Source organism: Xenopus tropicalis, chromosome 1 (assembly GCF_000004195.4).
Source record: "Xenopus tropicalis strain Nigerian chromosome 1, UCB_Xtro_10.0, whole genome shotgun sequence".
Lineage (NCBI taxonomy): Eukaryota > Metazoa > Chordata > Amphibia > Anura > Pipidae > Xenopus > Xenopus tropicalis.
Genome location: NC_030677.2, coordinates 110,286,682 through 110,575,039, shown reverse-complemented (window position 1 = coordinate 110,575,039; position 288,358 = coordinate 110,286,682). Strand labels below are relative to the sequence as shown.

At 37.3% G+C, this 288,358-nt stretch overlaps 1 protein-coding gene across 2 annotated transcripts; it reads right to left on the bottom strand.

Annotated features, from left to right (window-relative positions):
* Positions 1–106,456: 106,456 nt before the first annotated feature.
* Positions 106,457–230,396, bottom strand: cplx1 (complexin 1). 2 transcript variants are annotated; one of them, NM_001102793.1, is given in 5 exon segments: positions 106,457–107,960; positions 108,003–109,556; positions 143,055–143,230; positions 228,264–228,374; positions 230,012–230,057. In NM_001102793.1, coding segments are annotated over 3 exon segments (402 nt in total). In that variant the 5' UTR covers positions 228,295–228,374; positions 230,012–230,057; the 3' UTR covers positions 106,457–107,960; positions 108,003–109,361.
* Between the last annotated feature and the right edge of the window lie 57,962 nt (positions 230,397–288,358).

The following is a 288,358-nucleotide window of genomic DNA, read 5'->3' as shown; positions in this document are numbered from 1 at the left end:
GGGCTGATTTTTTTCAGCAAGTGGAAAAACGCTTGCCGAAAATTCAGCCCTACGCCTGCTACTTGTGCCTGCACCCGAATGAATGGAATACGCTCGGGTGCAGGCACATGTAGCCGATATACGCATGAAAACGCGAGACTTTGCATTCTCACGCGTTTTCATGCGTATATCGGCTACATGTGCCTGCACCCGAGCGTATTCCATTCATTCGGGTGCAGGCAAAAAAAAAGGGGTGCATAGAGTGCAGCCCCAATATTATGCATTTTCAGGTTTGGCGGCCATGTACTTATGTGCAACCAGACATAGGTATCGTTTTATTCAGGGGAACTTGCAGATTGATGTTTAGTAAGTTTTTGGTAGTTGCCATGGAAATTTTGGGGAGAAATCTAGGTTTGTATCTGGTTCTTCCTTGATTTCTGACCAAAATCTAGGTTTGTATCTGGTTTTTCCTTGATTTCTGACCAAAGCGCTGACTTCTGCAATGGACTGCAGCCACAATTTTCCATGTAGAAAGAGAAGAGTGGCGTCTCTGAATAGCTGAAGGTGTGCACTTTTCGTAAATATATTGATTGTGGGGTTATCTCACAGGTAGGGGGGGTTAACACTGAAAAGCTGCAGGTAGTGCACATAGAGCGTAGCCCCCAAAATTTCAACTGAAATTGCCCTTATACATTGCCCCTGTTTTGGGGCATTTGGTGGCCACGTCTTTATGTGCACCCATACATATGGGGTATCGTTTTATTCAGGGGAACTTGCAGATTGATGGTTAGTAAGTTTTTGGTAGTTGCCATGGAGATTTTGGGGAGAAATCTAGGTTTGTATCTGGTTTTTCCTTGATTTCTGACCAAAGCGCTGACTTCTGCAAGGGACTGCAGCCACAATTTTCCATGTAGAAAGAGAAGAGTGGTGTCTCTGAATAGCTGAAGGTGTGCACTTTTCGTAAATATATAGATTGTGGGGGTTATTCCACAGGTAGGGGGGGTTAACACTGAAAAACTGCAGGTAGTGCACATAGAGCGCAGCCCCCAAAATTTCAACTGAAATTGCCCTTATGCATTGCCCCTGTTTTGGGGCATTTGGTGGCCACGTCTTTATGTGCACCCATACATATGGGGTATCGTTTTATTCAGGGGAACTTGCAGATTGATGGTTAGTAAGTTTTTGGTAGTTGCCATGGAGATTTTGGGGAGAAATCTAGGTTTGTATCTGGTTTTTCCTTGATTTCTGACCAAAGCGCTGACTTCTGCAAGGGACTGCGGCCACAATTTTTCATGTAGAAAGAGAAGAGTGGTGTCTCTGAATAGCTGAAGGTGTGCACTTTTTGGAAATATATAGTTTGCGGGGGTTATTTCACAGGTATGGGGGTGTTTAGACTATATAACTGCAGGTAGAGCACATAGAGCACAGCCCCCCCTTATGTATTGCCCCTGTTTTGGGGCATTTGGTGGCCACGTCATTATGTGCACCCATACATATGGGGTATCGTTTTATTCAGGGGAACTTGCAGATTGATGTTTAGTAAGTTTTTGGTAGTTGCCATGGAGATTTTGGGGAGAAATCTAGGTTTTTTATCTGGTTTTTCCTTGATTTCTGACCAAAATCTAGGTTTGTATCTGGTTTTTCCTTGATTTCTGACCAAAGCGCTGACTTCTGCAAGGGACTGCGGCCACAATTTTTCATGTAGAAAGAGAAGAGTGGTGTCTCTGAATAGCTGAAGGTGTGCACTTTTTGTAAATATATAGTTTGCAGGGGTTATTTCACAGGTATGGGGGTGTTTAGACTATATAACTGCAGGTAGAGCACATAGAGCACAGCCCCCCCTTATGCATTGCCCCTGTTTGGTGGCCACGTCTTTATGTGCACCCATACATATGGGGTATCGTTTTATTCAGGGGAACTTGCAGATTGATGTTTAGTAAGTTTTTGGTAGTTGCCATGGAGATTTTGGGGAGAAATCTAGGTTTGTATCTGGTTTTTCCTTGATTTCTGACCAAAGCGCTGACTTCTGCAAGGGACTGGGGCCACAATTTTTCATGTAGAAAGAGAAGAGTGGTGTCTCTGAATAGCTGAAGGTGTGCACTTTTTGGAAATATATAGTTTGCGGGGGTTATTTCACAGGTATGGGGGTGTTTAGACTATATAACTGCAGGTAGAGCACATAGAGCACAGCCCCCCCTTATGCATTGCCCCTGTTTGGTGGCCACGTCTTTATGTGCACCCATACATATGGGGTATCGTTTTATTCAGGGGAACTTGCAGATTGATGTTTAGTAAGTTTTTGGTAGTTGCCATGGAGATTTTGGGGAGAAATCTAGGTTTGTATCTGGTTTTTCCTTGATTTCTGACCAAAGCGCTGACTTCTGCAAGGGACTGCGGCCACAATTTTCCATGTAGAAAGAGAAGAGTGGTGTCTCTGAATAGCTGAAGGTGTGCACTTTTCGTAAATATATAGATTGTGGGGGTTATTTCACAGGTAGGGGGGGTTAACACTGAAAAACTGCAGGTAGTGCACATAGAGCGTAGCCCCCAAAATTTCAACTGAAATTGCCCTTATGCATTGCCCCTGTTTTGGGGCATTTGGTGGCCACGTCTTTATGTGCTCCCATACATATGGGGTATCGTTTTATTCAGGGGAACTTGCAGATTGATTGTTAGTAAGATTTTGGTAGTTGCCATGGAGATTTTGGGGAGAAATCTAGGTTTGTATCTGGTTTTTCCTTGATTTCTGACCAAAGCGCTGACTTCTGCAAGGGACTGCGGCCACAATTTTCCATGTAGAAAGAGAAGAGTAGCGTCTCTGAATAGCTGAAGGTGTGCACTTTTTGTAAATATATAGATTGTGGGGGTTATCTCACAGGTAGGGGGGGTTAACACTGAAAAACTGCAGGTAGTGCACATAGAGCGCAGCCCCCAAAATTTCAACTGAAATTGCCCTTATGCATTGCCCCTGTTTGGGGGCATTTGGTGGCCACGTCTTTATGTGCACCCATACATATGGGGTATCGTTTTATTCAGGGGAACTTGCAAATTGAGGTTTAGTAAGTTTTTGGTAGTTGCCATGGAGATTTTGGGGAGAAATCTAGGTTTGTATCTGGTTTTTCCTTGATTTCTGACCAAAGCGCTGACTTCTGCAAGGGACTGCAGCCACAATTTTCCATGTAGAAAGAGAAGAGTGGTGTCTCTGAATAGCTCAAGGTGTGCACTTTTCGTAAATATATAGATTTTGGGGGTTATTTCACAGGTAGGGGGGGTTAACACTGAAAAACTGCAGGTAGTGCACATAGAGCGCAACCCCCAAAATTTCAACTGAAATTGCCCTTATGCATTGCCCCTGTTTTGGGGCATTTGGTGGCCACGTCTTTATGTGCACCCATACATATGGGGTATCGTTTTATTCAGGGGAACTTGCAGATTGATTGTTAGTAAGATTTCGGTAGTTGCCATGGGGATTTTGGGGAGAAATCTAGGTTTGTATCTGGTTTTTCCTTGATTTCTGACCAAAGCGCTGACTTCTGCAAGGGACTGCGGCCACAATTTTTCATGTAGAAAGAGAAGAGTGGTGTCTCTGAATAGCTGAAGGTGTGCACTTTTCGTAAATATATTGATTGTGGGGGTTATCTCACAGGTAGGGGGGGTTAACACTGAAAAACTGCAGGTAGTGCACATAGAGCGCAGCCCCCAAAATTTCAACTGAAATTGCCCTTATGCATTGCCCCTGTTTGGGGGCATTTGGTGGCCACGTCTTTATGTGCACCCATACATATGGGGTGTCGTTTTATTCAGGGGAACTTGCAGATTGATGTTTAGTAAGTTTTTGGTAGTTGCCATGGAGATTTTGGGGAGAAATCTAGGTTTGTATCTGTTTTTTTCCTTGATTTCTGACCAAAGCGCTGACTTCTGCAAGGGACTGCATCCACAATTTTCCATGTAGAAAGAGAAGAGTGGTGTCTCTGAATAGCTGAAGGTGTGCACTTTTCAGAAATATATAGTTTGTGGGGGTTATTTCACAGGTAGGGGGGGTTAACACTGAAAAACTGCAGGTAGTGCACATAGAGCGCAGCCCCCAAATTTTTAGCTGTAATTGCCTTTATGCATTGCCCCTGCTTTGGAGTGTTTGGTGCCCATGTCTTTATGTGCACCCATACATATGGGGCATCATTTTATTCAGGAGAAGTTTGTCTTTCAAATTTGCCTTTGTTAGAAAATTTTTATGAGATTTTTTTTTGTCAAATCCACATTTGATCATGCGTCCAAGTTTACGTTTTAGAAAAAAAAAAAAAATGTCAAAAAAAGCTCCAAATTGCACAATGCACTGACAAAAAGTATTTGGCTTTTGAGAGAAAACTACATTGCACCTAGAAACCTGAAGGTCTGTAGTTACCGAACATGAGGGGATATTTTAGATTTACATATAAGTTATGCTGCATCAACTGTTACAAGCGCTTTTCCGCTTTGTTCTGGTGTGATATTGTACTAAGTATTGCTTTAGTTTGGGGGTTACTTCTGGACAGGAACTGTGGGGTACCACCACATATTTGGTATCGTTGGACTTGGGAGTATCAGGGCTTTTACAAACGACAAAAAAAAGTGTGTAAAATTAACTTTTCTATGGAAAAAAACCTCAAAATATACAGAAATGTTTCATAATTTTTTTTTTTTTTACATATTTCACCCAAAATACACATCATATCTCCAGAAAAGTTATAAAATTTGATATGTATGTCGAAGCCCAATTAGTGACGAAAAAAACGATATATAATTTCCCTAGTTTCATGGAGGTTTTCCTACCAAAAAACATTGTTAAAGTGAATGAGTACAAAATGCTTAAAAAACGTCTGGCACTGGGGGGAACCGAAATGACGAATTCGGCTGGCACTTAAAGGGTTAATACTTGGGACATTGGGATGCAACCCTGTTGTTTGTTTTGAAATTTGCTAAAAACACAATTTTGTAAATATGACATTTTTGCAGTAATAACAATGTATTAGATAGGTATGTGCTAATATGACAAACATTATTGTTTATTAATATCATGTATTTGTTTAAATATGTGGCACCCCAGAATATATTTATATAAATGAATACATGTATAAGTATGCTGATAAGTTAATGTTTTGTTAGGCCAATATACAGGTATAGGACCCATTATCCAGAATGCTAGGGACCAAGGGTATTCCAGATAAGGGGTCTTTCTGCAATTTGGGTCTCCATACCTTAAGTCTACTGAAAAATCAATAAAACATTAATTAAACCTAATAGGATTGTTTTGCATCCAGTAAGGATCATTTATATCTTAGTTGGGATCAATTACAAGGCACTGTTTTATTATTACAGAGAAAAAGGAAATCAGTTTTAAAATTCTGAATTATTTTAATAAAATTAAGTCTATGGGAGACAGGTTTTCATAATTCTGAGTTTCTGGATAAAGGGTTTTCCGGATAAGGGATCCCATACCTGTATATATATATTTGGTTTCTTTACATTCTTGATTTTTAGTAGACAAAGTATGGTGATCCATATTACTGAAAGATCCCTTTCCTGGAAACCTCCAGGTCTTTAACATTCAGGATAACAGGTTCCATACCTGTATTTATGTTTCAGGATATGGTTTCTAAATATGTTTGGAGTAAGTGATTCTACTTTTGGAGCAAGATATAGAATAAATAAATATAAATACATTTTTTTTGCATTTACATTTTTACTGGCAATTCTTCAAATCCTAGGGTTGCTGTCCTTGTTCCTGTGTATATATACAGGCCCAGATTTGTGGCAAGGCCACAAAGACCCAGGTCTAGAGCAGCAGAACTCTAAATTGAGTCCAAAGCACTGAGGAAGTGCAGGAGACCTGATAGTTTTTAACTCCCCCGCACAGCAATCCAACAATGGAAATGTGCCCAAGCGCGAACTGTTTGTACGCAGTGTGATGCACAGAGACAGGGGCCTAGGGGTGCCCAGTATGTAAATCTGGACCTGTATATATAACTATATATTGGGCCAGATTACATTTTCTGAGGAAGACTTATTTAATTCCAGATTTTCCCATTGAACAAGATGGAATTCCATGAGGAAAACATACCACACTGTTTATCACATGAAAACTCTATTGAATACTGGAACTGAATTAGGAGAAAAGCTGAATCTTGCCTATAGGTTTTCAAGTGATAAATGGTAAAATAACATTTTATTATTGATTTGAATCTGGCCTATTATTTAGTATTATTTTACTGTATGTTTTTTTAGTATGAAAACACAACTGATTTGAATTTCTAAACCTAAATGAGGCATACAACTTTTTATGACTTACTTTAGCCCCTGCAAACAAAACACTTAGGGGCTGATTTACTAAGACACGAATTCGAATCCGAATTGGAAAAATTCCGATTGGAATACTAACATTTTGCGACTTTTTCGTATTTTTGCAATTTTTTCGGCGCCTTTACGAGTTTTCGGAAATTGTCGCAACTTTTTCGTTACCAATACGATTTTCGCGAAAAAATGCAAGTTTTTCGTAGCCATTACGATTCGCTCGTATCTTGTTGCGACTTTTTCATATTGAGCGCTCATAAGCGGTGGGCGAAACTTTCAGACTTAGCATGATTTTGGAAGCCTCCCATAGGACTCAATGGCACCCTGCAGCTCCAACCTGTCCCAAGGAAAGTCTCCCATAGGGCTCAATGGCACCCTGCAGCTCCAACCTTGCCCAAGGAAAGTCTCCCAAAGGGCTCAATGGCACTCTGCAGCTCCAACCTGGCCCAAGGAAAGTCTCCCATAGGGCTCAATGGCACTCTGCAGCTCCAACCCGGCCCAAGGAAAGTCTCCCATAGGGCTCAATGGCACTCTGCAGCTCCAACCCGGCCCAAGGAAAGTCTCCCATAGGGCTCAATGGCACTCTGCAGCTCCAACCTGGCCCAAGGAAAGTCTCCCATAGGACTCAATGGCACCCTGCAGCTCCAACCTGGCCCAAGAAAAGTCACCATACTGAAGCTTGAATGAATCCGAACGCTACGAAAAAATCGCAACATTTTGCGCAACTTTCGGAATGGCTACGAAAAAGGCGCGACTTTTCGCGCAAGTTTTAACGCTATGAAAAAATTCGCCAGATTTTGCGCAACATTCGGAATGGCAACAAAAAAGTCGCGATAATTTTCCGAAAAATCGCCAAATACCGATCATTACGAAAAAACGCAATCTAACGCATTCGGCCCATTCGTGGGTAAGTAAATGTGCCCCTTAGCATAATATACCAACACTGGGAAAATCTGAACCTGGGCAGTAGGCCATAGTAAACAATCGTCCAAATTCAATTTGACGAGTAAGATTTTTTTTTTCCCATACACTTCAATAGAGTTTTCATGTGATAAACCATAAAACAATATTTTTATCAATTTGAATCTGAACCAGTTGGCCATTAGCTTTGTTCTGGCAGCTGCAGGAAGAACAATAGAAGCATTCATTGAATTGGTTAACATGGTTTATTATACTAGAACATATTTTCTCCCTGTTATTACATGAGCTATTGAGTTTTGTGTGTAGTAAAAGCCTAAAAGCAAAGAAAGCCCAGATATTGGGCCAGACTCAAATTAATCATAAAATGTACCATTTATTTTATGGTTTACCATGTACAAAAATCTTATGGGTGAGATTCAATTTGACAAGAAAAACTTTTCTCCTAATTCAGTTTCAGTTTTTCCTATAGACTTCAATTGAGTTTTTATGTCATAAACAATTTCCATTAAATTGCATTTAGGTTTATGGAAAAATCTGGAATTGACTTAAGAGATAAGATTTCCTTGTCAAGTTTACTGTAATCTGGGTATCGGGACCTGGGGCTTTCTGGATAAGGGGTCTTTCCGTAATTTGGATCTTTATACTTTAAGGGGCACATTTACTTACTCACGAACGGGCCGAATGCGTCCGATTGCGTTTTTTTTCATAATGATCGGTATTTGGCGATTTTTTGGAAAATTGTCGCGACTTTTTCGTAGCCATTCCGAATGTTGCGCAAAATATTGCGATTTTTTCGTAGCGTTACTACTTGCGCGAAAAGTCTCGAATTTTCCGCAGCTTTCGTGCCGAGTACGAAAGATTCGGATTCATTCAAGCTTCAGTATGGTGACTTTTCTTGGGCCAGGTTGGAGCTGCCATTGAGTCCTATGGGAGGCTTCCAAAATCATGCTAAGTCTGAAAGTTTCACCCGCCGCTTACGAGCACTCAATACGAAAAAGTCGCGACAAGATACAAGCGAATCACGTTTTTTCGCGCAAATCGTATTGGTAATGAAAAAGTCGCGACAGTTTCCGAAAAGTCGTAAAGGCAACGAAAAAATCGCAAAAAATACGAAAAAGTCGCAAAATGTTCGTTTTCCAATCGGAATTTTTCCAATTTGGATTCGGATTCGTGGGTTAGTAAATGCGCCCCTAAGTCTGCTGAATAATAATTTAAACATTAAATTAATTATATCTTGGTTGAGATCAAGTACAAAGTACTGTTTTATTATTACAGAGAAAAAGAACATTTTTAAAAATCTCAATGATTTGATTAAAATGGAGTCTATAGGAGATGGCCTTTCTGTAATTCAGAGTTTTCTGGATAATGGGTTTTCTACTCCAAGCTATTAAAATTGTACTTAACTTTGTAGTTTCTATACAGTTTCTATACAGTTGCCAAAAGTTGACGTTAGTATCACATGAGTATGATTACTCAAACTGTGGGTAACCGCAAAGTGTTTTCCGGGTGGCTATGTAATGTAATGACCACCTAATACAAAATCATTTTATTAGAATTATCTAACTGCCAAATTTGAATGAACCAATGAACCAAGAGCCCTTTTTCTTTATACTTATCCTCTGACTGCTGGGAAGCAATTTTTATAGTCATTGTAAGTACCATTGTTCATACTGTAAGCACATGCATACTTACTAAGTTCTCTTGGCAAAATCAGGCTAACCCAATCATTTGGCCACTAGTCCAGATATCAGATTAGGGGCCCGAGTGAATCCATTGTGAGAGGACTGTATTCATGGCTGCACAAGGTCACCGTCTGAAAAATGTTTCCAACCTTCTTAAATGATAAGATGGTGGCCTTATCCATGTCCCAATAAACAACTGATTAACTCAAGAGTTCTTTGCGTTGGCAAACAGTATTCTGTAACTTTAATGTCAGTGACAGATTCTACTGAACTTGTAGATAAAGGGTAAAATGTAATTCTTAATATCTATGCACACAGAATGACAAGAACCACTCACCACTGTAATGTTGGGCATCTGCAGAAAGGAGATAACAATTACTGTGTTTAACTGGTAAACTGGAAACAACAAATGCCAATATCTGAAGCAAAGTTGGTTGTCTGTTGTTCTTCATAGTACTACTAGTGAGCAGATGGCTAATACATTTATAATAGTTATGTTCAAAGCTTTCTACATCAGCATATCTGTCTTTATACACATGTATGGTGTAAAGCTTTTACATGAGTGAATGCAGTCAGAAGCTGCCTGCAAAATAAAGATTTGAATTATGTTATTCCACAAGTAAGGATAAGCTTTCTTGGACTATAGACTTAAAAAAAAAAACATTTTAGCTTATCCATAGGCTTCAGGCATCAAAAATACTTGGCCTCTCTTAGAAAGTATTGTCTGTTTTTCTTTTCTCATAACATTTGGGCTTCTCTGTACTATCAAGTAATTGCTGTACCATTTCCAACATGTAGACACCCTTATTTTATGCCTACTCCTTGATATAATTTACTCTTCCCCTTACCTGGATTGTCACCAGGGCGAGCATGGAGTATATTAGCCTGATGAGCCAGATCCAGAAACAAGCCACAATTTAACTTCACATAGAACTGTTCACCATAGGTGCAATCTAGCAGCTTTATGGATTCATTTTATACTTAAAGGAGAAGGAAAGGTAAAAACTAAGTAATCAGAAATACAGCTATAAGCACTCACTGAAAAGGTGCACTGAGTCCTCTATCAAAAGAAACACAGTATTTTGTGTCTCCTTTTTTGTAAACATGTTCTTCAGGTATCTGACTTCCTTTCTTAGAAAAATCCTTCATTCCCGGGGCCAGAGTCTGCTCCTCTCTCCCCTCTCCTGCTCCGCCCTTCCATAAGAATTCATAAAACTCACTATCCCCACTCTTGTGATCTGAGCTATAACAGCTAGAGCTACAGCAGGAAGCTATGAAGACCAAGCTAAAATGGCAGCTGCAATCTTAAGCAAACAGAGAAAGCATCTAGGGCTCTTTACTCAGGTATGACAATGCTTTCTGCAGAATAAATATAGTGTTCTAGGTGGCACTAATGTGGCGAATCTATTGGCAGTAAAATGCCAAAATTACTTTCCATGTTTTTTTTTATCCATAATGCAGTCATTTTCCCATAATAAAGTGTAATAACAGTTGTGAGGCGGTAATGTGCCTGATGCAATTGTGGCCAATGCATTAAAAAGCACAAAACTGTAAGCGCAATGGAAACACAGTAGCTCCAGGGTTTCCCTGTGTCCATCAGTGTGCTGCACTCAGTTAACAAAAGTGGACAACAATGACCAAGCGGCATTGAGTACAACTATGTGAAAGGAGCTCCTTTTGACAAAAGTAGCTTTAATGAATGGGATTTTTTTTTGCCACTGACTGTGGCAAACTTACGTGACCGCATCCTCACTTAGCTCTTGTAAATGAGCCCCATGGTCTTTTTTCAATATCTAATAGGGGGCAATACTATATGTCCTGATACAATAATGATTTTTTGGCATCAATTCAGACATCTTCTTTTTGATTATAATTTCTGTTTATTTCATACCAGTAAAGGACCTAATATAATTAGACCACTTAGTGGGTAGGATAAGAAAGCTTAATAAAAGTTGCTATTTTATTGTGGACTCCCTGCATAGATCCATCCCTGGCACTACCATATCAAGCTGTAGGCTCTCTGTTGATAGGTAATGAATTCTGTTGTTGGGCTTTCAAATGATAATTGTGTAATTTCCCCTGCCAATAGCTCCTACAGTACCCTGTAGTACAAAAATCGATTAGATGTCATAGAACAGCTATCAACAGAAACGAGTGGCTTGTATATTATTTGTGATTCATGTCCTTGTAATCGTCTGTCTTGACCAAAACTAGCACAAATTTGGAGCTAGTTTTCTTGACAATGAACTGTTTTATATGAGATGGAGCTCTCATTAAACAGGCACATACTTTGGGAAATAATAAATGTGGAACTCTTTCAACATTCCAGGCAGTTATCAATGGCTTCTGCTTACTATCCAAAACTTCTCTTAATCTTTGATCCAAAAGAATAGAAAAGAGCAAAAATATGGTTTAAACTAGATAGAAAGGTTCATATAGCATTTTTAGCAGTATCTATCGCTGTGAGTATATCATATATATAGTGTTATATCCTGTTGCAATATTAACAAGAGATTTGGTAATTTCATACTGACTTATATGTGTATGTTCCAAGCATTTTGAAATCTAGGGCAAAAGAATGATTGTGAATGTTGAGCATAACTATGCATACAAATAGGGGTATTTGAGCAAATTATTTCCATAGAAAACATTTTTTCCCAAAATAAAAAACATACCATTTTACTGAATCCCCCTCCCACCACCCTCTGTTTTAACCATGAAGCATTTATCTTCACAGCAAGAAGCTGCAGTATTAATATTTATACTGATTACATTTGTACATTGCAAATCCAAGCTCAAGAGAAACATTCCTTTTATGTGAGATTAGCAGTAAATTTCAGATGGGCAAATCTGTTATTCAGATGAGCGCTGAACCTTATAAATTTGCAAAACATTCAGTAATTATTTTTTTTGAGTATAATTTTTAATGTTAGGAAGAACAAACTACCTTACTGTATTATATAATATTGTGAACTGGCAAATGTGTACATTTGAATAAGGGTGTTCCCTGAGAAAAAAATGTAGACCCCTTACTGATTTTAAAGATCATCATTTATTTTGGGTTCTTACTTTTGCTGAGAAAAAATTCTTTAGGGAAGTTATTTTGTTTTATGGGCTCAATTTTTTTGTTCATTGATGCATGTTGAGGCTAATAAAGTTCCTTCATTATAATATATGGGTATTTTAAATGCTGTTAATGTTATTTTATCATGGCAGGATAGTAAATTTTGCCTTCGTTGAATGCTTGGGCTCACCATTTCAAAATGACAAAGGGACTTTTGCTTCACACTCATACATTTTTGGCAGAAGAGATAAATCAGGAGATCTTTAGAGATTCAATAGGTTGTACAACCATTTTTTGTTTTAGAGGTCACTAAGTTGCATAACTACTGGGGTTAGACTTCTCTAGGGTCCACCCCGAGCCCCAGTAGCATGGGATACAGGTAAGGGGATGAAGGGTGGTGTGCTCTTGGTGGGCGGTACATTGTAGAGCAGGGATCCCCAACCTTTTTTACCCGTGAGCCACATTTAAGTGTAAAAATACTTGGGGAGCAACACGAGCATGAAACATGTACCTGGGGGTGCCAAATAAGAACTGTTATTGGCTATTTGGCAGCCCCTATATGGCCTGCCAGCCTATAGGAGACTCTGTTTGGCAGTACACCTGGTTTTTATGCCTCCAAAACTTGCCACCAAGCCAAGAATTCAAAAATAAGCACTTTATTTGAGGCCACTGGGAGCAACATCCAAAGGGTTGGGGAGCAACATGTTGCTCACGAGCCACTGGTTGGGGACCACTGTTGTAGAGGGAAGCTCAGTTGCAAATATGCACCCAGACCTGAGTGTTACATTCCTAGTTCTGTTTTTTGACATCACTTTACTAGTTTCTACATCAGTGATATATCTACAGAAGAAATATTTGATTTTGGTGCTATTGAAGCCCTATAGAAAAAAAAATGTTCCTGCTTTTTGCTACAAACTAATATATCTCAACAGGATATCTGTGATAACAATAACAAATAGTAATGAGTACATTTTTTTGCCAGGTAAGGATTCAAGGGAAAATTCTGCATTGGTTAATGAGTGTAAAGAGCTATGCAGTATATCTACTCTGAGGGAAAATAAGATATTCTTAACAAAAGCAAGTTCAAGTTTTTAAAGGATACTGTCATAGGAAAACAATTTTTTTTCAAAACACATCAGTTAAAAGAGCTTGTCCAGCAGAATCCTGCACTGAAATATGTTTTTTAAAAGCACAAAGTTGGAGTGATATCACCCCCTCCCTTTCCCTCCCCCCAGCAGCTGATCAGCAGGTACCAAGATAGCAGCTCCCAGTAGATATCAGAATAACACTTGATAGTAAGAAATCCATGTCAGGCTTGGGACTCCTCCAGTTACATGGGAGTAGGAGAAACAATAGGTTACCTGAAAGCAGTTCTAATGTGTAGCGCTGGCTCTTTATGAAAGCTCAGACTTAGGCACAATGCGCTGAGATGGACCCTACACACCAATATTGCAAAAAAAATTATTAAAAAAAAATACACTTGTTGTTCAAGAATACAATTGTAAATAGTAGAGTGAATTATTTGCCATGTAAACATTGTAATTTAGAAATAAAGAGTACCCCATAAAATTTATTGAAGACAGAATCCCTTTTAGGGACTTCTAAACAACTAATATGTTTTTTAATTTCATCACAAATGTGTCCTTGTCCATGTAGAATGTGTATTCTGTTCTATAGCGGGTCAAGCTGTGAGCTTTGATGGTTTGGAAGAAGTACCTATCAGAGGTGAGCAATGATCATAGCCTGTGCAACAGAAAATTCCCATACCCCTAACACAGTGCAGAACAGAAAGCATATTCTTGACCTCTCTAGTGAGCTTTAAGGAAGTAACTGTACAGCCTGGACTTATTTTATGTCAGCATGCCATTAGTTTAATGGTATCTGTGTCACTTTATAGATGAACTGCTACCTTATTTGATTTAATTGTTGCTTTAATTTGCATATAGCGGCATCCCCTTCCAGCCTGGGATGCTCTACTTCTCTGTTATACCAGTTGCCCTATACCCTATCAAGTTAAGGCTGACAGATTTTTCTCTCTATACTATAAGTTCCATGCAGGATTCTGCCACTTTGCAGAGCAATTTGACAAAATTGGAATATCTACACCAGGTTGTTGTAACCTTAGTCTTGAATAGTTAGAGTGGAAGCAAAAGACTACCCAATAGTACCACGGGGTGCACTACCCAATGCCATTTATATCCTCTGCATACTACAATCTAAGTAGTTCTTGATCATATTAATGAATAGAAGAGGAGAAATTTCAGTACATGGGATCAGGGCAGCTGGGCTTCTAAAACGTCAGTGGCTTAGCAATACTGCTGCCTCAATTTGGTGAAATATCAGTTCATAGTAAATGTACTGCATGTGAATCACGTAATTCGCATCATGGTTGCAAAAGTACTTTTTTGTACTAAAGAGATATATTTGGAGTTGTAATAGTTAACCTTTAAGCTAGTAATTTAAAAATACATAGCGTTCAGTAGAACTAGAGATGGACCTTGAAAGGTCATTTAGTAAAACTGCAGACAATGCAAAGGGACACAAATCAACAATCATTCATTATGAGATGACATCGCTACTGGAAACAGGAGCTGTGATGCTAATTGTGTATTGGGGTATATTAATAGTTGGGTGGTTTGCATAAGGCGACAATTACAGCATTGCCTTATCTTGGCAGAACTTAGGGAATTCCATTTTAAGCAAGGTGCAGTTGCTTGTGCTTTTAATTTTTTTTATAGTTAGAATCATTAAGTTGTCCTAACTATTCCCTGTAAAACCAGCAAATGGATTTGGATGTGGCAGGTCCCCTTTAATATATTATTATCCTCTGATGAGGACACAAGCTATATGGTAGACATCATAATTCATATTGATAACTGTCTCTGTTGGAACCAGATTTTGTTATATTAGTGGATATTAAAATATAAATATGTAGAGGTAATGTCATAGATCCAAATCTAGGTATGTCAATCCACACCTAGCAGATATTTGCTTTCAAACAGCAGACCAATAAAAACTACCTGCTGCATTATTTAACATGAAGTGAGTGAGTGAGGAAATCTGCTGTGATGATAGACAAATCATTGTCACTCCCTCTTATACATACAAAAATATTAAAATGTAATACCAATTCAGCATAAAAGATTGACAAGGGCAATGAAAACATATAATATTGTTACTTTTGGCCCTGTTTGCTGTTTCCATTTTAAAAACAAAATCTCCGATATTTGTGTATGCTACATATTCTGGTACTTTTTTAGTATTTGCCTGTTTTGTCTATATTCCATGAAGTTGCCAGCTGTTTTTAAATTAAACCCATTCACTAAAAACAAAGCCAAATCAGAGTACTTCAGTGCAAGCTCATTTAGCTGCCACCCTTGGTAATAACTGTATTCAGTTTCCTAGAGATACACTTGCTATTTAGGATGATTAGCGGAAATTCCATATTTTTTTGTGTAAAAGAAAACCTAATTGGAGCCATATAGCAAAAGGAAAGAATTTCAGAAAATAATTTCATGGCTTTGCTCCAACATGCAGCAAGAACAGCATAAGTAACACAATGCTAAAACAAGTTCTCTCTACTGCCCTTGCACAAAGGAACAACAGCAGTTGAAATACCCCCTCTCTGCCTGTCACTGCTCCTAATACTGTTGAATGCAATGCAACCTTTCTGAACCACATGACTCAGTGGCAGGCAGATATTGTGACCAAAACACTCGCTTGAACATCTCTGTGCTTAGGTCCCCCTCTCACTGCTCCATGTGCGTCCAGCAGGGCTTCAATTATTCATTTGTTCATTTATTCATTCATTAATTTAACAGTATTAAGAGTTGTAACAGGCAGAGAGGGTAATTTGACTACCTCTGTTATCTGCTAGAGGACAGTGGCGGTTAATACCCTTATTGTTGCATAGACAGTATTACAATTAGATTTCTGTGCCCCATCATGCAGTTACTGAGGTTCTATCACATCAATGCTTATATCACATCAATTATATTTTAATGAAACAACATTCTCAGTTTAGTGATCATGTCATTTCTGTGTGTGTTTTACTTTATGTATGTTTATTAGATATGTTTCCTCCATTATATGGGTGCTTGGAGCTATAAGGAAGGAGAAGCTAGTGTAAGAAAAGATCTATAATAGTTCAGGGTAGTTAGTCAAGTAAATACACAAAAAGAGGTTGTGGGAGCACTCCAAGGCTAAATAAAGTATACAAATACAATGGAAGTGCAACTGATCTGGCCAAATTAACTACAAACATACAGAAAGACAAAAGGGATTGATCAATGCACATTCCCTGGTCCCCTGTTTCATAAGTAAATTGTCTATTAGTTTCATGCTAGTGCATACAGTATATTGACAAGAAACAGGGGTTTTTAGTTACAAAATTATGATCATAAGATTGGTAAGCCACCATACCACGTCAAGGTAAACCCCGTATGGTGGTCCTATCTATTTACCTCTGGTCATATTTTTCAAAGGCTGGCACTCCCGTGCACTATTGCCATTCTTGACCTGGGGGCTGGTTTGAATCAGAGGGCTTAGTCACTCCCATGCCTTTTGCTTATATAGAGAGAGATTGCCTGGTTCCCCAGACCAAATCCTCCCCCGCTTGCGGCTTGTAGAGGAATAGACAATTTACTTATGAAACAGGGGACCAGGGAATGTGCATTGATCAATCCCTTTTGTCTTTCTAGTTAGTCAAGTAGCCTGAGACTCCAATGAGAAGATGTCACTCACCAGCATAAAGACTCCAGCAAGATGGCTCAGGAATAGGAGATTTCTGGAGTAATGCACCACTGTGAGCATTCTTCTAGTTTCGGGAAGTATTTTACCTGTAGGTAAATACTAACTATGGGTGCAGCAAATACTATGCCTGTGTTACATAGTTAAGTAGATGATGAAGTGTCTGTAATTAATTATTGTAATTAATTATTGTACCATTTCTTTGCTTTTCTGAATGTTCACTGCGCATGTGCACATCTTACTTGGACATCAGAGAGAGAGAGATACAGGGGATGCTGGTAACAGCTGGGTACTCAGGGGCTGTTGACAGGTATGGGACACCCACATTCTTCTGTGCTATGACTTCTAGATCTATGGGAAGCTCCAATAAACAGTGCTGGACCAAAAGCAAACTGTGCCCAATGCTAATTGCTAGTACATATTCCCTGGTAATCTAACCACTCCCCCCCCTCATTGCCAACTACACAATAAAAGGACCAGTAACACAAAAAATAAAAACTGTTTTATATGCATTGAAATACAGTATTATGTACAGTTTCAAAAACATGACTTCAGTTTAAATAAAAAAGCTGCTGTGTAGCCATTCAAGTTGAGTATGGAAAAAAGGCTCATGTTCACACAGCAACAAATAAACTGTATTGAAATACAGTAGGAAGTGAAGTTTGCTGAAGTTTCGCAAAACAATTTGCCAATGCTAAAATGCGGAATTTTGCTGCAAATCTATGCCTGGTGAAAAAATTCACTCCTCAATAACAGTAGGTCTATGTATTATACATGAAGATAAAAAGTGGTCAAATGCTTTTCATGACTTTGTACAGTACTATAGAATGTAAAATAGGACACATGTCCATTATTTACAATAAGTAAGGCAGTGTGCAATTTGCAATTTTTTTTTTTTGCACTTTGCACATTGCCTTTCTGAGGTCCTGAATTGCAGGTGCCTCAACGAATGGAGTAATGCCTGCCTTCAGTAACAATATATTTATAAGGGGCATATGGGGGAGGCGAGTACGCAGCCCCATTCCTGCCTTATACCCATAACCTACCTGTCTTTTAACATGCATGTGACTGAGACACATAGATTACAGAACAGATGATTAAGGCCAAAACAGGTCCCTATCCTTACTATATGCCACCCCCTTATGCTGGTCTGTGCACATAACGCCGCTTAAAAACTACATTTCACAAAGAAGCACGATCCCATACATATGCCTTCCACCCTCTAGTGAGCATGAATGTGCCAGTTCTATCTGCCCTGAACTGTGTACCAAATGGGGAACCAATTTGCACCTGCATTGGTAAACCAAATGCTAGATGGGCTGCACACTTTTTTGCAAGTAACATCAATAAATCTGCATTGTGGGTAAAACATGGCAATTTGCATTTGTTTGGATTAAATTCTGATTCTCTAGCACATGCCATTCATATATATACTGTATATATATATACCTCACATGGACATTGCCAAATGAGCTCAGGTTAAATTTCATTATTTGACTCCTGAAACACAGATGACTTTGCATAGCATCAGATATTGTTAAATTGCAGTGTCACTCAAAATAATATAATCACATAGAAGATAATATTTCTATCTGATACCTTGTCAGTCAGTTTCCTATGTCTTGTCAGAATATACCAGGGATGAGCTTATTGTTCCTAAAGAATGGCAGTGTAATTTCTGCCTCCACATCAGTGGAAATTGGACAAAGAATGACATTTTCTAACTGTCATTACTACAAAGAAAATTGTATTCTTCATGGCTTTAATTGGCAGACTTTCCCCTTTCTTACTCCGTCCTTATTTTTTTGCCTTGTCAGTCCCTCGAGATTGTTTTTAGCTTGCAGCTCGGTCTACCCTCTAACTTTCTTTTTTTTGCCTGGAAATATTTAGTGGTGATTTGGAGCCAACTGTCTGTATTACCTTTTCATATACATTATTAGCTCAGAGTGGGTCAGAAATAAATAGAATAAAGGAATTATACCCCCAGTGTTGGTTTCTGCCTTTTGCTTGACAAAAATGTCTTTCTACAAGGGACCTTATATAGTCTAGTACACAGGCACAGCATGTATATGTAACACTTGTTTGGCTTAGATATGGCAAAACCCAGGCTAGTAATTGGTATAGACCATGTGTTACATGCGACCTTAATACACAGGAGTAGGCCTCTGCTACTAGGGAGGTATAAATGGAGCTGAGGGTGTAGTTGAACTACAACTAGATAGAGCTTGTGTGGTGCAGATAGAATAATGGACGCCAGAAAGGTTCTTGCTGATGAACTATAGTACAGTTTTATTTAACAAGGCACAACTTAAATAGTGCAACAGGGTATATACTCACAGACACAGCAGTATAGGAATTGGTCACAATGGAGAGTAACAGATGTGACACTTAAGGAACAGTATAACCCACTTGAAGGATGTGCAGAGTATTAGCTGGATACCTGAGATGAAGACCTTTACAGTAGGGAGTGTTTCCAGTCGACTATGGTCCAGGGGCACAGCACCTGCCTGAATCCTGCGTCTAAACCGGTCCCTTCAGAAAGACAACAGAGCCGGGGTAGGCTAAACCCTTTAACAAACTCCTTGATGGGGCTAATGACTGCCCTTGCTAAATAAGCTGACTATGCTCACCACTCCTAGAGGGTGCTATTAAGTATTTCTGACTGTGCTGGCTTAACCTCGTTCATGGGGCCCTGTCCCCGACTTAAGATGGTGGATTACTGGGGCTGATGCCTCCAGGCTCAATGGTGTGACGCCTGAGACAACAGCAGCCAGAGAGGAAGACACTCCTCTTTGCAAGACACTATATAGTCTCCAAGGGGAGGGGTCAACCTGGGCTAAACCTATCAGGGGTAGCCTAAGAACAGTAACCTGAGTGTAGAGGGCTCTGCCCTATAACAGTACAGATAAGGAAAAGATAAGGGATAACACCATAGGGAGCTTAACCCTATGGGTCCCTATATATACATACACATTTTAGCACAGGAACACATGCATGCACCCAACCATACAAACACACATGCTACCAAACTGTATAACAAAGTTTTAAATGGGATTAGTATAATAAAAAAAGCATGAATAAGATTATAAAATGTTTAATAAGAAAGGAACAGTAACATTAGTAGTTGGTTAGGCAGTTAATTGTACAGCAAAAAAAATTCCAACTTGCTAGTATTTAGAGTGAAAGTAAATCTTTACTAACTAGCACGTACAGTTCCCAATTATCACCTAATAACGCGGTTCAGAATTTGAGCCCTAATGGCAATCAGTGACTGATAAACTAGCATTAATGATAATTGCGAAAAAGTGTTTCTATATTTAGCAAAGATGGTTATAATTAAAATGGTGTGTATTTTAAGAAGTCTATTACCCAGGATCATTAAGGGAAAGCACAAATTAAAGAAAGGTGAATTATTTGTATTCCGTCTAATTTTTTTTTTTTATGAATGCCGCACACTAGCAGAACAGAAATCTAAAGTAAAGTTAGTTAAAGTAATCAGAGAAATTACAGTGGACATATTACTTTTATACTGGTCCATCTAAAATATAATTTTAGGTGTGGTAATTTATGATCAAGGTGCTAAGCTCCCTGACTGTATTTGTTGAGTTTTGAGCTCATAAGTGGGGCATCTCTCCTTTTCTCTAATTGCCTATGTGGTGTGCAGAAAAGGTACCGGTAATACTACTCTCACAATTATTGATCAATCAGTACAGCCAAATGCTTTCCAAAATGGTGATATAGAGCTAATACAACATAAGCATTAAAGGAGAAGGAAAGTAATTTTGGCATTTTACTGCCAATAGATTTGCCCCATTAGTGCCACCTAGAACACTGTATATATTCTGCAGAAAGCTTGACCATATCTGAGTAATCAGCCCTAGAAGTTCCCTCCATTTGTTTCAGATAGCAGCTGCCATTTTAGCAGGAATTTTCTGAGAGGAAGTCTGATACCAAAGAACATGTTTCCTGAAAGGAAGACAAGAAATCTTGTGTTTCTTTTGACTAGTCAGTGCAGTGTTTCTGTGAGTGCTTATGGCTAAATTTACATAGTCCTTTCTCATAAAGCTTACTTAGTTTTTACCTGGCCTCATTCTTTAAGTTTCACTGGTGCAGATACTATAGCAATAATTGCATACTTGTGATATTGGCAGTTGTGTAGTGCTCCCTCAGCTTTGCTGCTCTGTTGCGATATTGCAGACAGCCATATTATTGCAGATCTCAAAGGAATGTCTGTCTATGTGTGAAGAAAACGGCAATGATAGATACATAAGGGCAGCAATATCAAATCAAGGGACCATTACTTGTGAAACTTAAGGGATGGTTTTATGATTTACTCTGGCCTGCAAAAAATGATATATTGGAAAACAGGAAAGCATCTATAGAGAAAATTACAAGAGTTCTGTAGTAATTCATGCTTTAGTATTATATTGGGAAGAGACATATGATCTAGGTATTATGTGGTGGTACCAAAGAACATGGCATTCTCCAACATGAGTTGAGGTATAAATATTAACAGTAATGTACACAGCTGCATAGAATTTGGTGCTTGGACATTCAGTATTTTATGGTGCTGCTAGCATTTATACCTACTTGGGGGAAGATATTTCTGTATATAAAGATAAAATAAATCTTACAGGGGAGGGGTGAACCATGGGGCAAGCATATTCTGTATGTTATGTATGCACATTTTCTGTACACTTATTTATTAATGGATTTACCAAGGTTTATGAAGAAATCAATCAATAATAGTACAATAAACGTCTAGAAATGTAAAGGTATTTTAATGGCATTTGCTATCATTTATTAACAATAAGAGGTATGAGCATAATGGTGCAGCAGGAGCACATGCCTGTCAGAACAGGTCAGATCTATATTGATAAATTATTTACTAATGGCCAAACATGCTATATATTCAATATTCCTGGAAATACTCTAAATCCATTGTATTAGCATATGATATGCTGTATAGGTAGGCTTACTTTCAACTGAACCTACTAATTTATCTGAATTCTTGCTCTTATTCATAATGGCTCTAAGCCATTATTGCTATGATGAGATAACCTCCAACACAAACTCCTCTTTAGCCCCCTGATGAACTGAGAAATGGTGGAATGTGTGCTTGGCTATACCATAATCTTCCTGCTCTACATCTGCTTAGTAGTGATTTAGTAGTTGTTTTCTTTTCTAGACAGGTAGGTAAGTATCAAAGAATCTATAGTATGATAGTATCTAGCATTGATGTTAGATTACAACTCCAAACTCCATTGTCTATTTGACGTTACTGAACTACAGTTTCCACCATTCTCCAACACTAGATGCATGCTTATAAATGCTTTGAATATTCATAATCTACAATAATGTAATCAAACAAATGAATCTGCACATTGTTCCAGCCCAGAAGATGAAATGCAAAGGAGACATGTGGCTCAGGGATTGTAAAAAAAAACAACATTTCTCTTTAGGTAGGCATAACTGAATCTGAGAAAACCTATTGGCCTACTGGTAAAAACTGCAAAGGGGACTCCTTGGTTTGTTCTAATTTCTAGTTTGTAACTGTTGTGGCTTCTTCTTTTCAAGATGTTCGGCATGATGGCTAAGCAGCAGAAAGATTTCACATGGTAAAGGAATATGCTGTTTGCATGTACAATACTTCATTTTAATTTGATAATAGAAAATGTGTAGGTCAGAACTGTAATACTGGCACATGGGGTTGGACATGACTGGAGTCATGGAGCCCTTAGTGAGTAGTTTTAAGCACACAGATATACAAATATTTGCCTTTGTTGCATATTAATGCTTATCGATATGTGTTTCTCCGACAAGAACAAATACTCACAGGCATAGGATAACCTTTGTGGAAATAAATGCACTAGAAATTCACTTTCAATCGATGCCTTCATTAAAGTAGCAGTCTGAAAACTAATCTTTTGCAAGCTTTTGTGGCTTCTTCTTTTCAAGATGTTCGGCATGATGGCTAAGCAGCAGAAAGCTTTCACATGGTTATGACCTATAGCTGCCACAGTCCCATCGTGGCAGAACTCTGAGCAGAGGGAATTCAATTAAAAGGAATATGCTGTTTACATTTACAATACTTCATTTTAATTTGATAATAGAAAATTTGTAGGTCAGAACTGTAATACTGGCACATGGGGTTGGACATGACTGGAGTCATGGAGCCCTTAGTGAGTAGTTTTAAGCACACACATATATATATTCTTTCATTTTCTGCTTTACTGCTTATGGGACAAACATACAGGTGTGGAATCTGTTATTCAGAAACCTGTTATCCAGAAAGCTCCGAATTACATGATGTTTTAGTAGACTTAAAGAATATTAAGAATAATAAAACAAGGCACGAATAAGATTCTAAAATGTTTATTAGGAAAGGAACAAAAACCCCAGCAAACAAATATTTGCCTTTGTTGCATATTAATGCTTATCCATATGTGTTTCTCCGACAAGAACAAATACTCACAGGCATAGGATAACCTTTGTGGAAATAAATGCACTAGGAATTCACTTTCAATCGATGCCTTCATTAATGTAGCAGTCTGAAAACTAATCTTTTGCAAGCTTTGCAAGGTGCCAAATGAGAAAGTAGAAGTGATCATTAGATGTATGCTAATCTGTTTCACTGCTTGACATATTAGAAATCTATATTTTGAGCATTTTGGTCATATTTTCTACATGCTAATTTAAAATCTCACACATTTTATTAAATCTATCTCGTATTCTCAAATAAGTTATCCTCGGAGAACAGCTATCATATTAAGAAAACAGGTGAAGCACGGCTACTTATCTTGCTCACATGGAGTACCAGATATGCCACTCTGTAGGAAATGTGCATAGCACTGTATTTTGTGCATTATGCCCAGAGCTATCTACACAAGTCAATGGCATTTTGGCCCCAAATATTGTCCTTATGTATCACTTTTTCTAAGCATTTATTATTTGTGCATTATACAGCACCTCATATTCAGACCTCTCTTATTTTTTTATTTTAAACTTCAGCATCATTCTCTCATCAATCTAATGCCAATGTATAAAAGCCCTGGGCACCAATATGATGAAAATCAGAATGCATTTACAGTTTCCCATCAATTATTGGTGTGCTCCTGGTGTTCACATCATACAGAATTTATTATAATATCTTAAAACATAGAGATTCCCCTATGCTCTGATTCCAAAAAATCCAAATTATGTTTTACAGTAGCATTTTAATGTGGCTTTCCTTCTATAGTATAATGGGGAGTATTGCATATTTAATATATTCTTTCCAAGTCTTTCAACATTAGAAAGGCAACCTTAGGGATATAGGCAAGGAAGTATCCTGCAATTCTCCACCCAGATAAGAGGGATTTTCTTTCAAGAAGACATGCTTATAAATTTTATACATTCTAGGGACTTTGTGGGCCCATCAAATGTAATGATCATTAAACATATTTTTAACATCTACTGGGACATTGTACCAGTAAATAGGTCAAAAAGTTGAACATGTGTTGCCTCATTTGTTATGCTGCTCATACATTGTTTTTAGGCAGTGAGGGATCACAGTAGTGCTTTAGTTATTATTCACAATCCTTTGTTTTGTTCCTGTAGGAAGCAAAGAAGCAAAATATTGCTTTGATCAGTTTTACATTATGCTAGACTAAAAATTAAAAATGAATATAAAGGGGGGAGGTAAATGGAAAATGCTTATAGATGTTACCTTTAAAGGAGAAGGAAAGCCTAGTAAAGAGTTAATTTCAAGCTGCAGGCATACCTTCAGTTGTCCCTATAGTGCCCTTAAGTCTCCCCATATTTCACCTGTTCAGAAGATCTGAAGCCAGACAGGAAGAAAAAACGCTGAGCTGTGTAAAGAAAGTTCCCATAATACCTCACTCCTGCACAAACATGCAGACCCAAGTGAACATACTCAGTTAGTAAGACTACTGGGGACATTTATTAATCCACGGACGCTCCGAGTGTATTTTGCCCGACAATTTCATAGCTTGCGCAAAATTTTGTACCTTGCAACAAAATTTGTGTGACAAAATTGTATTGTCACACCGAGTACGAATGTTTCGGATTTATTCAAGCTTCGTGCCCCTGTCTTTATGTTTCTGTATAGCAGAAGAGAGGTGTAGTTGCCCAACACCCGCAACTTCCTTTTCCACTTAGGAAAGGCCCATTCTGGGTGAGAGAGTCCAGTAAAACTCATGTTCTCCTGGTACTAGTCTGGGAAGGCAGTTAGTGAGCCAAAAAAAAGGTTGCACTTGTTAAAGGTATGTCCAAACCCAAGTGCTTGTTTTAGAGTGGATAACCTGCAGACCAGCAACAGAAAATTTTTATACTGTATTGCCATGATCTGAACATTCTCTCAGCAGTCCCAAATTGCAAATCCTTTATCAGTGGGCATACAGGAAGTTCTTGTTATAGGCCATAGGTAGGCAGTAAGTACATGGCTCTGCAGCACCTTTTGACTTCATAGCTTCACAATTCTTTGTGTTCTAGTTACACTTGGCACTCTGTTCCTAATTTATGATCATTGCTAAAGGCATTAAACAAATAGCTTCTAGCTCTGAAAATGTAACCTGTATTATACACCCATATATTGTGTAGGTGGTGGAGAATGATGAGAAATATAGTTCAGTACATCACTGTAAAAATAAATATTAACAAATATTATATTGAGTATATGTAGAAGCACATTCATTTTCATCAAATTAAATAAAAAGAAATGCAATTTTAATTAATGGATGCATAGCTGCTGCTGAATGTTACCAGTATGGTTGCGTGAATAATGGACAGGTAAATAAGAGGCATCAAATGTATTTTTGGTATTTGGTTTATGGAAACGTATTCTTGTTTAACTTATTGGAAAACCATTGTGCAGTCCACTTGTATTAAGTTTTTTGTATCTTTTTTTAATCCATTTCCTATATCAGCCAACTTGTATTTATGTAGAGCTTTATAGTCTTGCCCTCATAGAAAAGCCACACAGACACAGAGCTTCATGGTGGCAACTGTTTGTAGGAAATGATTTGTGAAGAAAGTTTTACATGTTCAGGAAATCTTATATACATTGTCAGCAAAAGTTTACCATTTTGTAAAAAGAATTATTGCTCATATTTTGCCATTTTATTCTGGCAAAAACATATGTTAGAGTTACCTTCTTTTTACCAAAAGTCACACATATTCCATGTGCAGTAGTAATTGCATATCAAATAACTTGGCAGCAAGCTACTGCACAATACAAATGTGAGTTAACCGACCCATCAAACCAACCATTTCACTGTACCACTGTGTCCTTTTTTCACTGTAATGAATGGATGCTGGGTTACTCATGCAATTGTCATGACCGTTTGATAGTTTTGTATATGTGGTATGATACCCAGAAAATTTTTGACACACTGTGCCGTGTACAGCTTACAACCAGGTGGGTGACACAGTAGTTAACATGGAAACTGAAGCCATGTCTTCTACAATTAGTTTTAACATCAGCTTTCTATTCTTCAGTTTGAAATAGAAAAACAATATCAACTTATAGGATAACCAGCCTGTAAGCAATGCTAAGCTGAATAACAACTCTATACAGGTAGGGGATCTGTTATTTGGAAACCATTTACCAAGAAAATGCTAAATTACTGGAAGACCATCTTCCATAGACTCTAGTTTAAGTAAATAATTCCAATTTATAAAAATAATTGCTTTATTTCTTTTTTAGTGTTTAAATTTTTTTAGTAGGCTGAACGTATGGAGATCCAAATTACAGAAAGACCCCTTATCTGGAAAGCCCCAAGGTCCCATGCATTCTAGATAAAACGTATTGTATTATTTACCTGTGTTAAATTGCCCACTAATGTACGGCAATTCTGCGAGCAACCTGAATATCCAAATTTATGTTACCTTTCTGCACACATATTGTTACCAGACTGAAAGAATGTCACACAGCTTCAGGCTTCAGCCTCTTTGAGACAATGCATTAATGCACAGCTTTGTGTTTCCATCATACAGTATATGAAATGGAACACTGAAGGGAAGATTTTATTTTTAGCCCGAATGAAATGGCACACTGTGAGCAATAATTTCTGTTCCCAGCCTGTATAAAGTGGTATACTGATACACTTAGCTATCACTTATGAAACACAGTAACACACAGTGCCTTGAGGTCTTTACTGGCCTTTATAACAATGGAACACAGATAAGCACAGTATAGCAAAACAGTCAATAAGTGATAAAGGGGATGAAAAGGTGGTTCCAAGAAAATGTGTACTTAATAGCAGAACATTTGGTAGTGATGTACACTTATATAGTATTTACTATATAAAAAACAACCAGTATTAGATTTGTACAGTCTCTAAGAAAAGCACTGAGCATCTTTAGTGGGCTAAAAGCAGTGTATAGTGAAAATACATTGGGCCCTAGAAACACTTTAATTGCTGAGAGGGCATTTCTTGAAGAACAACACACAGCACTTTTCAGTGGTGCTTATAGATAACTCTTCATTACACACGTGACAGTTACAGTTGCCTATTAGTCTTATGGACGCCTTATGTCCTTGCTAGTATTGATTATAACTCATGTACAGGGGCCTTCTCCTCCCTTTTTTTGGTCAGGCTGAAGAAGGGAACTCTGGGTAATGTAATGTAGTTTCTCCTCCTTCTAGATGCACCTTGGCTGTGAAAAGGGCTGTGGGAGCAATAATATAGTTGGTGAAACGCTTTTTTCCTGCTGACGCTTTTTAAGACTGATATATTTTTAAAGCATTTTAGAGCTTTCATCTCTCCCTCAACCACTCCAACCTGCTTGAAAGTATGATAAATTGCATTAGAAGGTGTACTGTTTATATCAGTAAGATTATACCAGATCAATGAAAGGGGATACATACTGCAGCACAATGCATTTATCATAAAGGTAATTTTTAAATATTTAGAAAGATCCTTAGATATACCAACCTATTTGTAATAGCAAAAAATAGAACTGTTTGGGCTATGGTATTCGCTTTGACTAGGGCAGCGTAAGTATCAGTGTCTTAAGGGCTCTGGTACACGGGGAGATTAGTCGCCCGCGGCAAAACTCCCTGCTCGCGGGCGACTAATCTCCCCGAGATTTCGGGAAATCGCCGAAAAAGACTCGCGAGTCTTTTTCGGCGATTTGCGCGAAATCGCGCCGCCGCGTCTGCCATCCCGCCGGCGACTTACATGTTCGCCGGTGGGATGGCAGAGGGAAGGCAACTCGGGGAGATTAGTCGCCCGCGAGCAGGGAGTTTTGCCGCGGGCGACTAATCTCCCCGTGTACCAGAGCCCTTAAACTTTGGAATTGACAAAAACTTCTAAGAATAACATAGACAGCAAGGAAAGCAAACAAGAAGGCTTTTAGCCTCATCTTTCACTTGAGACACAAAGGATCAGATTAAAGTTACCTTATTTTGGAGATATAAAACAGTGTATTGTTAAATAGGTAAGACGACAATCACCAGCAAGGTGGAAGGATCAAAATACAACTAGCAAGAACATGCCATTAAGAAGCCTGAAAATGTAAACAGAATCCAGCACATGAGGTCAAAAATTTGCAATATGGCTGTTAGGTATGGAAATCAATGTAATGTAATATAAATAATAAGGTCTTGAATTGGTAACTGGGTAACCAGACATATTAAACGTAAGCTTCAAAACTGTTACCTATATTTAAGCTAACTCTGTCCATCAGACCTGCAGGCAACCAAGCTGATAAGCAGGTGTCCAATCAGAACAGGTTTTTGAATTTTCTTTTTGTGTGAAACTAAGCACTATAAAGCATTCAACGTATGCATGATAGCATGAAAAAATATTGTTAAATATCTTGTTAATTAGCTTGAATGAAGGAATAAAGGTGGTGACAGTAATGTTAGGTAAGAGAAATACACGAAAAGCAATTTATGACAGATTAAGTGCAAATGAAAAATCCATTACATTTGCCAGCTGACTAAAATGTCTTACATTTCTCCATCATTTAACACACAAGTAAATTAATAAAGATTCTAAGTACAAAGAGATTGAACATTTTGTACCTTGCAGTGTTCCTTGATGTTTCATCAATATTTAAACACAGAACATTTTCCAGCCTTACAAAACATGTTAATGTTAAAAAAAGGTGAAGAAAACAGAACACTGTTTTTGGTGTCAATTATAAAATAAAATTTGCACTGAAGCCATTTATTATATACTGGTTTGTAGTAAACTATATTGTTGGTGTGAAACAGACAAAAGGAATCAGCAGATATATGGTACATGATTTTGCATACAGTACTCAGGGAAGAAATATACAAACCATACATACAGAGAATGCAAACCCTTGCATATAGTGTCCTGGCTATAATACAAACATAGACCCCAGTGCAAAATGTAATGCTGTTCCATCCATTCTTGTAAGAATGTTACATTTTTTTTTACTATGCATTACCCAGGAGGGGGGAGTAAAGGGGAGGAGCATAGTGTATGGAGAGAACAGCCAGAAGTAATGCTAGATTCTACCCTGGCTTCTCTGTGTGAATTCTACAGGGTCATCACAGAAGACAGCAGTGCCAACCATGGTGGCCCTTTAGCCTCTAACTTCTACTGGGGCAAGAAATTATGTGAATGATCTCTGTGTATAATCTATGTAAAAGAGCTGCAGAATATGTTGGTGCTGTATAAATAAAGTGTAATAATATTAACTTTCCCCTAATCCAGTAGCTTGCAAAGTGCAATTTCAGACACAAGTTGCCCCTTTTTTTCCACAGACAATGCAGCGTCTTCCCCACCTACCCTAAGCTAAATAAAGATAATTGCTTGTTGGATGCTAAGGGTTGCTGGAATGTGCTAATGCTTTTCACAAGGAATTGTGACTCCCATATAGTTTATTACTTTTTGCCAGACCATGCAACATGCGTGCAGTGATGGGTAGGCTGATGTCCCAGCATACCACGTTTGCAAAGTTCTAGTATATGAGCCCAATGTCTTTTAAACAATTTAAAAAAAAAAAAACCTAATTCATGTATTGTATATAGAGGCCTTCATATACAAGTCATTTCAAAGTGTTAAAGAATTAAAATACATGTATATTAACATCAGTTATATTACTTCTAAAGCCCTCTAAAGACACTAAGGGGCCCATTTACTTACTCACGAACGGGCCGAATGCGTCCGATTGCGTTTTTTTCGTAATGATCGGTATTTTGCGATTTTTTCGGAAAATTATCGCGACTTTTTCGTTACCAATACGATTTTTGCGGAAAAACGCAAGTTTTTCGTAGCCATTCCGAAAGTTGCGATTTTTTCGTAGCGTTAAAACTTGCGCAAAAAGTTGCGATTTTTTTCGTAGTGTTAAAACTTGCGCAAAACGTCGCGCCTTTTAAGTTTTAACGCTACGAAAAAGCGCAACTTTTCGCGCAAGTTTTAACGCTACGAAAAAATCGCAACTTTCGGAATGGCTACGAAAAACGTATTGGTAACGAAAAAGTCGCGATAATTTCCGAAAAGTCGTAAAGGCGCCGAAAAAATCGCAAAAAATACGAAAAAGTCGCAAAACGTTCGTTTCCAATCCGAATTTTTTCCATTCGGACTCGGATTCGACCCATAGTAAATGTGCCCCTAAGCTTTAGGTAGGGGATTAAAAGAATACAATTTTAACATACTAATTGAAAAATATTCTTGGCAAGATCACCCATTTGTTTTTTACTACAGTAAAGGGGGACAATGGCATGAGAAGGTTGCTATAGTGCTCATGTATGATGGAAGTGTGCTATTATGGTTGTGCAAAGTTTGTGCTAGTTGTTGCGCAATTATACACCATATACACCATTTCTACTTAGCACTATTACTTTTATTACACAGGCAGTGCACCCATTGGCACCCATTGACACAGGGGAACCATTAGGCTAATGCAACCCTTGAAGGTGGTGGTAGCTCCATGGTTCCCACAGCAGCCTGCATAAATGCAGCAAATTTGTGCAGAAAGAATTGGATGTAAATGTTGGATATTACAACATCCAAATCTAAATGGATGTGTCCAGTTTAGCACCAAGCAGTCATACATAAGCCCACTCATTTGATGCAGCAAATTTGTGCAGAAAGAATTGGATGTAAATGTTGGATATTACAACATCCAAATCTAAATGGATGTGTCCAGTTTAGCACCAAGCAGTCATACATAAGCCCACTCATTTGATTCAGAATTCTAGGAAATGTTTACTGTTATGTTTTTGAAAAAAAAGTAATACAATACATGTACTGTATTTGTCCTTGTACCTATGGTTTTTATTCTGTTGCCTCTGGTTGAATATATACAGAAAATCACAAAATTCGTAACAAAATGTACTAGCAACACACATTAACACAAGTAATTTTATGCATAGATACTCTGGATCTGTCATGTACTTTTTAAAAAAAATATATTAGTAGTATTAAATATTTCAGAAAAAAATGAAATATTTAGCTATTTTTTCACTTTTCTCATGAACTAAATACAAAATGCATCCTTGTTAAAGAAATTTCATCTTGATTTTACAGCTGCAGAATCGATGTAGCCAAATGTCACAATGTTTTTGTAAGTATACTAGCTATTATTTATGTTTACCTTTGTTACTTATATCTGAAATACTATCCCTTCCCCTTAAGAACTGGTCATATATTTTATGATGAGATACAAATCTTTGAATAATATTAACTCTTTCCTATAATGCATTATTCTTCAAAGGAGTTGTATTTTAAGAGGAGCTCCAGTGGGAATTTGATAACACAAACGCATGATAATATGTTTTACTCAACATTTATAGGTAGCTAAACCCTAAAGGATTCAGGTTTTTTCCCCATGATAGTTGAAAAAAAAATTAAAGATCTTACTCACAGTTTCTGATATTAGATCTGATCAACACTTACTATGTATGCCCCCCCATGTGTACAGGTATATGATCCATTACCTGGAAACACGTTATTCAGAAAGCTCCAAATTACAGGAAGGCCATCTCCCATAGAGTCCATTATAAGCAAATAATTCAGTCAACTGCAGCATATCACATTTCTCTGTTCCACAGCATGCAATTTTTTAGCTGGAGGAAATGTTGACCCTTATAGAAGTCATGTTCAAGTGCTTGAGACCCCTTCAAATACACACTGGGGAGTCTTCCTCAGCAAGAGTAGAAGCACATTATACATAAATTATTTCACATCATGTACAAATATACAGTAATTACCTATGACATAATTGTTTTATCATATCATAAACACAATACAGTACAATAAGCATGAATGGGTGACTCTCTGAAGAGACAGTTCACCAAGATATTATATTCTGACCTGAAGTTTCAGAACTTTCTGACAGTCATCTGACATTCTAGGACTGCTGCTACATTTTCCCAAAATATTTTTTTGTTTGTGCAAGAATCCCTACCTCATGCAGAGTTACAGAGGAAATAAGCCTTCCACATCATTGTTTCAATCAACTTTTGCTGGTCTACACTACACTTCACAGCAGAGGTAGAAATGGATTCATACTGAGTAAAAATTATATATAAAAAACACAACTACAAAAGTATTGTAGAAATGATCTGGATCAAATGTGATCCCAAAAGATTTGGCTAAATATCACAATTTACATATTAAAATGTGATATAAAATAAAAGAATTCTTATTACATTATTATTGTTATTACATTGGTCTGTTTACTCTGCTTTTTACACTGGATTAACTTTAAAGCACAAAGTGCATAGGATAATGGGTCAGATTAAAATTAGTGAGAAAAAGTTTATCATGTGAAAACTCATGGATGAGAGTCAATTCAGAAAAACATATCTCATGGTTTATCAAGTGAAAACTCTTTTACATGACTTATAAAGCCTACATTTTACTACAATGTATATATGTTGGGTACATCACCCACACCCAAATGGCTGTTTACTGATTACATTTTTGTGTATGAGGTTTAAAGTATATGAGAAAAAACTGCAACTGTATTAGGAGAAAGGTTTTTTCTCCATGAATTGAATCTCTATAAATGCATCCATTTCACGTGATAAGCCGTGAGATAAGTATTTCTTATATCTTTTTCATCAGCTTTCATGCAATAAACCTTTTTGAAACTAAATTAAATCCAACCCAATGTCTGAGAGCCCTTTATTTACTGCCTGCCATAGGCTGAGAATAACTACAAAGTTCCCAAGAGCCTGTTATTCCCTAGCTTGAGCATCAAAATGGCAAGCAATCTAGGGTGCATTCAAGGGGAAGCCCATATGCTTATCCCAAAAATAAATAACAAAGCATACTGTTTATAAATGATAAATGTCACTGAACTAACAGCAATATACTTTGGTACTTATCTTTGTATAATTAAGTAACACAATAACTGCTATAAATATTTTATAAATACCATTTTGCTGAACCTAGATGCAGAAAACAAATAATTGAGCGCATGTAAATTATTTTGTGTGATAACTGTTACTAAATTAATCAGTCATTTCGGCAAAAAAATAATAAAGTGGGGCGAATAGGGGTGAGTAGGTGATAACAGTTTTGAAATGCCTTGGGAACAGAATGTGCATCAAGCTTGCAAAATTAAAACAATCTGGAGATACTTCATGTGGGATTAGCTATAATTAGTTTCCAAACCATCTGTGACTGAAGTCAATGTGAGTATGTCTATTATTTAAAGGAAAATAATAAAGTTTAATTTTAAGAAAGAAAACACATTTCTGTTTTTTAAGGACATACCTTTCCATTGTAAAAGTCATTGTATACTAGATCATTTGGTTACAGACATAGGGGTATATTTATCATGCTGTGTAAAAAGTGGAGTGAAGCATTATCGGTGATGTTGCCCAGGGCAACCAATCAGCAATTAGATTTCAACAGTTAGAAAATCAAAGCAAATGCATCGGATTGGCTGCTATGAGCAACATCACTGGTGATGTTTTACTCCACTTTTTACACAGCATGATAAATATACCACATACAGTTTCATACAGTATCCGTTAATGTAGTATGGAGGACAGATGTTGCTCTACTTTTCCCAAATGATTTTTCAAGATATCCCTGATAATTACATTTCTTGATTTCTTTTGGATTTTATAAGTGAATCAACTGGAAATCATGTGACTTTGCTTAATACTCTTAAAGGAGGAGGAACGGCTACATCATTGGGGGAAGGGGGGGGTGCCAAAATGTTAGGCACCACCCAGTGACATTAACTGCTTACTTTTACCCCGGGCTGGTGCCCCTGTTAGGAGAAAACCGCACCAGCCCGGGGTAGCTGCAGTGAGTGTCTCCTCTTCCTTCTTCTGCCTTTGTCCGCTTGCACATGAGCAGTAGAGTGAACTTTAAGAAGGTTGTCTCTCTCATTCTACTGTGCATGCAATGACCCCAGAATTCAGAAGAAAGAAGGAAGAAGAATCGCTCGCAGCTACCCCGGGCTGGTGTGGCTTTCTCCTAACAGGGGCACCAGCCTGGGGGTAAAAGGTAAGTGACTAACATTTGGCACCCTCCAAGGATTTTTACCTTTCCTTTTCCTTTAAAAACTTCATATATGTTAAACCATATTAATTATGAATAATATGGCATACGCTATATTGAGAAATCAATTGGGAGCATTAGCGCTCTACCTGTAAGTTCAGTATTTAAAAAAAATGCCATTTATTATTAGCATTGTACATTTTACATCTGTAGCGAGAGCAATTGGAGAAATGCTGCCCAAACACTTTAGCCATACCAATCAGCTTTTCTAACAGGAATTTCCAGCCTTTCTGGTTAATAACCATTGTTGATAGGGGAGGCCTTTGTTTTGTCCTCATACATGTCCAGTTTAAGCGGCACATCTAATTTATTAATGTGTTTTGATAACTCTTTGGAAGTGAGTGAATATGTGAACTGTTTTATCAGCCTTCACAATTACTTTACTCTGCTGCTTGACAAAATGCATTGCGAAAGCTTCAGGGTAGACTTTTTCATACATTTTTGAAAGCACTGAAGTTGCCTCTGGAGGCTTCTTAGATGTGCATGCAATACAGAACAAGTTATAGAGTTTTCAGCCTACCTGACGTGCTTTTTTTAATGCACATATCCTAGCTGTAAAGCTGTAAACCTCACTTTTTTCCTCTAAAAACAGCCGTTCCAAAGAAACAGTGTAGTGGACTGGAAGTGCTGTTGATGTAGGCACCAATGTCATGCATGCTTTTATAGCTCATTTGGTACACATATGTCTGTAAATAATTATGTATATATAAATTTATATAATTACTTAATCTACAGTCATTTTCCTTTTGACCAAACTGTAAATTATATTCTAAACAGTGTCTTCTCATACATTAATACACCATTTATAACTTAAAAGGGAAGAGCACACATTTGTGTGTGTCACTTTGCAACATTCCAAACCCTTTTCTGACCTTCGACCACTAACTCCACCATTACTTCACTATCTTTCCTTGGGTGGCAGTCAAACAAGACCAAATATCTGGGTCACCCTAGGCAAAACCTCATCACCCTCAAGCACAGTTAGCTGTGGAGCAAGGGGGGTTACGAGCAATGTTATGGCTACACATTGCACCGGTACCTTAGGGATATACAGGCAGATAAGCCAAACTTGGGGTAGGCAAGTAGTTGAGGTACTCACCTAGTGCCCCGAAAATTGAATATATAAACGCTCAGCCTTACTGCTCACACGGCACGATGCGTCAATCCCCAATAGCCCACCGCTTGGCTTTTTTGGAATATCACAAGAAAAGAGGAGAGCACCTTCACGCAGATGAACTGCTTCAGCCTTTATTCAAACCTAGTGCCCCATTTCTGTTGCTTCGTAGGCATATGCCTCTTTTGCCAACCCCTAGTTCCAGACCTGAAGAGATGAGAGGCCATAGAGGCTAAATAGACAGTTTGTAAGCAACAGGGGTGTAAGGGGATGGCAGCAGCATAGGGAGAACTTACAGAAGATTAGAAGAGGCCCAGTGTTAACAGATGATCAGGAGAGAGCAAAGGTTGAAGAGATAGGTAGAAAGCAGCAGAGGTGAATGAACAGCCAAAAGGAAGGGAATTTAAATGGAAAAAGGAAACAGAGCTGAAAGTGACAGGTAAAAGCCAGCAGTGGGAAATAGATGCTTAGAAGAAAGCAGAGGTAAAAAGGACAGACTGCAGGGACTGAAGCAGAGGAGGAACAGAGGGAAGATGTAGGAGTGAAGAGGGCAGGTTTTTGTTGTGAACCAGGAGCAAACACTGTAAACATTAATAGTTTTAGCTGTAGATTATAATGAATAATATATCCCCTTCTAAAATTATAAATATAATATAAAGGCATATGTGGTTTAATATGGTCATCAGCGCCTTGGTAAATTCTAATATCTTTATAAATTATTACAGAGGCTATATTATCCCCTGTATATACAGTATCTATTTTCCTCTAGGAGTTTGTATGTTATCCCTGTGTTTACTGGCGCCTGATAAAAACTGATCCTACAGTGTGTAAATGGTATAGGGACCTTAGATTGTAAGCTCACTGGAGTGGGGAATAATGTATACTCTCTCTAAAGCACTACATAGATACAAGGAAATGTATAAATAACTGCAAATGTTAAGTAGTAGCAATAGCTGATGGTCCATACATCCTTTGAACCTTTGTATTAAGGTGAGTTTGTTTCTAAAAATGTTGTCTGAGTGACTACAGTGAACCCTTGACTTCTTCAAGCTATGGTTTGCTTGCCAATAATGTTTTCTAAATTAGAGATGACTTAAGAGATAACTTAAGTTAAAGAAGTAGAGAATGGATCCAAAAATCTGATATTCACAGCTTTATTTACTTCATAAACATCTATACACATTTTCCTTTCTTTTTACAGGAATTCATACCATTTATGCCATATTTTTTCATTTATTTAAAGGAGAAGGAAAGTTAAAAACCAAGTAAGCTTTATCAAAAAGGTCTATATAAATACAGCCTTAAGCACTCACAAAAAAGTCCATCAAAAGAAAAACAGTATTTCTTTTCTTTTTTTTGTGTACACATGTTCTTTGGTATCAGACTTCCTGCTCTCAGAAAAATCCTTCAGGTCACCAGCACGAGTCTGCTCAGTTTGCTCCTCTCTCCCTCTCCCCTTTTCCTCCTCCCCCTCCAATCATAATTTGCTCCTTTTCCCAACTTTGTGTAATTTTAGGTACCAGCAGCCAGAGCTGCAGCATGGAAGCTCCTGAGATAAAGCTAAAATGGCAGCTGCTATAATAAGCAAACACAGGGAGCTTGTAGGGCTGTTTACTCAGGTATCGTAAAGGTTTCTGCAGAGTAAATATAGCGTTTTTGTCCCAGTGGACTGATATTTTTTTGAATGTGCTCGTACTACCAGGAAGTAGAATGTGATTTTAATTTCAGTTTTGGGTTTTGCTGTGTTTACTGCAAGAAATAACAAAAGTCATATGTATTTCTTAACTGAAACAACAGGAAAAAATATAAGTTCTGTTTGCTGAACTCATGTGAAAAACAGGGTATACTGCCCATGTAAGAAGAAGTACAGCAACACAGTTCTGTGTTTCAACAAGTATAGCAGAACAGCATAGTATTTTTTGCTTGAATCATACATTTTTTTTTACACCAGAGAACCACAGCAGGCAAATGTGTTTTCACACTCTTCATTTATATCACTGAAAAGCAGGAAACTTTATATTGCTTTTTCTGCCATCCTCCATCCTGAAATATGTTTCTGAAATATTAGGCTCAAATGTATATTAAAACAAGACTCTTTTATTCAATATAAAACAATTCTCCATTGTCAGATAGCACACCGTTTATAGCGTAAAGTATACTGGACAACTAAGCTGAAAGATCATTGTGGGTTTTTTTTCCCACAGAGTTTTCACGCCATTTGATAAATGAAGACCCTTGTTGTTTTGATATATTCTTTGACAGTCTGCCTTATTCCGAAGCAAGTCAGAAGTTACCATGGTTCAGCAGACAATAAGAAAAGTGTAAAATTGTGTTTATAGCCAGCAAAATATAAAAAGAAAAATAAAAGAATCACGCTTCACGTGTTGTTAAGTTTACCCTTCGTTTCTGGAATAAATCAGATTTTATTAGCCTAGAAATTCTTTTTTACCTGACTTCAATTTCAATGGTATAGCACATCAACAAGTACACAGCAGATCTAGCGTGAATATTTTTCTATAAATATAAATCAAATGGTTGTTGCTGCATGAATAAATGTAGCAAAATCACTTACCTGTCGGAAGCTTACTTTTTGTAAGAACAGAGACATCTATATACATTTATTAATAATAAAATGCAAATTACATCTAGAATGCAACCTGCTGATCAAAATAATTTGTGATGTTATCAGTGGCAAATTATGTCACTTATAATGTCACATATAATGCAATGTTATGAGCATCATTAGAGAATCCTTACTATGGCTAGTTAACTTGTCTGCTCATGTTGGATATGATAAAGCATTTGAATAATTCATAACATATATAGAAATGCACATAAAACTTGAACAATGGTTCAGATTTTATTTGAAAACAACAATGCAATGTAAGGCAAGTTAACTACATGCAGACACATTAACTAGCCATAGTAAGGATTCTCTAATGATTCTCATAATATTACACTATAAGTGACATAATTTGCCACTAATAACAGCAGAGTTATTCGGCAGAAATTGTCATCTGCCATGTGCTTGTTTGTAGCACCCCTATAACCATCAAATAATGGTAGTTTTATGCCTTCAAAAATGGGGTTTGGTCTAGGAGATATCCCCCCTTAAAAAAGCTTCATCAAGGCAGGTTCAACCTGTGAGACTAAAGGTGGCCATACACGCACCGATATTATCGTACGAAACCTCGTTTCGTTCGATAATCGGTGCGTGTATGGTATGTCAGCGAGCCGACCGATGTCGCAGGAAGCTGCTGAAATCGGTCGGCTCGTCGATCGGCCAGGTTAGAAAATTTTGATCGGGCGCCATAGAAGGCGCCTGACCAAAATTCTCCCTTCAGAGCTGAATCGGCAGAAGGAGGTAGAAATCCTATTGTTTCTACCTCCTTACCTGCCGATTCAGCCCTGAATGGTGTGTGGCGGATCTGACGATGTTTCGTGCGACCGATGGTCGTACGAAACATCGTCGGATCGCCACGTGTATGGCCAGCTTTAGCTAGGAGGTGCCAACCAGATTTGCTGTAAATAGTTAGGGCACCCATATGGGTTCTACTTTAACTTGGTATGGTCGCTTGGTAATTTTAGGATTATAATCTTGTAAATAAAAACTCCAGGGAATATACATTGACCAATCCACTCTTTCTTCATATGTCATAAGTTATCCAGAGCCTGAGAGTGTGATTCTGATGGAAATGGGCAGCTAATACAATGACAGGCAACAATATTTAAGGTGGTAAATGTTAGTACAGGTATCGGACCCCTTATCCGGAAACCCATTATCCAGAAAGCTCCGAATTACGGAAAGCCCGTCTCCCATAGACTCCATTATAATCAAATAATTCAGAATTGTAAAACTGATTTCCTTTTTCTATGTAGAAATAAAACGGTACCTTGGAATTGATCCCAACTAAGATATAAATAATCCTTATTGGATGCAAAACAATCCTATTGGGTTTAATTAATGTTTTATTGGTTTTTTAGCAGACTTAAGGGGTTGAGATCCAAATTACGGAAAGACCCCTTATCCGGAATACCCTTGGTCCCGAGCATTCTGGATAATGGGTCCTATACCTGTACTACATAATTAGGAAGCTGAATTTTGCAAAATTGGTGTTTCATTGTAATGCACCATGTTCCCAATGCACTGCCATATTATACTAGAATAGGAAAACATTGACTGCATTTTTAGACTTAATTCTACTAGATACTGTATTGACTGCATTGTCATTAAAGTTAGCATCTGCTGATCAAGCTGCACATCCATACAGGTAGTGCAAAAGATAAGCTTATCTTTAGCCCTACCTGTATAGATGTGCAGCGTGATGCTGCAATATGCTTATAGAGTTTTATACATGTCTGCTTGAGGGCAGGTGAGGTCTCTGGATCATTGTTGTAAGATGACTGTGACATACATCACAGTGGGCAAACTTTATACGTGAGCCCAATGTGCAGTAAATCACTGGGCGGAAGAAATTCTAATTTAGAAAGTGATAGATGCATACCTTAAAAAGAAAAAAAAAAATGATTCAAATGTGAACTGCATAGTTTCTACATTACAGACAGGTGCATAAAGTAATGAAATGATACTATTAGTAATATATAATTTTAACATTTTTTTAAAGTGAAGCACCAAAATATGTAATTGTACATTCTATTTAACCTTTTATTAAAATTAAATTTGTTGGAAACTTTGTGTTTTTTATTCACCTTGGTTCTGTTTAGTAGACTTAGGGGCGTATTTATTATGCTGTGTAAAACTAATTCGCCAAAAAAATGTAGTAAAAAGCTGTGTAAAATAAATGGAAAAGATCGCCGTCTGAACGCCGGGATTTTACGTCGTTATTTCTTTCATAAATTCCGTTGGAAGAAAAAACATGTAAAAAAATTACGCCGTTTTTACATGGAGAAGCCTGGCAATGTGTGGCGAATTTTCTCGCATTTTTTTTACACAGCATAATAAATATGCCCCTCAATGTATACCTTAAAATATATTATTGTAAAGAAATATGTCTGTAATATACATTGACTTCACCTCTTCTTTCCTTAAGACACATTTAAACTGTGTGTGTTTATGTGATATGGGGAAATAAATATGTCAATGACAATTTGACACATGACAGTTTGACTTGTCAGAAAAGTCTCCAAACAGGTCAGGAGCGAAATAAGGTGATTGACTTTCTGCTATTCAATAACAATCACTGTTTTCAAACACTTAAATATTGCCTTGTTGCCGTTTTTAGCTGACATTTGTGTGTCCTTGATGTCCTATTCCTAGATTTCTGCCAGAAGCTAATCATTTCCTGGCAAACAGATCACTGCCATCAGCCTAAATCACAGATTTAAGATGCAAATGCTACACTGCATGTTACAAAATCAAAAGGAAACAAACACTTTCCTGTATGCCTGTGCCATTTGGACAGAGCTACTGCATATACAGAATGATCTGCTAAAAGGGCACATGTGCTCTGGGAAATAAAACAAGAATAAGAAGCAGTAAGCAAGTATATAAATACAAGAAAACATCCATGTATTTAATGTAAAGCATTGGGTAATTTGGAATTTAGTGTTAGTAATCAGTGCTGCTGCTGGGTTACTATAACACTTTACTAAAGGGCTGATATATCAACTTTTATATTTTTGCCACAATACAAACATTTTATATTATAACTCACAAAGTCGAAGGCCCCCATTTTCACCAATCAAATTTAAAGCATCAATGATCTATAGTTCATTTGTGATCAACCAAAGACTTATGATTATAATCCTCATTGCTATTCACATCTTTTATCTACTTTATCCTACAGTTATGTGTTCCAAAACACTTTTAGCTGTGTCATTTGCTATTTGCTCCATCCATTCATAAAAAAAACCCCTATTGCATTAATTCAGTAGTTTCTTCGTTTTTCTCTTGCAACACATTTTTCCTTGTGCAACCAGCAGAAATAACAGTAGTTACTAAAGGTTAAAAGTTAGAGTTTTTATCATGTGATAACATTCATGTCCTAGTGGGCACTCTTCACATGATCAAAAAACAAAAATGGTTTGGATAGCATTCAAATCAATTTAGCTGTTATTGGTTATGTTTTAACACAGCTTCTGACCAGTGATCCCCAACCAGTGGCTAAGGGGCAACATGTTGCTCCCCAACCCCTTGGATGTTGCTCTCAGTGCCCCCAAACCAGGTAGTTTTTTTTAATTCCTGACTTGGTGGCAAGTTTTGGTTGAATAAAACAAGATTTATTACCAAATAAAGCCTCCTGTACGATGATAGTGTGCATAGAGGCCCCTAATAGCCAATCTTAGCCCTTATTTGGCACCTCCATTAATGATGCTTGTGTTGCTTTCCAAGTCTTTTTACATTTGACTGTGGCTTACAGGTAAGAAAGGTTGGGGACCCCTGTGTTAGACCATTAGTGGTCGTCATGCTCAGTGTGCTCTGGGCTGCTGCAAGAGGTTAAAATCATCAAAACATTAGAAAATGTTATGTTTAGTGATATTTATGCCATTTTGCAAGTATCTATTAATGCGCTTAATCAGCAAAAAAAGAGGATGGGCAGATCTTTACTACTATAGGCTTGGGTTTATAAAGAAGCCTAAAATTTAAGCCAGAGTATTTCTATCCCAGTTCTTTATTTGAAGTGTAATCCTGTTAACCTAAGGGATTGCCTACAAGGGGGCCATGCATACGTATTACATATTCTGAATATCTTTTATCTATCAACATATAATACTGATTTTAGATGGACTTTTAAAAGTTCTTTATAAACAGGCTCCTTACACAGAATTCTGTTTAAATGTGTGACCTGATCAAATGAAGGGACAACTCACAGTGCTATGATACCTTATGCAAACTGCTAGTTTATTCCTTTGAAGGTCACAAAAAGGGCAGTTCAGCAAATATTAGCCACATCACAAGTGATGAGCGAATCTGTCCCATTTTGCTTCACCATAAAATTTGCGAAACGGCGAAAAATTAGTGAAACGCATTTGTCGCACAATTTTTTTGTCATCCGCGTCTTGTTTGTTCACGCCCAATTTGCCGTGAGCGCGCCCTTTTTTGACACAACCGCAACCAATTTGACACGCGCCGACATTTTTTGACGTGTGCCAAATTTTTCTGCAGCAAATTTTCACAGAAGTTTCGTGAAACTATTCACCAATGGTGAAATGCGGAAATTCACTGCAAATCCAAATTCGCTCAACACTACATACATCACTGTTATACAGTGGAGGAAATAATTATTTGACCCCTCACTGATTTTGTAAGTTTGTCCAATGACAAAGAAATGAAAAGTCTCAGAACAGTATCATTTCAATGGTAGGTTTATTTTAACAGTGGCAGATAGCACATCAAAAGGAAAATCGAAAAAATAACTTTAAATAAAAGATAGCAACTGATTTGCATTTCATTGAGTGAAATAAGTTTTTGAACCCCTACCAACCATTAAGAGTTCTGGCTCCCACAGAGTGGTTAGACACTTCTACTCAATTAGTCAACCTCATTAAGGACACCTGTCTTAACTAGTCACCTGTATAAAAGACACCTGTCCACAGAATCAATCAATCAAGCAGACTCCAAACTCTCCAACATGGGAAAGACCAAAGAGCTGTCCAAGGATGTCAGAGACAAAATTGTAGACCTGCACAAGGCTGGAATGGGCTACAAAACCATTAGCAAGAAGCTGGGAGAGAAGGTGACAACTGTTGGTGCGATTGTTCGAAAATGGAAGGAGCACAAAATGACCATCAATCGACCTCGCTCTGGGGCTCCACGCAAGATCTCACCTCGTGGGGTGTCAATGATTCTGAGAAAGGTGAAAAAGCATCCTAGAACTACACGGGAGGAGTTAGTTAATGACCTCAAATTAGCAGGGACCACAGTCACCAAGAAAACCATTGGAAACACATTACACCGCAATGAATTAAAATCCTGCAGGGCTCGCAAGGTCCCCCTGCTCAAGAAGGCACATGTGCAGGCCCGTCTGAAGTTTGCCAATGAACACCTGAATGATTCTGTGAGTGACTGGGAGAAGGTGCTGTGGTCTGATGAGACCAAAATAGAGCTCTTTGGCATTAACTCAACTCGCTGTGTTTGGAGGAAGAAAAATGCTGCCTATGACCCCCAAAACACCATCCCCACCGTCAAGCATGGGGGTGGAAACATTTTGCTTTGGGGGTGTTTTTCTGCTAAAGTGCACAGGACAACTTATTCGCATTAACGGGAAAATGGACGGAGCCATGTATCGTGAAATCCTGAACGATAACCTCCTTCCCTCTGCCAGGAAACTGAAAATGAGTCGTGGATGGGTGTTCCAGCACGACAATGACCCAAAACATACAGCAAAGGCAACAAAGGAGTGGCTCAAGAAGAAGCACATTAAGGTCATGGAGTGGCCTAGTCAGTCTCCGGACCTTAATCCAATAGAAAACCTATGGAGGGAGCTCAAGCTCAGAGTTGCACAGAGACAGCCTCGAAACCTTAGGGATTTAGAGATGATCTGCAAAGAGGAGTGGACCAACATTCCTCCTAAAATGTGCGCAAACTTGGTCATCAATTACAAGAAACGTTTGACCTCTGTGCTTGCAAACAAGGATTTTTCCACTAAGTATTAAGTCTTTTTTTGTTAGAGGGTTCAAAAACTTATTTCACTCAATGAAATGCAAATCAGTTGCTATCTTTTATTTAAAGTTATTTTTTCGATTTTCCTTTTGATGTGCTATCTGCCACTGTTAAAATAAACCTACCATTGAAATGATACTGTTCTGAGACTTTTCATTTCTTTGTCATTGGACAAACTTACAAAATCAGTGAGGGGTCAAATAATTATTTCCTCCACTGTATAAGATAATGGTAAAGCATTGAAACCAACTAGGCACAGAGCCTTTACAGCCAGATTCATGAACAACAAGGTCATTCCTACTGAATTCAACAGCCACAGGAAAAGTACCAGGGCAAGATCAAATAAGTTAGAGCTTTATGCCAGGTGTGCCCAAAGCAAAAAAAAAACACAAAATCACACTTTGTAAATAGTGATGGGCGAAATGTTTCGCCAGGCATGGATTCGCGGTGAACTTCCATGTTTCGCCATTGGCGGACTGTTTCGCGAAACGGATGAAAAAATTCGCTGTGCGTTCAAAAATTGTCGCGGGCGACAAAATAATAGCCACAGGCGATGAAATAATAGCCGCGCGACAAAATAATAGCCGCGGACGACAAAATAATAGCCGCACGCCGAAATAATAGCCTCGGGCGACAAAATAATAGCCGCGCGACGAAATAATAGCTGCGGGCGACGAAATAATAGCCGCGTGACAAAATAATAGCCGCGGGCGACAAAAGAATAGCCATGGGCGACAATTTTTTTTGACGCGCAACGTTTTCGCCGTTTCACGCATTTTTCGCTGTTTTGCGAATCTTTTGAAAGATTCGCTAATTTTTCGGCGAAACAGGACAGATTCGCTCATCACTATTTGTAAATATAAAGCTAACTAAAACTCAGCTTGTTAGATAAGTGCCAGGTAAACAGTGTACTTATTGGGAAAATACCAGATGCAACATCAAATAATTGCAAACAATCTTCAGTTTTATGCTAGTCAGATCTATGCAGTTATATCAATAGATCAATGAGAACAGCTAATTTGAATCTAGCCTTCGCACAAAGGGGTAAAAGCAAATGCCATATTTGTGTAATTTCATTGTCATTGCCTTCAATCATAGACTATAAATAGGGCTTTACAATTACATTTTTAAGTACTCTCAGCAATGAAATATTATTGTTATATAATTATTGGTCCTACACCAAAAGTCACTAGAATTACCAAGCATTTAATCATTTTTTAAAAGGTTTTTATGAATTGCAAAAAATTGAGATGACAGTACCCTGATGAAATGACCAGCACCACTTAATGTTTGTGGCTTCCTTATAAGAAATTAAAAATACCAATCTCCTGACAAATGATGATGTGTAACTTATAGAATTAGATTTCATTGGAATTGTATATTGAAATGAAATGTTGTGCTAATTCCTATTACTATAAAGTACAAAGATGAATTGCTATATAGAAATATCAGTTTAGCAACATATTGCCATGGTAAAGCTCATTATCATCGATTAATTCTAAAAAAACAGTCCTTGGTAAAGAGTTATATTGATGTCAACAATACTTGATGGATGGATCATGAATAACCCGTTAATATTTCTTTCATTGATGATGTTAATGTGGTAAAAACTGTAACTAAATTAAACATTTTAACATCTTTTGTTGACTAGTATTTTATTTTCTTCTACTTGACTACTGTTTTTTTACTATTAATGAATGAAAACATCCTAATGAAGTAAGGGAAAAAATAAGTAAATAAAACACGGCATACAAAAGTTGATATTACATTATTTTGTATTATGAATTGAAATGACCTAAACCTAAAAATTGGTGCAGGTAATAGTATGCTGTATATTGAGTAGAGACAAAAAAGGAATAGCACTCATTTCAATACAATACAATTGTAGACTAAACAAAAAATATCAACCATTGTAAGTCACATATACATTATATACAAAAAAATGCAGCAAAGGACAAATCATTGCGGCTGCTAAAATCATATAAATATAGTTATAATATGACATTTTATTTCTATGTGATGTCTAGAATAAAAAGAAATAAATTGCCTTCTTGGGATAAATATTGAGTACTTTAGTAAATCACCATGATCTATTGCATTTTCTTCAAGGTCATATTGTAGATCCGCAGTTACATCAACTATAGGCTGTGTTCCTAAGCCTATTCCAACCCTATGCATGCACTTGTGAAAAATATAATATAAGGCTGGTGTACTGGTGCACTCAACAACTGTATAGATAGGTAAGTATAGGTTGTGTGTGCTGGGTTTACTTGGAAGGGTTGAACTTGATGGATTCTGGTCTTTTTTCAACCCTATGTAACTATGTAACTATACTATATTGTAATACATTTGGAGTGCACATTTTTCACTTCACGTCATGCAGAAATGAATGCTGTCCCACTTGGCATAAAATATGCATTTGGGCAAATCATGTAATTAGTGATGAGGAATAGTGATGAGCGAATCTGTTCCGTTTCGCTTCGCCGAAAAATTCGCGAATCTTTGAAAAGATCCGCGAAACTGCGAAAAATTCGCGAAACGGCGAAAATGTCGTGCGACAAAAAAAATTGTTGCCCGCGGCTATTATGTTGTCGCGCGGCTATTGTTTCGTCTCCCGCGGCTATTGTTTTGTCGCGCGGCTATTATTTCGTCGCCCGCGGCTCTTGTTTCGTCGCGCGGCTCTTGTTTCGTCGCGCGGCTCTTGTTTTGTCGCGCGGCTCTTGTTTTGTCGCGCGGCTATTGTTTCGTCGCCCGCGGCTATTATTTCGTCGCCCGCGGCTCTTGTTTTGTCGCGCGGCTATTATTTCGTCGCCCGCAGCTATTATTTTGTTGCACGGCTATTGTTTCATCGCGCGCGGCTCTTGTTTCGTCGTGCGGCTCTTTTTTTCGTCGCGCGGCTCTTGTTTCGTCGCGCGCTATTGTTTCGTCGCCCGCAGCTATTATTTTGTCGCCCGCGACTATTCTTTTTTGACGCCGGCGACAATTTTTGGACGTGCGGCGAATTTTTCCGCGGCGAATCCATGCCTGGCGAAACTTTTCGCCCATCACTAATGAGGAAATATGTTCTGTTTCGCTTTGGCAAAAAAGTCAGAAACGTTAGGAAAATTAAGGAAATGGTGAAAAAAACGCGAAACGCGTTTGTCGCACAAATTTTTTGTTGCAAGCATCTTTTTTTTTTCTGCGACCATGCCTATTTTGATGCGACAGCGCCCATTTTGACGCGACTTTTTTTGATGTGCGCCAAATTTTTTTGTGCCAGATTTTTGCTGAAGTTTGGCGAAATGCAGACATTCGCTGTGAATCCATGCCTGGTGGAAAAAAGCTCATCACTACATGTAATACATCTTTTTAGGTATATCATTCTGCCAGGTCTAAATACAAAGGTTATTCGACCCTGGCCTTTAGGAATTACTGTACATCACACCATGCTACAATTTATCCGGACTGGCTCAATACCATTTAATAATCTTACATTCAAGGAGTTCCCCTTTAAGGGAATAATTTGAATCAGTAATTTGCAATGTAATTTGTCTCATCTTGAAAATGAACATATTTTTGAACTCATGCAAAAAAGTTTTTACTCAGTTCTGTTGAATTTAACTAGCTTTTTTCTAAACCTAATTCTTGACTTTTTTTCTGAAAGTGTCAACAGTTTTGATGCAAAAGTTTTCTAAAGCTCCTTTATTTTTTGAAAGCTATGCTGTCTTAACCTGAACATGACAACAATACACCTTCCTGGTCTATGCTGAAAAACAGAGGTGTCTGACAGTTGTCTACTGCTCTCAATTTCCTCACAGAGCCAGAGTTCCCACTTTATAAAACAGAGCAGCATAATGAAGTAAAATATAAAGGCTGAGTCTCTACCGCAAAATCATTTATTACACATTTCTCTTAAACAGTGGTTAGAGAGACAATTCAGCAATAATAAAAAAAATGCCCTATAAAGAATTACATAACCAACCAAGCAGTTATTGCAGATATATATTTACCTGTTATTTAATGTGTCTGTATCAACACCTCTTGCCATTGCACAGGTTACCTAACCAATATAATAATTGTACTAATGGATAGTGCATTACTGAATACATGTATGTTATCCTTTATCCAGAAAGCTCCATATTACAGGAAGACCATCTCTCATAGACTCCATTTTAAGAAAATAATTTGAATTTTTAAAATTGATTTCCTTTGCTCTGTAATAATAAAACAGCACTTTGTACTTAATGGCAGCTAAGCTACATTAATCTAAATAAGATGGATAAATAGGTTTAATATTGGGTTTAATTAATGTATAAGTGTTTTAGCAGAGTTAAGGTATAGATTCAAAATACAGAAAACCCCAGGTCCTAAACATGACAAGGGGACTTCTCAATTGACCCTTCGCCTTGAGCCAACCCACTGAACCCCATTGTTACATACCTTAATGAAACACTGGGGCCAGAAATGGGTAAAATGGCCACAGCATTTAGTCACATTTTATCAAATAAATAGGACCTTGCCAGCCTAACCCAAGGCAATATTCTAAAGCCAGAACTCTAAGTGATCGCTACTATGCTCTGACGTTCCTTGCTGAAGACTTGAATTTTACTTCCATAGTTGCCATTTAAGATATAGCCACCACCAGTATTAGGCTGTCTCTACCTACAAAGAGGATGGCCCCAAACCCTACTACCATCAGGAGCTGCCACACCAACCATAAGAGAAGTTCAGCAGCCCTGCTGCTGGCCCTGAATCTGCAGGCTGTTCAAACAAAATCCAAACAGGATGTCACCTAGTACAAGTAGTAGTAGTGTCTGTATCTATCAATCCCTCCTTTCTCCTTCTGCTAAAATTACTCATTATGTAAGGCAAGGTCCTACTGCCATAGCAAGCTCCCTTGTAGCTCAGATGGCACAGCATAGAGGGTAATGTCAACAAACCACTTTGCCATGCTGCTTCCTTAGCAGTCCATCCACTCTGTAGAGACCTCTGTAGAGATCTTGCTACAAATTACCATTTACTCCCCATAAATTACCACATTACCATTTACTTACTATTTTACTGCCCATATGGTAAACTAGGATGTTTACACAGATTTTCAAAGGCAATTAAATTCTATTCTGGATACCAAACTTACCTTTCTTTTATTAATCACCTGCCCATCTGCTCTGGAGGCCCTCAGCTGAACACGCCCAGCTAGGAGTGTAAAGTCACTCAACCACTTTGCCATGCTGCTTCCTTAGCAGCCCTTCCACTCTGTAGAGACCTCCCTCCAACTGCAGGTGCCTAGCTCAGATGGCACAGCATAGAGGGTAAGGTCAACCAACCACTTTGCCATGCTGCTTCCTTAGCGGTCCATCTACTTTGTAAGGACCTCCCTCCAGCTGCATATGCCCAGTTCGGAGGGCCAAGCATAGAGGGTAAGGTCAACCAACCACTTTGCCATGCTGCTTTCTTAGCAGTGCATCCACCCTGTACACCAAAACCTCCGCTCAGAGGGTAAGTTCGCCCAATCTCTCTGACTACTGCTACCACCGTAGCTGTTAAGAAAACCCTGCTGCCACCCACCTTGGGAGTTAGACCACCACACTGCACCCACCTACCTTGGGCTTAAACCACCACACTGCAGCTACCCACCTTGGGGTGAGAACACAATACAGCAGCCTACCTGAGGTTAATTAAACACACTTCTGCTAAAATAATTGGTGTTAAGCTTTGATATTATGGTCAATGTAGTGAGAACTAGCCACAAAGAAATATTGTAACTGATTGTAACCTGGTCATGACTGTGATGGGGGCTATTCGTTTCTCGATTGCTTGCACCCTTACTCCTCGTTCGCCCCCCCCCCCCCCATGTGCCCCAAGCTTTCCAAGTAAACTAAAAACTAAAGACCTATCTAGGGATACAATAACTAGACAAACAGAAACCAAAAGTTCACAAGCATTTATGCACATTAAATGATAACTTTAACAACTGATCTCAATCTAGAGAGCTGCTCGGCAGTGTTGGCCACCTCCAGTATCACTTCTGTTCCCAACATTTATCTGAAGGACAGACTGTCAAACTACGCCACTCCACATGTTCTTAGTTGAAATCCATGATGGAAATGGAAGTCACATGGCCAAAGATGGCAGTGTGGCTCAAAAGTTCTGGCATTCTGGGTCATTTCTAAGTTGGTGCAACGTTAAAGGAGAACTAAAGCCTAACTAAAGAAGGCAACCACAGCCCTTTAGCAGGGAAGATCTTTGCCTCCAAAGATGCCCCAGTAGCTCCCCATCTTATTTTCTGCTGATTCACTGCACATGCTCTGTGCTGCTGTCACTTACTGAGCTTAGGGACCAACTCACAATGTACGGTATATGTAGAATATAAATACAGATAATTACTACATGGCAGTTCAGAAACCAGTGTAGTTAGCACCAAAATGTAAAAATCAGCCCCATAGCATCAGCTTATATGACAGAGCAATCTTATTTTCTGCTTGATAATTTGCTTCTGCTTGAGAGTTTTATTTCCCCTTTAACAGGAGACAACACCTACTGTCACGGTCTCCCTGTGGAGACGCTGTGGAGTACCAGGAAGGTGGGAGCCTGAAGACTGGGTAACCCGGAGTGTAACCATAAGTCACAGAACTGGTGCCAGAGGCCATGTTGAAGGTGAAGAACTTTAATAAACTAGTGATGTAACCGAACATACAATGAACATACAAACTGAATGTAGAACGGCAGGCAGAGGCAGAATCCAAAAGCAGGCAAAAGGTCAGGGCAAGCGGCAGTCAAACGTAGTCAGGGCAGGCCAAGGTCAAAACCGAGAAATCAAGGTAGAACTAGGAAGGGCTCAGGAACAAGGCAGAAGGCAGGATCAGGACACGGAACTGGAGCTTGGAACCAGCGAGAACAAGGACACGGACACAGGAACAGGAACAGGACGGCAGGGTCACAAAAGACAATTAATGACCAAGCAAGGGGCAATGGTCAGGGAAAGGCTTATAAAGGGTGAAGATTAGGAGATGGGAAACACATGAGGTTAATGAGGTGGGCGGAGGAAAGAGAGCAGACAGAAAGTAGGAGACAAGGGAAGAAACAGACAGAGCCCAAATGCCTCCAGTGGCTACAGAGGCTAATGCATGCCGCCAGGAACACCACAAGTGGTGTTCGAATCCCGCTGATCCTGACACCTACAGCATATAACTCATGCGGTGCTACTTTTACCAACTGAGAGGTGAGAAATTTTAGTTAAATATAGGCTATATTTTAACAAACTGGTAACAATATATTTGCTTAGGATTTAAAAAACATTTTTATACCCTTCCTGCACTGTTCTTATACTATCGTTTAACTGATGTTTAAAATAATAGCGCAAAGATACTGTTAATTGTCTTACTGCAGACATGTCAGACTGGTATTTTTGTGTCCCTCTTGCACTTTTTCAAGAGTTGGCCTAGCAAAATCACAAGATGGAGAGCTGCCATAGACAACTTGGCATGGTATCATTATTGTTATAGGGCTGCTGGACTTTTAAGCTACAATGCGTTAAGTATAACGCAAAATGAGGCTAGTGCTCTATATTTTCCAATTTCAATTTTCTGGTCTTATATAGTTTAGATCATTTCAAAATGAAGATGATGGTATCTGAGCAGTTTAGGCATGAACAGATAGTTGCATAGTTACATAAATATTTGCATTGGAAGAGACAAACTGCTGTCAAGCTCAATCCATCACAAAACCCATTTTGTAGCTACTGAGCTATATGCAAAGGAAAAAAAATGCAATGGGTTCAAATAACTGCCAATAGAGTCTCCACTGATACAGAATTCCATTATTTTTCTGTTCTCGGTAAATGTTAAACTGGCAATTCTTTGTTCTGGTATTTACCGTAAATATATTTATGACATGCCTGTCTTGCAAATGCTGAAAAAAGGCACTCCTAGTGCATTGAATGCAAGTAAATCCTTTTCTAATATACAAGTAGAACAAACTATTGGAACTTACTTGTTTAATTTAATTTGGTGTCATTTTGTCTTGTTAAAGGTTAATATGCAATGTTTTTTTTAATTCTATAGTTTATTTTTAAGGTAAGAAACTACTACAGGATGAAGGGGTCACTTACCCCAGCAACCAAAAACATGTTTCATGTTTATTTCTGGCATTAAAATGAATATCCAGTTACTAGGGTGATTAAAGCCTATCAACCATGTTTACATTCTAAAATAAAGAGTTGCAGAAAGAGTTGCAGAACACAATATGTAAATAATTAAAAAAAAATTAATATGACCAAGTGCACAAACAATTGGCACATTGGCATACAGCGATAACACTTGTTTATTTTACAATATTTGAGTATTAATATTATGTAAGGCACCAAGCAATATGTTGGATCATCACCAAGTAGAAATCTGTAACTTAGGGTTGAGGCAGACTTGAGAGGATATGGTAAAGAGCAATAGATATGATAATAAGTACAAAAGTCACGTAATATAATGCATGGTACAGAAACCATAATAAATGCAAAGTTACTGAAAAAATAAATGTGTAAAATGTATGAATGTATAAATGTATGAATTTGTTAGATGAATATATCTAAGCAAAGTTATTTATAGGGCTTATCATCAAGTTTAATAATAAAAAAATAATTCTGCACCAGGTTGATCACTAAATTGTCCTACTCCATGGGGTTAGATGATGAGGAGTGAACATGAAAGGAGGACTCCCTGCAGAATAGGGAGGGGGTTTTCATGACAGCTTAAAGGAGCAGTATATGCTGACATAAGCAAAATCAATCAGACTTGTGTTGAAAATGCATTATGCTTATTCTTTACACTACTTTATAAATAAGCCAAATGTATCAGTTCCATTGACTTACCACCGGAAGAACAGAAAACTTTGCAGAGTACTTTCTCTGAGATATAAAATTGCTTTTTAAATATGGTGTAGCAGTAGGCAATCCTTCTAATCATTATAGACACCTAAGCATACATTTGAAATACTGTATATACTCGAGTTTAAGCCTAGTTTTTCAGCACCCAAAATGTGCTCAAAAAGTCACCCTCGGCTTATACTCGAGACGGGTGCCATGGTTCCCTCCAAACTAGCACCCTCTGTCCTTTGTATGTAAATTAGGCCACCCGCAACCAGACCCTCCAATGCCCTGGCCCACTCCCAAATTTATCTTCATCTACCATCCTCACCTGTCCCATTCTGCACTAGATATTTCACTTTATTTTCTATATAAACTATATATAGTTTTGAAGGATTTTAACTCTTTGTGTTTTAGCTTGGTTGCTGAGTACTCTTAAGGTATCATTGTTGATAAAACAATTGTTTTTGTTGACCCTCCACTTACAGAGCAAGTTTACAGTTTTTACTTGAAATAAATATATAAAAACATATACCCCACTGATGCCTCATTTAATGTAATTTTATTGTTATTTATTTTGATGAAACTTAGCAGTAACTGCTGCATTTCCCACCCTAGGCTTATACTCGAGTCAATAAGTTTTTCCAGTTTTCTAAGGTAAAATTAGGTACCTCAGCTTATATTCAGATCGGCTTATACTCGAGTATATACGGTACTTAGGTATCAAAGATGAACAAAAATGCAAAGGTAGACCAGAATCTAAGAGCCCCAAACTAAAGGGCCAAATAACGAGAGCATTACATTTCTGACAAATACAAAATGTAATTACGTTTTAATGAAACAACAAACGTATGAAAGCCCTGATGCCTCTGTGCAACAGACATAACAAACATGTAGGGTGGTACTTGAACATGTAACCAAGAGAATCTAATAGGAGAAAATATTATTGCAACAGGAGACTAAAATGGATTAGGGAATTACTGTATACATTATCTGTCACGCTGACATGCTCTTTCATGGTCCATTCCTCAGCTGTGGATTTATAATAGCATATGGATATCCTGCTGTGTAAATCATTGGTTACAGGAGAAAGTATCTTTTCATATACTTGACAGTGCATTGCTCTATGTTTGGAGTATAAGCAATGGGCCAATTTCACTTTACGGTTTCAAGGCACATTATGCCATCTTACCACATTAAGACAAGCATATATGTGTATATATCAAAAGGAGCAGTAACTAGTAATTTTACATCAGTTATGACATGTCGGAGCCTTTTATAAAGTCTACAAGGACAGTTTCGCCCACCTGCAGTAGAACAATACTTAAAGTACTTAGGTGTAGGGCACTTTTTTTCAAAGCATTGCATATATTTATCCCACAACCTTTCTCATGTAAAAATTAGGACATTTTCACATCATATTTATAATCCATACCAACTGAACCATGCTCTATGAAAAATAAAACCCTTGTTCAGTATTAGAGCTGGTTTTACCATTATAACATACACTGAACAGGAAGAAAATGCCGTCCGTACATGCCCTTTGGGCATAAAGGAAATATGTAAAAAACTAATATCTTTCCTGGGATTTAGCCTGGGTGATTTTCTATTGAATACAATGCAAAATGTCATGAACAGCCCACAGTCAAAAAATGATCATTCGTATGCTCCTCGGCAGAACAATTTATGCATATTGAGAATAATTCATGCACAAAATGTATTAATTAGGACAGGAATTAGTACTTAAATGTGGTGAGCAGCTAATGATAAAACATTTGCAGCACTGCAGGAATAAAGTTAAAGGAGAAGGAAAGGTAAAAACTAAGTAAGCTTTATCAGAAAGTAAATACACCCATAAGCAATCACAGAAACGCTGCACTGAGTCCTCTATCAAAAGATTTGTTGCCTCTGTTTTCCTGTGCCAGAGATACGCCGCTCTCTCCCCTCTCCTGCTCCCCCCCTTCCTCAAGAATGCTACGAACTCACTCCCCCCCCCCCCCGAGCCAATCAGCAGGAAGCTTCCTCATAGAATTACAAACTGAGCATGTACACGGGTCTTGGTCTTGGTGCAGGAGCGAGGCATTATGGGAACTTTCTTTACAGAGCTCAGTGGGTTTTTTTTTCTATGCGGCTTCTGATCATCTGAACGGGAGAAATATGGGTAGACTTAAGGACACTATTGAAAGTACTGAAGGTATGCCTGCAGCTTGAGATTAACTCTTTATTAGCCTTTCCTTCTCCTTTAAACATACAATATGACCGTCTGCATAAAACATTGGTGATACCTGTATTATTGATTCTAGGAGATATGCATCAATGCTGCATTATAGAAAGGTGAGTCCCTAAATGTAAATGGTGACAACAACTTGATATTCAGCAAAAAACAAGAATTGATAGAAGGAAAAGAGTGTGAGAATCAAGCAGAAATATAGGGCTAAGACAAATAAAGGGATGATTGTTCTTTTTATGCTACTTTGTGACAGTTGGGGGTTCCCCCAGGGCTGTCTCCTCTGTACAATTGATATAGCTAAAATGCTGATTTAGAAACAGAAAGGTTAGTGTAGAGGGATCCACGTGCTTCTAATTATGATTTATAATACATGACAGCTGTCAGAAATTCAGTGTTTGAGGAAGCGTAAAATCCTCCACAAATGCAGAATTTCTTCTTTCAAAAGAGATCAGTGAGGAAAAGTGACACTAGAGTGAAGTGCTGTTTGAATCTAAATGTGCAAACTACAGACTGCTGGGCTTTGGTCTTATCAATCTCTCTATGAAACACAAGTCAAACGTTATAAAGATGTAGCCTCTTCAAGAAGGAAATAGAATGGAAAAGCAGGTCTCATGCATTACATTCTGTTTAAAATACATACCAGTGAGAAAACATAGGGGGACTGCTGAAAGTAAATGAGCACTACATGGACATGTTGTGGATTCATTATAACAAAGGTTATGCTAAATTTTATATATAATATCTTTATCTAAATCTATCTATCTATCTATCATCTATCTATCTATCATCTATCTATCTATCTATCATCTATCTATCTATCTATCTATCTATCTATCTATCTATCTATCTATCATCTATCTATCTATCTATCTATCTAACTATCATCTATCTATCTATCTATCTATCTATCATCTATCTATCTATCTATCTATCTATCTATCATCTATCTATCTATCTATCTATCATCTATCTATCTATCTATCTATCTATCTATCATCTATCTATCTATCATCTATCTATCTATCATCTATCTATCTATCTATCTATCTATCTATCATCTATCTATCATCTATCTATCTATCTATCTATCTATCATCTATCTATCTATCTATCTATCTATCTATCTATCTATCATCTATCTATCATCTATCTATCTATCTATCTATCTATCTATCTATCATCTATCATCTATCTATCTATCTATCTATCTATCTATCTATCTATCATCTATCTATCTATCTATCTATCTATCTATCATCTATCTATCATCTATCTATCTATCTATCTATCTATCATCTATCTATCTATCTATCTATCTATCTATCTATCTATCTATCATGTATCTATCATCTATCTATCATCTATCTATCTATCATCTATCTATCTATCTATCTATCTATCTATCTATCATCTATCTATCTATCTATCTATCTATCTATCTATCTATCATCTATCTATCTATCTATCTATCTATCTATCTATCTATCTATCTATCTATCATCTATCTATCTATCTATCTATCTATCTATCTATCATGTATCTATCATCTATCTATCATCTATCTATCTATCATCTATCTATTTTATACAATAACTGTTTCACCTTGTGGACAATCTGTTACAAGGAATTCACACCAAACGTGCCACCAAACATTCCCAGGGATATTATGTCAGTTTAAATTAGTTATTTATTTGCACTGCTGTGAATAAATTACATTCAAAAATAACTTGCCCATAAATATACAAATCAGGAACTTTTCATAACTGTTAAAAAAATACCAGTAGTAAAAAAAAAAGTTGTAACACAGTATGTATTTTTTGGTTTCATTTACGTTTGGTCTTCAATAAGAACAATATATATACACATAATCATTTACATCAGCACATCTTGTATAAATAACTCTATACCTTAAGGGTAGCATTTACTAACGCTTGATTTTTCTTTTTTTCACAATTTCTATTTTTTGTGGCAAAAGATGATTTTGTTGTGATTTAATATGTGACAAAATCAGGACAAATCTGAAAAAATACACCATCTTAAACATGCCAAGTGTTGTGTATTGACTGTTAATGTGTGATCACTAGATGGCGCTGTTACATGTAAAAAACTGATATGTGTCATCCGGTTCTGCTAATAATTGTTCTCCTAGCATTGCCTGTCTATCCTTCCCTTCCTCCCAACTTGTTCAGTTCAGCCATGTTTTGTTCTAAGTAAAGCTTGTTCCACTACCAGCTGCTGTGAACCTCTTTTATAATACTGTGTCCAGAATACAACACCAAGATCATGTAGAAGTCAATGGCAGATCTCCCTGTTACAGCTGGAAGATCTTTCTTTGCGTCATGGTTTTTGAGGTTTTTGGGTTCTTTTGACACTTGCATTTTTGCAACAATAAGAAAAAAATGTGGTTTTCTTGTTTTTTTCCACTTTTTGGTTTGTGCATTTTTGATAAAACGGGTTTAGTTGTTTCAAAAAACTCTAAAAGCACAAAAATCCAAATGTTGATAAATGCCCCCCTAGATATATATATACAGGTATGGCACATGTTATTCAGAATGTTTGGGATCTGCAGTTTTCCGGATATGGGGTCTTTCCGTAATCTAAGTCTAATAAAAAATAATTTAACCAATAGGATTATTTTGCCTCTCCTAAGGATTAATTATATTTTAGTTAAAATAAAATACAAGGTAATGTATTATTATTACAGAAAAAAAGGAAATCATATTTAACATTTTTAATTATTGGATTAAAATGTAGTCTATGGGAGATGGCCTTCCCGCAATTCGGAGCTTTCTGGATAACGGGTTTCTGAATAATAGATCCCATACTTGTAGTATAGTTTACTATTAGATGCTCTTCAAAATTTTCATTTAAAGCAGAAATTGCCTGTTTACAAAGCTTTAAAGTTGTCCCATAAAAGCTGGAGAAAGAAATGGCTCTTGATGTACAATAAAATATTTCATTAGAATTTTCATTTCAGAAGTAAAATGTTACAGAAAACCCTATTGTTTCAAGATTACTTCAGTCACTTTGACAAAATTATGGGAAGCTAATAAAATATTGATGAGTATTTTCTTACTTTGCCAAAAAGATGCTGTTCAACCTCCTATAGGAAATAATTGGATTTCATCCTATTTGAAAAATGTGATCTATAGTTTGTTACAGTGGGGGTCAAAGGTCTTTATAGGGGGGAAACTAAAAAACACTGACAGTAGAAATGACATTTTTCATGTCGATATGAATTGTATGAATAGAAAAGGTTTGAAAAAGTGGAGAAGATGGCATTATCCATAAACTCATATACTGAATTTTTGTATATAGTGTAACAAAATGACATCATTCCCTTTGAAGAACCAATCTTGTAATATATACCAGAGTAACATTTATTAATATAGGGTATATGCAGGGGTATCAGATATAGTACACTCCCATTAGCAAAGAAATGCATATAAAGACATAGATATAGCACATTACACATATACAGAATTTTCAAGAAACCAAAGGGGGACTTTTTGGAACTGGCTGCTGCATTACAGTGTAGTCATTTTCAAATGCCTCTATATTTTGGGTCAAAAATAAAAAATGGTCTGTGTTATGCATTTTGAAATTGTTTGCAAAGATTGAAGATTTTAGTGAGCTTCCTCCACATGAACAGGAAAGAGATCTGGCACAGGATGAATATGATCCACTTGTGCCTTTTATCAAAGTCAGCAACTATAAAACTTTCATTTATTTCCCACAGAAATGCAGTACAGTTCTTCAATTATTTTAAACACAGAGTGTTCTTTTTATTTATACATGGAAGAGTAGGCAGCTGCAGCCATCCTACACAAAATGCAAAATTAAATATTTTTTTTTCCTCTTAAATAGAAGGCTAATCAAATACAGCGTAACAGTATAAAGGTACTATATCACTTGAGAACTAAAATGTATTTACAGCATGGTATAATGATAATTACAAAAGATACAATTTTAGGATCTTGGGATTTTTTTTTTGAGTTGTCTTTACAACCTGAAGAATTCCAAAACTACTATTTCAAGCCCCCCCAAAAGATAATAAGGACAACCAGGTTGGGATAAAACAGGCCACAGCTTGAGAAGAGACCAAGGTGGGGAGCATTACATAAATAGTAGACAATACCTGGGGTGTCGGAGCTTAGATAGATAGTATAAAAGGCGTAAATGTTGGTATTCTTAGGGGCACATTCATGAAAACGGGAGTTTGAATCCCGAATGGGATAAATTCGGATTGGAAACGATAATTTCTCAAGATCGCAAATATCACAAATACGCTTACGGAAAAATCGTATTAGTTACGATAATATTGTATTGGCGATCCGAAAGTCACAAAATTTTTGTATCCGAACGATCGTAAAATGCAGGAAAAACTTTCCGACTTTGATCCTTCTGTGCATGATTTTGGAAGCTTCCCATAAGAATCAATGGCACTCTGCAGCTCCAACCCGGCCCAAGGAAAGTCACGATACCAAAGCTTGAATGAATTCGAAACTTTCGTACTCGGCGCGACAATACGATTTTGTCGCACAAATTTTGTCGCAAAGTATGAAACATACTAAAACGTCGCTGAAAATACGCAGATTGAATGCTCGGAGGGTTCATGGATTAATAAATGTGCACCTTAGGGTTTGAAAAAAAGGAAAAAATGCATTAATCAATGCAAAAGGTGAGGTTTATTTATAAACTTCACCTTTTGCACTGATTAATGCCTTTTTTTTCCCAAACCCTGAGAGTGCTAACATTTATGTCTTTATATTTATTTATATATATATATATATATATACATGTAGCAAGTGTTGAATGGAAAGTGAAAGTAATTCTTATTAAAAATTTGAGCTGTCAATCACATATATTGCATGCCCCACCTCTCTGACAGGGCAGGCAAGATATGATTGACAGCTGAGACTTTCAAATACCATTATTGCAGGTATGGATGATTTAATAAAAAAAATGAATTTGGGCTTCATGTTGAGTTTGCAAAGGACTTTTGTTATACAGCTTTTTATGTGTGGGTGACAGGTCCACTTTGAGCCCTATTACACAAATTCATGAAATCATCTTGTTTCATAATGCAGGAATAAATACACCCACTTCATAAAATACAAAAACAAAGCAAACGGGGACAGTGTAAACCATCCCAACTCCATACCGGTTTGCTGATTGAATCCTCAGCACCCTCAAGGTCTCATCATGATACATATATCATGCTTGCCACTCTGTAATTACAGTCCCTTGCACTGCCTTAGAGCTTGGTCCACATTTAAAAGAGAAGCATTGTACACAAGTTCAGGCCCAGACTGGCAATCTGTGGATTCTGGAAAATGCCAGAGATGTTGCTTTACGATGCCATAGACCAGTGATCCCTAATCTTCCTTACTAGTGAGCCACAGTCAAATGTAAAAAGACTTGGAGAGCAACACAAGCAGCATAAAAGTTCATGGAGGTGCCAAATAAGGGCTAAGATTGGCTATTAGGTAGCCTCTATGCATAGTATCATCTTAAAGGAGGCTTTATTTGGTAGTAAATCTTGTTTGTATTCAACCAAAACTTGCCACCAAGTCAGGAATTAAAAAATAACTACCTGGTTTGGGGGAACTGAGAGCAACATCCAAGGGGTTGTTGAGCAACATGTTGCCCCCGTGCGCACTGGTTGGGGATCGCTGCCATAGACAGTGCCTATATATTGGGCTGGTGGGGGGCTTTTGGGCCTCTCTGTACTTGAAGTGTAAATGGTGCTGGTGACCACATCACCCAAACATGTTAATAAATTCAAGTGATCATTAAATTAGCCTTATTGGGGCATTTTAGATTTTAGTGCACTGTACTGCAAAATATAACCCTGGGTCCATTTTTGGACCTACTAATGCAATGCTGGCTGAGTAAAAGTGATGTAAAGCAAACAGAGGTCTTATGCTTTATATAGAAATGCTAACAATTGCCATAAATGGCAATATAATGAACTTTATATGGAGAAACATTTATAACCCTGTCTCACCATACTTTTTGTCTTATTGGTGATGGATATATGTTCTAAAATGTTACAGTATGTTATAAAAAACCCCAAAAAACTATTGTTTTATTTTATTTATAAAGGAGAACTAAATAGTGATGAGCGAATCTGTCCCATTTTGCTTCGCCATAAAATTCTGCGAAATGACAAGAAAATGTGTGAAACGGCGAAATATCCGTAAAACGCATTTGACATGTGACTTTTTTGTCGCCTGCGTCTTATTTTTGTCGCCCGCGTCTTTTTTATGTGACTGCAGCCATGCAACAAATTTTTCCATGGCGAATTTTCACGGAAGTTTTGAGAAAAAAATTGCCAATGCGAAAAATCGCTGCTAATCCGTGCCTCGCTCATCACTAGAACTAAAGTCTTAAAATCAATATGGCTAGAAATACGGTATTTTATATAATGAACTAGCCCAAGGGTTTAAAAGAGCCAACCCTTAAAGTTGTCACGGGAGGTCCCCATCTTGGATTTTGTTAATAGTGTCAGTGGCACTCACATGCTCAGTGTGCTCTGGGCAGCTGTACAGAAGCTAAGCTTAGGGGTCGTAGCAAATTATCAAGCAGAAAATGTAGTTTGCTGATGCTACAGGGCTGATTATTAAATTTTGATGCTCGTTGCACTGGTTTCAGAGTTGCCATGTAGTAATTATCTGTATTGATTACTTATCAGCCTTATATTGTGATATTTCTTTTCTATATATACAATATAGAGTGAGTGAGTCCCTAAGCTCAGTAAGTGACAGCAGCACAGAAAAGGGAGCTGCTAAAGGTCCGTGGGTGCCTTGGGCCGGTACAGAAGTCCAAAACATAGTGTACAGCATTTCTAAACTACTTCTTTGTTAAGCTTTAGTTCTGCTCTCTACATAACTACATTTATACAGCTTTATAATATGAAACAGTACAGCTCAGCATGGAAAGAAATAGATGTGTTCCCACTATTTCAGCTACCTTTAAGTGGAATACTTACAAAGAGTGTCTTGACATTTACATCGCTAATAAATGCATGTAATGTACTGTACAAATGTTATACTTGTACTCGAGAGGTATAAGCCATTAGTAAGGTTATGCCTACTGCTCCATTCTCTTCTTCTTTGCATCTCTGCACTTAAGCACATTTCCTATTGATTTCGGAATCTTAGATACCATTACACCCTGTATAGCAGTGCATTTGTACATTGAGTTGTCAGTGACCTCATTGCTCTCAATTAAAGTGGCATTTTCGGGGTTTTTAATGTTAATATTCTCATGTTTATTCATTGAGTGAAAAAAATGCCTAGAAGCTGTATTTCAACTGTTGACTTCATTTAGCTCCATTTATGTCATGCATTTTATTTATAATGTGTTTGAGTTGACTTAATATCTTTGTCATTGTAAGTTCAAATGAACTGTGACTGCTGCTATCAAAGGTTTATATGTACATAATATGCATAAAATATAGAGAGCACAGCAATTGCAAATATGTAATTCATTCTCATAATATAAAAGCTGTAGGCCTAATGTGCAAAAGCACTACCTTAATGCACATGACAACATAAAAGTTACTAACATGCAAAATATAACACTATTATTCTCTCATTTGTGCACAGCATTTCAAAGCTTTCTCCCCACTACTGGAAATCCAGTATGGCAGATGTAATTGGCTAACACCGTTGAAAATAACTACAACTGTGCAGCTTCAAAATTAACAGTTTTTGGCATAGAAATGTAGCACTTTTGTTGGCACTTTTAAAACCGTATTCACACTATGTGCACAAAAGATGGGTGGGTCATAATAAAAACAGACCCATATTATGTGTTTGCACACTAAATAAATTTTGCTTACAGGGAACATTGATACTAGAAGCTGCAGGGAAGCCAGATAATTGCCCAAATTATTAAAAAGTACTTTCAGAGGCGGGCCAAGCCAGCCGGCTACCTTGGCCTCTGCACTCCCTCCCCATGCATCTGCTCACTGATGAGTGTGTGCATAAGCAATGATGGTCATGGGGGGAGTGCACAGTGACATGCAGCAGTAGGGGCAAGAGTCCGGGCTGGACTAGGGTTAAGTAGAAGGAATAAATAGCAAAGATTTTCAGTGGAATAAAAACAACAACATTTATTGGCTCAAATTAACAACAACATAAATTATATGAAAAGCATACTATACCAAACAATGACCAGGTGCATCCTAATCTCCTAACGCGTTTCGCACCATGTGGCGCTTCATCAGAGGAGGTGTGGTTTACTTGTGTCACTTCCCTTATATACCCTTAATTTATTAAATATACAGTGTGCAGGGCTACCTAAACACCCCATACCAAGCTAATAGCATATCAAATTTATAAGACATACATAGCCATGGGCTTTCAGGTCGCCCTGTATATAGCACATATTATATCATTATATTAGAAACACACCAATAAATTCAAAACACAAAAAAACCTCAAAACATAAACAAAATTGTAATCACATAATTAATTAAATAGATAAATCAATAAATCTACGGCTCAAAGAGCTTATAAAGACAAATATCTAAATTGATCCCACATATTAAAGTGCATAATTGTGCATAGTTGTGCATAGGATTCTATTCCAATAATACTTAAAAAACACTCAATGTTGTTGCATCCTGGAGATTCCCTAAATGCCAAAGGCTAGTATTATAGCCATATGGCCATAACAGTAATTAATCAATTTAACCTCATATCATATGCCTTTATTATAGATGTTAATATTAAACATAAAAACCCTGAGACCTCCAAGATGCATCAACATCCTAAGTGTACACTAGTACTCAATACAAATAATAAAACCAATAAATATATGCAATATAAAACTACATATTACAGACTCTTAATATGAATTTTTTCTAATTATGATTTTTTCATAACCATGATTTTTTCATGACTTTTTCATGACCGTGATGACCCAGACCAGTTGACTTAATACTATTTTTTCAATTTAACATAATAACAATTCATACAATGTATACAATTTCTTTACACAGTTTTTTCAGTTTTATTCGGTTCAACATTATAACAGCTTCTATTTATCTTAATTCCAAGGTGATATAAGGAAAGGTTTTAGCTCAAACTTTGTATTCATTCCTTTTGGTATCACAGTATCCAGCGTAAATATCCATTTAGATTCCAATCGTAAAAGTTTGGTTACCAAATTCCCTTCACTTTTTTCATCTATTTTATCTATGCCAAACATATTAAATTTCATTTGTTTTCCTTTATGCACATAATCAAAGTGTTTATATAGCGGATTGTCACTATCTTTATTCTTTAAACCTCTCAGATGTTCTCCTAATCTTGTTCTCAGCTGTCTTATAGTACGTCCTATATAGAGGGAACCACATTCACATTGTAGACAATAAATTACGTATTGTGTTTGACATGTGGTTCCCTCTATATAGGACGTACTATAAGACAGCTGAGAACAAGATTAGGAGAACATCTGAGAGGTTTAAAGAATAAAGATAGTGACAATCCGCTATATAAACACTTTGATTATGTGCATAAAGGAAAACAAATGAAATTTAATATGTTTGGCATAGATAAAATAGATGAAAAAAGTGAAGGGAATTTGGTAACCAAACTTTTACGATTGGAATCTAAATGGATATTTACGCTGGATACTGTGATACCAAAAGGAATGAATACAAAGTTTGAGCTAAAACCTTTCCTTATATCACCTTGGGATTAAGATAAATAGGAGCTGTTATAATGTTGAACCGAATAAAACTGAAAAAACTGTGTAAAGAAATTGTATACATTGTATGAATTGTTATTATGTTAAATTGAAGTGAAATCGATACCATATGCACAACTAGTGAGACTTCATAGGAATTGTTCCAGTTACGATGTGTTTAAAGAACAGGCAAGGCATGAATGTGAGAGGCTTGGGGAAAGAGGATATAAAAAATGTGATTTGCAAATGGCATTACAAAGAGTAGATGAGCTGAGAATTAAAAATAACAGCAAAAGTGACAAAAAAGGTGAAAAAGTTAAAATTACTAATGCTGAAAAGAGAGAAGAAATAAGGTGTATTCTAGATTTTGGTGTCCAATATAAAAAAATCGGAAAAGTAATTAAAAGAAATTGGAATATATTACAGGCAGATCCAATATTGAAACAGTTAAATATTCAACCGGGGGTAGTTAGTAGAAAAGCTAAATCCCTAGCAGGTATTGTAGCCCCTAATAAATTAAGGTCAAAAGGAAAATCGACCAAAGGAACAACATGGTTAGGTGATCCAAAAGGTTTCTTCCCCTGTAAGCATTGCAAGTCATGTAAATATAGCAGTAATAAAAAGACTTTTTCAAGTAAAAATACTGATAAAGAATATAAAATTGATGCTTATATCTCATGTCAAACACAATACATAATTTATTGTCTACAATGTGAATGTGGTTCCCTCTATATAGGACGTACTATAAGACAGCTGAGAACAAGATTAGGAGAACATCTGAGAGGTTTAAAGAATAAAGATAGTGACAATCCGCTATATAAACACTTTGATTATGTGCATAAAGGAAAACAAATGAAATTTAATATGTTTGGCATAGATAAAATAGATGAAAAAAGTGAAGAGAATTTGGTAACCAAACTTTTACGATTGGAATCTAAATGGATATTTACGCTGGATACTGTGATACCAAAAGGAATGAATACAAAGTTTGAGCTAAAACCTTTCCTTATATCACCTTGGAATTAAGATAAATAGGAGCTGTTATAATGTTGAACCGAATAAAACTGAAAAAACTGTGTAAAGAAATTGTATACATTGTATGAATTGTTATTATGTTAAATTGAAAAAATAGTATTAAGTCAACTGGTCTGGGTCATCACGGTCATGAAAAAGTCATGAAAAAATCATGGTTATGAAAAAATCATAATTAGAAAAAATTCATATTAAGAGTCTGTAATATGTAGTTTTATATTGCATATATTTATTGGTTTTATTATTTGTATTGAGTACTAGTGTACACTTAGGATGTTGATGCATCTTGGAGGTCTCAGGGTTTTTATGTTTAATATTAACATCTATAATAAAGGCATATGATATGAGGTTAAATTGATTAATTACTGTTATGGCCATATGGCTATAATACTAGCCTTTGGCATTTAGGTAATCTCCAGGATGCAACAACATTGAGTGTTTTTTAAGTATTATTGGAATAGAATCCTATGCACAACTATGCACAATTATGCACTTTAATATGTGGGATCAATTTAGATATTTGTCTTTATAAGCTCTTTGAGCCGTAGATTTATTGATTTATTTATTTAATTAATTATGTGATTACAATTTTGTTTATGTTTTGAGGTTTTTTTGTGTTTTGAATTTATTGGTGTGTTTCTAATATAATGATATAATATGTGCTATATACAGGGCGACCTGAAAGCCCATGGCTATGTATGTCTTATAAATTTGATATGCTATTAGCTTGGTATGGGGTGTTTAGGTAGCCCTGCACACTGTATATTTAATAAATTAAGGGTATATAAGGGAAGTGACACAAGTAAACCACACCTCCTCTGATGAAGCGCCACATGGTGCGAAACGCGTTAGGAGATTAGGATGCACCTGGTCATTGTTTGGTATAGTATGCTTTTCATATAATTTATGTTGTTGTTAATTTGAGCCAATAAATGTTGTTGTTTTTATTCCACTGAAAATCTTTGCTATTTATTCTTATACTGATTCAGGACTTATTCAGTGGGATATAACTAGTAGATTCTCTTTCTGAAACCTATTTATTAAGTAGAAGGAATACCTGCCCAGAGCCCCACCAACATTGCACCCTAGGCAGGTGCCTCTTCTGCCTAACCCTAGTTCCAACCCTGAGTACCTTCCTTTCTCCTGTAAGATATACAGGGGTATGTTTAAAATGTTTATAGCTACCATTGCCATATATTAAAAAAGTGGAAGCTTATCAAACTGTGCATTACAGTTTCTTTCACTCAGGCTGGTAAATTTTATGACTGCATCCTAGAGAGCTATCTTGGGGTAAACCTGAGGGAAATAAGCAGGGATAATTATGAAGGAATTAATTTCATGGGTTATCCAATTGTCAGTTTTGCATTCTTTTCATTAACAACTGATTCATTCTTTTTTATAGGTATAAATCCATTTATTTGTGTCATGGATTGAATCAGTTTAAGGTGGCCATACACGGGCCTATTTCAGCTGCCCATATCGTTCCTTTAGACTAATTCGCCAGCTTATCTGCCTGTATATGGGCACCAACGACAGGCTTCCTCGACATTTTTAATTCTGTCTTTTAATACATAAGGAGGAATACTGTATTAGGGACTCCATGCTACCTTCTGAAACATGCTTCCACACTTAGGGGGAGATTTACTAATCCACGAAAGCTCCAAGCGTATTTTCGGTGACTTTTTCCTCTTTTGCACAACTTTTTCATACTCTGCGACAAAATTTGTGCAACAAAATCGTATTGCCGCGACGAGTACGAAGGTTTCTGATTCATTCAAGCTTCGTTATCGTGACTTTCCTTGGGCCAGGTTGGAGCTGCACAGTGCCATTGATTCCTATGGGAGGCTTCCAAAATCATGCACAGAAGGATCAAAGTCAGAAAGGTTTTCCTGCATTTTATGTTCGTTCGGTACGAAAATTTCATGACTTTCAGATCGCCAATACGATATTATCGTGACTAATGCGATTTTTTCGTAAGCATATTCGTGATATTTGCGATCTTAAGAAATTATCGTATCCAATCTGAATTTATCCCATTCGGGATTCGAACTCGTGTTTTCATAAATGTGCCCCTTAATCACACTTTCACTTAAATTGTCTTCAAACTATGGGACATCCAAAGAAATCTTAAAGAAGGTAATATAATAAAAGGCACAAGGTTTTTCCAGGTGCAGTAACCTATGACAACCAATCAGCATTTAGCATTTATAGGTTGCTATGGTTTACTGTAAATGGGCAAACTTTGTGCCTTTTATTACATATGGGGGAAAGAGCTTGTTGTGCAACTGCTCAACCATAACCAGTGTTTTTACATTTATCTGAGAGTATTGGCTTATATCTTTTGAAATTATACAGAAAGTAGCTTATTTTCTTGGATCTTATTGTTTGTCAACAAAACATACTTGGCCATGCATTTTCTGAGCAATTGCTGTTAAATATATGATAGTGAAAACTGGATCCTACAAGTGTGTTTAACTCTATAAAGATAATATCATATGTCTTCATAAAGTAATTTTTCACAATATACAGTATGTAACCTACTGTCTAATGGTTGGGAATGAAATAGTCTTTAGGCTATGCATTTTTTCAATGTTTAATGTGGCGATAAAAATGAGCTTTTACATTAAAGAAACTGCACCTAAAATTTCCTTTTAGCACAATGAATGAATTATCAAACATTAATTTGCTGGCTGCTTCTACATGCTTTTAAACATTTATTAATACGATGTATCCTTGTAATGTATTGGAAGGCAGATGTAGGTATCTGGATCAAAATGCAATGAACGTACATGTAATCCGATGTTTCACTATAGCTTTGGGAGAAGTACTAAATGACAATATTACTAATTGCAACTCCATTGTCTTTTTTTTTCTTCATGAATTACTGCTGTATTCACCAACTAAAGCTTGTTGACCCCATTCATTCAAGCAAGTGCCTGCATTAAAAGAACTCTTCAAAAAAAGCAACTTTTACAAGATAAACACTGCATGTATTTTTCATAACAAAGCCATAATGGTCTAAATATTTAATGGTCAGAAAGAAGACTATTAGCATTGGGAAAGGTTTAAGAAATAATAAGCCTCCCTGGTTCAAGTGGCTCAAATAGTTTTTCTCTGACTATGCTATAGGTCATTTGTTATGGAATCACATTTTTTCCATTAAAATCTAGTTACCAGCAAAAGACACAAAATGGTTTTCTTGTGATTATGACCGCTGCAAATAACTTTACACTATCTTATTGAGTTTCATAAGTTTCAAGTTGTGCATTCATTATTTTTGAGTACCATACTTAAGCTTTAAGATGTAAAATGGAATGTACTAATGGAACATACAACTTGAACCAATCAGCAAATCTGTACGCATATGGAATCCCTCCAGAAACTCCATCACCCAAAAAGTAAATTTTAATCAAATAGTTCTTAGTCTGAAAAATTATTTCCTTCTTCTCTGTAATAATAAACAGCACCTTGTACAGAAATCCTAACACGACAATCCTATTGGGTTTATTTAATGTTTAAAGGGCACCTATCACCCCTATATTGTTTCCCCTACTAGAGGTGCGGGCTAATAGAGCCCACACTCCAGATAGGGGAAACAACAGATGGGAACGTCAGAGGGTGATTTACATTCACTGCTCCTATGCCAGGCGCACGTGCATAGTAAACAAGTGGGGAGGTTGTTAATTATGTGCATGGGCGTCAACCAACATGGCCGCTCTCACTGGGAGCCAGTGACAGACTAGGATGTCAGGGGCCCACCAGAAAACCTCAGACCATAGGCCCACTCTCCAAACTATTTTTCATCCACTTCTTACTTGGTCTCTGTATTTTCCTACTTTATATACTATAATCTATTCTTCTATATATTTAGTTGCTTTTTTACCATAGTAAAATAAGTAATGATGATGAATTAGGCCAAATGGGCCTACCGGGAATTTTCCTGGTATTCCTGTCGGCCAGTCCAACACTTCCGGGAGCTCTCTCCCAGTGCGGATAGCCCAGGGCTGGAGAGGGGAATTTTTTTTTTAAAAACGATTTTTTCCCCCAATTGGAGTGATATGATTTTTATAGTAGTCCAAGTATGAATATCCAAAATAAGCAAAGACCCCCTTATCCGGAAAACCCCTGGTCCAGAGGATTTTGGATTACAGGTTCCATACCACTGTTCCCTCTAAGCTGTGCGCGTGTGCGCGCGCACACGACTTTCCGAACCCGCGCACACAAATTAAAATAGCGCGCACAAAAATTAAATTTTTGTAACTTGATTTAGACAAACTGAAAGACCTGCGCAAAAATGCCCATAACTGAACTCCAACAAACATTGTGTAGCGCACAAAAATTTAATCTTGCTTTAAAATGCGCACGGATGATATTTTTTGCGCACACAGCCTATAAAAAATTAGAGGGAACGTTGTTCCATACCTGTATTTGTTTACCCATAAATTCTAAAGAAAATGTAGTTATGGCACAGAAAGTGCCCTCCTGCAGAACTGATGATACTAGGGCCAAAATAACAAAATAAGCACACTTTTTGCATTTCTTACTTGATGAATTGAGACTATTCTAAAAATGGTATTTTTGTATCCAAATTGTTCACAGCAAGAAAACAGAATCTTGAATTTTGATAAATTTGCGGGCAGATTTATCAAAATGTGAGATTAAAGCTAACCACAGAATAATCCACCCACTTTCTGTTAATTCCTATGGATTTTTATCAAATAGTGAACTCTAACTTTCACCCATTGATAAATACACTTTTTGAATAATCCCAAAGGAATGAATAGAACATGTATGAGTTTTTCTGTGGTGAATTAAAATGCAGAACAAAAACAAAAAGAACACGAAAACCATACATTTTTGTGGTTTTACATTTTTTCACGAATCTTTGTGGACTTGCAAATGAATAAAAACTCGAAAACCAAAAATTAAATAAAAATTGTTGCAATTTACCTAGGACAACTCCGTTGACTTCTCCATGACCTCAACAGCTTGTAGATGGCAAAAAACACAAATCACTAAAGTGTTTTTTTGGGGGTATGACGTGGCAGCCAGTGATTTGCTGAATTTCACATCAATCAGGGGACGGCTATCTAAAAACACAGCAGTCTGGTGCAAAACTTTATTTGCATTTAAAACACACTTCTTATGCTTTTGTATTGTTGCCCTGAGCTCCTCTTAGATTGTTCCAAGTCTATTGCCACATGGGGCTGCATCAATAGGTGCAACAGACTTACACCAAAGAATCACACTCAGAACACTGAAAGTGGCTTCTTCCCCATTACATAAATCTTAGCTGTAAAGTGCAACTAATTAACGAAAAAGGCTCATGTGATTGTGGTTGTTTGGCTGTATTGCAATTGCGGCAAATGCAACACTGTGCTAGGCCACAATGACACTGAAATTGTGGGGTAAATACAGCTGCATTCTGGTTCAAAACAATGGTAAATTACATCTGAAATTGCGCTTGGCACACTGCACTTGCGCTTGGCACACTGCACTTACATAGTTAAATGACCCTTGTAATGTTTTTAATGTAGATATCCAAAAATGTACATGTAATGTTATGCTACCCTTAAGATAATTTGATTACAGCTGTAAACACAGAAACATTTATATGATGAATAACCGTGGGACCCTAATATATTTATCTATGCTATAAGTATGCAGAACCTCTTCATGCATTTTGTCTGATTCTGTTGATCTTTTGTGATATACATATACGGAAGATCACAAAGCTGCACATTTTATAATTAAACTGTCAAGTTACTTGCAAAATGTAGGGCAATTTATTGGCATAATAACTACATTACCATAGTTGTGCCATAACAAAATGAGTTTCAAGCCAGTTAACAAATAGCCCAGGAACATATCTGTGACAGAGCTAGTAAATCACTGCCTTGCCTTCTATTATTATTAATTATTAAGTTGTTTCACTGACTGTAAAATGCGATCCACTTACGTCATTCTGGGGATACCCTTGACAATATATCGTAACTGTACAAACCCTTAGGCATTGCATAACCCATTGTAACCAAGCAAAAAGATACTTGAAAAAACAAAACAAAATAACTATACTAGATTCGTAGATATGTTATTTACTGCAAAACAGTAAGGGGATGATTTATCAAAAATTCAGTTTTTTTACTCTTCAAGAAAATACGAAGCAAAAAAATGTGAATGTGAATTTGCTCAAAAATTTTCTTAAGAACCACAAATAGTATTTATTGAAGAAAAAAATCTGTGAAAAGTTGCCAGAAACAACTTGCCAAGTAAAAGCTGCCAAGCTTCAATAGAAGATAAATAAATCTTGAACAAATGTATTTATTTATTTTCCAAGTTTATTAAAACATCCAAGTTTTTTAGCCTCATTGAATACAATGATGTGACTCTCACCAGCGTGCAACTTTTTTTCTGAGACAAAACTCACGTGGGAATATTCTGTTTTTATTAAGCGAGCATTTGAGAAAAAAAATTGTTGCATTTTTTTTGCCATGTACAGTTTTTTTTACCCAAAATTTGAATTTTGATAAATCTGCTCCTACAACATGAAGTATATAGCCTATATATATATAATATATAGTCTTACCTTTCACCCTTAGCATCAATTCTACAGATGTAGATTCATGGATATCATTTCTCCATGCATAATATGATAATTAGTTGAATGCCTTCAGTTGAGTCTTTGTTAGGTTTTATATATATTTTTTTAATTATTAAAAAAAAAGATCTAGTTCATTAATATAATAGTATCAAAAACTCTTATTAGGCAGCATAGTGGTTCAGCGGATAGTAGTGTTGTCTTGCGGCACTGGGGTCCTAGGTATGATTCCAGCCAGGGCACTATCAGTAAGGAGTGTGTATGTTCTTTTCATGCTGCATGGGTTTCCTTCAGGTACTCTGGTTTCCTTGCACGCTCCAAAAACATTATAGGAAGGTTAACTGGCTTCTGATAAAACTGACAACAGTGTGCATGAATGTGGTAGGGATTTAGGTGATAAAATCCAGTCTGGCAGGGATTGATGTATAATCTCTGTGAAACATGTTGGCACTATATAAAGAATAGTAATATTAGCATTAAGACTTTAAAACTTTAGTTTGGGCCATCCAACTGGAAACCTGGGGACCTCCAAAAGATTGTTATGACTTTTTAGTTTTCTCAAGGGCTCTACAGAACCCTCAGACATGCAGTATGAGAAATAATTGGACCGCTACATATAAAATGTTGCACAGCACTGCTGTTAGGGAAATCATATAGCTGCAATAAATATACCTCTGTTTGGGGTAAAGAAAACCACTCATAAGTGTTTGTCTTCTCAGGAACCCAAACAAAGTTAGTTGTTCTAAATTGGAGTGAATCATATTGCAAAGGATGTGGTGTATGTGGGCTTTTATAGTTGCAGTTTGATATTCTATATACAGAGATTTTCTATATTAGCCAAAATGGACTACTCTATTGGTAGACTGCAATTATTATTCCGTCACAATCCAATCTGGGGTTTATATATCTGAAACACAGGATGTCCATTGTCTTCTTCTAGTGGGACATAAATAACTTAGATGAATCACATACTTTTAAATAACTTTTTACTGTCTGTGTTATTGGTGTATTTAAAATGAATATATTTGTTAGGTATTTTTATTTGATGGGAGCAGCCAAAAAGTAAGACTACAATAATATGTTTTTATTTAATGTACCATAATAATTAGAATTTTAGTTTGCTTTAATTTCATTTGATTTATTATTCATTTAAATATATTTGTTGCCCACTAATACAACAAATGTAAAAATATCCCTAAAACCGATACCGCATCTAAATATGAGCAACTAGACTTGATAAAGTGCTATGAGTAAATGATGGCATAAGAAACTATTTTGTCTAGAAAACCATAATAGTATATACTATTTTAGGAAAATGCAAAAATTATGCCTGTCCTATATTAAATGAAGACTTGACATATTTTTACTAAACCACAGGATGCGAAGAGTAATTGGCAAAACTGGAAACCTAAACTATTCTGTAGAGAATAGGAATATTATTTTAAGAAAATATCTATAAAAAGAAAAAAAAAAGCTGATCTGCAGCCACAGTGGTATTAAGAGGTGAAATTCTATAGAGTATAGCAAAAAAAGAAAAATCTTTTACACTTAAAATTCTTTATGACTGGACATCCAGCTATTGTCAGTTAACAGGAAAGTGTAATAAGCGAAATAATTGAAAGGATTCTAACCGGTGAAACCTATAATTATTGGGCCTTTTATGGACCCTGATATATATATATATTAGCAAAGACCTTATGTAGGAGAGAACTGATGAAGCTTGATGTGTTTAATGGACAGCCAGACAGATAGAATTTGGCTTGAAAGGTAGAATTAAACTTGAAAGACAGGTATAGCAACTGCATACTATCTACAGTGATATAGACTAACTGAAATAACTAATCAGCCTGCTCCTAAGGTTGATTAGTTCTTTCAGTTAGTCCATTTCACTGTGGTTGGTATGCAGAGATGAAATTCAGCTCTATACCCAATAATATGAGTAAGGCTCAATAAATTGTTCTTTACCATCTGAAAAATGTGTGTACTTGGCTTCTGGCTATTGGCTTTTGTTGTGCTTTGGTTTTGGCAATTGACTTGCATAGTCTTAGGCTGATGCCACACGTGGCGTTTTTACGCTGCGTTTTTTCTCAGTCTCAAAACGCCGCACAAGCCACACAGCCCCTGACTATGGCGTTTTTCAGCCTAGTACTGGTGACGTAGCAAATCCCGTTTCCATGGTGCTAAAAGTGCAAAATAGTAAAAAACGCTGCGTATTTCAGCTAGGTCTGGCAGCTGTCTTTGTGTATACATAGGAATAGCTTGCTGTGCAAATACTGGCGTATTTCGGCCAACGCTTGACAAATCAGTGCTAAGGCATTTTCTAGAGTATTTACGCTTTGTGTGGTTTGCTTCGAGTCTTTTCAAGTTATTTCTATGGATGATGATATTGTGCGTTTTTCAGTCGCCGAGAGAATTAGAAAATACGCAGCGTAAAAACGCCTCGTGTGGCATCAGCCTTAGGTGTGTGTTAACTAAAATTGGAGATAAATATCACTGGTGATGCTGGCCATAGAAGCCAATCAGCAATTATACACTTTGGGGTATATCTATTATGTTGTGTAAAAAATGGAGTGAAGCATTACCAGTGACGTTGTCACCGGTAATGTTTTACTCCAGTTTTTACACAGCATGATAAATATACCCCTTTATGTTATTTGCTTCTGTTTATATCTGTAACAGTACCTGGTAGTCTTGTGTGGTGGTGGGGATGCCCGCCTCTTCGCCATGCGCACTGATGCACGCGTCGTCCTGTTTTGCCTGCGCATACTTTTGGCACCCAATTTCCGTTCTGCCTCCTAGTCCCTGATAGTGTCTATTCTGAAAACCCCTTTGTGTTTTTACCCTTGCCTGACCTTTACTTCGCTGTTTGCTGCCTGTACTGACCTTTTGCCTGTTTACGCCTTTTGGATCTCGATACCACGTTGCTTGCTCGGATTTGACCTCAGCCTGTTCCTCCTTTGTCTCCTCTCCCTAAGTTTACTTTAACGCTAGATTCCAAGTGAAGATTGTGTTGATGACAACAATCAGTAAAAGTATTTAAATAATTGTCTATGTTATGGCTTGTGTGTGACTGCAAAGAATAGTAACACAAAAGTAATCTGAAATGGTGCTAATTTATCAACACTGATCAAATATGCACCGGGGCAATACCCCATAGCAAGCAGCTGTAGGTAGAATAATGAAAACAAACATTTGATTGGTTGTCATGGGTACTGCTACAACTACCAGTGCTTAAATATTTGTGTTTTTGCATATCTGATTAATGCAAGAACAAACTGGTTACTATAGCAACTAATGTTCATGCTAAAATGCTGGAACTATGTGGCAGCTATTTTATTGACAACCCTGTCAAAACTTAAGCAGTATGTTTTTACTACACAATTCCCTTTAAACATTTTGTGAATGTAATTTTAGTGTTTCTGTTTAGAATTATGTTTTACATTTCTTATCTTGCCTGTTTAAAAAGCATATCTCTTAATTCAATATCTGATTACCTCAGATTAATTAATGGATATTTCATTAGATATGTAATCTAGCTGAGAATTGAGTTGGCCTGCAGGACAGATGTTAATGGTACACTGATGCAACAGTGCAATTACCAGTGGCATACACATAGTTGCGTTGACAAAAGACCAAAAAAAGACCAAAGTCCATCAAGTTCAAACCTTCCGAACCGTAGCGCACAAACATACACTATTGGCCACTCTTTACACTCACGTAAATAAACTATTATACAACCATCAATACTAATTGTAGATATTAATATCACAGTAGCTTTGGATATTATGCTTGTTCAAAAAATCATCAAAGTCAAAATAAAAAAAGAGCAAAATTATATTTTAATCCCTAGAGTCAATGCCCTTTTTATGCAAGACAGCACTTTATTTGCTTTAGTAGCCACAGAATGACACTGCCTGGAATTAGACAACTTAAAAAATCCCCAGATCCATCTCAACATCCCAACACACTACCATGTAGTGTATAACTCGCATTCATATTTTTATCATTAACCTTCTGTGCGGGACTGTTTCAAACGCTTTAGCAAAGTCCAAGTAGATGACATCCACTACCATTCCAGCATCAAGGGTCCTGCTCACCTCCTCATAAAAGGCGACTAAATTAGTCTGGCAAGATCTGTTACACATAAAACCATGCTGGCACAAACTCACAGTATTGTGATTTGCAGTTTATTCAATACCCTATCCCTTATTACCCCTTCCAAAAGCTTTCCTACTACCGATGTTAGACTAACAGCATATAGTTTTTGGGCTGCGAACCCTTTTTGAATAACAGGACCACATTAGCAATTCGACAGTCTCTCTGCACCATTTATATTATACGTGTAAAGCAACATTTGAGATGTTTTATTTTCCTTCTGCATGTTCCTTCAAGGTCAAGTTAACCCCATAATTGTTCTCTATTTCACCCAGTTTCAAGTAAAACCTAAACACATTATTGTTTTCCAAGAATGAGCGCCAATTCTCCCAAAATGGCTGCTAGAGCAATTCCTGTTTGGGAAAAATAAAGAGGATTCATGGAAACGAACGTCCATTTAAACTCAAATTTTTGAATTTTAAATAATACTTTCGGCTTGAAAAATGTGTGATTTTCAAACGTAAACTTGACATTTTTGTACAACCAATAACAGCATCATCATGACATTTTATTAATACATAAAGGATCAAGTTTAATTCAAATTTATACCATGTCGAGTTTATATGACATTGAAAAAAAGGCATTTTAGTAAATCAGCCCCATAGTGTTTTAGTTACTCCCTTATAGAGTTGTCTCAGCAACATAATCTCAGAGGAGACCATATTATGATAACTGTTCCCTAAATGCTCATCCACACATATGCTAGAAATAAGTTCAGCATTATTAGTTATTACCAAAAGAATAATTCTTAGTAGGTTCTTAAACTGCCTAAAATTAAAAAGTTGTCTTTTTCTGACATAGCAACCCCATTACTCCAGTCATTGTCTGAATAGCAACTAGTTAACAGCTCGTTTTAACCAAGTTAGCAAATAAGAGCAATATCTGATTGATTGCTATTCAGAACCACAGCTATTAAGAAAATCAGAATGTAGACTGTGCCATAACTGGGAATATCAAATAAGGGAGGAAAGCAAAAAATTGGAAAAAGCTTATGGTCAAAGTAATTCTAAATATTACCGAAGCACTAAACTAGTGCAATTTGTCTATGGAGAGAAATCATTGCCATTACTTAAAAGGAGATAAAAATAAAACATTACCCTGTCCATGTAAATTATTCAGTATATCCCACATTGACTGCCAGAAGCAAAGTGCTTCTTCAACAAAAACTAGAGATAAGGGAAAGCATTCCTCTACACTCAAAATACATTTTTACGGTTCATCACTGGCAAAGATTGCCCAAAAATGTTAGCATTGTAGTGTTAGCTGTAGGTGTCAAATGACCACAATGCAAACATTAGTTGCATAGTTCCTATATAATTCCCCCTACCTCATATGGCAAGGTACTACAAGAGTCAAGCAGAAGGATATTGTGAAATAAAGACACCAAGTAGGAGTTAGAACAAGGTACAGGGTTTAATTATCTATCTATCTATCTATCTATCTATCTATCTATCGGGAAAACCAACAAGTTGCATTAAAGGGGAAGGAAAGGCTAAGTCACTTGGGGGTGCCAAAATGTTAGGTCACTTACCTTGTACCCTGGGCTGGTGCCCCTGTTAGGAGAAAAAAGCACCAGCCCAGGGTACCTGTAGGAAGCGCTTCCTCCTTCCTTTTTCTTCTGCCGGCGAAATCCGTCGGCCAGCACATGCGCAGTAGAGTGAAAAGCTGACTTTCTTGTTTAAGAACAACACCTCTTGTATCGGTTATTGATTGCTTTATATGTTACTCTGTATGTCCAATGTATGTAACCCACTTATTGTACAGCGATGCGGAATATGTTGGCGCTTTATAAATAAATGTTAATGTAATGTACTACGCATGCGCGCGCAAGCGGAAAGGGATGGTGCTGTTCTTTCCTAACAGGGGCACCAGCCCGGGGTAAAAGGTAAGCGATCTAAGTCACTTGGGGGTGCCTAACATTTTGGCACCCCCAAGTGACTTAGCCTTTCCTTCTCCTTTAATGTGTTTTAAAAGAACGTTGCACAAATGGAAAAATATGGACAAGAGCCTGCCCTGAAGAGCAAGTATCAGGAGAACCCCCTCTTTCCAACCTATTCAACAAGAAAAACAGATATAAAATATGAGTAAATGCGGGGCAAACGTATGTCTTATATCTTCGTATGTCTATTATGAAAGCAAAATATCAAGCTACAATACTGGTATAACGGTATAAAGATATTACTTTATAGATATGCAACTGCAAGACAGTTGTGCCTGTGTGAGCCTGCATTCTTGATGAAATGTATGCTGAATAAGGGTCTGTGTGTGTATGCTGTTTGTATGTTTAAATGTATCCAATTATGTATCAGAGGAAAAATGGCCACCAGGTGAAAGCTGCTATTTGCTTTAGGAAAATGTGATGGTGCTGGCAAGCGGAGGGGATATATCCAGTACAAGTGATGCATTTGGGAGGGGAGATGCGCCCAACTGATATACATTGTAGGCAAATGTAGGCTTTACATGTCCTTTAAAGCTATGTTCAAGCCTCAGTTATAAACAACCAATGAGTTGCTTTAGTTATATCAGCTACATTGCTGGTTATAAGTCCTTAATTTGTTTTCTTCCTTTAGGTTATATTTAATTAAAACTCAGTTTGTCTTTCAATGTATTTAATGTTACAAATTCTTACCTTTTCTTTCTAGGATGTTTAATTGCTGTGCAGCAGATGGTATAACATATTTGAACTATTCAATGTTGTCCTTTCCTACACTGTTAGCCTTTAAAGTTACTGTTTGTCTGAGTCAGAGCGCCTCGCTAAAGGTCACTTGTCTAAAGCATTAAGTTTTCAGCAAATACTTGACTTTTCATAAATGCAGACATTCTTGTTTTTTCTTTAAAAGCCATACTCTGAGAACCTTAAAAATCTGCCGTAATATATTTTATTTTTATTTAATATATTGAATCGGGTGGCAAGGCCTGGATAGGGAGAAATAATAGTTAATCTATTGGAAAGATGTTTTTTTTTCTTTGTGAAACATTGGTATTCTGTTTAACATTGTGACATTTGTTCAAGCATATTCCACTTGCAGAGCAAAGGGACCATGTATTAGATTCACATCTTTATATTGTTACTGAAAAATCCCCTGACAAAAAAAGTTGTTCTGCCTCTGAAAACCCTGAAATTAGCTGTTGAAAGAGAATATATTGATTCTTCTTGATGAGACAGTTAAAGTAGTTACTGATGTAATTCACAGTTCTAGACATAGAACTTATATTGCATTTTCTATTGTGTACTTGTTGTATTGCTTTTTCAGCAATACATAGGTACCATATATTTGAAAAGAACATTTGTGGTGACATTACCTATTTATTTTTTGTTAGAAAAAGGTATTGGTAACAGTAGTATGATGGCACAGTGACTAATATTGCTGCCTTACTGCATTATGATCCTGGGGCTGATTCTCACAAGTGTACTTTCTTACTGCATGAATTTTGCATGCTCTTTAAGTTTCCTTTGGGTTGGTTAATTAGCTTCTAATTAAACCAATCTTGGTGTGTGTGTGACTTGTATAGTGTTGGTAATTTTGACTGACCAGAACCTTATTGCACAACATGACCCTGAGACAAGGTTCTCAGTATATCAAATTATTTATTTATTAATCAAACAAACACAGAGTCTTGTGAAAGCTTTCATCAACACAGAACAGCAACTGAAATGTGTCACTAACAGCTTCAAGTGAGAGCCTGAAAGTTTCATTCTTTTATAGAAGATGTCGTACCTTATCGCAAACGTATATGATATCCCTTTTACAACTTTCTGTGTGGTTACAGCTGTGCAAATAACAAAGTGCATGTGGGGTCTTAGTTAGTCAGCATTATCATGTCACGCCCTTGTAATTTTATTAGACTTATATTTTATACTTCACATATATAGTATATTTGTATACGTTAATCTCCTAACTCCCCTGCCTTGGGCTGCATTTATAGGGGACTCTGGGGGATTTTATGTGTCCCTTTATACAGAACTTACCTGTCCTAAGTGAGCGTCTCAACAATAGGAAAATAGGGAAGTGCTTTATATATTGTCTCTATATAATAGTAAAGGTAAGTAAAAAGTTTACCTGGCCAAAGAGTTCTTTCTAACCTCAACACATCACCTTATAAACTAAAATGGAAAGTGCCAAAAGTAACTTGTGTCCAGTTGCTCCCATTTTGGATGGTAATCTTACCAAACAGGCACTTCCCTGTCTAGCCATAGGTAAGGGCCCAACAATTGTTCCTGTGAGTCCCGGAGCAGCAGGGTCGGAGGAGGGGCTGCATGACCCAGCTCAGCATCACTAGCGTGGGGATAGGCCACTTAAGCTAAAAGGGGAGGGAGAAAAAGGTGGGAGGAGAAGGGTATATAGGAGAGGCAGTGAGGGCTGGCTATCCACCATTTTGGGAGATAACAGCAGAGGAAAGATCCTCACCCACCCTCCCTTAGCTGGGGGTTGGTTCCATTGGGTTACTCCATTGATTCTAGACGTCACACATGTGGCCTTAGAGGGTCAGGGGTACACGGGTTAGTTAGCTAGTGTAAGAGACAGGGGGAGTAGCAGGAAAATGACGCGGATGAGTGGCGTCATGGTAGCCGTCACAGCTTTGGCGGGTCCTTGTCAGTCTGCCGGGGAGGAAAGCTTGTTCTGGTATGCCAGATCAGGTAGAGTGGATGGTTTAACCCCTAAGGTGGGTGACCATTGGCGGATGGAATAAGAAAGGTACGCTAAAAAGTGCTGGGTGGGTACTGAACATGACTAATTGGAAAAGGGGACCAGTTAGGTCCCAGAGTGGCGGCGGTTATCCTCCGAGCTAGGGATTTGGCGGCTGGAGGATAGCACGGCTCAAGGTGGTTGTGGAAGGGCAGACTGGCAAGGGGCTCGGGGTCAGTATTTTCGGTTCGGTAATGTTTGCACTTGTTACATTGATGTATTGTTATATTTAAACATGTTATAAGTTTGTATTCAATTTTCTTGCACTGTTTGTATTTATAAATAAAGCTATGGCCATTATCATTTCCAACAATGATATCATCACACAGTTTTTATTGGTGAGTAAGGTGAGCAAGTGTAGGTGGATGCATGGGTCATGTCTTTTGATTAGGGTTGCTATTAACTTTACTTTTATTATCAGGTTATTTGTAGTAACACATTTATCAATCTGCTTTAGAAGATTATTTTTTATTTGCCTATTTAATGTTATGCTAAATTTTAATACTTGGAGCAAAAAGACCCTATAATTTTTTGCCATTGCATATAGAGTGCCCCTCTGTGACCAACAATCTCTATTCTCCTTGTGCAAACAACAAAACAGCTTGTGAATGCAGTGTTACCTCTATACAAGCTTACGTATGAGAACAGGTTGCCCATTTCAAAAGGTGTGGGGACTGCTGTTGGCATGAGAAGGAATAGTGTTAACTAACTTGATAGACAATTCTATTTCCTCTAATGCCTCCTTTTTGCATGGTGTGTTTAGGATAGTGATGCCACAACCCCCACCCCTCCCAATGTTGTCATTTGATGTCATGTTAAATTATATATGTACAAGTGTATTATATTATAATATTGAATAACAATAAAAAGAAGTTTATAAAAAGAACAACCCGGGGATCCCTGCCAAACAGTACTCAGCACAGTTAAACTGCAGACCTGAGTACTAAAACCTAATCATTGGCAATTACATGTTGGGAGAATGGTTTCAAAACAATTGTTTTCTATTCTAGAACGTATGTTCAGTCCTGAAAGTAAATTGCTAAATAAGAAAAGATTGGTATCTTTTTAGAAAGGGAACTGCTCATAAAAATTAATGATCAGTGATAAAATGGACCCCTTGGACATTAGAAACAAAACTGAATAGTGATTCTCTTATACATCCTATGTACTGCTGTAGAATTGAATTAAACACATAGGTATTTGGAGGGTTTAATATGATTCTAATTGTTTAGAGCATTACAACATTCTGGAAATATACTGTTATGTTTTAACGTGCAGTCTTGGGTCATTTGTAGAGCACTTCTCAATACTGTATACTGTAAGAGATGTTTTCTATATCCAGGTTTATAGGTTGTGGGTGCATGCAAACAGTGAAAAAAAGAAATCAAGGTTCAGTCTCAATTGAACTCAATTGAAAAAACTTAGTATAGTACAATATTTCACTGTTTTATATTCGTGTTGTCATTTACATCACTGCATTTACTGCATCTGTGCTAAAGTAAAGTAAAATGCTACAAGTCATCAAACAAGACATTTATTCATGTTCCACTGCCTTGATTAATTTGCCACTATATTATAATTTATTACTTGTTTCTTTTTTAACTTTGAATGAATACACATGAACCGCTCAAAAACCTGCAGCTGTTTGCCTGGTTAAGCTTTGGCTTCCACTGCACCAGAACACACACTGGTGGAACACTGTGATTAAATAAAGAACAATAGCTTGTCTAGAGTACAGAACAAATACAGTATAAATGGAAGCTGGTATCTGGAAGTTCCATTCTATAGATCATTCAACGACCAAACTCCAATATTGGTTTGTATGACAGCTTTGTTCTCTGGAGTTTTAAAAGGTCATCATGAGTATAACTGTCACAGTGAGAACTGTCAATTGGTGTCCATAAATCACAGGAAGCCCATGGACATAAGTCTTATTTTTTTGCTTCCTCTATAGCTGAAGTAATCAATAGGTTTTGATTTACATGAATATAAAGGAATTATTGTACAAAACACTAAGGGGCACATTTACTATGGGTCGAATCCGAGTCCGAATGGAAAAAATTCGGATTGGACACGAACGTTTACGACTTTTTCGTAATGATCGGTAATTTTGCGTAATTATCGTATAGACGTTCCGAAAGTCACGAAATATTCGGACGCTCGTACCGGCGGAAACAGCCTCCGAAAGTCACGATAAATTCGTATTGACGATCCGAAAGTCACGAAATATTCGTATCGGACGATCGTACACGGCGGACACAGCCTTCCGAAAGTCACGATAAATTCGTATTGACGTTCCGAAAGTCACGAAATATTCGTATCGGCCGATCGTACACGGCGGAAACAGCCTTCCGAAAGTCACGATAAATTCGTATTGACGTTCCGAAAGTCACGAAATATTCGTATCGGATGATCGTACACGGCGGAAACAGCCTTCCGAAAGTCACGATAAATTCGTATTGACGTTCCGAAAGTCACGAAATATTCGTACAGGAAGTTCTCCAGCGACCATTTTACAAGCATTTGGCGCCAATTTCTCTTGTGAGTTAACAGGAAGTGCTCCAGTGGCCATTTTCTTTCTTCACTGCGTTGTTGGAAAGCAAAGGGAGAGGAGGCATACTTGAGAGCTGCTGAACAAAAAAAAAAAAAATCCTTTTTTGGCTGCCATGGCCCACAGCAGGGGTAGGGAGGAGGAGGAGGAGTGGGAGGGAATGCTTGGGCTGAGTGAGGAGATAGTTGGGGAGGAGGAGGGTTTGGGTGGGGGGGCCCAGGACTTGCCTGAGTTAGGCCAAGAGGAGGTGGAGGAGGTGGCTGAAACTCAGGCAAGTCCTGAGCCCCATGGGGAGGGAAGTAGATGGGGGGTAAGGGTAAGGGTAAGGGCACAAGACCCTTGGGTGGGGGAGGGAGAGGAGGCCCAAGAGGCCTGGGCTAGTGCAGGGGGGGGGCAGTCAGAGGAAGGGGGGGTGCAGGGGGGGAGAGGGGGGGCAGTTAGTGTGGGGGGGGCAGGGAGAGGGGGGGCAGGTAGAGGGAGGGGGGAGGTAGGTAGGGAGGGGGGGGCAGGTAGAGGGAGAGGGGGGGCAGTTAGTGTGGGGGGTGCAGGGAGAGGGGGGGCAGTTAGTGTGGGGGGGGGCAGGTAGAGGGAGGGGGGAGGTAGGTAGGGAGGGGGGGGCAGGTAGAGGGAGAGGGGGGGCAGTTAGTGTGGGGGGGGCAGGGAGGGGGGAGGTAGGTAGGGAGGGGGGGGCAGCTAGAGGGCAGGGGGGGGGGAGTTTAGTTAGGGCTGGCCAGGGCAGGGGGGTGGGTATGGAGGAGGGCCAGCAACCCCCTGTGGGAAGGAGGAGCCGCCAGGTGGTGGTGGTGGAGGAGGAGGAGGGGGGGCAGCAACCCCCTGTGGGAAGGAGGAGCCGCCAGCCGGTGGTGGTGGTGGAGGAGGAGGAGGAAGAAGAGGAGGAGGCAGGGCCCAGCTCCAAAGGCCCCCGCTTTTCCAGTGAGGAAAATTCGGCGATGGTGGAGGAAGTTTTGAGACAATGGGACTATATTTTTGGTGCGCAATCCTGTCAGCTCACTGCTGCCAGAAGAAGGGACCTGTGGCAGCAGGTAGCGGATCGCGTGAGCGCTGTAAGCGGAGTGCACCGTGACCACAACACGGTGTACAAACGCTTCAGCGACCTGAAGAGATGCATGAAGAAGAGGTTCATGGCCCAGAGAGCACGGGCCCAGAAGGCGGGTGTAGGGCCTGTTCTTTCCAGCCAATTCAAGCCCTACGAACGCCGCCTTCTGGATCGAGCTGGTGTAGAGGTATTCGGAGGGCTGCCTGGCGAATACGTGGACACAGATAGGAGACGTAAGTGTTTTTTTTTTTATTTTAAAGCACTTATTTCACGCTGAAGGCACCTATTTAAAGGGGTGGTTCACCTTGAAGCTAACTTTGATTATGTTATAGAATGGCTAATTCTAAGCAACTTTTCAATTGGTCGTCATTATTATTTATTTTTTTTTTTAAATGATTTGCACTATTCTTCTAACTCCTTGTAGCTTTCAGGGGGGTCACTGAACCCAGCAAGCAGAAAACTATTGCTTTGTGAAGCTACAAGTCCTCTCCTGTTCATATTGCTGTCTCTCATTCAAACCACTCCCTGGTTGCTAAGGTAATTTGAACCCTAGCAACCAGTTGGCTGCTGAAACTCCAAACTGGAGAACTGTAGAGCAAAAACTGACATTGTTATACAATGGCTAATTCTAAGCAACTTTGCAATTGGTCGTCATTATTCAAAAACTACATTAAATAAATAATGAAGACCAATTGAAAAGTTGCTTAGAATTAGCCATTGTATAACATAATAAAAATTAACTTCAAGGTAAACCACAGCTGCACAGTTAGAAGAAACCAAATAATTCACAAACTACAAAATATAATTTGCTGCCCTCTAACTATGCAGCTTTTAAATGGGGGTCACTGACCCTTTAACATTGCTAGAGTCTGAGCGCAACAGTAATACAGAGCTGTAATATAATTATGTTCAGGGTTGGCAGTTTGTCCTCCAAACTGGGCTACTAATTTAAAGCCCTTGGGGTTTTCCAAAGTACAAAGCCGCTAAGGTACAGTTTTGCTGTATTTTTTGGAGCTTTGCCGGGTTTGTAGTTTGGAAAATAGTCACATTTTTTTCCCCTAGTGTGCCTGGCACGCTGCATGCTGGGTAATGTAGTTTTTAGCTTTCAGCCTGAACCTGTCTGTTCTACCCCCTGCTCTATAGGGTATGTGATTGTACTGTTACTTTCTACTGGGATGTGGGGCAGTTCTACCCCCTGCTCTATAGGGTATGTGATTGTACTGTTACTTTCTACTGGGATGTGGGGCAGTTCTACCCCCTGCTCTATAGGGTATGTGACTGTACTGTTACTTTCTACTGGGATGTGGGGCAGTTCTACCCCCTGCTCCCTGCTCTATAGGGTATGTGATTGTACTGTTACTTTCTACTGGGATGTGGGGCAGTTCTACCCCCTGCTCCCTGCTCTATAGGGTATGTGATTGTACTGTTACTTTCTACTGGGATGTGGGGCAGTTCTGCAGTTGATCCTTAGGCTATAACTCTGGATATATTGGGGCTGCTGAGAGTTGTAGTTCAACACACCCATATGTATATCATGTCTGGGGTCAATGCAACATTGTGAATCTATTTGTGTAGTGAGTTCCCAGCTGGACTGGGCACAGAGGGCAGGGAATTATCAGCCATCCCAGTAACTGGAAAGGGGGGGGGGGGGCGCAGGACATTGCTAGTGATTGTACGCTTTAAAAAGACATGTTTCCCGTATATCGACAGATATATCTAGAGATCTATAGATAGATATATATATGTGTGTGTGTGTATATAATGTTTTTTTGTTTTTTTTTCATTGTTTATATTGGCCTATTTTTGTGCTACTTTCAAAGTGGCTTTAGCCTAGTCTTTGGCTGGTTTTAGAACTGACTGGTTTTGCCAACAAAAAAAACTGCCAAACCGGACCCCAGTATAACCTGAGTGAGGCTTATTTTCAAGAAACCCTTTATTTCATGTTTACCAAATATTTGTTCATTTGCAGCTTGGGTTCCACATGACAGTCTTAATAGTACCCCAGTTTCCCCACATGCCCCTCAAATACATTCCATGAACTGCAGCTGTTAGGCCTCATTTTAATGATGACAAGTGATTTATCTGTAGTTTTTGAATGGTTTTTGTCTTGTTTTTGAATCTCTGCTAAATCCAGAATGTTTGTGTGGCTTTGTAGTTTGGGGTCAAAACTTGTTCAGCATTTTTTTTTTTTTGCTTTCTGTGAACTTGTAGCTCAAGCGCAGCGCCAAAGGCCCACAGTCCAGGAGAGGCAACAGACCCGGCAGCAGACGCCGCCAGAGGCAGAGGACCAGCCCCAGGATGTCAGCGGAGCAGATGAACGGGACCCTGGGACGCCAGGTAAATATTATTTGGCTAGTTGTTTCACCAAACTGGCAATTTTGCATTTTCTGCAATGTATTCTTATGTCTATGCACTATTTATATTTTTCAGAACACCAAGCTGGACCTTCCCGCCAGTCCTTGTCCCCGCCACCTGTGTCACCCCCCAGGCGTAAGTAACTTCTCTTGCACTTGCACCCTCTGGTGTTGGCAAAATATTACAAAAAGCTGAGTGCTTAGTGCCAGGGCTAGCAGTGGCAGCTTTGAGGGCTTCATAGACATAGCTGATTAAGTGAAGAGTTGCATTAACAGAGGTGGTAATGGGGTGTTATGGTTCTAACAAGGCCAGGGCCTTGGCTTGTGTTGCCCCCAGTTTGTGATTCTTAAAGGCGTCTATAACCCCTATATTGTTTCCCCCACTGAAGGTGTGGGTCAATAGAGCTAATAGAGCCCACACTGTGGTTGTGTCCCAAAAAAAATTTAAACCCAAAAATCCCCCCGCCAACACTGGCCTACCCTCCTGGTGCGGGTGGCCTTGCAGCTGGAGAAATAACTTCTTATGTTTCTGTTTATAGTATGTCTAGAAAATCGGCACTGTTTAAATGATTCCCTTTTAAATGTAATTATTAATAAAAGGTAATAATTTCATTATTAATAAAAGGTAATTTTTACTGGTGGGGTCAGTGACCCCCATTTAAAAACTGCAAAAGTATGTTAAAGGTGAGTCGCCCCTTTTACAGACATGCCAGTCTGACTTCTCTAACTCAGCATGGGGGGGGCAGCTGTGGGTATTCACATGACATAGTAGATAGTAAGGCACGCCCACTCTTCTCAATCCTGAATGCAGTTTGAAAAGAATATTTGATAACCATGCTTTTTTGGAGTACATGTAGGATAATGCTTTCTAATTATTGCGGCTATTGCAGTAGCCGTTGGTTTGGATTCACATATATTTCAACAATATAGGTGACTTTTTAATCATGAATTGACAATTGGACCCCTTTAAGGGGCAGATGTTTAAAAATGTGAGGCTACAACTTCATACATAAAAACTCAGTGATGTTCTATTCATTCCTATGGTCATTTTCTAAGCATAAGGGTGAGTTATTGCTAACTAAACTTTTTTTTTTTTTTTTTCTTTTTTTTTTCAATCTGTTTAGAATGAACAGAATGTGGGTGTTTTTTTCTGTAAAAAAAATGTCAAATTTTTATCAATCTGCACCATGTTATTGAAAATGCTCTTCTCTGAATAAACGTTTTTTTAAATTCAAATACATGATTTACTTATTTGTTTATACTCTTATCCTAGATGCTGCTGCGAATGTTGCTGCTGCCGGGGGGAGTGGCCAGGACCGAGGACAAGGACTGGAACATCCATCTGCGGAAGGTTCAGTGAGGAATCCACGGGCGTCCCAGGTCGTGGTAGCCGCTCTCAGGCCTGCTCTTGGCAACCAGCGCAGCCACTTTCTCTCTCAAAGGCGGCTGTTGGCTCGTATGATTGGCGAGCAGGCCGCCTTGAGGGTAGAAGTGGCTGGGGTGAGGGCCGAGCTACAGGCCCTCCGCCAAGAGCAGGCAGCTCAGCGCCAGGAGCTGGCAGCTCAGCACCGGGAGCGGCTATCCAGCGAAGAAAGGTTCCGGAATGCTCTGCTGGCAGTTCTGGGGCAGGTACTGCATGCGCCTGCCTCTGCCTCTGCCGGGTCTGCTGAAGGGTCACTGCCTGGGCCCTCTTTTGCACCTCAACCACCGCCTCCAAGTCCTCAGCCTAGGGCAAGGGGGCGTGGGAGAGGCCGCAGAAGAGGGTCTGACCCTGACTGTGGGCCTAGCAAAAGGCGCAAGTAGGTCTCCTATCTGAGTCCCTACTTTCGCCTTGCAGCCTTTTTGAGCCAGACCTCTACACCAACTTGCTCTCTGGCCATGAACTTTTTTATGCATCTCTTCAGGACTCACACGATCCGCTACATGAGCTGACAGGACTAAGCACCAAACAAGTAGTCCCATTGTTCTCAATATTCCTTCACCAAAGCCGAATTTTCCTCACTGAGGGGCACCATAAAAATATCTGGTGGTGCCCTCCCCAATACCATCTGGGAAGCACTTATAACATCAAAGTGCATTTTCTCTAACATCTATGTTTGCCCATTGAGAGTTTGTGCCACGATAACATCTTGTGGCACCCTCCTTAATACCATCTGGGAAGCACTTGGAACATCAAAGTGCATTTGCTCTAACATGAATATTGGGCATTTCCCCAAATACAATGTGGCCATGCCTGTGAATTGGCCTACTTAAACACACACTAATGCAATTCTAACATCCTTAAAAAAAAAAAAAAGACATTTGTGTTGTACCGACATACCAAAGAAACGTGCCTCCTTCTCCTATGTTGTATGACTGACTAAAAAGGGGTATCTCTTTAAAGTCTTCATTCTCTGCTGTGCAGTCTAATGTGCAAAAGAAACAACTATATGCTTTTCAGGTTGTGTATGTCGTTACTATGCAGTTTATTGAAAGTATGGTTTATATGCAGTCTCCTGCCGGTATATTGTTTACGGAAGGCAGCTTTCCAAGTCCTCCTTTCCCTTTGCTTTCCAAAATGCAAGTCACTAATGCCTACAAGGGTAATTGAATGTTGTACTACTATGCACTAATGCTGCGTGGCTGTCAAAAGCCAATGTCAAGAGAGCAGCCTGGTAAATGTTCTCCTCCTCCTCCTCCTCCTCCTCCGTAATATATTGTTTATAGAGGGCAGCTTTCCAAGTCCTCCTCTCCCTTTGCTTTCCAAAATGCAAGTCACTAATGCCTACAAGGGTAATTGAATGTTGTACTACTATGCACTAATGCTGCGTGGCTGTCAAAAGCCAATGTCAAGAGAGCAGCCTGGTAAATGTTCTCCTCCTCCTCCTCCGTAATATATTGTTTATAGAGGGCAGCTTTCCAAGTCCTCCTCTCCCTTTGCTTTCCAAAATGCAAGTCACTAATGCCTACAAGGGTAATTGAATGTTGTACTACTATGCACTAATGCTGCGTGGCTGTCAAAAGCCAATGTCAAGAGAGCAGCCTGGTAAATGTTCTCCTCCTCCTCCTCCGTAATATATTGTTTATAGAGGGCAGCTTTCCAAGTCCTCCTCTCCCTTTGCTTTCCAAAATGCAAGTCACTAATGCCTACAAGGGTAATTGAATGTTGTACTACTATGCACTAATGCTGCGTGGCTGTCAAAAGCCAATGTCAAGAGAGCAGCCTGGTAAATGTTCTCCTCCTCCTCCTCCTCCTCCTCCGTAATATATTGTTTATAGAGGGCAGCTTTCCAAGTCCTCCTCTCCCTTTGCTTTCCAAAATGCAAATCACTAATGCCTACAAGGGTAATTGAATGTTGTACTACTATGCAAGGGCCTAAGACAAGAGGCCAGCACTTACCTCATGTATCTGACTGCTTTTCCAAAGAAACAGATATGTTTACAAGTGATAAATGTTAAATATTGTTTATCATGTCTTTTATTTTTGTTAATGTTTCTTATTGCCTGGCTGTAGGGGCGCAACAAGTGTAATGCAATAAGTGCTTTGCACTTTTTCTTAGCCTTTGTCCTTTACGGTTCAAGCATTGCTGGGTTTCTAATGCCCCCTAGGCCTACAGTAACTTTATATTTCTTGTGGAAATGTTCACATGTTTTGTTTTTAAAAAAAAAAAAAAACATCTATACACTTTGTTGGATGTTTGTAAAGTATTGATTTCATATTTATTATGACTGTCATTAAAGAGACATTCAAAATGGCTTTTCTTTACTTTATTTTGAATCATCATTTTCTAGATCAATTTAGTTGTAAAAGGCAGGAAGGTGTAAAGGTGAAGTTATTGCTCCAGTCAGTAAGGGGCCATTGATTGGAGGGAACACAGGCAATGGGATTTCACACAGCTAGCCAAGAGTCGCATCCTTCTGAGTCTCAGCAGCAAACAGCAGTCTCAGCAGCGTGCAGTCTTCTCCCACTGTGAGCAAGTGAGGGAAATTTCCTAAAATAACAATGATTCAGTTAAGCCAAAAAAATTGCTTTTTTGAACCTTGAACACCATTTAATTTCTGTTTAAACAGTCCCTTACTCAGTATTTGTGGGTCCCTTTACAAGAGCGCTTAATCCAAGCATAAGAGGTGGTCAACTTGATAGGGATTAGGGCAGCATCTGGGGCAGTCCCATGGATCCTGGCAGGATGTCTAGTTGGTCTTATCATTCAGAATGCATTTTGTGTTTTGTTTTTTTTTGGCCTGAAAGTGAACATATTATTCTGTAACAAGCAGTAATATTGTTTCTTAAAGCAGAGTAAGTGGTAGTCACCTGAAAGTGTCACTTAGCAGCAAAGGGCACAATGCCTGGTACTTCTCCATAGCAGGTCCGTCTCCCAGATGGTTGGTAACAGCAGTGACAGGTCCAAGCAACAGAAATGAGGTTTTAGCATTTCACGAGCAACATTCAAAAGCACCAAAGGATTCCAGTAGGGGTAGGCACACAACACAGTAGATCCCACAAACCTGAAAGTAGAATTACTTAGTAATGCTAATAATTTAAGGACAAGTGAACCCCAAACTTCATTTAGCCCTAATGGAAAACACAATTAAATTGACTGGGGTTGACTTGTCCTTTAAATGGTTGACTATTTTAACATGACTGATTTTTGTTTGTAAGCGTGTTTACTTACACCAGAAGGTGTCCCGGGAAGGCCTATACTGCTAGGGGCACACCAGCACATCACAATCAGCGGGCTCTTTATAATTAAGAAAGGAAAAGATATGATTACATTTAAAGAGACATTGCACTGAAAATGTGAACAAACTCATCATAAGCATGATAATGGCCATTCATTGTGTGTGCTCTACCTCAACACTGTAATAAGATCCCTCTATATCAGTGATCCCCAACCAGTGGTTCGTGAACAACATGTTGCTCCCCAACCCCTTGAATGTTGCTCCCAGGGGCCTCAAAGTAGGTGCCCATTTTTGAATTTCTGGCTTGGAGGCAAGTTTTGGTTGAATAAAACCCAGTGTAAAGCCAAACAGAGCCTTCTGTAGGCTGCCAGTCCACATAGAGGCTACCAAATAGCCAATTATAGCTTCCATGCTTGTGTTGCTCCCCAATACTTTTTCCATTTGAATGTGGCTCACAGGTATAAAAGGTTGGGGACCCCTGCTCTATATCAAGGCCTAACACCAATCAATCACAGTTGTTTCTGCACTGGCCAAAGTCACTTATGTTCATACAGTGCCAGAATTTACTACAAAAACAAACCAGTAACTAAACATACACATTTTTGTTGTCATCATTCATTTTCTTCTGGTTAACACAGTTGCAAGGGCAAGTTAAACACATTTAATGAGGTATATTATCAAGTGAATGATATGCTCAGCTTACAACTAAAGTGTGAGGCAATCAGCTGATCACGCACTCTTCTCCCCTGTGGTTGGTTATCCATGCGCCTGCCAACATACCCCTCAATCTCAGGTTCCAGAGCATAATTGATGTGTGCGCGTAGGCCATGATCCATTGCAACATTGTGCAACATGGCGCAGACAACAATGATCCCTGAAACCTTAATGGGGGAATAAAGAAGAGCTCCACCAGTGACTGAGAGGCATCGGAAGCGCGACATGAGCACCCCAAACAGGTGCTCAATCACATTGCGCGTCTTCCGATGGGCACAGTTGTACCTACGTTGGGCAGGTGTGCGGGGAAAACGAACAGGGGTCATCAGCCAAGACAGAACCCCATATCCTGCGTCTCCTAGAACAAAGGAAAAAATATGAGTGGAAGCACATCCACCCCTTGATTGAAAAGTTACATACACATGCATGTGATAGATTCCAAGACTGCCTCCCATTTAGCAAATCCCAGCTATTACACATGCTCAGGTGTGAGGAGTTAATTAGTCCATCAGAAACACACAAGTTCAAAGAAATGCTTTCTAAAACTACCATTCCCAAGATGCTTAGTAAAACAAGGGCAAGTAAAGTGGTGTTAATTTGGAGATACATTTTGGTACTATCAAGAACTGACATGATTACATAGTGAAATTCTACTGCACATTATATTAGGCCAATTGTATGCACAGAGGACTAATGGGTGTGTGTCGGCATGACCAATTAATTAATAGTTGTGAAAGTTGAGGTAAAAAAATGGTAAAAAAGTACTTACCCACCAGCCAGCCCTGCGGCTGTGCAATCAATGGCTCCCAGGCAATTTGGAAAATGGCCAATGAGGTAAAAGTCTTGCTTTACCCTTGTCCACTCTGCCTCAGTTGAGGGAAAGGAAATGAGCCTTTGCGAGTGCGGTAGAAGTGCCCTCAGCACTTGCCTCAGTATCCTGCTGAAGGTGGGCTGGCTCATACCGACAAGGCGTGCGGAGACCTGCTGGAAACTGCCACTGCCCAGGAAATGCAAAACTGCAAGCAGTTTGCTTATCCCAGGCAGGGCCTGAGACCATGCCGTCACAGGATCTAGCTCCTGCCTAACCAAATCAAATACCTGCAAAATGGTGGCACGGCTCAGGCGGTACATCCGCCTGAAGGGAAGGGACACCTCTCCAAAATCGACAAGGCTGTCTGATCCTAGCAAGTGGCAAATGAACTGGGGGCTCCTGCTGATCAGCCCCTGCCCCCTCTAAAACCTCTAAAGCTGCCAGCAGTGCTGGAGCAATAACATCATGTTCCATGTTTAGGCAAACTGAAGTGAGTTCTAGGGGTTTTATACCTTTGGCAGCCTTTAACGAGCAAGCTGTGCAGTCTTTAACTCTTTCCTGTTTGTTTATCTGAAAAGGTTAGGGCAGCCTGTAAATGACTATATTTTGCTCTAAACACAAATCACACACAAACTACTCAACTTGAAACTTGAAACTACTCAATTTGAAAGCCATGTATGATTGAAAATCCCTATTTGTATGTATGTATAACTTTATTTATAAAGCGCCACAAGGGTACGCAGCGCTGTACAATCTTACAGAAAACAAAATTACACACAGGGAGGACAAGTGATATAATAAATAAATACAATAAATATATATATAAATAAGTGCCATGTGGTATGAGACACAGTTGCTTTAATTTCCCCTTGAAAGCCATGTATGATTGAAAATCCCTATTTGGTTTAATTTCCCCTTGAAAGTAGTAAAAGGACAGGCTGACAATGGTTATTCACTTTTTGGATTATTTTCGCCTTCAACACGAAAATTTCGGCTATTGAAGGCTTTGGTTACGATTTTTTCGGGTTACAGTCGGATGTAAAATCCGACTGTAGCCCGAAAAAATCGTAACCCAAAAGCGTTTATGAATTCCGTATTTTCGCATGTTTGCGAATTTATCGTGAAATGTTTTCGAAAAAGTCGTAAAAAATACGAAAAATTCGTAACAAATACGAAAAAGTCGTAACGAATACGAAAAAGTCGTAAAATACGATAAAGTCGTAACGGCTCCGCAAAACGATACGAAAGCGCCGAAAAAATCGCAAAATTACCGATGATTACGAAAAATACGGATTCGGACGCAATCCGACCATTCGAGCCATAGTAAATGTGCCCCTAACTGTGCACAAATGTTTTTTGTTTGCAATAATATGCCATCTAAAATCAGTTTCTTAAATTGTTTTAGTGAAATGAATAAAACTTGAGTGCTTTTTGGGGAATTTAAGAAACATCAAACAGTAGTAACATATTTACCATATAAATGTTAGTAATGTTATTTGGTAATATGTTTCTATAAATATATTAATATGAGATTATTCGATTTGCTAACATACACCAGGGATGCTCTATGATAGAGAACTGGCTGAAGGATAGATTACAAAGAGTGGTGGTAAATGGAACATTTTCTAATTGGACCAGTGTGGTTAGTGGAGTACCGCAGGGGTCAGTCCTTGGTCCTTTGCTTTTTAACTTGTTTATTAATGACCTGGAGGAGGGCATAGACAGTACTGTTTCTATTTTTGCTGATGACACAAAATTGTGCAAAACTATAAGTCCCATGCAGGATGCTGCCGCTTTGCAGAGCGATTTGACAAAATTGGAAAACTGGGCAGCAAACTGGAAAATGAGGTTCAATGTTGATAAGTGCAAAGTTATGCATTTTGGTAGAAATAATATAAACACGAACTATCTACTGAATGGTAGTGTGTTGGGGGTTTCCTTAATGGAGAAGGATCTAGGGGTTTTTGTAGATAACAAGTTGTCTAATTCCAGGCAGTGTCATTCTGTGGCTACTAAAGCAAATAAAGTGCTGTCTTGTATAAAAAAGGGCATTGACTCAAGGGATGAAAACATAATTTTGGCCCTTTATAGGTCCCTGGTAAGGCCTCACCTTGAGTATGCAGTGCAGTTTTGGGCTCCAGTCCTTAAGAAGGATATTAATGAGCTGGAGAGAGTGCAGAGACGTGCAACTAAACTGGTAAAGGGGATGGAAGATTTAAACTATGAGGTTAGACTGTCGAGGTTGAGGTTGTTTTCTCTGGAAAAGAGGCGCTTGCGAGGGGACATGATTACTCTGTACAAGTACATTAGAGGCGATTATAGGCAGATGGGGGATGTTCTTTTTTCCCATAAAAACAATCAACGCACCAGAGGTCACCCCTTTTGATCAGAGGAACGGAACTTTAATTTGAAGCAGCGTAGGTGGTTTTTCACGGTGAGGGCAGTGAGGTTATGGAATGCCCTTCCTAGTGATGTGGTAATGGCAGATTTTGTTAATGCCTTTAAGAGGGGCCTGGATGAGTGGTTGTATATATAGTTTATGTATGTGAGTGTATAGATTGCTAGGTGTGGGTTGTGTGTGCTGGGTTTACTTGGATGGGTTGAACTTGATGGACTCTGGTCTTTTTTCAACCCTATGTAACTATGTATGTAACTATGTAACTATGCATTGTTGCAAAAAGCTACCAGTTTGTATAGGCAATATTTTTTTCCCAACATGTACATCAGTATATAATGACCAGGTGCAAATGGCCTATGACCAGCTCAGTACCCAGAACTGAACTTCCTTTTACATACAGTCACTATTTACACAGTAATTGTAGATTTAGGCTGTTTAATGTGAAAACATTCCCTAAAGGTGCTTTGGTGATGCAAAATGGTTTGTTATAGAAATGGGGAAGATATTTACCTTAACAGGGAACTTGCTTGGCTGTTGAGCCAAACCATTTAACCAGGAATGCATTGAGGCTCTGATGTTTTTAAGATGAGCAAATAAAGATACAAATTTTATTGAAAGATTGGCTGCTGTCCATTTTTCTTTCAATAAACCAGGAAGCTGGAAAGTATTCCCTTTAGTGTAAGAAATAAAAGTGAAAAAAACTAACATTTTAAAAATAGGGCAGATTAATTTTCATGAACACTCTAGCAATAGAATTATTGTTCTTATTGTGTATTTTATTATTATTTAGTATTTATTATTTTACTGTTAATGTATTTATACAGTATATTTATAAATAATTTATAAAAATATAAATAATTTATATAAATATTAATACTTGTATTTATTATATTGATTATGTACTATTATCCAATTTCTCTGCCACCGGCACACAGACGCATACTGTGGTCACATTCTTTAGGATCCAGATAACCTACCAGCTGGTTTTTGGACTGATGGAAAAAACAGGAGCACCCAGAGGAGAGCCGTCTTTTTGTGGGTTACTGTAATTATTGTACATAGATAATGTCATGGTTGGGATTTAATGCAAGCCAAGACTATGGGGCACATTTACTAATGCACGAACGTCCGAAAAGCGTCCAAATGCGTTTTTTTCGTAATGATCGGTATTTTGCGATTTTTTCGTACATTTTTCGACTTTTTCGTAGCGTTACGACTTGCACAAATTGTCGCGACTTTTCCGTAGCCATTGCGCCGAGTACGAAAGTTTCGGATTCATTCAAGCTTCAGTATCGTGACTTTCCTTGGTCCAGGTTGGAGCTGCAGAGTGCCATTGAGTCCTATGGGAGACTTTCCTTGGGCCAGGTTGGAGCTGCAGAGTGCCATTGAGCCCTATGGGAGACTTTCCTTGGGTCAGGTTGGAGCTGCAGAGTGCCATTGAGTCCTATGGGAGACTTTCCTTGGGCCGGGTTGGAGCTGCAGAGTGCCATTGAGCCCTATGGGAGACTTTCCTTGGGCCGGGTTGGAGCTGCAGAGTGCCATTGAGCCCTATGGGAGACTTTCCTTGGGCCAGGTTGGAGCTGCAGAGTGCCATTGAGCCCTATGGGAGACTTTCCTTGGGCCGGGTTGGAGCTGCAGAGTGCCATTGAGCCCTATGGGAGACTTTCCTTGGGCCGGGTTGGAGCTGCAGAGTGCCATTGAGCCCTATGGGAGACTTTCCTTGGGCCAGGTTGGAGCTGCAGAGTGCCATTGAGCCCTATGGGAGACTTTCCTTGGGCCGGGTTGGAGCTGCAGAGTGCCATTGAGGGCTATGGGAGACTTTCCTTGGGCCGGGTTGGAGCTGCAGAGTGCCATTGAGCCCTATGGGAGACTTTCCTTGGGCCAGGTTGGAGCTGCAGAGTGCCATTGAGCCCTATGGGAGACTTTCCTTGGGCCAGGTTGGAGCTGCAGAGTGCCATTGAGTCCTATGGGAGGCTTCCAAAATCATGCAAAGTCTGAAAGTTTTGCCCGCCGTTTACGAGCGTTCAATACGAAAAAGTTGCGACAAGATACGAGCAAATTGTAACGGCTACGAAAAAGTCGCGACAATTCGCGCAAGTCGTAACGGCTACGAAAAAGTCGTAACGGCGACAAATTAAAAACCCGCGAAAAATACGAAAAAGTCGCAAAATGTTCGTTTCCAATCCGAATTTTTCCCATTTGGATTCGTGGATTAGTAAATCAGCCCCTATGAGGCAGCAATGCCACTAAATATAAAACAATAAATTCTTTTTAAACCTAACAAATAATATATGACCAGACAAGCTTCCTCTTTATCTTCTAGAGAGCACCATTTCTTACCAATCACCCCTTAAAATACAATATATACAATATAGGCAGAATATAAGTTTGCATTCACCCTGCATACACTTTAATCAATTCTGATTCTAATGTGTTGGTAAGACTGTTGCATCAACTAATTGTTAAACAAGAAGGTTCCCACTGGGATGATTGATGTCTGATTGAAATATATTTTTTACAATGTGAAGTATGAAATAATCTGTTTAAAAATGTTGTTTGATATGAAATGTCCTTACTGCAACTGAGCAAAACTAAAAGCATATAGGGTCATAAAACTGGTAAGGTATGCGGTTAGGTGAGGCGTTTTTTTGTTTTAAACACATGCAAGGAATGATATTACTACAACTCTGAACACTAATACCAGGTTATTGGTTATTCAGGTAAGGTACTATCCACCATTGTGGAGGAAACTAAGGAAGTCTGAACCCACCACTGATACAAAACCTTTTTGATCTTTTTGGTGAAAAGTGTACCATTTTCATGCAAACCAAGCATTCATTTTCCAATTAATTGCAGTGGGTGGACAGCTAGAATCAGTTAACATGTGCTTACACAGTGAAAATAGCTTCTTGTAGCCCTAGGTGCACGCTGTACCCACTGCAAATAAGTACAAAAATGATGAAAACAGCTGCACATTTGAAAAAATGTGAAACTTTACTCAAGTGCCAAAGTGGGTGGACAGCTGTAACCAATGAGATTTTTGCTGCTCATCAGTGTTAGGCTTATCGGATGAGCTGTTATTTTTGTCTAATCAATGGCAATACCCCCGTCACTAATACAGCAAGTAAACTGCTAACCCAATCTGTTTTCATTGTAAATAATAATCTGGGTATGCTTTCATGTGTATCTCTCTAAAACAACTCCATATAAGCAATGAGGGAAATTTCACAAAGGCTGATGGAGAGATTACAATGCCAGTTGTATATATCAGAAGACTTGTACAATGATAAACAGCAAAGGTTAAGTTGGTTGCAGTGCTCTACCCAATGGAGAATGAAATATCCATACTATGCTCTGGAAGACATGGCCTTAAAACAGGAACTATCATGGAAATAAAAAAAACTTCATAAAAATGATCAATCAACATGATGTATAGCTTCTAAAATAATTTAGTTACTCTTCATTGTCCCCCCCTAAGAAATCCGTCTCTCCACATTCAGGCTTTGTGTTGGAGTCATTTTTATTGATGGGCAGTAAACTTTATTACATGATTAGTTTGTGTTTCCTTTGTCTAATATGATATATGAGTTAACACCCTTAAAAAAAAATTAATCCAGCACAAAGCAAGCATGTAGAGAGTGCTGATAAGGAATAGTGAAGAGTATCTTAATTTCTTCACAAAGAGTACAGAATCTGTAAGGGCATATTATTTCTGTGAGATAAAGCTTGCATCATATATATGTTTTCATGGGATTTTCTCTTTAATACATGCCATTGACAGGTAGAAAGTAAAGGATTCATCTGTGCCTTGCTACCTCTTGTGCTCTCTAGTCTTTGCAACATGCAAAGTAATCAATCAGTTTGGCTGCAGCTTCTGGCATCTTGACTCGTTCTATAGTGGACACCCTCCTGAGACAATGATAATTAAAATGAAAGATAGACCCCCATATATAATAAAAGGCACAAAGATTGCCCAGGTACAGTAACCCACAGCAACCAAGGAGATGTTTGCTTTCGAACTAATAACTAGAAAACACTATAGGCATCTGCTATAGGTAATACAATCATATCAGCATATTGTCTTATTTTATCTTAGTTTGCGTATATATCTAAAACCCTCAAAAAGTCTTACTGGGCTCTCCAATTTTTTTCAGTTTCCCTTTTCTACCAGTTTATTTTTACAGTAGATGTTTGTTACTTTTTTCAGAGCTCTAACATTATAGGAATAACATTTTCTTCTTATTAATGGATCTATTCAGTCTTGGTACAATTCATGGTTTGCTTGTAATTAATTAGAAAATCTATCACAATTTTATTCTAATCATTTCATGCTATTAATTTTTTTTAACTGCATCAATAATTATATCAGTTTTTGTTTAGCAAAATCCATGTTTCAATTTTTTCAGCCATTTGTGCACTGTGAGTACATTAAACACTTCTCCTGTAAAGTTGATGCCATTGTACCCCTAGCACTGGTCCCTATGGCAACCTTCAACATATGTATAACAGGGTCCCATTTGCCCAAATAAACACTATTTTCAAGTAATGTGAACAAATGAATTTCATTATGAAAAAAACATGGAGTAAACTTAAAAGCTTCATTCTTTGAGAGTGTTTGAACCCATCTGTGCCTTTTTTGCAATTCCCTATACTGCATCTGTATGTAGTTTTTGTAATTAACTTTAGGATTACAGAAACAACATATGTTATGCTTATTATTGCTCCCAGGGGATTATTTCTTAAGAGTGCTTGAATAATGTATTCTGTTCCTAATATAAAGATCTGTAATTTTAGCAAAATCGTTTTTCCAAAACCAGTATTGTGTCTGAATAGGCAAACATCTTACTGAAGTAATTCACCAGCACAATAGACTCAATTTAAGTTGATTTTGTATTTAATCCTTCCCCAATTACATATAAAAAATAACCTCTTTGGTGTGTTAAATAGGAGCCAGTGCTGGATCCTTTAGGCAATTATAGCACTGCATTACAAGTATAGGGACAGAATGAAAGGTGCATAATGAAGGACAGAGGAAGGGCACGGCATTTTGGGAGTGGCAAAAAGCATTTTTTGGTTATGCCATTTATAGAATCCAGAAAAACTTTATTGGCACTATAATCTAATTTGTTGATAACAAGTTGTCTAATTCCAGGCAGTGTCATTCTGTGGCTACTAAAGCAAATAAAGTGCTGTCTTGTATAAAAAAGGGCATTGACTCAAGGGATGAAAACATAATTTTGCCCCTTTATAGGTCCCTGGTAAGGCCTCACCTTGAGTATGCAGTGCAGTTTTGGGCTCCAGTCCTTAAGAAGGATATTAATGAGCTGGAGAGAGTGCAGAGACATGCAACTAAACTGGTTAAGGGGATGGAAGATTTAAACTATGAGGTTAGACTGTCGAGGTTGAGGTTGTTTTCTCTGGAAAAGAGGCACTTGTGAGGGGACATGATTACTCTGTACAAGTACATTAGAGGGGATTATAGGCAGATGGGGGATGTTCTTTTTTCCCATAAAAACAATCACCAGAGGTCACCCCTTTAGATTAGAGGAACGGAGCTTCCATTTGAAGCAGCATAGGTGGTTTTTCACGGTGAGGGCAGTGAGGTTGTGGAATGCCCTTCCTAGAGATGTGGTAATGGCAGATTCTGTTAATGCCTTTAAGAGGGACCTGGATGAGTTCTTGAACAATCAGAATATCCAAGGCTATTGTGATACTAATATCTACAGTTAGTATTAGTGGTTGTATTTATAGTTTATGTATGTGAGTGTATAGATTGGTAGGTGTGGGTTAGGTGTGCTGGGTTTACTTGGATGGGTTGAACTTGATGGACACTGGTCTTTTTTCAACCCTATGTAACTATGTAACTATGTAATTGCTTTTAAATGCAAACCAGTACATATCCAGTAAAATGAATGACACGGCAGCTCTGTCTTGAAAATCATGTGTTATCTGTGGTTACATTTTGGAGAGCTGACTGGGCCCACTAGAAGCCTGTCGATATAATTACCCTATTGTTAAACCTCTGATATGCCCTCTTACCTATGAGATGCATTAACAAAACCCAAGAAAATGTCATATTTTTTTTTCTAGGGGACATTAAATAAAATGAAGATAAATTTAGCCATATTTTCACTAGTAAAGCCTGTAATATTGGAAGGTGGTAAGGAAAGGACTGCGTTTTGCCTACCACCATCCGGCATAGAGTGCAGCTAGACCCTAGACACAGCTTCCTTACGAATCAGTTCCAAGGGGCCTGATTTTGTGCCTGTTATTGCTTTAGCACTTGTGTCCAGCCAGGGTCACCATTAAAGACCTCTTTCTTCTCCTACAGCATAAAAGAGTTTTTGTGATTATTTATTCAAAATTCTTCACGTTAAGGTCTGTTCCTTCCCACAGTAGCTAAAGTCCTTACACCTTCTGAAATTTGGCTGTGGTAGAGGTAATCTGTCCCTTGTACGTCTAGTCACTGCCTGACAATTTTTTTTTAAAAAAATGTAGACATCACTTCCACATGTGCAGCCACTGGGCATGGTTAGTTGTAACATTGTTGTAATGTATAGCTTAAATCTGGATACATATTGTTCCCTAAATGCATTCATAATTGGTATTTATATATCTCACTCTACTAGTAAGCAAATGTTCGCTTGCTTCAGGTTGGCTTACCTCCTTGGCCCTCAATATTAGTTTGAAGTTTGCAACTATAAAGTAAGGATGTTCTGATCTAACTTTTCTGCATGTTTAAATATTCTTTGAGATTCATGGTCTGGTAGGGCCCTGGAAAGAAAAACCTATATTTTTTAACATATGGGAGTAAATTGTTTCTGCTGATCGCATGCTTTGTTTTGACAAGTGTATGGTATGTGGCTAACTTGCGAGAGAACATTTACTTCAGGGGATATTTCTACCTCCATTTGTCCACCACATGCATAGGACACCCATATGATGATGACACCCAGACACTGAGTACTGTTTGTGTAGTATTCCCTGGGGTGATCTTATCAACCTGTGGGTTTGTAATACAAGATTAAAATCACCAAAAACACACAATGGGAAGAGTTTTTGACATAACATGTAGTATTGTGAAAGAAAGAAGGAGAAAGAAAGGAAGAAAGAAAGAAAGAAAGAAGTGTTGCATTATCTGTGTTGCAGTGTACTATTTTATAAATAGCCCAAACTAATTTAACATTGATTCTCTTTTTTTACTATTTCACTTTTAGAAAATCTAGAGTGGTTCACTTAGGCCAGCGTTTTTCAACCACTGTTCCGCGGCACACTAGTGTGCCGCGAGATGTTGCCTGGTGTGCCGTAGGCAGGGCACCAATGTACTAGGGGGGCACTGCTGCTGGGCACCAATGTACTAGAGGGGCACTGCTGCTGGGCACCAGTGTACTAGGGGGGCACTGCTCTTGGCACCAATGTACTAGGGGGGCACTGCTGCTGGGCACCAATGTACTAGGGGGGCACTGCTGCTGGGCACCAGTGTACTAGGGGGGCACTGCTGCTGGGCACCAATGTACTAGGGGGGCACTGCTGCTGGGCACCAATGTACTAGGGGGGCACTGCTCTTGGCACCAATGTACTAGGGGGGCACTGCTGCTGGGCACCAATGTACTAGGGGGGCACTGCTGCTGGGCACCAATGTACTAGGGGGGCACTGCTCTTGGCACCAATGTACTAGGGGGGCACTGCTCTTGGCACCAATGTACTAGGGGGGCACTGCTGCTGGGCACCAATGTACTAGGGGGGCACTGCTGCTGGGCACAGAGTTAAATTTTTTAACATTTTCTAATGGTGGTGTGCCTCGTGATTTTTTTCATGAAACAAGTGTGCCTTTGCCCAAAAAAGGTTGAAAAACACTGACTTAGGCAACCAAAGTTTTCATTGTTGTCTGGGGTCTGGAGTATACCTTTAGAGAAAGTCAAATATTAAACCCCTTTTTATATTAAACTAAATTACACATTTTTGTTGATCAATATATTTATGCAAATAGACACTTTCCAGGACATTACTACATTATAAAAAGAACAATTACAGTAAATATTTTTGGAAGCTTTACTCTTTTTTATTTTTTTCCTACTGTTGAACTCATAGCTTTAATTATTTTTGGTGTGATGTTTAGGTTTTGCATTAATAAGGAAGAAGAGATTTAAAAAAAATCAAATATAGTTTTGTACACAGTTTTTTTTCTATATTACAATTTGATTAGATAATCTTAGAGCTGTTAAAGAGTTCCGATGGTGAGTGTTTGGTTTTACAAAACAATCCTGACTTCTTGTTATAGTTGAAAGCAGGTCTCCCATAGTTTGCTGCCAAGCCATTGTAGATAGCCATGTTCCACTTCTTTGTACTTGACTCCTGTACCTTTCCAGGCCTTGTTTATTCAATTTGTTCTTGCCATTCTTTTCTTCTTTACCTTGTCCATCTCTGCAATCTTTTCTCATGTTATTTATTTTCCTGATTCGATAGTTACAGACCCCAGATGTGCTGTCTGTTTGCTCTTGTCTGGCATTTAGCATTTTATATCTAGAGAACACAAACTTGTAGCCATTACTTCTATGGTAGTAACTTGCTTTTCCAACCTTAATGCTACCATTGCATTTCAGTAATAAATTAAATTGATCTGCTTAGTCTTGTGATAAAGTGTACTGGTCAGCCATAGAATCTTCATTTGCTATTCATTTTTTAATGTCTGAAAAAATCTCTAGTTCAGAACTAAATGGAAACTCTCCTTATCTGTTGTGTCCATTTGTCATTTCTGTGCTAACAAGAGGGTAATAAATCTTAGGTAATAACCTCTTAGTCATTGTCTTTGTAAAATATTTTGTTTTTATAGGATCATCTAGCCTACAACCATAATGCCATAATGTAATTTACTGCTAGTAATTGCTACTAATTAGACACACAATGGAAAGGGATGTAGAAGAAGATTAGAAAAACGGTTGTTTTATATCAAACATGTCACACCAATGAGAAGTGTAACCTTTTAATATGTATTTTACTGTCAGTATATTCCGTTATGTGCTTCTTAATGAAGCATTTTATAATAAATATAGTTGCATAAGTAATCTTGTTGGTACTTAATTATGTCGATATTGGACTATAACAGCATTCTAAAGGGTTTTTAAACACAACCAGCACCAAAGGTCTTGTGGTTCAAATAAATATTAGTGTATTATAATTGCATGTACAACTGACGTTTCGGTCCCTTTTGGAACCTTTTTCAAGGTCCCAAAAGGGACCGAACCGTCGGTTGTACATGCAATTATAATACACTAATATTTATTTGAACCACAAGACCCTTGGTGCTGGTTGTGTTTGATTCGGTATCTATATGGTATTCCGTGCACAGGGGCAGCTACATGGTAGCAATCTTTGGAGTGTGGTGCTGTCGTGTGGACTCTCTTATATATATATATATATATATATGTCCTAGCACTAAAAGGAGTTGGGCAAGAAAGAGTATAAAAAACAATTGCTAGATTTAGAGTTAAGATTTGTGTTATTATTTGAAGTGCATATTTTTGTTCAATGAATGATAAGAATATTCTTGATTACTTCTATGATTACAAATTAAATAACTGGTTCATACACATGGTTTATTAATTACTCCAATATATAGAAAAGAGAGCATTAGCTAGAAAAAAAGTAATGAAATTGTATGAAAAAAAGAAAGCCCAAAAAAACATTATTGCATGGAAAATAAGGGATCACTGGAGCAGAATGTGAAGCCCAAAGCTCCAAGTGTTTTGCACACAATTTCACCTACTCCCTTACAGCTACTGCTGTCATGTAAAACTTTTTTTTGTCTCAGGTATGGTATGCACATTTTTGTGCCAGCAAAAAAGAGAGATGTGTGTAGGCTGCAGATGGGTATTCACATGTTTGTCCTAATACAAGGCTGTCTTGTACTGAGGTGTGAACCTTGCTTCAAATATGACAACATAGGTGCTGCGAAACCACTGGGCACAAATGCTACAGGAAAGTTAACCGAAAAGGCTCATGTATTGACTATTAGCATACCATCAGTTGTCATAAATTACAAAAATAAATCCTGTGATCTACAGTGAAATCTGTAAGATAAGTTCCAAGTTTTAGATAAACTTCATAAATATGGTTTCTTTAAAAAACAAATTGCGCATTAGAGACAATAGAATTTATGTAGATATCTAATGCAAAGATTTTTTTACACACACACACCAGTCCAGTTCCTGATAATAATTAGATTTAAACTGAAAATTCATGTACTTATATACACATTTTTTTTTCAAATTTTACAGTATTGCTATAAGTTCTAAATATTCATTTAAAGCAATATAGACCTTCTACTGCAGTACACCTTTACACAAGTGTTGTTGAACTACATAGCAGCTGTAGTCCAGCAAGATCAGGGATGGAGTGTCAGAGCAAAAGAGCATGCTAAGACATTTTGTTCCCATCAGAGCCAGAGTCAACTTGAATCTTGACCATGACTTTTCACATGATACACCTTTTTCTCATTGAACTGAATCTGGCCCATAGTGCTGGAAGGGATTATTATAATATATATATAATAAGATTTAAAATGCCTTTTTTTTTTTAGCTCTAGAAGATACAAATGGGAATCCAGCTAAAATATATAACACATACCCAAAGGAGTTACACATTTATAAAAAGCATCATCATATATTTAGAAGTATTCCTCATGAAATAACTGAAAACACCACAGAAGAAAAAATCTGAAATCACTTTATTTTTTATTGGCTGTGATTCCATTCGAAAAGAACATATTTTGAATTGATTGATATCATGCAATGGAGGATAGCACAGAAATTACAATGAAATTTACATTCACAAAGCCTCTACATCTTTCTGCTCTTGGTTGGAAGTTCATAGCATGCATTCAGTATGAGCATTTAAATTTATAAAATGATTCTGTGGATCACAAAACTATGGCTGAGCAGGTTAACTTCCTTGTGTGAAAACATTTTGTAAAGACTGATACCCAAACATTTTACTTATGTTGTGCACAAATAACAGAGAAAGAGAGAGGTAACGCATACTAACATGGCGTACACAGAAGACATTACTTTTTGCTCACAACAACATATCGGTAACGTTACAACATCATACCAGTAAGCTGATTGAAGGGAACATATAGAGCAGCATTGGCGTGTGTTACTCTGACACAGAAGGGATAAAACACTAAACTAACATACAGTAAACGTAGACTGAGAAACTCCAGTGCAAATTAATACATGATCTAGTCTCTCTGACACATTTTAATCTTCCTAAATTAATATTGCAGTCTGATTTTATATGGCTTTCTCTAAAGGTAGATGAAAATGGATGATACTCAATGCAACAGTTATTGAATCGTCACCTTCTAAAAACCAGAAGATGATGATTTGTGTTTTCATGGAAACTAGGAAGGCTTGCAACTTAAGCACCCAGACCTGGATTTTCAGTCTGGTATAATATATCGCACCTCTTTCCTAGGTAAAGAAAATGATAATACAAAAGACTACCTCAATTACCTGAGATTAAACACATTAAACAACAAAAAACCACAATAGATGACAGAGATATTCAGATTTACAATGAAAGCAAATGAACCAGTTTTCTCTTTGGTTTTGCTATAAGCCTTGTGTTAAATTTGTTGTTCAAAAAGAATAAATCAGGTATCTCTGTGTATATAAATTTATGACTATATTTATGAAAATCAGTCAATATAAGATATAGCTTATGGTAACTGGCAATAGGGCAAGATTATACTAATTTTAACAGAGGTCTATATTTATTATTATGTTTTAAAATCATTTTAATTGTAATTAGACTTTAGATGGCCTGCTATTACAATGTTCTAATGACAGACAAGACAAAGAGAAAGAAACACACCTCCATATATTGTAAAATAAAGTCTACTTTATGTCAATTGAGAAAGTTGAAAATTAGTGAACTTAGGTGATTTCTTCTTCCCAAATATAATGCAAGAAAGTAAAAAAGAAAACATTTTATTTCAAATTTTTTGTAGAACAAAAGGTGAAATAAAGTGTTGTCACATAGCACATTTTATGGCTATAAAACCCCCTCCCCAGTACTACTAACTCGTGCTGATCATTGATATAGCTTCAGGCAAGGTAGAGGTTTATATAGACGGCTTCCTATTAAAACCTGAAACAGCTTTATAACCCACTGCAAAAATAAATACAAATTTGGCAAAATGTTATATATGTGTATATATATATATATATATATATATATATATATATATACATATATATATGTATATATAACTGTATGGATTAATAATTATGAAAACATTGTGTGAAATATTGGAATTTGAATCTTTTGTTTGCAACCGGACAGCAGTGGGTTAACAAGTCTCTTTAATGGAATGATCACATCAGTATAAGCTACTTTAGCCTTGCTTAATGGGAAAACGTGCACTTCAAGCCAAAAGCTCAGAATGCCAGTGCATCTCAACTCCTAAATTGTTGCTAAATTGGTTATCTAAACGTTTTGTGACCCATGAAAAATGTCAGCAGTATTCTTGTGTATCTAAGGCGTTTTGGTTCACTGGGAATTGATTACACTGGTTCAAACTTAAACTGTTTGCTCTGAGAGAAAATATTCTGTTATTTATATTTTAAAAGAAACTCTATTAGCTCAAGGTTACCACTCAAATAAACAGAATTTCCAAAATATACAAAATAAAGAGTTAACATTTCAGACAGCACTCTAATTATTGCTTTATACGTTCAATATATTTTGTGGAACAGGATTTAGCACTATTTATAATGTAAATTTAGACACTAATCTTAAATTTGTGTTTTTGCAATCATTTAAAATGTTCATCAACACTTAAGAATGTAGAGGCTTTTCATTTGATGATTTGCTGATGGCACAATTGTCTAGCACTGAATAGGTTCAATCATCCTGAAATAAAATACAATATTAAATAGTGTTTCTAAAAACTTTTCGCTTAAATATCTGCCTGCTTGTTTTATACTTACATTCCAGAAATAGCATATATGCCGTTCTAAAATTCATTTTTAAAAAAAAAATTGTTTTCAGTTTTGTAATTAGTTTAATGGAGGCTATTTTTTTTATTAAACTGATTAATGGAGGAGGCTATTTTTCCACCATAAAGTCTTGGATAAAGGTGTTTCACATGGTTCATTTTCTGAATTGTCTCTTTTTATGTATATGAATTCACAGATATATGTCAATTTACAGTGATATGTTGCTTTAATGTAAACTGCAAATAATTTCCTAATTGACCAATAAACGCTACCCTTTGTCTATAGCTAAACTACTGATATTAGTGTAAAAATTATGATTTATTTAAAGATATCTATGTATACAACTGCCAGATCTTAACATACATTATACTATGGCTTATAATAAAATTGCGTAGACTGCAGTTCATAACTTTGACATCCATTTAGAGGTGTCTACTGTATGTGACTATGTACAAAAGGAAAGGAAGAAAGAAAGAGAAGGGACTAGAGTAAGCAAAGTTTAAGAGACGGTAGGGGGGGTAGCATGTGGCAATACTAAAATTTCCCATGAGAGAGTGGGAAATCCATTGCTTCTCTGTTTATTGTTAAAACAGTCTGGCAGTCTACTGTGTCTTATTTCTTGAACATATCTTGAAGTGGACCCGGTAGATATTTAATAACTGTATCTAGAATGCTCTCTTCCTCTTCCTCTTCATCTCCGCAGCCAGCAGGTATTGCCTTCTTTGGACGTGTTAAACTCCCTTCAGATGTTGCTTCCATTGCTGCCTGTGCCTCTGCTTCCTTTTCTTCTTTCTTCTTTATTCCATACTAAGAAAAGAAGTACACATGTTAATTTTTACTGACATGTATTTTCTTTATTTTATAAAATTGCTGACGTGTGTACAGAGCTGTCCTTTTATTGAATTGAGCAGTGGAAAAATCACTATAAACGCATGGATCCCATGTCTGTCATTACATGAATAGTTTTGGCTATATGAATGCTCAGACAGCAACAAAGACAGCCACAAAATACCTTTTGATACTGATATAAATAAATGTTTTGATTTCTATGTTAAAGAACCACATTGGTCTATAGTTCATGCGGTATCATTTTAGGTTCATATGTTCACTTTTTTCATGCTTTTTTCAAGCATTGACTGATACTAGAGTTATACTCTTCGCCTCTAGTAATGTTATTAATTTTAAATATCCTTCTTTACTTCTATAAATGCATATCTATAGTAATACCAAGTTAACAATTATAATACTACATTCTCATTTTATATTATAGTACTACATTATTGTTACTAGTACTAGTGATTAGATATCTATTATGCAGTACAGGTATGGAACCTGTTATCCAGAATGCTTGGGACCCGGGGTTTTCCAGATAAGGGATTTTTCCATAATTTGGATCTCCATAACTTTAGGCTGCCAAAAATCATATGAGTATTGAATAAACCCAATAGGCTTGTTTTGCCTCCAGTAAGGATTAATTATATCTTAGTTGGGATCAAGTACAAGGTACTGTTTCATAATTTCAGAGAAAAAAAAATTTGAATTATTTGCTTATAATGGAGTCTATGGGAGATGGCCTTTACGTAATTCAGAACATTCTGGATTCTGTATAGTATTCTGAAGAACTGCTACCAAGTATTTTTATACATGCAATTGTCATAGAACTAAGCACGGTAATACAAGTATGGAATCTGTTATGTGGAAACCCATTATCCAGAAAGCTCTTAATTATGGGATGACCATCTCTCATAGACTCTATTTTAATCAAATAACCTAAATTTTTATAATAAATTTCCTTTTTCTCTGTAGTAATAAAACAGCACCTTGTATTTGATCCTAACTATGACATGGTTAATGCTTTTAAGATGCAAAGAAGTTCTATTGGCTGTATTTGATGTTAAAATTACTTTTTAGCAGACAATGTATGCAGATATCCCTTGGTTCTGAGCATTCTGGATATCAGGTCCCATACCTGTATATGCATCATTGCAGGCATGTTATGAATATACATTGCAGTTTGGAGCAGTGTTACAGAAGTAAAATCTGAAATGTACAAAAACTATTTCCAGACCTCCAGCACACAGCAGAGAGCTATCTTAACAGAAAAGTAATTAGCAATCTAATTTTGTCATTACAAGCAGTTAGATACTGCTGATAAAAATAGCTGAAGAACCACAAAAGAATTACAATTAGAAAGAGGATCTAAAATGTGAATGGATGTGGAAAAGGCTGGTGTCACTTTAGTTGGGTTAGTTAGAAGAGATGAAACAATATTTCCAAAGATAAAGCATTTGTGAGTGACTGTTTCTGCTAGTTTAAACACTTCTACCACATAAATACAGGAGAACAGGAGCCAAAGTGCATGCATGTTGGGTAATGCTCACAATTAATTATGCTGGTTACGGTGATATACTTATTTGGACCCACCATCTGCTCCTGCAAAAAGCACTAAACATCACTAACTACTGAAAACAAACTACTCCTTTCTATTCAATAGTAAGTAGGCAGCTACTGTATTTAGAAAAGCACAGAATCCACTTTTTTCAGGTTTGACTGAATATATACCACAAAGGGAATGCATATGCAATTAGCTAGATTCAAGGGGTGAGATGACACCATTTTCTGCAGTTATGTGGTTTAAAGCAACTTGAATTTGCCCAAATCTAAATCCTGTGCAAAAAAGCTCAGAATTGGTGCATCCCTAGTCCTATTGTTTATCAACAGTTCTATGTTAACTGCATACTAAGCGATCACAAAACAAAAATACTTTAAGGCACTCAAAAGGGCAGGTGATTACCATTCATTTCATTATAAACAGTAGCAGATGACCACACAGTATTTTGTTTTGTTCTGGTATCACACAATTTTATAAACCTTTGCAAGAAAGATACGTTTTGTGCCTACAAGAAATGGGAGTAAGTGTTGACTGAAGTATCTAGTAGAATTATGTCTAAAGCAACTGGACTTTCTTTTTTAAAAACCCTTCTCCTATCCATTCAATCCTGGTAACCTTTACATGCCATTCCACCCATGGATGACGTCTGTAGAAAGTTCTCTTTTTCTGTGCCTTCTTTCTCTTTACATAATATTAATTAAAGTTAGGTGAAGATATACCAAAATAAATCATATAAATTTACAGACATATAAAAACCTTGGCTTAGAGATCATACAGGTAAGCATGGCTGTAGAAATTAGATACTCTTTAACAGGGTTGGAACTAGGGTTAGGCAGACGAGGCACAACAGTAGTCGAGTGCCTGGCAGTACCCCTTTGGACTGCCAACTCCAAGTTCTATTCCTTCTGTAGGTTGTCACCACTCCCATTCCTCCTCTGGCCCCCAACCCCCCATTATATATGTAGCACAGATAGTGGGGGTAATCAGGAACATATTTTTGTGGGGGTAGTGGAAAGGAGTAGGAGGGAGGGTGATGAGCATTGGGCATGGCGTTCTGGGTCCAGCCTTGGCCAAAAAAAAGTTTAGTTCTTTTAAATTCTTTTAATAAAAGCTGCAACATTTGCACCAGGTCTAGTAACTCATAGAAACCATTCAGCAAGCAGGATTTACTAGTTTCCATTTTGAAAATGGTAACAAAATGGTTGCTCTATGGGTTAATAGATCGTGTCCAAATGTTGCATTTGCAATTTGTATATATGCATATATGTAGTCAACAAGAGAGCAAATTCTTACATTTTAAAGTACAGAAAGTTAACACTTCCTCAAGGTAACATTTATACAAGGAAGCTTGTGTGCAGTATATTAATATCACAACATACACATGGCAAAAGAGCAATGATTTTGCATGAAATACACTGCAAATGCATCACTGTGTTTTGTATTATTAATCTATCCAAGCACAACAAATGTATGTGGCTGACACTGAAAAAATAGAGAAATTACTGCACTTAAAGTTCAAAAGCTTATTGTAGCCTTAGCATAATTTTAACTGATGGCAGGTTTTGTTTCCAATTGTTTTCTAAACTCTCTTCCGGGCAATTTCCAGTTGTCAAGCATTAATATAAAAAAAACAAGAAAAATGCCAAAGGGTTTTTTGCAGCACAGGGTAATCCAAGTGAAATAATCATTAAGACAGCAAATCTTTGAAATAATATTTAAGTGGCAGCTGGTATTTTCCAAGAAAAACATGCACAGAATCTAGGAGGGGGGGTTTAACAGCTATTCTGACAAAAGACTTTTCTATTCCACATTTTTCCCATTTCTAAACATAATTTTCAATATAGTTTCACTAAACCATCTGCATTTTATTCTATGGACCACGAGTATCTTATTTTATATATGCCCAAGAAATTTTCAAGTGTACATATATGGGATTTTTCTTTTGTTGCAGATATTGCAAGGATCCAGAAAGCCACCTACACACATACCTGAGAGACTACATATTTAATTAAAAATCTTTCTCAACAAAAGGTTATTGCAGCAAAAAATGACATCATGCTTCCTTACATTTACCTTAATAAATAACATTTCATATTTTAATGCTATAGGGGTAATAAAGGCGATATGGGCAGTAAAACTACTGAAGTGGGACGGCAAATTTAATTATCATGCTCCAGTCAGTGTGTTAATGGTAGTACATCAGTAACCTGGAAACAATAAAATATTTTGAATTGTGAATTCACAGACCTATAGAACAAGCATGTAATTGTGCTTGCTTGGAATGAAACCCATCACTTTATACTGTTTTTTATTAAGGGGCTGTTCAACTTTAAATTCATTTTAAGTATGACATAGCAATATTCTGAGACAATTTGCAACTGGTCTTTCTTTGTTATTTTTTGTGGTTTTTCAGTTATGCATCTTTTTGTTCAGCAGCTTTCCAGTTTGCAATTTCAGCAGCTATCTGGTTGCTAGGGTCTTGCTTACTATAGCAACCAGGTAGTGGTTTGAATAAGAGACTTGAATATAAATAGGAGCGGGACTGAATCAAAAGATAAGTAATAAGTAACAATAACAACAGCGATGTAGCCTCGCAAAGCAATAGTTCTTTTGGCTGTTGGAGTCAGTGACCCCCACTTAAAAAATGGAAAGAAGCAGAAAAGAAAGAAAATAATTAAGAAAAAAAAAATGAACACCAATTGCAAAGTTGCTTGTAATAAGACATTCTATAATATACTAAAAGATAACTTAAAGGTAAACCACCCCTTTATAAAGTCATTCAACATGATGGCTGTAAGATTGTTGAACTCGTTCATAAACTTTTTTTTTTTGTTCCATCATTGCTATATGATCAAATGTCTTTTATAGAGTACACCGCAAAACTACCAGACTCTGGCTTCTGTACATCTCAGTGTCTACAGTCCTCCTGACAAGTTGTGATTTTAATTGCAGCTTGTCAGTGTCTTTTAACAACTTTCTCTTGGTTTGTAGTACCAATTACTGTCATTCACAAATCTGTCTTGTATGAGCATTAGCATTTGTAAATGAAAAGAAAATGATTTGCAGGTTTCTTATGCCAGACAAGTTGTCCCAAGTCAGTAACCAGACATACATACATACACACACACATAAATGATATTGGTCCCCACATAATAATATATTGTGTTATTGCGGAAGTGGTAGATCTTGACACTGGCTGCCCTGGTTGCAAAATATCTTTGAATTTCAACTGATACAGAATGTTAATTTAAAAAAAAACAAAACACAAATCTGCAGAAATGTAGCTTGTCCTTGTACATACAAAAAAATGTTTTATCTGGGTCTATTCAAACAGAACATCATTACATGTTGACTCAAATAGCTCCAACTGCTAATTGTCCAACAAATATGCTTTACTTTTGTCAGAAAATGGGTTATTACATCAAAGAATCTGTTAATAAAATAGAAAATGGTTGAAAGTAACTTTGCTATGTAAAAGCTGTTAAGGTCATTTAGAAGTCAATGGGAGCTGTCCTAGGCCAATCGTAACAATCTTTATTGGTTTAAAAGTTTTGTGATTTTAGTTTGTAAGCACACAAAAAATTCTTACAAAAAGGAGGATTACAAGCTTTTTTAGATTTGGATCCTTTACTAGTGATGAACAAAATTTTTCGGCAGGCATGGATTTGCGGGCAATTCCCACATTTCGCCATTGGCGTTAATTATTTCGTGAAAGGGGCGCAAAAATTTGCAGCGGAAAAAACTTGGCACATGAGAAAAAATGCAGCTTGTCAAAAAAAATTTTTGTGATTAGTGTTGTCTGTTTTTTCTGCTGTATTTGTTTAATTGACAAAATTAGTAATTCTGCATATTTTCAATGTGAAAATCAATTTATTAAACTATGTGATAAAAACTCTGTTGCAGTGGAGTATGACTGTATCTGCTAGTATTAAACTCAGGGCCTATTCATAAAGCATCTATCAATAAAATGGTTAAGGATTGAAAATAATGCAGATTTTCATACTTTACCTATTTTTTAAAGTTTGAATTTAGTCATAAATATTTTACTTCTTTATAACGTTAAGGCAATTTTAGCTCTTTTTAACCTTATTTGTAATGTAAAACATTACATGACATTCACTTCATCCTAAATAAAGCTTAAAATTGGTAAAAAAAAATCTATTACTTCCTGAGAAGGCAAAGGTAGAGGAGAATTAGCAAATATTCTACTATCCATTGATATAATTAAATGTTAATACTTGCTCTGATTTAATCAGAAGCTTCATAAATATGCAGTTCTAACAGTAACATATGATGTAGTAAACATGACTATTTCCATTCTTTAGGCTAATATCCGACGGAGAGATTAGTCGCTGTGATTTTTAAAAAGCAACAAGTTGCTCGCCAGTACCTAAACCGACGATACTACCTCACTACTACCTCACTATGAGACCCTTTTTTGAGTGATTTTACAAAGGAAGCTTTGCCATTCAAAACTACTGGAATCGCTGAAAGTAAAATCCACTGAGCGGGAAGTCGCTGCAATTTTCCCATTGCACTGAATGTAATTTTTAATTGTGGGCAGGGAATATGACACCTGGATTTGTGGGAAATAGAATCGCTCCATTGTTGAAATCTCTAGTAATCGATTGTTCTAACTAAATCTCCCCATGGGACAATAGCCTTAGGCCTTACATATTACGTATAATAATGTTGCACTAAAGGTCTATAACTAATGTAAATATTCTCAACCGTAATGATGAGTGAATTTATCTGGTTTCACTTCACTGGCAAATTTGCAAAACTTCTGAAAAATTCCTGAAACGCCAAAAATGCAGAATTTCGCAGCGAGTCCATGCCTGCTGAAAAAATTCACTCATCACTACTCAGCAGCAATGTTGAGTGTGAAAAGCTGAAACTGCTGAAACTGTGTTCAGATTCATGATGAATCATGTTACTGAATATGAAGTTGTTTGGTGCATATACTATATTTCACCTTTACCTCTTCTATCTGAGTTTGAGTGCAACATTTCTTGTTTTTCTAAGAAACTGTGAAAGAAACTAGTTGTTGGGAAAACAAAATGTGATACCTGGCATGTTTATGTATGTGAATCTTAAATAAACTCTATCCATTTGTCTCCAGGCAATAAAATTCTGCATTCACATCGAGGTGTGAGTTGCTATTTGTGTCAAAAGTGAATAAAATTGGGTACTTACAATGCATGTTTTGCTCAGTGTAAGGGGAGATTCTGGATTTATTGAACACAAGTTATGCATATTTTGGATCTCTATCCACTCATAAACAGGCGTACTGTTAGCTCTGCTTATATACTTATATATATGCTTATAGTATGTGTCTGTCGTATCTTGAACTGGCACAATCATTTTACCTGATTTTAAATGTAGAAACCACAAATAATAAAATGTCCTACATGTCTACATGTACCTAGTAGAAAACCACAAAAATTATAATGGGTTATGCAAAACAGGTCCAATAAGAAGAACAGTTAAGAGTAGTCTGTTTGAAAGCACGCATTTTCCATTGGTTCAACTGATGAAATAGAGCAAGTACACAAGAAAAAAACTGCAAAAATCATGCAAGAGAATTCAGTATTTAAATAAACTGACTTCATTGATTTAACTAATACAAATCTATGCCAAAGCAAAGTCAGATATAAGTAAAAGCCCTGCAGCATAATCTCCATGATTCTGATTACTCTCTTTTAGCATTTTGTAACTCAGGGAGGAAATAAACATTGCTATCTGCATGCATCATTGCTATCCCTGGGAGGGATATTAGTTCAAATTAATTTTACATTTTGGTTATTTGTATAAAATGTTGCTGCAAGGTTGCTGACCATTATGCTCATGATATAAAGATGATCATTGATCTAAAATACAAAAGCTTTGAAATGTTATTTCTGCAAACTAGTTGAAATAATTGAAACACAAGTTATCTAACCATATCAACCCATTATAATGCCAGAATTACTTGTTTGGGCAGTGACACACAAGGAAATTAGTCACCTGTGATAAATAGCCTCTACCTTGGCCGACTAATCTGCTTCAATTACTTTGCCACAGCTAGAATGCAAATTGATGGTGGGAAAACATACATAGCATGGCTACTCATTAAATAGCTGTGCCGTGTATGTTTCCTCACCAGCAATTTGCATTTTAGCATTTTAGCCAGTTGGAAGAAAACAAGGGACGCTTTGTTGCCCACAGTAGCCATGATTTATCATGAGGGCGACAAAATGCCTTGTGTGTCATAGCCTTTAAAGGAACAGAATGAACACAAATGTTCAAATAAGTCTTGTTGAGTAAATCAGTGCAGTTCTGTATAAAGGCATACATAATTCGTTGGGTTGGAGAAACATTTCTCAATAAGAGCCCAGCCACCCCCACCTTCCGTGTCTTTTTTTTTTTTTCTCAGAATATCACTATTTGCATCATACTAAAAGTAAATTGAAAGGAGAACTACCCCTAGAAGCAGTTTTTTAAATGTGCAATTTTATTAGAGGTGGAGTTGCTATATCTTTGTAAAGCAAATGGAATCAGTAATACATTATGGAGAAGCAGAGTCTAGATCCCAGAGATGTTGTTCAAAACCCTAGTGTGATCATTGAACAAGGTCAAGAGCGTAAGGCGCAAGTAAGCTCTTATGAGGGGCAGGCTGAGGGCAGCATGTGGTATCCCCTTGAACACCCCCTAGTTCAGCATCATGCAGGAGTGCAAGCTTGGGAGTTTAATTGAGCACAAGTCACTATTATGCCCAAGAGTACTGCACTCTGCTTCTTTATTTGCCTGATTATTAATCTGGTCAATGAGCCCTTAAACTGCTAAGCAGAAAACTTAAACTGCTAAGAAGAAAAATGGTTAGAGATGAAAAATGTCATGGGAACATATTACTCCGTTTTTCTAATTATGTAGAATTTTGCATGCCATTAATTCTATAACAATGTTTAGTAACATTGTACTGCTGATTTGTCATTTATTATAATCAAGTATCTTAATTACAGTATGTCCACCCACTAAGAAGTTCCTCTTCTATTGTAATGGATATCTTTGCCATGATAAGTAACAGTCTTTTGTCATTCTTACAAGCACTTGAATTAAGAAGATGTCCTGCTGTAGCTGCAGTTAATAAATCAATATTCTACTTTCTGAATCTCTCTTTTGTAAGATAAATATTTTTCTCTGGCAATACCATTATACAAGAATGGCGTTTTTCTTGTTCTATAGCCACGTTCCTAGTCCCCGGTGGGACAACTAGTGGGTGCACCAGAACCGAGTTTGCTCTCAAATAGTGATGGGTGCACATTGGCACACTCAGTTCTAACCTAATGTTTACAAATTGAATGTCCTCTAAACACTTTGGTATGTATAATCTATATTGTTTATTTACTGTCTTTTATCTTAAATTTATCTTTAAACCTTTAAAACATTCTCCCCAGCAAGTTGCTATTTAAAACACTGTATGAGATACAATAGATCCACATGTAGTTTTTTAGTAATCACTATTTTTGTAGTTGCCCTGTTGTTTTACCTTTTCTGACCATTGCTTGGTGTACACATAACGTAAACTGGCAACAACATATTAGATGATATGAGTGTGGTCCAAAATATCAAACGTACCAGAATCTGGTTTGGTTACAAGAATCATATAATGACTACATAAAAAAGCAAGGTGAAAAGGAAGATTTGAGTCTTATACAACTATTAGATATTCTTATATTATCCAGACTGCTTGAGACTTTTTCTGAATATGGGGTTGTGTGTGTAATTTGTAATGCCAAAACAAAAATCTATTAAAAGCAAGCATTTTAAAAAAAAAATCAATACAATTGTTTTGCCATCAACGTGGATTTATGCTGGGTTAGTCAACATGAATGACAAAGGGACTATCAAAGGAAGAAACAATCAGGCAAAAATAAAGGATCGTTATTTAACATTTTACTTGGATAAAACTCTGCTGGAAATGGCATTTGGCATTTTAAAGCTTTATCCATTCTTGTATTATCTAATATACAACGTAAATACTAATGGGCTAACATACAATTTCATAAATCTACATGGACTTGAACATATTGAAATTTACATTTCACAATTTTATACTGAGCATCCACACAAATAGATTATATATGTACACACTCTGTCATTAATTGGACAAAGTGGGACTCATTACTTACAGTACATAGATCCAAAAATGCACATGTGACATAATCCCTAGAGACCAATCACCAATTAGCTTTGATCAGTCTTGTTGCCATAATGAAAGCAAATGTACCATTAGTTGCTATGGGTTACTGTACTTAGCACGTTTTTTTTTTTTACCTGTTTTAGAAAATGAGCATTTGTGCTCTCTTATGTACTTTAGCTCAAATATCTACCAGCGCAGAGATACATTTGTTAACAAACTAAAATGTATTTCAGCATACAAACACCATTATTCAGTATGCAAGCAAGGTATGGTTAGCAAGAGTGGATTAGTGGATATCATGCTGATCTCTAGTTTTTCTTATAATATGAATACAGCACAAATCAAATATAAAATAATAAAATGTTATGGTTGTTTTATAAAATCTTCCATATTGTGCTTGGTACTCAATCAAAAATAAAGAGCAGAAAATCATGACACACCAGGGGGAACAGTTTATATAAAATGGACAGTGCTGGGTACAGGGAGTAATGCTTTGGAATAATACGGAATAGTTTGAGATTCCTCCAATAGTTAGATCATCTGACAGCTTGAAAGTGAGTCCTAAAACAAATTAGCCCTCTGAAAAATGAATGTTTCAAACCAATTTTGGATCTACTAAAAGCTTTGCTGCAGATGACTTCCAGTATCATAATCCCTCGGCACAACTTGGAATCAGACACAGGCTCATTTTTGGACATTCCGTCATTTCCCTTAATAAACTACTCATGTGTACTTTCTATAGGTGAGAATCTTCACTGAGTGAAAGCCATGGATATTTCAGAAAAACATATATATATATATATATATATATATACTTTTTCCTTTACAGATCCCCTTTAATTATTTATAGTAAATGGGCAATTTTAATACCTTAGAGAGAATATTTTCTTCGGTGCATCTCTGTCATGTTTGGTCTAAAGATGCACACTACAATAATCAGCAGCCTGAAACAGGCTGTTGCTCGAGCATCCAAAATGGCTGTGGACTAAATATATAGAACATCATTCCAAAAAGTCTGACATACAAATAAAAGAATATTGTCATGGTGCTCTGTGCAAGCTGAAACTCTGTTGTATATGTATTTCTGGTGAACGAGTGTCATTATCTTTCTCTTCAAAAACAGTGTCATTATCTTCAATTATCTTCCGCTAGCAGGAATAATCCCCTTGGCAGAGAATGCCATGGTAGCATTCCCTTTCCCCCCTGGTAACAAGAAGCATCAAACTAAGTACCATGGGTATAATAAACTAAAAAAAGATCACTCGCATGTAAAATTCTAGACACAATAACGCAAGGTTAGGAAAATTCTTGGAATATACAAAAAATGAATAGGACAAGCCTACAATGCCAATAAATAAATGATGTTGTGAATCAGAGCTCATCTAATTGGGATAATCTTTGCAGTAAATCCCCAGAATTAGCTTTGGAACCTTCTTCCCTCTTAATGCATTCCCACTCGTCTTTTATAAATTACATATTTTCTAGTTAAACAACTACAATCATTTATTAAAATCCAAAGACTGGTTTCGTTATTTGTATGGTTTAACCCTTCCTTTTGTTCTAAATAATGCAATATGTTATGCAGTAAGACTTCATTTTCTAACTAATTTTTAGTTTCAAACGAAGTTAAATTATTTTTTATTCAATATCAATCTCCCAAAGTGCCAATTAAAAAAACTGTACGTGTATAGGTATAATTTTTTTATTAGGTGGCACACATCTAATTTAGTTATTATTAATGACCTTTTGAATTAAACCGTGATATAGAAACATAGCAGACAGGGCAAAAAGAAATGTATCCATTAATTATAGAAAGCTAATTTGCCAACTTGATCCTTTTTAAAAAATAAAAAACAAAATACAAAAATATAAATACAAATTTTTGCTGTAATTATGAAACCTAAATTCCTTTTTTTAATTAACATATACATATGCATTTTAAAGGCATTTATAACTGCTTTTAGATTGTAAGCTCTTTTGGCCAGGGCCCTCTTCACCTCTTGTATTTGTTATTGGTTGCTTTTTATGTATTTCTGTATGCCCAATGTATAAACCCATTTATTGTACAGAGCTGCAGAATATGTTGGCGCTTTATAAATACATGTTAATAATAATAATAATAATAATATATATTTTTGTGAGCATTCGGTCTAACCCATCAGCTACTATTTTTAAAGTCCTCAGACGAACCTACATTCTGGAGTTGACAGCTGCTACAAATGCTACAGCCGTTATCTGCACACACAAAAAGTAAAAGAAAGATAAAGAAGATTATTTAATAATGTTTTCTTGAAAATTAAGTTGGAAATCTGACTTCAAAATTCATATCGATGTTTTCTTTGGATCCTTTAATGGATACGTTTTGAAACTGTGGGGCTGCCCCCCCAGGAAGCCTGGAAAGTGTTGGATGGGGCAGTCATGGTAAGGTTTGAGGTCAACATCTTACTGTACTATTTTCTAGCTGACCTGTTTAGTCCATAGTAGTGTGATAAAAACAAAGTTTTCATATATCAGTAACCTTGTTATAAGGTAAGTGGATTCTGACCAAGGGGCTGATTTACTAACCCACGAATCCGACCCGAATTGGAAAAGTTCCGACTTGAAAACGAATATTTTGCGACTTTTTCGTATGTTTTGCGATTTTTTCGGATTCTGTACGAATTTTTCGGATCCAATACGATTTTTGCGTAAAAACGCGAGTTTTTCGTATCCATTACGAAAGTTGCGTAAAAAGTTGCGCATTTTGCGTAGCGTTTAAACTTACGCGAAAAATGCGCAACTTTTCGCGTAAGTTTTACATACGAAAAAATCGCAAAGTACCGATCATTACGAAAAAAACGCAATCGGACTCCATTCGACCCGTTCGTGGGTAAGTAAATCAGCCCCCAAGTGTTGCTGCACTGTACCATACAGTAACCCTTCCCAGGCTACATATACTGTATGCTGTACTGCTTTTTTACCTTAAAGACTGTAGATTTTCCTTATAGTAAACATTTTCTAAGTTTTTTTTTAGCCTTTCCGTGCAAGTTATGTGTGGTCACATTTCTTTATTTTAAGAAATGCTTAACCTATGGAATTCTTATGCACTAAAATATACTGCCATTTAAGTAAATAATAAACTATACAGCCCTCTACATGGACCAAGCTTCTTATCTGTGCAACGGCAACAGCTAAGGAGTTTTAAGATTATAATCTTAAGAGGACTCTTCTGCATACATCTCAAAGCCACTCATGAAAGGCAACTACATGCAGAATAGCAGTGGGCTGCACATGTCCTATATATTATACCTGAGAGTGGTCTCAGAGATGAATTTCTTTATGTAGATTGTTTAATACAGTGTGTATTCTTGTTGTGGACATGCTGGCTCCCAACTGCACTAAACTTGTTATTTACAATATTAAAAATAACCTTTAAAATATTGAATAGCATAGCAATTTAAAAAAATATGCTCTATATTCTGAAAACATTGTATGATACTGACATGTTATTTGTTAGCTCCACATATAGCTTGCATCTGTGTCTGTAAACCTTATAGGGCAGAGGCCTTCCTCTTATTTCCCATGACATCTAGTATTTCATCTCTAGTTTAACTGTATAGATATTTTTAATCATTTGCACCTTTTTCCTGCCTGCTATTAAGGGATACCTGTTACAGTTCTAATGCTTATAATTCCGCTTACATAATTAACAATTGCCATGCTTATAAATGCATTTACATTTACTAGGTTAAACAAGGTTGGTTAATCTGGGAAAGAACACATTGCTTGTTTGTTTCCTTTTCAAAACAGCAGGTGGTTGTCATTCTACCATGTCACAAAGCAAAGTCTTTTCAGGTTACATCGGTACTGCTGATTAGTTACTTAGATTTTAGAAACACAAACAAAAGCACTGACATGTAGGTGACAAAATAAAAGAACAAAGTAAATCCTTTAGGATTTTGTGTTGTTTAAGAGATTGGCTTTTTGAAGCAGTTGGAAATCAATATTCAGATTTGATTTAATTTTGTGCAAAGAACACATGCAGAACACAGATGAAAACAACCTCTATAGACTAGTCTTTGAATGCATTCAGACTGCTATTTTTGCACAGGTACTTCTGATAAGGTACTATGATTTTGCACAGGTTTCACTAGTTTTCTAAAGCCAACAAATAAGGGTTTCTAGATAGTATGCCAAAACTGAGAGTCTAAATTATGGTACAACAGGCATCAGCTATACTCAAGAAAAACTTGTACCACCACTTTGGCACAATTGGAGCTAATATTGGGAACTGCAAACAGCATACTGTGGATTTGAATGAAACTTGAATTCTGCATTGTGGGTAGACTACATGTTGATTTAATTTGGTTTTAGAAAATTGCATTTGAATTTGTAGATGTGTCTTTATATTTCATCTCTTTGAACTATTTGCTTAAGAAAAGAAGGGTTATTAGCATGCAGAACGAGAGCCTGTTTTTCTATAATATGCATAAATGTCTTTTACGGTTGTAACAACCAGTGCTTCGCAATGACCCAGGTTTCTCTTCAGTCTGGTTATGAGCAACTGCATATTATGTGGCATTTAGAGTTTCTTCCTTTCCACAAAATGAATTGCTAATGCATTTTGTCTGGTAGCTTGTCAATAGTAGTCGTGGGCAGAGGGCAAAGAGTACCCACAACTTATTCTTTGCAACTCGAGGCACTTTATGGACACACAAGTGATATGCTGCTCATTCACAAGGGTGATTATACCGCTGTGTCTAAAGATTTAATTTTTACGTGTCCAGCCTTGCCCTCATCAAAGCAGGTCCTGTCTAGTAAAGAGTAAGCTGGCATTTCATACATTAATTCATTCACAATTTCCTACTCCTTTTTAAAAGGGAAGTTTTGCTTTTCCTTTTATGCAAGAGCAAGTGTTTCCATGCTGGCAAATCCACACAATTAGGGATATTTCTCCTACAACCTGCTGTTATGCCACTGCCTGTGTACATCTTGTAGAGAATTTGAATAAGCGGAAGTAGGCAAAAGGACATGCTGAAACTCAACTGTGTTTATTACATGCACAACATGTTTAGAGCACAGACTGTGCTTTATCAAGTGCCTAAAAGGAAGAGTGATGAACCATACACCCTGGTTTAGCATTACACAGGGCGCCGTGCTGAGATAGTGGTTCTATTAGCTATTCATATACTCCACAAGCAGCTCAGAAAATACATTTATAGTTTCTTAGGGAACCTACCCATGAGGGACATTTCTAGCTATTTAGTATTGTACAGCATGTAAGACTACTGGTTTGTTAAATACCTGTACCCTAAAGGCAAAAGTAGGGAAATGGTGTGAAGTGAATTAAACAGCATAGATTTGTGCTGCATGATAAATATGCCTATGACTAACAGATAATGATAATAGTAGTAAGACTTTCTGCCATGCACATGACTTGCATATGTGGGGCTCTAAGGGTTTCATTTGAAATATATATAATCATTTATCAAAATAGCTTTAATCAATATTTATCAAAAGCTGTGCCACTTGAATGGTATAGCCCTTTAATAAGGGGTGCTTGTTCTAATCCTTAAACCACTTTTAATACAATACCATTGAGACTTTATAAGAGCTTTAAAGGATAAGGCAATCTTTTTTACAATATTTATTCCAATGATATGTGCATGCTGCTCTTTTGAAAACATTAGGTTTTTATAATAAACTTTTATCTGGATTACCAAACATGGAGCATTTCATATCACAACCACTATGACACCTATGGTTGCCATCTTGGCTTTCTTTCCATAACTATCCCTTCCAGCCATTTGCAGTCCTCTGGGCATGTGCTGACTTTATTATACACCTGAGCCACAGCATTAAAACACTTTTCTTTTGGGTGAATCTGGGAATAGAGCACTGTACATGCTCCAATGCCAGGGCACGGGGGAAGGGGAGGATGTTTAAACTCTGAGGTCACATCAGCGCATGTAGGACCTAAGGGACTTTTTATACCACAGCCTTTGGTCCAGTAGCTTTGGTACTAGCATTCCATAATGTAAATGAAGTGTGAGTACTGAGATTAATATAATGGCAATCATGTCCATAGAAATCATGAGTATAATATCTGAAATACCCAGTTCTACCAGAGACTTATATAGGGAATAATGTACCCTCTGTAAATTATAAGTCATCAAGGACTTTCACAACCATATAATGAGCTCACATCAATGAGCACCGATTATAACTGATCACTAAGTTCCATTAAGAAGAATAGAATTTTCAGCATATTCATGGCTCTGGTGTATTATATTGATATACTATACATCACCTCTTGAGACATTGGAATAAATCAATGCACTCAGTCAAGGAGGAGGTGGGAAACAGAGGGAAGGGACTGGGGCTGAAATAAAAATTTGCTGCTGTATTTGTTCCGATACATGTGAAGAGTATTTATAATGACTGCCAAATTTGTTGCTTTTGCTGCATTGCAACATATTTTCCAACTACTGTCAGGAAAACTGTGTTCATATATAGAAATGTCAGAACATTCCATATCATACAAATGTAACAGGTTCTTCTGCATTATTACCCTTAAAGTAAAGTATTTTGAATCAATGAACACCATTATATATGGAATCGAAAACTGACTGTGAGACATGCTGTGACCTGAGATTGTCATCTTAGTGAGTGACAAAAAGAAATCCAGTAATACTGCTATAATCCTCAGCGAGCTTTAGCAACCAGAAGTAGAGGACAAACAATCATTTGTTCAGCCTATTCATGGTAAACTACTTATTGCAATTATTTAGCAATCAGAAATAATATAGCCATTATGTGAAACAGAAAGCTCAAACCCCAATAAGGTGTGTTGAAACCCCAGCCACAAATGTTGTAAGATTGTTTGAGTGCATTTAAACCAAAGTACTTCACTTTAGGTCACCCTTTTTAAGGTAACTGAGGTTAAAAACAGTTATTATTGATATTACTTTTCTTATTGGTATTACTGGGATACTCAGATTATACTATACTTTTTATTGTGATGGACTCTATAAATTAAAGAAGATGCTATGTAGCACAACAAATTAACATTCTGTACCAAAGTCTGGTATATACCTTGTGCTTCTTGAACAGCCAGGCTTCCTTGGCATCAAATAAAAATGAACTTTGAATATAGAAAAATAGTCATTATAAAGCCAGATACTATGCAGTATATCCTGATGTTTAAATGGGGAAACCTCAAAGAGTGATGTTTTCTAGACTTTAATATGAGATGTTTGCAGTCTTCTCTAAAAATGATTGCCAGCATGTATAGTAGGTATACTGGGATGTATTGGAGTAAATAATGGTACTATACTTCTTATTTGCATCAAAGGTGAAACACACTTATCAATCTGAGAGTATGTGAACATATATTCAATTCTATAAAATTGAGTGAGAGTAACAGGGACTGTAAGCATTGTTAGTGAGGAAAGCTAAGGCTTATGGCACAGGACAAAGCTGTTGAGCTTAGGCAGAAAATAGTGGTTAAAATTAACTTATCCATCTTAGTTTTTATTCATTTCTATGGGAAAATGACATGTGCTATTAGTATTAAGCTTTGCTGTGTTATCATTGCCCTGATTCTAAGATGTAAATATTATTACTGCTCATCCTGATATATGGTAGTTCATTCTTAACTTATTTTTATACAGAGAACCATGCAGCAACAGGTTTATCTAGAAAGATAACCAATAGCAATAGGGAAGAGGCACTTAAAATCATCTACATATACTGTATATTCTTCATGCTCTTGCCCTTGAGGTTACTTCTGTCTTAACAGGATAAAAAAAAAGTTGATACAGAAGAGTGGATGTAAAACAAATTGTTCGATTTTGGTTGATGACCCTGCATGCCCTGTTATTTACTGTCACTAGGGATATCTTTCTTCACTTACTTTGCCGTGCTATCTGATAAAACCTCAGCATACAGCTAAAGCAAAATAATTTGCTGTGCTTGCCTTCAGGTATTCTTTATTTGGCTGACCTTGTGTAACACCATTGGCTATAGCCTTCATGAAGGACACATCAAAGCTTAACTTTCAAATCTCAATGGAAAGCAAAGGGAAAGAAGAAGCTCAGTGCTTGTAATAGTTTTGACCTTAAGGTTATTAAAGGAAAGTTAGTATAGTGTGCCTGTCACAAGCAAACTGTAAACAGAAATTGCTAAGATGCCAGCATTCTTAGCAGGACACCAGCCCAGAGCATGAGTTGTTTAGAGCGCGGAATCTATTGGTCATGGAAACAATCTAAAATCTAAAAGTCTAAGGTTCAGACAACACAGTTATACATATGTACAAGAAGGGTGGATGGAAAATATGATATATATATATATTTATATATAAACTAGAGGTATTTACTCTTCCTTTTACATAGAACACAGCCTATCTGTATGTCCTAATATACTTTATGTAGTATATAGAAAATATACACACAGGGGATTTGAATAATGATTTATTCTCAAACTTTTTAAACATGGGACCAGTTCATGGACACTCAGACTGTTGGGGGGCCAGACTGTAGTCCTCAAACTACACCCCCCCACATCCTCAAACTACATCCCACTACCTGCTGCTGCGTCTTCCTGCTCCCTGTTCCCCCACTCCCTGCTGTGGCCTCCCGCTTCCCTGATCCCCACTGTGTCCTCCGGCTTCCTCCATCCCCCACTCCCCGATGTGTCCTCCAGCTCCCCTCTCCCTCGCTGCGCCCTCCGGCTCCCTACTCCGGGTAAATTACCTTGGGCTGTAGTTTGAGATTTGAGGTTTAGACCCTTGCTAGGGTCCTTGTAATCAGAACTGGGTCTGGATGTTTTTTTTTTTTTTTGCAATTGAATTAATTTTGCTGGAAGTTAACATAACATTGTCTTATTATTAGTCTTATTATTAAAGGAAAACTTTCAAATTAACATGTATGTATTTAAAAAATACAGTGGAGAAGGTGAGGTAACATGAGTTTCTCTGGTTCACAGTTTGCCAACTGACTCCTGAAAGTGGCCACACATTGACTGGCATAAGGGCTGTCTGATCGATCTTCCCATTTCACATTATACAGTTTGAACAGACAAGGAGCAATAAGAGATATAAATAAACCTAAACGAAAATGGGCAATATGATCCCTAATGTACTAAATCAGTGTATAAGAAACTAAATCCCAAATAACGCTGTGCTCAAATCAAGTAGAAACTATGCGTACCAATTGAACAATTGAGGTCCGGGTGTAAAGACCCCGAACCTATCGCCAGTACAGCACAACGAACCCGTAGCTGAGGGGAAGATACAAAATCAGCGAAAGTGAACACCAAGCGCTCCAGACTCCAAGGGTCTTTAAAAGCAGGTCTTTATTAATTCATTAAAAAACATTGAAAAACGTGGCACGCGCACAAAATGCGTCAGGAGTTTTGTTTTTTAATGAATTAATAAAGACCTGCTTTTAAAGACCCTTGGGGGCACATTTACTAACCCACGAACGGGTCGAAATGAGTCCGATTGTGTTTTTTTCGTAATGATCGGTATTTTGCGATTTTTTCGTATTTTTGCAATTTTTTCGGCTTCTTTACGAATTTTTCGTTACCAATACGATTTTTGCGTAAAAACGCGAGTTTTTCGTAGCCATTACGAAAGTTGCGAAAAATCTGGCGATTTTTCGTAGCGTTAAAACTTGCACAAAAAGTTGCGCTTTTTTTGTAGCGTTAAAACTTACGCGAAACTTTGCACCATTTAAGTTTTAACGCTACGAAAAAGGCGCAACTTGTCGCGTAAGTTTTAACGCTACGAAAAAAGCGCAACTTTTTACGCAACTTTCGTAATGGCTACGAAAAACTCGCGTTTTTACGCAAAAATCGTATTGGTAATGAAAAATTCGTAAAGAAGCCGAAAAGATCGCAACAAATACGAAAAAGTCGCAAAATGTTCGTTTTCAAGTCGGAACTTTTCCAATTCGGGTCGGATTCGTGGGTTAGTAAATCAGCCCCTTGGAGTCCGGAGCGCTTGGTGTTCACTTTCGCTGATTTTGCAATAAGAGATATGATTTGTTTCTTATTCAAGGCTTTCTGAGGACACAAGATACAATCCAATTCCATGACTTAATTGGTTGTGGTGCCTCTAACAAATCCAACCATAACCATAGGATGTTTGTTGGTTATTGGCAATATGCTCCCTTGTGTCTTGAGAAAGAACATTGGTTTCAAATCCATCACTCTGTATGCAGTATTGCTGACTAATGGCTGTAGTGTCTTTTATGTACTTTTCCAAATAATGAATACATTTTACTTTTTAGATTGTAATTCATCTTTGATTCCTAATGAATGGGAATGCTTTAATTTGAGGTATTTTGATTATAATCTGACTATATACTCTGATTATACTCAAACTAATTTTTGTCATATTTGTTTTCATTACTCTTATGTTTGGGATTTTGCTGCACCTGTAAATATTGTCTTAACAGAACATAAATAACAGATTGTGTTGGTATTTCTGACACCAATGATTCACAGAGTTGAGATATGAGGCTTTCAGCCCTATCTTCAGACAATGTTATCCAGAAGAAAAGGAAACAGTAGGGCATTCAATTTTAAAAGCCATCAGTTTCTATTCATTCCTAACAATAGGAAAAGCAGCAGTAGGAGATTTCTTAAGAATGAAAAATAAAGTAATTGATCCAAAGAATGCTTTTTACATACTGTAGATTTCTAACTCTCAGAATAAGAGATATGGGAAGATGTTTTACAAAATTCACATAAAGCCACGCTGCACAAAACATGGCCTGTTTTAAAGGAGAAGCTGGGGTAGAGGGTTAAGGTCAGTTTTACCATTCTACAGTGAACTAAAAAAAACCTACATTTCTTTTTTTTTTTATTTTACTGCTTTTTTTACTGAAAGACTGTATGAGTAAACATTAACTTTGGCTTTCTATGTGAAAATTGATATTTAATATCTTAAATCTAGTTTTTGCATGTTTTATACTTCCGTATGTGTTAAAAGTTAGGGCTCATTTATGCCCGCAAGTTCAGTGCCCACAATTTTGCAGCAGGCAGTTGCACGTAAAACTACTTTCATTAAAGATACGTGTGTGAAAATGTGCTCCTTGCACTTCCTGTAGTTGTTCTTGGCGCTGCTACAGTATGTCCTTCCTACCTTGCATTTCGAATCAAGCGTTGCTGCGCCTAATCACACAGGGGAACCCTGGACACCTCCTGACCATGTGGTAGTTCCAGGGTTCGCTTCATGCCCAACATCAATAGGTGCAGCACACTGAGTATGAGGTGTCACATGGCAAACACCAGAAATGACTCCAAGTGCAATTGCATCCACTTTGTGGCAAATGTGTGTGCAGTTGTGGTCATTTTGACAGATAGGTCAATAAAGTAATTATGGGCACAACAGAACAACTGTGAGAATAAATGATCTCTTGCTGTATATTGCATTTACCATTTCAGGGGTGGAGTCCTACTAGCATTGATGTTGCAAGGTGACACAATAAAGTACATATTTGCACTTGCTTCGTTGTACCAGTAATTACTTTTTGTTCACTTATTGGAAGGGTTCTGGTTCCTTTTACACTAAGCACCAAACTTCTACTCTAAAAGAGGCACAATAATTGTTTGTGATAAAAAAAAGAACATGTTTCATTTTACATTAGTATTCTTCTACCTTTTCATAAAATATATTTACAAAAAGGTGCTTTATTTGTTCTGGACCTTCACAGAACAGTGATTAAGCACTGGTTAAAAAACGGTCACCAAAGCTATGTATCTGCACCTAAAATGGTTACTTTTCTTTTATTAAATCTATCCCAGGCTGCTAAAAGTCAAAATGGACACTCATAAACCAATAAAATGCATCTACAGAACATGCTAAAGCACAGTTGAATATATAAACAGGGATTAGTTATTATTTCCAAATACCTCCCCTAGAAATGGAATATTATTTTCTAGGATTCTGTAAGAAATACTGTTTGAAAGATGACTACACTTCCTATTTTCTGCAGTACATTTCTGTAGTACAGTGGTACAATTTTCTGTTATATTAAGCCCTGCAGGTTTAATTGTATAATACACACTAAAAAGTTTTTTTCTCTGTATTTCTCTGCATTAGAAAAAAAATATTTTGTTTTTTTGCAGGAATTCCAATAACAGAAATTTTAACTGTAACGAGAAAGTACATTTTGAGGGCATAGAAGATAGAATCAGTCAATTTATCAGATGAAATGAATAAAAAGGTTTCCAGGCACTGAGTGCATTATTTTGTACTGCAGAAAGAATTCGTTTCTCAGACCCATAAAAAATGCAGTTACAATCCCAGTTTCCTAATGTTATCTACACAGTTATATTTGCTTTTGATCAAATGTGGTACATAAATCATGGGAAGATGCCTGGGCTACAGATAAGGAATTTTAGGGTCTAATTGCTACCCTTTAAATCTACACTAGCGAACTTCTCTGCAATGAATTGCAAATACTGTATAGCTGCAGCCCTTGGCAAGTATAGTTTCATGACCTATTACTAGAGGCTACAAAATGTCCAGTGTTGTTTATATCAAGTGCCAATAACAAGTGCACACATTTTTATTCTTTATTGCAGTTTGGCAGTTTTATCTTTAGTTCTAGAATGTGCATCGCATACTTGGGAACACACACAAAACTGAGGTGTCAAAATCTACATTATTTTTATTATGTTTATGGTAAGTTAAAAAAGGAACCAAGAACATCTTTTTAATTTCATTTGGAATAAGAATACAAATTGATCTGCAACAGCCTCTTGAAACAATATTTCATTCTGATGATACTTTGATTTACACTTCTATTTATTATCTTTAAACCTTATGGCACTTGTTACCCTAAGGGGCTGATTTACTAACCCACGAATCCGAATCCGAATGGGAAAAATTCCGATTGGAAAACTAACATTTTGCAACTTTTTCGTATTTTTTGCGATTTTTTCGTCATCGCGACTTTTTCATAGCCGTTACGATTTGCTAGTATCTTGTCGCGACTTTTTCGTATTGAGCGCTCGTAAACTGCAGGCAAAACTTTCAGGCTTAGCATGATTTTGGAAGCCTCCCATGGAATCCAAAACTTTCATACTCGGCGCGATGGCTACGAAAAAGTCGCGACAATTTGCGCAAGTCGTAACGCTACGAAAAAGTCGCGACAATTTCCGAAAAAGGCGTACCGGCTACGAAAACGTCGCAACAATTTCCAAAAAAATCGCAAAATACCGATCATTACGAAAAAAACGCATTCGGACGCTTTTCGGACGTTCGTGGATTAGTAAATGTGCCCCTAAGGGTGAATACACATGGAGCTACTACTAGCAGCTATTTGTTGGGGCTACTTAAATAGACAATGCTGGTCATTTACAGAAAACAGTCTCTACATGTGTTTTAGCAGAGGCAATTCTCAGTATTGTCTATGGAAGGGTATTTTCTGGTGTTCAGTAGCCATGAAAAAGTAGCTGCTACTAGTAACTTTGTGTGTCTTCACCCTAGCAAATAATTGCAATCCTTTTATATCATGATAGTTGACCAAAATAAACTTTATCTCAACTATATAAGTTATATAAATCTTGTTTCCTTCAGTCACGGAATGAAGTCACAGCAAGCAGAAGGCGCCATTTTATGGACACTGTTATTAAAGATAGTTTTGTAATCTTGTGTATTTGCCACTTAGGAGATATCTAGGAATTGCTGACAAAAAGTGAAAGAATTTGTAATTAAAATCTGAGCCTGCGGCATAGAGGCAGGGCAGGCAATATATTATTGACAGCTCAGATTTTTAAATATATTCATTACAGGTATGTTTGATTTTATAAAAAAAGAATTTGGGTTTTATGTTTAATTGCAAAGGACTTTATACAGCTTTTTACGTGTGGGTGACAGGTCCCCTTTAATACTGGTAAGAATGGCCCAATGGAACACGGCTTGCAAAACAGATTAGCAAGTATAGTTGTTTGCTTCATTAAAAAAGCATCCTAAATTCTGCCTATTGTAGTTCATTTAGAACAGAGATTGTAAAGTTGAGATTCCCCCCATTTCTAATATATTCTCCCTTTTTATAACATATCCCCTCTGCTCCCAAAGGAATTTTGGGAATTTTGGTAAATTTTGCTTTTCATTTAAAGAGTTCTTAACTAAACAGTGAACTCCTCCACACACCATGTTGTAGAAGAAAAGGCATTTGATCTGTGAACCATCATATAGTATAGACATTTGAATCAAATTCCCTGGGCCACATGAGAATGTAGATGAACTATATTATTATTTAATGCTGCTATCAGTTTGCTTTATAAAACACTTTAATTACAATAAAGCAGAATTGCTATCTATGCCTTAGGCAAGGCGCTGTAATCTGTTCAAATTATATACTAAACTGGCTAATATTGCCCTGTCTTAGAGACCCATTAAATATTCACACAGTTATAGGAGCATTCATAATGCAAATAATAAGCTTCAAACAAATATGTTTCATTTGTTCCTAATAATATACTGTTAATATAGTTAATGTACTGTTAACTATAGAAGCTATATGCAATGTTGTCATTTATAGCCATGACAGTTTAATGATCCCATGATATTGAAATAAATGTAACTATTTTCAGTATTGCACGTGTCACATGCACTACAAAATAAAGTTGCATGGCAGCAATAAGATGCAAATTACAGCTATACTATAAATGTTCACTAGCATGTACAGCCAATGACACAAAGAGGTTGCCAGTGAGCAAATTAGTAACACTGAAATGTGTGACATGAAATATAGCAACACTTTAGGTACATATATGCCTGCTGGCAGAAGAGAATCAAACAACTGTACAGAGACTTTTTTACTCTTTGCCTCTGGACACAATGTGTGACCTCACATAACATTTTCTGATGGAGATGCATTCTACAGCTGCTCAAATATCTGTTTTATTCAGGACAAGAAAAAAAGCATTTTCATGATATCAGATACTACATGTTTCACCCTAGGTGTCAGCGAATATAGTCAATTTACTTTAGTCTGGGCTACACAAGTCTGTCCATCATAGAGGGCTTTGCAATACTGATGTACTGTCAGTGTAACCTCATGGACTGTGTTAAGCCATCTAAGCACATATGCTTTGGCACATAGGTTTCACCCTTTTTATTAAGTCTTGGCAAGAAATAGGGATAGTGAAAAATGTAAATTGCTGATAAGCATCTGCTACTTATTCTGCTACAGCCTCCCCTTCTTTTGTGTGGGCTAGGTTTCTCCATTCATTCTTCTTTTTTTCTGATTACCAGACCTTGTGCTGTCAGTACAGCCAGACTGCAGCTGTCACTAGACTTACACAATGAATGCATACAAAACTAAAAAGGTTTCATCATAATCAAAGAAAAATTAAATCATTGTCAACTCTGGAATGAAAATATCATCAAAAAGCTAAAAACTTTTCATAAACCTTTTAGTCAGTTATTGACAAGTAGGAACAAGTTGGAAAATGCTGATTATTTTTTATTTTGCTTTTTGCCAAGAACATGTTGTTCAGCTTCTAGTGGAAATACTGTAATTGAGTTTAGATTTTTTCGTGGAATGGATTGGACGTTCTTTATGGACTGAAGATTAGAAAAATAGTCAAAACTGAATTCCAAAAAAATGGATTACAAATTGAATGTTTTTAAATAAAGTAGGAAAAGTAGGATAGAAAAACGGAAAACCTTGCTTCATCTAAATAGATCATTTGTATATAAATATACTTTTTTAGTAGTATGTGCTATTGCGTACTCCTGAATAGAAAATTGCCATTTTAAAAATTAAGGGCTACCGCCTGGGATCATAGGATTCATAGTGGACACAAGCAAACCAAGGCACACATATATGATTGTGTTCCTACACACTCTGGAAATAAAATCATTAAGTTTGCGGATGATACTACGGTGATCGGACTTATCTCTGGAAAAGAGAGTGAGATGGACTACAGGGATGAAGTGGAACGGCTGTCAGATTGGTGTAAAGACAATAACCTGCTCCTGAACATTGAAAAAACCAAGGAAGTGGTCATTGATTTTAGGTAAAAAAAGACCAACGTTGAACCACTCACCATTGATAAAATGCAGGTGGAGAGGGTTTCAGTGTTTAAATTCCTAGGAATGGAGTTGGAGGATGATCTGACATGGAGTGTAAACACTAAGGGGCTGATTTACTTACCCACGAACGGGTCGAATGGAGTCCGATTGCGTTTTTTTCGTAATGATCGGTACTTTGCGATTTTTTCGTATGTTTTGCGATTTTTTCGGATTCTTTACGAACTTTTCGTTACCAATACGATTTTTGCGTAAAAACGCGAGTTTTCCTATCCATTACGAAAGTTGCGTAAAAAGTTGCGCATTTTGCGTAGCGTTAAAACTTACGCGAAAAGTTGCGCATTTTTCGTAGCGTTAAGTTTTAACGCTACGAAAAATGCGCAACTTTTTACGCAACTTTCGTAATGGATACGAAAAACTCGCGTTTTTACGCAAAAATCGTATTGGTAACGAAAAATTCGTACAGAATCCGAAAAAATCGCAAAACATACGAAAAAGTCGCAAAATGTTCGTTTTCAAGTCGGAACTTTTCCAATTCGGGTCGGATTCGTGGGTTAGTAAATCAGCCCCTAAGGGGCTGTTAAAGAAAGCGCAGCAAAGACTGTACTTTCTGAGAGTTCTGAGGAAAAACCATCTACCTAAAAATCTTCTTCTTGCCTTTTATCACTGTTCCATTGAGAGCATACTTACGTATGGACTATGTGTGTGGTTCGGTGCCTGCACCTCCAAAGAGGTTAAGGCACTTCAGAGGGTTGTTAGATCTGCAGAGAAGATAATTGATTGTCCGCTCCCAACCCTGGAACACATTTACATCTCCCGTTGCCGTAAAAAAGCTCTGGGCATTGCACACGACCCGACTCACCCTGGCCACTGTCTCTTCCAGCTCTTGCCATCAGGGAAGAGATATAGAGCATTTAAAGCCAGAACTAATCGTCTGAGAGACAGCTTTTATCCAAGAGCAATTATGGCTTTAAATATGTAACAGTAGACTGATATTATCTTTTACTATGCCACTGCTTTGAGTTGTTGCTTGCTTCTTTTAAATCTCGTTGTTTACTATGTGACAATGACAATAAAGATATATTCTAATATATGCTAGGCCACATCAGCCAATTATTGGACAGAGATCTGCCTTTTGCTTCCACACTGTCATGTGATCTCCGAGGGAGCGCACAGTCTGTCACTAAATGGTGGATCAAGGGAAATAATGTAAAAGGGCAATATTTACTGATATATATACTCCAGTTTGGTAAGATTCTTTAATTGGTCACTTAGTAACATAGTAAGTTAGGTTGAAAAAAGACATACATCCATCAAGTTCAACCATAATGCCTATATATAACCTGCATAACTACTAGTTGATCCAGAGGAAGGCAAAAAAAAACCCATCTGAAGCCTCTCTAATTTGCTGCAGAGGGGAAAAAATTCTTTCCTGACTTCAAGATGGCAATCGGACCAATCCCTGGATCAACTTGTACTAAGAGCTATCTCCCATAACCCTGTATTCCCTCACTTGCTAAAAAGCCATCTAACCCCTTCTTAAAGCTAACTTAACATAATGTAAACTATCTGTTGGTTACCTATTCATTCGGGGGGTATAGTTTTCCTTTAAACACTTTAATTAGCACTTTAATTAGCGCATATATATATATATATATATATATATATACTGTATATTATACAGAAATGTTAAGATTAGAAGTGAACTTATAAATAGCATTACCATAGATTTATATGGCTCAGGCTGCAGATCTCTCCCTACTCTCTGGACATCATTCTGGGTAGCTTCCCTATTCTTCAGACACAGAAGGAGAAGCCCTATGCCCCTCTCTCCATCTCTATCCCTGAACCAGCACGAAAAAAAAACATTAACCCCCCCAAACCTACTCTAAATGTGCTAAGGAATGCAGGAAGCTAACTTCTGGTATGAATCAAACAATCACCACATCACCTTTTTTTGCTTTGTCCTATACATAAATGGTAATGTTATTATATTAAAATGTGAAAATAAATGTGTTTGAAAATAGCTACCTACTGATGAGATATTTTTGCAAAACAAATTTGAAAAAATATATTTTGCATTGTTATTTTATATGCAAGCTGCAATTGACTATAGTAGAATAATAATATTATTATAATAAAATATATAATTACAGTAGACATCATCTGTATACAGAATTGAATTATACAAAAGCATAGCAATATCACATTGCAGCAAAGCTCTTCTCTATATTTAATGAACCCTATATTTATTTTCTGCTGGAACTGTATCTCATGTCAGCTGAACTATAAAGGAAAATTATTATTTTATTTAACATAAATTGATGAAAAGGCTAATGGCAGAAAAAGCTGATGTACTGTACAAAATAAATTAAAAACAGCATGTAATACTCAAAATGAAATATGTTTCAATTAGCATTGCACTAAAGTTGCAGAATAAAAATATCAATTTACATTTAGATAAGGTATTGCATTGTTTGTTATCAAAATGTTTCTGTCACATTTCTCTGGATGAAAAGTTCATATGAATTTTTTAAGGGTTTCTACTGTAGAAACAATTTATTCTTTTAATCTTATTATTATGTACTGTATGGAAAATATTTTGCCACAATATCCAATGACCTAAATCATAACTAGTTTAATAAACAGCATCATTCAGATGTCTTTTTTACAAAGCAACTTATAATTATATTCTATTTGAAAATCTACTTAAAATTTGAATTGTAGCTCCAAAAGCTCCAATCTGAAACAGATACAATCAGACACGCAAGATGAGTGCACTAAGGCACTTATTGTAGAGCAGGGGTCCTCAAACTTTTTAAACAGGGGGCCAGTTCACGGTCCCTCAGACTGTTGGGCTATAGTTAGTCATCAAACTAACTGGCTGCTACTTGTCTGCCTCAGCATTGTCCCCGGCCCCAGTGCGTCATTTCACCCGACGCTAATGACACTGGGATAAAGCTGAGGCAGGCAGGTAGTAGCCAGGGGTGAGGACGCAGCAAAGGCAGGGGCCAGGTAAATGACCTTGGGGGCCATATCCGGCCTGCGGGACATAGTTTGAGAGAGAGTATTGGGCCCCCTCCAGGATAGTAATAAGCCCTGTTGTGTCTTTATTACATAACCCCATGTTAGAGTTCTGGAATATCTAGAAAAACCTAAGTTAGGCTAGGTTAATATCAGTCAGGTTAAGGCCTGAAAGGACAATACTAGTGGTTCAAAACCATACACAGGCAGGAAGTTGGTATCCATCATAGAATGTTCACTGCCATCAGAAAACCAAAAAACATAAAATCGGTCCAGCTTCTTCAAAAAACTGTGCAAAAGTGAGTGTTAAAACATAGTGTGAACATATATACCGCACAGTGGCGTAGCGAGGGGGGTGCCGAGGGGGCCATGGCCCCGGGCGGCGTATCAGAAGGGGCGGCGGCGGCTCCTTCTCTCTTACAGGCAACAGGCGCTTTTATAAGGTTGCGCCCGTGCGTATGACGTCACACGTCAGCGACGAGGCGCAACCTTATAGAAGCGCCTGTTGCCTGTAAGAGAGAAGGAGCCGCCGCCGATGGTCTGTTGGGGGTATGTACTATGGGGGAAATTGGGGGCACTGTGTGGGGGCTACTGTCTATGGGGAAATTGGGGCACTTTCCATGGGGGGGGCCAGGTCTTTGTGGGGTATTGTGTATGGGGGCACTTCCTATTGGGGGCACTGTGTATGGGGCAATTGGGGCTCTGTGTATGAGGGCACTTTCTATTGGGGGGCAAGATCTTTGAGGGGTATTGTCTATGGGGACACTGTGTATGGGGCAATTGGGGCACTGTGTATGGGGGCACTTCCTATTGGGGGCACTTTGTATGGGGCAATTGGGGGCACTGTTTATGGGGCACTTTCTATTGGGGGAACTGTGTATGGGGCAATTGGGGCACTGTGTATGGGGGCACTTTCTGTGGGGGGGGCAAGGTCTTTGGGGGGTACTGTCTATGGGGGAACTGTGTATGGGGAAATTGGGGCACTGTGTATGGGGGCACTTCCTATTGGGGGCACTGTCTAAGGGCAATTGGGGGCACTGTGTGGAGGGGGCTGTCTATGGGGACACTGTGTATGGGGCAATTGGAGGCACTGTCTATGGGGAAATTGGGGCACTTTCTATGGGCAATTGGAGGCAATGTGTGTGGGGGGCACTGTGTATGGGGCAATTGGGGGCACTGTGTATGGGGGTACTGTCTATGGGGCAGTTGTATGGGGGGACCGTGGCCAGAATAACGTTAGGGGGGCCTGGCCAGCATAGTGTTAGGGGGCACTGTGGTAGGGTGACCCTAATACTTTTTATGTCTGTGTGTCCTGTACTGATGGGAGGGGCCCCATGATTTCTGATGGCGGCCCTGCCACCATGGGCAGCCACGGACGCACAGCTGAATCCACTTTTGACAATTATGACATGCGCACCGCATTTCAAATTCAATCAAAAAAAAAAAAAATTTAATGCTGCTTTTTTTATTTTGTCTATTTTTTTAAGAATAACTAAATAGAGGGGCGGCAAATTTCCGGTCGGCCCCAGGCGACAAAAGCCCACGCTACGCCACTGATACCGCATGATAGATAGTGGTCCAAAAGAACGTAAATTTAGTGCTGGTGGGTAACTGACTAAAACACCAGCTACTTTGCCCATATTGACTTCTAGTTAACTCTGAGACACTTAAAGGGTTCCTGTTATATATGTATGACTTAAATTGCTATCAACTGAGGGCACATTCAATGTTTCAGATAGTATTTCAATTATCTTTATCAGATATGTTGAAATATTACCTCAAATAGTAGTTGCCTGTTCCATTGATATACAATACAAAGGAGCAACTCCCCTTTCTTTTCTATGATAAGGGGAGACTTAAATTGCTCTCCTGGGCTTCAGATTATTTTTTTTATTTTGGGTAAGTAAAACAAAATGGTATAGGTATTCTCTTGGAAGAGTCTTTCTGCATACTGACTTGAAAATGTGGACACTCACATTATAAATTGGCTACTATACTTTCCTGGGATTAATATACTGCACAGCAAATGTATTAAGCCTGTCAAACAATAGTAATGAATACATGTATTAATATAATAAATATTCATGGGATATATTGATAAATGATTCACCAAGTCAAATATGTTTTAATTAACTACAAAAGGCCAGTACATTGTATTTTAGGAAATTAAATTAAAGTAAAATCCATTTTTTTAATAACGGAAGCTGTAAAGGATATCTAAATGAACTATTCTTCAGCAATAATAATACATTGTTGAAGGATTTCCTGCTTAGCATATACACTGATGCCCTAAACTAGCACCTCTAACAAAAGTCCTATGTCCTTAGTTTATTACTGGTATTTTATTCTATTTGCACATTATGATTTTTCTTATTTAGTATTAATGTCTGTTCTAATTACACATTTTAACAAGTTCTAAAAAAATCATATTACACTTTACACTAGTGATATAAACTATATTTTGTAGCTTTCAGTTTCATGGCATAGACAGTCATTTAGAAGTAGAATTAATTTTTGAGAAGCCCACAGAAGTAGCTCTTGTGCATTTTCTGTTGTCTTTGACAAGGAGATTTAATCATTTCTCTCTTTCCTAGTCACATCTCCAGTATTGGGCAGCATAAGTGTTAATCAATCTCCATAGAGTGGCAAAAACAGAAATGTAAATAAGCCAAAATCAATGAGGTTCTGTAAGCATGGCGTTATTTTTCTTAGTCAATGTCAAAGAAAATGCATTTTTAAAAGTAAGCAAAATCAATCTTGCCAGACTTATTAGGGCTCATTTATCAACAATGGACAAATCTGGATTTGGGTAGTAACCTATAGCAAACAACCAGTGATTAGCTTTATTCAGCCAGCTGTTGGTTGAAAAAAGAAAGCAACATTTTATTAGTTGTTGCCAAGGTACAGATCTGCCCAATGTTTGTAAATAACTTCGTAAAGTTGGTACACAACAGCAGCTTACAGTAGATCTGACTGATGGCTGTTTCATTCACATAACAACTTTTTAAAGGAATAGTAACACCAAAAAATGTAACTATTTGAAGGTATTTAAAATATAATGTACTGTTGCCCTGCACTAATAATAGGTGTGTGTTTACATTAGAAACCCTACAATATTTTATATAAATAAACTGCTGTATAGCCACGGGGGGCAGCCATTTAAGCTGGAAAAAGGGTTCATAGAAGATAACAGATAAGCCCTGTAGAATACAATGGCGTTTTATTTGTTTTCGCTATATAACTTGCCACTTTTCTCCAGTTTGAATGGCTGCCCCCATGGCTATACAGCAGCATTGTTTATATAAACTATAGTAGTCTTTCTGAAGCAAGTACACAACTTTTACCAGTGCAGGGCAGCAGTACATTCATTACATTGACTTCAGTTTTTGTTGTTACTATTTTCCTTAAACAATTACAATAAACCCAGAAACAGCCATAGATAATCTTTCCAGCAAAAAAAATGAAAGTTCATAGGGGAAATATAACCTGTTATACAAAAGATAAGGTACATCGTTTTATACTATTTTTTCTTATGGAATCTCCTGCCATGAAGCAGTCCTTACAACAGGTTACTATGTACAAGACCAGGTATGGCTTGGCAAGTGGATTAAAAGTGGTGATGAGATTTGTATTTGAATAGTATCTGGTCAGGCACAATAAGCACATTCATGGCTCACTGAAATGTGCAAAATATATACATAATTTTAAGTTTGTTGTTTAAAATAATATTCCTCTTTCAGTGGCATACTGCTCTGCACTGCTCCCCCCCCCCCCCCCCCACAAGAATATCTTCAGAGGGGCCCAGCACAGAGTAGAAATCCATACCTGTTCCCCTTCCTCCCACTCACTTACATATAAATCCCTGCCTGCTCTCCTACCTGAGAGCCAGTGGGAAGTCCAGATTTATATGCAACAATAGAGGAAACAGAACCTGCAGTCGAGTCCACCCTGTGCCTTCGGCCCCCTATACTTCTTAAACCGAATATGACTGGTTTATTGTGCTAATATATAAGTATATAAAATATACTGTCACCTCAGACTGATATAGTGGTTTTCATTTGCAAAATACCATTGTACAGACTTTATAGAAGTTCATTAACCTATCTGATTTTGAATAGTTTCTGACCCCTGCCATACATTGATGGATACAGATTAAAGGTTTATAAAGAATGGCCTTTGTAGTTACTCAAGACAAGAGCAACCACAATGCTTTACTGTGCATTTTATAAAGAGAACCAGCCCGGCCATAATTAGCTGTAGAACTGAAATTATTAAATTTAATGAGCGTTCATAGCATTTTTTAAAAGAGAAAAACGATTTGATTCAGGAAAACAAGAAACCTCATACATATACTATTAAATGTACTTAACTAATATCATTGTATTTGATCTCACAAATGCATGACTATGTTTGTTACATCTTTATGAATGCCAAGCTTAAATTCTCATACTTATTAATAGGGATGCACCTAATCCAGGATTCATTTCATGATTTGGCCAAAATTCGGCCTTTTTAGCTTTTTGCATATGCAAATTAGGGTTTGGATTCGGTTCGGTATTCGGCCAAATCTTTCAAGAAGGATTTGGGGTTCAACCAAATCCAAAAAAAGTGGATTCAGTGCATCCCTACTTATTACTATGTCTTTATATTCAACAAAAGAACTTCTGTGCTTACCTTGTCCCGAATACCTTGTCTCATTATTTCTCTTTCAGCCTCCATCTTTGCATATTTTGCTTTCCTTTCGTCTTCCTGCTGACGGAGGGCCTCTTGTGCTTCCTCCATTTTCTTTTGGGCATCTGGATCCTTTTCTTCATCACCACCAAGCATCTTCCCCATGTCTTTTGTAGCACCTAAAAAAATATCAGGTGTATTCAGTACTCAGCTCTATGTTTATAATTTACTCTGATTTTTATGGTTCTTCTATAAGGTTTTGCTCAATTTTTTGCTGCCCCAAGGTATAAACGGCGTATTTTTTTATGGGTATGCAGAATTAAATATGCCTAAATATTTAGCAGTGCTGTATTCAAAGGGTTAAATGCAGGTTTGTGTGCTTTGAACCAGAGCACAGAGGCCTGCAGCAATTTGTAAACATTAGCAGTTGATTTTGGCCTTTTTTTGCACTTTGCACACTGCATTCTGTTGTGTAAATGACCTCTAGTACATAAGCTAGCAATACATTATAACAGACCTAAAAGGGGAGAATTGGTTCTGGTATCTGCCAAGTGCTTTCTTTCACTTCTCATTTCTTTCCTGTGTTTGTAATAATTCTCAAGTAATTCTACATCTGGCCAGCAATTGCGAAATTATAGGCTTCAAAAGAGAATCTTTCCTTAAAGTCTATTTGATTGCTTCTATTCACATGACACCTGTGCAGAGATTAAGAGTATTTACTTGAAAACCCCAGGTCAGGCACTTCACATGTTGTTCAGGTTTGCAATATTTATTGTGTACATCGATTTTTTTTTATTTAGGAACTCTAGAATAAGAAAAGTATTATTTTAAGCCAGTGTCAAGTGATTCCATACATTTTAAAATTAGTGAAAGACAAATCACCACCCAAATACCACCATTACGAATTACCACCCATTTCACTCATAATGCACAGTTTGGCAGTTTTATACTTTTTTGACACCATGATTAAACTTATAATAATAATAAATAATAATAATAAATTACTATTCAGCTTTTTCAGCGACAACATGGGTTTTTGTTGCATAGTTACATAGATAATTGAGGTTGGGAAAAAAAGACAGTAGTCTATCAAGTTCTACCCTTCCAACTTATTTTTTTAAAGAGGCATGATACATTTCCCTCTGCTAGCAATGTATTTTATTATTGGCTAGACTAGCTCAATATTCATTTGCAGACTGCATATTTGTACCCTATACAATATTCTTTATACCTTTTACATGAATCTATGGTAATTGTTCTATTGCTCCACTTTGATATTCTATACTATATATCCTATAGGATGAAGTGGGTTTAACACAACATTCCCTCAATGTAACAACAAACCAAATCTAAGTGACAAATTAAAATTACTGAGCCAAATAAAGGGTCTGCAATGCTCCAATCCAATATTCTATAGAGGGGGGTCACACTATTAAATGGCTATTGAATTTAATGCATGGATTAATTGATATATAAAAGACAAGTCAAAGCATTTTAAGAGCACTGAGAGCTATACCTATACACATAAGCTCTTCCCCATACCTAAAGTATAGGAAAACACACAACAAACCCTTGAATGTTTTGTTGTTCATCTAAAGAGTTATGCAGAAGAATTCAAATTGAGTGAAAATGATGATTTCATTTGCTGGGGGATGAGTGCTGGCAACATAAGTATACATTATAGTGGATTTACCAGTGAGTAGACGTGAGTAGGAGTAATTTAATCCAGAGTGTTGTAAATGTAGGCTTTGGCACATGCAGCAGTTTGATCACTGCTATTTGTGGGGACTCTTTTTTATGTACTGTGTTAGGTACCAGATGAATTGCTGCAGATCCTATTCATGTAAATGGGAAGTAATCCAGGCAAAGTAAGATGTGATCAAAATATTGCATGTGGCATAGCTTGTGTTTCTAAAAATGTACTTTGAAAAGGCCTGATATATATGCTTCAATAGACATAATTACTTCTAGTTTATGTAGTCATTTACTTTAAATAACTAGTCCACTGAAGCATATACACAGTATTAGTTGCTGTACATCTTATTCCAGTGTTGGCTGGTTGTATTTTTTTTAACCTTTGTTAGGAACACTTAAATCTGAATCGTAATGGAACTGTGCTAATAAAAAGTGAAGGAAATAAAAAGCAAAAAGAAGAAAGCATCAAATTGCTGCTTTTAACAGTCAAGCCCATTCAGTAGAATGGATAAAAAAAATCACTTATCTAGAGACTCAAGCTGTTGTCTATGCAATAATAGGTAACCTTTGCACTTTTTAGCTTCCCTACCCTAATATTATGCTTTTTAAACATAGATGTTCTGATAATTTGTATAAAAACATGCTGTTTTGTTAGAACTGCATGTGTTTGTAGCTATTTAACAATCATTTTAAGACACATTTAAAAAATAATTTGTGTTTTCACAATGACTTCAGGGTTGAAATCTTTATGAGCTTTACAGTTAACAATTTCTATCTTTTACAATATTGTTTGAATAGTTATAAAATTACAAATGTAATATAGTTAACATGACTAATATATGATATATATATATATATATCGAACCAAGGATGGCAAACCGCTTCAATTCTTGTCCCGGGTGCACGGTAAAAGATTTAAATATTGCAAAAAAGACCAGCAACACCGGATCTATTGTGAATAGTAGATTATATTAAAAAATGCATGAACAGCCAACGTTACTTTTCGATCCCCATCGGGACCTTTCTCAAGGCAACTGCCTTAAGAAAGGTCCCGATGGGGATCGAAACGTAACGTTGGCTGTTCATGCATTTTTTAATATAATCTACTATTCACAATAGATCCGGTGTTGCTGGTCTTTTTTGCAATATATATATATATATATATATATATATAATTGTTGTAGAAAACCACCTTTGCTGCCAAGTGGCTCAGCAGAGAAAGTGATTTCACTCTGGGGACACAATGGCATGATGTCCCTCTTTAAAAGCCCCAGCAAGTATTGCATAGCACTTTTAAATACTATGGGACAATATGGGACATTGTAGGGTTTATGATCACAGCTATGAATTCTATTTGCACCGCTATTTGACTAAGTAAAAACTCAACAATTGTGTAGGGACCCATAGGGTTAAGCTCCCTATGGTGTTATCCCTTATTCTTATCTTATCTGTATTGTTATAGGGCAGAGCCCTCTGATATCAGGTTACTGTTATCAGGCTGCCCTCTATAGGTTTAGCCAGGTTGACCACTCCCCTTGTGCAGACTATATAGTGTCTTGCACAAAGAAGTGTCTTCCTCTTTTGGCTGCATGCTGTGTTCTGGACAGATCCCAACTGAGCCTGGACCAGAACATAGGCCCAGAAGCCATTTGTACCCTAGGGGACCACCTACCCTAGTGCTAAGTCGGGGACAGGGCCCCGTGAACGAGGTTAAGCCAGCACAGACAGATTTGTTAAAGCACCCTCTAGGAGAGGTGATTGTAGTCAGACTATTTAGTAAGGGCAGTCTATAGCCCCAACCAGGAGTTGTAACAGAGGGTTTAGTCCACCCCGGCTCTGTAGTCGTTCTTTAGGGACCGGTTTTATTAGACGCCAGGTACCAGTGTTAGGAGCTCTCCCCTGGACCACAGTCGGCCGGAACACTCCCTTCTGAAAGGTCTATATCTCAGGTGTCAACTAATCCTCTGTGCATCCTCCAAGTGGGTTATTCTGTGCCTATCGTGTCACATCTGCTGTACTATCTGTGACATCATACACTGCTGTGTCTGTGAGTATACCCTGCTGCACTATCAAGTTGTGCCTTTCAATAAATTGTACTATAGTTGATCAGCAAGAATCCTCTGGCGTCCATCTTTTACCACCTGCACACCACACCTCAGTTAGTTGTAGTTCCACTACACCCTCGCTCCATCCTGATTCTCCCATATAGCGGAGGCTCACCCCTTTGTATTAAGTGTCGCAAATGTAACCCATGCTCTCTATTCACTACTAGCCTGGGTTTATTCCAAATTGGGTCAGAAAAGCGTTACATTTATGGCGCCCAACGTGGGGCCCGAAGGGTTAAATTCATTTTGAAAATTTTCGGAGCCATTACCTGAGGGGCTGAGTAAAAGTGTGTGTGTTGCTTTAAAATTTGCTGACAGGCACTGCCGGACGCGTTAGGCAAAAGGCGCCTGCAGTCCTGATCGTAAAAGCACAGTACTAATTGGCCGTGGGTTCGGGCTTGAGGATTCCTCCCGTTACTCCCATTGGCTGGCGGATCTGTCACTCACCGCCCTTATAATTTGGCGCTCTTTTTGCTACGAAATCCCGCGAGAGGCGGGTTGTTTGTGAGATTTGGCGGCCATTTTCCGTGACACTGACGTCACGGCGGCCATATTGTGCCTCTCATTTGAGCAGAAGAGACGCATGTGGGTGAGCTCCCTCCAAAGCTTCTGAGCTAACTTGTTGCGAGACTGCCAACACGCTAAACTCACCTGCACTACCTTTGCCAGAAATTATCTACCACTGCGGCTGCAGTTGGAACGGATATCTGCGCACCCCAGGACCAGCGGCTGCGGCCTGGGTACTATCGCACCGAGGTGCGCAAGACACAGTGAGTATCCCACGGCTGTGGGTTACCCCCTATCTGCATAGAGAGTCGGATCGCGGCTGCGACCGACGTATACAGCAGAAAGCTATAAATACCAGCATCACAGCCTACGCTACTGGGACTGTGCCTGTGCTTAGACCGGATAGCGGCTGCATACCGGATCTACTCAATATTACATATCTTGCCAAAATCCTGTACATTAGACTGGCCAGTGACCCCCGAGCACGTCTACAGGAGGCTCTTGCAGTGTGGGATATTTTACAGCAGGGGTTTGCACTGCATTGCTGCGGCTGCAGCCATAACTTTATTGGTCCTAAGATGGCGACCCGCACTGATAGCCCACCGCCACAGAAAAGGTATATGTGGCTGGGCACTTTTGGAGTGGAGTATGGAGATGAAGGGGAGGAAGTGGTAGTGCCATACTGTGGGTGCTGTGGACAGGAGGTCTGTAAGGCGTTGCAGGATGTGAGAGCCAGCTGCCCTGCCTGCACCAACAAATGCTGGACCGACCCCATAGTGAGGGTGGAGACCCCCCTCAGAGTCAGTACAAGCCCCATGAGGCCTACTACCCCAATTCCTATCCCAGAACCAAAGGAAATTTTGTCACCACCCCAGGGTGAATCATCTGGGGATATATTACTGTCCTCTTCTGACCATTCAGGGGAGGTTCTGGACAGTGTCTCAGAAGCGATATGGCCATATAACAGGAAGGCCAAATCTACAGCCAGTTCTGTGGGGGCTGAAGTTACCCCTGTGGAAAAACAGCTACAATTGCTGGGGCTCTCTGCCAGGCTAGGCAGAGGCCGTTCTACCACATCAGATGGGGCTAGTGGAGGTTTATCACCGGGTGGTATCCCAGTACCTGGACAATCCAGGCGCAAATACCCCAAACCCAATTGGAGTGCCATGGAGTTCGGGCGCCCCATAGAGAAGGATCCTCAGGGAGAGGAAGCCACTCCTCCACAGTTGCCTCCACAGGAATCTGAGGCTGCCATTGGGATGCCGGATACCCCGCCACCTCCCTACAGTTTCAGTAAGGATGAGACCTGCTGGGTGGCTCCAGGCCGTGCAGACCCTGAAAAGTACCGGGCTGTTTCCCGGGTGCAGAGACTAATAAACTCTAAAGTTTATGAACTCTGGCAATTTTATATGCCTTATGCCCCCGAGTGGGTATACGATGAGGTGGACAAGCACCTTGATGAGTGGATCTACGGGGAGCTGACCCGTAGAGAGAAGATTGGCTTTGGGGGCTTGCTTACCACCAACCCACAGCGACGCCACCAGGATGTGGACTATCTTGCAAACATCGCCCGAGAGTGGTGGTTTGGCCGGACCGTCCTCAAACACCGGGTTCGTTCTTGTGGCAAGTATCAGGAGGACCGGAACTTCTCCTTGCTGTCCGACCTCCCCAGTGGAGGCAAGATCGACAAGCCCCATCCGGGCTACTACATCTCTTACGAGGCGACAAAGGCAAAGTTTGACCGCAACCTCCATTAGGTGGGTGGAAAACCCCATGCGGTTCTGGATGCCCCTCCCTGATGGGATTTTCCCCCGGGTGGGAGGTGGGTAGAGTTTCCCTAGCTGTTTAAGGGATTACCCACCATATTTGGGCACCCCTAAAGAGACTGCCGTATTTTTGCCGCCATAGGGTGACCCAGTTCTTCCAGTTATGTCCACAGTGGTGGACTTGTTTCCTATTAAGTTGGAACTCTCTCAAGGAGAGACTGTAAAGTTACCAGTTGGGTGAACAATCAAAGAGACTGCTGCGCCCCATCCCACTTCAACTTCTATCTTCATCTACCTCATCTAAGGGTAGAACCCTTTGCCTAATCCACACCTACGGAGTGCATGTTGGGAGATTCATGAACACTGGGTTAGGGTGGAAGGCCTGGACTTAATAAAGTTGATGGGTGGGGATGTATTACAGTTAAGTTGTGCCCAATAACAGTTTCTTTACAGCCAAGCATGTGCCTGGGGACCCCTGAATGAAGGCAGGATCGTCCTCATGTGTAAGTGTATCTGTTATATCCCTGTTGCAGGTTACAGGTGGTATATCTAGAATACTTAAGTGTGTACCTGAGCACCCCTGTTTAGTGGTCAGGAAGGTGACTCAAGATTTCTAAGTATTTTGCCTGTTTTACCTCTGTTGCAGAGCCAGAAGGTATCTCAAGGATCTATATAAGTAAGTGCCTGAGTGATCCATAGTGACACTCATGTATTGTAAATGGTTTACAGAAACGAAACTAGTAACGAAACAGTTAAAATTTTCTGTGCCTTAAAATTTTCCTTTTCAGCTATCCAATGTACCGGATACTCCTCAGGAGAGGGTATCAGAAACGGATGTATGGGTACTGTATTTTTGCACTAAATCAATGCACTACTGTTATTGCTTGAAATGTGTACTTAATATTATTTGCCATTGCCGGGTCGGAATGGATTTTTCCCCCGGGTGAATGTAGGGACCCATAGGGTTAAGCTCCCTATGGTGTTATCCCTTATTCTTATCTTATCTGTATTGTTATAGGGCAGAGCCCTCTGATATCAGGTTACTGTTATCAGGCTGCCCTCTATAGGTTTAGCCAGGTTGACCACTCCCCTTGTGCAGACTATATAGTGTCTTGCACAAGGAAGTGTCTTCCTCTTTTGGCTGCATGCTGTGTTCTGGACAGATCCCAACTGAGCCTGGACCAGAACATAGGCCCAGAAGCCATTTGTACCCTAGGGGACCACCTACCCTAGTGCTAAGTCGGGGACAGGGCCCCGTGAACGAGGTTAAGCCAGCACAGACAGATTTGTTATAGCACCCTCTAGGAGAGGTGATTGTAGTCAGACTATTTAGTAAGGGCAGTCTATAGCCCCAACCAGGAGTTGTAACAGAGGGTTTAGTCCACCCCGGCTCTGTAGTCGTTCTTTAGGGACCGGTTTTATTAGACGCCAGGTACCAGTGTTAGGAGCTCTCCCCTGGACCACAGTCGGCCGGAACACTCCCTTCTGAAAGGTCTATATCTCAGGTGTCAACTAATCCTCTGTGCATCCTCCAAGTGGGTTATTCTGTGCCTATCGTGTCACATCTGCTGTACTATCTGTGACATCATACACTGCTGTGTCTGTGAGTATACCCTGCTGCACTATCAAGTTGTGCCTTTCAATAAATTGTACTATAGTTGATCAGCAAGAATCCTCTGGCGTCCATCTTTTACCACCTGCACACCACACCTCAGTTAGTTGTAGTTCCACTACACCCTCGCTCCATCCTGATTCTCCCATATAGCGGAGGCTCACCCCTTTGTATTAAGTGTCGCAAATGTAACCCATGCTCTCTATTCACTACTAGCCTGGGTTTATTCCAAATTGGGTCAGAAAAGCGTTACAATTGTATGTGTATCACTTGGTACAACTAACAGCTAGATGCAGATTTACATCTGCATTTACATTGTCAGGAAAGCCAATAATAAAATGACACATTTATAGTAGAGAAACTTCATCACAATATGTTGAATTTGTATGCTCCAGGAAATTAACAAGAATTGTGTTAAACTTTACTCTCTAAACTTTAATTGTGGCTTAGCAGTTCACAAAAGCTCTTTTCCACTTTGTAACAAATCATTCCGGTGCAAAAAAGAGCTTGTTAAACCTGATAGGAATGGAATCTTTTAACTGAGCGGTAGCTCGGAAGAAATACAGATTAATAATAAATAGGCCCCTAATGTTAAAGAAAAGAGTTTGAGCTAATTAAACAGAAATTCAGCGTTCAGTTGCTGTCCCTGTTTATTAATCAGTGTTTCTTGATTTCATGGCATATGGAGCAGAGAATTTAGAAATTCTTAAAATAAAAAAAAAAGTATAATCATTTCAGTTCTGGTTTGTCATTCTGTCATTTTTACGTTCCCTTTTGTTAAATATACTCTTGTGATTTGTGCTCAGTCATTTTTGAAAGTGAACAGTGTGGTGAAGGTGTTTTTAAAAGACTTCAGTCCCAGTGTGACAGTCATTTTACCTGTAGGCAAGACTTTTTAAGATCAAATCCCATAAGATATTCTACAACCTGAATAGACAGAGCAAGATTGTTTAGACACTGTAAAATTACTAAAAAAAAAATGTGTTCCAATTTCATACGGACAATATTATTAACTTTGGTATGTTGCATGGTATTTGTAACATTTTAAACTAAAATACTGTAAATTATTGATCTTACTTCAGAGGGAATTTATAATTGGCATTGTTTTAATATTTAATTTTCATCAAAGTCTGGATAAAACATATAATTAATACTGTCTTTAATTATATACTGTTATAAATAATAGTGGCCAATTCTGTGTGAGTTTTTGCTTTAATGTAAATGTTGCCTTTAACATTTAATCTATGTTGTAATTTAAGAAACAAAATTTTAGGCATTGCTGTATTTCTGAATTAATTAGGATTGTTTTGTTTGAGCCTGAGAATTTCCATAATAATTCTAATCTATACAGCAGATGCAGTCATTATGTCATGTCCTGCAGAGAATATAATTAGATGCTCATCAATGTTGTTGCCAGCCACAATTTATCACCCCCACTATTTTAATAATTTATGCCCTTAAGATTATGTATTTTATTTTTCCATTCCATGTGGGTGGTAGTTATCAAAGAACTCAAAGTTACATTTTAGTCTGTTCATGAAATAAATGTCTATGATCCTTATGCTGCTTGTCATTTTTCTAGAGTGTTACAGTATGCATAGGTCTTTACTATGAGCAAATGCAACTTAGAAAAATGTAACTTAAGATGTTTTATAGTGCATTATTACATGCTGCGATCTAAATGTGCCCTAATGGAAAGGACTATGTGTGGTGCATGGGAGGGGGGCTAAATATACTTTTTGGGGCTGTCTCTTTCTTGCTAACATAGAATGACAATTTGTTTTGAATAAAATAAAGTAGAAAACCAGATGCCCTCTGCAGTGAAGATAAAACTGGGACAGAAGTTTATATTTCATAACAGAAATCTGCTTGAGTATTCTTGGTAGCCTACATTAAAATATAGGCTAAATGAGGACAGCTATCAATACTTTCCTAGGAATCTGTCAGAGTTTGAACAGGCTTATAAAAGTAAATTGTAAAATCTATACCAGGTAGGGACAAGAAACTGACAAAATATATATAATGACTTTTGCAACTATATTCTTAGAACTCTAGAAGACATGATCAAGTACATGGTTTCACACACTAGTTTCAGGTCTAATGTTGTACTTTTTATGACTACCAGTGAAAAGAGATATATATGAACCTGCCCTAGAAAACAACCACAGTTTTGGTAAGATTACCCCTTAGTGTTAACTTATTGGTTAATGGGTAGTGTATATGTTCTATATGTTCTATGTACATGCTTGGCTAAAGGGCCACAACCTTTGAAAGACCCGTTAGGGTAATTCTGGGGCCTCAAGGATACCTTTTACATTGTTGTTGTGATACTTAGTTAGGGTCAGTCTCGAAATGAGTCCTGAGCAGTAACTCTTTATTGAACAAAGTGAGCCTTTATTTTGGTTTAAGTCATGCAAAATATAAATTCAATTAATTACAGTTTCCATTACAGGCTCCATATAAGTGCTTAAAAAATGTTTAAGGTAGGTTGAAGGTATATAAAAATATTTTTTTTTCCAATTTCATAAAAAACGTTATAATATTGATATCTTCTCTCATGACGTACAGTGGCACATGTTGTTAAAGTGAGGGCTTGGTTCCTGTTTAATAATGTTTTCTAGCATTTGGAAGCAATTTCTATAGCAGTTAACATTTGAGACAGTAATACAGGTATAAGACCTGTTGTCAAGAATGCTCAAGACCTGGGGATTTCAGGATAAGTTTGGGATAATTTCGGGGTAATTTGGATCTCCATACCTCAAAGCTGCTAAATAATAATTCAAATATTAATTAGACCCAATAGGAATGTTTTACCTGCAATAAGGATTAATTATATCTCAAGTATAAGGTACAAGTACTCAACACAGAGAAAATGGGAATTATTTGATTAAAATTGAGTCTATGGCAGATGACCTTCCAGTAATTTAGAGGTTTCTGGATAATGGGTTTTAAGCTAACGGATCTCAATACTATATTTGCAAAGAGCAAATAAGTATACAAAAATGTTAAAGTGTCCTTTAGTGTTTTTTAAAATATGGAGGGGTTCTGGGAAATCACTTAGTCTAAAGCTCAAGGACATATACTAGCACATGATGCATTTATGAAGGAGATCCTTGCCAAAGTTAATGCCTATTAGTTGAGATGCTTTGTGCTATACTATAGTAGTTGGAACTACATTCATTTATCACTCTTTAACAATATCTCTTACATTTCCCCACACTTTAGACTCTTATTACATCATTTATTTTTGTACAGAACTAAAAAGCAGCATTAGAAAATACATGTCTTGATTACAGAGGAACAAATATTTGCAAGGCAAAAAAGCTGCTTGGGTAAGCCATTATCTTCCATTCAAATAAGCTCCATGTAACAGATACAACATCATCATAAATTAAAACCAAGTAAATCATGCTTATTTATCTTGGGGAGCTTAAAGTGTAAAGAAATATACTGCCCCAGTATTTAATGATAAAAAAACGTTTATAATGAATTATTATTAATTATAAAATGATACAATTATATAATATTATAGAATTATTAGTATACTTATTATTAGCATCACAAGTGAAGAACAAGGACACAATATTTTATATATATATGTAATTCTTAAAAAATATGTTTACAGCACATACCTACATACCTTGCTTGTAGTCAAAATGCCACTGCTGTCATGGTCAATATTTACTCATAAAACAAGACACAGCACTCAGTAATTCAGGTGCAAAATTAATATATTCAAATACAAAATGTTTCTACCTATTGGAGCACCCTGACTTCTTTCTCAAGCCTTGGACTCAAGCTTTATATGCACAATATGCAATTGCACAGGTTAATAAAAAGTCAAAGATAAAATGACATACTGTATATACTCGAGTATAAGCCTAGTTTTTCAGCACCCAAAATGTGCTGAAAAAGTCACCCTCGGCTTATACTCGAGTCGGGTGCCATGGTTCCCTCCAAACTAGCACCCTCTCTCCTTTGTGTGCAAATTAGGCCACCTGCAACCAGACCCTCCAGTGCCCTGGCCTGCTCCCAAATTCATCTTCATCTACCGTCCTCACCTGTCCCATTCTGCACTAGACATTGCACTTTATATTCTATATAAACTATTGAAGAATTTTAACTGTTTGTGTTTTAGCTTGGTTGCTGATTGAGCTAGTTTACTGTATTTCTTTTAAATAAATATTTAAAAACATATACCCCACTGATGCCTCATTTAATGTAATTTTATTAGTATTTATTTTGACTATTGAAACTTAGCAGTAGCTGCTGCATTTCCCACCCTAGGTTTATACTCGAGTCAATACGTTTTTCCAGTTTTCTTAGGTAAAATTAGGTACCTCGGCTTATATTCGGATCGGCTTATACTCGAGTATATACGGTACATATATTACAATACTAGTGGCAACAACATAGCTGGGATGAAGTGTGGAGGGGGGTACCATATAAATCAAGAAGAATCAGGATTCAAAAGGGCAAATAAGCACTGGCAAGGGTAGAGAGATGGGTAAATTACACCTCTAAGTAATTTCTTCCACATGTTGGGTAGAGCATGTTGTGTTATTATTATTCCACCTAGAATGTTAATGCAGCACAGAATTAGCTAAAGTATAGATATTCCACAGAAATTGAAATATTAAAGTGATAATGACAATATAAAAGTACTCTGCAAAATATTAATGTAAATTTAAAGTTACCTATAGGTCATGTAGATCTTTTTTTACTGATAGGGCTGCTTTTGTAAGTAATTGTTACTTGAAGTTCCTAAACCTGACTGTTTTGCCAACCTGACTGTCCCTTCTCAACCTGTCAGTTAAAGCTTCTAATGCTAACAGCCTCCTGCTGCACAAATATGGCCGCCCCCTCAGAGGGGAACATAGGGGTCAGATAGTAATGTAAAAGCATCAGGAAAATATGTTTACGGCAAAATTATAAATAGCATGGAAAGACAATGTTATGATAAATGTAAAACAAATTCTGGTGTCAGTATCTTATTAATGGCTAAAACAGAAAAAGAAGAATTCTTGTTTAGTTATATTTTTTATTGATGTATAAAATGGAATATGTTTAATATATCATCACTTGACTACCTATTTCAAAACACATGATTAACCAAAAATTAAAAAAAAATTATTCCGTAGGCACCATATGTTAATACTGAAATGCCTTCACGCTGAAGTAGAAACACTGAGTGTGTTTTAATAGATCTGGTAAAATATTGCTCCATATGTTTAAAATAAACTGGCTCTATAAAATGTATTTCTTTTATAAATGTGAAGAATATTGCCAAAATGACTATGCTTCCATTTTTATACTCACTACATAAAGTGTTTCTAATTTTCTGACATAGCTGGTGGTAGTTTTGCGTTCTAGATGAAAATCTATATTTAAAGTCTCTATAGACTGTAAGTTCTGTGGCTTAGCTCTTAGTTATTATAGATCCATCTCTGTAGGTCACTGTTATTTGTTCAGTTCTATCACGTAACCAGAGTTCCTTTATAAAATATGGACTATTTTAGTACATGACCTTGGTATTCACCCTCACATTTTATCCCAGGATACAAAAGATTCTATTTCTTTCCCATAAATACTTAATGTACTTCCATGCTTTTGTGATGACCACTTGTAATGCTAGAGCTCAGCTGCATGAAATGCAGCTTGCTAAAATCTGTTTGCAGATCTTATTGAAACATTAATGTCCCTTAAACAATAGAAGATTGGTAAAGAAGTTATTTGGATCTGGGACCTATAGTCCAAGCCCAGTAATAATTCAATTCACACATTTTGGTTTAACAAAGCTTGCTCATTCACACACATATAAACTTCTGCAAAAACAACATTTTTTACATATACATCCATTTATGACTAATTAACAAAATGGCCTTTTACATTTTTTTTTTAAATTTTCTAGGTCACATTGCAAATAATACCCAGTACAGAGAAAATAGCAATCAATAAACCTTTCACTGTTCATATGTTGATGATGTCTTTGCTGAGACAAATAGCACAATAAACTGTTACATTTCGCTGCACATGGTCTTTACAATGCCAGGGTATATGCGGTGTCATAAATCCAGCATTCATACAGTTCAAAAGAATCGATATGGTATATAGGCTTCCTGTTAATTAAAACATTTTGAGTTTTCTGTGCTTTTATAATTGCCGACAATAGTGCCATGGTAAGCACTTGTTTTTCCTCCATCTATTTGACTGAAAAGCAAGGCTTCCCACTGCTTATGTTATAGACTCAATATCTGATTATGCATTCAGGTCTTTTACATTACATTACAATACATTTGGCAACACGTCAATCGTCTCCCAGAGTGTAGCAGCAAAGTTTAGCAATGTTTAGCTGTCCGGGGAGGAGTTCTGCAAAGGTGACAGACCTCCTTTTAGCTGATGAAAGAGACTGCTATCTGCAGCAGGGCTGTTCAGTATGAGGCGTGGGAGGAAAACTATTACTAGAAGCATAAGTCTGTTTCCAAAAGGAAAATGGTTCTTAGGGATTACTGCTGAGGAACTTTATATTCCAGTAAAGTGGAACTTAATCTTGTATTGTAGGATAGTCTGTTTTACATTTTCCATTAGCTTGCTAGGAACTAGCACTGCTACTTTTATGCATTTCTGTTCCATGAATACGGTTTACTGTACTTCTATAATGTAATAAATTGTATATTCTTTACAACCAATATTTGGTTGGTTTAAAGAAACAGTTCAGTGCAAAAAATGAAACTGGGTAAAATAGATAGACTGCACAAAATAAAAAATATTTGCAATATAGTTAGTTAGGCAAAAATGTAGTCTATAAAGGCTGGAGTGGGCAGATGTCTAAGGTAATAGCCAGAACACTACTTCCTGTTTTCAGCTTTCTAACCTCTTAGTTATTCATTACTTTAGGGGGGGGGGCACAGGGGACATAACTGTTTAGTTTGTTTGTGAGCACGCAGGTCAGATTCAAAAGTAAAGTAAGTGAACAGTTAAGTCCCATATGCACCCCCCCCTCAAGTCACTGATTGGTTACTGACTGCTAACAGCTTAGCGAGCTGAAAGGAGGACATAGAGTTCTGGCTATTATGTTAGACATCTGCTCACTCCAGCCTTTATAGACTACGTTTTTGGCTAACTAATTATATTAAACTAATATTTGCAGTCTATCTATTTTACCCAGTTTCATTTTTACACTGAACTGTTCCTTTAAGACCAACTGCCTTTTACTAAATGCAAGTGAAATATCACAAATAACCTAGAAACAACTATTCCTTTAAAAAAACAATTTTTGGATTTGACTGTTCCAGTTTATTTGTTGTTATGCTCATCCAATCCCATTTCATACAATATTACTTCAGTCTGTAGATTCTATAACCAGTTTTGACAAGTTCATTCTCTGTGAGACATAGAAGGAAACGGGCAGAGTTCCCATTCTCTGTGAAACATAGAAGTAATCGTCCAGAGTTTCTTGCTTTACTGTTTTCTCTGCAATCATATTTTCAGGCTACTAACAACTGTAAGCTGAGAGCTGTCATGTAGAATCCAAATACATATTCATAAAGGACTTTATGATGTTGGTATAAGCTTACAGATTTGGTTCTTCCATTTTATTTTCTTGCCAAACTAAACCAAACTAAGAAAGTATAAGTAAAATATAATACAAGATGATTTTCAGGTGAAAATCTTCTCTAAATATAGGCCCCAAACTGAAGCATAGAGATAATGCTGCCATACACAATTATATTCCTTTGTTTAAGAGGGTCTCCCAAACACTTCAGTTTGTCCTATATGGCTACCCAAGGCCCCCTTCTGATCTCCTGAAGTAGTCCTAGGCTTTTAAGATTTTGTACCTGTGCTGCACAGGTACAAAATATCATAAAGAGGGACCAGATTATCATAAAGAGGGACATCATCTGGCCCAAACATGAACCAGTGGGTTGCTAATTTGATTGATAGTCTGGTTCAGCAGCCACAATCTTCCTATATATTGATAACTTTATTGTATTGTTAATAAGTTTTGAATGACTCATAATACAAGGACACTAGATATTCTTATATACAGGTATTGGATAAGTTATCCAGAAACCCGCTCTCCAGAAAGCTCTGAATTACAGGAAGGCCATCTTCTATAGACTCCATTTGAATCAAATAATTAAACTAAACTAAATTTCAAAACATTATTTCCATTTTCTCTGTTATAATAAAACAGTATGTTTATGAATCCATATTGGTGGCAAAACCTATGGGGTTTATTTGATGTTTAAATAATTTTTGAGTAGACTTAAAAGAAAACTATACCCCCAAACAATGTAGGTCTTTATAAAAATATATTGCATAAAACAGCTTATATGTAAAACCCTGCTGCATCTAAATAAACCTTTTCATAGAAATATAATTTTTTTAGTAGTATGTGCCATTGGGTAATCCTAATAGAAAATTGCCATTTAAAAAATTAAGGGCCACCTCCTGGGATCTTATGATTCACAGAGCACACAAACAAACCTAGGCACATATACATATTAGGTCAGTGAATAGACAAAGCCCTGTTTTACTGTCACACTTCAGAGGTTAATAAATGTTCTGCGGCCCTTTTCATCCAAAACCAGTGTCTGTGTAATTTGTTTTTGATTCGAGGGATAGGAGGGGTGGTGTGGTAGGTTGTTAAGAGGCGGGGCAGGTCCCAACGGTGCGCCTGTCAAGATTCCCCCCTGAAAAAACCCACAGATCTTAGGCATTCTAGATACAAAATAACATGTTTTATAAGAGCAGCATTCTTTTTGAAGAATGTATAGCATGGGCAGATATTCATACACCATTCAGTATAATTCTAGGCACAGAAGGTTGTTTACCAATTTTTGTTAATGTCAAATGGAAGTCCTTATCCATGAGGCAAGGTGTGACCAAAAACCCTTATACTGGCCCCATGTTTAGCCAGTGCATGTTAGCCAAGATGGTGGCAGCCCATTGTTCTGTTTTCCCGCCGAAAGGGTTTTAAACAAAGAAGCTCCCAGAAGTCCCCTCCAGAGGAGCTGGGCAAGTCCCTCCTAGGTTAAACCCCTCCCCTAATGATGCAGCAGGGGACCCTGCCAATTGGAGCTGCTAGGGTTGGGTTAAGCAGAAGCAGGGTCAGCCTCCTAACCAATCAATCCTAGGGGGTGTGGAAAAGAGGGGAGTTACCAGCAGCAGGGTAGAAAAACCAGAGGTTGTGGGTGGAGAAGGAGCTTTTTGTTCGTCTTGGTGCAACCTCGCTACGGCAGGACACCCTCCCCTGCGGTTCCTTGGAATCCACCCTAGCTGAGGCAGGAAGATTCCCTCCAACTGGATTACCCTAACCCCTGCGGAAGGACTGTTTGCCCTGGAACCAAGGTAGTGTGTTTCTGTGGAACTCCCCAAAAAGGAACTTTGTTTATTCCCATTGGAACTGCCTGGGGAGGCTACCCAGGTAATTGTGGACTGTCTGGGTGGGAAACCTTTGTGTATTGGGGGTTGGGCTGGGAGACTCTGCCTTTGTTCCCTGGAGACTGTGCAGAGGGGGGTTGCCCTGCAGACTCCCTGAAGGAGGATTTGATGTGATTGGGACTTGTGGAACTTCCATGCGTATTGCCCTTTCCCTGTTTATCTACGTTTGGTTGTAATAAACCCCTGTGAAACAACCCTTGTGGCACGTGTGGTATTTCCCTGATTGTGCTAGTGGCTCATACGTCATACGTTGTGTGACACAAGGTGAGAGCTGGCCCAGATAAATAAAGGGCACAATTTATGTTGCTTTATTGTAGACACAGTTCTATTAGTGTAGGAATACTCAATTGCCCTCTCTACACCAGTGATCCAATGGCCTGGGTTGGATGTGCAAGAGAAGGCATATTCCCTTGTTCCTAATGGGCTCTGATGTTGGGTAGGCCATTCCTTCATTTTTAAAGACACTACAGGCAGTTAATCCAACTGCATACCTTCTAAAGTATGTTAGGTGAATGAGCTGCCAGAGTTTTGTGAAGCTTGCTATGATAATTAGCCAGGTGCCTTTGGGGATAATATCACCCCACTCCTACAAAGTGAGCTCTTATCCTGTAAAAGGCATTACAATTTATATATTATTTAAAATTCCTTGCTCATAAGTGCTCTCTTTATTGATTTATGCATCATTTGTGTTTTAACTGCAGCAAAAATAATTTAGAAGGAGAATGAATTCAAAGCATTTATTTATGTTCACATATAATTTAGTGCACTGCAGCCTTGCAGTTTTGTGCTCATTTGCAGTGTATGGTATCTTGTATAACAATTTATGTAAGGACATCTTCATTGACATATATGGGCAGTGATCACATTTTTAAGCAGTACAGTACTGATCTCTTATCAATAGGCACTGCAATACGTTAAATAACAAATGTATCTGCCCCCAGTTAAGATGCAAGCCTTAATTAGGACCACAGTGCAGTTTTTAGAAGCATATTGTCATTTTAATTACAAAGGAGGTATCGATTGTCCCAGGATTCCAGCAGCATTGCAACCATTGCACCAAAACACTCTCTAATTGCATGTGCGCATTTTCAACATATGCATACATGTTAAAGCTACTGTTAGCAGAGTGCAAATTTGCACGGTGCAAGTAAAGGCTATTCCATGCAATTTATTTGGAGCAAGCCAGTTCAGGCTATTGACACAACCCACTGTTAATTCCTAGGTTCCAAGGCTGGGTGGATGCATTGGTGCTTTGTATAAGTGCAAAGAAGGATTGAGGAGCATCTGTGGGCTCAAGTACTTTTTCTGTATAGTTTCAATAGGCACACAATTTGTATCCATTTTTGTGTACTGCCCCTTTACAGTAACCCTTTTCCTTACCTGTGACTTTCTGCAGAAAAATTCTAATATCTAAATTGTATAGAAGTCACGTGGAATTTAAAAGACAGCTGATATTTATTCTGCACAAGCAATAATCAGAGGAAAAGGTGTACTTTATCTCAGCATGACCTGGATTAACTTTTCCAAGAAGCAGTAAAGTACTGTATTACATTTTACCTTTCAATTTCTCTTTTCTGTGCACTACCATTGTAATCTATGCATTCACAGCTATGTTCCATCTGTACATCCACAATAATTGTTACTCCTATATTATTCCCCCCATGGAGAGAAAATATTGCAATAAGAAGAGCCGTTCAACAGCAGAGCTGTTAGCCCATATTAACATCTACATCCTACATTTAGTATATATTTCTCATTGATTCTGTTCCAGATTTACTCTGAAAAAGCTGCTCTCAATTAGCAAGACAGCAGGACTCTCTCAGCAAATGTGTCAATGCAGTGAAATTATCTTTTGACATGCCCCCTTTATTCTGAGTTAGGCTGTATCATGGAGAGAGAACATGGCTAAAGCAGAATGGGCAATCAACAGAATATATTATTCCTCATATCTAGTGGACAATAATACACATGTCTAATTTTTGTATACTGTAGCCATTTGCTTTTTTCAGTTTAAATTACACTTACAGCTCATGGCTTTTAAGTTATAAAACACTAGCTGTATTTTTTGTTTAAGAATTTTGTAATGGCATTTATAAAACTGCAAACCGGAGGATTTTAGACAGGTGTGAGTGCTTTTGAGAAGCTAGAGCGATTCTGTGCCAAAGTGCTCTGATTTATACTGCACAGCAGATCATCTGCAGAATAAATTAAGGCAAAGTACTACCATTCAGCGATGTGAGTTTCTTGCTAGTTACTGGCATGCAGAAAGAAAGATGTATATCCATTACATTTACGGTATAGAATCAATTGCCTTTTTCCCAGCTGCCTTGACAATCTCAATTTCTGTATATATCCCTTTGAACTCGACAACAATATGTAGTCCAGGTATGCCAGCTAATTATCTTATCTATCAAGGATTTATATAATGTCTCCTCCATTGTTTGTTGTATCCTAGAACACAGACCTGGGAACTATAATCCATATACATATAAAACAGAAGCATTTCTGTACCTAGAAAAACATCACATCATAAACAAAGATTTATCAACAGTTAGATTTTCTTGGTTTTAGAATTTTTGAAACCAGGAATAAGCTTATTTCCACAAAAACCCTGAATATCTAGTCATTTATTAAAAGATCCGAACTGAAAAAGAACAAATGGAAAAAGACGCCGGAAAAACACGAAAAACCTTTCGTATTGTCACACATAAAAAGGAGGAAAAAAAACCCAGAACCTCTAAAACCATGAAGCAAAGAAAGATCTTCCAGCTGTAAAAAAGTACATCTGCCATTGACTTCTACATGATCTCATGTAGATATAAATGTTTGTGTTACTACATATTGATAATTACTGGCATATGAAGTTGATAACTATAATTACAACTACTACAATATCATCTTATAATCCATCATGCTGACCTCAAGACTTAAGGTCCCCATACACGGTAAGATCCGCTCACTTGGCGAGATCGCCAAGCAAACGGATGTTCCCCTGATATCCCCACCTACGGGTGGGCGATATTGGGGAGCTTGAAGTTAAAAAAAAATAATCCGATCGTTTGGCCCTGGCCAATGCGGATGCGGCCCCCGATCCGACTGAATCTTTTAACCTGGCCAATCAATATCTGGCCAATTTCAGGCCAGATATCGGTCGGCCAGCCCACTCGTTTCTGCCCCTACACGGGCAGATAAGCTGCCGAGTTGGTCCAAGGGGCCGATATCGGCAGCTTCTATCGGCCCGTGTATGGGGGCCTTTACAGGATAAGGCCACTGAGTTAGCTTTAATTTATAAAAAAAAATATTGTTTGCAAGGGGTTGCACAGTACCAGTGTGTAGTGCCATATGGAAAAATGGTAGGACTGATTTTATTAAGAAGTCACAGCAAAGGGGCAATTATTAGTGCATAACACACAGTTAGGATTAATATATAAATACTGCCAGTTTATTTAAACCTGTTCTCAACTGGTTCACCTTGAAAACTCCTCTAGGTCATTAAATTGCACAAAGTCCCTGCATAAGATGTAAAACTGATTTCCTTATTCTAGATGTGTACTCATTCTTTTTTGATGAATAATATTTATAGTACCCCTCTTTGATTTATAATAAGATATTAATACTTATTTTTAAGATACATGAGGGTTGATTCACTAAACTGCGATAAGAGTTACTGCGTGCTTTTTTTGTGCGTTAAAATTGACGCAAAAAAAATGCGTGATTCACTAAAGTATTATCGCATGCATTAAGTCACATATCGCGTGCATTAAATAGCGCGCCACCGAATGCGTTAATTCTAACGCATCCCGTTAATTAGAGAATCCAAATAGTATTAACGCATGATCCACAAATACATATGAAGCGTTAAATGCGCTAAATATCGCCTTAGTCTATGCGAAAATTAACCCCTACTTGGGGCAGGTGGTAATTATAGAAAAGTACAGTTCATGAGCTGTTTTTTCACACACGGTGACAATTTGTGCGCACTGTGTTAATTAGGGCATGTTGCGTCAAAAACTGCACGAAAATAGTTTTCATGACTTAAATAACGCAAACAGCATTGTCTCTAAATTAACGCAAGTATCCTTTTAGTGAATCGTACGTTAAGTCACGAAAAATAAGAAGTGATAGCATTTTTAACGCATGCTATAAATAGCACTCGTTTTATTGCACTTTAGTGAATCAATCCTATTGTCTTTACCTGGTTTATGGCTTTATGCTTTTATATTGCCATGGAACTTTTTGGTAACTTCTTATATCTTTATATTTTACATTTGGGGTTAGACATTCATCTAACTGGAAACAATATACTTTTGAACAGTATATTGTGACAAATGTATTGTCAATATTGTACTGGCACACTGCTAAAGAGATGTCTCACAGCAATATCTTATATAAGCCTCATAGACCAAATAAAAAGCAGGACCACACCAACAGTTCCCCCTGGGTCCTTGTACTAAAAGTACAAAAATGACACATTGTTGTGCAAAGGAAATATATTTAACAGCAGCTAATTGGCTTATCACAGAATACTAATGAATTAACTAGGCTTCCAGTTTCATTGTTGCAACTGTACATAATTATTATAGTTTAAAAGATATCACATTACTAAACTTTCAAGTTCAACCCCCCAGTACACATTTATACTCATACTTATACAGACTTATCTATACACTCACATATATAAACAATATATACCAATACTGACTCTATACAGTACATTCACATATACTATATCTACTGATACCTATAGAGGTATGGGATCCATTATCCGAAAAACTAGTACCGAGAAAGCTCAGAATTACAGAAAGGCCATCTCCGATAGATTCCATTTTAAGCAAATAATTTTAGTTTTTGAAATGATTTCCTTTTTCTCTGTATTAATAAAACAGTACCTTGTACTTGATAGTAACTAAGCTGCATTAATCCATATTGGTTGCAACACAATCCTGTTGCATTTATTTGATGTTTAAATGATTTTAGGCAGACTTAAGTAGAGATCCAAATTATAGAAAGACTCCTTATCCAGAAAAACCCAGGTCCTGAGTATTCAGGAAAATAGATCCTATACCTGTAATAACTACTGTAGATTTTAAGATCCTATGAAAAGCAGAATGGTAATTTTCATATTCGTTTAAAAAATCATTACTGTAAATACAGTATATAAATCATATTTCGCATGGTTCAGTATAGCAAGAAGTTAATACTCACTATTAAATGCACTAAAATAATTGCTGATGTAACTTTGTTCTGACTATATTAGAAGGTAGAAATATACATTCCTTTTACACAAACATAGCGATTACCCCAGCTGCTCTACAGATATTCTTATTGTGCCTCCTGAAATATATAAGCTTTTTCCAGCTTTTATGGTGCAATTGACAATGAATCTCTTTCAAATGATCTTTCAGATAAATAGAAAAACAGGAATATGTGTTGCTCGTTTGTTGGTTAGAAAAAGTAAATAGCATATGGTGTAAAATGATCTGGGTCTTATGTAAAAATGAATCATACAGACTGTAAGAGGCTGTAAAGATACAACACAAAGCTGACATTTTCAAAAACAAGTTAGAAGCCATTTTAATTGCAGTCACTGAATGGTGAGACTGAAGGATGACACTCTTCTCTTGAGAATATGTACGGGAATGATTTATCTTAGATAACAAGCTTGTTTTTTATTATTTGTGAATGCTCATTGTTTACAAAAATAATGCAGTAAAAACGGCTTCCTGGTGAGTTGTTAAGAGACTGTTTCAAACGTTTACTTAAGGAGGTACAACCATAAATGCTGATTTGTTTGTGTGTATGTGTGTGTATCTATATATGCATACACATTAATACTATACTTTTTTTGCTAATGTTATTACTTTATAGAACAGCAGTAGTGTACAACTATATTTCCCTGGTCACTATGGCAGCCTTCACACTAAGAGTATTCCCCTCCCCCCCAGTTGGTAGGACAGGTTCACAACCCCCCAATCAGACTCCATTACCTATATATACACCTTCCCTGCCCCTTTGCCCTTGTCTTTTTTCCTGTCCTCGCATGTGGTAGGATAGGGCAATTTTTGAGGGCTTTAAGGACCCAAATTTTTTCTTTTATGGCTCACCGAAGTCCCACAATGGGACTTATGACTCGGGAAGTTAGCCTCTCTTCCTGAAAGGGCTGGTTAAGGAGTCTCCTCTTAGAGGAGTCAGACCAGTCAGTTACCCCGTTTTAGGCAGCCCGGGGTACATACTCAGTAAGCATTCGAATTATTCAATGCAAAAACTGTATCAATACCTGTGTGTTACACCAGGTTGGGGCGGCACTAGTTCTTTCTCTCTCTTTCCTCTCCCTCTGCCGAGTGTTCAGCGTGTGTGTGCGATGTGCGCCGCCATTTTCTTGGTGGGCGGAAGTCTTAGTAGTATAGGGCATGCTGACGCCGGTATGCGCGCCGCCATTTTGTTGGTGGGCGCAAGTCCGGGTAGCAAGTGCGCGCTGACGCCGGTATGCGCGCCGCCATTTTGTTGGTGGGCGCGCCGTCTTCTATTGGTCAGTTAGGCGGCGCGATGACGCGCTTCCGGTGCGCATAAACACGGGCGCACAGAGAACGAGGTGCGCTGTTTCTAGACAGGAGGGGGAGGTTTGGCGTGCGTTTTCAAGGTAAGGTGAATGCCTTGGGGGGTATGGTGTGTATGCTGCTAAAGTTACTTGTTTTGAGGCTCATTTTGAGTGTCAAAATAGAAACGCTTTTTCTCTTGTTAGATTGCTCCAATGGAGTCACAAGTGCCAAGTAGCCCAGAGAATGCTGCCCATGATGTTAGGAGGTGAGCCATGGTTAAGGGTAAGTTGGTTTTCGTGGAAAAGAGTGCTGTATTCTAAAAATAAATAAATAATTTTATTTTACAGTGTGTCTTCACCGAGGAAAAGAACTAGTAAAGAGAAAAACAAATCATGTATAGCGTGTGAGAATCCAGCTCAAAAGCATTCTAAACTATGTGACAGATGCGCAAGAAGATTGGCAGGAGATGCAGCTGCGGATACATCAGACATTATGAAGTGGATCAGAGAGGCAGTTGCAGAAGGAGTAAAGGCAGCCACTAAAAGAACCAGAACAGAGGTGGACATAGAGCCATGTGGCAATCGCTGGGATACACCAAGTCCATCTATCGCAGCAGGAGGGTCTGACTTGTCTGAGGAAGAAGATAGCAGAGAGGAAGAAGCAGCTTCTTATTTTGATTTGTCTCTGGTGGAGCCATTAGTAAAGGCGGTCAGAATGCAATTAAAGTTGCCAGAAAGCGCGGAAGCTCAGACTTCAGTATTTAACCCATTTAAGTCTCTAAAACGGAATAGAGTTACATTTCCAGTTCATGAAGTAATAAAAGAAATTATTGGGAAGGAGTGGGAGAAGACGGATGGAAAATACCCAATACCTTCCAGAGTCCTAAAATTGTATCCTTTCCCTGCTGAAGAGGAGCAAGTGCTAGATAGACCCCCAAAGGTAGATGCACCGGTGGCACGTTTGTCAAAGAAGACAGCACTACCAGTTGATGATGTTGCTTCATTTATCAATCCGATGGATAGAAAGATGGAGGCCTCACTTAAGAAGTCATATTCGGCACTAGGAGCCACAGTGAAACCAGCGCTGGCATTAACATCAGTGTCTAGGGCTCTGCAGTGTTGGGTCCAGAACATAGAGTCGGCATTAAAAGAAGGAGTGGACAGAGAAAGCATAGTAGATGCATTGTCAGAAGTCAAGCTGGCATCAGATTTCATGGCAGAAGCCTCAGTAGACTTGGTCAGGTCTTCATCCAGAGCCATGGCACTTTCAGTGGCAGCACGCAGAGCCTTGTGGCTACGGTCATGGAATGCGGATAAAGCCTCTAAAATGAGCCTTTGCAACCTACCATTTGAAGGGGCAATGTTATTTGGCCCAAAATTAGACGATATCATTAAGCGAGTAACAGGGGGCAAAAGTGTTTTCTTGCCACAGGAACGTTCTTCGGTCAGGAATACTGAGTCAAATACAGGGAAGTCATCTTTTCAAGACAAAAGATTTCCTAGAGAAAGAAGACAGTTTCGAGATAACAGGCAAGGTGGAAGAAATAATCAGTGGAAGGCAGGGCAGAGTTCACTCTTCAAGACACAGAAAGGTGGAGTGGCTACTAGACAGTCCAAAAAACCTTTCTGAAGCCAAGGCAGTCCAGTCCTCCTTAATACCCAGAAGACTAGAAAGATTTGTGGAGGTCTGGGCAAGGTCAGTAAAAGACCAATGGGTATTGCAGACATTGGACAGAGGTTATTACCTAGAATTCGAAGAGGTTCCGGAACACAATCTGTTTCAAGTATCAGAAGTTCCATATCACAAACAGAAGAGGAAGATCCTGGTGAATTATATTCAACAATTGGTCAGAGAGGGAGCAATTATACAGGTACCGGAACAATTCAAGAGAAAAGGTGTATATTCAAAATTGTTCTTACTAAAGAAAAAGACTGGGGATTTTCGGCCGGTGTTAGACTTAAGGCCAATAAACTCATTTTTGAGAGTGGAAAGCTTCAAGATGGAATCAATTCAGTCAATCATTGCACAAATAGAGCAAGAGGACTGGATGTTGTCCCTGGACTTAAAAGACGCATATCTTCATATACCAGTGGCAGAAACTCATCAGAAATTCCTACGGTTTGCGATGGAGGAATCCGCACATTTCCAGTTCACATGCCTACCATTCGGTTTAGCCACTTCGCCAAGAGTGTTTACAAAAGTTCTGCAAGCCTTAATAGCAGAAATAAGGAGATTTGGAATACAGATTTACCATTATCTGGACGACATACTTTTAAAGGCAAAGAACCCACAGGTATTGGCAAGTCACAGAGATTTCGTCATAGAATTCCTGCAATCTCATGGTTGGGAGATAAATATGCAAAAAAGTCAGCTTCTTCCAACACAGGATTTGATATATTTAGGAGCCAGATTCGTGACGAAAGAAGCAGTGGTAAAGTTGCCAGATGTGAAAAAACAAAAGATAAAGAAGTTGTTGGAGGGATTACTGAGGAAATCCAGAACAACAGCCAGGGAAGTGAGCAGTATGTTGGGTCTGTTAAATTCCACAATTCCCATGCTAAAGTGGGCCAGATGGCATGTCAGGCCACTGCAACAGTGTTTTCTCAAGCAATGGAGGAAGACGGATCCCAATTGGGATCAGAACATAGTTATTTCACAACAAGTGAGGAAAGAGATGAAGTGGTGGTTGGTAAGTCAGAATCTAACCAGAGGAAAAACATTAAAGCAAGTAAAGTGGATAACCTTGACAACAGACTCCAGTCCTCAGGGCTGGGGGGCTCACATAGATCAAACATATCTACAAGGCACTTGGGAGGCGGAGGAACGATTTCTGCCGGCCAACATCTTAGAACTCAGAGCAGTGAAGAATGCAATGCTAGGGTTGCAGGACAGAATCAGAGGTACAGCTCTGTTAATCAAATCAGACAATGTGGCAACAGTGATGTATATAAAAAAGCAAGGAGGTACTCGCAGCGTAAGTCTGTTAACAGAACTTCAGCCCATCATGAAGTGGGCAGAACAACATCTTCTGGATCTGACAGCTGTTCACATTCCAGGGAAAGCCAATCAATTGGCAGATTTCCTGAGTCGCAATTTAATCAGCAAACACGAGTGGGAGCTGAATCAGGAAGTATTTCGGCAGATAACCAAAACATGGGGTCAGCCAAGGAAAGATCTAATGGCAGTATGGGGGAATCAGAAGGTAGAGAGATTCTACTCCCGTTTTCACTGTCCCCAAGCGGAAGCGACAGACGCTTTGAGTCAGAATTGGAGTCAACATCTGTTATACATATTTCCTCCATTTCCTCTCATTCAGAGAGTTCTGAGAAAGATCAAGGAGGAGAAAGCCAATGTAATAGCAATAATTCCAGATTGGCCCAGGCAAATATGGTACCCATTATTGAAATTGTTGGTTGTGGACAAACCACTAACACTACCAGTGAGGTCAGATCTCTTGACCCAAGGGGTACTCAGACATCCTTGCCCTCAGAAGTTACATCTAAAGGCTTGGAGGTTGAAAGGAACAGGCTAAGAGAAGAAGGTTTTTCGGCTTCAGTGGTCAACACTATGTTGGCATCCAGGAAGCCCACTACTAATAAAACTTATGAAAGAGTCTGGAAGACCTTTACAGCCTGGTTACTTAAAAAAGGAGTTACTCCTGAACAAGTAACAATATGTCAAGTACTGGATTTCCTGCAGGATGGTTTGGACAGCAATTTGAGTGTGCGAACTTTGAAGTTGCAGACCTCAGCCATCTCAGCCATAACAGGGGTGCAGTGGGCAAAGAACCCCAGAGTGGCAAAATTTTTGACAGGAGCATTACACATAAGGCCTCCAGCTAGGTCTTTGTCAGCAACATGGAGTTTACCTCTAGTTTTAGAGAGGTTAACCTCAAGTCCATTTGAGCCGTTGCAGACAGTTCCGGACATGCTATTAACACTAAAAACAGTGTTTCTGGTGGCAGTTACGTCATCTCGTAGAGTGAGTGACTTGCAAGCTCTGTCGTCAAAACAGCCTTACACAGTTTTGCAGGCTGACAAGGTCCGATTACGCACAGTACCGGGGTTTTTACCTAAGGTAGTTACAGAGCAACATATGAACTCAGAGATTGTTCTACCTGCCTTTTTCCCTAATCCAGAATCGGATCAAGAGAGACAATGGCACAACTTAGACATGGTCAGATGTCTATCAATTTATTTGAATAGAACAAAAGTTTGGAGAAAGTCAGACAAACTGTTTGTAATTCCGGTTGGCAACAGGAAAGGTCTGGAGGCATCTACATCTACGATAAGCAGATGGATTGTTGACTGCATCAGACGAGCCTACCAAGAGAGTGGAACAGCTTTTCCAAAAGGTATTAAGGCACACTCCACTAGGGCAATTAGTGCTTCATGGGCATTTCAGGCGAAAGTACCGATAGAAGAAGTTTGTAAAGCAGCATCCTGGAATTCTGCAAACACCTTCTTAAAGCACTACCATTTGGATGTTCAGTCCACTAAAGTATCAGATGTGGGCTTAAAGGTTTTGGGATCCGTGTGTGGTCCAAAATAAAATTTTCTGTTTAAGCATCAATGAGTGTCTGTTAAAATATATACATAGACCCACCCTATCAGATTACTCTAGTATAACTCTTAGTGTGAAGGCTGCCATAGTGACCAGGGAAAAGAGAAAATTTAACTTCATACTTACCGAAATTTTCTTTTCCTGGTTACTATGGGCAGCATTCACACTAAGAGTATTCCCCTCCCCCCCAGTTGGTAGGACAGGTTCACAACCCCCCAATCAGACTCCATTACCTATATATACACCTTCCCTGCCCCTTTGCCCTTGTCTTTTGTCCGAGCATTTAACTGGGCTGGGTTAGTGTGAATGCTGCCCATAGTAACCAGGAAAAGAAAATTTCGGTAAGTATGAAGTTAAATTTTCTCTTTTGTGTGTGTGTATATGTGTATGTGTGCTTTTCCATAAAGCAATAACAATAGCAATAATAGTATTTATGTAACATTAGTGATGACCAAATTTCTGCATTTCGTCATCAGTCCCGCCAAAAAAAAAAATGCCATTGACTTTTTGGCATTTGGAGTAAGGAAAAAAATTGCGTGCATAATAAAATGTTGCCTGAAAACAATCACCTATTGACTTCAATGCTTTTTTTCACCAGTTTCACCAATTTTTCAGCAAAACAGAACAGATTCACTCATCACTATGTAACATATTTTATTTCACTTTTCAACTTCAAGCTTACAATAAGTAAATATTGCTTTTCTGATTTAAAAAAAACATTTAGATTGCAAAAGTACCAATGGGGATTTTGTGTGGCTACCTGGCCATTGTAAGGCTGGGTACCAGTGCAATAATACCAATAAAAGTATTTTTATATATAAAGTGTACCTGGAAACCAGAGCATAGCCAATACAGTGACACCATCAGGACAGTACAAGCAGAAGTCCAGTTGCGGTAGGAGGCAGGGCTTTCGAACAAAGTGGTTTGTATGGATTGTGGATGGGATTTGGGTGGGTCAGGGGCCTAGCCATGAAGGCATTTTGTGTTTCATTATAACTTACAGGACCCCTGAATAAATACAGGACTGGTGCTCTCTAGTATCTTTGCACAAGGCCTTTGTGGTGTCAACATCACAGACTACTACTCCTACTACTGGTGTATTCCATGTTTAAAAGCCAAAGTAAAAAAACATAATATTGAGAAATAATTCAGGGAAAGCATTTTTCTTTACTCCATTTATGCTTTGTTGAGGAACATGTCTTCGCAGTATACATCACACAGGGACACAGAAATGCTAATACACAGAAATGACAAAACACTACAACTTATCAACCAGGAAAGAAACCAACATCTCAAGATATAGAAAGCACTGCAATTATTTTAATTGTTGTTTCTGTCTTATCCGGGCAAGTAGGTTGCAATAAAAGCCCTTTAAAATAAGAAGCCTACTGGCATCCCTGTCTATTAGCAAACCACTTAAAATCAATGACATGTAAACCATGTATTGTGCAGTCTCCATGAGAATCAGCGGAATGAAAATACAACTGCAGGACCATGTGAATGTATGTAGCAATTCACATTTGGATCCCATAGGAAGTAGGAATCACTGCAAATGAATGGGGGTTTGGATAATCGTAATAACCATGCTGTCATACTATTGAAATATATCAGATATCAATTGTGTAATGGTCTGTAGTGGGAATTAAACCTTAGTAACAATTCCACAATCTGTTAGGTCAGCATTGCAGGAATAGCCATACAGGAATGTAACTTGTCAGCTGATGTGATGAACCCAAACCCATATAGTTTTTGTCTAATGTGCATAAGAATATAATGAAATAGTCAATCTTTTCTTGATATAGCTGATTCCTTAATGTCTACTTTTTTAACTGTGTCTGCATTTTCTATTGAGGAGAAATGGCATACATGTTTGAAATGCTGAAATCCTATTATATGGGTGCAGTCGGTGGCCTGCAGTGATATTTATAATGCAATAATATTTCAACAAATCCTTTATAGCATCCTACTTTGACTAAAATTGTAATCTTCTGCTTTTGCCTCTTGCAGTCCCTTTTGGGATTGTTAAAAGGAATGCAAAGTAGAACAGTAGTGCAAAGCTGGAATGAAGAAAAGCATGGGGCTGCATATGGGAAACCAGTGTATACCCTATTTTGTAAATGTGGAGCTATGACGACTGAACATGCTGTGAAATGATGTGCTTAAATAACTTCATCTCTCTAGTCTGGAATGAAGAAATCCTGCAACTGCAACAGCAATATGTCTGCCAGAGCATCTATTCTCTAAACATCTGCTTGATAATAGAAAGAATGGTGCTTGGTGAAATGAAGTGCAGTCCCACTGAAAGCCATAAAACATTAGGAGCCATTATATGGATATCATGTGTCATTAAACATCACAATAGTTTAAACACATTTTATAAGTTCCATTTCATGCATAATAGTGCAGCTACGGTATGGCATGCCTGCTAAAAATGCTTGGAATGCAAAAAGTACTGGCATTTACTAAAAGTGGCGGAAAATTTTGTTGTAGAATGCAGAGTCTAATAAGTATGCAGTGCCCCACACTGCGCAGGTAGAATATAAATCCAGACATAATGGAAAAGTAAATGAAAATCTGCACATAAAAATGTTGATTCAGATGTTTTGCTTACACGGAGGAAATGTAAAAAAAAAAAACTCAGGACGAATATAATCCACAGACTGGTTTCCTTTTTGATCAAAATGGTCTAACCGAATTTGACTTTTCATTACAAAAAATTATATCTACTTATATTTTTACTTATGGACACATTATTTGTTCAAATTAAATTAAAAAAAAATGAAATGCCATCACTAAGATATTTTTTACCAATGGCATTACTTTGCTTTATTCATAAGGATATACGGTATTTTACAAATTATTCATGCCTTTTATGTATTATATTATTATATTATAGGTATGGGATCCCCTATCCTGAAGCCTGTTATTCAGAAAGCGCAGTGTTACAGGAAGGCCATCTCCCTTAGAGTCCATAATTTTCATTTTAGAAAAATGATTTCCTTTTCTCTGTTATACTAAAACAGTACCTTGCATTGGATGGTAACAAAGCTGCATGAAGCCATACTGGTGGCAAAACAATCCTATTAGGTTTATATTTCATGCTTAATTTTTTAATTTTTTTTTTTAGCAAACATATAGCACTCCACTAATTAAAGCCCATATCAGTACAGGTATGGGATCTTTTATACAGAATGCTTGGGACCTGGGGTTTTCTGGATAAGGGATCTTTTTGTAATTTGTAATCTCCATACCTTAAGTCTGCTAAAAAAAATAATTAAAACATTAAATAAACCCAACAGGATTGTTTTTGCTTCTAATATGGATTAATTATATCTTAATTGGAATCATGTACAAGGTAGTAAAAATTTGAGTTATTTTCTTATAATGGAGTCTATAGGAGATGTTTAGAGCTGGATAACCTACACAATATCCAAGGCGTTCCATGACTATATACAGGTCATAGAATATTAAGGTGACTTCTAATATTCTCATATTTTCCTGCATGGGGTGCAATATTTATTATAATACACGAGTTTCAGTGAGTTCTGTGACCCCTGAGCACTGATTATAACTGATGACATCACTAAGCACTGTTTATAAGGCTATAATGTACAGGATAATCAAGGCTCTTGTGTATTATAAACCTATAATGCTCCACCTGCTAGATTTACTATTCATTTCTAATGATAGATTTACAGTAAAAGTTGAATTCAGTGCATTTAAGTTGAATTATTTAAAATTCGTTTTGACCTAATAAAATATTGCATATTTAAAGCTGGCTTAATATAGACTGTCATAATGCATAAATAAGTTTCATAACATCTGTTAACTGTGAATACATCTCGTGTTTTCTAACACAGAGTTGCTTACCATAACGGGTTCTGCCATCCTACACAAAACCATCTGCTGAAGAAAGGAATTTTACAGCGTGTAACCCCCTCAACTCTCGTTTCTAAGCAGGTGGCATGGTGGGAACAATGACTGGATGACAAAGGTGTTAATATGTTGAAAAGGAACAAATCCATTATTTACTAGAAGATGTATGAATTGCTAATTCCTTTTCAGAAGTAAGAGACCCTGGCATTATAATAATGAAGCTTTATTTTTTTTTCTGTTTGAAAACAACTTTTAATGCTGCTTGGTAAAGTTCAATAATATTGGGAAATGTTATTTAATCCTGAGAAAAGCTACAGTAAGCTTTTCATCCTCTTTGTCTGACAGATGCTTTCAGGTGGGCTGTGTTTTTTGGTAACCGCACTCTCATGACTGTGCCCAGAGCTCTGTTGCGATGAAAGCATTGCTATCTTTCAGAGGAAAGAGGGGGTGAGCAGAAGGCATACACTATTATTCCTAGGGACATCTGCACGCTGCCAGTCATGAATATAAGCGTGTCTGCAAATATTTGCCAATAAATCATTTATAACATAAAAGCTCTGCAGATTTGTTTATTAAAAGTACTTTTTTCCATAGAAATTGTGAGAGTCAAAAGTGCTGTAAAGCAGTAAAGCAGCAATCACTGACACTTTTAAGTATGGTAGGACATCAAGATTTGAAAGGACATGTAAACCCCACACACGTAAATGTAATCAGTGAACAGCTTCTTTGGAGTCTTTAAATACCTGCCACTCTGGTTGTTCAGAGGTTAATAGTAAGGCTGCAGCATCCCCTTAAATGTAAGGATTCCTTCTCCTTCTGTAACCCACTTGGCCCTCTCCCTCAGGGATTTACTTTGGCTGTTGGCTCCTGGGCATGCTTAGTTCTTCTCAGCTCAGATTACTAAACATGCCCTCCACTCTATTTATTAAAGGGACAGTATATAACTAAAACACCTTTGCTAAAAATGAGCAAAACATATTAAATAACATATTTCGTAACATTTTGCCATAAAAATCACTAATTGCAAACAAAACTTCTTTCCCTCTCTTAAGACCTGACAATTGCCTTAGAGCTCCTTATCTCCCTTTGAACAAACCCATTGTTTTCTTAAGTTAAGTTTGAATAGCTCATTATCATGGACTCCTGAGTGGACAGGTAATTCATCATATACCAACAGCAATTCATTATAAATACATTCTATGTGCTATAGATTATACATGTGATGTTAATGGTATATGGTACACCAATAAATTAAAGATGGTTTTTATGCCTGTCATTTGCCCAAGGGATTTTTTGTGGCCCATAACACAAAGTTAATCATTTATCAGCAGAATAGCTGTTAGCAGAAGATGTAAAGTGAGTGCTCAGATTTCACATAAAGCAACACTAGTACAGAAATATAAGGATCACAGGGCAGATATATGGTAATATCCAATCACTCTTAGATATGTAGATATGAATAAGATAAGGTATATCTAGTATTGCTCACATACCTGTGACATACTCCTATGTGATAGCTATTTCCTTATCAACACTTCTTATTCTATTAGGGCTCTGGCACACAGGGAGATTAGTCGCCCGCGACAAATCTCCCTTGTCACGGGTGACTAATCTCCCCAAACTACCATCCCACCGGCGAAAATGGAAGTCGCCGGTGGGATGGCACACGCTGCGCAGGCGATTTCGGCAAATCGCCGAAATTGCCTCGCTGGTGGGATGGTAGTTTGGGGAGATTAGTTGCCCTTGACAAGGGAGATTTGTCGCGGGCGACTAATCTCCCCGTGTGCCAGAGCCCTTAAAGGACAAGGGTAATGTAGAAAAGTGACTTGTGAAGCTAACAGTTATTACAAATGGCCAGTTCATAAATTGAACATAATACTTTTCCAAGTATCTGAGTTATGAGACATGCAAAGCAGCTGAACAATGAATGTATTAGTATGCAGCCCTATAATGCCAATAACTAGTCCTTGAGGAGTGTCAATTGATTTATTGCTAATGGTAAGCTTATGTAGAAAATAAAACCACACAACAGCTGGTTTGTGAGTAGTAAAGCAATAATTCATGCAGATAACTTATTTAGAGCCAAACAGAGCCCCCTGTGGAAGTGTTATGCAGAGAGTAAAAGTGCTGTTTGTGATCATTTTCTTGAAATTATATTTATTCCATATTCCCATCACAGTTTACCTGACTCCTGTACACTTTTTAGGAAAAAGAAATGCAATCTGTACAGGCATGAATGTTTATTTTGTTTAATTTTCTCCTATTTACTTGGCAGCAACTTTTAAAAAACATCCTCTCACTCTTTCTTAAAGGAAGAGTAACACTAACAATTTTTAAGTAAAAATATATATTCTACCCTGCCCCAATAATTGCCCTATCCTGCACACCATTAGTATTTTGAATGCTTTATTAGAAAATACCTGCTAAAACTTGGCTTCCGGTCATTTGATATAAGGCGATACGGCGAAGGAAGGAGCAGCATCCACTATGCGAAGATCGATTGATCAAGCCTAGCCTTCTTTCTGTATAGGAAGGAGTCAGGCTAGGCTTGATCAATCGATCGTCGCATTGTGGATGCTTCTCCTGCATCGCTGTATTTTCTAATAAAGCATTCAAAATACTAAGTGGTTTGCAGGATAGGGCAATTATTGGGGCAGGGTAGAATAGATTTTTTACTTAAAAAATGTTAGTGTTACTTTTCCTTTAAAGAAGAACTGCACCCTAAAAATGAATATGGCTGAAAATGCCATATTTTATTTACTGTACTTACTGTACCAGTCTAACGTTTCAGAATCTCAATAGCAGCAATGATCCAGGACTTCAAATTTGTCACAGGAGCTCCCCATCTTGAAAAGTGTCTGCCACATGCCCAGTATGCTCTGTGTAGCTGCTGAGAAGCTGAACTTAGGGGTGTTTGCAAATTATCAAGCAGAAAATTAAGTTTGTCTGTCATATAAGCTGATGCTTATTAAGTTCTTATGCTAATTTTACTGCCATGTAGTAATTATCTGTATTAATTATTAGTGAGCCTTTTACTGTAAAAATTGGGGGGTATTTATTAACATTCGGATTTTTGTGGTTTTACATTTTTTTTTAAATCATGACTAAACTCATGTCCATAAACGGAACTCATTTACTAAAAAATACGAATTGAAAAAGCAAGAATGAAAAAAAGTCATGGAATAAACACAAAAACCGCAACTTTTTCTACTTGTCGCATTAAAACCATAACTTTTTCCTATTGTTTCACAAAAGCCAGCGTAAAAAAAACAGAAAACCTCTGAAATAACGATGAGCAAATGTTTTCGCCAGGCATGGATTCTCAGTGAAATTTTGCATTTCGCCATTGGCGAATTGCTCTAGGAAACTTCTGCAAAATTTTGCTGCATAAAATTCATGGTCACGTTAAAAAAGGTTCAGTCACGTCAAAAAGGTGCAGTCATGTAAAAAAAAGCTGTGGTTGTGTAAAAAAAGGAGTGGTTGTTTTAAAAAAAGGCACGTTCATGTCAAAAAAGTCGTATGTGTCACACAGTACCCACCATTTTGCGAACCATAGAAAGATCTTCCAATAGTAAAAGGGACTACATGATCTTGACAAGTTTTAGCTGGCTTATTCTTGCATTTGGAATTGTTGCGGTTTTGTTGCATATTAAATTGTGACAAATTTGTGTATCAGTTTATAGTTAACATTTCCTAGACTATACACTGTCATGGCCATCAATATTAAAGACTAAAAATAATCAGCAGTTTAAATCAGACAATCTCAACAACAAAAAAAACCTCCATAATTTATGTATTTAGAAATTTCTTGTACTGTATAAAGAATACCCATTACAATGCATATTCTGCTTTTAAATCCTGTAAATCTTTCAGGGACATTGATTTTCATCTACTAAATAAATAAATTAAGTATTTCCCATATGTTAACAGGATATTATGTGAAAATATAGCCAAGATGTGCCATGCTACGTCTTCCTGTTGGCCAATATGAATGTACTATAGAGAGATGTTGAAAGGCTAGCCACCCATTGCGTAATAAATAAAGGTAGCCCTATAGTAAGTGACAGCTCACATTTAAACATCATTTCTGCTTTAAAGAATCCTTGAAAACCTTAGAAAGAAACCCATACTGTAGCAATCATACATAAAATGCTTTCCCATTTAATGAAGTTGACCTTATATATGGTAACCTTGAGTAACTCATCTTCTTTTATATAGTTTTTGGAAGCAACAATGCCTGTGGGAGGTGGGAAGGGTCACTACACCATCTTCCCTCTATATTTTTCTAATGGAAATACTAAGCAATGAATGTACTATTGTTTATCTTTTCCCTAGTGTCTTGGTTTAACTGACTCATCTTGCAGTTTTAGTTTTTGGTTAATACTGAAAAATAAATTCTCAAAGGCTGCACAGGGAGATACATAACCCCCCCCCCAATAACCCTGCAGCCTTTACTCTCTAATATGCATGTTCCATTAAGATCATTTTTGAGTTAATAAGCATTCTAAAGTAATGAAAATAGGTACACTAGGTTACAAAATCATATAATGATACATTTTTAAATATAATCAATTTAAAAGCAAGTTATACGAGTCCATTAAAGTATGAGTATTGCAGAAGATATTCTTTATGAATATGTTTCCTCTTTGTTTAACTCACAACAGGATATATAAGATACTGTGCTGTGGGTTCAGGGTTATAAATAAAGAACCACAAATTCTGCAGTGCTGCATTAGGGATATCTTTCCTGGCAATATATTCTTTCAGTTGTCAATGTCTCATTAAAGGGCAGAAGATGTTCTTACAAAACCCTGAATGCAATCAACCCTCACATGATTTAATGTAATGCAAAAGCTCCATAAATGTATTTTATTTCACGGAACGATATGAGATCTAAATGCTGTTGAAGCTGTATGTGGGCACAAGCAACTATATTATGTTGGCTACCACTGTGCTAAGCTAGAGTTTCACAGCACATTAAAACATCGCTCTTGTAAAATTGCAAGGCTAACTGTATGCACTTATGAACCCTGTTATAAAATATCTGTCAGGGACCATTTTAACAATTTAATATCTGTACAGAAGCTGAATAAGATTACCAAGAGTTCACCATAGAACACAGTGATATCTTTCACTGCATTCAGTCAAAGAACATTCTTATTGCTAAGTGCTATTCATCTAAATATGTCTCAAGTTTTACTGCTTCTTGTTGTATGTTATCCATTGGGAGTAAATGGAACCAGTTAATGATGGAAAAATATTTTGCTCTAATTAATAAGGAAAAGCATTACCACGACATTCAAATGTACAAACTGTAAACACTGGGAGAGGTTTTTTCTTTGCCATATGTTAGTTTATTTCAAATAGGTGTGGTGTGAAACATAACATACACCATCACACAAATCCATGCCTGGCGAATTATTTCGCCCATCACAACACCTTTTCAATCATTATGCCCATATTATACATAAGGGTTCATTTACGTCTGCAGATCTTGTGAGCAATGTACAATTGACGTGATTTTTTCCCACAATGCATTTTTTCCCCCAAAATGCAAGAGTCCCTGTGGGCACAAGAGGCGTGCTGCCGGACACAGTTTTGCTGTATCTGGCATTTAGTAAAATGAACACAACTGTGCTTGCATTTCATCACAAATAAAACACAATTGCATTGAAGTCCTTCTAGTATCATTTCTGGTGTTTGTTGTGTGAATGACATCTGCACCCAGTTCTTTAGGCCTACTGATGCAGAGTGCAAAGCGATCCCTTGAGCTACTGCCTGGTCAGGAGGTGGAAGTACCTTCAGGGTTCCCATGCATCAATAGCCACAGCAGTGTCCATTTCAAAATGAAAGGCAGGAAGGACTGAACGGCACCAAGTGCAGCTCTTCGGAAGTGCAGGGAGCACATTTTTATGCAAGTACATTTACTTTCATAAGTAAGCACAGTAAGCACAAGTGGTTTACTGTGCTTGGAAACATAATAAGCCCTATCAACACACTTTAATTTTTAATTTGGCTCCATGGAGTACAAGGCTTACCATTCATTTCAATAATAGTAGACAATATGCACCAGGATTAAAAGTGTAGCTCATACTTAAATTAGTAACAAGGTAAATACAGATATAGGCACAGATTTATCAAAGTGTGAAATTAGACCTCCCCACACTAAAATTCCCTAACTCTCTACTTATTCCTATGGGATTTTTAGAGGTATATTTATCAGTAGGTGAAAGTTAGAGTTCACATCTAGATAAATCTGCCTCTTTAATAAATAAGCTTACAGACATAAGTCTGTGGTCAATGGATAAGAAATGGAATTAAAAGAGTGGCTGATACTTCTTATAGGAGAAAGCAAGGTATAGAGAATGCTGATCATAGAATGTGCAACGTTTTCTTTCAGCATTTTAATTCGTTATTGCTTTTTATATTTGAACTTTTTAATAGATCACCAGACATTTGTGGTTTAGTGGAAATGAGTTTATTCATGGTTTCAAAAACCTCTAAAACCACAAAAATCAGAGTGTTGATAAATCTGCCTCTTATTATGATACTTAATTTAGTAACACAGGTGTATAATCATTTACTTGTGCTTTATACTTACTTATACGCTTAGATATCTAGGACAATTATTGCAATAATTTATTTGTTTCATCTAAACTCTTTTTTTAAGTAGTTGCTCAGTGTACTTTAAATGATTATACTTATGTTTAACTCCCCAGTGGGTAAATGTTTGATTGGTTTTAATTGTTAGGAAAGTCTTGCTCTTTAATTAAAATGATGATGTGCATGCTTTGTGTTATCAGCAGAATATGTTTGCTACCACTGCACCATATAATCTTATAACGTTATACGTAGCACATTTCGAAATCCTGTTTTGAATATTGTTTAATTATATTGTTTACTGTACACAGCAGTGGTTAAAAATAGTTTAATATACAGTACATACTTTGCCTGTAGAAACTGCCTTTTCATTTTTGCAGCCTTGCAGTCATAGGCACCACAAAATAAAATGGCTTGTAGTAGATCACACAAGCAGCTGGCATAGAAAATGAACTATGCGCCTTTGCTAAGACCCAGGGACATATTACATAATAAACAAGAAACAGTATATAAACAAGTTGACCAAGTGATATAAAAAGTAGATAATAAGGATCTGTTTTTTCTATCAATGAAAAAATGTTAAGAAACAACATTCCTAAAAATGGCAAAATTAATTATTTTCACATTTTCTTTCCTTTTTGACCCATGTAGCTTGCAGCTTGCTCATAGAATGTGCTATTTGCAACCTTATAAAATGATCTTTGTACAAAGCTAAAGAAAAATACTCTGGCCATTTTGTTTTAGAGAGCGTGGAATACTGAAAATAAGAAGCCTAAAAAAGCTGCGAGTTAATGTAAAACATGTTTATCTATGGAATGAACATAGGTTTCCCAAAAGGACCCAGCCATTGCTTCCCCATTTAGTACATGGGGAAAAATCAGAGCTATTTACATTTTTTGCAGGGAACATGCTTTCTTACAAAACTCCATCTATCTAGTATAAATATATAGCAAGTTTAAATGTAAATTGTATAAACAGAGAGACACTGTATTACTAAGTTTAAGTTATAAATATACAGTCTACACCCCAATAATTTTAATGTTTAGACAAAAAAATGTAAGCCTTAATTTAGGACCTCTGAGTGGTGTGCAAAGTACTGTGTTCAGATGCAAATTGCCATTTTTTCCATCCCCAGGGCTTTGAATGTAAAAAGTAAATTGATGAAAAATAAGCTGCCTATAAAATGTAATGTAAGCTGTAATCTGAGTAAAAGAAGCATAGTAAAAGTACATAATAAAATAATGGTAAAATAAACCCCTCAGTTTGGCTTTCTGTGTACTGTCTTTTTGGCTATTATTATAGATATAAAATACAGCACTATAAATGTAATTGCAAAGTATACAGTGACTACTTACATTAAATAATAAATGTTTTGCCACAAATCAAAATGAGATAAGTTTTTTTCAAATGCTTTAAATACTATATACAGTAAACCTTGCACAGTAGTTTTGCTCCTGCCAAATGTTGCTGAATTATAACCTTCATTGTTCATATAATCAAGGGTTAAATCATGATTGTAAATGAAGCAACATTAGAGATAGGTGATTAAAGCAACACTGCATGATGAAACTTTCAAGTCCTCCAGGACAAGCAGCCCTGTTGATGCAAGATGATCCTCCAATGAGAATTATACATCCTCTGTTTATGCTTCGCCATCTAATCTCTGTTTTCTATGATTGTCACTCAAGGTGAAAAACATTTTTTTCTAGCTCGGAACTCCTAAACAGCTCTTCGTCTGCCCACAATGAGACTACTGTTAAAACGCTATTTAATGATTCTCACTGGAGAAAATTTTAGCATTTGTAATTAAATTTGGTATGCCTATTTTGGAGAGCTAGGGGAGCAAATGAATTGTATTTGGGAAGATTTATATACCTGTTAAGAATGCTTAAAAGAATTGTAATTCCAAAAATTCTTAGGTTCTTCAGGTACATACATATTTTTGACATTTAACAAATATTTTAATTTGAGCCATGACATAAACTAATACTTTTTTTCTTTAGAAAACGTTATGCTGTATGATGGAAGATGTTATAAGTTCAAAATGGATTGTATAAATGTTGGTATGTACACAGGCACCACCTTAATGGTTTTGGTCAGATAAGTAGCACTTCCAGTAGGCACTGGTTAGGCACTGGTAGGGTAAATAAAAAAGACTGAAAATGATGGAGTAAACATCCAAACTAAATTAACAGATTAATAAACACATTTGTTTCATTTAATGTGTTAAATAAAGTAGATTTTCTTGGTACACACAGACGTTGAAGAATCGTTCTCAGTCCATGATAACTAATGTAGCAGTAAGTTGTAAATGTCATACTGTAATAAAGTGTCAGAGTGCAAATGACTGGCACTTAATTTTAATTATGACAGCATTTCCAATGGGAACTCTAGATTTCATTTGTTTACTAATAGGAAAGACAAAGAGAGAGGAGGATATTTACATGTAAAGCCCATGACACTAGATTCATTTATTTGGTTCATATGCTCATGTAGAAAACATACAACAGCTAATCTGCTTGGTGACCTCCTCATAAACTACATAACCTAAAGCATGTCAGAGGGTGTGCATGATCAAATTATAATAATAAAGAAAAAAAAGGAAAGAAGTGATGAAAAGAAATTATTGCACTACCCACTGCTACAGCTAAGCAGTACAGGTCTCCCATTAATACTCCTTACCCCCGTAGTGCAATGTATTCAAATTAGCAATTTGATAGTGACAAGTTGTGCCCTTGATTTTAAATTGATTGGGCATACTATTTTTTAACTGGCACCTAATAAAAATTAAGTTTTATGATTTCCTGTTAAGCCACCTGAGACTACCTGTAGCAGTGGGTGGCGCAATAATTTCTTTTGATTACTTTTTTCTTTTTATCCACTACTTCTATGCACTTACTATCCACAGTGATGACGAAAAACACGACTGATATAGAAACACAAATATCCACAGTATTTAACTGCTAAAGGTTAGTTACAGATTAAAAACTCTGTTTTTTCTCATAGTTTGTGACATTTTATTACTAAACTCATATTTATATATGTTGCCATTTTACTGCAGGATTGCCTTGTCATACATTATTCTTACTCTGTATTAGTTAAAGACACCACTTTCATGTGTGTCAATGCTAAACCACCACTGAAATACAGGTATGGGATCCCTTATCCGGAAACCCGTTATCCAGAAAGTTCCAAATTACGTGGAGGCGATCTCCCATAGACTCCATTATAAGCAAATAATTCTAATTTTTAAAAATGATTTCCTTTTGCTCTGTAATAATAAAACAGTACCTTGTACTTGATCCCCACTAAGATACAATTAATTCTTATTGAAAGCAAAACAATCCTATTCAGTTTATTTAATGTTTAAATAATCTTTAAGTAGACTTAAGGTATGGAGGTCCAAATTATGGAAAGATTCCTTATCCAGGAAAAACCCAGGCCCAAGCATTCCGGATAATGGGTCCCATACATGTACTGGAATAAAAACATTTAAAATTGAACTGCACATCTATATTCAGAGACAGAGCCCATTTTGTATGTAGTGTATGCAGCCAGTAATAGAGCTAGTAATAGAGAGGCAACTTAGTTACCACCAAGGAGAAGGTACTGTTTTATTAGTACAAAGAAATGGGAAATTTTTTTTTAGATTTTTTAGATTCAAATGATATGTGTGCCATTAGTGTAAAGAGGCTAGTCTTTGGTATACTAGGGAGCAGAGATGAGCAATTCTTTTTGCCAGGCATGCATTCATAGGGAAATTCTGCATTCTGGCATCAGCAAATTTTTTCAATAAAAATTTAGCCACAAAAAAAATTAAGAGTCACGTCAAAAAAGGTGAGCTTGTGTAAAAAAAAAGGTGCAGCTGTGTCAAAAATGTTGCACGCATCTTATAAGCTAAGCTCAGTGTTTTGTTAATTGCAAAGAGTATTATCTGAAGTTCCTGGTACAGTAGAAACTGAATGTTGCAAGTGTTATGCTAGAAGTTAAGTAATCTGCTCCAGGCACAGGGTCGAACTTGGCCTCCGGGACACCGAGAAAAAACCCTGTATGCCCCGGCCCTTGTGAGCACCAGCGGCCCAGACCTGATGACCTCTCCACTGGATCAGCGTTCAGGCGGGGAACAGGGGGCATGTTTGAAGGGGCAGCAGGAGGCGTGTTCAGAAGGGAAGCAGGAAGCGTGTTCAGAAGGCGAGCAGGGGGCATGTTCAAAGGAGGCAGGAGGCGTGTCCAGAAGGGAGTAGGAAGCGTGTTCAGAAGGAGAGCAGAGGGCGTGTTCAGAAGGGGTTGCAGGGGGCGTGTTTGAAGGGGGGTGTATTGCTGTCTCCTTCCCCGACACACTGCAGATACACATGCTCGGGTCAGATGGGTACCCCTGAGGGTACAGCATATTAACAATTGCCATTTTTTAGCAGAGAAACATTGTGTTGGGTCTGAAACCCTCCAGAACAACAGTTTTGTTCAGGGTTCAGAATTCTTGTTAGACTTGCTAGACTTGGGGGAACACCCAAAATAAGGCTTTTCCCACATTATATAAGTTAATGAAGTTAATTTATACAGTTTTATACAGTTAGTGAAGTAAAATATTTTTGTTAGACTTTTGATTAGACACCTGCCAATGCTATCCACTTTTGGTGAAAATAATGTTAAAATGTTTTAAATATGACAGACATACAAAATTTGGTATACCATATTTCATCTAAATGAACCTCATCCAGCCATGCCTGGGTCTCATGAAACCTCAGCTGAGACCCTTCTTGATATTCAATAGGATTTTGCTTTAAAATTTGGCTTTGCTGATCTTTTTTTTTCCATATCTAAAGAGTTTTTCCAGCTCAAATAGGTATTTCTCCATATAAATGCCTAGTCTAGAAAATGCAAGTTGGGTGAATAGAAATTCAGCATGCATATGGCTGCAGTGTGGAAATTGCCATGTGCATTGATACTTGTATCAAATATTTTTATATTTTTTTTAATAAATATTTTCCTGCATTTTTTGTGGCAACTTTTTTTAGTGCAAAACTCATTGGAGTCTAAGGCCATTTTGTTGCAGTGATTGTTTTCCAGTCAGAATACATTGCAGCCTTTTTTAACACAATGAAGAAACTTTTTTTGAAGTAGGTTTGTAAAAATATTCAGCAATGGCAGAATGCAGAGTTTTGCTGCAATTCCATACCTTGCGAAAAATGTTACTTATCACTGTTATATATATCTATTAAGATGAAAGATGGGATCATTTAATGCAGCTGTACATTGACAGAGTAAGATTATTTTTTTACTATACTGTGATTTATATTAATGCAATTTCTTTTGCAAATGCCTTCTATAGCCATTATTTTAATCACTAGTCAATAGCTAGGACAAGTTAATGAATTAGCAGGCAGAACATGCTAATTAATGCAGGATCAATAGTTCGGAGTCTTTCCGACATGGAATTTTGTTGTTTACGATGCAGACACAAACGTATATATATATTTCAAATCGGTTTTTATTCAGTTATATAGAATTTCCTATATCTTAGTCAGTTCAGCAATTCTTGTAAAACAATGTTACTTGCATACAATGGGAATTGTGTGGAACATGGGTGATTTTGCTTACTTCTAGTAATCTATAATAAACAATTAGCCAGTTTACCCACTGCATTCCATCCTTACTGCTGCTGCCTGCACCATCTCACCTGCATTTTAAATCTCTCTCCACCACCTCACTACTAAAGCCTCTGTCCTAGCTCCTGGTCAAATGGTGCAGTAAGTATACAATTTTTATCCTGTCCTTCAGAGCCCTGCATTCTTCTGATTTATTCTGCTTTATTCTATATATCAGCTCTCAACTACCTAAACACTCCCTTCCAGGCCCTGTGCTTAGGTCAGGACAACCTTTTGACTATACAGTTTCAACTTTTCCCATTGCTCTGGAATGCCCTACCACCTTGCATCAGGTAAGCTACCCCACTAACACTTTTCTCCTTAAAAATGACTAGCGGAAGCAATTCAGTAATCTTCCTCTTCTGCAAAAAACCCTTAACCTATGCATTTGTTCCACACCTGTTTTTGTCTGTGCCAGTCTCTTGTTCCTAATAGATTGTAAGCTCATTGGGTCAGGGAACTCATCCAACCTGTCTACTGAAACACCTAGCACATAAGCCTTATTTTCATTGTTTCATTTATAACTGTAAATCTCTGCATAGATTTGTGGTGTTATATAAATAAATGTGTACATACATTTTTATATGAAATGTGTTTCACATAAATGAACAAAGGTTACTGATTATATTTGGCTGTTGTTGTGGTGCTATATATAGGCATTAGCAGAGTGTGCTTTTAAGCTTTTAGAAGCACTTATGCATGCTATTTGTCTTGAAAAATACTATCTTTCATAACTATTTTTTCTATTTTTTTTTACCAGCCACCAGAATGCAATTTAGCTTAAGTTTGCTGTAACTTTACTTAGCACAGATGATGGACTGAAGAGAAAACTATTTGTTATTACCTTCAGTTGAATGCTATTAAAATTCCCTATTCACCCCTTATAGAAGCTACAGCATGTGTGTATGCCTATGGTATTGAGTGTCACCATGTTTTTCATGCAATATGGGTGCAGAGATATTTTTAAAGAACAATTAGAAGGAAGTTCCCAGTCACACCAATTTTCCAAATAAAGGCAGATTGGGAGAGTTATTTTCTAGGAGTCATTGCTAAGGGGGGGGGGGGGGGGCATTTCCTGATGCTGATTTTTTAGCTCTAAAAGTTGCAGAAAAAAAGGGCACAAACTTTTCAACAAAACACCTAAAAATCCAAATCTGACAATTCCACATCTGAAACTTGCTTAGATCATGTAGAAGTCAATGGCAGATGTCCCCTCCTTTCTCTGCCGGATCCTTCTTTGCTTCAAAACTTTATAGGTTTTTGGATTTTTAATGGTGTTTTTTGTTTTGACAATTGCAAAAAGTAGAGGTTTTGGTGTGAAAAGTCGAAAACTTTTTCCTCTCACGGACTTTTTGACTTTTTTTTCACAATTCTTTTTAGTAAATGGCAGATATTCGTGAAAATAAGTTTATCAGAATTTTTAAAAAGAGAAAAATTAGAAATGTTAGAGTTTTAGTAAATCTGCCCCAAACTGATGTGATTTTTTTCTTTTAGGATTAGCTGATAAATAATTTTTGTACCTGATTTACAGAGACAATGGGAAAAATAAGTGGGAGCATAGGTAGGGAAAGAAGGCAGAAAGGAGAGAGGTGGCATGATTATATTTAAGCAATGACAACAGTCAAAAGAGCTTGCAAACGTAATTAATACTCTAGTCAGAAAAATGATGATCCAGTGAATCAGCCAGCAGCTAATTCTGCTAAAAAAATATGAAATAACATTTATACAATGTACCAGTTATTCTTTCATTTTCAGCAGTGTTACCATGACAGGGACTGTAATAAACTATAAGACAGCTCTATTACATAAGAAAATATAGCATATGGTATGTGCACATTATCAAATAAATCATGTTGCAACTTGATTTACTTCTTATAAATGTTGTGGTATTAAAGATTTTTTTCTTCAGGGGTATATTAATGCAGTTTCCTTCTTGTCCTTAGCTATAGCAGCAGATGGCTCCTGTGTGCTCCATCAAAGGGTATCACCCAACGCCATAGCTACAAGGATTTTTTTTCAGAATGCAATTGTAAGTTACATTAGTAACTATAATTAAAAAAAGCAGCTGCTTATTAGCTATGTAGTTTATGTTGTTGTGTGTCCCTTTTATAACACTAACAAAATCAGTCACTTTAAGTAAGACAATTAGCCCTCTCTTGAAGGGTTTTTAAATTGATATAATACTGTTTTCCTTGCTCTTTAAAACCTGACCTTAAAATATGAAATGCTTTAGTATTTGGATTAATCTTTTTTATGAAGGATGGTAAATATTTCTTTCTAAACAAAGATAGTGAACCATTATTTCTGGCCTTCGCACAACAAGGTGTTGTTGAAATTTCTGAAATACAGATACAACTTTAAAGATACTATTTCTAGAAGAATTAAGTCTAAAACAACTGGACTTTTCTGAGTTTTTCTTGAAAACGTTTCACCACTCATCCGAGTGGCTTCTTCAGTTCAAATGACTGGTAGGGAATTCCCCGGTATTTAAACTCTTGATGGTAGTACAGTCAAATACATCCAATCACAATGGTTCCATTGAACTTGTTCAGTTAGGTGTTAGCTGAAACTGATAGGTGTAAGAAGGTATGATCCAGTCACAATGGTGACTGGTACAATTGATGAGAATCATGGCACCTAAATATTAGTAGTATATTAATATTAGTAGTATATTATAGTATAATATTAATATTAATAGTATTCTATCTAAATAGAATACTATTTTAGGCTATTCACCTGTGCCACTGGGGTTTAATATTTTGATGTTTGTATCTTTCTGGACCTGTTATTTATAATGTTTTATTTCATTTCTTTTTATTGTTTAATAAAAACAACAATGATTACATTCACATCTGTCATAAATCATGCAACATTATCATAGCTATATGTAGTTGTTGAGTGGTGTCATTGAAACTCAACCAAAGAAAGATAAAAAAAAAAAATAGATAATAATAGACTGTAAAACAAGCACGTTAGTAGGTTGTTTGGTCACCAGTTATGTCAACACCAGAAATGGTCAGTCCAGTTTGGTAAGATCCTTTATCGAGTATAGGAGGTTGGAAATGGGAGTTAATGGAGAGGGGAATTTGCCTCTCATTTTTTGTTGAGAGTATCTCAATTTGACAAAACAAGTTTGGTTGTGGGCAACAGTGGTAAATAATGTGGCCTATTTTTAGGTGGTATCCAGAGCAAATAAGATAGTGTCATATTTTGTATTTTCTGTAGTAACTGGGGCTATGCATCCTGACGGCAGTCAGCAATAAAGCTCTGTAATAGTGCAGTAAATTGGGAACTCATAGACCCCCCCTTCAGATTGGGGTTGTTGCAGCACTCTGTTTGCTATACGCAGCTTCCTGCCTTCCCAAATAAAAGTGGTAATTTGGGTTTGCAGTAGCTTAATGTATCATAGCAAGAGCAGTATTTGGATTGTCCAGAATAAATATAGTATTTGCATTCAGTAGTGCATTCATTTTTGCAGCAATAATTCTACCTAGCCAAGATACATTCTGAGTCTTCCATTTTTGCTAATCTAATTGGAGTGAATTTGTAGTGAGAGGTAATTTGAACTTAAACAGAAGTTCTGGGTCTTTCAGTAATTTGAGCCTTACGTTTGTGATAATAGATTCTCTCGACTCAAATGTAAAGTTATGTTGTAGTAAATGTAGATCTCGGGGTGGTATGTTAATAGATAAATCTTGTGTTTTGTTTGGGTTAATTTCGTACCATGGTACCTGATAAAAGTCTGTTAATTCTTTGAGTAGATTAGGTACTGGTATATGGGGGTTAATAAGAGAAAGTATAATATCATCCACAAATAATCCAATAGTTTGTTGGCCCTTCTAAGTTTGAATTCCCAGAATGTAAGTGTTTTCCCTAATTTTACAGGCTACTGGTTCTACTAATAATGAAAAAATGAAGGGGGATAGTGGTCATAGGGCAGTCTTGCCTAGCACCATTCATAATGCTAAAGGCACTTGACAGAATCCCAGATGTGTTTACCCTAGTTGTAGGGGCTGAGTAATGGGCTAGTATTGCTCTAATGTAGGTAGCTCTTTTGGGCAGGGCTCTCTTCACCTCTTGTATCGGTTACTGATTGCTTAATATGTTACTCTGTATGTCCAGTGTATGTAACCCACCTATTGCACAGCGCTGCGGAATATGTTGGCGCTTTATAAATAAATGTTAATAATAATAATAATAATAATAGTTCCGAATTGAAATTTCTGCAATGTGCATTCCATATAGTCCCAGTGGATTTTGTCAAACACTTTTTTGCACTGAGTGATAATAGTATGACTGTATATCTGTTTAATGATATGCAAGAGGTTGTGTAATTTTCTAGTGTTATTGGGTTCCTGGCATGCTGTCACAAACCCTACCTGGTCAATGTTTTTTAACGAGGGCTGAACCTTGTTAGACCATTTGGCTAATAATTTTGAGTAAAGTTTTTGATCCATGTTTTATAAAGCTATTGGTCTATAATTATGACAGGTGTCTAGGAACTTTCCTGGTTTGGGGATGGTTGAAATATGGGCCTGTAAGAATACTGTCAATATGTCCAGTATTCATTATGTTTTGGAATAATGGTAAAAGGTAGGGGATAAGCAGGGTTTTGTAAATTTTATAATATATGTTTGTGAATCCATCACAAATTTTAGTAATTTGATGGCCTGTGATATTTCTTTGGTGGTAAATGGGAAATTAAGGAGATCTTTTTAAAAAGGGCTAGGATGTGGCAAATGAAGGGAGTTGAGATACTACTTGATGTGGGCCTTAGTGGGTTTAGGTTATTTTGGTTGTTTATTTAAGTTGTATGGAGAAGTGTAATATGTAGCAAACTGGTTTGTTATTTTCAGGGAGTCTGGGATTTTGATGTTATTCTGTGTGAGGTGTGAGATTCTATTTTGAGCTTGTTTAGCTCTCAGTTTAAGTGCTAGGAGTTTATTAGCTGTGTTACTTTTGGTGTAATAAAATTGTTTTAGTAATTTTAACCTGTATTTCGTTTTAGCCAATATTCTAGTTGTTTTGTTGGGATGTTGTGGTACTGAAGTTATGCTTGTTTTACCCTTCATTCTAGACTGTTTTGTTGTTGTTCTTGCTGTTTTCATATGCCTTTAGCTATTGTTATTAATTCACCCCTCTGAATTAGTGTTGCTTTGTGGGCAAACCATACCCCCTGGGATCTGAATGTTGTCTTGTGTTCTGTTCTTGTTGTGTTCTGTTCAAAATAATCTTTTATGGTTGTCTCTTTTTGTTTTTGCACATCTAGTTGTGATAGAAGAGAATCATTAAGAGGTCAGGGAACTATATGCTCTCTTGTTCTTAATGGTCCTACTTCTATCCCTACTGGTGTGTGGTATGACTAGGACTGCAGGCCTATCCAGGCTTTGTTAAGTGACGCTACGGGTTGGCAGTCTACAAATATGAGGTCTATTCTACAGAACAGGTAAATTCCCTCTTTTGTGGGATGCTTGGCTCTAGACTTATTCACTAAAGCTAGTTTGTGGAAAATGTCTTTTGGCAAATCATCCTCTGGTTTATAAAAACAGAAGATATTTACATGTGTTCTGTCACATAAATAGCACAAAGGAGCTAAAAAAAACCTCTAACCTTGATGGTTTTTGCATTTGTTACTAAAAAGCCATGTTCCAGTATACCCTGTATTGCACTAAGCTCTAAAATGGTCGATACATACCTTCTGCAAGTTTGAATTTGACTCCAAATAAAAAGGTTATATTTGTGGCCCTAAAGTGGCCACAAATCATCTCAGTTTTTGGTTATACAGCAATGCTATGTTTGTAGCAAGAGGCACGTGATTGTCTTCTATTTTCAGAAGACTTTCACTGTATTATTTGCATTGTGGTAGGAGGTTTTTTTCTCTTTTTAGTCCTTCTTATCCTAACCTTGATGGTATTTCTGTATGCATGTACAGGTTTAAGCAGGTTCCTTTGTGTGTTTCACAGCCTTCAGATTTTATCTGCTAGGAGCAATGACAATACTGCCTTTAGGATTTATAACTTCACATCGCAGTTTAGAAATGGATTTGCTTGCTTTGTTTTTGTTTGTGCCTTAGACACTTATTTTCTTTTACATATATGCTGTCTTGTGAACCAAAAATTTTTCTGTTCTTTTGGTCAACCACAGCAGAAACTACTAAACTACTAGAATTTCATCATTTCTAATTTTTTTTTAATTCAAATTCGTTTTCCGAATGCGTGATATTTACTAAAAAAAAGAAAAGTTGCTGCGAGAAAAGTTGGAAAAAAACTCAACTTTCTCGAATTGTCACTGATAAAATCCAGATTTTAAGCAAATTGTTACTGTGACAATTGGGAAAATTGGGATTTTTAGCTGTTTAGACGCATAGTAAATAGTTTTTTCTCTGCAACTTTTTCAAAGAAAATCCAAATCAAGTTAAAAAAAATGGTTAGTAAATGAGCCCCTAAATGTCTACAAATGCACAATCCAGAATTTTTTCAAGATGAGAATAGGTTAAAAGCAATCTACTCCACATACAGATTAAAGGAAAACTAATCTAAATAAACCATTTTCTTATAAATATACTTTTTTTAGTAGTATGTGCTATTGGGTACTCCTAAATAGAAAATTACCATTTTAAGAATAACACAAACAAGTCAAGGCACACATACATGCTAGGCCACATCAGCCAATTAATGGACAGAGTTCTGCCTTTTGCTTCCACACTACTTCCTGTTACAGTTAGAGCTGCATTACTTCTGGTCATGTGATCTCTGAGGGAGTACACAGATCATCACTCAATGGTGGTTCAAGGGAAAGGATGCAGAAGGGCAATAATTACTGATATATACAGTATATATATATTCCAGTTTGGTAAGATTATTTAATAGGTCACTTAACATAAAATAAGTGATTACTCCTTTTTGCCACTGTTTAATTTGAGGATAAAAACTAATAATTTCTTTAAAAACAATACTACTGGTACTGATACAACTATTATGGTGTTTCTAATAACATATATATAACATACATATTTGAAATACAAAAATAATTACAATACAAGTAAATGTTGGAACATCCCAACAGCAAGCACTATAGATCATATGCTCGGTTAATAACAGGTATAAAATAAAAGGAATATTTTTTAGGAATGTTCATAGCAAGTAATTTATTGTGTTCCACTAAGATGTCCTTAAGCTTTTTGGGATCTGATCGGCACTTAACCAGTGTGTCCAGCATGGACAGTACAATATCAGAAAGAGGACTACAGGATGTGACATCTTATATGCTGTTATGAGAGTAACATATTCACAGTCTTAGCAAATGTGCACTCTCTCAGATGCCAAAAGTGGTGGAAAGAGCCATAAGTCCCATATAACTGAGAAGGGGCTGGTCCTTCAGGATGATTCCCAATAATTAAGCTTAGGCTTCTCAGGTATCACCAAGACAGTTCACCCCATAAATTTACCACATTACCCAATCAGGCAAAAAGAATTTGGAGACGGCCCCAAAGCAAAGATTTCAAAAACAGGTGCACACTTGATAGTAAAAGTGATCCATACTTGTGAGTGAAAGTGAAACAGATCCACACTTGTAAGTGAAAGTGAAAGGAACTTGGCAAAGCACTACCAATAGTGGAAGTTCTGTACAAGGTCACTTGAATACGCTGTTTTTATTGCCTATACTGCCTTTGAAATTATGTTTCCTATCCCCACAATGTTCTCAGGGTCTATGCCCTGTGTTAAACCATAACAAGAAAATATAGCTTATATCCATCAATAGAAGAGTCTTTTTTATGTCTACCTTTCTGTATGCATAATAATACAGTATATACTTCTATGAGTCTATTTGGTCTGTAAGAAATGAAAATGTAACCAACAATACATGATGGTTTACAGCAGGAGCTATAAAAAAAAAAAAGTGACATAATTAATATACTATATTTAGTGATTAATAGATTAAATACTACATGTAGGTGCCTGTATCTATTGTGCCATATCAAAATATAACGATAATAATCATACATTGCAAAGTATCATGCATTGCAATAGTTTTGTATATTTAGCTTATAGACATAGGAACAAAAATCAACATTTCTGTGTATTATTCATTCCTTCTCAAATAAGTAAAAGCTATTCAGAAAAGCTATATATATATATATATATATATATATATATATATATATATATATATATATATATTGAGCAGGTTTTACAATTCAATTTAAGTTAATCCACATCAAGCAGCAAAGCACACAACCTAGATCTTAGTTTATTCATGCTATTATTCACTCATGGCAAGGGTGACAGTATACAAAGAATAACATAAATGAATGTCATTTTGTTACACAGTCGCCATTTACGTGGATTTCTTTTCAATCAATCATAACTTGAACTCTTTTCTGTGCGATATAAATAAATGCACTGGAAACATTTTAAATGGATTAAACTTTATTTCACAAAGAGATATGAACCTCTGATACTTTTCATTTTAAGTAACAATCTTGCGCTGTCATTCCCGTGTTTTTTAAACATTAGATTCTCTTGTAAAGATGGGTTGTGAAGTGACATTAAAAGAGTAGAAGCACGAAAGGCAATTCTGTACTAGCTGACTTTTGCAGTTCTTGTATTTTTTTTTTTTTGTTTGCAGTGTCTGTCATTTGGCAAGAATAAAACCCCGTGGAAGAAATACAGTTATTGTGTATAGTGACATTTACTGCCACGCTATTGACTAAAATCAATATTTTGTATTACAGTCCTTGGTGTATTTTTAAAAATCTAATTTTCTGTCCTGACATTTTTTTAAACATACATTTTTTTCTTAATTTTGCATTTGGTTAATAAGCATTATATTCGAGTCATGGTAATATTTCTTGCCAGGTAAAATGTATGAGCTACAGCTAAGAGCCAAGGTAGTCCTGAACAAGCAGCATCGATAATTTGCAATTATAAAGTTCAACAGGCAACAGTGAACTGTAGAAATCCTTTTTATATTCATATAAGGGGATTTATTATAAACATTTAATTATCCATGCTTAAAAACAGGGAGCGATATTGAACATTTTTACCTTTCTCTAAATGCAGACAGCAAAATTACTGCTATAGTAAAGTTAATAGTTCTCAACTGAAAATGTCAAAATGAAAAAAGCTGTTGTTCATGCTAACAGTTTTCATGGAACTGACATCTCACAAAAAAACCTTTCAACTGTGAGACAATAGAAATATTACTTCATTCATTCATGGTAGCCTCTAAATGCTTAAATTCTAAAAAAAATATTAAATGCACATTAATGGGCCAGGATTTGTAACTAGAAGCTTATATAAACTACCAATAGGTACAGGTATAAGATATATTTATCTGGAATGCTTGGGGCATGTGGTTTTCTTCTTATGTATTTTGGATAAACCTCTGTTGGTCCACCAAAAACACTGGTCACTAGTTGGTGACTCTGCTGCTCTATGGGGTGACTATGATTTATGCTCTAGGCAGTGTCATTCAGGGGCTTATAAAGAAAATAAAGTACAGGTTTACATAAAAAAGGGCATTAACTTAAAGGAATGAAAAGATAATTTGCCTCTTAATAGGTCTCTGACAAGGCCTCACCTTGAGTATGCTGTGCCATTTTGGACTTCAGTCCTTAAAAAGGATATTAATGAGCTGGAGAGAGTGCAGAGACGTGCAACTAAACTGGTTAAGGGGATGGAAGATTTAAACTATGAGGTTAGACTGTCGAGGTTGGGGTTGTTTTTTCTGGAAAACAAAAAGCTTGTGAGGGGACATGATTACTCTTTATAAGTACATTAGAGGGGATTATAGACAGATAGCAGGTGATCTTTTTGCCATAGAAAGGTTAATGTACCCAAGGCCAGCTCTTTAGACTGGAGGAACAGAATCTTCATTTGAAGCAACATAGGTGGCCCTTTATAGTGAGGGCAATATTATGATGGCAGATTCTATTAAAGCCTTTTAAGAAGATCATAGTTAGTATAGTATTGGTATATAAAATATATATTTGAGGGTATAGATAGGCCTATATAGGCATCTGTATATATTTACACTGGGGTTTATTTAGAGGGGTTGAAATTGATGGACTATGTAACTATGCAAAGCAGTTCACTAAGTCTGTGAATCATTTAAAAGAAGAAAAAAATGATAAATCACAATAACTAAGGCAGGAATAAGTACCGGGCCTTACTATAGCCCGTATCCATCTCCACTCTGTAAGGTGAGCATCTGAATGATGTGCAGGTTAGGGTGTGGGTAGGGTGCACCTATGTACCTCACCCCTCCCATTCCTCATGAATCAGCACTGCAGTAGATTTAAACCCTTTCAGTCTGTAAATGTCTATGCTTCATTTGTGAAAACATCCTGTTCCCCCCTGTCTTACAGGATCATTGAGTATATTTGTCTCAGTCATATAACATGACCTGACAGGAAGGCTCATAAAGGCAAATAACTACTAGGAGATTGGGTTTTACATAGCAGCACAAAATTGCACATTTATAAAATGTTAACTAATTCACTAGTTATATTACTATATAATAGTAATATTATACTATTATACAATCTATATATATTACTATATATATAGATTGTAAGCTCTACGGGGCAGGGACCTCCTTCCTCTTGTGTCCTCGACTCTTAACTTATTGCTGCTGTATTTATCTGTATTTATTATTATACTTTGTATTTATCTATTATCTTATTAACACCCTGTTTGTATTAATGTATTCTACTGTACAGCACTGCGTACATAAGTAGCGCTTTATAAATAAAGATATACATACATACATATTACTATGGTTATCAACCTAACATTGCCCAGGATTTACATGCACAAATATAGTTTATATTATTTTGATGATACTGCTCCTTTAAGTGTTTTATAATTGTGTTATCTTATTTGTTACCAAGCTGTCAGAAATGTGTCAAGACTTGTAAAATTGATATATGAAGTCTAGGTGACCTTATGTATCACCTCACACAAGTCAGGAAATGAGCAAAACATGTTAAATTAAATGACCTTGCTCATGACCAAACTGACTGCCATGTGGATCCTACCTTAGGGAATACAGACATTATGTTAGAATGGATTGAAGCATTTGAAACCTGTGGAAATGACTAGAGCGGATCTTCCCTCATTTACCACATATGCGGAATATGTAAAAGAATGAACCAACATATATTTTCAAATTTTATATTAATGTTAGAGACCTTACATATGCCTACAAAGAGTGTAAGGGATGCATTATCAATGATCAAACTGGGGAATCCAGAAGGATTCCCAGCACTTTGATTTGATTTTTGTTTATCAAAACATTCCTACAAAGACACAAGAAACAATTCTATAGTGGAAAGTCACATAATTAGGCAACTAGTGGGACGCTAAACTCCTCTATAAATCAGAATAATTCCTGCTAGTACCAGTCTTCAAAGTCTTTTTTGTGGCCCTGTAATTTTCTGTGGTGGAACCAACAGGGCAACTGCTTAACTTCACCAAACAATCAGGTGGATAAGCAGGCTAGTGTTTGTTATCGTGGTCAAAATACAGGTATGGGGTCCCTTATCTTGAAATCCATTATCCAGAAAGCTCCAAATTACAGAAAGGCTATCCAAAAGGTCATCTCTCACAGACTCTATTTTAATCAAAAAATCTAATTTTTAAAGGTGATTTCCAGTTATGGGACCTTTCCCATAAGGGATAAGGGATCTTTCCATAATTTGGATCTCTATAACTTAAGTCTGCTAAAAATCATTTAAATATTGAATAAACACAATAGGCTTGTTTTGCACCCAATAAGGATTAATTATATCTTAGTTGGGATCAAGTACAGAGAAAAAAGAAATAATTTCACTGCGAATCCATGCCTGGCGGAAAAATTTGCTCATCACTAGTGGCAACAACTACTGAGCTTGCCAGTGGCTTTACTATAACATGCCTTTAGGCGCAAGAAAAAACGCATAAAGAGCAGACTTCTGCACATCTCCCAACTGTTCCGATTTTCACAGGACAGTCCCTCTTTTGACAGCTCTACAGGGCAGGGACCTCCTTCCTACTGAGTCTCATACCACATGGCACTTATTCCCTGTGCATTTATATATATTTATAGTATTTATTTATTATAACACTTGTCCTCCCTGTGTGTAATTTTGTATTTTGTAAGATTGTACATTGCTGTGTGGTGCCTTGTGGCACTTTATAAATAAAGTTTTACATACATACATACATACAGCTCAACCCACTGTCCTGGATTCTTATTGAAAACTCCCTTATTTCCCTTTGATCTCCAGCACTGAAGCTAAAAAAGATACAAATTTAATTAAAAAGTAGCTTTTGGCAGAGAGCCCAGAAATCTTAACGAGTGTCACCTGCACTTAGAAACACTGTTTCTCGCTTTTAATTAAATAAGTGGGCTTTTGGCAGAGAGCCCAGAAAGTTAAAAAGCCCACCTGCACTGAGATACAATTGTAACTAACAAGCCAAACTGGTCTCTTGGTGGGAACTGAGACTTGCAGCTTAAAGGGCAATTTCACCTTTTTCAGTAAATCTTTCTGTTTTCAAAATGTTGGGAGGTATGTTTCTGCCTACTCTTAAGGCCCCCATACACGGGCCGACTATAGCTGCCGATATCGGTCCCTTGGACCGATTCGGCAGCTAATCAGCCCGTGTAAGGGGAGAGCAGAGCGGCCTGGCCAGGTTAGAAAATCCGGTCGGATCGGGAACCGCATCGGCTCGTTGATGTGGTCCCCGATCCGACTGCCCCATTGCCGCCCACATAATCCGATCGTTTGGCCCCAGGGCCAAACGATCGGATTATTTTTTTTTTTACCTAAATGCTCCCCGATATCGCCCACCCAAGCGAGCGGATCTGCTCGTGTATGGCCACCTTTAGTTCCGGCCCTGGGTAAGAGAGCGGCTGCAGCCAGGGAACTTTCTTAAATATAGCGTAAGGGGACCCCACGGGCGGGTGATAATTTACAGAAAATGTATTTGCGCCTTTGGAAATGGAAGTCTTTACCACCTTCCTTAGAATTTTAAATACCTGTGACCCAAGAGTGTTAATTTGTTTCCAAATTTTAAACATCTTTCTCCTTTAAGATCTCAGAAGCCAGAATTTGCCATTATCTAATTCTCATGACTAATCTTCTCTTTCTTAGTCCTAATAAAATATCTGTCGCAGGGAACAAATTAGCAAGTTTCAAGCTATTTCAATTAGCCTAACATTCTAACTATGGTAATTTCTTTTCATGATTGTTACAAAAAAAGTTAAAAAAAATAAGCTCATGCTGTACCATTCTTTTAGTTTTCAAGTTAATTCTTGTTTTTACAGTAATGAATATGCAGAAAATACATGCACTATGGCCTATTTTCAAAGAAAATATAAACATTTTAAAAGTGAATATTATTGACTTCACTTATTCAGAACATTATTATATGAAAGCATAAAACTACTTTTTTACCATTAAAGGGACACTAAACCCTGCTGCACAGTGCTGCTCAACCAAACTTAAATCAGTTGTTGCTGGACTACAAATCCCAGAATAATGTTACATATAATGAAGGTAGAGGCATGCTGGGAGCTGTAGTCCAGCAACATCAGGGTTGTATCCTTAAAGAAAGCAATGTTGCACAGTATCTCCAATGCCCACAGCAGCATTGAAATGCAAAATAATCCTCCAATGAGAATCCCACTGAACAAGTCTGTCCTTTATCCCCATGCCTGAGTCCTGCATCATATAATGAAGGGAAAAAAATGACATCATTATCTCTATATGTAAGATAATAGCAAGATGCCTGGCATAGTCCCGGGAATCAGCATTCTCATTGGTCAATTATTTTGCATCTTAAAGTTTTTGGTCAGTAGAATTCTCATTGGTGAAATGTTTTCCATGTGTAATTACATTGTTCCTCAACTTCTATAGATGACTAGGGGGTACAGTGAGACAGCTTTATGGTTAGGTTCAGTGGCCCTATTATAGGCACGACTGTTCAATTTTTTTTAATATAGAAGGCCATATGTTAACCAACTTGTTTTTAAATACATATAGCAATGAACCCCAGCATTTACCCAGATAATCCCAAAATCTGAAGCTGTGTTCTATCTACTTATGTATAATATATACAGCATATATTTTACTTACTAATATATATGTGGCTTGTGACATGTTGGTGTTCTTGTACTTTCAGGAGAAAATGTATGTTTTTACTATTGTTAATAAAAGTTGCCAATCAAGGGAGCACAACTTCACTATTTTACTCATCAAAAATTAAAATCACTCCAGATTAACAAATAATTAGGCTTTTGCTGTATTTGTGCCATTACGTGCTTCCTGGTGCATATAGCACTTCCTTAAAAGAGAACTAAAGCCTCACTAAAGAAGTGAAGAAGCTAGAAATGTTGTACCTTGTGTTTTGGCTTCTGTACCAGCCCAAGGCAACCACAGCCCTTTAGCAGGAAGATCTGTGCCCCCAGTAGCTCCCCATGTTCTTTCTGCTGATTCCCTGCACATTCTTTGTGCTATTGTCAGTTATCCACACAATATACTTTACATACAAAATATGAATGTCAGAATATATGGCAGGTTAGTCATTTATTCAGATTGACATTACATGGCAGCTCAGAAACCAGTGCAATTAGCATCAGAATTTGATAATCAAACCTGCAGCAGCAGCTTATATTGCAGGCCAGCCTCATATTCTGCTTGATAATTTGCCACAACCCCTAAACTTAGCTTCTCAACAGCTGCCCAGAGCACACTGAGCATGTGACACTTTTCAAGATGGGGAGCTCCTGTGACACCTGTAAAGACCAGTATCATTGTTGCTATTGAGGTGCTGAACCTTTAGGCTGGTGCAGTATGTTCAGTATGTAAAATATGGTATTTTTAGCCAATTGTTTTTAGGGTTTAGTCCCTTTAATTGTTGATTGTTATCAATCATCCTATATTTCTGATCTTTGGACAGTTCAATTTCAGCACTGTTTTGTTCTTGTTTTTCCAAATATGTGTGACCTTTATCCCACAGGTTTATACATTTCATTTTCTACTGTTTATTTCCTATTGCCTAAGGTAGTAGTTACCTTAGGCAAATGGCAATTGGTTAGCGAATCTGTCCCATTTCACTTTGCAGAAAAATGTGTGAAACCGCAAATATTAGCAAAATGCATTGCTGTCAAGGGAGTTTTTCATGACTACCAAACCCAAATTTTTTATTTACCATGCAACTTTTTTTTGCAGCCATTGGAATTTGCGGGTGTTTTTCCACAGTGGAATCTGGTGAAAAATATGGAGAGCCACATTACCGAAAGACCCCATATCCAGAAAATTCCAGGTCCAGAGCATTCTGGATAACAGGTCCCATACCTGTATATATAATTTGTTTACACTGTCACCCCTTGATGACATATGTTGTATTCCTCACAGTCAAGTGTAAATAATCATATTCTTCTAACGAGAAGATAATTAACCATATCTAATGAAGCATCTCAGGTGAATGTCCTTGACATAACTGAGGTCGGAAGTTAAGTACAAGCACAAATCATTTTAGTGTCTAATATATCCATATATCGGAGCTGAATGGAGTCCATTTTTCTGCTGATGAAGGCATAATCGATACAGAGCCATATTTTAGAAATCACCTCCAGGGGATGACATTTCTGGTTATGACTGAAATTGGGTCCATGTTATTGCGTTCCCCATTGCTACTGGGGTTTTGACAGTGAGCCTATGTTAGTAGCATTAGCAGTTCTGAGAGGTATTAACATGAAGCAAAAGGATAAATAAAAATAATAATATACCACCTACTATAAATTATAAAGGATAATATACCCCTGGGGGGCTATGTGATCTTTGTTAAAGCACTAATATTGCAGCCTCATTCTTTTAATGGTCACACATCTCCTTGGTGACTTTATAACACACTTTTCAATTACAGTATTTACAGTTCATAATCCTTTCTATTTAAGAACGTATTAAAAATAATATCAATCCTGTTAGGAACATTTTGTCTTGAGTAAGTTGTAAAGCTTTTGGGGTGAGAGCAAACGCATTTCACAAATTTCATGAATACTGAACAGTAGAGTACAGTTTCTAAATGTAAAGGCATATTTGTGTGTAAAATATTTATGCCAAAAAAGTTCATGTAAAAGCAATATCATACATATAAAGCTCCACTGTTGTCTTTACACATGAATTAAACTCTGTTAAGCAGGGCTTTATTTATCTCTTTTATCAGTTAATGATTGGTTTTTATATGGATGTGTATGTTCAGTGTACAGTATACACCAATCTTTTGTACTGGGCTGCAGTATATGCTGGTGCTTTATAAATATATGTTACATAATATGTGCAAATACATAATACAAATATGTAATATATACATGGAAAAAATCATGATACACCATTGTTGTAATGTACCATTCATTGTAGTCAAAAAAATAATCCGTTATGAAAAGATAATTAGTGTAGTAATGGTGGAGTAATGTTGGAGTAAAGGTGTAGTTTATGGAACAAAGCAAAGCAGCAGAGAATCTCTTACATCAAAAGTATTATAAATATGTGTAAAAAATGGTATAACGTAATGCCAACACATATTTTTATACTGAAATACGAACTGACTCTACATCATCACAAATGGTGATTTGACATGGTGTACAATGACATTAAAGTTGGACTGTCTGTTGTATTACAATAATGTCTTTAACATACCTTTATACATATATATATATATATATATATATATAGTCTTGCAAAGAATCGGCACTCACCAGTATCGGGCACAGGCTGGGTGCTGACAAAAATAATACATCAATCTCAACAGTAGAAAGCACTCACAGCTACAGCATCAATCAGGTCAGTGATTTATTTCAGCATACCATCTACACTTTTCGATCACCACAGGATCGTCATCCTGATGACGATCCTGTGGTGATCGAAACGCGTAGATGGTATGCTGAAATAAATCACTGACCTGATTGATGCTGTAGCTGTGAGTGCTTTCTACTGTTGAGTTTGATATATATATATATATATATATATATATATATATATATATATATATATATACTGTATATATATATGCCCTTAAGACAACAGGGTTAAGGGGAGCTATAGCATGCCCATTAGTGCTTGCTCACTGGTGCTTGGGACCTGGGAAATGCTGCTTTCTATACAAAACCAAGGTCAAAAATGCAGTGTTCAGAGCAACATCAGGAGGTGCAGCAAAGCATTCTCCATACCTCCAGAAAGTCTGATTTGTTATGACAACATTTTTGTTTTTTAGTTTAGTTGTGGCTTCAAAAACTATAAAACCATGAAAATCAGAATGTTAATAAATCTGCCCCAAAAATTTGTAACCCGTTAGATTTAGAAGCAGCTAGTTGCATGTCTGTTTCCTGTGTGTGATATTCTTACAGTTCCCAATTTCATATACAACAGGAAAATCTGTATCTCTTCAATTAATAACGCACTGCACTGTGTATGATATCCTGTAATGAATTTACTAGATTTGTTTCTGCAATAAGGATATTACCACCAGCAGACATTACTACTCCATCCTATGCCTTAAACACCATCACAACCTGTAAAATAGGTTAATGGATACCAATGGGGCAATGTAACAAGTTTTAATAGTGATTTCCTTTGCCAGATCTTCACTGACAAAAAGTGGGTTAGAAAATAATCAAACCCCAGTGGTGCTTGTTAGTATTAAACGATGCAGTAAAATATCTCTCTAAACAGCAAACACACAGATTTGTTAATGATATTTCACAGATAAAACTTGCAGCTCATCCAAAAATAATTTATGAACACTTTTCTGAATCTGTTAATTATAATCTTTCATGCATGTTTCATACGAAACGCAACCAAGGCAACAAGCCTGAACCTGTAAGCCTTATGTCATTTCAAAGCATCAGCTTTGTTTTGCTTTTTTCAAGACTTGATAAATCCCCACAGGAGTGCTGCTCTCTTATTCCACAGAGATTTGACCTTTGCTTCAAGAGCTTTTTTTTCATTCACAGTTGTGCCCTGAGGAGCCATGGTATCTATCAACTACAAGCATTAGTCTAGCCAGAACTTGGATAACATAATACAGGAACATTTTAATTGAACGATTCTTTGTCACCGTCTCTTATTTGAAGTTACAGTTCATACAAATGATTGTACTACTTATCAGAGAATTTAAAAAGTGCATGTTTTTTCCTTTCAAGGTTAGTTTGCCCTTTAATAAAGTTTTTATTACCAAGCTTGTGTCTGCATACTTTCTTGGATCGGGAGAATATAAAAAGAAAAGATTTCTTTGGGCATCTGTGCATACAAGTACATACATACAAATGTATTATTCCTTGTCTTCCACAAAAGTATCTTTGTGAAACAGCAGTAACATTGTCAATTCTAATCTTTAAATAATTCTTATCAATTCATAATGAATGTCATCTCATATCAGAGAAAGAATGCAACAGTATATAGTGTACAGAATCAAGTACAAAATCAAAATAAAAGTGGTCTGTGCACATTTTATATATGTTAAATAGTGATGAGCAAATTTTTTCCCAGGTTTCACCATAGATTCCAATGGCTGCAAACAAAAGTTGTGTGGTAGCCAAGAAAAAAAGCCTATTTTTCACGACACAGCTGCAAAATTTCACTATAAAAAATTAGCGGTCGCAACAAAAAAGTTGCGGTCGCCTTGAAAAAAGACATATCCAATCAAAAAAGTAGCGGTCATGTCCAAGAAGTCATGTTTCGCAATTTTTTTCCGAAGTTTCACAAATTTTTTGCCAAAGCAAAACGGGACAGATTTGCTCATCGCCACTCACAAGCCAGACACCTGAAACAGGACATAATGTGCATGCGGTTGCATTACTTTTGGCAAAACTGATGCAATTGCATGTGGACAAGCGCTTCTTCCCTGTGTGACTGCAATGTGAATGAAATACTGGGGGAAAATGCTGCACTGTGGGAAAACATTGCAATTGCACTCAAAATTGCACTTTCCTTACTGCCCTTCTTGAATGAGTCCTATTGTTCCCAATATATGACAGTTTTCCCCATCAAGTTTTAACTGTCAATAATGAAATATTAGTTGGCACACAGTTCTTATCTTTAAGTGAAAAAGAAATATATTCAATATATATTTTAAATTGATCTGTGATCAAACCTGCCATTAAAAATACTTGAATTTTAAAGAATGGATTGTCTAGGAATGAACATAGGCTGAGTCAGCCCTTTTAGCTAATAGCATTGACAATGGATTGCTTTCCAATACAATCAGCTATGAACGTAAGCTCTCCTGTAAGATGTTTATGTAGGAGAAACATAGGAGAATCCTGGTAGGGTTCTTTTATGCAAATATAGCCAAATATGTTTATTAAAGAAAAAAAAAAAATATATATATATATATACAGTATACATGTATATATATATATATATATATATACTGTATAAATATATATATATATATATATATATATATATATGGTGTTTTGTCTTAATCATTCTTACATCAAAAAAATTATCTGTGCTATTAGTGCAAATAAGATAGAGATTTTATGTTCCCAGATTACCTATAAACTATTTGCTCATATTATGCAGCATAATAAAGTCCTTTTCGAAATAATCCATGGTATTTGCAACTTCCTTAATATGCTATGCACATGTACAATTGAAATTTCCGTGCTCCTTGCTGTGAATGCACAGAAACTGCTGAATCTGTTAGCCAAGCTATGAATATGTATCCTAACTATCTTCCGCTACATCCACATGTACTGCATTGTGATCACTCATTTCAATAGAAGTGAAGCCATCTCTCCATAAATATTCCGTGAATGCATGCCAAGTGCAATTGCAATTCTTTCAAAACCTGTGACACAGCATTACTACTGTGAAAGCTATTCATTGGGCTCACTACAGAAGGAAAATAATTCACTCTTCAGCTTTCTTTAATATATAATATATTAGGAAAATAATGGTGGATCCCTGCTGTTAAAGGGAACAATGGTTAGATGTTAGAGAGGTTTTACCACTCCTTTAGAGCACATTGACATATTAGAAACATGTTAGTAATCATTTAAATACTGGAAATATTATAGCCTGCTCCACGCTTCACCTACTATTTTTTAATTCCTAAAAGTTTCAAGGGACATGGAAAGATTGGCAGACAGGCAAAACAGACAGATAGTTTATAGTGTCTATATATTGCATGGCCCCCCTTTATATTGATTTCTTTCTTCAAGCCGCTGTGTTTTTTCCCACAATGGTTTTTCCCACATTTTTTCAGGATAATGTTTGTGTTTGATTAGATATATAAGTTATAGGTTGAAAAGAGACACACATGCACCAAAAGAATAGGATAAATTATCTTCTTTTGCATTACTTACTGTCAGCTTGAATTGGGGTTGTACTTATCTATATGATGGGATGCACAGAAAACACACAACTCTTGCACAGAGTATCACATTCTGTTATTTTACTCAGTTGACAACTTCGAGAAATCTAAGCTTTAGAGTTTAAATGTGATTTTTGTTAATACAATAAAAAAAAAATATGAAAAAAAGGTTAGTATTCTATAATATTGTATTTGGAAGTGCTAAGGTACATTTTCAATAATATATCATAAGAGGTATACACTTCTGTCTTATACAGTATACTAACAACATTATCAAAATCATTCCTTGCATAGATTTGTATCTGCTCTATATTGCATGAATCAGAGTAGAGTTTGTCATTTTAGCATCAACAGATCATTGCGTTTGATCTTCATGTCATGTGTAAACTGTGTACTTTCAATGTATTCCCAGGTGGGGCTTGCTTATCAAAGCTGTAAATTCTTAAAAGAAAGCAATAACAGCAGAAATAATTATAATACGGCAAGTGCCCAAATAATTCTTGCTTTGTTTTTTTTCACACTCATTTAATGTATTATTAGATTGTATTTAGCTTTCTTAGCAGATACCTACCTTTAATATTATTAATTATATTATATATGATATATGCATGATTATATAGTGCATACTTTGCAATTTACCTGTTAGTTTATGTATCTCCCCCTTTTACCACTATTGAACCTTGACTGCTTTATCATTTTCTCCCTCTCGCAACCACTGAAAGTATCTGCATGACAGCTCATACTGATGAATCTTTAAAAATATTTTGTATTAATTACAAACGTATGATTTCTATTTAACTTTTCTTTGTGCTCTGTGAATACCCTGGCAAGCCAAAATGTTTTATTCTTTCTTCCTAATCAAAACTGACAAAATAATTCTATTCATTTTTTCTACTTCTAGATATTTCTACTTGCTTCCAAGCAAGTTATTATGTCTGAATGCCAGCTTTAGATTGGGCCACTACTCTCTGGTTTCCACTGTAGTATAGCAAAACTAGACTGAACTATTCTGAAACAAATATTATAAATGAAAGTAAGGGCAATGAACTTTTCATTAGGGCACATTTATCAAAAGGTGAAATTCCGCCAACTTCTATTCATTCCCATGGAATTTTTAGAATCATATTTATCAGTAGTTGTTAGAATTTACCATTTGATAAGAACACTTCTAAAAATCCCATATGCTGAAATCGGGGCACTCATCCCACTGTAAATACACCAAAGTAGGTGTCAGGTGCTTATACTGGAAGAGCCCTACCTTATATAGCAGGGGTGGGCAAACTACGGCCCGCGGGCCACATCCGGCCCCTTGGCCTTTTTAATCCGGCCCGCCGACGACGCCAAGTCTCATCACGCGAGACTTGGTGTCATTGGCGGGCCGGAATTAAACCGACTAAGGGGGCGTAACGCTGGCCTGGCCCTGCCCGCCCTGGTCCGGTCCGGCCCGGGGGTAAGTAAATGTGGCCCATGAGCCCAAAAGTTTGCCCACCCCTGTTATATAGGGATCAGTATACAGCTACAGATAAAAATACAGTAGCACGTTGAAATACTAAATGAATGAAAAAAGTGTTTATTTAGCACATATACATACAAATAACACAAATAATGCTTTGGGCCCTTGAGGACTTGAGAAAGAGCCCAAAGAGGCCGGCAAACGTTGCATTATTTTATGTATATGGGCTAAATAAGAATTTTATTTTGTAAAAATCACAAAGGAATTAATAGAGAGTTGGGGAATTCTACTGTGGTGAGCTCTAAATTCATGCTTTAATAAATCTGTACGTTAGCAATGGAGAATACGCTGGCCTCCTCCAATAAAGTTCATATGCAACCTGGTAATATTCTTTTCATAACTGGGAATATTAAAAATTTGATAAATGTAAATGCCCTCCATTACTGTAATCAAGAGGGAATGAATAGTAAAAAAAAATATAATAAATTGTTATTACAACTTTTTTGCAACTTGTTTCAGCTTTAGCAGCTGATGAATATCCACATTTGGATGTCTACGTGCAGTCAAAACTCCTACATTCAAATACTATACTCTCACATTATGGATTTATACATAGGGGCAGATTTATCAAAATGTGAGGTTAGAGCTTAATAAATAAAAATCTACCCATGTTCTATTCATTCCTATAGGATTTTTAGAAGTGTATTTATCAAATGCTGAGTTGTAACTTTCACATATTGATAAAAACACTTCTAAAGATCCCATAGGAATGAATAAAACATGTGTAAGTTTTTAATGATTAAGTTCTAAATTATGTTTTGATAAATCTGCACCATAGTATTAATAAACAAAGATATCCATCAATATACCATATAAAACTGTTTTCCTATGTAGGTTTCTGAGCAGGACAAGGACCTAGGTAATTGAATAACTAGATATTTAAATAACTCATTGTGCGAGTACAGTTTTGCTGGGAAAAGATTGCTTTCTTAAGAATCATTCTGTAAAATGATTTTTTAAGATAAATTTAGGCTTATTTACTAAAAGTTGGTGCAATTTGGCATGTTTTCCCCATAGTAGACCGGACCAAAAATAGATGCTAGTATAAATATGGGAACTTCGGTTCAAGCACTTTGTGTATGGCATGTTAATGGGCACGATTGTGCACTTACTCACAGAAAATCTATTTTAAGTAAGAGCCAAATGGGCTATTTGGATGCTTTTAGCATAGCAATTTCAATAAGCCCCAAAATGTGGCATTGTCACCTGAAAAAATCCCCCTTAGACTTAAATTAGATATACATGTACTGCAGTCTCCTGCAGATATCTGTAGCTGAACTATTTCACTGTCCAAGTCCAAATCTAGTGACATCTAATGACATTTTGAAATTCCTGTTTGCCACCTTTTATTAATATTATGTATTTATAACCCCAACAGAACCAACCCTTTTATTTAAGTCAATAAACCCTAATTTTAGCAAAAAATAAAACATACATCCATACATAAGACCAAAATAAAGCAATTAAAATACCATAATTGTAAACTGTATGTACATTACCCCTCTTTTGAATTTCGATTTTATGGTAAAATAACAGCTGATGCTTTCTTGTTGAAATATTGCATACACTATTTAAAGTGCCTAGATTTCTGCAAGGGGATTTTCTGTATAATTATCTTATTTTATAAGTTTATTCTCCCACCTATTAATGGTCGATTTTTCCACCGGGCATTGCTTTGAGCTCCATTATATAATGCATAATAACTTTGTTCCAAAGGCATTTTAACTAATTGCAATAATCTTCCTCATTTAACTTAATGGAATGTTGTGACATATACAGTATATTCACGCCATGGCTAAGTACACTCACTCTATAATAAGCATCCCACACAATTTAGTGTCAAAGGTCCAAGTGTCTTCATGTTTCATTAGGACCTTGTATTTAATGTGCTTTACTTCAAACATACATATTTTCAAGTATCCATATATTAATATTCATGTAGCTGATTGTCACAAGTAATGAAAACTATTTTTAAAAAAAGTACAATATAATCATGAATTTATGAAATAGAACAATAAGACACATTAAAGTATTGCTTTTCAATTTTCAATTGTTGGTCTTGAACCTCCTTGAGATATTTGAAGATTCAACACTGTCATCTGAAAATAGGAAAGTGACCAAGCCAGCAAAGATGAAGCTTACTCAGGATCTTGCAGGATGTCACACTGCAGGAAACATTATTTTATATATTGGAGCCCATTGCTTCCTGCAATGTGAAATCCTGCAAAACCCCAAAATATCTTAAGCAGTAAGATGTCCTCTTTGGTTGCTGGTGTAAGAAATATGTGTTTACTGTTACAGAGACCAGAATTACATGGACATGTACATATGCAATCAATAGTCATTCAGTCATATAATATAGAGTCAACTAAAAAGGAAAAAACATAGAACTATTGATAAAATATTAACGCATAAATGGAAAATAAAACTAGATATGTTTGCTTAATTGCCTGTTCCTGCGATATATGTTATCATGGAGTGATCCTTGATATAAATAGATTTTTTTTTTTAAAAATCACTGACAATGAAGCTAAGCATGAAACTGTGCTTTTTCCAACAGCGACAATCAAAAAATTGACAACGTCAACCAATTAGATCACCCTGAACCCCTTAAAGGAGAACTAAAGGTCATAAAAGTTTTAGACTGTAAAAGGTGTACTTTATGTTTTGGGATTCTGTACCAGCCCATGGCAACCACAGCCTTTCAGCAGGGAACATTTATACCTCCAAAGCTGCCCCCAGTAGCTCCCCATCTTCTTTCCTGCTGATTCAAAGCACATGCTTTAGGCTGCTGTCAGTTACTTGCAATTAGGGACTAACTTACACATACATTATATATATAATATAAAACTCAATTTAAGTCTGATAAATAATTCAGATTCACATTACATGGTAGCAAAGAGACCATTGCATACTGCATTAGAATTGATGTAATAACGATAATAATCATCTCTGTAGTATCAGCACGTATGCTAATGTTTTGATGATTTTGGTGACCCCTGCAGTCAGCTTCTCAACAGCAGCCCAGAGCAAAATGAGTATGTACAGTGTCACAAATACTCAAAAACAGACTAGCAAAATTAGAAAATTTGGGGCTGCCGTGGACAAGGTTAAAGTGTGAATTGTTAAAAAAATGGTCGGCTGAACATAAAGTTCAGTATATCAAATAAAGGATTTTGTGTGTTTTTGTTTTTAGGCTTTAGTTCTCTTTTAGAGGTCTTTATACCGAACATAACTCATTTTATTTTGATATTGTAGATGGTTTATTTGCATGGGAATCGTTTTCATGATACCATTCCATTTGTTTTGGTTGATGCCAGCATGCCTTTAAGACAGGATACATTTCTTGGCTTACAGAATAGTAAGACAATTGAAAGGATGAACAATTTTTTGCAGTGAAATGTAAAATGTAATCCTAAACAGCTTTCCAATATACATTAATTAAACATTTCAATGATTTGGAAGTTATTTGTAAATGTAATTCCCATTAAAAGCAGTTCATATCTGTCACTTACAATTCTTTCCCTACCAATACCTTGAAACATATGGGCAGATTTATTAACAATCGCAAACGTTTAAAATAAAAACCACCAAAATGTAAAAAAAACCTGCCAAAATCATAAAAACCTAAAAACACCTTTGGTATAAATGACCAGTGCTAAAGTGAAACTTCTTTATATTTTCTTGCTTAGTGTGAAAAATATCAAAACCCATAGACATTTCTTAAGGAAACTGTAACACTAAAAAACATAAACAAAATCAATGCTGTATTATAAATACCATGCTAAAACTCGGCTTCCAGTTGTACACTGTCTTATCAATAAGACAATAGGTTGACGAACTCTGAAAAATCCAACATGCAGTTCTTACACCTCCTCCTAGCCAGACTTCTGCTAAAACTGGTTAGTTAGTTACTTTTAGCAGCTCTACAGAGGATTTTTTAGCCCTAGTGTTATTCCTCAACTAGATTTATCTTTGTAAGTGCTGCGTGCAGTAAAGGCAGCATATTGGTCAGCCATAAATCTAGGAACCATAGAAGATCCCATAAAGTCAATGTGCTCATTCCTTCACTGGCCTGAGCTCTTACTCTAATGAATTAAGCTGAGGAAGTAAAATTGCCCACACACACACCCTCTCTTGGAACCTAAACTGAAGGAATGTAAACAAAGTCTGAGAACTATTACAAGGTAAGCTGAAAAATCCTAGCAAGCTGAAAAAAACTGCCTTCAGATGTCTGGCTAGGAGGAGATGTGGGCCACCACATGTTGGATCTTGCAGAGTGCATGTTGCCCTATCACCATAGGCCTTGGACCCACACATTTTTATTCCCCACGTTAAGGAAATGCCCTCCCAGCCCATATATTGAGATCAGACATACTCAATAAAGGCAGGAAGGAGTGATTGCAATGATCACATTTACTCCTTCATTTCTTATTAGTAGGGAAAGAGAGACACAGAGCAGCACATCACAGGCAAATACCTTGCCAGTTTTCATATTATGTGTCTGCTGTTCTCTCTCTTTCCTCTGCCGTTACTGCCTACTTCCTGTTTGGCTATACACAATGAGAGGGGGCGGGCGGGCTTTTTCAAAACCAGCAGCTCAGAATCACTGTGTTAAAATTGCCTGGAATTACCTACTGTGCAGCAATAATGTTTTGTAAGTAGGATTGGAAATCTACTTTTGTGATCCCTGTTATATCTTTTAAGCCTTTCTATTCTCCATTCCCTGTTATAATCCTATATTAGAAGTTATAGTTTTTCATTGCTTTCTTCATGTGTAGCTTAATAAATCCTCAATTTTTGTGTATGCTATTTTTTCAGTGTTAAGTGATATTAATCATAAAAAAATGGCCATGCTTTTATTCTGCCATGTATTCTGGTGGTATTATACACAGAATTAAAATTGCATTTATCCTGCTGTGTGTTCTGGTAGTATTATGTTTGGAATTGTCACTGTATTTATCCTGCTGTGTGTTCTGGTAGTATTATGTGTTCTGGGGTATTATATATGGAACTGGCTCTGTATTTATCTGCCATGTGTTCTGGGGTATTATACATGGAATTGGTACTGTATTTATCTGCCATGTGTTCTGGGGTATCATACCTGGAACTGACACTGCATTTATCTGCCATGTGTTCTGGGAAATAATACCTGAAACTGACACTGCATTTATCCTTTCATGTGTTATGCCCGTAAAAAAACATCATCCTCTGCCTATGATTGAGTCTGGTGAATCTGTCACTGTATCATACAACTTTTTACATCAGCACATTTAAAGGAGAAAGAAAGGTAAAAACTAAGTAAGCTTTATCAGAAAGGTCTATGTAAATACAGCCATAAGCACTCACAGAAATGCTGCACTGACTTCTCTGTCAAAAGATTTCTTGTGTCTGTAATTCATGTGCCACAGACATGCAGCTCTCTGCTGTCTCCATTCTCCTGCTCCCCCCTCCCTCAAGAATGCTATGAACTCACTCCCCCCCTTAGGAATGTGGATCTGAGCCAATCAGCAGGAAGCTGACTCATAGGAGCCGATTCAATAAAACACGAGTTGGAAACCCGAATGGAAAAAATTATGATTGGATACGATAATTTCTGAAGATCTCAAATATCACGAAAATGCTTACAAAAAAATCGCATTAGTCACCATAATATCAAATTGGTGATCCGAAAGTCCCGAAATTTTCGTACCGAACAATTGTAAACAGTGGCAGAACCTTTCCAAATTTTTCACGCAAGCGCGAAAAACTCAGCGAAAATACGCTCGGAAAGTTCGAATGAACGCTCCGAGCGTTCGTGTCTTAATAAATCTCCCCCATAGTCTTACAAACTGAGCATGTTAACTTGGTCTGGGTGTCTGTGCAGGAGTGAGGCATTATGGGAACTTTCTTCACACACACAGTTCTGATCATATGAACAGGTGAAATATAGGGAGACTTAAGGGCACTACTGAGAGAACTGAAGGTATGCCTGCAGCTTGAGATTAACTCTTTATTAGCCTTTCCTTCTCCTTTAATCTGCATACAATATTCTATTAAAGGAGAACTAAACACAATAAGATGAATATGGATAGAAATGCCATATTTTATCCACTAAACTGACTGCACTAACATAAAGTTTCTGTAGTAGTAATGATACAGGTATTTACAGTTGTCACAGGGTTGTGGTTATCTTGGATTGGTGCAGAAGCCCAAAAACATATTGTATAAAATTTGTATCCTATTTCTTTAGTTAAGCTTTAGTTGATCTTTAATGTCTGATTGTCAAGTAACAGCCAGCAGGTGGGCTTGGTTAAAATTTTCTGCCCGCCCAAAACTATCTTCTGCTGCCGTTCACCTTACTGAAAAGACAGTGTACAACCGAAAGTAGAGTTTTATCTCAGTATAGAACTATAATTGGAGCAGGGTAGAAATAATCTTACTTAAAAATTTAAGTAAAACAATAGCAAAAGGTATATTGAGCACATGCTTTATTCATTCAGTATATGTTGAAAATGGGTGTATACTGTCCCTTTAGGGAAGTTGATATTCAATTTTTTTTGGTGATTTGCAATTTTTGCTGCAATTTATCATGATTGTGCTTAATACATTGAAGATTTTTTATACATTTGTGCCATTTTAATTAGTATGCCCCATTCTCCCACAGCCAGGACTGCAGTTTCCATAATTACCAGACTACAGAAGAAGAAGAAGAAGAATAACAGTGTTGGCTGGCTAAGAGATCATTTTTGATTCTGATTAGCTAAAAAGTAATAACAATCTTCAATGTATTTCCAACTTCACTTACAAATAGCTTTAATATAGCTGAACATTGTCAATGAATACTGAATTAAGTTGCTTAGAATTACAATTTCTCTTATTATGCAAAAAAACAAAATCAGTTTTCATTATTTGGGCATACATCTCCATTTACACTGGCACTTACATGTACTTCATTTATACCTGAAATCCAACAAATATCTACTCCAGGGGTCCTCAAACTTTTTAAACATGGGGCCAGTTCACAGTCCCTCAGACTGTTGGGGGTCCGCATTATAGTTAGTCCTCAAACTACGCTCCCCCTCCCCGGCTCCTGCCCCCGCTGTGCTGGGGCTGAGGACAACGCTGAGGTAGACAGGTAGTAGTCAGGGGGTGTGGATGCAGCGGGGACAGGGGCCGGGTAAATGACCTTGGGGGGCCATATCCGACCCGCGCCGTAGTTTGAGGACCCCTGATCTACTTATTCATACCACTGGTTGAAATTAACTACTTTATTAAACATGTTTAGTCTAATTACCTTATGACACATAATACAGAACAGGCAAACAGTTAATCTGTGTAGCAACATATACAAACCTAAAACATTAATTTGCTATGCAACAACAATTATTATACTATTATTTTGTTTAGGTACACTGCACATTCTCATCTGGGTTCAAATAAACAATTTAAGATGTTCCATGAGATACAAATATTCCTACAAGAAGCATTATGCACTGTATGTCAAACTTTGCTGAATCAATCCTAGATTATGAAACCATCTTTTTTTATACTACAATTCAAATTCCTAACTTTTCTAAATTTACTTTTACCCATGTCACAGATACAGCTCTATAGGGACATCATTGTGTTCCACATTTTGAAAATTTTGCTATAACAAAAATGCATAATGCACTATTATTGCAGGGATGTAGGTAGTTCTTCTTGAAAGAGCATGTAAGTAAGGTTTTGGCCAGCTTTAATCATAGCAGCCTTCAGGGAAGGAGGTCACTAAGGACAAATAGGAAAAGAGAAATCCTGCCTGCAAAAATTCTGTTATTTTATTTGGTTTAGTTTTAAGCCTTTGAACTTTTTCACTTTCTTGTATAAGGGAAATACATTACCCATAGAATATAATTTTCAGTTTCATTATAAACTATGGCCAACCTCCTAATAATAACCTCCATTACCTCCTAGCATTGCCTTCCTAATTTGTTCTCATGCTAGGGGATTATCACACATGGCTTATATTTACAAACACAATATAACACAGGCATTGGACACTAGTAAACAGTAAATGGTTTACAAGTTGTTGTTGCAAGGTTTTGAATTAAAACCTTTTTTTTTACTCACAATTATGCAACTAATGAATACATTTTTATATTTTTAATAATGCAGATTTATAACTGCCTCTGCGCATTTCCATGTTACTCCAAAACTGCTGTGTTTATATTTGGCTGACTTAAACATTGCATAATGCAAACAAGATTGCTGCTAAGATAGCAATGAGCTACATTTGTAGCACTACAGCAATTCTACTTGTTTTGTAATTTACATAAACCCCAAACCACCACAAGTGCATTATCTTCCCAATATGATCTTTGCATTTTTAAAACCTGTTATGTCAAAGAATTAGATTGGACTGCACTATATTTTGGGGTTTAAAAATATCCATAATACTTCCCACAAGACCTTCAGTTGTAAGTACTACTTGCTTTACATTACACACATCATAAATAGTAATCCCTAATGCATTAAATTCATTAAATAACTTTAATACAAATATACTGTATATAGTTAAGTCCCAAGAGGTGCATTCACTTAACTGTATGTATTAACTTATATAACATACGTTATCCAGAAAGCTCCAAATTACAGAATGGTCAACGCCCATAGACTACATTTTAAACAAATAATTCAAAATATTAAAACATTTTTCCTTTTATTCTGTAATAATAAAACAGTATCTTGTAATTAATTCAAACTAAAATGGAATTAATCCAAAACAATCCCACTTTGTTTATTTAATACTTAGATGATTTTTTAGTAGACTGAAGGTAAGGATCTAAATTATGGAAAACCCCAGGTCCCAAGCATTCTGGATAATAGATCCCTTACACACATTATATATATAAACAATGCAGAAGAACGGCACTCACAGTGCACTTTGCACTAACTTGGGATTGAAAGAGAAAAATAAACCTTTGGACGATGCATTCAGCAAATCCTGTCAGTGCTGCTTCTGCATTGTTTTTTCTTAGTCTGGGCACCCAGGTAAAAAAAACTATTTATGGTGTGCACCTTACAACCTCGTTCTCTATATATATATATAATTATATATATCTTCATGTTGCATTGCTTTCTGGTTTGCTGACAGTTATTACAGATGCCTGTCTGTCAAGCTGTTTTGAAGACATAGCAATATAATTCTTCTGTAACTTGACAAGAGGGAAGATTTATTACAGTGAAGTTGCAATAAAATCCATCCAGCCAACTGTAAGTGGATGGCAGCAAAAGAAACAATAATCTTAGCTATAGTACACATTTATGAACCAAGAACATTCTTGGCAGTGTCCTTAGGCATATACATTCTTTAAAAATAAGAAACAATATAAGTAAAGATTGATTTTTTTGACTTTCAAAAATCTTTGATGCAATTTTTCTGATAAAACATAGGTAGTAAATGTAAATAGTAGTAAGGGGAAAGAAGAGCAATACACGCAGGTGGAGCAGAATGTTTAGGAACTTTTAGCCTCTATTTTATGTATATTTTTGCCTCTATAATATAAATAATAAGAGGCAACATGTTTAGTTTGTTCAAATTATTGTACACAGAGGGTATGTTTTGTGTTTTCTCTAAGTTACATCCTACAGACGTAAACAGTAATAATTACTCTTTTGACTGCAATGGTATAGTATTTAAGTTGCTAACACTCAAGCTTCAGAGCGCCAGAAGGTACAGATTCCATGTTTCTGTGTTTTATTATCCTCTATTGAAATCTCAGAACTAACCAGCAATACCAGCACTCAATTGGTTAAACATACCAGCTTGAATTTATGTCTTAGACTAAAAAATGACTAAGTATGTAATATTAGTGTGTTAACTTTGTTACATTGTTGACTTACTTTTTCTTGATCTAAATATTCATTTGTGTCTTTTTCGGATGTTCCTGCATTTTTTCTAGCCTACGCGTCTCTTTTTTTTTGTACCTTATTATTTTTCCTGCCTGGCATTAGCTAAAAATGTTTACAGTGAAGATGCTTGAGCAGGGTATGGAAAACTTTATACAAATATATGAAGAGAACTTAAAATAAAACCTAATATGACAAGAAGTTTAGAATTTAAGATGAGCAGTTGAATTCTCATCCTGAATAGAATAGACAGGTTTCAAGAAAGAGCTGGATGTATTTATTGCACATATTTGGCATTACGAGATATTGAGCTATCAAAGCCAAACTGGCATGGAATGTGATCATCACGTGCCAAGTCACATGATGCCTTCTGAAACCCTGCTTACAGAAATTCTGCATGGCTGCCACTGATTGACGAACTGGCGTGATTAATTCTAATCAGTAAAATGGCATGGAGGATCAATCTTTCAAATTTAGGCCCAGTAAAGTTGGCGACTATAGTAGCTGTCAGCTTGGGAAAAATATTAAAGGCATGTTCATTCTAGTTTTTCTAAAGCTGTGATTCAGACATAATAAATTAGCTAAAAACAGAAAATAAGGTAGTTTGCAGTTTTATTGTGACTGCTATCTTAACTTTGGAACCATATATAGATCATGATAATATTGCTGAAACCGTCTACTCAAAAATGACTTTGTTGTTACTAATATTTATACTCCTTTTCAAGCATATGGGATTTGGTAGGACATGATTTAAAAAAAGATATTAGCCCTCTTGCGAATAGACTGAGCAGCAATTTCCTAAATATAAGGGACAGCACTAGCTATGTTCTTTAAAGCTGTACTTAAGCATTTTGCTTTGGCTCATTTCATTAAATAGTGTTTTGAGATCCAGTGTGATCTACATCTGGTGGTTGGTGATCTCCTGAAAGAGGCTTGTCATCACCTTGGTGGATAAATATACAGTCTTAGTTTTTGATGTTTATAAGGGGATATATTTCTTGCTATGTGAGAAAATACACTGGAAGAAACTTCCTAAAATGGCTTGAATTTTTTGACTGTAGAGTAATAATTGGAACCAAGGATTCCTACCATCTTGCTGCTTCTGGCATAATGGGTTCAGCACCATGTAGGGACAAACAACATCGCTCAAAGCTTTCAGTGCAATACTATGCAGATTATTTATGTTTTGGTAAACAATCCTTCATCTCTTCGTGTTTTATTTTCCACTGTTTAGAATTCCATCTTTGTATTCATTCCAGCACTGACTGTAACATGCAGCATTCCAATTTTCAGGAATTTACTGCCAGCTCAGTATCTTTATACTGCATAACTGTGGAGCAAACCGAATGTAAACCTTTATTAAACCTTCTATTTTTTTGGAAGAGCACAGCTAATTTAATATGAGATTCTTAACTTGATACAGTGTCAGACTGGCCCACCAGGATACCAGGAAATCTCCCGGTGAGCCCTGGTGTCAGTGGGCCCTCCTGCTCCTGACCATTTGGTCTGCTTCATGGTTATTCCTTATTTCTGAATGGGAACAAAGAGAAGAAATAGATGGAAGAACAGATGCTAGCATGTAAATAAAAGAGACTGGACAAATAAAGAGGTTGGGTGAGAAAAGGAGGTCTAAGGTTTTCTAGTGGGCCCCTGGGGTCCCAGTCCTACGCTGACTTGATACATAGCTCTTAATTATTTTGGTGTTCTCCATTATATCTGTGTTGTAGCTTAGCTTAAATATAAATTCAGTATATTGTAGCAGGACCTCACCTTTTCTTCTCTACCTCTTCGATGCCAATACTGCTCTACTACATTGCAAGCTATATTTATACATACAATTTTTTTTTCTATTGAACCAAGCATATATAACTGAGTGTGTTCAGTTTCCTGTAACTCTTAATTAGCGTCTCCTAGAAGGATCTGGATACACTTGTATAACCTCTACTCAATAAAACTGAGAAAGCAGTAAATCTAATCAATTGTTTTTTTTGCCCTTTTTCAATCAGTATCCCAGTGACTAATTCCACTGAGAGGTCTGATGGGTTGGCTTGCCTTTCATCCTTGTATATTTTAATGAATAATGATTTTTTCTTTTTAGAACTTCACCCACTATATAAAATCATAAATGAATTGATTGTTTGACAGCACATGTAATGCATCACATGTACAGTATCTTCAGAAATGCCTTAACAATACTTTATCTCTAAACTGATATTATAGTAATGGTAATATTATTAGTAGTTGTAATATTAGTAGTAGACATATAGTAGGCACAATATTATTTTTTACAATGTATCTTCCTTTTTGTGATTTTGTATAATGTCTTAATAAAATATATAGTTTATATGCTTCACACACACACACACACACACACACAAAATAACTCATCATAATCAATATATGCAAATGTATATGTCACAGATGTTTTCTTATGTTTATTTTTAGGTGCATTACTTACTATCTGATATTAGTCATCTATGAGTATTTAGAGATGAAAGATGTAATATTTAATGAATATCACTAGCTGCAGATTTGGTGCAGAGATGCCATAAACAAAGGTGTCTACTTTTGTCCATCTACACTGTCACTGAGTGCCACATTCAGATAGCATTTACTTTGGTGTATTGAGCTAGGTGACAGTAGCACACTGGATCAAGAGAGCCATGTACTTTCCAACCTGACTTAACCAGATGGCAAAAAAAGGCTTCACTTTGCTTGTTATGTCTAGGCACTCACTGTTATGCCAACAAATTGCACAAAAGTGTTTCTAAGGGTGAGGCAATGTCTTGTCCACATGACACCCCTTTCCTCACAGGTGTAGTTTCTTCCCTTTTGCTTTTAATTTACTAACTGGTGCCACTCGTATCTTGGGCAATATATTATGTCTGATAGTGGCACAATTGAGGTATTTCTGGAGGGAATGTTCATTATAGCTAAACATATGCCGAGTTTAGCCAAGAGGTGCTCAGAGTTTCAACACTGCAATGAGAATGTCAGGCTGCAACTAACATGCCTACCCATTGGCTGCAGCTTGAGTTTAATGATTCAAACTTTAGGTAATTATACTGCTCAACAGGAGCACATAATCGAGTGGATATAGTAGACAACTTGATTTACAAGCTGTTAGCATAACTATATAGATAACAAATGAACCCAACATAAATAAATGGCCCCCATAGACTCTTTTGATTACAATCAAAAAAAGAAAAATCAAATTAAAAGAGGTGCGGGCCTGCACTCTTTTTTCACAAAAACTACCCCTGCCAGCGTTGGGCTACCTGCACCAGGAGGTAGCCCCCATGCTGGCAGCCAAGTGCATGTGCATTATGAGCAAATGCCCCAAGGCGATTTACATTCATCGCTCCTATATCAGGCACATGCGCAAAGTAAGTGAGCAGAGAGATCCCTCCCAGTGTGGGTAGCCCAGCGCTGGCAGGAGGAGTTTTTTTTTTTTTAAAATTATTGTTTCCCCCAACCGGAGTGCATCTGTGGTGGGGGAAACAATATAGGGGTGATAGGTGCCCTTTAAAATGCTAAAATTAATTTTATTTTTAACAGTTCTTATACCTTCGCCTAAATCCTTATAGAAATAAGTACATTATACTTTTACTACTGTAAAAGTCAAAGCAAAAAAGGACTATATTAATGCAATATTATAAGGAACAGTGGGCAGGCACAGAAATGAGCTAATCTCTTTTGCATGCCCTAGAATAACTGCATCAGCATATATGTGTAATATGTGTTATTATGTGCCTGTTATTACCTTTAAAACATATTAAAAGCACATAGAACAAAAAGCTATCCAATTTAAACACACTTAAAAGCACATCAAGCAAATACAGTGTCATCCCAATCATCTAAAGAAAATATCACGTGTACATCACTTTTATTTGGTGACACTTGGAGGGGGCATACAATATTCCCTATTGATACAGATACTGCACATCACTATGTAACTGCTTTGACAGGAACACTGGAGAGCAAAATGCAGTTGAACTTCAATGTACCGAATATTCAATTCCAATTTGTAAGTGGTGATGATTTTTCTGTAGATTCTAAGCAGATTTAGAGCAGCATATTTATCTTTAAAAATAAAGCTATAGCCCATCTTTGACAGGCTCCAAGTGTGTGGGAGAGATGAGTATATTATGTATACAGCATGCTGCAGAGTGCTGCAGATTGCAGGAAAGTCTGGGCTCGCATCTCTGAGCCTACACTACTAGTCAAATCATATTGTATACCAATTGCATCTGCATATTTGAATATTAGCATTGTACCTGCTAATGACCCCATAAAACATTAACAATTTAGGTTATTTGGGTAAATATACAGAACTAGTGAATAGATACGGTTTTAAAAATACATCAAGGTTGTTGCATACTCTGAAAGTACCTCTTTGGAGGGCCATCTATTTTGAGAATAGATCAGTAGGTTATAGGTGTAATTACTAGCCTACAGGGTGTATATTGAATTTAAAGCAATAGCTCAGTAGACCTTGTAATCAAGGAAAGGACAATATCAATTCATGCAGCCTTTTTTTGCTATATATGCTCCCATTTTCTAATGTCACATTGCATTCTAAGGTCAGATGTTAAAACCTGGATGAAACAGTACTGAAAAGTAAAATAGCTTTTCAAGTATATTTAACAGGGGATTATATTTATAGTCATAAACATTCATCCAAAAATCTACTTATGTGACCTTCTGTAAATACCACTTTGAGACATCCCATTGTTCTTCTTTTGTAAGATAGTACTGTAGCTCCCCAATGTCTTCTGTGTGTTCGTTTTGGATGAAAAGAGATAGGAACTTAATTCCAATGTCTACATACAATACTTTGTATAATCAAAATGACCCCATAAGGTCTAATTATAAGATTCCAAGATACCATAACAGACTAATTAGTGGAGGGATTCTCCACCAATCAGCACACTACAAGAGTAAAAGAAGCCATATTAAATAATTATCATTCTATAATAATCTCAGAAAAGATACTAGACTTATCAAAGTATGAGCGACTAGTTTGCCACTCTGGAAGTTCACACATTCTGATGACATTAATGATGTTAACAATATGACAGCAATGCCCACTGTGAGGTTCTGTTTCCTGTCAATTCATGCACAGGAAAAAAACCCTGACATGCATGCATAATGACTTAATTAGACCATAGGTTAGATGAGATGAATAACAGAACACAAAAATACTTAAAATAGGCTTTGAGGCCAGTTTTAGGAATATTAACATTTACTTCATTATTTTAATTGATCTGCATTACAGTACAAATATAACTATATTGAAATATTAATATTATATACGTATGTTATGTATGTATGTATTATGTGTGTGCCTTTGCGCACATATGCCACATGCCGAGCCAGATGTATACATGAAACATACACGTTGCATGGAGTTTAGGTTAAGCAGTATCCGAAATATAGAATGGTAAACAAAATAAAAGGGAAAGATTCAAATGTACAGCCTTCATTAAACTTGGCCAAGTTTCATTTAGGACATAATTATCTTCAAAGTAGTAATTATTTGTGATATTGGGTATTGTGTTCCCAACACAAGGTAAACAACTCTGTTTAGAAATTGGGATGGAAATTAAAAACACAGTCTCAAAGTGTAATCAATGTGACAACTAGGAAGAGGCTGTCAAATAAGACAGACGCCATATCCAGAAGATATTACTTTAAAGCCCTTGGTAGACCTGATTTTAATAACAGTTTTAATAATGTTATTAAAAAAGTCAAATATACAGTACATTAATAACACATTGCTCTAGAGCAGATGCTTACTCAGAACATTTATCAGCCAATGTCATAGAAATGTCAAGGGCTGCTTAAACATATTATAATTGGTACTACATAACAGATTTACATTTACCACTGTTTGGTGTCAAATCTCTCCATATAAAAAATGTCAGTCAGTATTACTATCATAAGTAATATAGGTCTCAATATTTAAAAACCTAGGTGTGCCTTGGCAAGGTCTAACATTTCTGCATCTATTCTTTATTCCTTTTATCCCATTCCTCTTATATTTCTTATTCACATTCATCCTGTTCCAATATTCTACATGTATGATATAAACAAAACATCAATTACTAATCTGGCCTGTTTATTAAACCTATATTTCTTTCTTGGTTTTACTAGGCTATGATCAATGAACATCCCATTGGGGAATACTTAGGCTCCTCCTGAAATCAAAGATGAAATTTATCTGCTGAAGTGTATGCCTAGGCTGAAACCTTAGTGTTTTGGTTATAATACACAAAAGTCATAAATATCCCAACAATTATATTCTTATAAACGGTGCTTTGCGATGTCATCAGTTGTTTTCAGTGCTTACAGTGCTTAGTATCACATGAATCACTGAAACTAAAAATTGTGATAAATAATACACCCCCTGTTGTAAAATACGAGGATATTATAAGTCACCTTGAAGATCCATAACCTGTATAAAAGTACTCTCACTTCAGCTTTATACCTTTATATGCACATGGAACTTCTCAGTGATTTATAATATGCTTGTATTTTACAATGGGGAGTACATTATTCACTATATAGTGGGCAAGCATTTTGTATCTGGTCAAGGTTTCTGCAAGGGTTTGGGATTGAGTATAGAGTTTGACATAAAGTAACCCAAGTGCACCCCAACTTGTCACTGGAAAGTAGTTCTGTGCCAATGACAAATCCCTTGCGAGGTAGCCTATCAGGGATTACATATATCACTGCTACTTCCTTTCTCTTGTCACCAGCCTATTTCCACTTAACACCCTGTTTCACTCTCCAAATAATAGCAGGACAATGTTATTCTAAATTCAGCCAAAATGTCCTAAAAAATGTGCTTATGCATTTGCTAGTCTTAAAATACCATCTTGAAAAACTGCTATACAAAATGTCACCCTCTTTATATATTGTCATTATTTTGAAAATACCAGGATAGTCCAGAGTTCCAAGGGAAACAATATGGAAAATAAGTGTAAAGAAAGAGCACTGTATTATTTTTAGTCACATACTTGTCCATCATTGAAAGTTATGGAGGCAATCAAATTAATTTAGTGAAATAAAACTGAAGGCATCAAATATGGTACCAGTTGTGTAGAAAAATGGGGTACATGGTATTTACTTTCAGTGTTGGACTGGGGTGTCTGGCACTCACAGTTATTAGTGGGAAGAAGCAGGCCTGGGTCGGTGGAGCATAGAGAGCCTGCCAGTCCCCCTGGGTGCCCCGCTGGCCCAGTCTGTGTTTGCTTTTAGTCAAAAATCCTGACAATGCATGGTCCCAGATTAAATGTACAAAGTGTATGGTATTGAACAGAGTGTATTTTGTGCCCTGTAGGTCTACCTCCGCTCTGAGAAAACATATTAGCATTATTAATTGCATTATTGACAGGCGTCTTCACCTGTCCTTAAGCAAGGAGGTACAAAATAGTGAGGAACTAACTATTCCAATTTTAGTACATTGTACTTCTGGTTCCACCCTTATACACCAAATATATCTTATATCGTAGATAAAAATATCTATTTAACAGTCTTTTCTTAAAGTAATTACATATGAAAATAATGAGAGCTTCTTTTGCTTTTTATCAAATCTTGACATATAATTAACAACCCTGGACCACAGCCAAAATGATAAAACATTCTTCCCCTAATAAATCATAGGGTCTATGGCCTATGCAGGCCAGCCTATAGGCTTAATGTATCTAAGTAAGCATTTCTCTGGCAACACTGAATCTTATATAAATATGTTTTATAGTGACGTTTATAAGCCTCAGCATCAGGAGGGGCTACAATGAAATGTATTATCGATTAATAATTCCTTACTTAGTACTCTGCTACTTTTAAAGAGGTTAGCAATGTGAATTTGTGGTGCAGTATTGCAACGATGTCAAATGGCACCTATCACCTTCCTTGCTTTAACCTTGAATAAACCCCTTGGCATAAATCAATTGAAATAAAAAATCATTTTAAACACAGTTCACTGAGTTTTAATCATTTTCTTTATTGATATAGCAGTGTTCTAGGTGAAGGGCATGACAAATGGTTTTATCTAAAGTCTGTGTAATCTATTCATTCCTCTTGCAGGTCCTACATGAATGTTTTTTTTTTCTTTTTTCCCCTGCAGTCAGCAGATCCCTATCAGTTCATTTATCATAGCTGCTTTAAAAGATCCATGCAAAACACTGTTTGATATATGCAAAAAGCTGCAATGCACAAGAGTACCCTGTGCACTGAACTAGACGTGGAAAAATCAGTTCCACTCTTGCAGATGCTAAAACAATTTGCCCAGGAATGTGCTGGTGATCCTGGCAGACATGTAGGTACTAATTACCCCAGTGGAATAGCAAATACACAATTTCCCAAATTATAAACTACCTATATAGCACAATGATGGCCTCATATATTTCTTTACTGGAAAAATCTGTGTTTGACAGACACTTGCCCGTAGAATGTCATATCCACTGTTACATCAAAACACATCAAGGTATAACTCAATTAAACGTTTGACAGGCACCTTAAACATGGATATTAACAGGCTTTAAAGTAATATTGCATTTGGCATGCACCCAGACATTTCTATTCAAATTAATGATTTCATACATGCAATAAAACTATTACATTATAACAACTTTAATATACTGTAACCTGACCTCTTTACTATTAATGAGAGTTATCCTGTTTGTTTTCTATTCATCATGCAGTGTTCCTTCTTACCAACAACTGCACCACTTATTGCTGTATAGACACACTAATGAAACATGAGTGACTTTAACACTGTCTCAATAACAGTAATATACATAAGAATAATATGAAATGTGTATATACAAAATGAAAAGGTCTGTATACTGAAACAACATAAACAAAAATGTAAGCTTATTTATTTCCCATTTCCACCATTTAATTGTGTTTTGGGCATATAATTTCTTAATTACATTCACCTCATCAACTCTTTGCTTTTGACCTAGACACCCACACTGGGGGGGTTTCCATGGTGGTGCAGTGGTATAGAAGAAAAAGGGAGGAGCACATCCAATTGACGCATTGTATTTAGGAATCACATACAAACACTTAACATTATGAACATCAGATGACTGGACTTACCTCCCAAAGCTTGCTTCATAACAAAATCCATATTGATGGCTTTTGATTCCTTCCACTCAGCTTATTTAGTATATTACATGCAAGATAAGCAGGGAACTCTTGAATTCTATCCTATAACAAACATATTAAATATGGTAAATATTATATGTAAATAAAACTGACTGTCAGATTTGCAGTATCAGATAGGAAGGCTGCTGTAAACATTGCAATAATCTGAGATTCCTCCTGTGATGATCCAAGTAAACAGAAAGCTTTGCTATGAAAGCAAATAATTCTGCTTTAAGGCTCATATAGGAAAGAAAAGAACTAATAGAGATTATGCTGACCTTCAAACTGAGGTCATATTATGCACTGGTAAAAAATCAGCTTTATGAATGATGCTCTGTTAAACTTTTAGGACAAAATAGACTCAGCACTAAGTGATTAACAGAGAGAGAAGAAGCTAAGCAATAAAATACACGTTCATCAAAACACCTTTATAACACGTAACATCCCCTTTTGTGTCTTAAAACATCCTTAACACACCCATTTCAATAATGAAATCGGCTTGACTCCTTTGCTGTGCCAGCCAGAATAATAATGTCTGAATGTCTGAAGGGACGTTTGAAGGTGAGGTGTACTAGTCAAGTTTCTTAGCTGCGTGCAGTACTGTCCTACATGAATGCAGGGGAAAATAAACATGCATCAGAAAAACTTCCTTTTTTAACTTCTTGCTTTAGGCATAGTTTAAAAATGATGTGAAATCATATTTCATATATTTACACATGAGGTTATACATAACTCCACAATGCAGCACACTGTAGAACTGTTCTCATAGTTTAGTCCAATAGGGAAAAATGTTAGCGACTATAACTATTACTTCACAGGCATTTGTTGTTATAGTTAATTTGCTAAATTAAGACTGAAGAAGATGGAAAAATATCTTTTGCAGCAGAATGTTCCACCCCACTGCATCTAGTGGGCTGCAACAAATGACATCCTAGTGTATCCTTACTCCTGCACTGCAGGTGATAAGAAATGTCATTTCTAAACCTACCACAGTTTGATACCTCCCTCTGCTGGTACACATAAGCCTGGCAAATTATAATCTATAACATCACAATAAGAAACCCCAGTATTTAAGGTAAGCTTTAATATGTGCTCATAGTTCACTATGGATGTCTGCTTGATTTACAAAAGTTATTCAAAGATTTTCTGTGAAGCAGAGGACAGCCCTGACCATGCCTGTATACTCCACTACAACATTTCCCATTCAAATCATGAATTCACAACAGTAATATATAAAACTTCCATAAGTCACTGTCCTGTCTCAGTGGCATGTCTGCTACTTCCTACTGTAGGTGCAGAGCGTAGTGCTCAGACATGCTGCTATACAATCTATCTAAAGGCAGTGTTTCAAGACAACACATGCTGCAATGGGCTACTACAGTACAGTGCTCTGAAAAAAAAAAATAAATGTGTCAGCATAAAAGAAAAAAAAAAAACCATGCAAGCAAGGAAAAAGCAGTGACATGAAACATCAATACCAGAAGCAACACAAAGCCCGTGTTATATATTTTTCAACATATAATAGCATGATGTAAATAAAAAAAAATTGTAGGGAATTTCCTGATTCATAAGGAAGGCAAGAAAGCCACATTCAGCACTAGGGAAGCCGGGACAGCTCCTGCTCACATGCTTTAGTGTAAGAGCAGGCAGCACATTAGCAGTAACGGTCTATATATAAATAGAGAATAACAGTCCTGTACCTTCTCTTGAGCAGAAAGGAGATCCTGCAGTTTGCCTGCTTCTTTCAGTACCAACTCTGCACCATGGAAGGAAAAGCTCCCCCCTTTCCCTAACGTATCATTTTTTTTCTACAGCACAGTCTCCTCCTCCCCTGGTCCATGTGTGCTCTCAACAGGAACTGCAGCCTCTGCTGAAGGGCATTTAGGGAAGAGTCTGCTTCACCAACTTACACTGTGTTCTCTTATTAGCAGACAGACATGTCATGGACAGACGAATGGGAATGCTAAAAGAACATGGAGCAAAAGGGAAAAAGCACGTAGCCATTAAAGGGACAGATAAAAGGAGATGGATGTATAACCTTGTTTTTTTTTTTTCTTCCTACATCCTCTTTTATCACTGACAAATTCTGTATCCAGACAGCCTTTTGGGCGGGGTTTGTGGCTGTGGGCTAGCAGGCAGAGCTGCAGGGTCCTAATTCATGAAAGCAAAGGAGAGATGCTGTCTAGGTTACTGTAATGCATTTATACTGTATGCCCTATTGAGCTACTCCAGTTCCTGCTTTCTGAGTCAAACATTTTCACAGCCATCGTCCTAAATACATAATAGGTCAGAATTTTTCAAAAGCTCTGTGATGCTAGGCTATCTCAGGTAAAGTACTTTGAGTTGAAAAGAAAAGAAAATAGAGCTAAATGGCTGCTCAGACACATACTCACGAATGTATTCTATATAAAACTGATCTTTAAATGCTAAGTAAATATGCATAGTGGCTCTGCCAGTTCCCCAGTTATAGTGAACTACAGGTCCCAGGATACCCAGCTGTAATTTGACTGATTGGATTTGGCAACGCTAATTATTAAATTGTACATCTTTAAATAAGACTGCAAGGACAGGACACACATATTGTAGTGAACTGAATTTCCAGTAAAGACATGCTCAGAGCATTTCTTATAAATGGAAACCAGAGGCTGTATTTACTGTACAGTATATGTGTAGGAAGGATAGAGGAGAAGGAAGGACAAAATCTGTGTTCTGTGGTTTGGTAGCATTCAAAGCTCTGGGACTAAAGATAATCAGGGCTTTTAAAAAAAATGTACTGTTAAGAGCTTATATTCTTAACATTATACAGTAACAATGGTACTAGACCATAGGGCTTACTTTTGTACCTTGGGACAAAGCAAAAAAGGGGTAAAAATCTCCGGGTTTTTTGTTAATTGCACCTTCTTGAAGAGCTTTATTGACTGGCTGCAGGTGGTGGGTGGCAGATGGGCACCCTTTGTATTGCCCCAATAGCTTGCATTCAGACACACAGGCTTGGGAGTGAGTGTCGGAGGCTATAAAGTCATAGAAGAGAGTATTAATACATGAGCCCCTTTTTTCCCAGCGGTATAACTTTATTGGGCCAGCCCCCGGTTGGCAAGAAACATTGTCCGGACTCCCACTCCACCGCTCTTAGCCCTTCTGCCCCTCCTGTTTTCCCCTGGGGCATAATCAGCTGCCCCAGTCAGTATCCCCTCTCACTCATTTCTGGTGGACAACAAGTAGCAGTCAGGTGACCATAAGGCAGACCCTTTGATTGTCTGGCCCCCTCTTCTTCCTAGAAATTAGAAATTCAAATTGCATTACCACAGTGACATTTTCTGAACAAGCAACTAAGTTCTGCAAGCTGCTAGCTGCTTTAAAAACTGCAAAATGTTTGTTGCAGCTACACACTGAGCCCTCATCCCCAATCTGCCGTGCATTTCTATCCTCATCACCTCCTGGGGTGGCATGCCAGGAAAAAAGTTGGGACCATCATACTTTGGTTTGGAATGTTTAATATGCTTCAATAGCAGACAGTGTTACCAGGCAAAATTTTTCCAAAAATTCTATCATAATTAAGCTTTATTTGCAACTGCAACAGCTTAGCTCCAGTTCTGTTTAGTTGCACTTACTGCAACTGCTTTACTCCTGTCTCCTATTACAAGTCAAGCACTGTTTTGTCTGTCAATGCAGAGAAGCCTTGAGCTACCACCGTTTCTAAACAAAGTGGTAGCTCCAAGGTTCCAGCAGTGATTTGTGTCAATAATCCCAGTGTAGATGTATCAAAAGAATCAGGCACATATGTTGATTTCACACAGTTGCATCAGTTTTAATGCATTGGCTGCAATAACATCAGGTGCAACTCCCCCAACTGACTGCAATGATGCTGGGATTCTTGTTGAATTCTGGGGATACATTCTGCATGGCAAGTGAAAACAAACATACATTTACACACTGCATCTGCAGTATGTAAATGACCCTTTTTTGTGTTATTGACCCATCCTGCTAATGAAATTACCGGCAGGCTGTTCAAACTGACCATAATTCCAGGATTCTTTTGCACTTGCATGTATCTCAATAGAGCAGGCTGAAGGAGTGCAATGGTGCTAGCTGCAAAGGTGTAAGGGCACAAGTACTTTTCTGTGTACCCTCAATCCAAGCTCAGTTTTTTCTTATAATGAAAATTTTTTCATGGCTCATTTATGAACCGAGTGCAAAGTGTCAAATTCTGCTGCAAATCAATGTTTTGTACCCTCAAAATTCCAGGGTAATGGCATTAGTCCATTAAGTAGCACAATGTACCCATATGGATACATTAGAATCAATTTATGGAACTCACATCCTTACTACATTTGTTTGCATCTGCTGTCACTTCTGTCGTGCAGTGTCAATAATAACATGCTTCAAGCCACTTGCATCTAAGGACATAACCCTGAAATTACTATGGAGCCCAGTATGACTATAAATCCAGGGTTTCCTTGTGTCAGTGTAAGCAGTTATGCTAAATTCATCAGAGCAGGAACAGGCACAGTGAATATCCACAATGAGTTCTCAGTTTTGAGTCCATTTTAGCTATTGTGCTTGTGTTGGTAAATAAACCCTGGTTCCCTTTTTCTTTATTTTTTTTTTTTATAAAGCACTAATAGGTCAGTGTTTTTTCTTTTAACCTTAACAATTTGACTTCCCTCCTCTACTGGCATAAGGAGAGTTAGTTTATAGAGAAAATAATTTATGTATAAATCAATCCCACCCCTCCCCCTTCCTAATAATAACTGCCTTCTGGCTATATCTTATCTTTATGGCTAAGAAATGTATTATACAGGAAGTTAACCTGGGAAAAGCAACCAGTTTACCACCATTGCACCCTTCTACAAGTGTTGGGACCAATGGCAAAATGAAAGTGTCTTCACTTTAACTTTAGCACAAAGGGTAACAAATATATATATTTTTCTTTTTAAAATTTTCAGAATGTACTTAACAGTCACATTTATAAAATGTATTTGGAACACAGGTATGCTGTTACTTAAGGCTATCCCAATCCCCAGTGGAGTGACTGGATCCCAGTTATAATGTGCTTTTCTGCCTATAACAGACATGTTTGGCTTTGGGCCTAGCCTTTAGCCAGTCAAGTGCCACCAGCTCTTCTCGCAAATTCATGGAAGGATCAGTTAAGGACAGAAGGACTGGTTCTGCAGATAAACAACTGCAGACCGTTTCATGATGCAAATTGGAAAAAATTAAACAAGACAAGGTTAAAACAGGAGATTAGAACTAGGGGCTGGACCATGGCATGGCAGAAATAAGTGGGCAGAATGCAGAACTCAGTGTAACAATCAGAGAAATTAACCTTTTGCCTTATATTAGCTATACAGTGGACAGACTGATCAGAAGAAGGGACCTCTGAAGAATGGGCGATTTATTTTTTTAGGTTGTCTGTCAAAAACAGTAAGAACACAGAATACAAATATATTGGGGATGAGGATCCCTGTTCCCAGTGGTCTTAGGCGGCCCAGAGGTCTTAGGCGGTCCGACGCATGGAAGTTAAGTTTAATCTACACGTGTTTGTGGGAGGGGGTTGGGCAGGTGGTAGGCGGGTGGTAGGGGCCCCTGCAGGGGGGGGGTTTGAAAGCTGAGGCAGGGGCCCATTGGGGCATTCAGAAGCCCCTGAGGCAGTTTCCCAAGTGGGCCCTGTACCTCCCAGTCTGACCCTGGTGGAAAGTAAATGGCAGAGAGAGATGACCAAATACCAAAAAGGGCACAAAAGGTTTTTCCGAATCAAAAAAATTGTATCCTCCTGTTAAATACAATATGTTAGTATATACCATTTATCCTAAAAATATGTTGTATAAACTGAGGTTTACTCTCTCCTCCATTTTATCCAAATATTGCAACAATTTCTCTTTTAGGATATCTTTAGCATATGCATGATCTAAACCTTCTTTAGAATGTTCTTTTTACATTAATTTAAAATCCCAGCTTTTCTAAAAGGAGTATTATAAATTATTACTATAAGATAAATGAAGATGTGGGGTGTTATTAATCTGATTAAATATAAACTGGATGGGGGTTAGTTAATGAATTTTCAAAGAGGAGGTGACAGAATGAATTATATGTCCTTGAGTAAGTAAAAGAAGGACCAGGAGTTATGCCAATGACCTGGGGCTAATATTAAAATTTGAGACTGCGGCACCTATACGGTGCAGGTCCTGAGAATATGGAGCTGTCAATGACCAAAGCACAACAATATTTGAGAAGAGGAACAGGGCACTGGTGACTGCAAAACAGGAAAATAGAAGTGCAGGAGAGACTGCATTTCAATGTGAACAAGTGCAGATAAGCAGAATACGTGAATGAAATGAAATGGTAGGTATGTACTACCTTAAATGGTTCTTCCTGCAGTTTGATTTAACCCATTTTTTACATCAATTTGGAATGGGGTAAAGGGTTAATTGTGTGGCAATGAGGTAGATGAGGAATTTGTTTGTGTTTTAATTTATGTAAATAGAATTAAAGCATTTATACTGATATAAATGTAGTTTTAGTAAGTATTTTAGTTTTGCACTACTATGCCCTTTTTCATAACTATGCACTTTTGTATATTTTGTTACAGCGTGTACAGTGAAAAAAAGGACAGGATAAAGTTCACCACTAAATACTCTGAATGACTATCCTGTGCATTAAAAGCCATATACCCTTTACCATCTTCACTTATCTTAATCAGATTTTAGGCATCCTAGAGATCTAGTTTGGTAAATATTAGGCAATTTACCCTGTCAAATAATTCAGAGCTTAAAAGAGAAGGAAAGGTCAAATCACTGGGGGGGGGTCAAAATGTTAGGCACCCCCAGTGATTGTAATCACTTACCTGCTATGTTACATAGTTACATAGTTACATAGGGTTGAAAAAAGACCATTGTCCATCAAGTTCAACCCATCCGAGTAAACCCAGCACACAACCTATACTAACCAATCTATACACTCACATACATAAACTATATATACAACCAGTAATACTAACTGTAGATATTAGTATCACAATAGCCTTGGATACTATGCTTGTTCAAGAACTCATCCAGGCCCCTCTTAAAGGCATTAACAGAATCTGCCATTACCACATCTCTAGGAAGGGCATTCCACAACCTCACTGCCCTCACCGTGAAAAACCACCTACGCTGCTTCAAATGGAAGCTCTGTTCCTCTAATCTAAAGGGGTGACCTCTGGTGCGCTGATTGTTTTTATGGGAAAAAAGAACATCCCCCAACTGCCTATAATCCCCTCTAATGTACTTGTACAGAGTAATCATGTCCCCTCGCAAGCGCCTCTTTTCCAGAGAAAACAGCCCCAACCTCGACAGTCTAACCTCATAGCTTAAATCTTCCATCCCCTTTACCAGTTTAGTTGCACGTCTCTGCACTCTCTCCAGCTCATTAATATCCTTCTTAAGGACTGGAGCCCAAAACTGCACTGCATACTCAAGGTGAGGCCTTACCAGGGACCTATAAAGAGGCAAAAATATGTTCTCATCCCTTGAGTCAATGCCCTTTTTTATACAAGACAGCACTTTATTTGCTTTAGTAGCCACAGAATGACACTGCCTGGAATTAGACAACTTGTGATCTACAAAAACCCCTAGATCCTTCTCCATTAAGGATACCCCCAACACACTACCATTCAGTAGATAGTTTGCGTTTATATTATTTCTACCAAAGTGCATAACTTTGCACTTGTCAACATTGAACCTCATTTTCCAGTTTGCTGCCCAGTTTTCCAACAAAAAAAGTAAGCTTTTTACTTTTCTTACTACTGTGTATGTGTGGGCCCGGGATTACAGTTAAAGGAGAAGGAGGGAAGAGGATCGCTTGCCTGCATGTACCCCGGGCTGGAGCAATTTTTTGCCAATATAAGCACCAGTCTGGACTATCAGGTAAGCGACCTTAATCACAAGGTGATGCCAAATGTTAGGCACCCCCCAGTCAGGCCCGGATCTGTGGTGAGGCCAAAAATGAGCGGCCGTAGAGCAGCATAAATTTAGGGATGGCATGCTGTCCAGCCGCACTTAAAATTTGCTTACATACATAAATCTGGCACTGCCCCCAGTGATTTTAACATTCCTTCTCCTTTAAGGAAAGGGGGTAGCATTTTTTAACAAGGAGACCCCTTCAGTCAATGCATGGATGAAGAGTACAGTTTCTTTTACAACAATATCCTTTTTACAGCATCTGTTTCAGGCAATGAAAGAGGGTATGTTCTACCCTTAGGTGATGTGGTCCCCAAAACAGTTTTATAAAACCCTAGAACAGTTCCTTAGGGCCTGTGAGGTGGTAAAGTTGCAGCTGCTTAATTTAGAAAAAAAACCCAGAGGATTCAGGAAGGCTCTCAAGGGCTGTGACATGAAGCATACAATGTATTTTATACAAACAGACTTACAATTAGGACCCCATTTCAATGTTTCCACAGTACTCCAATAAAAATGTGAGTTATGTAGCCTGAACCAGAGCAGGCATTAAACCACAATTTCCTTAGAATGTGTGCATTTTACAAACATCTTTAGTCTAGGTGTTGCTAATGCAATTGGCCCACTGCCAAGGGGAGTTTTAGTCTACAGACAGAAGTCTGAAAAGAGAGGAAAGAGAAATGGAAAAAATATAGGACAAAATCCTAAAATTAAATATATGAGGAGAAGAAATGTTACATCCCAACTGTAGACAAAGTAGCCTTTTGTCCTGCGGGACATGCAGAGAGCTTGGGGTTGTCTATGGGATCATTTCTCAGGTGAAAGCTTGATGGAACCCAAGTGGGATGAAGAAATATAGGGGGAATCAAGACTTTACTGGAAGGAGGATAAATAGGTGCATTTAGGCCTTAGAGAAAGCTTGGTAGAAAATCATTAACTAGGCTCTCTTTGATAGCATTGGACAGTCATACTCAGATGAGTAGAGCAATATAATTTTACTGGAAAAGAGGCTTGTCTTAATTGCTTAATTGGCACAGGCTGCTGATAGTATTGATGATGCACAGTGATCTAGAATACAGTTTTTAACTTTCTTGGAATACAAAAAATGTCTTCTGATCCATCCCCAGAATGTTAATCTAAAGAAAATATATCATGTATTCTGGACCATGAGTGAGAGAATCAGACACTGCATACATAGTTCTAGGCTATGTAGGAAAGCACTGGACAACCTGATCCTGTTTGACTTCCAACTTATTAAAATGCTGCATATGATAAGAAGACAGTTGTTCAGGCTGGATCCTGAGACTCCTTTGGAATCCTGATCCTCAGGGGAATAAGTAGATCTTGATCACAGCATGACATTCTGCTAAAACACCCCCTTTGACTTTGGGCTTAGCCCTCAGCTAGACAGGTGCCATCAGGTGTTACTGCATGAAAATACTGGGATTCATATGAAGCTAGCTAGGGACAGTGTCGGACTGGCCCACCAGGAAATCTCCCGGTGGGCCCAGGTGTCAGTGGGCTCTCCTGCTCCTGACCATTAGGCCTGCTTCATGGTTATTCCCTATTTCTGTATGGGAACAAAGAGGAGAAATAGATGGAAGAACAGATGTTAGCATGTAAATAAAATACACTGGGAGAATAAAGAGGTTGGGTGAGGAAATTAGGAAAAAATGTTTGGAAAGCGGCCTATGGTCTAAGGTTTTCTGGTGGGCCCCTGGGGTCCCAGTCCTACGCTGGCTAGGGATATGAATGTAAATGAAAGGAGCCAGAGAGGACATAACAATGTGTACTAGGAAGCACTGGGTCAGAACCAGATAAACAACTGCATACTAAATTGTGAGGCAAACTTGAAAAAAACAGATATTGCAAGGGCTCAGAGCTAGGGATTTTACAGGTAAGATGATGGAAAAGCTAAAAACAACTGAAGCAGACTGCTCCTACTTTCTACCTGGTAGGAAATACTGGGAAGACAGAGTGCATCGGCAGTAGGGGACAGTGGCAGGGGGCTTCTAAGGAACAGTCTGCACATGTTTCAAATGTTTGAAATGTTTGTCTTTTCCTGCATCAAGGGATTATAATATAAGAAATTATATACTGAGAATATGTTTAGATATGAATTTTATCTAAAACACAATGACAAAATATTTACATGGTGACATAATAAATTACTTAATTTATGGCTCCTTGTTTGATTAAAAGCAAGGTACTATTGTATGCAGAGTTTGTATGTTGTCTCTGTGCAAATTCCTGTGGGACTCTTGCACAAGAACATACTGATTGACTTAGCACTGTGAATATGTTAAAAAGGATGCTCATTGTTTAATTTGCCTTCAGACTGTGTTCACACAAGAAAGCTCTCTCATGGTGATTTTTATAGAGCAAGGCACAGCCTTATGATAGCCTTATGAGAAGAGTGTTTTGTTCTGAGTGTGTGCAACTGAAAGAGCAATCGATACTCATAAATAAGTTCATGTTTTTTCCCCAAAATGCCGTTTTTTCCACAGAAATTCAGCAGCATTGCAGTGTCTATTTTTTTCTCGTGCCAAATGCATTGGAGCCAATAGACTTTTTTCTTATAGCTTTTTCCATACACAAAAAAATGGTAATTTTTTCCAACAAAACAAAACACGTGGTGCAATGCTAGTACAGATTTGTAAATATTTTTACCACTAGCTAAAATGAGAATTTCGGCATGAATCTGTAGCAGCCAAAGAATTTTACTCATGCCTAAAAACAACCCATGTAGTCCAAAGAAGAGTTAACATCTATTGAGATTATCTTCCATCCTTTTTATAAACAAGTTCTATTATTTTATTTCGTATAAAAGACAGCTGGTAAAAGTAATAAGGCCAAGCAGAAAATATAGATATTTAAGTATAATGCAAAATGTGTGCCCTTGTTATAACCACAAGTAATCAATAAAACTCCCAATCTTCTTGCAAAATACTGTTCAGTCTTCCAGTGTCTTATTCGCATTTTACATACATTTTAATTCCTCTGGGGACATATGAAGCATTTTGCCTGCAGATAATCTTCACTGCCATGACCCTCTTACAACTGATGATTGTTTTTCTTTGGTGGCAAAAGCTTTAAAGTATCCATTAATCATCTGTATCTACAGTGTCCTTACCCCTGCGGGTTAGTTGAATTAGGTGAAATAGCATTCCGGTGATGTTTTGGGGAACATTTTGTACATCATGGCATTTTTTTTTTTTTAGTCACTTGTAAATTAAACTGGGAACATAGTGGAGGATACACACTACTTGTTCTGATTAACCCCACTGGGTAATCTTGCAAGCTTTAAAAGTAATCTAAATCTTTTTCCAGGCTTGTTACATTCTATCCCAAAGGTCTTTTTTGACACTTTAATTTCTGCTTTCCGCTTCCCATAGGAACTGATAAACGTCACAAAAACTGGTATTCAATTAAGTGCAAAATGGCTTTGCTCTGTGTGAAGTCCGTCTTCAAGGGTTCCAGTTTAAGAAGCCATCTTTCTTTGACTTTCCTTTATATTAATGCAGGTACAGTATTCCTGAGCATGGATGCAAAGAAAATGCTGTGGTCAAATGAAATATAATTTCAATGACATGGTTATTAACTGATATATTATTATAGTGAAGGGGACAGTTGAACGATTTTAACCCATTAGGTGAGGGTGAAATGAAGGCATTGCAGCAAAATGTTTTGGTTTCAACTGCAACAACAGATATACTACCAAGATTTGTGCTTTTTAATGTGTTGTGCAAGGTAGTGGAACAACAAGAAAAGATGTTTGTGCCTCGTGATTTCATACTAAAAGACTTTTTTCTTTTTTTTTAATAAATATTTAGATAAAAATGAAACCTCAGTGCATTACTTTGAAAAATAGTCCCAAACTTTGTCTCTGAATTCAAAGCAGATAAATTAAATGAAAAGAAATAAGAAAAATCTATTGTATGTAGGGCTCATGGCACACTAGTGTGTATAAGAAGTGGAGAAAAGACAATTTGCTGCTTCACTGATAAGCACAGGGTCAGCCGGTCAGCACACATGGAGCAGATTTCTGCATAAAAATGCCATGTTTAGCACTATCATGCTGAAATCTGCTCTGTGCATGGCGACCGGCTGATCCAGTACCTGTCAGTGGATCCACATATACACCAGCAGAGAAAATGACTAGTAAAGAGCAAAACCGTCCAGTTTTGCTTCACTGAAGAATTCTTAGTGCCAAATACAAAAAAATGCTATTTTTTTTTCCAGAAAACAAACCTTATAAAGAAATTCTAGTGCAGATTTGGAAACATTTTCACCACTCAAGTAAATGCACTCATTAGAAACTACTATAAAGTAGCATTTAGGTTAGCTGGGACAAAAAACAAGAACCTAATTGAAAAAAAGGACCAACCAAAATGTAAATGAAATTATTATTTAAATTAGTAATTATTATTTTTACATTAAATTGGAAATTTGATTATAAGTAAGTAAGAATTTGTTGATTGCAGATGTAATGAGAATTCAAATGGTTATAACAACGTATTTTCTTCATTTTATACTATAGATCAGTTTATCCGATTATTTGCATAGTTGTACATAGTTATTCTATGGTTGGAAAAAGATGAGGTCCAATAAAATTTAGTCTAAATTAATGTCAAAAAAGTCAATTCAGATTGCAGATTACAAACATGCGATGTTAGAGAATTTGGTTCTGTTTTAGCCTTTAACAGCGTCAGGCTGTGCAAAGACATGGGCATAAGGTAGGACTTACACACACAAATGAGGCTCTTTATTGCAGCGGTTTCAGAGTTTCAGTGGTTGCCAGCCTGCACTTAGCAGTTCTGCCTGTGGAAGGTGCCAGGGTTGGGCACTGCTACTGCTAGTCACTGGAACATGTGGGTACAGCTTTGATGATTTGCAGCTTGGCAGTCTTTATGATCTTCCATATGTATAAAAAGACTAACATATTGGAATTATTGGCAGCCACCTTTGTAGGCCAGAAAAAAAACAGCCCCTGTCATAAATGCAGAACAGGGCTTGATTATTTCTGCCATCCACAGCTTCCAGAGGGGACCAATCACATGACATTCCAGACAGGCCATTATAGGGACCAATCAAGCCCTAAATTGTGATTGCACCAATCACTTAAAACTGTAGATCCAATAGGGCCAACTATGTGTATTGCGTTACAGAAGGGGCCAGTCTTTGTTTGTTCTCACAGTAAGGCACAATTACCTTGTAGAAGCAGAGAAAGCAGGCTGGATACACAACCTGAAACAAACAGAGCAAAGGTTATCATACACATACCATTTGTTACAGCAGGCAGGAGAAAGCAGTGGGGTACATTTAAGCACTTATAGAATATTTCAGGGTTTTTTTTCCTTCTGAAAAGTTGTTTTATCACAAAGTCAACTGTCTGACATTCCCAGAATCTATTTTGTCTGGTGCATTGTATTGGGAAATTGGGAACCAGTAATTCTGGGATTTAAAAAGACAACCAATACAATCTAGTAATTACACGCTTGTTAGGTACTTAGTGACTGGTGTTCTGTTTTAAGGACACAATCTGGAATACATTTTCAAGGTAAATAAATGTGACAGTATTCACAGACATTGTGAATGAAGGACTCAGAGTGGTTTTTCTTTATCATAGATCTTGAGTTTCAAGGCTGAAACTAGGGGAAGGCAGAAGAGGTATATGCCTAGTGTGTGATGTTGGGGGGGGGGCACTAGGAACTTACCTCTTCTATCTGCCCACCCATAGTCTTGTGGCCTACCTCCTGGAACCATTACCCAAGGAGGTTGAACGGAACTACATTATGCCAGGGCATAGTAGCTACTTCCCACTCTGGCAAATGCTCCCCCTGCCAACAATCAGCTGTGACTAACCTGTGACTAACCCAATAACTCCCCATGTGAATTCCTACGTCCCAGGCACAACTACGTCCCACCACTGCCATACTACTTTAGGGTATGTAGGAGGGATGCTGCTTTCTTTGCTGCCAAACTGGATCTGAGACAATTCCTGGCTGTGGTGACCTAGTAACCTAAGGTATGCCTTTCCCCTCATATGCAACCCCACTCTGAGCCTTGCCAAGGCTCCCCTTCCTTAACCCTGTTGCATCCAGGTAGCTCCAATATATATATACTTAAAATTACAACATAAAAGTAAAAAAAATCTGGAATAATAAAAGTGCAGCACTAATAATATATGACATTACTTAGCAGCAAACATATACACAACCATTAACCATGTATTGCACTATACCAAAGCAAAAATTGCAAGGTAATAATTGTCTAATGAAGAATATTGATTATTATTGGTAATACTGTGCTATTATTTATGTGATTTTTTTTTCTCTTTGTGCCTTTGATTACATCCCCTCAGGTAGTGTTCATTCTAATTTTACAAAATTTGACCTAACAGGACTAGTTCTTGCAAATAATAGTATAAAAGGGGTTAGTAAAAAGCTGGAACAACCAATATAGCTCTGCAGTGTTCCTTCAGAAAACGGAATGCTTCTTATATAGGACAATACACTGAAATTACAGCATGTTCTTTTGAGGTTATTAAGAAATATAAGTCATCTATATTTTGGTCTGTATTTAATGTTGACATTTATACATGGGCAAATATGCACAAGGAACTCTGCCCATGGTTATTGGAATTATTTTTAGCAGATAAATAATATGCAGCTTGTGTGGTGATTTTAAGAAAAGCAATTGCACAAAATACAATAAAAATTCCCTTAATGAACGCAAATACCCTTAATGAATTACTACGTTAATCTCATTCCTGAAAATAAGCTTTTGGGGGCACAAATTGTGCTGGTAATTATCGTTATAATAAGTGTCTATAGAACTGCCACAGCAACCTGTAGCAACCAATCAGATTTAAATGTATTGCACTGATTATGCTAACTGCCCTAGACCAGCCGAAGCTAACTGCTGACTGTTGCTAGAATATTAGTACAGCCAGAGTGTCATACACATGCACTGATAAAGGCCTGATTTAATAAAAATAAAAATTCTATACCAAAAAGTTAAGCATTTTTTAGAATTCCTTCCTAAAACATCCCACCTTCAAAAAACAATCCCAAACAGAAAAACAAATCAGTTTCCAGTTTGCATGGATAAGTGACCCTTTGTAGAAGGAAATATCCATTGTGGTTTCTTTTCCTTTTCTTTCTCACTTTTCAGTTGTGCAGGGGCAGAGCTAATCAATACAAATAAAATCAGTGCAGTGGGCCATCAGAAGGCAGGCAACAGGGCAGGGTGCCATGTTGAACTGGGAGTAAAAAAAGGCTGGCCACAAAGAATACCCTTACAATTAAAACATACAATTTTAAAATCATTAATTATTATTATAGAAAAATAAATATTATAGTGGCCTGAAGGTTAATATCAGTGATTTTTGTTTGATAAACTACGGAATCAATAACTATATTTGTTTAAGCAAAGGCTGCCCCAGCCCCTATTTTACCTGGTCAGCCTGTAAAAAATATGCATAAATTGACACTGAATGACTTATTTCTAGGCAGAATTATACTGAAACTAAAAGTGTATCATCATATTATTGCAAGTGATATTTGGTTCTGTGAAATAAAATATTGTTTTACAGCCTTTAAATTTGCACGTAATAGGACATATAAAATAAAAATACACTCCACATTGTTATTTCAACTGTGTAAATAAAAATGAAATCAATTAAAAAGTAAGAAATATGTCCAGAAAAAAATCTATTTAAATTGGGTGGGTAAAACGTTTTGTGAGAGTATGGTTGAGAGCATACTGTACATTACTAGGACTGATTTTACCCATATAGATAGGACCTGCAATACCAAACCACTTAGAAAAAAACCTTACAGTTTCATTGTGTATACTGCATTGAGCAACACAGATGGAAAAAAAAACTTTGTTTTGACATCACACAGAGCACAGAACAACATGTCAACATTCATTTCAATGGAGAAAGAAAAGGTGTCATAGTGATCTTTTTAAATTGAGTGACATGGTAGAACATGGTGAGCCATATGTCTAGTTAAAGTGTATTCTTTCTGTATATGCTCTATTTTCCAGTCCCACACATACACACAGTAAAATATTGATTTATAAAGTTTTTTAGCAGTCATCATGTTCTCTGTAAATGTTTTTATTATGCAGGTTTCTTGTCATGCTCAGTACCAAATACCAATATTATATATAGCAATAAGGATGAGCTGGTGCTGTTAGCTGTTAAGCCTTAGTTGCCCCACCCTATATCTCTGAACTTATCTCTAGATACCAACCAACCCACTTGTTACGCTCCTCTACTGACCTGCTCCTCAACTCCTCTCTCATTCCCTCCTCACACGCTCGCATTCAAGACTTTGCAAGGGCTGCCCCCCTTCTCTGGAATTCGCTCCCACAAACTATCAGACTTTCTCCCAATCTCTCTGCCTTCAAAAGATCTCATTTAGTTTAACATAATGTCAGTGTACTGCTAAAAGCAATAACCTATGCCACACCTCTCACATTGCTTAACGCTCATCTTACCCATTCCCACACTGTGGGGCTGATTTACTTACCCACGAACGGGTCGAATGGAGTCCGATTGCGTTTTTTTCGTAATGATCGGTACTTTGCGATTTTTTCGTATGTTTTGCGATTTTTTCGGATTCTTTACGAATTTTTCGGATCCAATACGATTTTTGCGTAAAAACGCGAGTTTTCCTATCCATTACGAAAGTTGCGTAAAAAGTTGCGCATTTTGCGTAGCGTTAAAACTTACGCGAAAAGTTGCGCATTTTTCGTAGCGTTAAGTTTTAACGCTACGAAAAATGCGCAACTTTTCGCGTAAGTTTTAACGCTACGAAAAATGCGCAACTTTTTACACAACTTTCGTAATGGATACGAAAAACTCGCGTTTTTACGCAAAAATCGTATTGGTAACGAAAAATTCGTACAGAATCCGAAAAAATCGCAAAACATACGAAAAAGTCGCAAAATGTTCGTTTTCAAGTCGGAACTTTTCCAATTCGGGTCGGATTCGTGGGTTAGTAAATCAGCCCCTTTGTGTCTCAACCCTTTCTCCTTGTAGATTGTAAGCTCTTTTGGGCAGGGCTCTCTTCACCTCTTGTATCAGTTATTCATACCACCCAGCATTTTGAAAATGTAAAGAGGGGCCAAAAGAAATGCTGCGTGGCAATTTTTTTTTTTGACCACGCCATGATGCACACCCCCTAAATACCACTCCCATTTGACTTAATTTGGCAGGTTATTTAAAGTTTGAACACATTTCTGGGGGTTTTGGGGTCTTGTTTTATGTGTTATTATAGTTTGGTTAAAAAAGCTGAAATTGCCCTTTAAGCTGCAAGTCTCAGTTCCGTGAAGAGACGTGTTTATTTTATTAGTTACATTTGTACCTCAGGGCAGGTGTGGCTTGTTATGTTTTTCTGGGCTCTCTGCCAAAAGCCCACTTTTTTAATTAAATTTGAGAAACAATGTTTCTAAGTGCAGGTGATGCTCATTAAGATTTCTGTGCTCTGTACCAAATGCTACTTTATAATTAAATGTGTATATTTTTTAGCTTCAGTGCAGGAGATCAAAGGGAAATGAGGGACTTTTCAGTGAGAATCCAGGACTGCAGGTTGAGCTGTCAAAAGAGGGACTGTCCCGTGAAAATTGGGATAGTTGGGAGGTATGGTTATTGGTTGCTTTATATGTTACTCTGTATGTCTAATGTACGAAACCCACTTATTGTACAGCGCTGAAGAATATGTTTTTGCTTTATAAATATATGTTAATTATAATAATAAAAGCCCTCTAACTTCAATTCCCACAATACCTTGCCCTCTTCACACATGAGTCATAGTTGCGGAGAGGAGGAAACAGTCAAGCTACCAAGTAAGTTTGATTAATATTAGGCATTAAGCACTCAGGATATTGCCTTCTACCCACATACCTTTGGAAACCATGGCATTGTACACCTACATCTACTTTATAATTATGTTAACTAGAGCAGAAACCAGGTAATTTCACCCTGTTGCCACAGGGTCACCCAGGAACCAGTAATATGTAAGTGCAACTTAAAAAAAAATGCCTTTTTGACTCTAGATGCCTTATTCTGTAAAATTCAGTGGTGTCTATTCTGCAACCAACTGACCTGCAACAGTCCATCCATTCTATGGGACTTTAAATACAAGTTGTACATATAATGGTGGTTCTGATCAATAGAATCACAGCCATGAACCAGGAATGATGTTTACAGTGGGTGTCAGACAGGATCATGGTGAGCTCTGTTACATTTCTAGTGATTGTGTAGAGACCCATATGGTTAATCCTCTATTGTATGGGAATTTACCTACTTGATAAGATATCTGTAACCTATGCCCCTGTGTGGAATGTTTTCATGGGCATCCACATATAGGGGCAAGAGAGGAATTGCCCTCCTCTGGAGTATACTTCATAATAAAGGATATTCAGGATTTATTTCAGTGGGTATAGTTTAATGTTTAAACAACATTTATTAGCATTTTAATACATGGTTTTCAATAATATGAAATAATGCATGGTGAAATTAACCTACTAGCATGTGTACATAATATATGATATACAATTCCACCAGGAAAGGTTAGCATATGATGTTTTGCTGAAGCCATTAAATAATTGAATTCATTTGTTTAATGGATTCTCATGTGTGTGGTTTCAATTATTTTGCTCATAAAATTTAAAAAAAGGCAACCTTCATATTTGTGAGCATATTTAGAATTATACAGAGAATAAAATGCTCACAGTTCATCTAAATATTTAAAAAAGACAAGGTGGTTTATTATAGCTGTAATGTTTACCACTTGGAAAAAAGGCTATTGTGTTAACCAGTTCTATCAGAAAGTGCCTATTGGATATAATTTAAAAAAGCATATCGTTTTCAGTATTGATTAGGAAATATTGTAACTCACTAACGTGTTTATATAACAGGCTGAAAAGTCGTCCCTTACTCAAGTTAGATTTCAAGACATTTATGTTAAAAGATACAATTTTGGTTCCAAGGTTAACTTGATGTATTTTTTTAAAATGTTCTCAAGCCAATTTTAGCTGGAACTGTAAAATACATGGTTTTGTACATTTTGATTCTTTTTTCTTTTGATACAAAATGTTCCTCTCTCTTAAGTTAGTAATGCACACAGTGATAATCAGTACAGAAAAAAAAAACATTATGTAATAAAAGGCACAAAATTTGCCCAGGTGCAGTAACTCATAGCAACCAATAAGATGCTTGTTGTCAACAGATGACCAGTAGATGCTGATCAACAACAGATGACCAGTAAATGAAAACTGGACGAGATTCCATTGGAGGAAAAATTCTTCCCATAATTCAGTTTTTTTCCCTATAGACATTAATAGAGTTTTGAAGTGATAAGCAGTGAGATATGTTTTTCTGAATTAAATTGCATCTTAAATTGAATGGCGTCCATAAGTTTTTATGTGATAAACCACAAGATGTTTTTCTCATGAAAATGAATATGCCTCTCTTAATTAAGGTCCAGTTTTTTTCATTAGAGCCAGATTCAAATCAATGAAAACATTATTTTATGGTTTACCACATAATTTGATAATTTAGGGGAGAGATTCAATTTGAGGAGAGAAAACTTTTCTCTTAAAGGAAAAGGAAAAGCTAATTCATTTGGGGGTGCTAAAATGTTAGACACCCCCAAGTGACTTTAATCGCTTACCTTGTACCCCAGGCTGGTGCCCCTGTATGGAGAGAACAGCACCAGCCCAGGGTACCTGTAGCGAGCGCTTCCTACTTCGTTTTGCCAGCAACAGCCCGGGGTAAAATGTAGGCGATTTAAGTCATTTGGGGGTGCCTAACATTTTGGCACCCCAAGTAACTTTGCCTTTCCTTCTCCTTTAATTGACTTAAATAAAGTTTTTATGTTAATAGTTATGAGCAAATTTTTTTGCCCTATGAATTTTCAGTGAAATCTGCTGTTTCCCTAATAACAATTTTTTTCACTAGTCTGCACCAAATATTCACCAAGTGTTTTGTTTCACCTTAAAAAATTCAGAAAAAACACAAACATTATCATTATGTTCTGAAACTTATACAACGGGCAGGATTTAATTTAGTTGAATAAGGTTTTGACCTGGGCTACCGGTTGTACTTACCATACCTGTACCTCATATATACTTAATAATCATTTAATAAAGACCAGGAGCCCAAGATGGAATATAAAGGCCACAACTTTACTAATAAGATTAACATTATCAAAACATAACTGGAAATGGAGGTTTTATTACAAACATTACGCCAACGGGAATGCTTTCCTATAACTCTACTGGGTGAACAGGCCACCTAAATGCCTGCCATCCAAATGCATGTAATGTGCCAAAACTCTTCCAATAACAGAATTAGGAGCAATAGCTCTTCAGCATTTGAATTGTATCAACAACACAGTGACTTATGTTGACATGTTTTGTTTAAAATATGTTAAGTGTAAACTAATATTGAGCTGGAAGGGAGGGGTACCTCTCTCTACTCCACATTGTGTTTTCAAAGGAGGTAGTATTTTTTAACATTGATGCTTAATAAACATTTTGACTTTTACATTTAATTACAATGTATTAAATACTATATTTGTTAGAACTGTAATATCAAGTCAGTCCATTTTCCAGAGAAAGTATAAATAATAAATTATTAAGATTGACCATTATTTAAAGTTTATGTTGATAACAACAGGAGTGCAGCGGGCCCATTATTTGCAGATATGTATATATCGGCTATTTCAGTTTTCACGTTAATAAAGGCAATTAAAGAAAATAATGTAATTCCAAGCCAAGAGCTCTAATCCATACAACATGGGACATGCTGATGGTGTTGGTGTGTTAGAACATATATTTCTTAGTGGCCTAAGTGATCACATGGGTAATCACATGACAGTGATATCATAGATTTTCTCTTCCCTACTACAGACTGGCATTCATCCTGGCACAATGGGAAACGTTTGTTTTCCTTTGAACAACAGTTGTTGCATACTGAAAGAAGTTACTCTAACAAGGTGGGGCAATATATATATATATATATATATATATATATATATATATATATATATATATATATATATATATATAAAACGAACCCAGGGTGGCATTCTGCTTCAGCTCTTAGCTCGGGTGCAAGGTAAATGATTTAAATATCCAAAATATCCTTGAGAAAGGTCCCGATGGGGACCGAAAATGTAACGTTGGCTGTTCATGCGTTTTTAATACACAATTGATTGTTTTTGGAATATAACTCGGTGTTGCTGGTCTTTTTTGGATATATATATATATATATATAGAAGTCCAAAAATTGGGTGCACACCAGGATATTTTTTAAAGATTAAAACGTTACTTTTATTTAAACATGCTGTTAAAACAGGCCAAATTTTGTGGACTGTATATATATATATATATATATATATATAAAAAAATATATATGCTATTGCAGAGCTAGAAAAGCCTGAAAAGCTAATGGTGAAATTTCCGTGCAGTTTTACTCATCACTAGTGATAAACAGAAAAATAAGTTTCCTTCTCAAATTGAATATGACCCTTTATTATATAACTCCATATATTTGCTCTATCTGCTACACTTACAAAAGAAGATATATTGCTGGTAGTAACCAGTATTTGTTTCTCTTTTATTTGTTGTTATTGTTTCTCCCCTTATTCTAGTTAGAGTAAAATATGAAGCTTTATTTGTAATTAGATATTTACTTACATATCATGAAAGTAGTTTGAGGACCACAGAAAATGGAAAAAGAACACCTATGAAACACTAGGATACTGTTTAACCATACACTCTGGAGGTGCTGCTACTGTGATCCAGAGGAGTCTATAGCTAATAAACAGAGGTGCATGTAAAAACAAATGTGTGCCAAGTGTATTTTAAGACATAAAATAAAAGAGTTTGTTAATGAAAACAAGTAAATAACACAGGGACGAGTACTTGGTAAAGAAACTAAACGTCTCAGCGTAGATCTTTTGCAGAAGAATTTAATTAGACATGTCTGTGTTCTCATTATGGATTATTGAATAAAAGGTGAGATCCCAAGATGATAGCACATGTCGAAACCTGAGTCATTCATCAGAAGTTAACATTGTTTAAAGGCCATAAGAGCAATTTTTCTACTTCTCAGTGGTCCCTGAGAGAAAGCACTAACTGTAGAAGCAGTATTAGCAGTTACAGCGGCATTAGAACTGTGTACAAAAGGTCATATACTGCAGGGTAAAAAAAGATCTGGGCACCATATGTGTATAATGGCTACTAGCAAATACCAGCTCAAGATTATGATTCATTACAGCACTCATCAACTCTGTACAGGCCGTGCCCTGCAATTTGCCACACAGCACTGATCACTGCAGCATTAATGATACTACTCCTAATAATAATAATAGTAATACTACTACTAATGATAAATATGAGAGAGAGATCAGATTCAATTCCGTGAAAAAACTAAATATGGAATTGAATAGAAGAAAAGATTTTCTCCTTAAACTGAATTCCCATTAATAGGAATTACCAAGGCCTCAGGATGAGTGTTCACAGATCACTGAGCCCCAAACATTTGGCCAAATTTATTTCCATGAAAAATAATTATTTTATGGTTTATCATGTGAAAACATATGGGCAAGATTAAATTCAAGGAAAGATTTTCTTTCTCCTAAATCAGTTCCAGTTTTTGCCCCATAGACTTCAATACAGTTTTCATGTGATAAACAGTGAGATAAGTTTTTGAATCTGGCTCTATGTAAAAATGTGGAATTGAATTAGTAGATAGACTTTTCTTTTCAAATTAAACCTGGCACGTTATCTTTAATAGAAAGAGTATGAAACACTAGGGCTCTTTTTTGAATGCTGTATAATGTGCAAAGTTTGCATTTTTTCTTACTGAATTTGTTTAAAAATGGCATGACTTTGTATTTAAAATATTTTATTTTGTATTATGTCAGTATCTGAAGTTAGTTAACATACTGCACATTCCATGTTATGCTTTTCAGAGGTCACAGGACTATGATTTGAATGATTATATCTTGTATGATGACTAGGACCACTTGTTACTTTAATGCTTGCCTAGGTTGCTCCCACACAGATGAGACGACAACTCCAAAAACACCAGAAATGATGTGGGGGCATAGAAAAAAAGACATTTTATCAAAGGAAAACGATACCCCCAGAATGAATACTTAACCAACAGATAGTTTATATGTTATGTTAAGTGACCTATTGAAGAATCTTGCCAAACTGGATTATATATATACAGTATATTAATATATATAGGCCTTTTACATCCTTTCCTTTGACCCACCATTTAGCGATGGGCTGTGTGCTCCCTCAGAGATCACATGACCAGAAATAATGCAGCTCTAACTGTAACAGGAAGAAGTATGGAAGTAAAAGACGGAACTCTGTCCATTAATTGGCTGATGTGGCCTAGCATGTATGTGTGCCTTGGCTTGTTTGTGTGCACTGTGAACCCTATGATCCCAGGAGGTGGCCCTTAATTCTTAAAATGGCAATTTTATATTTAGGATATACTACTAAAAAGGCATATTTTTATGAAAATGTTTTATTTAGATGAAGCAGGGTTTAACATATGAGCTTGTTTATGCAATAACATATTGAGACCTATTTTGTTTGGGTGTATAGTTTTACTTTAAATGGGAGGTGTATATTTGACCAGTTACAGCAGCTTTATCCACTAATACAACCAGAGAGAACAACATTTTGGTCTTCCTGCGTCATTATGCAGCAAGTAAAAGATACTAGCAACAGACATTAAGTTGAAAGCCAGCCATGTCATACTGTGTTTATCTGGACTCATGAAGTGCTAATTAGCAGGATAACTTTTGTGCTAGAATTACCTTTGAAGTAATTTGTTTTGACTCACTGTTGTATGCTTTATTTGATTAAACTTCAGAAGTAATAAAAAAAACCCAGCTATTTAACTGTAGTTTCAGTGTGTTTGTGTGTGCTTGTATGTGTGTGTCCTGAATAGATGGTATACGGTATAAAAATGTTGTTTTATTCGTATGTGTGATATTATGAAGGAATGTATGAATTACTTAAAATACAATGAAATGTAATCATAATTTCAAATCTGATTCAGACCTTTAAAAAAGGCATTTGACTTAGACCATTGTGTTTTAATGGTGCTAATGGTTTGCTCCAGGTGTTGACACCCATAGCCACCAACATTAGCAGGTAGCATTTACAGTTTGCCTGTTTAAAAATAAACATCTGGTTAGATGCTAGAGCAGTGACCCCCAACCAGTGGTTCGTGAGCAACATGTTGCTCACCAACCCCGATATTGCTCCCAGTGGCCTCAAAGTAGGTGCTTATTTTTTGAATTCCTGGCTTGGAGGCAAGTTTTGGCATAAACATAAAACCCAGTGTAAACAGAGCCTTCTATAGGCTGCCAGTCCACATAGGACCTACCAAAATGCCAATTATAGCTCTTATTTGCACCCCCAGCAACTTTTGCCATGCTTGTATTGCTCCCCAACACTTTTTCCATTTGAAGGTGGTTCCCTGGTATAAAAGGTTGGGGATCCCTGTGCTATAGGTTTCTAGACCTGGTGTAAGCTAGAGAAGCATGCTAAATTTGTATAGTCTGGTGTTACATAAAGCAAGCGAAAACTTTTTACGGAGCAACACCAACACTGTTGTTTAAAAATTCCTTCTTTATTTAGTCAATCTCTTTAAAAGCATGTTGTGCTTATACAGAAAAAAAGACCATACGCTTGACGCGTTTCGTAGTATCACACCACTTTCTCAAAAGCTGTTTTGCACAGGCCTGTTGACAACATTAATTATAAACCTTCTTTCACCTATTGTACTCACTATATACAGTTGGCATGAGCATTTGGGCAGAAAAAAACCCCAAAAAGCATGTAATCTTAGATTATACTGGCAAAACTGGGACATTTCCTAACATTTGATAATCTGGATGAAGGTGGACTGGGGCATGGTGGACACTGGATAGAGATAGATACATAAATAAGTCATCATAAAGACATCCCTTTCCTGTTTTACAAGAGATCCCGGGACTTGGCCCACACATAGATTGCAGGTGTGAGGCCTGATACTCAGGAGGACGCCGAATATCAAATGTAAAAAGCGCACAACCCTAAAGAAAAGGATTACTCTTTCACCTCTATCCCACATATGAGCCATTCCAGAAAAGACTATCTATTCATTAAACAAAAATGACTACATGAAATGTCATCAAGAAATCCCAAAGAGGTTTGATTCTCCTCTTGAGTCATGCAACCTGTATGGCCCATGTTGAGATCCCCAACACAGTGAAACTCATTTTTACTTGGAAATTAATGAAGGTGTATTACTACGGAAAATCTTTAGAAACACAATTTCAGCTAATATACAGGAAACCTTAGAACTGAATGATTTACTGTATACAGATCCATCAATCCTTTGGGAAATGGTGAAAGAGGTCACAAGTGGTAATCTGATAGCACCATGTACTAGAATAAAGGAAGAACATAGAAGAGCAGGAGAATTAATCTAGGTGCAGATGCTTTTTTCCCTTGAAACAGACCATATGATGAAAGTTTACCATGGATTCATGAAAAAAAAAAATCACTACTGGTAAACCCGTGGATCAAACAATGATTTGGTCACAAGAAGATTTAAGGGATTTTGTTATGATTTTTATGGTGTACTTTTTATTTATAAATTACACTTTCACATAGCAAATAATTCACTCTACCACTTAAGCTTTTATTCTTGAACAAACAAATGTATTTTTTTAGTTGTAATATCAGTGTGCAGGTAGCCATCTTGTGCCTGAGTCTGAGCTTTCAGAAGGAGCCAGAGCTACACATTAGAACTGCTTTCACATAACCTATTGTTTGGCCTTCTCCCATGTAACTGGAGGAGTCCCAAGCCAGACTTGGATTTCTTACTATTGAGTTCTATTCTGATATCTATTGGGAGCTGCTATCTTGCTACCTTCCCATTGTTCTGCTGATCGGCTGCTGGGAGGGGAGTGATATCACTCCAAGTCACATGGCTGTAGCACCCTGGGAAATGAAGAATAGGGCTAGCTTCATGTTAAATTCAAATTAAATATAAAAAAATCTGTTTGTGTTTTTGAAAAATGGATTACAATACAGGATTCTGCTGGAGAGGGGCTATTAACTGATGTGTTTTGAAAAAAACATGTTTTTCCATGACAGTATTCCTTTAATGTTATCAGTAGTGAAATGCTAGCCTATGAAAAATATGACTAGAGGTAATTAGTTAAGACCCTCATATGGTTTGACATGGAATAGCATTTTATGATCATAAATTCACAACTAAAAACCTGCATATTGAAACATAAGCAGTTGCATATATTGAATAACCACTAAAAAATGGTGACAAGGAAAGTGTATCCATCAAACCCTTTTTACATTTTATACAACTAGTAAAGATGCTTTGTGTCCCTAATTTGTGTACTTTACAAGAAAGGGGAGTTTATGCAATCTTTCTCTTATGCCAAAGTAGTGGGTGACAAGGGCCTAATTTATACAGAAATCAAGCCACTCCTTAGCAGAAAGTCTGTTTGAAGGGGACTGTCAAATGTTTAGCTCAATGCTGCCTTTAATGTGACAGTGTCAGAGATAATAAGCTTAACTCCTGTTATCTGTAAACCAAAAATATGGAAATGAGTCATGATTGGTGGAAACTGACGGCTTTAAGAAAAATGAATGTTGAAATACATGTAGGAATATATAAGTAGCATGCTGTCTAAAGAAAATTTTCTTAGCACTTATCATCTGAACACAATTGACAAACCTACAGACAAAACCATGGTTTGCCTTAACTTATGATGAAATGACTATAATCTTGTAAATTACTATTTTGTAAAAGCTATGTAGCCATTTACTTATTACTCAGTCATAATTATGCATGTTTGTAGCAGGATGTGTAGTAGAATTTGAAAAGTTAAGCCCTCTGGGTTTCGGGAGTATGGATAAGTTCTATTTAAAGCACCTACTATCAGGAGCTTATAACTCATAATGTGTCCCAGTTAAAGATAGATCAAAATTTATTTTGACATCAGACTTACATGCCACATATAAATAGTATTGTATTTACACTCACATATATATTTAATCATAATAAAACTAGTGTTTGTTTAAAATAGTGCATGATATTTTAAAATAATATATTTGTATTGGGAATTATCTATACATGGTAAATAACATTAACACTAATTCTAAAATCATACAACAACAGGATAACATAAACAGAGCAGGGCCAAGGAGCTTGGTGCCCATGACAAGGATTACTATCTACCCACTACCAACCAACATAGGTCCTGTTTATTATTATAAGAGTTAGTGGTATTTGCAGACCAGGAGACACTTCTCCTGTGATTACTCGGCCAGATTATCAAGAAGGGTGTTAGAGGGTGTAAAGGCCACAAGGTCTTCGGGACCACCAGAGGGAGGACCCACGAGGTCCAAAACATGTAGTGCTATGCATCTCTAAATTAACACACAGAACTTGCCTGGCTCTCCAGCGAATGTTAGCAGATGCAACAGTTTCTTAGCTTGATGATGTCTCTGTACTGTTGGAGGTGAGGAGGATGAGGATGAGGTGCTACATTGTAAGGTGAAAGCAAACATATGGGTAGAGGGGGAATGTGGGATAAGGGATCTTTTTCCAAGGATGTTTAATGTAGGTGTTTACCAACAGGGTTGATTTTGGGATTGCTGTCATATCAGCCATATTCCGGTCAAAATATTTCAGCCAGCACAACAAGTAAAGTGTAAGCAGGGCTTAGCCCCTGCGTGTTATTCAAAAAGCAACATTTCGGGGGCGTACCCCTTCGTCAGGCCAACGAAGGGGTACGCCCCCGAAACGTTGCTTTTTGAATAAACACGCAGGGGCTAAGCCCTGCTTGCACTTTACTTGTTCTGCTGGCTGAAATATTTTGACCGGATTGTGTGGAGAGTGCCGACTCTCTAGGCTGTGCACCAAGTAGTAATTCTCTGGAGGATGTAAGGGTGTGCTGGTGTAAAAAAAAATGTTTCCAATATCAGTCATATTGCCACCACTCACCCCATTGCACTTGTAGCAGGTCAGGGGGGCAGCACAGTTACAATAATATGATTTTAAATGTGTCACATTAAATATTGATCTATTTTCCAAAATTCTTGGGACTTGGGGTTTGCTGGATAAAGTTTTTCCATAATTTGGATCACCATACCTTAAGTCTGCTAAAAGTCTTCTAAACATTAAATAAACCCAATAGGATTCTTTTGCCAACAATATGGATTCATGCAACTAAGTTACCATCAAGAACAGGGTAGGGTTTCATTAATATGGATTTGTAGAAGCAACATGCCTGTGAAATAGTTAATAGTCCTGTCCAGCCTATGAGCAAGGATTGTAAGGAATATGAAATATTGGAGCACCCACAAAAAGCAAGTGGAACAAAGCTGAAGGGACTGGCATTTAAGTAACTTATGTAAGTACCATATGTATGTTACATGACAAACATTATTAAGGTTATATGTTTTAATATTGGCATTTAGTTTGAGTTCCATTTCAGTGATATATAGTCTGGCTGGCCTGTTGGCTTGCAGCTTTTTCCAGTGTTTTTCTATGATAGGCAATATGGTTGTATTTTTCATTCAACAATAAATTATATTTCTTGGCTTCAAAATTCCTATTTTATATGAGCAAGGGTTTCATGCTATCATTCAGTACATTATATTTAAATGCACAAACCCTTCTTAATGTTTTGGTTTTACTAGTCCTCATAACACTTTTGAATTTATCTGGGTTTTTTTTGGCTTTCTTCTTTTAAGGTCCAAAGTTTTTTTTATTTTTCTTTCTTTATTTAGGAAGACTTCACTAATCTGACACAAGTTAACTGTTTATTTTGCAAATATTGCGTTTACATTGTATCTTTTAGAATTCTCCTGTGCAGTTTTTACCTCTGTTTTACCTTAAGCTGCAAGATGGTTCCAATGCTTCTGTATATATAACATGAACGTTAGGGATGAATTCATTCACACTTTTATATTGTGATTTTTATTGAACACAAATGCTGAGCAAATAAAAGTCAACTGCTAAGTCTACACACAGTGCTAAAGGATGTCCCACACAGCTCTGACTATACCTTACACACATAGTATATTCTATTGCTAAGCTAGAAACCCCTTAACCTTTTGACTCCAATGCATTTGAAGTTTGTTTTAAAGTGTTTTAATGGCTCAATACGTTTTTGAGCCAGTCAGATACTTTAAAACAAACTCTTCAACCATCTGGTATACTACAGTGAAATCGTTTTTTGTGCATAAATATTATAGACCTGTTGTAGGTTGGGTCACTACAATGTTTAGCACCCGGCTCCAACAAGGGTTTTCATCAGACTGAACACTGCATTCCTGTGTGGAAAGGACTATGAGCCATCAACTTGGGTTGCATTTGTAGCTACATGGTTCCTGCAAAATTTTTATACTATGGGTCCCAGTATAAACCCTGTAGCTGTAATTATTGCCTACTATTACCCCTGTAGCTATATTTATTGACTACTATAAAGTAATCAGTACAGAATTGTTCTACTTGGTATCCCAAGATTTAACGTGTTATTACTCTTTTAATGAATTCATGGATTTTAGGTTTGACTCCTGTTTTTTTTTAATTTTAATTAACAGACATCTATAACTGTTACAGCTTCATATCTTAATATACTGACCAGCAAGCGGGAAATGTAGCTTTAATGTAAACATTATGACTCTAATTGCAGCTACTTTAAAAATAGGAGGAAGATACAACATGCTGTTCATTGAACTTTCTTATTTTCACTGTAGGCCAACACAGTACATGTAATCAATATATTTTAAATATCCTACGTTAAATTACACTACATTACATTACATTACATTCCATTGATAAGAATACCAGACCATGTCAAAAATAGGGGACACTTGAAAATCCAAACAGAAGGGCCACATTAATTGCAATTACTTTAAACCAGTGCAACCTAGCAACTTTATTTATTTTGTCTTTATTTATTAGGATCATCCCTGATTTTTCAAGTGGTCCAGTAATCCTATCCTATGACTTTATTTACTTTGTGTCTTTTGATAATGACACTGATATATTATTCAACATCACTAGTGAAGCTTTACCTATTTGTTATATTATTATACTTGATATTTTTGTTACAACAGATGGTTTTATTCTTCCAGTGCTCTGCACGGTGCTTCATATGACTTTTTTTCTTGCTAGAGGCAGCAACATTTTTATATTAACAATTTTGGTCACATATTATGTTCTTTTGTTGATCTCTAGCTTATTTATTTTTTCAAGTGACAAGGGATGCTGAATTTCTCACTCAACTTTGATAATGTTCTGTTTAACTTATGATCAATGCTATATAAATGTTCTTGTGATGGATGGGGATAATAAATGCTAAAAGTTTATTGATATATAATAGCAATTAACCAGAATAATTATTTAACAGACCCATCATATCCTAAATTGATGAGAGTCTTACCCTATTCTCACTTTCTATGTATCATATTTATTACTTATTATATTGAATGGCTATACATAGATTCAGATGACAGTTCATTTTTTTGAGTATCAACATTGTAGAGCAAAGTAGTGTTTTTTTTATGAATAAAATATATTTGCTGAAAGCAGCCCTGGCTGCTTTGATAATAAATTGGATTCGGCAGCTTATCGGTCCATGTAGGGGAAACAACGACTGGCCTGCCCGACCGATATCTGGCCTGAAATCGGGCAGATATCGATTGGGCAGGTTAAAAATTTCAGTTGGATCAGGGACCGTATCGGCTCGTTGATGAGGTCCCCGAACCGACTGCGCCTATTCCAGTCATTATAAATTGATCATTTGACCCCAGGGCTAAACAACCGAATAAGTCTAAATTCCCCCAATATCGCCCACCTGTATTTGGGGATATCGGGAGAAGATCCGCTCACTTGACAAGCAGATCTTTACGTGTATGGCCACCTTTAGAGTTTGATTTGGTATGAACACTTATTTGCTGCTTTATGTATTACTGGATCTCTGAATGGCTAGTGTACCAAGATTCTTAAATAATGTAATTTGGTAGCAAACCAAAGCAATTGATTGCTGAAAAACCAAGAGAGCTCAGGAACACTCTTTTCATCAGTCAGTTGCCCGAAGATGGTTGGTCACACAATAATAAATCTGCCCCTAAATTTCAAGAAAGTGAATTTAGCACTTTGAGACCAGTACTTCAGTTCAGCGATTGGGAGGTTTTCAGCTAACAGCTCAGAACAGAAATGGTTGCCATTAAAGGAAAGCTTTAGACAAATTCTTCAATTCTGAATTTAGTTCCCCAACAAATTGGCTTAATTATAAGGGTTAGAGGTTGATGACCACAGTCAAACAATGGTGAAAGCAGAAACATAGAATAATTTGGATATTATTCAGCACAGAAACAGTATCAAAATTTCCCAATGCATGTACAGAGGGTTCCAAAGCATAAGTATTTTGCTATGAAATCTAAATCTATTTTAGAACCCAGAATACTTTTGTTAACATATTGGACAGTCTTGGATGTAGAGTAGAATATTAAAGTGTTAATGATCATTATCAAGCTGAACTAATATATTTGTTATGAGATCTCCAAGAGCATAAACAAAACTAAATGCATGTTATTTTCTTCATTTATCAGAAATGTTTGAAACCATGTACACTGACTGGATAATGTCATGTCTCTCACAAAAATCAATGGTGATTTGTGTTAGAAGAACCCCAAACAGCCATGCTGGGGCTCACAAAGCATCACTGCAGCTGTGCTGTTCTGTATGTACTGTCATTTCATGGAACAAGATGATTGCAGTATGTGCTGCTACCTTCAGTTGATCTGAAGAGTGAATAGAACTAACATTATTAAGCTCTATTGACTCCAAGAACACAGCAGCATTCCCAGTAAGAGCAAAAGCCCCAGGCTTTAATCCAACTCAGTAAAGAGAAAAACCATATAGATCATTGAAACCACAGGGGCAACGTTGTGATATCAAATGTGGCAGTTTGGGGCCATACAGAAGTTATCCATTGCAATCTGAAATGTACTTAAAACATAGCATTTGTTCTTTTAAGTAAAATACAGTACTCTTTTAAATAGGTGGTAAAAATTTAAATAGATGGCACAATTTTTTTTTTTAAATGAGCGTTGTCTCTTTTTATGACTACAAAAAATAACCCTAACTCAAGAAAACGTTCCAAGTATAAAATCAAAATGAGTTGGCCCTGAATTTTACCTACACCAAATGTGAAGGGATAAGGGGTCTTTCTGTAATTCTGCAACTACTAAAAAAGTTATTTAAACAGTAATTAAACCCAATAGGATTGTTCTGCCCCCAATAAGGATTAATTATATCTTAGTTGGTATCAAGTACAAGAGACTGTTTTATTATTACAGAGAAAAAGGAAATCATTTTTAAAAATGTGAATTATTTGATTACAGTGGAGTCACTCCAATAATGTTTCTATGTAAAAAAAAAAAAAGTCTATAAAAAGCCTGTAATCTCTTTTTTCTGGGTTCTGACTGTTAGGTCAAGGTAGTGGTTTTAGTATCCGAAGGCTCAAGCATTTTTTAATGCCCCAACAGTCAGAACCCAGAACAAAGAGATCACAGACTTTTTATAGACTTTTTTTTTTTACATGGGAACATTATAGGAGTTACTGGTGGAAGAACATACAGATATCACTTCACAGCACAGAAAACCATGGAACTGATCTTACAACCAAACAGGTGGCTCTGCCATCAAGCCCAGGGTAAAAGTGACTAAGGCTAGCTTGAGAACAGAATCCATCCAAGTCAGGGGAGCTGTACTGCATACACATAATTGTATTACTCTCTTATTAGAAACATTTTGTCTTTGTTAGATGTGAGGGATGCAGATATAAGAATTGGAAATTCATACTAAGGGAATATATGAATATTAAGAAATAAATGGACAACCTCTGTATTGTACATTCTATTTAATTACTTTATTAAACAATGTTCTAATAAAATCTGATGGAGCTTTGCTAGTGAATGTGTGCTTTATGTTAATTTCACTGGAAATTAGGCTATAAATATAGCTATATATCATCAGTGCCAGTTGCCCAGGGGAACGCAAGGTCAGTCATAAAGAAGAGACTAGTATGCTGTTAAACCAACTAACTCACTTCTTTTTTATCTCATAATGGTATAAGAAACAACACAACAAATTGATATTGGGTTCCTTTTCCCTGACCTCATTATCTAATTTCAATGGTGCAAAATTACATTCCGGTTAAAAGGGATGTTCACCTTTAGACAATAGTCTGAATTTGAAGAGCCCCTGTCAGAATAAACATTATTGTAAGTCATCTTTATTATTTAAAATGCTTAGATTTGAGGCTACAAACCAGGATCAGTGCTCTTGAAAGGTAAATGCCATCCCTCTCCTGCTCCATTTAAATATCTTTCATACCAGTGGCTGGCAAGATTCAGCTTATCCAATCAATGAAATTCATATGAAGCAGGGAAGACATGCGCAGTTCAGTGTCAGCTTCCTGTTTTGGGCTGAATGCAAGCTGGAGTGAGAGATCCCTTCCAGACAGACAAAATTTCGGCATTACACTGTACCAGGAGAAAAAGTTCCTCAATCCTGATAAGGATATATTTACTATTTTTATTATATTCAGATTAGAAAAAAACTTGGGGGCATATTTAAAATATCTTCGCCGAAAAATCTGCGAAACTGTGAAAACGCTGTCTATTTTTTTTTTTAAATTATAATTTTTATTGTGGTTTACAGCATAACAATCCACGACAGCACACTTGTATTACATTCTTATTTAACAATGCAGATAGGTCGAACAGTGCACAATCTTTTGCTAATTTCAGTCCTATTAATGAAATAACAGTGCATGGTGATCGTGGCCAGTGTTTCAAGATAGGGGTTTCCCGTTTTTGAGGGGTGATCTAGTTCCCCTCGCTAAATTGAGTTTTTTGGGAGCCACCTTGCCGGGTAGTTTGCTAATGGATAATGGTGGTGTACCGTCTGGATTAACCGAATTAAACGAAGATAGTGGTATATATACAGTGGTGTGAAAAACTATTTGCCCCCTTCCTGATTTCTTATTCTTTTGCATGTTTGTCACACAAAATGTTTCTGATCATCAAACACATTTAACTATTAGTCAAAGATAACACAAGTAAACACAAAATGCTGTTTTTAAATGAGGGTTTTTATTATTTAGGGAGAAAAAAAATCCAAACCTACATGGCCCTGTGTGAAAAAGTAATTGCCCCCTGAACCTAATAACTGGTTGGGCCACCCTTAGCAGCAATAACTGCAATCAAGCGTTTGCGATAACTTGCAACGAGTCTTTTACATCGCTCTGGAGGAATTTTGGCCCACTCATCTTTGCAGAATTGTTGTAATTCAGCTTTATTTGAGGGTTTTCTAGCAGGAACCGCCTTTTTAAGGTCATGCCACAACATCTCAATAGGATTCAGGTCAGGACTTTGACTAGGCCACTCCAAAGTCTTCATTTTGTTTTTCTTCAGCCATTCAGAGGTGGATTTGCTGGTGTGTTTTGGGTCATTGTCCTGCTGCAGCACCCAAGATCGCTTCAGCTTGAGTTGACGAACAGATGGCCGGACATTCTCCTTCAGGATTTTTTGGTAGACAGTAGAATTCATGGTTCCATCTATCACAGCAAGCCTTCCAGGTCCTGAAGCAGCAAAACAACCCCAGACCATCACACTACCACCACCATATTTTACTGTTGGTATGATGTTCTTTTTCTGAAATGCTGTGTTACTTTTACGCCAGATGTAACGGGACACGCTCCTTCCAAAAAGTTCAACTTTTGTCTCGTCGGTCCACAAGGTATTTTCTCAAAAGTCTTGGCAATCATTGAGATGTTTTTTAGCAAAATTGAGACGAGCCTTAATGTTCTTTTTGCTTAAAAGTGGTTTGCGCCTTGGAAATCTGCCATGCAGGCCGTTTTTGCCCAGTCTCTTTCTTATGGTGGAGTCGTGAACACTGACCTTAATTGAGGCAAGTGAGGCCTGCAGTTCTTTAGATGTTGTCCTGGGGTCTTTTGTGGCCTCTCGGATGAGTTGTCTCTGCGCTCTTGGGGTAATTTTGGTCGGCCGGCCACTCCTGGGAAGGTTCACCACTGTTCCATGTTTTTGCCATTTGTGGATAATGGCTCTCACTGTGGTTCGCTGGAGTCCCAAAGCTTTAGAAATGGCTTTATAACCTTTACCAGACTGATAGATCTCAATTACTTTTGTTCTCATTTGTTCCTGAATTTCTTTGGATCTTGGCATGATGTCTAGCTTTTGAGGTGCTTTTGGTCTACTTCTCTGTGTCAGGTAGCTCCTATTTAAGTGATTTCTTGATTGAAACAGGTGTGGCAGTAATCAGGTCTGGGGGTGACTACAGAAATTGATATTGAAATTGAAAATTGAAATTGATAAACCACAGTTAAGTTATTTTTTTACAAGGGGGGCAATCACTTTTTCACACAGGGCCATGTAGATTTGGAGTTTTTTTTCTCCCTTAATAACGTAAACCTTCATTTAAAAACTGCATTTTGTGTTCAATTATGTTATCTTTGACTAATAGTTAACGGTTTTTGATGAGCAGAAACATTTAAGTGTGACAAACATGCAAAAGAATAAGAAATCAGGAAGGGGGCAAATAGTTTTTCACACCACTGTACTTGGTGGGAAAGGGTAAAAGAGGGGGAAATAGTAAAGTATATATATTAAAACCATAACTACGAAAGGAAAGGATAGAAAGAATGATAAAGACTATGGGAACATTCTGCTCATTTGCTTTATGGATTAGTCCAATATATAAATCCATGGTCTTGTTGTGTAGATACATCCAGTGGCCATCAGGGTGGAGTCTTCCATTCCTATTCAGTCTGTATGCGAGCGTCGGGCCGATGAAGGTCAGCTGATGAGGTGGTGCAACTAGGCTTATTCGCGTCCATGATGCGGCAGTCAGAGGCCAGGGGGGACAGAAGCCAGCGAAGCATCAGATGTGATTAGTTTATCTTAAATTAGGAACTCAGTGGGGTCTGTGCCAGAGGAGGTGGTTGAGATGTGAGGTCTTAGGCTGTGGTCAGTCTCAGGTATTGTTCAGAGTGCTTAAATTGGTTCCAGTAGAACCACTTCTGTGTGAACTTTCTCAGTTCTTTTTCTGCTGTTGGTTTCATCTCCTCAAATCTACAGATTTCCGACAGTTTACTTAGCCAGTCTTTTATCTTAGGGGTTTCAGTTTGGCGCCATTTGGTTGGGATCAGTAACTTGGCAGTGTCTAGCATAACCGGGATCAGTGAGTTTTTGTAGGTTGAGTAGGGTAGTGGTGTGTCGTGTTATAGTATCTGTTATAGCTCGGTGTGGTATCAAGTTTTCTATTGTTTTGATCTGTTGGCCTATGTAGAAATAGTTTGCTCCAGAGTGTAATTGTAATTTCCATCCTTTGAAGTTGTCTAGGTCTAGCACTGGGGGGAAATCTGGATTGGCAAAAACTGGTGTTAGTGGGGAGGGTGTGTTCCGCCATTTGCCCGCATTGCATACTGCATCCCATATTTTGAGCGTATACTTTAGTTTACTATCTGACTTATCTCTGTACTCTCTTTTTATATCTGGTAGCCATAAGCTCGCCCAGAGTGGGGTCACAATTGATTCTTGTTCGATTCTGGTCCATAATTTGGTGTGTCTGTGGAAGGACCAATCTAGGCATCTATTTAGTATAGCAGCTTTATGGTATGCTTCCCAGCGTGGCATTCCTAGCCCTCCTGTATCTTTTGTAGCTGAAAGTTTAATTCGGGCTATTCTGGGATTTTTGTGAAAACGCTGTCTATTTTGCTATGGCCACGCCAATTTTGACGTGACCGCGCCCACAACTTCTTTTACAGCACAACTATTTTCACAGAAGTTTCGCGAAACAATTCGCTAATGGCAAAATGCAGAAATCCACTGCGAACACTTTACAATGGCAATAGTAGAATAACATAGTCCAGCAGTGTAAAGATATCCTATTTAATATGGTCAAATTTTGCAACTGTTCTAGCAGTTAATCTGCTATAAAGGCACCCTATATTAGAGTGGAAGCCACAAAAATAAAGGGGAGCATTATAGATTACTTATATCTTTTGTGTAACTTATCTCCAGCACTAATGTGGCTGAGCTTTTGGGGAAAAGTGTAAATAACATGGTCTCCTTGAGTATTTCTCCACCATATAAACTAGGAGAAGAACTTTTTTCACATTAACTGAGAAAGACTATGAAACACAGATGTGAAACCGCATGTCTTTACAATGCTACTTAACAAATAAACATAATATTTCCCTTGTAAGAATGGAAAGACATAGAAAAGCAAAGCCAAAGTTTTATGGTTGATAGAAAGCTTAGCACTGAAAATGTGCATTTTAAGGAGTAGTATTCTTCCTGGTTCAGCAGGAGTTCAGTGGCAAGGGGTTTTGGTTAAATCTACTTTTTGCCTACCTGACAAGGACCAAACATGGAGTAGCATTAATTTTCCTGTGCCCCTGTCTAGCTGAAGGAATAACAACCATGGATTTTTCATGATTAGAACAACATGCTAAAAGAAGCACAAGCCCTATGCATTGTTCAACGCATGTTGAACAAATGGCAACTTATTTTTTTAAATACCTGTATATACATAGTAAAAAAAAAATTAAGCAGGAGGAAAATGGACCTTTTTATCAGATGGAGGTTGACTGGTTAAAGAGAACAGAAAACAAACAGAGATTTAAATTTTCATTTTTCTTCTCTTTACACACCCCCAATTCTGATAAATTAAATACTGATGGCTGGTTGACCCAAGAGAAAGCTCAAAATATACCATAAACATGTTAAGAAAAGAAAGGTCCAGGATATGATAGTATTTGCTCCAGGATACTAAAACAAACCTAGCTATGTGATTGCCAAATAATTTAATTTTCTGGATTCTTTGACATCTGGCATGGTGCCTAATGATTAGTTTGACATCAGTGATAAGATAATTTTGGATGGGGTAATAAGGGTTAAAATACAGGAATACATTTCAAATCACAATGCATACCTCTCAACATATAGAAAATGCAAAGAGAAACAAACAGAAAGTTGGGCGAAATGTTTTGCTCATATTTTGTGACCCCCTAAATACCACTCCCATTTTACAAAACTTGGCAGGTTATGTAAAGTTTGAACACATTTCTGGGGGTTTTGGGGTCTTGTTGTAAAAGTTATTACAGTTTTACTAATAAAGGTGAAATTGCCCTTTAAGATGCAAGTCTCAGTTCCCAAATAAGACCTGTTTATGTGATTAGTAGTATCTAAGTGCATGTGTTGAGTATTCTGGGCTTTCTGCTAAAAGTCTCCTTAGCTAATTAAGTTTGAGAAACTTTGTATCTTTTTTGGAATTTGGTGCAGGAGATCAAAGGGAAATGAGGGACTTTTCAATATGAATCTGGGACTGCAGGATGAGCTGGGACTGTCCTGCAAAACTTGGGACAGCTGGGAGGTATGACAATGCTGTGAGTTTAGGCTAGCATAGTTTTTAATGAAATAGACCTTGATAAATTGACTTTTAAAAGGAGATGAGCAGAAGTCTAAATGCTGGGGTGGCAGTGGGTGTGATCTACTTGCTGAAGCATTTGATACCATATAGAAGGTCACTGATTAAATTAAGGAATATAGGCCTGAATAATAATATTTGTACTTGGATAGAGAACTGGCTGAAGGATAAATTACAAAGAGTGTTGGTAAATGGAACATTTTCCAATTAGACCAGTGTTAGTGGATTACCACAGGGGTCTGTCCTTGGCCCTTTGCTTTTGAATTTGTTTATTAATGCCCTTGAGGTTGAACCTGTAGTACTGCTTTTTTTTTGCTGATTCTACTAAATTACGTTCTTTAAGATCACATGTTTCATGCAGGATGCTGCTGCTTTAACATAATTGAAGAACTGGGCATATGAGGCTCATTGTTGATAAATTCAACTTATATACATGGTAAAAAGTTAAAGAATGCAAGTAATACACTAAATTGAGTCAGTGTTAGTGAATTAAGTACTCTCTAGCATAAAAACTACATTATTAAAAATATTTTTTTCAGTCCTAATCCAGTTCCAAGGACTAAAGACTCTTGTGATAGTAGTGTGGGGTTTCAGCAACGGTATCTGTGGCTATAACTGTTTGTTTTAAATTTATATTCACAAAGGAGAACGATCCTGACACTTATGTTTAAATATTCTAGCCTAGAAAGAAAACAAGGAGTTATACTGACAGTTAGCACTGTTAGAATGTAAATATTATTGCCAATTTTACACTGAGATGAATTGAGATTTTGAATATACTTTTTCCTTAGAAGAAAAATAAAGGGTTTGTTTTTTTTAACATTGATGACCGATTGTGACCAGCCGTTAAATATCAAAATATTATCTTAGTACCCAGAATGACTTCATGCCCACCAATTTTCCTTACAAAAAATTTACATGCTTTGTGTCAACAGTATATGGCGTGCAGGAATTCTTAAGAAGATACAGTTGTTTTGTAACCATTGCCTTTGTAACCACTCATTCTTAACTGGACCTAACAGCTCTCAAACAGTTCTCACCATTTATACATTTAGAATATTATTGTATGACCTTGCTTAGTCAAATTACATTTTGTTATGTGTATATTATACTCCCTATTTTTAGCTTGAAAAAATCTTTATCAGTAAATGAAGAGAAGAGAGCGTTATTAGCTTGTTTTAAATAGGTTAGATTATTTCATTTCAAATGGGTTTTTTTTTTTTAAAAAAAAAGATACTTTTGTTCCTCCACAGAGACACTGATTAATCAAACCAATAAATATGTAATGTGTGCATTCTGCATTCTATTATAATCAGTCTGGAACTTAGCACCAGAGCCGTTTTTGTTTATTTCTTGCAATAATTATTTTACACATTATATGGCTACAAGCTTGGATCACTTTTTAATTCTAATGTACTATTATATAGCAACTGTGTGCAACTACAAAAGATAGTTTATTCTTGTTTATTCATATTTCTGTTGTAACTCTTTTAACCCCTTTTTGTCTGTAATACAGACAAGTCCAGCTAGTGAAAGGTCGGAGCATGGGGTACATGGACTCTCTTTTAATGGATGGGCCTTTGCTACGTGGAAGGATTATTACAGCAAAAATAAGGATGCCAAAGGCTCTTTACAGTAAAACAGAACAGAACTGGGTTTATTGTCCAAGACAAATGATCCAAATGCAGAGTTGTGCATATAAATACTCACAAGCAGATGTAACAAAAGAATGGCAGATTCAAATGGTGGCAAAGGCAGAACAGTGATGCACCACTGTGGGGAGTAGTTGCAAATCTTTATCTTTAGGGTTTCCCCCTTAAGTAATCCAGATCCCATACAGCAGATGTGGTTCAGGGAGAAGACTATGCCTGATACTCTTGTCCCTACTGCAGTCCCTTCACTAAGGCAACAAAACCTGTAAAGGAGAACACTCCCAGCTATCTCTCCTGGTTGGAGGCAGAAAACTGCTCTTACTAGCTATAAAGTGCCTAGAAAGTGCTATAACAAGAACTATCCTGCACTTAATAAATCCTCCATTGATGGAGTCCCTGCTCTCCGATTTCCCTAGAGATGATGGGTTTCTCTAGAGCAGTGCTGTCCAACTGGCGGCCCGCGGGCCCCCTCTGTGTGGCTCCCCACCTGTCTGGCTGCTTTGATGGCTTACTCTTGTGTAAGCTTTAAATGGTATCAGTACTGAGATTAACTGGCCCCCTGCATGGTTCTCACCTCAGATTCAGGCTGTAATCAGGCTGTATTGTTTAAATATGTAATCCCCTGTGTTGTTCACACCTTTTAATCTCTGCATTGTTCACCCCCTGCAGTGTTCACACCTCAGGCTCAGGCTGTAATCACCCATATTGTTCCCCTGTTCACACCTCAGGAGCAGTAGAAACCCACAAATAATCCCTGCACACTACAAAAAGAACATATACTGAGGTGGTACTGCAATTAAAAAGTTTTTTAATATATAGTTATTGTGCAGACTGTAGGAGCAATGCCAGCATTGTGTCACTGTAGGCTGCCTGTGTGTGCCATATACACAGGCATCATAGGGCAAGCAGAGTATGGCACACACAGGCAGGGTAGGGAAGGCAGAGTATGGCACACACAGGCCAAGTATGGCACAAACCAGCCAAGAATGGCAAACACAGTGAAAGTATGGCACATGCAGGCAGGGTAGGGAAGGCAGAGTATGGCACACACATGAGGGTAGGGCAGGCAGAGTATGGCACACACAGGCCAAGTATGGCACAAACCCGCCAAGTATGGCACACAGGCAGGGTAGGGAAGGCAGAGTATGGCACACACAGGCAGGGTAGGGAAGGCAGAGTATGGCACACACAGGCAGGGTAGGGCAGGCAGAGTATGGCAAGTTTTTGCTGTACTACAACCATTAATATGGGTATGGTCATGTGATAACATGGGTGTGGTTTCAAGTGGGTGCGGTTTCAAAAAGGGGAGTAGTCAAAACTGGCTTCCATTAGCGGCCCTCCACCATGTAGGTCGGAAAAATTCCGGCCCTCGGTACCACAGAAGCTGGACAGCACTGCTCTAGAGCAAGTTGAGACTTTACTGGCCGAGTTGATCCCTGGCTCAGTGTCACATCCACCTGGTTCAACAGATGCTGGCCAAAGAGGAAGTACCAACCTTATGCTAAACACCATATTACAGTGTGCAAGAAGTGGTCATAGGGCTTATGGTCAACAATGAAAAGATATGTAAACAGGAAAAATAGATACATGGGCTTCTGCCCAGTAACTAGAAAAAACGAAGTACAGGGTTTAAAGCTATAGGGGTTGTTAACACTATAGGTTCCTACACTAGAATCTCACAGGAACCAGAATCTTCGCAGAATATGGGGCTTGAAATACCACACAGAGTAGTTTACCCTGCACATAGCTAATCCCATATAATGTTCCTGGTATAAAGTGTACACGGTCTGTAAACTTAGGTATGTAATAGCCCATCTCTGCTGCTCACTCAGGAGAAAATGTATCATAACCACAACTTTATTTGTCACAGTGTATGTATTATTTCCATCTTTTATGTTGTATATCTTGTTTGTGCTGAAACATGCAAATCAATTCTTTCCTAAAAAAAAGTCATCATGTTTATGGATCCTACTACTGTAACATTTCTAAAGCAGTGTTTCTTCTGCATGCTAAATTTTGTTTGTTGTGTGCTTATATTGATTATATCTTAGTGAACCTCTGTAAATAAGGTCAATTGTTTTAGAAGATCATTCCAGACTTTGCTTAGGATGAAACAGGCTCAAGTGGAGGTGTGAAATTCCTTGGAGATAACTCAAGATTCACAGTGAACAATCTGCATGTAGAAATATGCTACTGAGTACTGAGTTAAATGGTTCTTTCGAGTGTTATTAATCATTATGCTAATGACCATAATCTGCCATTGGCTATATTCCAGTACAACATAGAAGATAGAAAACGACTTCCTAATTTTACATGAAAACTAATTTCTAATGGAGAAAAACATCTTACACGAGTGGCAGAGATTTGTATCTTGTGAGAATATTATACAAGTTATAATTTTGTAAAAAAAACAACACAATTTGACTACTTACCCAGCATCAAACTTAATCTGCTTAAAAAATGGAATAAACCATTAAACAAGTTTAACAGCATGTTTTCTCATTTAAAACAACACACATAAATAAGTACAGCAAGAGTCTAGCAACTCAGTGAAGCAATTTTTTTCCACACCCATTTTTTTCCACAACCACAACTTTGTTTCTGAAACTGGGACTTTTTCCTCACTCAGAAAATTTGCCAATTGTGAAATGTGGAATTTTGAAGTGAATCCATGTCTGCCAAAAATATTCGCTCATCACTAGTTCCAGGATTACTGCATAAAAAAAAAAACATTTTCACAAGAACGTCATATAAATTGCAATAAATTGTTTGCCAATGCCCAAATGATCATTTGCACTATTCATTATTAAATGACAAAGAGAACTCCAAGACACCGCTTCACCTTTATATAGGACTTATTATTTTATACGATTCAGATTTTTTTATTCTAATTAATTTTGTTGTCTTGCATTCTTCCATTCATCTTACACTTGCTCTATGACCTCTTTCCAACTTCATCAAACTCACCTGCCTGTTTCATTTACATCAGGCAGAAGCTGCATGCCATTGACACTGAGGTGCTTGTTTGTCTGTGCTGCTTCTTTGAGCTGATGGTAATTTGAATTCTGTGTTTGTAGACCAATTGAGACCCACTTCTTTTTCAGGTATTTTTCCCATACTTTACTTAAAATGAAAGGCCAAACCAACAAAAAGGCCATTAGAACAATGAATTAAGGAACATCTTTTATAGAAGCAATGTCAGATTTATAAAGGACCTCAAATCCTGGTACATTCTGGCAAATGATTATGTGGGGAACTCATAAATATCAATTTTTTTCAATTGTATTATACATTTTTTTAGGTTCCGCATCAGTATAATATTATTCATAGCAGCTGTCTAACATTGCACTGTGGAACAACAACATTTAGGCTGAGATGGTGGGGCCCTAGAATTCTATGAAATCCCTCCCCTAGGGTTCTTTCATAGTGATGAGCGAATCTGTTTTGCTTTGCTGAAATATATGCAAAACTGTGGAAAAATTTGCAAAACACAAAAAATGGCACCCGTAAAAAAATTGTTGCATGCATCAAAAAAATTATGTTGCTCTGCAATTTTTTTCCACATTGAATTTTTGCAGCCGTTTCACAATAAAAAAAAACACTTAATGGCGAAACGCGGAAATTTGCCGCAAATCCATGCCTGACAAAGAATTTCGCTCATCGCTATTCTTTCCTCTTGCAGAGTGAAGTGTAGCCAATAAACACTCGGTACAGAATAGTTCTTAAAAGAAGCAAGAACTGTAAGTTGTACTGCTGTGGGAGTCAGATTTCCTTGTAGAGAGTGTGTGGGGGGGTCATAATATTATATCTGATAATATACTGTAGGTAATGTTTAACTCAAGAAGAACGCTACACAACTGTGCAAACAGTTGTGTCATTGTATTGTACGTAGCTTACATGTCAGGGTGTTGCATCCTATTTGTTTATGTATAAACAACAGGGGATCTGTAAAACATCAAAGCCACCTTTTGTGGAGGTGTGATAAGACAGCTTGGATGTTTAGACTTAGGGCTCTGGCACACGGGGAGATTAGTCGCCCGCAACAAAACTCCCTGTTCGCGGGCGACTAATCTCCCCGTGTGCCAGAGCCCTTAACAGACAGTCAGGATTGAGGGACAGCTTTGTAACATCTTATGCTGGTTCCCTATTGCTTCTATTTTTAATTAACTATACCTATGTTGTATCTCGTTCATTGTAACAAGCAATAATACCTATTTTTCTATAAATACTATGAGCCTAAAGATTATCATCGTAACCCTAGACACACAAGTGGGTCGGCACTTGTATCAGTAGTTCCGACATTCCTCACCATCAAAATTATGATGCCAGGCAGGTAAACTGTTAAAGGCATTCTAGAGGCCAAGAAAAATCCTTGGGTATACATGCAGCTTCAAAAGAACATCCCTGATTTGGTTTATATTATATTCAGCATCAGTATGCCACAAAATGTAATATATGCTTAATATTGGATGGGACATATTTTGTTTGGCATGAATAAACATGATCTCATTTCTATAAGACTAGTCAATGTCATTGTAAAGAACTGTGCTTTAAACACATTTTGCACAGCCTTTTACATAATGCATTATTTTCTTAGCATATGAGCTGTGTAGAGAATGCTAAACTTTAGGATTTTCATATACTTGAAATAACACATTCCAGTCATGTTCCTTGTAATCAAACCACATGCTTAACTCATCATCTTTGGCAGGAAGACTCCTTGAATTTAGATGAGTCATTTTTAGCACTTAATGTTTAGGAAAAAAATAATATGAAAATTTGAAGTGGAAAGTAAATTAACTTAATGCACTGCTAAAATGAAAATTTTTGCATCTTTTTCATGCACGCCAAAACTTATTACAGAGGTTAGCAGTTTGTTTATTTTGAGTATAAAGGAAAAAAATGTTTTGATAATAGAAGCCAAAGCAAAAAATAAAATCTGTTTGGTACAAAACATATTGGCTTGTATGCAATAAAACAAAAATGGTATTACATTTAATGTCATTAGAGCTGCAAGCTTACAAAGCCCAATCTTCATCATTACCTCTATGTACACAAAATACTGAATAATATCATTGCTAGGGATGCACAAAACCAGGATTCGCCTGAATCCCGCTTTTTGCCAAACCAAATCTGCATCCTTAAAATGCAGAATCTGAAATTTTTTCACAGCACACTACACACGATTGCTTTAAATCTCCCTTATACTAACTTATATCAGTTTAGATGGGGTAAAGCTACAACAAATTAAGTTCACCCCAACGATATATTTTTCTACTACAAAGATACTACCAAGGCGAAAAGCTTTCCTAAAGCTGCCAATTTTGATGATATTTCCAAAAATCACCACAAATCTTCTACTTTGCAGCATATTATTACCCACATTTCATTAAGTACCAAGATAAAATATCATAAATATTAGGTACCAGATAAATATGAATGCCAGGGGTCCACTGAACAGTTTGATACCCAATGTGTATAGGTTTAACTAAGTATGTGGCATTTAGGGGCCCCAAGGTGAACCCCATATGTTCTATAATTTCTGTCATTTCAGCTGCTGAAATGCTATAAAGCTACAAAAAAAGTACGCTCACCCCAGAAAACCATATATTTTCGGAAAGTACACAATCTTATTTTCCACATATCCTTAGGTAACCCTATAAAAACGCCCTAAATATGAACCCCAGAGGTCTACCAAACAATTTGATGCCCAATGTACATAGGTTTTTAGCATAGATATATCAAAGTACAGGTATGGGATCCCTTGTCAGGAAACCCGTAATCCAGAAAGCTCCGAATTATGGAAAGCACGTCTCCCATAGACTCCATTTTAATCAAATTATTCAGAATTTTAAAACTGATTTCCTTTTTTTCTGTAGTATAAAAATAGTACCTTGTAATTGATCCCAACTAAGATATGATTAATCCTTATTGGATGCAAAACAATCCTATTGGGTTTAATTAATGTTTTATTAATTTTTTAGTAGACTTAAGGTATGGAGATCCAAACTGCGGAAAGACCCCTTATCCGGAATACCCTTGGTCCCGAGCATTCTGGATAACGGGTCCTATACCTGTATATGATATGTACAGACCCCAAATGAAAATAATGCATATGGATTTTTCTCCCTGCCGAATCAGTTTCTGACAAATCCAAAATGGGTAAAGACACCTTTCTACACCAAAGTACCAATCTGCAAAGATTTCCTAAAGTTAGTAGTTTTTATGACTTTTTCTCAAAATCTCAAAATTATTGCAATTTTCCGCATTTATCTATATACAATGACACATCACCCTAAATATGAATGCCAGAGGTCTAGTGATGAGCAAATCTGCCCCATTTCGGGCAACTTTGTGTGATTTTTTGGGTCACCTGCGTCTTTTTTGTCACCGCGCCCATTTTAATGTGACCGTGCCTTTTTTTTTTATGTGACCGCCACTTTTTTTGATTCGTGACAATTTTTTTGACAGCAAATTTTCTTAGAAGTTTCTCTAAACAATTTGCCAATGGCGAAATGCGGAAATTCCCTGTGAATCTATGCCTGCCGAAAAAATTCGCTCATCACTACAGAGGTCTACTGAACAGTTTAATGCCCACTATGCATAGGTCTATCAATGAATATGATATATAAAGAACCCAAAGAAAAATGAGTGCATATGAATTTTCTGGGCTGCTAGCTGCAAATAAGACACCATCTGTTGCATATTATGTGCCATAAGACCCCCTAATTGTACAGTGGCCCCTAAAAACTAGATATATATATTTGGAAAGTACACTTTCTGATGAATCCAACACATATAAAGACTTCTTTTCACACCAAAATACCAGTCTGCACAGCTTTCCTAAAGTTAGCGGTTTTTAGCAGATTTTTGAAAATCGCCTAAAAATGTTGCAATTTGCCGCATTTATCTCACACAATTTTTTACATACAATGGCAAATAACCCCAAATATGAATACCAGAGGTCTACTGAACAGCTTACTGCCCAATAGATATACCAAAGTATGCACCCCAAAATGAACAGTTCAAATGAATTTTCTTGCCTGTCAACTCAGCTTTTGCAAACAGAGCCCCCTGACAGCATATTATGTGCCATAAGCCCTTAACTATACAGAGACCCCCAGAAAACCATATACGGTATTTTTGAAAAGTACACATTCTGATTAGTTCAAAATAGGTAAAGTTATTTTTCTACACCAAAGTACCACATGGCAAAGCTATGCTAAAAATCAGGTTAGGAACAATAATGTAGGGATAAAAATGCAATAAAACCACAAAAATTGTTCAAATCAATGAATTAACAAAATAAGTCATACATTAGTGTAATTAATAGTCAAAATACCTGATCCAATAGTCACACTGCTAAAATAAACAGTTTTTAGGGGAAAAACAAAAGACAAAAGGATGAAAAAAGTATTTGTGTATACATGTGTGTACATATCTAAAAGTTATGTGGCAGTGTGTAAGTGTGTATATAAGTGTCTATAAGTGTGAAAAATGAAAAAAGCAAAAAAAAAACTGGCTAAACTGTGTGCTGCACGTGCAGGTAAACGTAAGTGTGTTTAATTGTGCAAATAAATGCCACTTACCTGTTCTGGAGCAGGGATTGCTGGGGGTCCTAGAAGGTCCATGCCTGCAGAGTGCTGCACAGCAGGAAGTGAGTGGGCGGTGCTGGGAGGAGTAGGAAGCAGGAGAAGCAGTAGGCGTGATGCAATTGTGTCTGCTGCTCGGAGGTCGGGCCTGCAACGATCGCAACGCAGGTCCAACATCAGCCCCCCTGGCTCCTGACTCTCTGCAGAAGTGGCACATGCATGGAAACTCTTATCTACCCAAAAAAGTACAGGATATGTGCTTGACAGATAAAGCCTTCTTCTGCCAGCACGTACGGTGTAAAGCTTGGCATTTAAAGGGTTATGGGGCAGATTTATCAAAATTAGGACTCACCACAGAAAGATTCACCCACTTTCTATTTATTCCTATGGAATGTTTAGAAGCTTATTTATTAATTGGTAAACATTAGAGTTCACCATTTGATAAAAATGCTTCAAAAAATCCCATAGGAATAAATAGAACATGGGTAAGGTTTTCTGTGGTGAGCTCTACCCTCACATTTTGAAAAATTTGCCCCTACGGGGCCAGTTTATTAACGCTTGAGCCTTTACGTTTGTGCATTTGGCTCCTAAAACCACGCATGAGTTCCTCACCACACTCACATGTGGTTTCTGCATCCAAATACCCGGGCTTGCTACTGATTGTTTTTTTACCCTGTTTATTTATTTGTCAAACAAATAAAAAGCTCTGCTGAGCTTTTTATTTTTTTTTTGGAAAAAAAAATGATTAGTAGCATGCCAAGGTATTCGAATGCAGAAACCACCCATTAGTTTAGTAACTCACGCATGGTTTTTGGAACTGAAGGCTTGAGCATTAATAAATTAGCCCCAATTCTAACAGAACTGTATTCAGGAGGGGTAGGCTGCAGAATACACATAACCAACACCCTCATACTCAGTCCTTTATCTTTCACATCATTCAGAGGGACAGGATAAAGAACAATGGTAGGCAGTAAGGCCAGTACTGCCATTTGCAGTGTGAAAAATAAAAAAAAAGGGCTCTGAAGGCAAACTGCACTTAGAAGCTAGCATGGCCTGCGTTCAACCAAGCTAGATTCATAAGGGGTGGGGTGATGCGCAAGGCATGGAGCAGCAGAAACAGCAATTTAAATCGGTACCAAGTCCTTACTGCCTGCTCTAAGGCAGGTGGTAAAGACTGGGCTAAGGTGTGGCTCCTGGTGCTGCTCTTTGCATGGAGCAATTTTTGCAAGGAGCGCCACACCCTTGTGTGCAAGTGCTTCGTAGAGCCCCTTAGTGAACTTGTGCCCCCTAGTGCTCTTTCAGTTGAGTCCAGGAACTTTCTAAATGACATATACAATCTCTTAATAGTTGCAACTGTTTTTTGGTATATTGTTGTCCATGTGTAACCCATTGCAATGTGGGAAAGGGACCTGGACATATTGACCAAAAAGGGGCAAGATTGCAGGCCTGACAATAGGTTAGGCATCATACGCACTTGCTTATGCTGGGTTAACGTTGGGCTATGTCTACCCTATTTCCATAAGGCCAAATTTCAATGTGCCTGATTAGGTGTTGCCATAACAATGTTGCCTCTATTCATTATATAACATATGGTTTGTAAAAGATAGATAGTGATAATGAAACTTGTAGCCAACCAGTCTGAATTGCAAAGCAATTTAAGAAAAACGTTATATAGAAACCAGAGGGGTTAAAAAAGACTAACAATTACACATGCGCCTTTCAGTGTGACAAATGCAAAGGGCAAATGTTGAGATGTATTGGGGAGGGCTCACAGATTCCCCAGGCTTTGTGCAGTGATCCATTTTCTATTTAACAAGGGTAAATGAAGGCTGGCTATGATTAATATTATATCCAGAAATAACAAATATTTTTTGGTATGTTCATTTACCAGATGTTCTTTCTGTTTTTCTTTTTTTATAAAACAGTTGTTTTATGACAGCTGCTATGCAACTATGGACCCTACAGCTCTACTTGAACTTTAATAGCAGCCTCCATGGCTTCATATTTATGTACTGAAGCTTACAATGCAAAGTTTGTTTTTGTTTTTGTTAAAAGTCAGGGTAACACTAGATAATGGTTAAATACATTAAAAAAAGATTTCTTGGTTTAACGTGCCCTTTAACTAATGTGTTGACCCTTGGTGGAAAATTATATTTTTAATATTTCTTCATATGGAATTTAAGACACCTTTTCACTGCTTGCCTTAAGGGGGAATGTTCATAAAACTTTATCTTAAATGTGTTCTTATTATCTGTGGATTCCTTTCAGAAGAAAGATCCCTAGAGGAATTTCTATTTAAAATCAATTTATTTGCATGTTGTAATCCTTGCCATTTTCTATCGAAAATACAGTTTTAAATTTCGTCCTGTGATGCACAGCATTACCTCTGAGATATACAATAATGTCATATTAATATCATATTCAGTAATATCACACCCCCATAATCACTCAGCAAAGGGAAGTGCTCTGCAGCACAAACCTGATATAACCCAGACTTGCCTTGCTAGATTATAGATGGGTTTAACTGTGCATTTGGCTCTAACTTGATGCACTCCTTTTCCCAGTGGATTTAACCCTGCTTCACCTGTATGTCAGTATTCTTGCTTAGTATGAGATTGATAGCTAAGTACACCAAGTAACAACCTACAGAGAATCTATTATTTTATTAACACCCCAATCCTTCACACCAGACAAGTCAGTTTTAAAAGAAGATCACTCAGTCTGTGATTGAGTTACAATTCTCTTAAACTCCACACACTATCTTTGGTGATCTTTGGGAAACTGGTAAAAATTATATTGATAGCAAAATTGTTAATGGCTCTGTAACTCTGTAATAATTGGCGTTAAGCCTGGAGTTATGCAATTAACTGAACAAACTTAATTATGTTTAGAGATTATTCTTTTTTTCCTTTCAACATTATTATCTAGATATGAAAAGATCAACAACACAACATGCCTGATCAATGCCAGAAACACTCACCTTCTGTACCTCTGGTGTTATGATATGAAGACATATATAAGCCAATTTAAAGTTAGGTGATGCCTTTTTCCAAACAATACATTTTATAAAGAAATAATCAGATGCTCAATCAATAAACATTACACTAATTGCAGCACAATTATAGCTATAAGCATGTACCAGTTCAATACGTTGTTTATGTTTGTAAGGCTACTTTCCAATTACACAATTACCATTCATGTGTAGCTATTGTTTCATAGAAAGCCATATGGTTTTCTTTCAAGCTTCACTAATTACATTAGCTCTAGAGAAAACAAATAAATACAGGCAAAACATTAGAACAATTGTAGATTATGAAAATAATAATAATAATTGACTGGTGTTTAGTAATATATATGCTGAGCATAGTAATTGATGAATGTTTAACTTTTGAAACTTAACCGTGAGTTGTTTTTTTCTTCTTTAATGTGTTTTCATTTCTTCTTATGTTTAACATAAGAAGTTAGTAAAAGGACCCATGTTTAAGCAGTAATTCATATTTTCAAATGCATATATATTTCTCAAAGAGGTTGAGGTGAAGGCAGGGGGGGAGTGGTTAAACAAGCCACCATAATCATGTAATAGTAAAAACTATAAAGTGGTGTCTATAAAGGTATTCATTCATCAGGGTACACTCCTGTAAGCTGAGGCTACCTAATAGCCAATCTTAGCCCTTATTTAGTCCCTCCATAAACTTTTAAGATGCTTGTGTTGCTCTCCAAGACTTTTTACATTTGGCTGTGGCTCACGAGTAAGAAAGGTTGGGGATCACTGGGCAAAGGTCTCCATACCAGTTGGCACAATGAATACTAAAATTTTGTTTCTCTGTTGTTTGCCAATGCTAGTGCATATACTACAATTTCCAAAGCACCAACCACTCTTGTCAGTCAGTTGGAATTAATTTATTGTGGAACTATAGAGTGCATTATTAATGCCTTACTGGGGTAGTATTTTTGTGTGCCTCATTTACCAGATATGAATGAGGTGGCCATAGAATTAAGTAAATTTTATACATTGTGTATGTGTGAAGCAGAAGGCTTGTAGTTGTACAAGTTCAGTCTACCTGTCCCATGATACAGGACAGATGTACAAGCTTGCTAACATATAGAATATGAGAATAACACCCACTAAACCCTTTAATGTAGCAACATATGTTCAAGTCTATTAAACTGTGCATTGTCATCTATAACGCTGCAAGGCTTCAAGGAAAACAACTATTGGGGGCATAAAATCGCATCTGTGTTGGTAAACCAGTCCTTTTATCTTTATTTAATCATTTTTAGAGTCATTAAAACCTTTTCACTGCATTTTTGAGAGTTTTCCTAAGACTTTGTTCATGAGCCTTAGTAACACTTGATATTGATTGCCATTATATACGAATGTGAAATGTTACCATGGTCTCATTGATTGCAAGCCATACAGGAAAAGAATGAACAGAGGACTAATTACACTTTTGTAGACAAACTACGAATGTAAGCTGTTTTCCCATGGATATAAATACATTTTAATGGAGGTTATTGCAGTGAAGAAACTTCATTAACTATCACATTGACTGGAATAGCCGTGAAAAGGCAAAGTAAAGCCATATTAACAATGAAAGAAGGTGCCTCTGCAGAAAATTTTATGGGGGAGGGGGCAAAGTCATCAAGCAAATGCAACCTGTTTTTTCTACACTAGATTAAACCTGTATACAACAACTAGGTGCTGAGTTTGTATCAAATCAATTTATTGGCGAAGCCCATCAGAATTTATAGGCATGTGCATGCTCCACCCCTTTTGTGACATCATTGCGGGCTGGGCTCACATCTATAAAAAAAAAAGGGCAGAAGCCGAGTCAGGTTGGGAGCGTGTGGGTTAGGTTAAGGTGCGGTGTCGAGTTTCTCATTTTTTGCATTTTAACCCCAGGTGTACCCATATATAGAATTTACATTCCTGTTTATTATCTATGCTTATTGCATATATTTCATGGAGTGTAAAACTCTAGTTCTAATAAAGAATTGAAACAATATCAACAGTAATATTAAACTGATAATTAAATTTTCAGTAAACAATTCCATAAATGCTTATACAGTAAAATGTAGAATGTAAGTTAGGACATGAAAGCCAGGATGTGAAATGGAGAAATCCAAATTCCCTTATCTGGAAACCCCTAGATTCCATGCATTCAGGATAACAGCAGGATGGTACATTCTCTTAATTATCTAGCTTTCTCTGGATCTAGCAAACTAGAACCTTCCTACTGATGAGGTTCCCTAAATATCTGGTGAGGCATGCATTTTACTGAAGCTTACAGGAAAATAAATTGGAGCAGACAGTGAGAGCAGAGTTTCTGTGGGAACCAGCAATGCCATCTCTTCATTGGCTGCTAGACTGGAGGGTGTGTTTAGTAATCAAAGCTGAGAAGAACTGAGCATGCCCAGTAGCCAACAGCCAAAGTAAATTTCTGAGGGATGGGGCCGAGTGGGTTAGAGAAGGAAATCTAAGTGATAAGGGGATGCCAAAGCCTTACTATTAACCTTTAAATAACCAGTGTGGCAGGTATTGAAACATTTCAAAGAGGCTGTTCACTACATTTTGTGTGTGGGGTTTACATGTCCTTTAACACATTTGCATCTAGCAAAGATTATCTAACCTTTCCTGATTTATGGCTTAAAAAGATCAGAACTGGTTCAACCAAGGGTTACGTAAAACAAATTTTGATATCCTAGCTGGAGTGTTACATAATGCATTGGTATAATGATCATAGAATTATAAGGGTAAATCTTATAATGCGAGCATACCAGCTGAAAAGCAAGACTAAGCAAGTAGGACACTTTTTATTTTAAGCTCCCAGAATGCCTTAATGCTTGTTTTATGTATTAAGATTTTGGGAATAGTAACCAGCAAAATCTGGGTACCAACATTTAGGAAACAATAAAATACTTTTTTTTTAAAGGAGGTGCCGATTTGTTAGGACTGTTTTAGATTGTAGTTGTTAACTGTTTTACCATGTCAGTCAGGTACGTGCTGTAATATTTTTTATGTTGAGGGCAGCTTAAGGCTTGAAAAATAATGAAATTTAAATGACCATGGGTCAAATTTATTAAATATTAAACTGGAGAATCCTGGTGGATTTCCATCCATTTTATATTTTGCCCATTTATTAACACTTTTCTGACTGCCATGTTTTAGTGCATTTACAGATATACAGTCATAACTCTGCTTTACATTCCTGCATTTTAGGTTTTTCCTAATTTTACACCACAATTTATACATGTTTGGCACTTTGTTCTTTTAAATCAGGGGTCCCCAACCTTTCTTACTTATGAGCCACAGTCAAATGTAAAAAGACCTGAGCAAGACAAGCATCATGAAAGTTAATGGAGGTGCTAAATAAGGGCTAAGATTGGCTATTAGGTAGCCTCTATGCATACAGGAGGCTTTATTTGGTAGTAAATCTTGTTTTTATTCAACCAAAACTTGCCACCAACTCAGGTATTCAAAAATAAATACCTGTTTGGGGGCACTGAGAGCAACATCCAAGGGGCAGGTGAGCAACATCTTGGCGTTTCGGGGCTTCTGGCATAGTAACATAGTAAGTTGGGTTGAAAAAAGACATACGTCCATCAAGTTCAACCATAATGCCTATATATAACCTGCCTAACTACTAGTTGATCCAGAGGAAGGCAAAAAACTCCATCTGAAGCCTCTCTAATTTGCCGCAGAGGGGAAAAAATTCCTTCCTGACTCCAAGATGGCAATCGGACCAGTCCCTGGATCAACTTGTACTAAGAGCTATCTCCCATAACCCTGTATTCCCTCACTTGCTAAGAATCCATCCAGCCCCTTCTTAAAGTTATATAATGTATCAGCCAGCACGACTGATTCGGGGAGGGAATTCCAGAACTTCACAGCTCTCACTGTAAAAAATCCTTTCCGAATGTTTAAATGGAACCTCCCTTCTTCTAAACGAAGTGGGTGCCCTCGTGTCCGTTGGAAGGACCTACTGGTAAATAAAACATTAGAAAGGTTATTATATGATCCCTTTATATATTTATACATAGTTATCATGTCACCTCTTAAGCGCCTCTTCTCCAGTGTAAACAGACCCAACTTGGCCAGTCTTTCTTCATAACTGAGACTTTCCATACCCTTTACCAGCTTAGTTGCCCTTCTCTGGACCCTCTCTAACTCAATAATGTCCTGTCTGAGCACTGGAGACCAAAACTGAACAGCATATTCTAGATGGGGCCTTACCAGCGCTCTGTAAAGGGGAAGAATAACCCCCTCCTCCCGTGAATCTATACCCCTTTTAATACAGCTCAAAATCTTGTTTGCCCTTGCAGCTGCTGCCTGGCATTGCTTGCTACAGCCAAGTTTATTATCTACAAGGACTCCAAGGTCCTTCTCCATTATGGATTTGCCTAGTGCAGTCCCATTAAGGGTATACGGGGCTTGCATATTTTTACATCCCAGGTGCATGACCTTACATTTATCCACATTAAATCTCATCTGCCACTTAGCTGCCCAGATTGCCAGTTGGTCAAGATCCTGCTGCAGGGATGTCACATCCTGGATAGAATTGACTGGTCTGCAGAGTTTTGTGTCATCTGCAAACACTGATACATTACTCATAATACCCTCCCTTAAGTCATTTATGAACAAATTAAACAAAAGTGGACCCAGTAAAGAACCCTGAGGGACCCCACTGAGAACCTTACTCCAAGTAGAGAATGTACCATTAACAACCACCCTCTGTACCTGATCCTGTAGCCAGTTTTCTATCCATGTGCAAACGGCTTCACTAAGACCAATAGACCTTAGCTTAGAAAGCAGTCGTTTGTGGGGAACGGTATCAAATGCTTTGGCAAAATCCAAATAGATTATATCTACTGCATCCCCACTGTCCAGCTTCTTACTTACCTCATCATAAAAAGCAATTAAATTGGTCTGACATGACCTGTCCTTCATAAAGCCATGCTGATTACTGCTCATAATGGCATTCTCCACTACATAATTTTGAATGTGATCCCTTCACAAGCCTTCAAATAACTTGCCCACCACGGATGTCAAACTTACAGGCCTATAATTGCCAGGCTGAGATCTTACTCCCTTTTTAAATATGGGAATGACATTCGCCTTCTTCCAATCCCTAGGTACCATACCTGATGAAAGAGAGTCTGAGAATATCAGAAACAAGGGCCACTGCAATTCTGCCCCTAGCTCTCTCAGTACCCGAGGGTGTATTCCATCTGGCCCAGGTGCCTTGTTTACATTTATCGTGTGTAACCCTTTAAGCACCATATCCTTTGCCAACCACTGTGTAGTTGGAGCTGAGGCAACAGTGCAGCTATTGGGTGGGACTTGGCCCACTGGCTCCTCTACTGTATACACAGAAGAAAAGAACTGGTTAAGCACATCTGCCTTTTCTGTATCCGCTGTAACCATATTGTTATTATAACTCAATGGGGCCACACCCTCAACCTGCATCTTTTTACTATTAATATACTTAAAAAACTTTTTGGGGATAGTCTTGGCCTCGGCCGCGATGCGCTCCTCATTTTCTATCTTTGCCTTCCGGATTGCTGTTTTACAACACTTGTTATAGTGTTTATAATTATTAAACGCATCTACTGTCCCCTCTGACTTATATTTCTTAAAAGCTTTCCTTTTTTCCCTATTAACTTCTTTACCTCAGAGTTAAGCCACATAGGGTGATTCTCAACACTTCTACTTTTTCTTATTAATGGAATGAACTGAGAACAGTAATGATTTAATATCATTTTAAATGACAACCATTTCTGCTCTGTGTTTTTATCAGAAAACATAATGCCCCAATCTATGCCCTGAAGCGCTGCCCTTAAGGAGCTAAAATTTGCCTTCCTAAAATTCAGTGTCTTTGTTGCCCCCATGTAAATTTGTTTCCTGCACCAAACATCAAATGAAATAACATTATGGTCACTATTACCCAGGGGTTCAACCACTTGCACATTTGCTATACGTTCTGGGTCATTAGAGATCACTAGATCTAGTATAGCATGGTTCCTGGTTGGCTCCTCAACAACTTGTGACATAAAGTTGTCATGCAGCAAGTTTATAAACTTGTTCCCATTTACTGTCCTGGCAGTACTATTGCCCCAGTCAATATCAGGGTAATTAAAATCCCCCATTATTATCACTTGCCCCAAACTAGCAGCCTTTTCTATTTGCAACAGGAGCTGGGCCTCCTCCTCTTTGCTTATATTAGGGGGTCTATAGCATACCCCTACAATTAGTTTGGTAGATTCTTTACTATCTGTGAGAAGCTCAACCCATAAGGATTCAGCTCCCTCTGTTAACCCCATCACTTCCTCCTTAATATTTGCTTTTAATTCCTGCTTAATAAACAGACACACTCCTCCTCCTTTTCTATTGCCCCTGTCCCTCCGAAACAATGTATACCCCCCAATATTAACTGCCCAGTCATGAGATTCATTCAACCAAGTTTCAGCAACTCCAATCACATCATATTTCCGCTCCAACTCCAGTACCTCCAGCTCTCCCATTTTACCAGTCAGACTCCTTGCATTGGTAAACATACATTTAATACTGGTTCCGGCGTGAGAATGACGTGTAAACAACTTGTGGGCCTCCCTGCCATTATCAGTATCCCGAAGCAAGTCTCCTCGCCCATTTTCCCTTACTATGCCCACTACCTCATCTATCCTGTCTACCACAGAATTTACCGCTGCACCCTCCCCCCCCACTCCTAGTTTAAAATCTCCTCCAACCCGCTAGCCATCTTTTCCCCCAAAGCAGCTGCCCCATCATCATTGAGGTGCAGCCCATCCCTGGCAAAGAGCCTGTAGCCGACTGAGAAATCAGCCCAGTTCTGGAGAAACCCAAAGCCCTCCTCCCTGCACCAATCTCTCAGCCACGCATTAATCTCCCTAAGCTCCCACTGCCTTCTTAATGTTGCTCGTGGCACAGGTAATATCTCTGAGAAAATTACCTTGGAAGTCCTCGCCCTCAACTTCGCACCTAGCTTTTTAAAATCATTCTTGAGGACTTCCCCCCCTCCTCTAACTGTATTAGAGGTGCCGGCTCCCAGGGTGCTCTGAGAGTCAGCCCGCTCCATACATGCCAGCTCAGAGCTGTCTTCCCCAGCATCTTCACCTAAAGAGGCAAATCTGTTGGTTTGTACAAGCTGTGAACCAGCCCCCCTACCCTTGTGTCCCCTACTGCCCCTCTTAACTGTTACAAATTTGTCTCCCTCATTAACCTCCACTGTCCCTTCTCCACCCCCACTACACCGGCCCCTGCCAGTGGTTGCTCAGTGAGCCTCCTGTTCTCCCCCATGCTTGCAGCTGCCCTCAGTGCTGCCAGTTCCCCCCTTAGATTCTGCACCTCAGATTCCAAGAGGAAAACCCACCTGCATCTCTCACAAGTAAATGCTGCATGGAACTGCTGCTCCAGGACCACATACATGCGGCAAGATGCACACTGAGTAACACCAGCAATCATACTGCAACTCATATTGCCACTGGGTACTTACAGTCTCCCGAGTGCAATCCCTTGTATAGTGCCTTTTAAGTTTCAAACGCCTTTTTTGTTTTTAACGCCTACTATACACTTAATCTACATGCAACAATTTAGATTACATGCAACACTCGCTAGCAGCTCCCAAACTCGCTGTGCAGTCAGAAACTTATTGAGGTTCAAACCAAACAGTCAAAAGTCTGCTGAGAATTTACCAGATTTACTCCACCCCCTTAATTAGTATGCTCAATCAGCCAGGTAGCCCTTAGAAGTCACACAGCAGTTAGTTAATTGCACTTACTTCCTCCTTTCATCCAGCACTCCCAGCATGCACAGTAAACCCCAAGTGCCTTTTTTGTTTTTAACGCCTACTATACACATAGGGGCTGATTTACTAAGACACGAATTCGAATCCGAATTGGAAAAATTCTGATTGGAAAACGAACATTTTGCGACTTTTTCGTATTTTTTGCGATTTTTTTTCGGCGCCTTTACGACTTTTCGGAAACTATCGCGAGTTTTTCGTAGCCATTCTGAAAGTTGCGCAAAATCTGTCGATTTTTTGTAGCGTTAAAACTTGCGCGAAAAGTCGCGCCTTTTTCGTAGCGTTAAAATTTAAAAGGCGCAACGTTTCGCGCAAGTTTTAACTCTACGAAAAAATTGCGACTTTTCGCGCAATTTTTAACGCTACGAAAAAATCGCCAGATTTTGCGCAACTTTTGGAATGGCTACGAAAAACTCGCGTTTTTTCGCAAACATCGTATTGGTAACGAAAAAGTCGCGATAATTTCCGAAAAAATCGCAAAATACCGATCATTACGAAAAAAACGCATTCGGCCCGTTCGTGGGTTAGTAAATGTGCCCCATAGTGTATACATGAATGTTCTAGTGTGACAAGTTTTATTCATTCATAGGTACTGAAGCACAGCAAAGAAATTGGTAAACATGAAACTATGCTTAATAAATCTGCCCTTAAGTATTCAATTCCATATGCATAGCCTATGACACAATCAGCAACCAACACAAATCAAATTAACATTAAAATTCTTGCTACAGTATTTTTGAGGGGCGATGCAGTAATGCCTAATTAGTGCACCAAATCCACAATACATGGTTATAAAGTCTGAACTGGTACAGCTAGATTTCTTTACGGCTATTTGCATACATTTTTTTGCATAAAATAATGGGTATGACATGAATCAAGATACTAATAATTAAAGACATGAAACTGAGCTTTTATAGTGTAGATGGTGAGAATGTTACTGAAACAGCCTGGTATCAATAATTAGCCCTGAATTGTGATAAAGTCATCATGTAATGGGTCAACTCCAGCAGCTTCAACTGAAACAAAGAATATAAGGTCTTTTGTTGCTTGAGTTGTTTTTAGAAATGTACCATTCTATGACTTAAAAATTAATTGACAAGATAGATAGATAGATAGATAGATAGATGATAGATAGATAGATAGATAGATAGATAGATAGATAGATAGATGATAGATAGATAGATAGATGATAGATAATAGATAGATAGATAGATAGATAGATAGATAGATAGATAGATAATGTTTGGCAACAGGGCTTTGTCAGCTGTGACAAAAAAATCAAATGTTAGTAAATTGCCCCTTTCAAATGTTTACTGGTGGTTGTGATATGCTAAAGGACCAATTCACCTAATCTTTCAAGTGCTCATCCAAATTACAGGGATCAGTGATGCACAACAATGAGATAAGATTTTTATGGCTGTTATTGCTTATTACTCTATATATATATATAT

What these genes read in the sequence shown, in the direction of transcription:
- cplx1 (XM_031900202.1), bottom strand. Translation starts at nt 228,294, where the DNA reads ATGGATTTTGTTATGAAGCAAGCTTTGGGAG. An exon ending in TATGAAGCAAGCTTTGGGAG is followed by an intron (nt 143,231 to 228,263) that starts GTAAGTCCAGTC and finishes ATATTTTTTTAG; the next exon opens with GTGCTACAAAAGACATGGGG. An exon ending in GACAAGGTATTCGGGACAAG is followed by an intron (nt 109,557 to 143,054) that starts GTAAGCACAGAA and finishes TTCTTTTCTTAG; the next exon opens with TATGGAATAAAGAAGAAAGA.